This window comes from Monodelphis domestica, chromosome 5, assembly GCF_027887165.1.
Source record: "Monodelphis domestica isolate mMonDom1 chromosome 5, mMonDom1.pri, whole genome shotgun sequence".
Classification (NCBI taxonomy): domain Eukaryota; kingdom Metazoa; phylum Chordata; class Mammalia; order Didelphimorphia; family Didelphidae; genus Monodelphis; species Monodelphis domestica.
This window is the reverse complement of record NC_077231.1, coordinates 86,968,400-87,172,568: the sequence shown is the minus strand read 5'-3', so window position 1 is coordinate 87,172,568 and position 204,169 is coordinate 86,968,400. Positions and strand designations below refer to the sequence as shown.

The following is a 204,169-nucleotide window of genomic DNA, read 5'->3' as shown; positions in this document are numbered from 1 at the left end:
TCCCCTCAGATATGAAGCATCATAAAAAGACCTAAGATCTCCCATAGGTTCATGCATAATCTCTGTGTCTTTGGTTATTTTGAAGTAAAGGAAAAAGTGCACAGGACCTCCAACCCATCTGATAAACACATACCCCAGCTTTGCTTCCCAGTTACAAACATTTCAGCAGATAGCTGACCGTAGGGTGTTTCAGGACTGTTGCAACATTTCAGAGAAATAACTAGCCATAAAGTGCTCTAGGATTTAAACAATTATCCAGACTAAGTAATATTGTGAGGTATATATGTAGGGTCCCAACTCTGGGAGGACAGAACTGCTTTGCTGAGCTGTACCCTAGCATGCTAGTGATAGTGTGCATTGTCTTTGTGTGTTCCTTGAATTGAATTGCATTGTCTTTGTGTGTTCCTTGGGTGGTCTGCAACTTGGACCCTAACATTTGGAGGCTCATCCCAGTGACCCCCTGAGGACCACCGTGACAAGGGAAGCTCTTTTTCCAGGCCCTGTGACAATTCTCAAGAGGTGAGACTGGGGAAGTGTGAATGGTTGTATGAATGTGTATAGGGAGATTTGGACTCTGGTTGGACATAAGGCTTAGTGGACAAGAGATCCTGTACCCCCGGATTGTAGGGGTTGTCCTATGCCAAGCCCCCAGGGAAAAAATCCTAATCCTCTTGTTTCTGAGTGTGTACCACCAAGTATATGAATTTCCCGTTTTTCTGCGAGGAACCACATAGGGAACGGTGGGAAGTGATTGCGGTGAGATGGATGGGGAGAATTGTCCGGTGTCTTGAAATCTCATCCTGAACATAAGTGGGTTTGAGTCCCTCTGCCCTGACATTGTGTCGGGGGCACCAGCGTTCAAGTCTCTGGTGGTCCAGGGTGCAAGTCCCTGAGACTGGGGTTTGAGTCCCCAGCAAGGTAAGTCCCGAAGTGGACGCACTAGGGCACCAATTAAGTGAATGGGCACTGTGCACTGCAGGCACAGGACAAGTAAAAGGAGGGAGTTGAAAGAGAATTCTTCATTGCCTGTTTGTCTCTTTGTCTGTCTTGTTCTCTTTGTTACTGAGCCACAGAAAAATCCTCTTTTTGGCACTCTGCTTAACCTTCTCTGTCTTGTTCTCTTCCTCTTCTTTTTTTACCCTTGATCCTTTCCTCCATCCCAGTCATGGGCCAGGGACAGTCAGTCCCCCTGGACTTGCTTCTGAGCCATTATCTGGACTTCAAAGCCCTTGCCCATAAATTGGGAATGAAGGTAAGGTGGGGAATGTAGTGGCTGTTCCTCCACTTCCCACACCTGCATCTCAATGGGCTAGGTTATGGGGGAGGGGCTGTGCTTGCTCTGGCAGCAAGCTCCTAAGCAGGAGAGAGAATCTGAATAGGAGGGGATTTAAAAGTTCCTTCCTTGAGAAAATCAGGCAGACTCAGGAAACAGCTCACTTCCAGCTCAACTGGCCAGATACTCCAAGAGCATTTTGTTAAGAAATCTCAGTCAAAAAGAGTCAGTTTTTTTTATAAGATCAGTTCAGAGAGAGAGAGGAAACAAGAAAGTCAGATCAGCCAATCAGATGGCTTAGCTCATCACAGCTTCCCCAAGTATGCTGAAACTGTTTTAATGAATTTTTCTCCCTGCAAATATTTTTTTCTTAAGAATGGATCCTAAAAACGCCTATTTTTTCCTCTCAAAGCATGCTTGTCACACCTTTGTATGTTACTGTTTTTCTTTGTCTTTTTCACTGTCTCTTCTCTATGTGAAAAGAAGGGTGGAGTTGCATGCTTGAGCTTTCCACTGTCAAAATTCCTTAGCAGAGGACAAAAGCAAATACCTGTTCAGTTATATTTCCCTCTTTCTTCCCTTGGATGGTCCCCTAAAGGTGCGAAAGAGAGAAATTCTGAGCAGAAAAGGGAGATTTTTTACTCCACAGTTAGCAATTTGCATTTAAAATCAATTCTCAACTTGGGAGGATTGCTAATGATTTTGATATGGTGCAAATTTAGTGTATTGTGGTGTTTGTCAGTACATGTGAAATGTTAGCCAGAATTTTTATTGAGCACAAAAAACTCATGGTTAGAGGGTTGTTTTGTTAGATATTGCAATGCATAATGGTTTCGGTGATTTTTTGAGGATTGTCCAAATGTGATTGCCTGACACAGAGAAGAAATGTTTTATTCTATGAGGACAGAAATTGTATGGCTACTTTATAGATGTAAAAGTCATCCAGAAGAAACTGTTATGTTGTTGAGAACAACTTATTCTAGGATTTAAAATTGGGGATCTTTCAGATCAGTTTTATTTTAATGCTTGTGCTGTAAGAACTAGAAATCATGTAACACAAGAAGTTTTCAAAGTGGGTAATCTGTGCTTAGGATTTCATAATACTAATACTGAGCTAAACAGTATTTTATTTGACTACGGTCATAGGAATTATTTTAAAATGCATAGAAAGGAATTTGTGATCTAGAGATGAACATGTATTCAGCAAAAATTATGTGTGCATTTGTACTGTATTTGTTCCACCTAAAAAGGTTAAGGGCTTATGATATGCAAATTGTATGTCCTTAACAAGACAAATTTAAGCAGCCCTGAAATTGAGAGGGCTTGTCATGAGGATTAAATACAGTCTAGTGCCTTTCCTCTACTTACAATAATGGTACAGAAGAGAAGCCAGAAGAAATAATGAAGTAGTCTCCCAATAAGAGAAGACAATTAAATTGAAGTAGAAAAAGTAGATCTATCCCTTCCTACATTCTTCTCAGGAAACAAACCCATTCCCCTTCCCCCCCACCCCCAGGAGGTCAAGCAGGTTAGGCAGGCCAGGGAATGGACTATAATTAGCCAAAGGATAAGAATTAGGAGGGTCGGGGGGGGGGGGAAAGGAATTTCAGGAATATCAAAGAGGTCAGGCTGGAATGCCAGGTAACATGCAGCTAACTAGAGGAGAAGTGATTAAGTACATGTGAAAGTAACCAACCCCTGAGGACAAACCTAAGGATTGTCCACTCCTCACTTACCTCTAAGCATAACTACGTCTGTGATAAGGTTTGCTTGCCTGCCAAATAAGAACCTGTATGTGAAAGGAAATAACTTTATGTCTTATAACCTATCTATATAAGTTCATAATTGAATTTTGGGAGTGTCTGGATTCATTTTATGAAGTGCTCCACTTCAATAAGAGTAATGAATAGAGATACTAACTGATACTATGAATTCTGGTATGAAATAGATATAATTGGAATAATATTGATAGAATTTAATTAGGAATGCAGCAATATTTTGAGTTAAAAGAAAACTAAATTGAAGGTTCTATTCTACTTTGGACAGGTTTGAGAGAAGTACAGGAAAATGCTACGCACTTCAGTCTGGTTACACTGAAACATCGCTAAAGGACATAATCAGAGTTATTTGGAAGTTGTGGGGTTCAAACTGAAATCTATTGAGAGTGAATCATTATGAAAAGGGGTTCAATGCATTCAAACTTTTAAATTATAGTGAGCTCACTGGCAAAGAAGGATGGGACAAGGTAGCTAAGTAATAAAATCTAAATCAAGCCAAACAGCCTTAGGATCAATTGCTCAGAAGCTATTAACCCCTTCCTTGCTCACAGGAAAGAGAAAGAGGTTTTTATAATAGTTCCACACTGATACTTAGGGCCTGAAATAGGGACGTCAAAAGGTTGACAATCACTGGTTGATAGAACTTGAAGATGAGTACATTTTAATTGTACATTTTGGAGGTTTTCAGGTGCTCCAGCAAGTGAATGTTGTCAGCCCTGTCTGACCAAGATGCTTGCTTGAAGCTGTGGGATGTTAATGCAAACATTCCATGTCCAGAGTGATAAAATGAGTTGGGTGATATGTAATTGGTGTTACCTCACACAAGTTTTGGGGATTTATTGGCTGACATCTTGATTACATTTTTGATCTGTATAAAGATATTTGTGGCACATAGTAGCCAAAGAGTGGATAGGAAGTTGAAAATGACATATATATGAAAATACTTGCTCAGAATTTTACAATTGTTATGGGAGTTGCTGCTAAAATATGTATTTTAAGTATTGTTTGGATGTAAACAAAAGCTCATTGTAAACCTGTGCCACAGATTTTGTTCAATACTCAGTGGTTACCTCAGTTTACCAATTTGTACTATGAACTGAAGTTTATAATGGATGAGCACTATGCTACAGACAGTGTTTCCATGATGTAATCCTTTAAATCAGAATTCGTTTGGGGTACTGATTAGAAATTGAAGTAATACCACCAATGTTTGTTTGATATGAGTTAGTCAGAGAAGGTGGGATAGTGTGTTGGATTTGAATTTGGAAGGAAGGGACTTTGATCTAAAGTCCATAAAGCTTCCTTAGAGAAATTCCTGACTGATCTTGTCTTAATTTCTTCAGATGGCCTAAGGTCAGGATTGGATCTGGCCCTGACTTGTGTTTACTGTAGAGCTCATGAGTTCAACATTCCTGTTCAGGTTTTGTGACTAAATTGTGATAAATTGATCATTGCCAAAATATACAAGAATAATTGCTATGTAGACTCATAGGCTTCAGGGAATCCTTAGAGAGGGCAAATGGTCAGAAAAGCTTGTTTGAAGGTATGGAAATTTGTTTCTGGACTGCGGATAAGCAGCAATTCTATGAAGCTGTAATGGGGTCAGACTTGTCCTTTCAGGAGAACAGAAGAAGGCTCCTGGGATCCAATGGCAAGTGCTCTAAGGAGAAAGACAGTCCTAGGATGGTTAGAGAAGGCAGCCCAAAGCTCACCTTGGACTGGACTTTCCTGACCATCTAGACTGCCAATTGAGTGAAACAATAATGGCAGTGACAGCTTTGCTTGGTACATGAAGTCACTCACTGTGTCCTTTGTGACATGAGGAGATATTTTCCCTTTTTGGGCCTTCTACCTTTGTGACATTCCCATAATCAGCACATAATACAAATTGGAAAATTAAAGTTTCCATTTCCCCAAACAACCTATTAGGTTAATAATTGAACATTCTCAAATTGTTAGGGAACATACTTTGAGAAGTAGGTGAAGTTTATTCATAGATGACTTGTATTTGCAGTCTTAATTTTACCACAGTTGAGGTTTGGATCTTGAGTTTGGAAATATAGCTCAAAGCTTCCTTGAATTTCCCCCGGAATCTGAGGTAAAGGAATACATCTGTAAAGTGTTGTTACTCAAGTGTTTATAGAGGTTATAGTTAATGAGTGTTTTGCAAAAGGATATTCTTTTAACAAAGACATCACATACAAGCTCTGCAAACAACTCAGGAATCCCATTTCCTAAAGGGATCTATTCCTGTCAGAAGATGATTTCTGAAAAAGTCTGTTGGCTAAGATCCGCAAAGACAAATGTGTAATCTCTGTTTCTCTCTGGTGTTCTAGTGTTTGCCCAGATTCCCATCTACCTAGGACCCAGGCACTCACTGAGGACATGTCCCTAAGACCCTGTGCCCACAGCCTTTCCCTCTCTGCAATCTTAACCCCTTTTACTTTAGCCTTTAACTTCGTGGCCATAACTATTTCTTTCCTTAAATTTTGGGTCTTCTTCTATGTTTTAAATCATGCATGCCCAGCCAGCTGGACATATAATTCTCTGATTCAGCTTGGAGAAGCAGCAGCCAAAGTGGGGCCCTCTAACTGTTGGGTCTCTATGTAGCACCCCCAAGGTGGAGAGAACCCCAGGCCTCTAGCCCAAGGTCTCAGTGCCTCTGAGGTATATTCAAGACCTGAGGCCTTAAGGAGATTAGCAACCACTCCATTTTTGACTCCTCCTCTGTGGGGACTGTGGACTTTGTATTTGTAACCCTGTCATCTCCCTAGTTGCTTCTAGGGTAAAAGCACTCATGAGAGTCACCCCATTGCCAGATGCCACCCTAACCAAGGCCACCATCCCAGCCTGAAGCTCTGGACGTGGCCTACAGTCAATACCTCTCTCTCTCCTAACATAGGCAGGGAATACTCTATGCCCATTCTCAGCTGTGAAGAAGTTACAGAAGACAGAGACTGCCATCCCTTTTCCCTTACATATTAGGAGAGGGGGGAGATGACATGGGCATTGTACCCCAAGAAACTCGGGCTGACTATTGTCAGGGAAATTCCTTTTCTCCCTTACATCCTCGTGACTCCTAGCAACAGTAAATACCTTCTCCCACCCAAAGGCGCCCAATGGTTGTGCGCATCCTCAGGTTTGACCTCCTGTGTAGCTAAAGACTCCATACACTCAAAGGTCTTAACTGGAGAGGGCTAGATCTTCATTCTCTGTGCTGCCCTTTGGGAGGGGTGTTGCTTCTACACAGACCATATTGGAGAGTTCCTGGCAGAACTTCAGAAGAGCCTAAGTTCCTGCGACCAGGCTCTGTCCGAATCTCAGGCGTGGTACCTGCAAGTTTTTCAGACATCCCCCAGACTCACGACTTTGATCTCAGCATTTGTAGGCCCCCTCCTAGTACTTCTCTTCCTCTTAACCTTTGGGCCCTGGATCTACCTATGGCTACAGAAGAGGGTTCCCCTGGGATGAGGCCTTTCCCATGAGGATGATTCCTCATGGCGGTCCCTGAAAAAAGTGAGGAATGAAGTAAAGGAAAAGGGACACAGGACCTCCAACCCATTTGATAAACACATCCTCCAGCTATGCTGCCCAGTTGCAAACATTTCAGCAGATAGCTGACGGTAGGGTGTTTCAGGACTGTTGCAACATTTCAGAGAAATAACTAGCCATAAAGTGCTCTAGGGTTTAAACAATCCTCCAGGTTAAGTAATATTGTGAGGTATATATGTAGGGTCCCAACACTGGGAGGATGGAACTGCTTTGCTGAGCTGTGCCCTAGCATGGTAGTGATAGTGTACTAGTAATAAAGGCTTTTCCTTGCTTGAATTGCATTGTGTTCGCGTGCTCCTTGGGTGGTCTGCATCTCTGACCCTAACAATTTCATCCCTTCCTTAAAGAACCTTCAGGATTATACACATTGCACAGTCCAATTCTGTATCACATCAAAAGTATTTGATAAGAATGAAAAAGTGCAATTTTTACCCAATGGAGAGGGTCATTTTAACCCCAAAGACCGCAAGGCTACCCTCATGACCAGTGTAGGGAACTAGAGGGCTCAACAGAGGTCAGAGATCTTGAGTGGATGGAAATAGAGAGCCTGAGGGGGAACTATCAAGGAAGGACATGGTTTCCTGTTAAAGACACTGGGATTCATCAAACATCAAGACACAAATGAATCCACCTCCCCCACCTCAAATCTGACCCTCCAGAAAGGAGGGGAGAGGGCACAAATACTCATGAATAGGGTTGAAATGAAAGCATCAAAGCCTGAAGCAGAGATGAGGGAGGGATGTCTGCTTGTGAGTGTGGACCCTGAGGGGGAAGAGGCAGATGTCCACTGGGTCTCCTTGTCAATTGAGGATGATGTAAATAACTAATTTCCTTTGTTCTCCTATCTCCCTTGTTCTACTATCTATCCTTTGTTCTGCTCTGAGACAGTGTAGGTAAAAAATGTTGTTGGGGCCCCAGAGAATGGGGTAATTCCAGGAGAAGAGGTGCTACTCTAGGATGTGGAGTGTGTGACAAGGAAATCACTTTAAAAGACTCTATTGGCACTATTCAGGTTTAGTCTGTGCTCCTTTTTTTTATCCCTTTTCCTGGAATCAGACACAAACATTAATCACAGTCCTATAATATTTTATCAATAAATGGCAGGTTCCCATAGTTTAAAGCTTTTAGGCATATATTGACATTATAGCAAGAGTATATATATATATATATATATATATATATATATATATATATATATTAACTTATATTACTGCAGGGAAAAATAATATTAATATTAATTATGTGTACCTTCAGTAAAAAAAATGAGAAAAAAATCAAATATTCTGATCAAAAAATAATAGAAAAGAAATAATAAAAATAAGAGAAAAAAATCAGTAATTCAATATATTCTTGAAAAAAAAACAGCATCCATTTGTCTATGGATCATTATCTCCAATTCATATGATAAGATAGAGTCACAATTTATATGATAGGATACAGTCAATCAGTCTCAGCAGAAGATGCTTTCTTCACATGTGAGCAGTGAATCCAAGAGTCCCTTTCTCCAATCTTTATAGATGTTGGAGTAGTTAATAATATTTGGAATGGTCCTTCCCATGAAGGTTGAGTTGCTCCAGATCGCTTGAAATTCTTGATATAAACTTTATCTCCTGGGTTCAGGTCATGCAGAGAAAAGTCTAATGGTCCAGCTTGTACTGCAGCTCTTGATTCAGGAAGTTCACGTAGTTTGTGCTGTTACTCCTGTATATAGGAAGCAATAGTAATATCTCCCCCAATAGCGATGTATAAGCCGGGGAGAAAGACTTAGCCTGTATAGGTGGATGTCCAAAAAGCATCTCAAATGGTGAAATATGTAAGTCTCCTCTAGGCCTGCTTCTAAGATAAAATAGGGCCAGAGGGAGAATTTCAGGCCATTTTAAATGGGTCTCAGTGCATAATTTGCCAATCATAGTCTTAAGTTCTTTGTTCATTCTTTCCTACTATTTGGAGAGGAGAAAAAAAAAACTGAAAAAGGTTAATTAATATCAACAAAATCAATACAATCTGAGAAGAATCATCTTCATTATATTAGGAAGTTCCTTGGGCACCCTCCTGAAGGGCACCTCTCTGAGGGTCATTAGCACCTCGAGTATGTTTTGGACGAGCTCCATTTCTCATATATTGTTGTTGAGCATTATCATTTTCTTCATTTTGAGCATTGTCATTATTTTCCCAATTCCTATTTCTATAATTCTGGTTTCTAAAGTTCTGATTTCTATATTCATTATAGTTATTTCCATAGTCATTATTATAATTTCTAGAATTCTGGTTTCTATAACCATTATCATCATTTCTATAGTTATTATTTCTAAAGCTATTATTAATCTGTGTATTCCTTCCAATCATCTTAAGAAAGGTTCTACATTCCATCATTTTGTGGACCTTCTCACAGAAGTGGCAAGTAATGGATTGATAATTGGATTGCTGGAGAGGGGCAATTGTCGTTGGTTCATTATCATGCACACTTTCTAATTTAGTCATCCTATCTATTAAATATCTCATTTTTTTCTTCATTTCCTCCATGTCATCATTATTTTCTTCCTCCTCTTCCTTGTTTCCCTTTAAAACATTTATAACTGTTTTTCGCAATTCTTCAAGGTCCATATCTGACCATCTTGGGCATTGTGTTCTAAAATAATTCTTAATTACTTTGCAAGAGTTATTTACAAAGATTCTTCTAACTTGTCTTAAACTACTCTCTTTAGTTAAGTCCCAATCTAAGTATCTGTCCCCAAACTCGATAATTCTATCCATAAATCTGGAGGGTGTTTCTTCTTCCTTTTGCTTAATTTTTTCCAGTTCCATCCACTTATCTGTAATGTCTGCACATTCCTTCATTGCCATGAGGATAGCCTCTCTACAAGGGTATAGTTGTAGATAATCCTCAGGATTGTTATAGTCCCATTCGGGATCCTGAGATGGCCAATGTGCTGCATTAAGCCCCCGGGTTTTGTTGACATGAGCAATTATTTTATTTTTTTCACGTTCACTTAAAAAAGCCTGTAGTAAGTTCTCAATGTCTTTGTAAGACGAATTATACTGAAAAAATATGTCTCCCATCTTTTTTGTTACTAGAAAAGGATCTTGTTCATATGTGGGGATATTTTGTGTAAATTCATTTATTTCTTGGGGAGTAAACGGTATCCTATGTCTTAAAGTCACCACATCCCCATTCCGTCCTATTTCAGGTACTTCTCTTAGAGGAAACAGGCCTCTAGTTGAATTTTGTACCTCTGGGTCAGTTTGACAAGGACAGGTTTCTCTAGGAGGACAAGATCTCCTTTGTGTTGGAATTTGGTTTTCTGTAGGAGAGGGAACATGAGAAACTGGGATTGCAGGGGAAGGTTTTTGGGGATTAAATTCAGACAAGATTTGCAGTACACGAGAGAAGCAGTCTATTAACTGGGCTATAGGGAAGGTGTTTTCCATCTCTATTTCAGGGAGGGAAATATCCTCATTCAAAGGTTCAGAAACAGGTCTGTTTCTGGTAGATTGGGTGTTTGCCCATTGATCCTGTAAGAAACATTTTAGATCTTCTAATTGGGCTTGCATTTTATCCTCAATTTTTTCTATTTTATCCTCAATAATTTTTATTTTAGCATCTCTAAATATAGTATTGAGGAGTACAAAAATGACAGTACCTATTAATATAAAAATTTGGAGGTATCCTTCATTCCTCAATGCCCCTAATTCTTCAGCTGCCATATAATTGTCAAAGAATGTAGTACTCATTTATATATATATATATATATATATATATATATATATATATTGTAATTTCACAAAACACGTGGGGAGCAGGGCAAAGCAACAAGCTTTCCACAGGTTTTTTTTTCCCTAATCCAGGAAGTTGTTCCTTAAGGGAAAGGAAATTTAGAAACAACTCTTCCAGCCAGGACTTTAGGGTCCTATTGCTGAGATTTAAAACAGCTGTTTTCTGCCTATCAGAGTCACACAGCTGGGAAGTATCCGAGGTCTGATTTGAACCCAGGACCTTCTGTCTCTAGGCCTGGCTCTCAATCTGCTGAGCTACCCAGCTGTCCCTTAAGATTAAAGGGAAGAAAAAGAAAAACTGCTGATTCCAATTTAACTTAAGGAGAAATTAGAAGAGAGAAAAAGTTTTTTATACTCACATGTTCTAGCAGCTGTGTCTTTAAGCCAAGTTTTTTGTTAAAAGGGACTAAGTGGTGAGACGGTATAGAAAAAAGGCAAGGAATTTCAGAAGTTTATTGAGAGAATTCTTTAGACTCCTGTGTGGTCTGCCACAATGTGACAAGGAAATCACTTTAAAAGACTGATATATATTAATTTAAGGTCGCCAAGTAATTCAGCTATGTAATTCCTAAATGAAAACTCAAGTCAGCCGTCAATTACAAACAGGAGGAAGAAAGGAATTAGAGATAGAGAGAGAGAGGGAGAGAGAAAGGGGAGAGAAGGGAATAGGGCTTAAATACCCCTTCTGTTTAGGCTGGGCCAAAAGGCCCAAGCCCTTAGATAGCTGGGGCAAAGAAAGGAGATCAATCCCTATTACTCAAGTGACCAAAATGGAGAAACAGTCTCAGAGGCCTCCACCACCAGCTTCCTTCAGAGCAAGCTTCTCAGAGCACCTCTCCAACAACTCAGAGCCAAAACTCTCCAAACACTCCCCTTTAGTCCTCAGACCCCTCTATCTTTAAGGAAACCATCCAAGTTCCCTCCCCTCAGTTCTCACATCTACCAATCACTGTCCATTATTTTCCCTGTGCCAATGGTGGCTATAGTTTAACCCAGGACTGCCCAGAGGTCTGTGGCTTTGCACATGTCTGTTGAAGGTCATATTCTCAAATAATTAAATCTTGATCTTTTGGTACAGCCCTTCCTAAATCCTGTTACCCTGAGTAGGGTAGAGATTGGAATAATTAAATTTTGATCTATGCTGCAGCCCTTCCTAAATCCTGTTAGGACAGAGTAGGGTGGAGATTGCAATTTCCAAGACCTGGTTCTGTCATTCCAAGTATCTCCATTGTATCAATTCTAAAATCAATCATGACTCAAAGAAATCCCTGTTCTATGCTTAAGCATAGGTCAAAGCCCTTTCCATTGTTCAGCAAAAGGTTTCTGTCCTAAAGTAAACTTAAGAAGGGAGGAGGAGGAACCTCCCATGCCAATGGGGTTCACATTCCAATAGAGTTCCACTATCAATAGGAAATTTTTCAAGTATGAAATTTCCCAATAGTGAAATTTCCAATAATTATAAGTCTCAGAAATATTAAGGTTTACAAGTGGTTGAACATAGAAGAAGAGTCTAAGGTGAGGTTGGACAGCAAATGCAGCTTGCCAGAGGTACATGCCTCTGGGAATGAACAGAAAAAGTCTAGCTGCCTCAGTCAAGGTGGTGACCAGGGTGAGAATGTTGTTGTCTGATGTCATTAGATACCTGATCATAAATCTAGATAAACTTGTTCATGAGTCAGTATGTGTGCAGAAGAAAACTAGAGTCCCTTGTCAGGGGAGAGCTGAAGGGCAGGCCAGTCCCTGATGGTTGTGCCCTAGCCTTGGGGTGTCTGCCTCAGTAGCTGAGCTAATGAAGTTTGGCAGTCTGGTGGGCAGAGGGGCAGTTGACCTGGAATCAATTTCCCATTTGATTTTCCCTGGGAAGGTGAATACAACCCTGAAATGGTGGCTGGCCTAGAGATTGAGACATCTGTCCTGAGATTCATGGGGCCTGGAGATATTGTCTTATGAGAAGATCCACTTTGCTCCTCAGATGTAAGCTTGGGGAAATGAAAGAAGAGCTGACCCCCATGACCAAGCATGAGGAAATGAAAGAAGAGTTGACCCCATGCCTGGGGAAAGAGTAGAATCTGACCTGGCATCTCCAATTCTGACTGTAGGAATTAAATTTTAATACTTTGAATAAAACACGTGAACAGTATAAATAATATGGTGGGCACCAATTTAAAGTAATACTTACTCAAAGTTGAAATGACTTTTTAATAGCTTTTATTTACAAAAGAGATTGATTGAAAGTACAGAAATACAGAAAGGTAGAGAAGACATTTAGCCTTTCTATCTGAATATTACTCCAGTGTTTGACTCAGCCAGGACTTGTTGACCTTTGGCTGGGATGAAACCCTCTCCAGATGGCAGGAAAGGAAAGCCAGCTATTCACTCACCCAAGTTCCCTCCAAGAAGAAGGTCAAGACCAAGAAATGAACAAAATCTCCACTGTGGTACTAATTGTGTTTACTGCTGGTTCTAAGAAGACAGTAGACAGGGAGATCTTATTCTTCCTTGAGACGGTGAGTGGTCACATTTTTCCAAGTGTAATGTCACTTCTGAGAGAGCCAAGACAATCTCAAGGCTCCATTAAGGGAGCTTGTATGCTACAAGGGCAGTACTCAAAAGGGAGAAAAGCTTTGAGGAGGCAGCAGACTGGGGGATTCCTGCTCATGGAGGAAGGTCAGGCTAGGCAGCATATGGACCCCCTTCTAATTCTTCCCATTCAGTTCCCATCTCAGAATGAGAGCCCAGATCTATATCCACAAGCAGAGAAGGTAGTTATGTTAGGTCAAGTTAGGTGGTAAGAGGTTCAATTCTTTCCTTGGCTCTAGTGGGAAATGAACTCTTTGGGTTTATAGCTAGAAGGGGCATTGTGGTTCATCTAGTTAAACTCTCTCATTTGATAGAATAAGAAACTAAGGATTTGAGTAAATAACTTTCCCAAGTTCACTTAGGTAGTAACAGAGTCAAGATATGAGTCCATTTCTTCTGATTCTAAATCCAACATTCCTTATACTCCCCTCGTAATTCCAGTTTCTCTACTCTACTGTCACAATGTTCAGAAGCAGTTTCATGGATGCTTAAGGACTTCCTTGAGTCCATCCCATAACAAGAGTCCTTTGCCCATCTTGTTCACTTATCACCATGTCCAGCTTTCTATGAGAGGGACCTGGTTGGAGACATCATCTACCTGGTTACTTTTCTTCTATTCCTGCCTTGTGCAAATTCATAACTAAATACAGTTCTTTAGCTCTAAAAATATGGTTCACTGTCTCATTCCATGTTAGACTATGGTCCAGCAGAACTGCACTTATGTCTGAAAGACGGGTTTTTAACATGGTCCATTGGGGTTAAGGGGTATATCGAACCTTATATAGATTTCAGGCAGGCGAGATCATATAGTTAAGATGAAATTTAAAATACCCCTCTCCCAAACAAAACAGCTTAGGTAAAAGAATTAGAAGGAATGAGGTAATAGGGTGGACCTTTGCTTTCAATTCTTCTGAAAAGTGTCTTCTTTCCAGGTTCCACTAATTCAGATTTGTAAGAGTAAAAGCATAGCTTGGAGACAAGGTGTTTGAGAAGGTTCAAATTCTCATGTGATCTCTATCAAATTACCCTTCACAAAACTGATATAATACAAGTCATTTCCCAATTGAGGAATGGTCAAAGGATATGAAAAGGGAATTCTCAGGCAAAGTAATTAAAGCTCTCTTTAGACATGTAACTCTAGACATGCAAAAATACTCTAAATCACTATTATTTAGAGAAATTCAAAGTACAACAAACCTGAAGTACTACCTTACAACCTATGAGATTTGCTCTTATGATAGAAAAGTAAAATGACAAAACATGGAGAGGATATGGAAAAGTTGAGACATTAATGCCTCATTGTGGGAGTTGTGAACTGATTCAACCATTCCAAAGAGTAGCTTGGTCTACGTCCAAAGGCCTATAACAGCACATACTCTTTGAGCTAGTAATGCAATTATTTGGTTATTAAATCAAGGAGAAAAAAAAGGGGGGGAAGTATTTGCATATACAAAAAACTTTAAACAGCTCTTTTGTGGGGGAAGGCAAAGAATTAGGAAGTGAGGGAATGGGGAAGAGTAAAGTTGGTGTCTTAGAAGCAGCAAAAGTCAAATCCTCTATGAAAATCCATCCACAGCAATGAAAGACAAAGCTCTTTGAGGTGGTCAGAAAACCAAATACAACAACAGGACAGAGTTATGGTACCCTCCTACTTGATTCAACTTAAAAGGTACACAGAGAAGGTTGAATTCTTAGTTTAAGGAATAGAAAAAGGAAATTTCCAGTTCCCTTACACCACCTACTCTGCTGAGAAGGAGGTGGTTGCTGAGATCCCAGAGCAAGGGCTCCAGCTACCACTGCTACCCTAGGCTCAGGGTTATTACCACAGCTGGCAGAGAGGCAGTGCTGGAGGAGAAGGGCAGAGAGGAGGGAAGCCTGGTCATTGCCTTCCTTCACTCCTCCATCTGGGGCCCCTGCTTGACCTCAGAGCTCACTGAGCTCTGTAGGTCATCTAAACTGGCTTTATCCAATCTATAGATAATGAAGGAAAAAACTCCAGGAGACAGAAAAGCTCAACCTCCAACACTACAGCAGTAAGAATCCTGCAGCTGGGGATCCCAAGGAGAAGGCTACAACCATGACAGAGTACCTTTGTACCACCACAGGAAGCTCAGGATTCTGACCAGGCAGCTGGAAGAAAGGAAGTGAGAAGGATAAGGATAACTACCTTCAGCCTCCACAGCTTCAATTTCACCTTCAGATTATGCTAGCAGCAGGGGAAGATCTGCTCTCAGGGATCATTAATACAACAGGTTAATTCCATCAGCCTAATCCAGTTAATCAGAAGATCAGAGAAGTCATCCCTTCATGGCAGAAAAGCCCAAACTCATAGATCCAGGAAATGAAGAGAGCAGCAAGAATATAGCCAATAAGGAGTCAGAAAGAAGGAAAAAATAGAAGTGAAAAAGAAAAAAGTAATTACAAACAACAACTTCTATTCAGGTAATGAAGAAAGAACAAATGGAACAGAGGAGGACAAAAGAACATCAAGCAAAACCTCAGGAACTCCAGCAAATTGGACTCATGCTTTCAAAGAACTCAAAAAATAATTAAGAGAGGCTGAAGAAAATTTGGGGAAAAACCTTAAAAAGCAGAATAGACCATCTGGAAAGAGGCACATGAACTGAAACAAGAAAATAACAATCCTCAAAGCCATAATTAATCAGCTTGAAAAGAAGGCAAAGAAAGTGAAAGATGACCTATAAAAAATACAAGAAACAGAAAAGGATGATAAAAAATTTAGGGATTAAATATAGTCTTTAAAAATAACCATTGAAAAACTGGAATCAAAATATTTCACAAGGCAGCAAGATTCTATAAAACAAAATCAAAAGAATGAAAAAAATTGAGGAAAATATGATACCATGCCTCATTGATAAAACAACAGACCAGGAAACAGATCCAGGAGAGACAATTTAAGAATTATTGGATTACTGGAAAATCAAGACAAAAGGAAAATTATCCAAGAAAACTTCCCTAATATTCTTAAACAAGTGAGTAAATTAGAGCCTGAAAATTCCACAGATCCACTCCTGCATTAAATCCTCAACTGACAACATCCAGAAATGGTATAGTCATGGAACATGATTTGCAGAAAGGTAATAGAGCTGGGTCTTCAACCAAGAATCAGCTATCCAGCAAAACTGACTATATACTTCCAAGGGAAAGTATGGGCATTCAACAAAATAGAAGATTTCCAACTTTTTGCAAAGAAAAGACCAGAGCTCTTTGGAAAGTTCGATATTGAAAAACAAAGAGCATGGAATACCTGAAAAGGTAAATATGATGGAAAGGGAAAAGGAGAAAATTATTAACTTTTCATTTATTCAAACTCTCTTCTATTAGGACTACATTTATATGAATCTATATATATATATATATTAATATATGGAAAATGTAATGTGAAAATAGGGGGAAAAGAAAAATCAAATAGAATAAACTTTCTCACACAAAGATTCACACGGGAAGGGGAGGGGAAGAAAACTCCTATAAGAAGGAGAGGAAGAGAGTTTTTACTTAAACCTTACTCTCAGGGAAATCAACTCTGAGAGGGAAAAACATCCAGATCCATTGGGATCTTGAATTCTATCTTACCCAACAAGAGTAGGGAGAAGGGAAAACCAAGGGGGGGGAGGGAAAACAAAAGGGGAGGGAAAGAGAGGGGAGAGGGGGAGGGAATAAAAAGGGAGGGGCTAGAAAGGAAAACATATCAAGGGAGGTGACAAGGGGGACTCTTTTAAAGTAAATCACTGGATTAAAAGGTTAGAGCTAAAGAAGACAGGTTAGAATTAGGGAAGGCAATCAAAATGCCAGAGAATTCAAAATTCAAAAGTATAACTTTGAATGTGAATGGGATGAACTCACCCATAAAATGTAGACAAATTGCAGAATGGGTTAGAATCCAAAACCCTACCATATGTTGTCTTCAAGAAACACACATGAGGCGGGTAGACACCCACAAGGTCAGAATTAAAGGATGGAGTAAGACCCTCTGGGCCTCAACTGATAGAAAGAAGGCAGGAGTTGCAATCATGATATCTGATAAAGCCAAAGCAAAAATAGACCTGATTAAAAGGGATCGGGAAGGTAATTATATTTTGTTAAAAGAGACTTTAGATAATGAGGAAATATCACTAATCAACATGTATGCACCAAATAATATAGCACCCAAATTTCTAACGGAGAAACTAGGAGAATTGAAGGAAGAAATAGACAGCAAAACAATATTAGTGGGAGATTTGAACCAACCATTATCAAATTTAGATAAATCAAATCAAAAAATAAATAAGAAAGAGGTAAAAGAAGTGAATGGAATCTTACAAAAATTAGAGTTCATAGACATATGGAGAAAAATAAATAGGGACAAAAAGGAATACACCTTCTTCTCAGCACCATGTGGCACATTCACAAAGATTGACCATACAGTAGGTCACAGAAACATGGCATACAAATGCGTAAAAGCAGAAATAATGCAGACTTTTCAGATCACAAGGCAATAAAAATGATGATCAGTAATGGTACGTGGAAAACCAAATCAAAAATTAATTGGAAATTAAACAATATGATAATCTAAAATTGTTTAGTTAGAGAAGAAATCACAGAAAGAATTAATAATTTCATCTAGGAAAATGACAAAGGCGAGACATCCTTTCAAATTTTTTGGGATGCAGCCAAAGTGGTAATCAGAGGTAAATTCATATCCCTGAGTGCATATGTTGTTATAATTAAAATGTTTGGGAGCCAGGGAAATATATAACAATTATGACCGCTGAAATATGTTTCCTACAGAGTCTTGTTTTAATTAATATAAGATGGCCGCCAGGGAATATATTCCCAAATTATGAATATGTCCAAGCCAACTGGGTTTTATAGAGAAATTTAATTCATAATACACTGATTAATCAATAGAAAAAGAGAGAAAGTAAGAAAGGAATAAGTATGAAGGGCCTCAAGCCAATAAGGCCTAGACCTCAGTCCTAAGAAAGAAATCAGTCAGTTTGTTTTATCACTCACCCAAGATCTGTCTAGGTAAAGGTTCTAATGACACCAGGCCAGTGTCCTTCCTCAAAGAGAGAGTCTCCCCAAATCCTTCTCCCAAGACCAACAGAGTCTCCTCCTGACCCCTCCTGAGTTCTCCTTCCAGCCTCTCTCCTTCCAGCCTCTCTCCCCGAGTTCTCTGTCAAGCTCCTCCAGAGAAAGACTCCTTCAAGCCTCCCCCTCCTTGCTCAGACCCTGCTATCTTTAAAGGAAAAATCTAAGTTCCCTCCCCTCAGTTCTCACATCTACTAATCACTGTAGATGTTTAAAAAAGACAGCCCATTTGAATTCACAGCTGAGTAGATTCAGTCTCTTCAATTGATCTGAACCCTAGAAAACATTCTTGGGTTGTCTTAATTTCATCAAGAGGAAGACTCTGATTAAATCTTTTCCTTTTTTGGTTTAAGCAAGTTTACATACAAGTTGCCCGACCTTTATAGATACTTAGTATCCCATTGTATCAATTTTAAAATCAATCATGACTCAAAGAACTTCCTGTTCTATCCATAAGCATAGGTCAAAGCCCTTTCCATTGTTTAGCAAAAGGTTTCTGTCCTAAAGTAGTCTAAAGTAGGGAGGAGAAGGATCCTCCCATATCAAGGAGTTTCACATTCCAATAGAGTTCTTACTATATCAGTAGGTAATTTTTCAAGTATAAGATTCCCCAATGGGGGAAATTTCCAACATTCATAAGTCTAAGAAATTTTAAGGTTTACAATATTAACAAACTAGGGAGAGCAGAAATCAATCAATTGGAAATGCAAATAAAAAAACTCGAAAGCGATCAAATTAAAAACCCCCAGCAGAAAACCAAACTAGAAATCCAAAAAATTAAGGGAGAAATTAATAAAATAGAAAGTGATAGAACTATTGATTTAATAAATAAGACTAGAAGCTGGTACTTTGAATAAACAAACAAAATCGACAAAGTAATGGTCAATCTAATTTAAAAAAGGAAAGAAGAAAAGCAAATTAACAGCATCAAAGATGAAAAGGGGGACCTCACCTCCAATGAAGAGGAAATCAAGGCAATCATTAAAAATTACTTTACTCAATTATATGGCAATAAATACAGCAATCTAGGTGATATGGATGAATATATACAAAAATACAAACTGCCTAGACTAACAGAAGAAGAAATAGAATTCTTAAATAATCCCATATCAGAAAATGAAATCCAACAGGCCATCAAAGAACTCCCTAAGAAAAAATCCCCAGGGCCCGATAGATTCACAAGTGAATTCTATCAAACATTCAGAGAACAGTTAACCCCAATACTATACAAACTATTTGGCATAATAAGCAAAGAGGGAATTCTCCTAAATTCCTTTTATGACACAAACATGGTACTGATTCCAAAACCAGGCAGATCAAAAACAGAGAAAGAAAATTATAGATCAATCTCCCTAATGAATATAGATGCAAAAATCTTAAAGAGGATACTAGTAAAAAGACTACAGCAAGAGATCAGAAGGGTCATCCACCATGATCAAGTAGGATTTATACCAGGGATGCAGGGCTGGTTCAATATTAGGAAAACCATCCACATAATCGACCATATCAACAAGCAAACCAACAAAAATCACATGATTATTTCAATAGACGCAGAAAAAGCCTTTGATAAAATCCAACATCCATTCCTATTGAAAACACTAGAAAGCATAGGAAAAGGAGGGTTGTTCCTAAAAATAATAAACAGTATATATCTAAAACCATCAGCCAATATCATCTGCAATGGGGATAAACTAAATGCATTCCCAATAAGATCAGGAGTGAAACAAGGATGCCCATAATCACCTCTACTATTTGACATTGTACTAGAAACACTAGCAGTAGTAATTAGAGAAGATAAAGAAATGGAAGGCATCAAAATAGGCAAGGAGGAGACTAAGCTTTCGCTCTTTGCAGATGACATGATGGTCTACATAAAGAATCCTAGAGATTCAACCAAAAAGCTAATTGAAATAATCAACAACTTTAGCAAAGTTGCAGGATACAAAATAAAACCGCATAAGTCATCAGCATTTCTATACATCTCCGAAATAGTTAAGCAGCAAAAACTAGAAAGAGAAATCCCATTCAAAATCACCTTAGACAAAATAAAATAGCTAGGAATCTATCTCCCAAGACAAACACAGGAACTATATGAACACAACTACAAAACACTCGCCACACAACTAAAACTAGACCTGAACAAATGGAAAAACATGAACTGCTCATGGATAGGACGAGCCAATATAATAAAAATGACCATCCTACCCAAACTTATCCATCTATTTATTGCCATACCCATAGAACTTCCAAAAAATTTCTTAACTGATTTAGAAAAAACCATAACAAAGTTCATTTGGAAGAACAAAGGATCAACGATATCCAGGGAAATAATGAAAAAAAAATACAAAGAAAGGAGGCCTTGCAGTCCCAGATCTCAAACTATATTACATAGCAGTAGTCATCAAAACAATTTGGTACTGGCTAAGAAACAGAAAGGAGGATCAGTGGAACAGACTTGGGGCAACTGACCTCAGCAAGACAATATATGATAAACCCAAAGATCCCAGCTTTTGGGTCAAAAATCCACTATTCGATAAAAACTGTTGGGAAAACTGGAAGACAGTGTGGGAGAGATTACGATTAGATCAACACCTCACACCCTACACCAAGATAAATTCAAAATGGGTAACTGACATGAACATAAAGGAGGACACTATAAGTAAATTAGGTAAATACAGAATAGTATACATGTCAGACCTTTGGGAAGGGAAAGACTTTAAAACCAAGAAAGACATAGAAAGAGTCACAAAATGTAAAATAAATAATTTTGACTACATCAAATTAAAAACCTTTTGTAAAAACAAAACCAATGTAACTAGAATTAGAAGGGTAGCAACAAAGTATGAAACAATCTTCATAAAAACCTCTGACAAAGGTTTACTTACTCAAATTTACAAAGAATTAAATCAATTGTACAAAATAATCAAGTCATTCTCCAATTGATAAATGGGCAAGGGATATGACCAGGCAGTTCTCAGCCAAAGAAATCAAAACTATTAATAAATACATGAAAAAGTGTTCTCCATCTCTTATAATCAGAGAGATGCAAATCAAAACAACTCTGAGGTATCACCTCACACCTAGCAGATTGGCTAACATGACAGCTATGGAAAGTAATGACTGCTAGAGGGGATGCGGCAAAGTAGGGGCATTAATTCATTGCTGGTGGAGTTGTGAACTGATCCAACCATTCTGGAGGGCAATTTGGAATTATGTCCAAAGGGTGATAAAAGACTTTCTGCCCTTTGATCCAGCCATAGCACTGCTGGGCTTGTACCCCAAAGAGATAATATGGAAAAAGACTTGTACAAGAATATTCATAGCTGCACTCTTTGTGGTAGCCAAAATTGGAAAATGAGGCGATGCCCTTCAATTGGGAAATGGCTGAACAATTTGTCGTCTATGTTGGTGATGGAATACTATTGTGCTAAAAGGAATAATAACATGGAGGAATTCCACGGAGACTTGAACAACCTCCAGGAAATGATGCAGAGTGAAAGAGCAGATCCAGGAAAATCTTGTACACAGAGACTGATACACTGTGTTACAATCAAAGGTAATGGACTCCTCCACTAGGGACAATGCAATGTCTCTGAACAATCTCCAGGGATCTAAAAAACACTATCCACAAGCAAAGGATAAACTACTGGAGTAAAAACACTGATGAAAGGCAACTGCTTGACTACAGTAGCTGAGAGGAAATGACTGAGGGGAGACTCTAAATGAACACTCTAGTGCAAATATCAACAACATGGAAATGGGTTCGAACCAAGAACACATCTGAAACCCAGTGGAATTGTGAGCCGACTATGGGAGAAGTGGTGGGAAGGGGGCGGGGAGAGGAAAAGATAACGATCAGTGTTTCCATTGAATAATGTTTGTAAATACCCAAATAAAATAATATTTAAAAAAAAAGAAGGCAGGAGTCACAATCATGATCTCTGACAAAGCCAAAGAAAAACTATATCTAGTTAAAAGTCATAAGGAAGTTAATTACATCCTAATAAAAGGCAGTACAGATAATGAGGAAAATATCTGTTCTCAACATGTATGCACCAAATGGCATAGCATCCAAATTTCTAAAGGAGAAAGTATGAAGCTCAAGGATGAAATAGATAGAAAAAAATATATTGATAGGAGACCTGAAACTTCCTCTATCAGAACTAGATGAATTAAACCAAAAAATAAATAAGAAAGAGATAAGAAGTGAAAGAAATTTTATAAAAATTAGAGTTAGTAGATATGTGGAGAAAAATAAATAGGGACAAAAAGGAATACACCTTCTTTTCAACAGCACATGGTACATTCATAAAGACTGACCTTTTACTAGGGTATAAAAATATTACAAAAAACTGCAAAAGAGGAGAAATAATGAATGGAACTTTCTCAGGCACAATGCAATGAAAATTATAATTAGTAAAGATACATGGAGAGGCAGAGGGAAAAAAAATTAAATGGAAATTAAACAATACAATTCTCCAAAATCAGTTAGTTAAAGAACAAGTCATAGAAACAATAATTTCACTGAAGAAAATGACAATGAAGAAAACATTCTTTCAAAATCTATGGGATCCTGCCAAAGAGTTACTCAGGGGGAAATATATATCCTTAAATTCATATAGTAACAAATTAGCGAGGGCAGAGGTCAATAAATTGGGCATGCACATTAAAAAACTAGAAAGTGAACAAATTAAAAATCCTCAGATGAGGACTAAATTAAAGATTCTACAAAACAAAGGAGAAATTAATAAAATTGAAAGTCAAAAAACTGTTGATTTAATAAATAAGACTAGAAGCTGGTACTTTGAAAAAAGAAATAAAATACACAAAGTGCGAGTCAATCTAATTTAAAAAAGGAAAGAATAAAACCAAATTGACAGTATCCAAGATGAAAAGGGAGACCTCACTTCTAATGAAAAGGAAATTAAGGCAAACATTAAAAATTATTATGCCCAATTATATGGCAATCTAGGTGACATGGGTGAATATTTATAAAAATATAAATTGCCTTGACTAAATAAGGAAGAAATAGACTACCTAATACAACCCCATATCAGAAAAAGAAATTGAACAAGCCATCAAAAAATTCCCTAAGAAAAATTCCCTAGGAGCAGATGGATTCACAAATAAATTCTATCAAACATTCAAAGAATAAGTAATGCCAATATTAAACAAACTATTTGACAGAATAAACAAAGAAGGAATTCTACCAAATTCCTTTCATGACAGAAATATGGTACTGATTCCAAAGCCAGTCAGGTTAGAAACAGAGAATGAAAACTACAGACCAAAATCTCCTTAATGAATATAGATGCAAAAGTCTTAAATAGGATACGAGCAAAAAGACTCCAGCAAGTGATCACAAGGGTTATTCAATATGACCAGTTAGGATTTATACCTGGAATGCAAGAATGGTTCAATATTAAGAAAACCATCCATATAATTGACCATATTAACAAGAAAACCAACAAAAATCACTTGATCATTTCAAAAGATGGAGAAAAAAGCTTTGTCAAAATACAACACTCATTCTTATTGAAAACACTAGAAAGCATAGGAATGGAAGGGCCTTTCCTAAAAATAATAAAGAGTATATATCTTAAACCATCAACAAATAAATATCATCTGCAATGGGGATAAACCAAAAGCCTTCCCAATAAGAACAGGAGTTAAACAAGGATGCCCTTTATCATCTCAATTATTTAACATTGTACTAGAAAAACTAGCAGTAGGAATTAAAGAAAAGGAAATTGAAGGTATTAAAATAGGCAATGAGGAGACCAAGCTATCATTCTTTGTTGATGATATGATGGTCTATTTAAAGAATCCTAGAGAATCAAATAAAAAGCTAGTTGAAATAATCAACAACTTTAGCAAAGTTGAAGAACATAAAATAAACCCACATAAGTCATCAGCATTTCTATATATTTCCGACATGTCTCTGCAGCAAGAATTAGAAAGAGAAATTCCATTTAAAATCATCCTAGACAATATAAAATACTTAGGAATCTATCTGCCTAGAAAAAAAACAGGAACTATATGAACACAATTACAAAACACTCTCCACATAATTAAAACTAGATCTAAAGAATTCTAAAAATATGAATTGCTCATGGGAAGGATGAGCTAACATAATAAAAATGACCATCCTACCCAAATTACTTTACTTATTTAGTGCCATACCCATTGAACTAACAAAAACTTCTTTCTGAACTATTTAAAAAAATAACAAAGTTCATTTGAAGAACAAAAGATTAAAGATATCCAGGGAAATCATGGGGTAAGTGACCTCAGCAAAACAGTCTATGATAAAGTCAAAGATCCCAGCTTTTGTGATCAAAATCAACGTCTTGATAAAATCTACCGGGAAAATTGGAAGACAGTATGGGTAAGATTATGTTTGGATCAACGTATCACACCTTACACGAAGATAAACTCAGAAATGGTGAAAGACTTCACTATAAGGAAGGAAACTATAAGCAAATTAGGTGAACACAGAATAGCATACATGTCAGATCTATGGGAAAGGAAAAAAATTTAAAACCAAGCAAGATTTAGAAAAAAAATCACAAAATGTAAAATAAACAATTTTGATTACATCAAATTAAAAATGTTTTGTACCAACAAAACCAATACAACCCAAATTAGAAGAGAAGCAAAAATTGGGAAACAATCTTCAAAACAAAAACCTCTGAAAAGGTTTAATTAGTCTAATTACTCAAATTTATGAAAAGCTAGCTAAATCAATTTTACAGAACATCAAGCCATTCTCTAATTGATAAATGGGCAAGGGACATGAATAGGCAGTGTTCAGCCAAAGAAATCAAAACTATTAATAAGCATATGAAAAAGTGTTCTAAATCTCTTATAATCATATTGATGCAAATCAAAACAACTCTGAGGTATCACCTCATACCTAGCATATTGGCTAATATAGGAATGGAAAGTAATGAATGCTGGAGGGGATGTGGCAAAGTGAGGGCATTAATGCACTGCTGGTGGAGTTGTGAATTGATTCAACCATTCTGGAGGGCAATTTGGAACTATACTCAAAGGGTGCTAAAAGACTGTCTTCCGTTTGATCCAGCCATGACACTGCTGGGTTGGTACTCCAACGAGATAGTAAAGAAAAAGACCTCTACAAGAATATTCCTAGCTACATTCTTTGTGGTGGCAAAAAATTGTAAAATGAGGTAATGCTCTTCAATTGGGGAATGACTGAACAAATTCTGGTATACTTTGGTGATGGAATAACATAGTGCTCAAAGTTATAACAAACTGGAGGAATTCCAAGTGAACTGGAATGACCTCTAGGAACTGATGCAAAGTGAAAGTAGCAGAACCAGGAGAACATTGTACACAGAGACTGACACAGTGTGGTACAATACAATTGAGGGTAATGGATTTATCCATTAGTGGCAATGCAGCCCGAGCCCCTGAGATATTTTAATTCCATCCATCCCATCGATAACTGGCTTAATGTCCCCAGAACCATCTTTAAGGCTGTCGTGTTTCCAGGTTGAGAGAACTTAAGCGAGTCCATCATTTTCTTCGGAGGGAAGGTCAACATTATCATTTTTATCCTCTACTTGAGTTTCTTGGGATGGCATCATCAAATCCATATGCCTTTTGCAGGTCCGTGGTACAAAAATATGACAACCTTTATGGACCAGTAATTTGCACTTGATACACTTGTAGCCTTGCCTTCCGAGACACCATATCCTTTCACTGCACTGGGCACAGTAGGCTCTTCTGTTAAAACGTTTGGATTGAAACAGATGCCCATTCATTCGGTAGACTTTCCTCCATCTTCTGGACCCATGGTGGTAGACTGATTCTAGAAAGGATATAAAGACAGAAAGGAGGATCAGTGGAATAGAGTAGGGGAAAATGACCTCAGCAAAACAATCTATGATAAGCCCAAAGATCCCAGTTTTGGGGACCAAAACACACTATTTGATAAAAACTACTGGGCAAATTGGAAGACAGTATGGGAGAGATTAGGTTTGGATCAACATCTCACACCCTACACCAAGATAAACTCAGAATGGGTGAATGACCTGAATGTAAAGAAGGAAACTATAAGCAAATTAGGTGAAGACAGAGTAGTATACTTCTCAGAACTTTGGGAAAGGAAAGACTTTTAAAACCAAGCAAGAGCTAGAAAAAATCACAAAATGTAAAATTAATCATTTTGATTACATCAAATTAAAGTTTTTATGCAAACAAAGCTAATGCAACCAAAATTAGAAGGGAAGCAACAAACTGGGAAACAATCTTCATTACAAAAACCTCTGACAAAGGTCTAATTACACAAAGTTATTTTTTATTATTTTTTAACATCATTTTATTTGGTTATTTCCAAACATTATTCATTGGAAACAAAGAACATTTTCTTTTCTTCCCTCCCCATCCCTCCCACCACCACTCCCATAGCCGACGCGTGATTCCACTGGGTATCACATGTGTTCTTGATTCGAACCCATTTCCATGTTGTTGGTATTTACATTAGAGTGTTCATTTAGAGTCTCTCATCAGTCATATCCCCTCCACCACTATAGTCAAGCAGTTGCTTTTCATCGGTGTTTTTACTCCCACAGTTTATCCTCTGCTTGTGGGTAGTGTTTTTTAGATCCCTGCAGATTGTTCAGGGACATTGCATTGACACTAATGGAGAAGTCCATTACCTTCGATGGTACCACAGTGTATCAGTCTCTGTGTACAATGTTTTCCTGGTTCTGCTCCTTTTGCTCTGCATCACTTTCTGGAGGTTGTTCCAGTCCCCATGGAATTCCTCCACTTTATTATTCCTTTTAGCACAATAGCATTCCATCACGAACATATACCACAAATTGTTCAGCCATTCCCCAATTGAAGGGCATCGCCTCATTTTCCAATTTTGGCCACCACAAAGAGCGCTGCTATGAATATTCTTGTACAAGCCTTTTTCCTTATTATCTCTTTGGGGTACAAACCCAGCAGTGCCATAGATGGATCCAAGGGCAGACAGACTTTTATCGCCCTTTGGGCATAGTTCCAAATTGCCCTCCAGAATGGTTGGATCAATTCACAACTCCACCAGCAATGAATTAATGCCCCTACTTTGCCACATACCCTCCAGCATTCATTACTTTCCATAGCTGTTATGTTAGTCAATCTGCTAGGTGTGTGATGATACCTCAGAGTTGTTTTGATTTGCATCTCTCTGATCATAAGAGATGTAGAACACTTTTTCATGTGTTTATTAATACTTTTGATTTCTTTGGCTGAGAACTGCCTGTTCATGTCCCTTGCCCATTTATCAGTTGGAGAATGGCTTGATTTTTTGTACAATTGATTTAGCTCTTTGTAAATTTGAGTAATTAAACCTTTGTCAGAGGTTTTTATGAAGATTGTTTCCCAATTTGTTGCTTCCCTTCTGATTTTAGTTACACTGGTTTTGTTTGTACAAAACCTTTTTAATTTGATGTAGTCAAAATTATTTATTTTATATTTTGTGATTCTTTCTAAGTCTTGCTTGGTTTTAAAGTCTTTCCCTTCCCAAAGGTCTGACATGTATACTATTCTGTGTTCACCTAATTTACTTATAGTTTCCTTCTTAATGTTCAAGTCATTCACCCATTTTGAATATGAGGTGTTGATCCAAACCTAATCTCTCCCACACTCTCCCAATTTTCCCAGCACTTTTTATCAAATAGTGGATTTTTGTCCCAAAAGCTGGGGTCTTTGGGTTTGTTATAAACTGTCTTGATGAGATCATTTACGCCAAGTCTATTCCACTGATCTCCTTTCGGTCTCTTAGTCAGTACCAAATTGTTTTTATAACCACTGCTTTATAGTATAGTTTGAGATCTGGGACTGCAAGTTCTCCTTCCTTTGCATTTTCTTTTCATGATTTCCCTGCATCTTTTGTTCTTCCAAATGAAATTAGTTGTTGTTTTTTCTAATTCAGTAAAGAAGTTTTTTGGTAGTTCAATGGGTATGGCACTAAATAAGTGCCATAAGTGCCAAATTAATTTGGGTAGGATTGTCATTTTTATTATGTTAGTTCATCCCACCCATGAGCAATCAATGTTTTTCCAATTGTTTAGATCTAGTTTTAACTTTGTGGAAAGTGTTTTGTAGTTGTGTTCATATACTTCCTGTGTTTGTCTAATTACACAAATTTATAAAGAGCTAAACCAATCATACAAAAAAGCAAGCCATTCTCCAATTGATAAATGGGCAAGGGATATGAATAGGCAATTTTCAGTTAAGGAAATCAAAACTATTAATAAGCATATGAAAAAGTGCTTTAAATCTCTAATAATCAGAGAAATGCAAATCAAAACAACTCTAAGATATCACCTCACGCCTAGCAGATTGGTTAACATGACAGCTGGAAGAGGTGTTGGCAAAGACTGGACATTAATGCATTGCTGGTGAAGTTGTGAATTGATCCAACCATTCTGGAGGGAAATTTGGAACTATGCCCACAAAGGGCACTTTCTGTCCTTTGATCCAGCCATAGCACTGCTGGCTTTGTACCCCAAAGAGATAATAAGGAAAAATACATATACAAAAATATTCATAGCTGGGCTCGTTGTGGTGGCAAAAAATTGGAAAATGAGATGATGCCCTTCAATTAGGGAATGACTGAACAAATTATGGCATATGTTGGTGATGGAATACTATTGTGCTCAAAGGAATAACAATAAAATTGAAGAATTCCATGGGGACTGGAACAACCTCCAGGAATTGAAGCAGAATGAGAGGAGCCGAAACAGGAAAGTATTATACACAGAGCCTGACACTGTGGTACAATCAAACGTAATGGACTACTCCATTAGTGTCAATGCAATGACCCTGAGCAACTCTGAGGAACCTACAAGGAAAACCAATATCCAGATTCAGAGGAAACACTGTGGGAGTAAAAACACGAAAGAAAAAGAACTGCTTTAAATATATGGGTCGAAGGGATATGGTTGGGGATGTAGAATCTAAATGAACATCCTAATGCAAACAAGAACATGGAAATAGGTTCTGATCAAGGACACAAGTAATACCGAATGAAATTGCAATTTGACTGCTGGAAAAGGGTGGTTGGAGGGGAGGGAGGGAAATAAAGTGAGTATTGGAACAACAAAAAAATTAAATTAAATTAAAAAAAAAAAGAAAACCATTGGCCAATATTACTGAATGAAGATCATAGAGGACAGGCACAAGTCTCCCTGAAATCCTTGGAGATGCCTTCTTTGTACCAGGGTTACAAAGACCACAAGGTTTGACTAAATATTGAATGAGAAGGGGATAGGGGTAACCTGCTTTCCACGTCCTATTGGATTAATTTTTACCCTTTTGAACAATTTATATATGTTTTGAGTAGCAAAATAACCCCCATAGATATATGAGTAAAGAAGGGCTCTACATTGGCCATTTGTAACAGTACACTTCATTCTGAACCCCCCAAACCCATTTCCCCTCTTCCCTATTCCCCTCCTTCCAAAAAAAGGTCAAAATATAGAGAAATCAATAAATTGAAAACTCACCTTTTGTGTAGGGGGGTGGCATCATCTGAGGGTTATACCCTATAGTTGGGAAGGGGAGAAGAAAAAGAGGAGGAAGAAATTCAGAGGGAAGGAGAGAAGGAGAGATTCGGGGGAGGGAAGGGAAGAAGGGAGGGAAAGAAGGCAGGGAAACAGAGATGAAAGGAGGGGAGATGAGAGGAGAAGGGAACAAAATGGAAGAGAATTGGACAGAAGGGAAGTGAAGACAAGAGGAGAGGGGAAATAGAAAAAAGAGAAGAATAAAAAAGGGAGAAAAGATGAAGGAGAAATGAAATGAGAAGGAAAAGTAATGGTTGAGGGAAGAGGAGAGAGAGGAGCAGGGAGGGTGGGAGAGAGAGAGTAAACATTAATATTTCAGTAGGGTATCTGGGCAAACGTTGAAGGAAGCAATGGAGAGATGTTCTGGGGCCCACAAGGTTGGTAAAATGGCACTTTATCATTCAAGGCACTTCCTCAATCAAGAGGAAGGGAGATTGATGGCATATATCTTTGTTTAAGGAGCCTAAGAAAAATCCAGCCACTTATGATCTTTAGAAGTAAACCCCCATATCTCTATATTTTGTCACCACTTTGAGGGCCAGCATCCCAGGAGGGATAGAAAAAAAAACCCATGAAAATAAGGGTGGTCTAAAAAGGTAAGAAGAATTTGGGGTAGGTGGGTTGTTTTCTGGAAATGGAATCACCTAGAGAAATAAAAATGTATGTCCCAATTTGGGCTACTCACCATCCACATAGAGGCTTTTCTTATCTAGAATATAATGTCCAAGCCTTGTTATTCCATTAGTCTCTTGACTCAGCTCTTGGTAAATCTTCTTCTTGTCCAAGACGGGGACAGAGAAAACTTCCTTATAAAAACATATAACCTCCACTCCTGTTGCTGCCCCATTTTTCATAGACCTAGAAATTGATGATTTACACAAGAGATATCAAACATGGCCCTTCCTGAAAATCACTTGAACAAGACTATAGTGTAGTACTGTTCCTCTATAATTTTAAAGTGTTCATGATGAAATATATAAATATGCATAATTTTCTGAGTCAACATGCAGGGGACAGGGATGTTGTTTCCTTTTGAGTTTGACACCTTTGGTTTAATTAATGAAATTTAATTATTCAGAAAACACTCTTGAAAGAAGTGACCCACTTTGAACAATGGTTTGGAGAGAATTATAGTTTGAGAGTTGAAAAGGACATTGGAAGGCATCAAAACCAACCTTATCATTTTAAAGATGAAGGAATTGAGGCTAAGACAAATGATGTGACTTGTTGAGGGTCACGCAGCTGCTAAGAGTCTCAGAGAGAATTTGAACTAAGGTGTTCCTGATTTCAAGCTCAGCACTCTGATCTGCTGCAATGAAATTGGCAGTGCTGTGTAAATTCACTCACATCTATGTTTACAAGTGTGTATGGGATCAGATTATTTTCAGTAGTTTCTTTAGAGTAGTACAAAGACCACTGGATTTCAAATCAAATGGCCTGTGTTCAAATTCTGGATCTGACAGTATCTTTGATCTTGGAAAAGTCACTGGAATGTCCTTGGCTCTTCATTTTTTCATCTGTAAATGAAGAGTGGTCCATATGGCCTCTACTATCTCTTTAAGCTTCCATTCTATAATCCTATGATTCTAGAGACAGTGAATGTTGATATGTTCTAATCAATTATTTTCTAAGCACTCTGTTGCCTCCTATGTTATTTCTTTCACATGGAGTTATAAAGTTCAAGTGATTAAACTTACAACCTTGTCTTTGGAAGACTTGTGGAAAAAGAAGTTTTTCTCCACCAAGGAAAAGGTAGAAGGTGCCCACAATATTTCTAATGGCTTGTTGGTTGGGGGGAGTGGGGGTGGTTGTGGTGGTGAATCCATTACAGCTTGTGAAAGAAGGAATTGCTATTGGGAAGCAGCAGCAGCCTGTGTGTGATCTTTGTCAAATGGGAATGTTATGGTCCCTACTATTTGAGCTCATGGCTTTCAAGATTCTCACCTCAGCAAGATCACATTGCATCCACAATACTGAAAGCCAAGGCTGCTTCTTTCAAACAATACCTTGAACTGGAAACAAAAAGAGAGAAGGGAACTTCTGAGTACCTGGCTAGAGGAAGTCTGTATATCCAGGGATGAGGAAGGAAGCATGGATGCAAGGAGGAAGAGGGGTGTGGAGGGGAAGAGTCTCACCATGCGCTGCAGGAAACATTCAGGAAGACGGAATGTGCTGGAATCCCTTTGAGCCATCTTGGTTGTATAAAACATGTTGGTGATGGTGAAGTTAAGGGTGAAGCTCTTCCAGTTGTATCTCCCTGCTGCTGTACAGAAGGGAAAGATACCCAATTGTCTGAGCCTTACAAATGTTATTCAAATGAGAGAAAATGCTTTGTAAACCTTAAAGATCTCTCTAAATGCTAGTTACTGTGGTGACCATTATCATGATCATGACCATTATTCTAGGTGGCACTATTCTAGTCCTTCCTCAGAGGAAAACTGAGGATACCTCTACTATACTTTTTTCTGGCAGTATTAAAAATTGTGGACTTGGGAGTCAGAAGACCTGGATTCAAATCATGGTTCTGCCATATCCTATGTTTTTGCCTTCGTTTCCTCACACATAAAATGAGGAGGTTAATCCAGTTTCAAGAGTAAGAACTCATTACTTAACAAAAATTGCTGGTAATACTGAAAATTAGTCCAGGAGAACTAGGGATAGACCGATATTCTTGCTTGACATAACAAAGTAAACTCAAATGGGTATATGAGCAAGCTACCTAAAAGGTGATGTAAAAAAATGAGTTATCTGGAAAATTGTATCTTTCATTTTAATGGACAGAGGGACAGTTCATGTGCACATGAGGGATAGATAGGACAGCAAGATAAGATGGAGAGTGTTGCTAACTTAAAATTGGGTTTTCCTCCAGAACAAGACCAATGTAGGTAAAATGAGAAGGGAATTGGCTAACTGGAGAGAAAAAATCTTTGCTTCATATTCTTCTGATAAGGGTCTCATTTCCAATTTCCAATAATTCAAATGTATAAGAATAGAAGCCAAGGGCAGAGTCTCACCAAGTTGGTGTAGAAGATACACATCCCCCATCTGATCTCTATCAAATTACCACCCCAAAACCTGATACAATGTCCTAAAATGAATTCTGGAGGAGTATATCACAAAAAAAGACAAGCAAATCATTTTCCAGCACAAAACGACTTTGAAGACCTGCAGGACAGATGATGTGTACAGAGGTGGAGGTGGAAGTAAAGCAGTGTACCAGGGCAGACCCCATCAAGCCAAAAGGACTTGTCCACAACTGAAGCAACAGGAAAGGCTTCTGGAGCATTCATCCCCAGTCAATAAGGGGTTGAGGGATCAGAGAGTGGCTGAGAGGAGATTACAGGAATCCCTTTGCTGACAGTGAAGGCAATTCTCCTGCTGCATTGCTCATATTCAGAATGAGACCCTAATCTGTGGGGGAGATATCAAGGTGGAGGAGTGCGAGCAGACAGGAGTACTTGTAGCCACGGGGGTGTGGGGATGGCAGCAGACTCTCCCTGGTCACATTTCAAAGTGGGGGGAAATGGCTGGGGTTACTCAGAAACCAGAATTTAGATCAGAAGGCTATTAAAAACACCTTTGTTTGCATGATACCACATTTGAAGAACTGAAAGAAGATAGATCCCCAGAGAGTATACTGTAGCTGCACAAAGAATCTGAAACTGAGAACAGCGCTCCATTCACCACAGGTACAGATTCCAAGTTTAACTGTCTCTTTTTATTTTTTATATTTAATTTAATTAGTTAATTTAGAATATTTTTCCCTGGTTACATGAATCACGTTCTTTCCCTCACCTCCCTCACTCCTCCCCCTCCACCCCACTCCACCCCCCAGAGCCAGTGTGAAATTCCACTGGGTTTTACAGGTGTCCTTGATCAAAATCTATTTCCATATTATTGATGTTTATAATACTAGGGTGATAATTTAGAGTCTACATCCCCAATCATATTCCCATTGACCCATATGGTCAAATAATTGTTTTGCTTCTGTGTTTCTGCTCCCAGAGTTTTTCCTCTGAACGTGGATAGTGTTTTTTCTCATAAATCCCTCCGAATTGTTCTAGATCATTTCATTGCGACTAATAGAGAGGTCCATTATATTTGATTTTACCACAGTGTATCAGTCTCCTGGTTCTGTACAATGTTCTCCTGGTTCTGTTCCCATCCCTCTACATCAATCCTGGAGGCTGTACCAGTTCACATGGAATTCCTCCAGTTCACTATACCTTTGAGCACAATAGCTCATCTTCTTTGCCTTGTTTTCCAGCTGATTAATTTTGGCTTTCAAGACACTGTTTTCTGTTTCCAGATGACTTATCTTGCTATTAAAATTGTCATCAGCCTCTCTTAATTGTGTTTTGAATTGCATTTTGAGTTCTTCCAAAGCCTGTATCCAATTCGCTGGGATTTCTGATTTATCGATTGTTGATCCCTCCCCCTCTGCTCCATTCGCTGTGTAGAAGCTGTCTACTGTAATTTCTTTCTTCTTTTTCTGTTCTTTGCTCATATTCACCACTTCTTTGCTCCCTATATTTGTCTGTGATCTTGATCCTCTCATTTTGGGGGGATTTCGGGGCTTCTGTCAGTCTCCCCTTTTGGAGCTGTGACAGAAGATCTCTTGGTGCAGTCTGTTGGGGAGGGTTGTTGGGGGTTTGAGCTTCCCTGTCCTCTGGAGTCTTTTGATTGCATTAAAGTCCAGCAGTCAATGAGGAAGGGGTGTGGACCCTGGACTTCCCTGAGTTCTGAAGACTTTTGATGAGATTAAGTTCAGATTGGTTGGGCTGGGTGTGCTCTGAGGCCATCACCTCTTGTAAGGCTGGAGCAAATATGGAGGATCTACACAGCTCTGGCCAGTCAGCCAGCTTTATGTTCCCTCTCTAGTTCCTTCTCTGATGTCTGTTCATATATTAACAAATTAAGAAGGGCAGAGGGTCAATGAATTGGGAATGCAAATTAAAAATCTAGAAAGCAAACAAATTAAAACTCCTCAGATGAAGACTAAATTAGAGATCCAAAAAATCAAAGCAGAAATTAATAAAATCGAAAGTCAAAGAACTATTGATTTAATAAATAAGACTAGAAACTGGTACTTTGAAAAAAAACAAATAAAATATACAAAATACTAGACAGTCTAATTAAAAAAAGGAAAGAAAAAAATCTAATTGACAGTATCCAAGATGAATAGGGAGACCACCTCAAATGAAGAGGGAGGTAGGGAAATAATGTGATTATTGTAAACAAGTACTAATGTTCTAAATTGACTAAATAAACTAATTCAAATGGGGGTAAAATCACAATAGACAAAGTGGTAAGAGATGCATAAACATTCAAAGGAGAGAGGAACTCTTTTGAAAAGCAGAATTGGCCATATGGAACAAGATATACAAAAATGCACAGAAGAAGAACTTCTAGAATGGCAAAATTGGAGCTATATTAAAAAGTGGTATGAGAACTCACTGATGAAAAGAACACTTAATCTTGTATTTTCAAAATATATTTATATATTAATTTTTAAATGTTAATGTTAACATGCCTTTTATTTATTTTTTCAATTTGAATTAGTATATTTAGTCAATTTACAACATTATTCCTTGGTTACAATAATCACATTGTTTCCCTCCCTCCACTCCACCTACCCTTCCCACAGCCAACCCGCAATTTCATGAGGTATTACTTGTGTCGTTGATCAGGACCTATTTCCATGTTGTTGTTTACACTAGGATATTCATTTAGAGTCTGCATCCCCAACCATATCCCTTCGACCCAGGCATTCAAGCAGTTCTTTTTCTTTGGTGTTTTTTCTCCCAAAGTGTTTCCTCTGGATGTGAATTCCAGTTTTTCTCGTAGATTCCTCCAGGTTGTTCGGGGTCATTGCATTGCCACTAATGGAGAAGTCCATTACATTTGATTGTACCACAGTGTATCAGGCTCTGTGTATAGTGTTCTCCTGGTTCTGCTCCTCTCCCTCTGCATCATTTCTTGGAGGTTGTTCCAGTCGCCATGGAATTCTTCAACTTTATTGTTATTCCTTTGAGCACAATAGTATTCCATCACCAACATATACCACAATTTGTTCAGCCATTCCCCAATTGAAGGGCATCCCCTCATATTCCAATTTTTTGCCACCACAAAGAGCCCAGCTATGAATATTTTTGTACATGTCCTTTTCTATATTATCTCTCAGGGGTACAAATCCAGCAGTGCTATGGCTGGATCAAAGGGCAGACAGTCTTTTAGCACCCTTTGGGGGCATAGTTCCAAATTGCCTTGAAGAATGGATGGATTAATTCACAACTCCACCTGCAATGAATTAATGTCCAGACTTTGCCACACCGCCTCTAGCATTCATTACTTTCCTTTGCTATCATGTTAGCCAATCTGCTAGGTGTGAGGTGATAACCTCAGAGTTGTTTTGATTTGTATTTCTCTGATTATAAGAGGTTTAGAACAATTTTTCATGTGCTTATTTACTAGTTTTGATTTCTTTAACTGAAAATTGCCTATTCATGTCCCTTGCACATTTATCAATTAGAGAATGGCTTGGTTTTTTGGTACAATTGGCTGTAGTTCTTTATAAATTTGGATGATTTGACCTTTGTCAGAGGTTTTTGTAATGAAGATTGTTTCCCAGTTTGTTGCTTCCCGTCTAATTTTGGATCCATTAGGTTTGTTTGTACAAAAGCTTTTGAATTTGATGTAATCAAAATGATTGATTTTACATTTGGTGATTGTTTTAGCTCTTCCTTGGTTTTAAAAGTCTTTCCTTTCCCAAAGATCTGACAAGTATACCATTTTGTATTCACATAATTTGCTTATACTTTCCTTCTTTCTATTCAGGTCATTCACCCATTCTGAGTGTAGGCTGTCACACTACAGGAAATTACCAAAGAAATTCCTGAGATATCGTCAGACACAAAAATAGAATTGAAATTCAAAGAATTCACAGATCACCTCTAGAAAGAAATGCTCAAATGACAATTTTCAAGAATGTAATAGATTCAAGAGCCATCAAGATAAAAAGAAAATACTGTAATACTGTAAGCAGCCATAAAAACCAATTCAAATACCATGAAACTGAAAATCAGGATCACACAGGATCTAGCAGCTTCTACACTGAAGGATTGAGTGTTATGGAATAGGATATTCAGGAAGGCAAAAGATCTGGGTTTGTAAGCCAGAGTCACCTATCCAGCAAAACTGAGTACATTTTTTCAGGGGAGAAATGGAAATTCAATAATATAGAAGATTTCCAAGTATTCCTGAGGAATAAATCAGACCAAAATAAAACATTTTATGTCCAAACATGATACAGAAGAGAAGCCCAAAATGGTAAATCAAAAAGAGAAAATTGAATGGACTCATTAAAGAGTTAAAATGTTTATATATCGAAATGGAAAGAGGATATTTGTAATTGTCAAAAATTATTCTTTGGAGCAGAGAATATGGAAGAAATTTTGTTAGAAAGAGGATTAGGGAGTGTCCAGGGGTCCTTTGGGTTCCGCGGCCAGGGCCATGAGCAGGCCTGCTACAGTGCTCTGGGGGAAGCCATGCCGGTGGGTGGGGGAGCTTCAAGGCCATCGCCACCGCCGCTGCTGTTACTGATGCTCCCTCTGCCCTGCTTGTTTTCCTGGTGCTTGGCTCTGCTCTTGGCATCAGCTGGACCCATCCTCTGCAAGGCCAGGTGGTAAGGAGCTGTGGCTGCTGAGGAGGCAAAGTCTCCATGCTGGTAGAGACAGTTCAGGTTGTGCCTCCATTGGGATTGCTCCCTCAAGAGGACTGAGTGGGCCTGAGCTAGTGGTCTGAGCAGCATTGCTGCTTTACCTAGGGCTTTTGGACTACCCAGACCCAGCTTTGGTCAGCCATCTCTCTCAGTACCCCTACTGGAGATATTTCACTAGAACTACCTGAAGAATCCCTAAATCTTTTTCTAGTATTGTTTCTAGATGCAATAGATTCAGAGGGTAAAGGAAATCACATCAATGAAATATCACCCGCTATCCCTGAAGGTTTATGGGCCACCAATTCTATAGATGTTGGGTAATTGAAATCAGCAGTCCCTGTTAAGATAAAGAACTAAAGAAGGTTCACCACAAGAAATCCCACAATACCCACTAAGCAAAGAAGCAATTGATGAGATAACCCCATAATAGAGTCCCTATTACAGCGAGGAATACTAGTACCCTGTATCTCCAAATAAAACACCCTCATATTCACTGTGAAAAAGCCCAAGTTAGATGCAAAGAGCAATGTGGTCTATATAATTGTTCAAGATCTGAGAGCAGTCAATGACCATATGATAAAAAACCACTGTGTTGTACCAAGTCCTGCAATGATAATTTATGCAATTCCCACTCATGCAAAATGTTTCACAGTAGTTGATTTATTTACTGCTTTTGTCTCCATCCCAATACACGAGGAATCCCAAAAGATTTTTGCATTCATATGAAAAGGAATCCAGCTGACCTCTTTCTGCCTGTCCCAAGGGTTCTGTGAAAGTTCGTGATTATTTTCCCAAATTTTGATGAAAGACCTTACAAACATCCACTATAAGGAAAGTAGATTGATATATTTTGTGCATGATCAGCCATTGCAGAAAAAAAGTGCAGGTCAGGACTCCTCACTGAGTCATGAACTGAGGAGAGGCTTACAATTCTAAAAGACTGTGCCAATTAATTCTGGGGTAACCCTCTTATCTCTCAATAGGGGAAACCTTCCCCTAACTTACTTACACTACCACATCACCCAGGATCACCATTTCCCAGAGATATTCCTCAGCTATCATAGACCAGGAAAAGAGAGTGAGAGAGTACAACATGAGCCATTCCACCTTGACTACTACCTTTCCTCACTCATCTATCTATCTATCTATCTTTAACAGCTCTCTAGAGATCAATAATTACTAGGCAGACAATAACCATGACAAGACCAAACAAGAAACAGAGAGTATTATAAGATATAACATGAATAATTTTGAATTGAATTTAAAGGGGAGCATGCTTTGATCTGCATTTGATCAACTGTGAAAGTTGTAGCTACTCTCAGAAAGACAGCAATCTGGAACAGTTCTGAAGGACTTTTGACCAAGAATGTTTTACGCTTCTAGAGAAAGAAATGTGGGAGTCAGCTGCAGTTCAAAGCATACTCCCTTTCACATCATTTTATGTACAGTTTATGTGGCTCTGGTTTGATATGAGTGTTCTCTTATAAAAATGACCAATATGGAATTATGTTTTACATGATAATATATGTATAATCCATTTCAAATTACTTACCATCTCTCCAAGAGGGGGACCGAAGGAAAGGGGGAACAATATTTGGACCTAATAATTTCAGAAAACATATATTGAAAATTATTACTAGATTTAATTAGCCAAATATCATATCTTTAAATAAAATTATTTTAATTAAAGTCAAATTTTAAAAGATAAAGAGCATCAGAGATTATTAAGCAACATGCTAATCAGATATGGCTTGATTTCTCAACAGCAATGCTGAATGACATACAGCTTCTCTAATAGCATAGGTGATTTTCTATTGGAAATAGATGTCTGAACAAGGATTATTAACAAAAGCAATAAACAAATTGAGAGGAATATCAGTCACAACTTAATAAGAGGATGCTTTAGGGATTTTATGGTACATGGGACACACTTCCCTTCCTTGAAGTTTCTTATCCAGAAAATGGCTTGATGGTCTGCCTCCAATCCTCACCTAAGATCACCTAGGGCAGTGGTTCTCCACCTTTCTAATGCCATGACCCCGCAATACAGTTCCTCATGTTGCAGTGACCCCAAACCAAAAAATTATTTTGGTGGCTACTTCAAAACTGTAATTTTGCTACAGTTATGATTAGGAATGCAAATACCTGATATGCATTATGTATTCTCATTGCTACATATTGAGAGGTTGAGAACCACTGATCTAGAGACACTTGTCTCCTCATCTTCATCTCCCATTGTGAACCTTAAAATTTCTCAGACTCTACTTCATGAGGTTGGGTTAAGACCATTCCCCATTTGGACCATTCACCATTTGGGCAGTGAAGGTACTTAAAACAGGAATGTGAGAACTCCACTTCACCATACTTAAGCATGCCTTAGGGGAAGATGAAGTTGTAAAGTCTTTGCTGAAACATTGAAAGATACTTTTGATACAAGATACTTTTACATACAAAGTATGTCAACCCATAGTTATAGTAAGACAAAAAGTTCTTAAGCCATGCCTATTTTTAGAACTAATACAAAGGGGTGCTAAGTACCTATAAAGGTCAGGCAGCTTGTGAATTTTACAAGGAGCAAAGAGATGAAAACTTACTCAGAGATTCTACTCTAATCAGGTGTGAACTAAGAATGGTCTGTCCTTTGAAAAATGTCTACTGTGATTGGTAGATGTGAGAACTTAGGGGAGGAGACATAGTAGAAAATTCCCTTTAAATAGGAGCTCAGATTCATTCAGATGACATTCAGATTCAGGATTGAGCTGGTGGAATCAGCTGAGATGAAGCTGGCCGGGTGTCACTAGAATCCTTGCTTGGACAGATCTTGTGATGAGTGATTAAGGACTGACTGATCTTTCTCTTAAGGCTTAGGCCTAGGTTGGCCAGGGCTGCCCTGGGCCAGCCTATCCTTTTCTCATTATTCCCCTTTTCTCTCTCTCGTTCTTAATTCCTCATTGTATTAATTAAAATCTCTATAAAACCCAATTTACTTGGGTATATTCTAATAATTGGGAATTTTTCCCTGGCGACCACCTTATATTTGATTGAAAACAAGACACTGTCTTAAAAACATATTTTCTGCGGTCACAACTTACTCATCCACTCTTTTATCTACTACAATTTAAGTCTTCCACTATTTTAATCACTACAGTTTAAGACAAACAACTATTTTAACTATTACATCATCACACCTAGAACTCCAAATTTGACCTTGTCCACCAGGCTGAAGGGCTGCCAGGAGCCATGTGGAGACAATGACATCAGAGAGGTCCAGTTTTTCAGTTCTGACCTCTGACCAATCTAGGATCTCCTGGCTACAGAAGTTCTTGGAAACACTCAGAGGCCATAGTAGAGTAGGACCAGGACACAGGAATCACAGAGCTAATGTGTAGGAATCAATCCATAAACTAGTGACCAAGAGGCATCCCTGGTTCAAGAACTTCTCAGAAAGGAAAAAACCTAGAGGCAAATTCTTGGGATTCAGTATTAAATGGGTGTGCCAAGTGCAATCAATCACCAAAGGTCCAAGTGAACTATTAAGCTAAGATGAGGGAGAAGGTCATGAAATCATACCTTAAAGGGAAGGTCCCAGAACCATTCTTTTCCTCTTTGGCAAGTCAAGGCTGATAGAAATAAAGTGATTTGCCCATATCTGCAGGATCCACCTTCCCCAAGTTCACTGCTAAAGAGCACAGCCTTTGGATCTGTCTCCATTCCTGACTCTTGACACCAGGAACTCTGTGGCTCAGACCATATAAGTAATTAGTTGGCACAGTGGAGATAGTGCTGAGCCTGGAGTCAGGAAGACCTGAGTTCAAATGTGACCTAAGAACTCATTAGCTGTATGACCCTGGGAAAGTCAAGCAGTCATTGCTTGCATCTTTTTCTCATCTGAAAAATGGGGCTAACTATAAAGCCCAACACTTAGGGTTGTTCTGTGGATCAAATGAGATACTATTTCTATAAAAAATGCTTAGTCAAAGTGCCTGGCACATAGTAGGTGTTACGTAATTGCTTATTCCATTCTCCTTCACTTTTCCATAGGCAAGTTCAGTTTGTAGGTGTATAAGATACATTTTTAAGACAAATTTTTTTAATAAACTGAATCTCACAAATCTACTCATTAGATCAAAGCAATCAATTAGTTTCCATTAATTAAGTATTTATCATGTGCCCAGCTCTATCCTAAATACTGAAGATGTAAATAAGAATGTAAAAACACATTCTCTGCTATGAACTTGGGAGAGTTCATAGAAGGAATCTTTCCCAAAGTGGAAGCCATTCAATGTGAGGTGTTAGGGCTGACTTCTCCTCTTGACCTTGAAATACAGCATAATAGAGTCCTAGGTTCAAATCTCACGTCTGCTGCTTTCTACTTTTGTGTCATAGGGCATGTCATTTAACTTCTCTCCACCCCAATTTTCCAATATGTAAAAAGATGGGATCCAGCTAGATGACCTTTAAGGGTCCTTTCCAGTCATATCCGGTCACCCTGAGCTAATTACTTTACTTCTCTAAACCTCAGTATCCACATCAGTAAAATGAGAGGCTATCCATAATACCTGATGGTTTAAAGTTTCCTTCCAACTTTATACCTATGGTTGCTTATATAAAAGACCTTAGCAGTGGGAATCTCACTCCTACCTCTAAAACTTCTCTTCTCCAGGCTATACATAGAAAGGAATCAGAGGTTCAGAAGAGTTCTTGAGGATTGATCTCTAAAATAATTTCATGTTTCCTCTGTAAGATTGGGAAACAAGGCCCTAAAAAGGATAAACCTCCAACACAGAGACAGAGAGGAGGTACCTACTTACCTGTGGGAATAATAGTAGACACAGGGGTGAGGGAGCTTCTTATTGGTGCTACTGTGCTTCCTGGTGCATCATGGCCTTGGGCATGTGTGTCTGGCACCACACCAGCATCACCTCCTACAGGATGAGAGGAGGGGAGAAACCAGAGCTCAGTCAAGTCTTTATTGGTGGACTCCCAAAGGAAAGTACATTGTTGCTACTAACTGCTGAGACCAAAAATACATGGCTTCTCTGACTTTTCCCCACAGGATAAATAATCAAATTTTCCCCTTCAAAGCATGGACTCACTGATGGACAATCCCCATATATGTTAAATCATGAGGTTCCACTAAATCAAGTGGAATCAGAATCCCATCAATAAGAAGAGGAGAATCACTTTAGCACAGGGACTGTGAAACTATCCTTGCATGGAGTTGAGGAAGCCTGGAGAGATGACACTAATTCAACAGATATGGAACCAAGAAAATGTCCCTACAGTGGCTCAATGGAAGGCTAAAGAGAGGAAAGACCTGGGAAGAAGACCCTTACCCTTAGAAAGGCACAAACTAACCCTCCCTGGACAGACACTCTCCATTCCCTCCAAGACCACACCCCAATTCCCTCCCTGGGAAGTTTATTTAAAATATGCTTACTTGGGAAGAGGCTGGAAGTGGAAGGCACCTGATCAGAAACAGAGGCTGTCCCTGCCTGGACACTGCTGCCCTCTGTGGTTGTGTCAGGAGGACTGGGAGATGCTGTTGTGCAAACTTCCTGTGTGCTGGCTGGAGGCAGGGTGATAGCTGGAGTTGGTGTTGCCTGTGGGTTTCTCTCAGTTTCTGGAGTCAGGCCGGCTGGCCCTGGGTCCTCCAACGAAGTAGCAGGCTCAAGGGAAGCTGTTCTTCTGCTTAGGCTGATGTTTAAGGGAGCACTGGAGCCGGGGCTAGCTGTGATTTCTACTGGAGTCATGGAGAGTGAGGTCCTTGCAATGGCAATGATGACTCCAGAGGATATCTCAGATGGAACTGAGGTTTCGGTGGGAGAGGACACAGTTCTCCTGTGCATCCCAGGGATGAGGTCACCTGCTCCAGTGGGCACAGTGAGAAGTGGGTCTTGAGTGGCTGTGGCTCTTGGAGTTGTCTCCATGACACGTATGTCCGTTTCAGTGTAAGCAATGGAATCTCTCCCGATAAAGTCAGTCATAGGGATACTGGGGGAGTTCGTTGGTTCTCTTCCCTGGTCAGATCCACTCACATTCTTCAGTGTCCCTGAAGTCTCAGTAGAGAATCCTGTGACCAAAGCAGTTAGTTGAAGTATGCCTAAGGGTTGATGGGGGAAGTTTGGATTCATTTGGACAGAGATCCCCAGAGCCTGTGAGGATTTTGAACTTCCTGAGAAGAGCAACCAATCCCCAACCCCTCACATTAGCACCTTCTCCCTGACAAGCACTTTCAAAACAAAAAGACTGTGACAGGAATTAGGATCTCCTTGTGCTCTAGGGTGCATGGCCACCATGAGAAAGTATTAAATAAGCTGAGACTGATATATAGATGGATCTGTCCTGTCTTCTTGCCCTCAGATGAGACAAGGCACGTGGCTCAGACAAACTGCCTGAAAGATATCTGCTCAGGTTAAATGGAAAATGAAGCAGTAATCATTTGTTAAGAATCAGGTACCCCATTCAGGGTTTTAGGTGCTGGGCATAGAAAAGCCTGTCCTCCAGTAGCTGACTTTTATCCTAGTAAATTATATGTATACACACAAACTAACACAAGAAATGGACAAAATCCTCCATGAGCTCTTCATCCAAAGGCTGGCATCACAGTATACATCTGGGCAGACAGTAATGGGACAGAGGAAGTTGCCAGGTCTTACAACCTAATCACAAACTCCCCCATCAGTGAGCCTCCTGTTCTCAGACTATGAAGATGAGTCCATATCATATCTCAAACCTGGAAAACAAGGGCCCAGAGCAAGGATGAATACCAATATAATAGAAAAAGAAATCTTTTCTTACCCATGGCACATACAGTAGATTCACTGGTCACTGATGTCATGTCTCCTGGTGCTCCATGTTCTGGGATATGGGTGAAGGGCCCTACACCAATGTCACTCTCTAGAAGAATAAGTGAGAACATAAATCTCAGCCACAGGACTCGGGGTAGAAAGGACAATATGTTGTTCCCTTATATTTTGAAGGAACCTCCAAAATATGTGCTCTTTTTTCTTCATCATTCATCGAGCAGATAATCTCTCTAGTACTCCTATATTCTCATTTTTTCAAACTCTTCTAATCTAATGACAGCTTTATTACTTCCCCATCTGGAAAAAAACCCTTCATTTTATCCACCTGTCTCTCTTCTCTTTTCTGACTGAAATCCTTCAGGATGCTCATAAAAGGTGCTTCTACTTTCCTTCTTTCTATTCTCTTTTTAACTCTACAGTCTGGTTTAGAAGCTGCTTTTTGAAGAAGAAACATAAGATTAATAACAGAGACAAACATAATGCCGAAACTAGATACAAGAAAATTACTTACTGTTCACACTGCAAGTTAAAGTCCTCACAGCAAGCTCCTGATTTGAGTGAAATACAAAATGCTATAACAACTGGAGCAAAGCCAAAGTATTCAGATGTGGTTAGAAGAGAATTATGAAGCCAGGCACATAGGGTGACACTTGGAGGTAGAAAAAGTAGTAATAATGAGGCTACAGATAAAAATAATAGAAAAAGCTTGGGAAATAGTGAAATTGGTATAAGAAAATGCTCTATGAATGATAGCCATTTCAATAAAGCAAGAGAAAGGCCGAGCCAGATTAAAGAAAATGAGGCAGAGATTAATGAAATAACATCTCCAATTGCAAATGAGATGAGAGACTTTGATAAGACCTATAGTAACCACACAGGAAAAGTCTGTAAAGGAAATCAGATCGTTCCTTAAGAAATTTTTCCAGGGTAGAATAGATAATAGTATTGAATTATGCAAAAGAAAAAGAAAGAGTCACAAGAACTCAAGAAAAAGTTAGTGACTAATACCAAAAATCATAGTTTCAATTCCCTAACGTTTACTGTTGCTAAATATGACAAGGCTCTAGAAACATTCACAGATGAAGTCCCATTTAACTTAGTTAATTCTCCCAAGAGCTTTATGGCAGATATACCCTCAGAAATGACATCTAATTGGAATCGAGAAGCTAGTACCTTTCATCCAGTACTGAGTGATTTAGTTAAGTAAAAACTAACTGATAATGAAGCTGAAATTACTTTTGAAAATAATTATCATATTCAAAGTAGTGGAGGTGACTTTTCAGTTAAATTTGAAAAGCAGGATGGAATGGAATTCTTCTCAATTGGAATAACCACCAAGAATTCAAAAGGCAGGCTTGAAGTCAGCATTCTAAGTGGCAAAGGGATATCCAGCCAAAGCTACTGTGATGGTTTAGCTTCATGTACCATTGAAGACTTCATTGGGAATGGATCAAATCAAAAAGAATTAACTGAGTTACATATGCAGCTGGCAGAGGGTAGCAAAGACACGAGTACTAATTCGGTGGCAATAAACTCTTTACCTACAAACAGGCCAGAAACATAGGTATGGATTAAGGTGGGGAAGAAAAACCTTAAGGCTCTCTTGGATACTGGTGCTTCAAAGTCTGTCCTAAATACAAGTCCAGGGGATACCTACATAGGGGGTATGGCTTCTGTAGCTGGAGCAATGGGACAAAGACAATAGGTCCCTGAGCTCAAAAGCACTATGGTTAAACTAGGTCCTCTCACCATAGATCATAACTTCTTGTTGATTCCATCATGCCTAGCCAATCTTTAGGACAAGATGTTTTGTGCAAGATGCAGGCAACATTACAATGTGAAAAATATGGGGTAATTTCTTTGCATCTACCCAAGAATTCACTGAAGCACTATCCATTGTTACTTAGAGCAACTTGAGGAAGAACCTGAAAAAATTCAAGTTGTGACTTCTAAATATGACATACCCACAGATATGCCACAGGGGGTGCTTGCAAAACACCAAAATGATGTGGGTCGGATTAAATCGATTACTCCTGTTAGGATTGAGGTCAGGGAAGGGATACCACCTAAGATACCACAATACAAGTTGAGTAGAGAAGCAAGAGAAGGGATAATACCCATTATAAATAGCTTGCTTGAGCAAGGTATATTGAGACCTATGGTATCTGAATACAATAACCCAATATTAGCCATTAAAAAGAATAAGCTGAATGAAGATGGCACTCCTGCATGGAGATTTGTGATGATTTGAGGGCTGTGAATAATTTCATTAGGAAGAGATATACTGTAACACCATCTCCAAATGATATTATAACTCAGATACCTGCAGAAGCTAGGAGGTGTACAGTGTTGGACCTGAGCAATGCTTACTTCACTATACCGTTGCACCCTGATTCTCAAAATATTTTTGCTTTCCAATGGCAACAAACCCAGCTGTGCTATACTAGATTAGTGCAAGATTGTTGGGAGTCGGCTTCAATATTTTCTCAACTGTTGCAAAGAGATCAAACATAGCAAATTGATACACTGTGTGGATGATTTGTTGCTAGCATCTCCTGACCCTAAAACTTGTTTAGAACATTGAAAGAAATTGTTAATAGAACTTTATCAGAGGGGACATAAAGTTTCTAAAAAGAAGATTCAAAGGGTCCTACCAATAGTTGAATATTAGGATTTGTCCTGGAGGGGGGCACCAGGAAAATTTCAAATAAAAAGGTAGCAGATATACAGATATACAGCTAGGCATCCCTCGAACTAAGAAAGAACTGAGAGCTTTTCTGGGGGTTGCTGGTTTCTGGAGGCAGTACATAGTGGGTTATTCTCATATATCCAAGTACTTGACTGATTTGACAAAGAAAGACTTCAAAGAACCATTGCAAATGAATAAGGAACATTTGCATGCTTTGTCACAGTTGAAGGGAGATATTCTATCAGCTCCAGCTTTGGGAATACCTAAATATAAGAAAGAATTCCACTTGGAAGTCCATGAAGCAAAAGGCAATGCTTCTGCAATGTTAGCACAGTATTTTCAGTTGAATCTAAGGGCTATTGTATTTTACAGTTCTATCCTTGACACGGTTGTACAGGGCATAGTACATTGCCTCAGGAGTGTAGTAGCTACAACTCTAATGGTCAAGAAGTCCTATGACATAGTACTGGGATGTAAATTGCAGGTGTATTCTGCACACGAAATTGAAAATCTGTTACGGTCACAGAGTACATATTCATTCACCGATGCAAGAATATCCCAGTATGAAGTCATTTTGTTAGGCAATGATAACATCACAATTCATAGATGTGCACTGGTGAACCCAGCAACTCTGGTCCCTGATTTGCCAATGGGTGGAGAAGTATTGCATGATTGTGATCAGATAGTAGAACTCATGCATAGGCCAAATGAACGCCTGAAAGATACACCTCTTATAAATTCAGAAATGGAGTTATACACAGATGGGTCCTCCTATGTTCGTGATGGGAGAGACATTCTCAGGGTCAGCGGTTGTTGACATTGACAAAATGCTTTGGCATGTATCGTTGCCAAGTCATGTGAGCACCCAGGGAGCCACGCTTAAGGCTATGCTCATGGCCCTGGAATTAGCTAGGGGGAAAAAAGCTAATATATTTCTGGATTCACACTACGCTTTCTCCACTGTGCTTTGGTCATCATACATATGGAAAAACAAAGGTTATAAAACTTCAGCTGGGAAACCAATTGCATATGGCAATCTTATAGATAGTATTATTAATGTTGTAGACTTTCCTAAGGAGGTGGCCATAATTCATTGTAAGGTACACACTCATGGATAGGACAGGATATCCCTAACAATGAAAGAGCAGACATAACATCAAAGTGTGCTGTTAGGTTCGGTTCCCACCATGTGCTGCATTTCTCTCTGATCAAAAGGAATAATCTCACTAAAGCCTATGACAGAGAAGAGATACATTCATGGAAAGAGCAGCTACTGAACTGATCAAAGGCATCTGTATTGCTCATGGGGGTAATCCTATTCTCCCTAAAAAGTTGTATCAACATCTATGCACCGTAATTCATGCAAAGGGACATTACGGAGTACAAGGGATTTTGGATAGCATAAAGAGATATTGGACAGCACCAGGAATGACTACAAATGCCATTAGAACTAGTCAAGGCACGTGAAACATGCAGGAGATAAAATCAAGGACATTTCAAGAGTGTTGCATTGGGAGGCAGACCACTCAGTTATATGCCTTTCCACTGTATTCAAATTGATGATATCAACATGCCTAAGGAAAGGGGATGCAAATATGCATTGGTTAATTTGGATAGACTGACTAGATGGGTTGTAACATGTCCGTATAAGAAAAGTGACACTGCTACAGTAGTGAAATTTCTATTGAAGGAGATTATACCTAGACATGACATTCCCAATACCATTGACTCGGACAAGGGGACCCACTTCACTTCCCGGGTTCTACAAGAAATCTACAAGAACTTGGGGATTAAGTGCAATTACCATTCAGTTTATCGGCCCCAAAGTTCCAGGCTGGTCGAACAGACGATCAAAGAGTTAAAAACACCAATAGGTAAACTCTGTTCAGAAACACATTCAAAATGGGCAGATGTTTTGTCCCTTGCTTTCTTCAACATTAGAACCAGGCCTAGGACTGACCTGCACCTATCACCTTTTGAAATTCTGTATGGTCAGCCCTCTTTGGCATCGTAGGACAGTAAAGCCACCTTACTTGTATCCATGTTAAGAGGTGAATGTGTTCTTCATGAATACTTAAAACAGATACAACATAGGATTGAAGAACTAAGGAAACTGGGTTTGCTTGTGCAAAGAACACCACTAGATTTTTCATTGCCCAAGATAAAACCAGGTGATAAAGTTTATGTCAAGAACTTTAATAGAGAATCTCCTACAGAACCAAGATGGATTGGACCTACTACGGTCATAATGACAACCCCAATAGCTATAAAAGTTGATCAAAGAGATCCATGGTTCCATGCTTCACATGTGAAATTGCATCACACCCATAATATTGAGTAGCCCTAGGAAAATAATTGATAAGCAAATGCAGTCCCTACCAGAAACACAGGAAAGCACATGAATACTTGCCACCAGAATAGAGTAGAGAGACCCCTGCACAAGTTAAAATAATGAAAGGATAGAACCCTGAAAATATACAGACAGTAACACAGTAATATGAAAGTAAAACCTTGCATGAGAAAGATTAGCAGCCACAAAGCCTCAATATAAGATATAAAAGTCTCTGCCTGACATAGTAACAAAACGAAAAAAACTATCTCCAAATTCTACATATAGTAACCATCCAAGAACTACATACAGTAACCATATGATAAACCTCCTTGAAAGAAAAAAAAATTGATGTCATTATTCTTACCAAAGACTTGAAAACCTATGCATAACGCTTACCCCCTTGCATGAGGAAAAACACAAGTTGACCTAACTTGTAAACACGAAGATGTACAAATGCAAAAAGCTTACCCCCATTCATGAAGAAAATCATGTTATCTTACTTGCACACACAAAAAATTGATACATTCTGTTACTCAAAAATTTCATCTCACTTCCATGCGAAAGTAACTTTTCACATTTACTTGCACACATATGTAAAAAACTAACTTGCACACATGTGCGTGGTTTGTTTGTGTGTTCCCAGGTTCCTGATTATTGCAGTGGATCCTGACTTGAAGAACACAAGTCTTCAATCAAGTGATGGTAGACAGAAGAGTGATATGTTGAGCAGAAAGGATGGAAGAGTTTCGACAGGCAACATGAATGGACATGGAAGGACTTTGGAACTTTGAAATTTTGGCCATGAATAAGTGTAAGACTGTGTCATACATGTAAACAGCACATATATGCATGCACATCCTACATAGCAAAATAAGATATTCATGGAATGGGTAATTACATGACATGCATGATAACAAAGACACACTGATGAGAAATTTCTGTGGGAAATTCAAACAGAAAATAATATCCTTTTCTGCATGAGTTTGCACAGAAATTTAGAATGATGTATATATTTAAATCTGTACTAAACTTACTAATTGACTAACGAGCTAACTTTTTAGAGTAAGTTTATTAATAGTCTAACTACTAACATTAGTAATAGCCTATTGAATTTGTTTAAGGCTTAAGAAAGTAGAGACATAGAAGTTCTGAAGCATGGAAGTTATATTGTATTATGATTGTAGGTTAGCATTTATTAGTGATAGGAAATTTTACTTAGTGAATTTATAGACATTAGGAATTAGAATATTTGCATATTCTTAATGATAGGGTAATTGTTGAGATGATTTGGAAATTGTTATTTGCTTTGTTATGTGAAACTATGTTCATGTAACCATTTTCCTATAACCCATTCTTAGCTTAGCATTTCGATAGAACAGCTAAGATGTGTTTAGCATTTTGTAAAGGGGGGGGTAGAGTATATTTCAGATAGCAAAGAGATAAGATAGATAGAATTATTAAGGTAAGTATCATTGAAAAATGAAAGTTACATTTTTTGCTAATAAAAGGGGGGATTTGCGGTAGAGACATGGAGAGAGAGAGAGAGGACTTGTAAGCCAAGATGCAAGAAACAAGCTGGGGACCTAACCTGCCTGTCAATCAAGAGGAAGGTTCCAAATGGAATGTTCCCAGGAGTGGCAGTTGGGGGTTTCTGGCCACAGAGAGGAGAAGGAGAAACTTGGCTTTAACTTTGGCTCTCTGACTCAGGCAGTTAAGCTGGCCAGGAGAAACTATGACAGAGAAAGGAGAAGAAGGAGAAATTGGCTTTTGGAGTTGGTTGTCTCTTTGAGAGTTGAGCTGGCCAGGAGAAACTGGGAGACTTTGGACTTTGTTTTCTGTCTGGGGTTAATTAAGCTGAGAGACCTTGCTGACTTTGTGAAGTAAAAGAAGATTTTAAACAGCTGTTGTCCTTCATCTCTCTGTCTTAGAGTCACCGTTTGTGAATGGACTACTCTCTCAAACCCTCAAATTCTCCCTCATTATAGATGAGGGAAATCCTCATCCCTCTTACCTCAGTTTCCTATCCTGTTATCCCAATAAACCCCTTGACTTGAAAAAGGAAAAGAAAAGAGTATCTTTATACTTTACTCAAGGGAGGAGGGAAGAAGCCAAAAGCTTCAAGAAGAACTGGGAGGTGAGGGAGGCAGAAAGGAAAGTGTTGGAGAAGGGAGGGAGTGAAGGGGAGGAGGAAGTTAGAAACAGATACTGATCCATCAGCCATCAGTAGGGATCAGTAGGCAAACCTCAGAGCATTCCCCAGGGTAGTTCCCCTGTGTGGTAGCATCCCTCTCCTAGCATCCCTCAGCATTTCTCATTACTACCTCCATTACTCCCAAACAGTTTTCAAGTTTCCCTCTAGCAACTCTCTCTAGTCATAAGCCAGCCAGAGTAGTCATTGCAAAAGAAATAATTTCCTCAGTTTATATTTCTCTATTTCAGCATGTGTATCAGTCTATGATATTGGAATGATTTCCAAAAAAGAATGAAGGGATGATAAAGAGGGAAGCACTGGACGAAGAGGGATGGAAGAGTTAGAATGGGGGAATTTTTCACATAAGGAACAAAGAAAATATTTCTACATTGGAGGGGACAATTATAAATTTTATGTGTCATATATAATATTTAACAAACATTAAGAATGTATATGTTTTATAAATTAACAAAATTATTTTTAAAAGAGTCATTCCACAGTTGAGAAATGATCAAAGAAAAAGAATAGGCTATTATATGTATACACCCAAGCAAACAAAAGAAATAGCAAAATCCCCCATGAGATCTTCATCCAAAGGCTACTATCACAGCAAATTTTAGGGCAGAAAGCAATAGGACAGAGGAAATTGTCAAATCTTACAACCTAATGACAAACTTCCCCCATAAGTGACTGTCCTGTTCTCAGACTATGAAGGTGACTCCATATCTCAAATTTGAAAACAAGTGCCCAAAGCAAGAATAAATGCCAGTATAAAAGAAAGAAAATATATTTTCTTACCTATAGCATATACAGGGGATTCACGGATCAGGAGGCCACTAGTCAGTGATGTCATGATTTTTCCTGGTTCTCCATGGTCTGGGATATGGGTGACAGGTCCTACACCAACCTCACTTCCTAGAACAATAGATGAGAACATATATCTCAACCACAGGAGTGGGTGTAGAAAGGACAATATGTTGTCCCCATATATTCTGAAGGAAATGCCAAAATATGTGCTCTCTTTACTTCATCCTTCACCCAGCAGAGAATCTCTCTAGTATTCCCATTGTTTCACTTTGTTTTCAAACTCTACTCATCTACTGGCAGCTTTCCTTCAACCCCAAATGAAAAACAGCCTTCATTTTATCCATATATCCCTGATAGCTATCATTTCCTATCTCTCTCTTCCCTTTGGGATTGAAATTTTTGAAAATGCTATCTATGAAAGGTACTTCTACTTCCCTTCTTCTTCCTCTTTTTTTTTAACTACAGTCTGGTTTTCAACTTCATCATTCAAATGAAATTGCAAAAATCTCTTAATGGCCTTCTTCTTAATCCTCATTCTTCTTAAGCTCTCTGCACTCCTTGATACCCAAATTCTCTAATTTTCATAACAAAACTATCCTGGTTGTCCTAGGACTTCTCTGATTATCCTGTTTTAGTCTCCTTTGCTGGATTCTTACTTAATTAAGTCCTTCATGTAGGTGCCCTACAAGGTTTTGAACTGGGCTCTTCTTCTCTTCTTCTATGGGATTTCACTCAGTGCTCATAAACTCACATAAATTTATCTATCATCTCTTTTCTGATGAGTCTCAAATCTGAGTGCAACAGAGCAAGACACTGGTTTGAGAGAGTGTAGTTATTGAAAGAGCAGAGAATAAAAACATTATTAATGAAAACTATTGGGCAACGTTGGTGAATGAAGAATATAAGGGAGAGCAACAAGTCTCTCTGGAATGTTGGGAGATCCCCTCAATGTATCAGAAGATTACAAAGACCACAAGGTCTGACTCTTAATTTTGAACAAGAAAGAGATAGGGACAGCCTGCTTTCCCAGGCCCATGGGATAATTTTCCCTTTTGAACTATTTATATATATTTTGAGTAGCAAAAAGAGAATAGACAAATGAGTAAATGAAGTCTAAACTTTGGCCATATCTAATAGTGTATCTAATTCTAAGAATCCCTAACACCACTTTTAATCCTCTGCCCTACATTAATCCCTTCCAAAAATATAAAAAAAATCTTTCATTGTAGTGTCTCATTAAAGAGAGTGGATATAAATATAGATACAAACAGACAATAAAGAAATCTAAAACTTACTCTTTGTGGATCTGATTCCTGGCAGCTTATGTTGATACCCTGTAGTTTGAGAAGGGAAAAGAAAAGAAGAAAGAAAAATTCAGAGGGAACAAGTTTTGGAGAGAAGGTGAGGGCAGGGAAGGACAAGGCAAGGGACAGCAGATGAAAGGAGGGAAGACAAGAAGAGAATAGCAGAGGAAAAAAAGAGAATGGGACAGAAGAGACATAAACACAAGATTTTGGGAAAGGTACAGAAAAGAAGGCCAAAATAGAAAGAGAAAAGAGAGGGAGAAAAGATAGAAGAAATAAAGAAAGTTGAGAGACAGAGAGATAGAGAGAGACAGAGACAGAGAGAGAGAGAGAGAGAGAGAGAGAGAGAGAGAGAGAGAGAGAGAGAGAAGGAGAGAGAGAGTAAGAAGGAGAGAGAAGGAGAGAGGGAAGTAAAGATAGAGGGGGGAGAGAGGGAGGAAGAGAATTTGAGTAGGGTATCTCTTTGTGGGCAAAAAAGTTAAAGGAGTAATGGAGAGGAGTTGGTTTGGGGCCCATAGGGGAAAAATGGTGCTTCAGCATTCAAGAAGGCATTCAAGGCATACTTCTTTGTTGAAGGAGTCTAAAAACAATCCAGTCTCTTCTGATCTTGAGAAGTGAGCTCCCCATGTCTTCATAGTTTGTCACCACTTTGAGGGCCAGTGCTCCCAGGAGTGAGAGAGAAACCATGAAAACAAAGGAGACCCGAAAGGAAAGAAGAGTTTGGGGCAGGTGAGTTGTTTTCTGGAAAGGGAACCACCCAGAGAAAGAGAGGCACATATCCCAAAAGTCAAGCTAGTTACCATTCACAATGAGGCTATCATTGTCTATAACCAGGTGTTTTAGCTCTCTTCTACAGAGCTGTTCAGTCAGCTCCCAGGAAACCACCTTTTTGTCCAGGACAAGGTTGGAGGAGTCCTTCTTGAAAGTGCAGAGTATATCTACTCCAGTTGCTATGCTGTTCTTCAGAGACCTGGAAATTAATGTTTCAGACAAGTGGTTTCAAACAGCCCTTCCTAGGAGTCACATGAGCTATATTAAGGGTAGTTCCAATCTAATTTTAATGTGTTAGCTTATTAATTTATAAAGTAATACATATATATATATATGTATATGTATATATATAAATGTATATGCTTTTCTGAGCCAAAATGCAGGCTATAGGGACCTTGCTGATGTATACTTTAGTGGCTTCAGAAATTTCCTTTTGAGTTTGACACCACTGGTTTAGTTTCTGAAATTTAGTTATTCAGAGAACACTCTTGAGAGAAGTGGCTGACCTGGAATAAAGGTTTAGAGATGATTGTAGATTTAAAGTTGAAAAGGGCATTGGAAGCCATCAAATATAGCCCTCTCAGTTTATAGAGGAAAGAAATGGAGGCCAAGGCAGATTATGTGACTTGCATAGCATCACACATCTGGTAAGTGAGAGAAAATTTGAACTCTGTTCTTTCTGATTCCACACTTAGCACCTTATCCACGACAATGAAATTGGCAGTGCTCTGTAACATCACTTATTTGTATGTTTACAAGTGTCTGTGGGGTCTGATTATTTTCAGTAGTTTCTTTAGAGTAGTGGAAAGAACAATGAATTTAAAATCAAAGATCAAGTGTTCAAACTCTGACTATTTTTGACCTGGGGAAAGTTATTGGGATCTCCTTGGGTCTTCATTTTTTCATCTGTAAATGAAGAGAATGGTCCAGGTTACCTCTACTGTCCCTTCCAGCTTGGAGCCTATATATGATTCTAGAGAAAGGTAATGTTGATATGTATTTATTAATCAATCATTTTCTAAGCACTCATTTGATGCCTCCTAGGTTATTCCTTTCATGTGGAGTTATAAAGTGAAAACAGTTGCAAACTTATCTTTGGAAAGAATAATGGGGAATGAATATTTTTCTACCTGAGAAAGAGAATAAGGAGTCTAAAATATTTTAATGGCTTCTTGGTTGGAAGATTTTATCCATTACAGCTTGGGAAAGAAGGAATTTCTATTAAGAAGCAGAAGAAACAGCCTGGGCATCATCTGAGTGAAATGGAAATTGCTGGTCCCTAATATCTGAGCTGATGATGTCTTGAAGGATTCTCACCTCAGTGAAAGGCCACTGCATCCACAATATTGAGAGCCAAGCTTGCTGCTTCCAAACAATACCTTGAGCTGGAAACAAAAAGAGAGAAGGGGACTTCTGTATACCTGGCTAGAGCAAGCCTGAATACACAGGGCTATGGAAGGTAGCATGGGACAGAGGAGGTAGAAGGGAATGGGAGTAGAATCTCACCAAGATTTGTAGGATATGCTCAGCAGCCTTGAATGTTCTGGAGTCCTTTTGATTCATCTTTGTTGTGTAAAACATGTTGGTAATAGTGAAGCTGAGTTTGAAGGTTTTGTAGCAAGAGCTCCATGATACTGTACAAAAGGAAAGGTATCCCATTGGCTGAGACTTGCAAGTGTCATTCAAATGAGAGGAAATGCTTTGTAAACCTTCAAGTTCTATCTAAAAGCTAGTTATTGTGATGATCATTACAATGATCATCATCATTATTCCAGGTGGCACTGTTCAAGTCCTTCCTCAGAGGAAATCTCAGCAGAATGAACCCACTAATGAAATTCTGAGGATCCCTCCAGCCATACACAATTTTTTTAGCAGTGTTAAAAATTGTGGACTTGGAGTTAGAAGACTGAGGGAAGCTGACAAATCCTTACTGTCTGGCAAAGTCACAGTTTGGGAGATGGGAGCCAGGCAAGGCAGCTCCCTGAAAATGAGGTTCCCACTGATCCCTCTCAGTGACTTCTCTCTCTCTCCAACATCCCTTACTACAATGGTCTCGTTAAGATGATTGTCTCCTCCCCAATACAGGAGAAGTACTATGAGAGCAAGTACTTATAGGATTAACACACATATACATCCCATAACTTAATCCTCCCAGATTATTACCCTAAAAGTTTACATTCACAGAATTAAACATAAAGATCATTATCCCCCTTCTTTTTTTATCTCCACAGTTACATTCACTTTTATTACAAGCCAGGGAAGCCAAGAACATCAATAACCTTCAATGCAGATAGAAACCAGGCAACATTGCCAGGTGCTTTAAAGTAACACACAAAAAAATTGAACATGTAAATTGAAGGAAATCTGGTCTGTCTCAAATTAACCTTCTAATCATGTTTTGTTATCCATATCCTAAGTAATTGTGATTGATTGTGAAAGCTGACCAAAAGTAACAATGACTATCCTAAGATCAGGGATAACTAACATCTAGATCACACTGTTGTTATGTCATTCATCTATAGCAACAATGTTTCATTGAGTATTTACTTAGGCTTGGTGTTTGCTGTTAAGTTGCATGGAAACATATATGTATAAAATTGACTGTGTGCCAAAGAAGTATGTGATCTCTAAACTATGTAATAAACAAGCCTCCATGCAATGGCAGACTGCTATGTGACTCCTAGGCATTTGGGACTGAGCACATAGCAGGTCTCAACTCTATTTCTCAACTGATTCATTACACAAAGGAGGAGTAACACCTCACATTGTGAGAGACCATGGAACATATCTTGAAAGAAGACCTGGGTTCAAATTGTGGCCCTGCCACGTCCTCTGTTTTTGCCTTAGTTTCCTCACAAGTAAAATGAGGAGGTTAATCCATTTTCAATGTTAAGTACTGATTACATAACAAAAATTGCTGAAAATACTGAAAATTCGTTTTGCAGAATCTAGGAATGGACCAATATTCTTGCATCACATAACAAAATAAATTCCAAATGGGTTCATGATTTAGATACAAAAGTTGATATAAAAGAAATGAGAGTAACGGGGAAATTTTTGACTCACATATTAATGGACAGGGGAGAGTTCATGATCACATGAGGGATATATAGGACAGCAAGGTAAAATGGATAAAGTTGCTTACATGAAATTAAATTGTTTTCCCCTCAAAACAAAACCAATGTAGTAAAATTAGAAGGGAATCAGGTATTTGAGGGGAAAAATATTTGCTTCAAATTCTTCTGCTAGGGGTCTCATTTCTAATTCAAATTTATAAGAATAAAAGCCACGTGCAGAGTCAAATTGATAGAGAATATAGAGATCTCTCACCTGATCTCTATCAAATTACCCTTTAAAATCCTGATAAAATGTCTTACAATGAATTCTGGAGCAGTATTATAACACAAAAAAGACATCTGATTTTCCAGCACAAAACAACTTAGAAAAGCTAGCAGGACAGATGGAATGGACTGTGGTAGAGGTAGAAGTGGAACACATTGCACCAGGGCAGGACCACCAAGCCAGCAGGTCTTGACCACAACTGAAGTAACAGGAAAGGCTTCTAGAGCATTAAGCCCCAGATAATAAATGAGTGGGGGGATCAGACAACTGCTTAGAAGGAGATTACATGGGGTCCCTTCACTCACTCTTTTTTTTTTTTTGAGGCTGACTGATCTACCCACTGCATTTTTTTAAATATATTTTATTTGATCATTTCCAACCATTATTCGTTAAAGACATAGATCAATTTCTTTTCCTCCACCCCACCCCCCATAGCCGACGCGTAAGTCCACTGGGCATTAGATGTTTTCTTGATTTGAACCCATTGCTTTGTTGATAGTATTTGCATTAGAGTGTTCATTTAGAGTCTATCTTCTGTCATGTCCCCTCAACCTCTGTATTCAGGCAGTTGCTTTTTCTCGGTGTTTCCACTCCCATAGTTTATCCTTTGCTTATGAATGGTGTTTTTTTCTCCTGGATCCCTGCAAGTTGTTCAGGGACATTACACCGCCACTAATGGAGAAGTCCATTACGTTCGATTATACCACAGTGTATTAGTCTCTGTGTACAATGTTCTCCTGGTTCTGCTCCTCTCGCTCTGCATCACTTCCTGGAGGTTGTTCCAGTCTCCATGGAACTTCTCCACTTTATTATTCCTTTTAGCACAATAGTACTCCATCACCAACATATACCACAGTTTGTTCAGCCATTCCCCAATTGATGGGCATCCCCTCGTTTTCCAGTTTTGGGCCACCACAAAGAGCACAGCTATGAATATTTTTGTACAAGTCATTGTGTCCATTATCTCTTTGGGGTACAGACCCAGCAGTGCTATGGCTGGGTCAAAGGGTAGATATTCTTTTGTCGCCCTTTGGGCATAGTTCCAAATGGCCCTCCAGAATGGTTGGATCAATTCACAACTCCACCAGCAATGAATTAATGTCCCTACTTTGCCACATCCCCTCCAGCATTCATTACTTTCCTTTGCTGTCATGTTAGCCAATCTGCTAGGTGTGAGGTGATACCTCAGAGTTGTTTTGATTTGTATCTCTCTGATTATAAGAGATGTAGAGCACTTCTTCATGTGCTTGTTAATAGTTTTGATTTCTTTGGCTGAGAACTGCCTGTTCATGTCCCTTGCCCATTTGTCAATTGGAGAATGGCTTGATTTTTTGTACAATTGATTTAGCTCATTATAAATATGAGTAATTAAACCTTTGTCAGAGGTTTCTATGAAGATTTTTTCCCAATTTGTTATTTCCCTTCTGATTTTAGTTATATTGGTTTTGTTTGTACAAAAGCTTTTTAGTTTGATGTAGTCAAAATTATTTATTTTACATTTTGTGATTCTTTCTATATCTTGCTTGGTTTTAAAGCCTTTCCCCTCCCAAAGGTCTGACATGTATACTATTCTGTGTTTACCCAATTTACTTATGGTTTCCTTCTTTATGTTTAAGTCACTCACCCATTTTGAATTTATCTTGGTGTAGGGTGTGAGGTGTTGATCTATTCCTAGTCTCTCCCACACTGTCTTCCAATTTTCCCAGCAGTTTTTATCGAATAGTGGATTTTTGTCCCAAAAGCTGGGATCTTTGGGTTTATCGTATACTGTCTTGCTGAGGTCTCTTTCCCCCAGTCTATTCCACTGATCTTCCTTTCTGTTTCTTAGCCAGTACCAAATTGTTTTGATGACTGCTGCTTTGTAATATAGTTTTAGGTCAGGGACTGCAAGGCCCCCATCGTATGTGTTTTTTTTCATTATTTCCCTGGATATCCTTGATCTTTTGTTCTTCCAAATGAACTTTGTTATGTTTTTTTTTCTAAATCAGTGAAGAAGTATTTTGGTAGTTCAATGGGTATGGCACTAAATAGATAAATAAGTTTGGGTAGGATGGTCATTTTTATTATATTGGCTCGTCCTATCCATGAGCAGTTAATGTTTTTCCATTTGTTCAGGTCTAGTTTTAGTTGTGTGGCGAGTATTTTGTAGTTGTGTTCATATAGTTCCTGTGTTTGTCTTGGGAGATAGATTCCTAGGTATTTTATTTTGTCTAAGGTGATTTTGAATGGGATTTCTCTTTCTAGTTCTTGCTGCTGAGCTGTGTTGGAGATATATAGAAAAGCTGATGATTTATGTGGGTTTATTTTGTATCCTGCAACTTTGCTAAAGTTGTTGATTATTTCAATTAGCTTTTTGGTTGAATCTCTAGGATTCTTTAAGTAGACCATCATGTCGTCCGCAAAGAGTGATAACTTGGTCTCCTCCTTGCCTATTTTGATGCCTTCAATTCCTTTATCTTCTCTAATTGCTACTGCTAGTGTTTCTAGTACAATGTCAAATAGTAGAGGTGATAATGGGCATCCTTGTTTCACTCCTGATCTTATTGGGAATGCATCTAGTTTATCCCCATTGCAGATGATATTAGCTGTTGGTTTTAGATATATACTGTTTATTATTTTTAGGAATGACCCTTCTATTCCTATGCTTTCTAGTGTTTTTAATAGGAATGGGTGTTGTATTTTATCAAAGGCTTTTTCTGCATCTATTGAGATAATCATGTGGTTCTTGCTAGTTTGCTTGTTGATGTGGTCAATTATGTGGATGGTTTTCCTAATGTTGAACCAGCCCTGCATCCCTGGTATGAATCCTACTTGATCATGGTGAATGATCCTTCAGATCACTTGCTGGAGTCTTTTTGCTAGTATCCTATTTAAGATTTTTGCATCTATATTCATTAGGGAGATTGGCCTATAGTTTTCTTTCTCTGTTTTTGACCTGCCTGGTTTTGGAATCAGTACCATGTTTGTGTCGTAAAAGGAGTTTGGGAGAACTCCCTCTTTGCTTATTATGTCAAATAGTTTGTATAGTATTGGGATTAACTGTTCTCTGAATGTCTGATAGAATTCACAGGTGAATCCATCAGGCCCTGGGGATTTTTTCTTAGGAAGTTCTTTGATGGCTTGATGGATTTCAATTTCTGATATGGGATTATTTAAGAATTCTATTTCCTCTTCTGTTAGTCTAGGCGTTTTGTATTTTTGTATATATTCATCCATTTCTCCTAAATTGGTGTATTTATTGCCATATAATTGGGCAAAGTAATTTCTAATGATTGCCTTAATTTCCTCCTCATTGGAGGTGCTGTCCCCCTTTTCATCTTTAATGCTGTGAATTTGCTTTTCTTTCTTCCTTTTTTTAATTAGATTGACCAGTACTTTGTCTATTTTGTTTGTTTTTTCAAAGTACCAGCTCCTTGTCTTATTTATTAAATCAATAGTTCTATCACTTTTGATTTTATTAATTTCTCTACCCACTGCATTTTTATTTATCATTTTTCTATTTTTGTTGTTGCAATAGTGTTTACAAGTCAAATAATCTGCTCATATCTAAGCTTCTATCACCTTCAAAAATGCTTCAAATGTCTCTATTTTACTGAATTGATTATTCTTTTATCATTGATGATTAGGCTAAGGCTTATAAGGTGTGTACTTTTGAGTTGCATCTTGAGCTCCTTTGCTTTTTGGAATATATTATTCCATTTGCTCCTGAGATTTCTGGTGAATACAAAGTAGTCTTGTGCTGTTCTAATTTTCTTTTCTTTTTATTAGAAGGTTTTTTTCCTGGTCACTTGCAGCAGGTGTTTTTGCTAAGTTTAAGTACCTAAAATTGTTGAGTTTAACTACTATATATCTTGGAGTTTAAAACAAAATTTCCCCTTAAGATGTCAATTGGTGCATTTTTCCTGTGTTCAAAATTTCTGGGATGTTTTAGTAGATTATTTCTTGCAGTCAAGTATTTAGATGTTTGGTTACGGTTTGCTTGAAATGTTTTGAGAGGACTGTGGTTGTTCTAGACTCCACACATCCTGCTTTCAAGATGAGGGGATTTTGCTTCTATACAAAGAGACCATTTCTTTCAGACTATTCTTCACTTATATTTTATTTCTGGTCAGTTGTTCTTCCTCTCCTCCTCCTCCGCCTTCAACTTCTTCCTCCTCCTCCTCTCTTCTTCCTCTCCTTCTTCTTTCTCTTCCTCCTCTCCTCCTCCTTCTTCTGCTTTTTCTTCTCCTTCCTCTCCTCCTTCTGCTTCTTTTTCTTCTCCTTTCTCTCCTCTTTCTTCTTCCTTTTCTTGCTTTTTTCTTCTTCTCCTTCCTTTTCCTCTCCTTTTTCTTCCTCCTCTCCTTTTTCTTCCTCCTCCTTCCTCTTCTTTCTTTTTTCTCCTTCCTCTTCCTCTCCTCCCTCTTTCTCTTCATCCTCTTCTCCTCCTTCCTCTTCTGCTTCTGCTTCTCTTTCTTCTCCATCCTCTTCCTCTCCTTCTTCTCCCTCTTCTTCTTCCCAGGCCATCCCGCTCCCATGCTCTAGTTCCATTCTTTTGTCCTCTGACTGGGCTAAGCGAGGATGTGTGGCCTTAGAGGGGTTGGGCTACTGCCCTAAGCAGAATCTCTGCCTCTTTGGCCTTTGGCTAGGCAGAGCTGAGGTCGGTCTGGGCAGGGGCAGGGGCAGGGGCGGAAGCTGCACCAGCAGGACCATTCTGGTAGGGTTGTGTGCAGTGCCCACAGCTATTCCTTTCCCGCCAGCTCTTTCCTCGGGGGGAGAGCCTATGCTCAGGCCCGGTAGTCTGCAGAGAGGGAGAGGGAGGCCAGACAGACCAGGAAACTTGCCCAAAGCCACACCTGCAGGATTCAAATCCAGATTGGGAGGCTCTTCAGCGGGATGGAGTCTCGGGGTCCCTCCAGGCCAAGCCAGGGTGACGGCCATGGCCCATCGGTGTCCCTCCGCTCTGCTCCCCTCAGAGAGAATAGGCTCCAGCTGGTGAGCTGCCTAGCCCGCTTCCGAGCCTTCTTCACGGCGCCAGTGGTGATCTTCCACCTGAACATCCTGTCCTACTTCACCTTCCTCTGGCTCTTCGCCTACGTGCTCATGGTCGACTTCCAGCCCCTGCCATCCTGGCGGGAGCTCGTCATCTACTTCTGGCTCTTCTCCCTGGTGTGCGAGGAGACGCGGCAGGTAGGGCCCAGGAGAGCCCCTTCCCGCAGGGCCTTCAGGGGGGCGGTCGCGAGCAGGCCAATGAGGGCTTCCTGAGGCCCAGGAGGGAGTTGGAGGCTGCCGGCTGCCAGGCGCCTCCACGTCGGCCCACTTGAGCAGCGTTTGGGCGCAGCAATGGCCATAAGGGCCCCCCGAAGGGTTGGGAGCATAAGGCGGAAGGAGGAAAAACTGGCCTCCCCGCCCCCCGCCATGCCGCGGCCGAGGGGCGGGGCGAGGGCGGGGCAGGTGCTCCTTCTGGAAGTCCCTTCACTCACTCTTAAGGCAATTCTTGTTGCTTTACTCATATTCACATCCCAGTCTGTGGGAGAGATTCTCAGGGTGGAGAGGGCTAGCAGAGACCAGTGCTTGTAGCCACAGGAGAGAATCAGACTCTCCCTGGTCACAGTTCCAGGGGAGAAAAGGGTGCTTAAGGTTACTCACAAGGCAGATATAGACCAGAAGGGTATTGAAAACACCATTGCTTTCATGATTCCAAATTTGAAGGGCTGAAAGCAGATTGATCCCCAGATTTAACTCTGAGGGCAGCTGTACAAAGAACCTTAAACTTGGAGCTGTACTCAACTCACCACAGGTACAGATTCAATTTTAACTGTCTTTTTTAAATGGAAAGGAAAGGGCTGGAAATGAGCAAAAAGATGAAAAAGAAATTCAACACAGAGAGCTATTATGGTGACAGAGAAAACCAAAACACAAACTCAGTAGAAGTCTACACAAAATCAATGCCGCTGCATGCAAACTTTGCAATAAAAATAAGAATTGCTCTCAAGCCTAAAAAAGAATTGATGAAAGAAGCTCAAAAAAGAGATTTAATGATCCAGGAGGAGAGGTAGAAGAAAATTCAGGAGAAGTGATGACAGTGATATAGGATATTCATGTAAAAAGTCAACACCTTAATTAAAGAAGGCACAAACAATATTGAAGAAATGAACATCTTTCAAATCAGAATATACGAAATGGTAAAAGACATTTTATAAAAATTCAATGAAGAGATGAACTCTTTCAAAAAGTAGAATTAGCCATATGGAAGACGATACACAAAAATACACTGAAGAATTTCTTGAAAGGCAAAATTAACACTAGGAGAAAAAAAAGAGGTATAAAAATTTGCCGAGGAAAACAACTTTAGATAGTAAATTGGCCAAAGGGAATATGAACTACAAAACCTCACTCAAGAAAATCATCTCCTGTTGTCCATCAATGGGAAAATTGCTGAAAAATTGTGGTATCTGATGGTGATGGAATAGTATTGTGTTGAAAGGATTGTTGAACTGAAGGAATTCCATGTGAATCAGAAACACACCTTCAGAAAGATGCAGAGAGAAATGATCAGAAGTAGAACATGGTACACAGTGACTGATTCCTTGTGCCATAATCAAATGTAATGAACTTCTCTACTAGTAGCAATGCAAGGTTCTAGAACAATCTATAGGGACTTATAAGAGAATGCTACCTACATCCAGAGAAAGAGGGGTGATTGCAGAAATGCTTAAGGAAAACTTATGATTCATCATACGGTCTGATTGGGAAAATGATTGGGGATTTTGACTTTTGGACATTATATTTTTTACATTGAAATGAAAAAAATTCATTTAATTAATTAATTTAGAAGATTTTCCCATGGTTACATGGTTCGTGTTCTTTCCCTCCTCTCCTCCTCCCCCATAGCCACCACACAATTCCACTGCGTTTTACTTGTGTCATTGATTTATCAAGGAAAGATAAGGACTACAAAATGATTCTAAGTCACATGTATTAAGGAAATATATAGTGATGAATACCTGTTTCCAAATTTTGATTGCACTATGGTGATTGTTCGGAGTCTACATCCCCAGTCATATCCCCAACAACCCATGTAATCAAGCAGATGTTTTTCTTTTGTGTTTCTATTCCCACAGTTCTTCCTCTGAATGTGGATAGGTATCTTTCCCAAAAGTTCCTCAGAATTGTCTTGGATCATTGCATTACTGCTAATAGAGAAGTCCATTGCATTCAATTGAACCACAGTGTATCAGTTTCTGTGTATAATGTTCTCCTGGTTCTGCTCTTTTCACTCTGCATCACTTCCTGGTGGTTGTTCAGTTCACATGGAATCCTTCCAGTTCATAATTCTTTATAGCACAATACTATTCCATCAACAACAGATACCACAATTTGTTAAACCATTCCCCATTTGAAGGGAACACCTTTCATTTTTCACTTTTTTGCCACCACAATGAACACAGCTATAATTATTTTTGTACAAGTCTTTTTCCCTTTGATGTCTTTGGGGAATTATAAACCCAGCAGTTATATGGCTGGATCAATGGGAAGACAGTCTTTAAAAACCTTTTGGGCATAGTTCCAAATTGCCATCCAAAATGGTTGGATCAATTCACAACTCTACCAGTAATGTATTAATGTCCCAATTTTACCACATCCCCTCCAACATTTGTTATTTTCCTTTGCTTTCATGTTAGCTAATCTGCTAGGTGTGAAGTGGTAAATAAGAGTTGTTATGATTTGCATTTCTCTCATTATGAGAGATTTAGAACATTTGTTCATGTGCTTATTGATAGTTGTGATTCCTTTATCTGAAAATTGTCTATTCATGTCCCATCCCTTGCCCATTTATCAATTGGGGAATGGCTTGATTTTTTGTACAATTGGTTAAGGCCTTTATATATTGGATTAGTTAGACCTTTGTCAGTGGTTTCTTATAAAAAATGTTTCCCAATTTTTGCTTCCCATCTAATTTTGGTTGCATTGGTTTGTTTGAACAACCCCTTTTTAATTTAAAGTAATCAAAGTTATTTATTTTACATTTTGTGATTTTTTGCTTGGTCTTAAATTATTTCCTTTCCTAAAGACTGGCAAGTATACTATTATGTGTTTACCAAATTTATTTATAGTTTCCTTCTTTATATTCAATTCATTCACCCATTCTTTGTTTATCTTGTTGTGGGGTGTGAGATACTGATCTAAACCTAATGTCTCCCATACTATTTTCCAATTTTCCCAGCAGTTTTTGTCAAATAGTGCATTTTTGTTCGAAAAGCTGGGACCTTTGAGTTTATCATAGACTGTCTTCCTGAGGTCACTTACCCCAAGCCTATTCTACTGATCCTCTCCTTCTGTCTGTTAGCCAGTACCATATTGTTTTGATGACCATTGCTTTATATTATAATGTTAAGATCTGGTACTGCTAGGCAACCTTCCTTCACATTTTTTTTTCATTATTAACCTTGATATTCTTGATCTTTTGTGCTTCCAAATTAACTTTGTCATAGTTTTTTTTTCTAATGCAGAAAAACGTTTTCTTGGTAGTTTGATAGGCATGGCACTAAATAAGTAAATTAATGTGGGTAAGATGATCATTTTTATTAAGTTAGCTAATCCTATGATCAATTAATATTTTTCCAATTGTTTAGATCTAGTTTTAGTTTGGTGGAAAGTATTTTGTAGTTGTGTTTGTATAATTCCTCTCTTTGTCTTTGCAAATAGATTCCTAATTATTTTATATTGTCTAGGGTGCTTTTAAATGGAATTTCTCTTTCTAACATCTGCTGCCTGGGTGTGTTGGAAATATATAGAAATGCTGATGATTTATGTGGGTTCCTTTTGTATGCTGCAACTTTTCTAATGTTGTTGATTTTTTCATCAGCTTTTTAGTGGATTCCCTAGGATTCTTTAAGTAGACCATCATATCATCTGCAAAGAGTGATAGCTTATTCTCCCCACTGCCTATTTTAATAAATTTCTTTTTCTTCTTTAATTTCAATAGCTAGTGTTTCTAGTACAATGTTAAACAATAGAGGTTATAAAGGGCCCATCCTTGTTTCACTATTTTTATTATTGGGAATGATTCTAATTTACCCTCATTGCAGATGATGCTTACTGATGGTTTTGGATATATTTATACTGTTCATTAGTTTTAGGAAAAGTCCTTCTAGTCCTATACGTTCTAGTGTTTTCAATAGGAATAACTGTTGTATTTTGTCAAAAGCTTTTTCTGCATCTATTGAGATAATCATGTTACTTCGTTGGTTTGCTTGTTGATATGGTCTATTATATGAATGGTTTTCCTAATACTGAAACATCCTTGCATTCCTGGTATAAATCCCACCTGATCACAATGAATAACCCTTATGATGACTTGCTGGATTCTTTTTTCTAATATTGTATTTAAGATTTTTCATTAGGGAGACTGTCTGTAGATATCTTTCTCTGTTTTTGATCTATGTGGCTTTGGAATCAGTAGCATGTTTGTGTCATAAAAGGAATTTGGTAGAACTCTTTTTCTTTTCTCATTATTTTAAATATTTTCAATAGTTTTGGGATTAGTTGTTCTTTGAATGATTGTTAGAATTCATTTGTCAATCCATCTGGTCCTGTGGATTTTTTCTCAGGGAGTTCTTTGATTGCTTATTCAATTTCTTTTTCTGATATGGGATTATTTAAGTGTTCTATGCTTTCTTTTGTTAATCTAGGCAATTGATATTTTTGTAAATATTCATCTATATCACCTAGATTTCCATATTTATATTGCCAGATAATTGAGCAAAATAGTTTTTAATGATTACCTTAATTGCCTCATCATTAGAGGTGATATATCTCCCTGCTCTATCTCTCTACCCAAGGTACACAAACTTCAGTCTTCTGGAGTTCTAAAAGTTTAGCTGATTTCTGGGGTAAGAAGTCCCTGGTGGTCTTAATTAGTTCCCAAGGAGCTAGAGTTGATTCAGATTATGATTCGCTGGCTCCAACTGTCATTTCAATGCTGAGTTCTACTGTGGTATCCCTTTTTTCATCTGAACTTGGTTTTTTGTCCTTTTGAGGTATTCTATATTGGTTGGTGGTTTGGAGAGTAAAAGTCCTGCTTAGACACAGCAGCCATCTTAACCCAGAAGTCCTGATATTGACTTTTAAAAATCACTTTATTAGTAATTGGGAAATAGGTTCTGAACAATAATAATTGTATAATGCAGTGGAATTGTTTTTCAGCTCTGGGAGGCAGGAGGTAGAAAGAACAGGAATCATGCAACAGTGGAAAAATATTCTTAATTAATTAATTAAAAATAAAAATGGAAAAAAATCAGACATTAAAAATGATAATTCTGAAAGTGGAAGATAATGACTCCATGAGATATCAAGAAATAATCAAAGAAAATCAAAAGATGAAAAAAAGCATATGTGTGTGTATTCAAAATCTATTTACCCTGCATTACAGAAGGAAGTGAAGGGAAAAGAGAAGGGGTTAAGAGAACTGATAGAAAAAGAGCGCAAATTGGGGGAAATGGAGGCCAGAACATAACCGGGAGTAAATAAGATGGAGACTGTCATATTCACTAATCATAATGAAGCAAAAAAAAAAATTTACACATCTATCTAATAAGAGACTTATTTCTCAAATACGTAGAGAAATGAGTAGAATATACAAGAATACACATCTTTCCCAAAATGAAAAAATGGTCAAAGGAGATGAAGAGGGAATTCTTAAAGTAATTAATGTTCTCTTCAGATGTGCAAAATATGTTCTAAACCACTATAATATAGAGTATTGCAAATTAAAACAACTCTAAGTTGTCACTCTACAACTCATCAGAGATTGGCTATTATGGAAGAAAAGGAAAATGACAAAACTTGGAGAGGATATGGAAAAGTTGAGACACTAATGCCCTGTAGTGGAATTTGTTAACTTATTCATCCAATCTGAATGCTGGAGGGGATGTGGCAAAGTTGGGACATTAATGCATTGCTGGTGGAGTTGTAAATTGATCCAACCATTCTGGAAGGCAATTTGGAACTATGACCAAGGGGCTTTAAAAGACTTTCTGCCCTTTGATCACTGCTGGGGTGTGTACACCAAAGAGATAAAAAGGAAAAATACTTGTACAAGAATATACATAGCTGGGGCTCTTTATTGTGGAAAAAAAATTGGAAAACGAAGGAATGCCCTTCATTTGGAGGAATGACTGAAGGAATTGTGGTATCTCTTGGTGATGGAATACTATTGTGCTCAAAGTGATAATTAACTGGGGGAATTCCATGGGGACTGGAATGACCTCCAGGAATTGATGCAGAGTGAAAAGAGCAGAACCAGGAGAACATTGTACACAGAGACCCATACACTGTGCTACAATCGAATCTAATGCACTTCTCCATTAGTGGCAAAGTAGTGATCCTGAACAACTTGGAGGGATCTATGAGAAAGAATACTATCCACATTCAGAGTAAAAAACTGTGGGAAAAGAATCACAGAAGAAAAACAATTGCTTGATTACATGGGTCGAGGCGATATGATTGGGGATGAAGATTCTAAATGAACATCTTAATGCAAACACCAACAACATGGAAATGGGGTTTTATCAAGGACTCATGTAATGCTCAGTGGAATTGCATGTCAGCTACTGGAAGGTTGGGGGGAGGGAAAGCAGGGAAAGAATATTATTCTTGTAACCAAGGAATAATGTTCAAAATTGATTAAATAAATAATTTACAATGAAAAAAATATTTCCTATGATGGAAGAAAAGGAAAATGACAAAACTTGGAGGGCAAAAGGAAAAGTTGAGACACTAATGCCCTTTTATGGAATATGTGAACTTATTTATCCATTCTAGAGAGCAATTTGGACTTATGCCCAAAGGCAAAGGCCTATAACAGTACATACTCTTTGAGCCAGTAATACCATTATTAGGTTTCTTTACCAAAGAGATGAAAAGGGGGGGAGGGGCAAGACATTATATGTGCAAAAAATATTTTAAGCAGCTCTTTTGGGGGGATATGAGGGGGATATGAGGTGTATATAATTGGCAAATGAAAGGATATCCATCAATTGGGGAATGACAAGGTTATAATATATGATTGTTATGGAATACTATTGTAATATAAGAAAAAAGAAGGAGGAACTCAGAAAAACCTGGAAAGATTTACAGGAATTAAAGCATAGGGTAATGAACAGAACCAGGAGGACATTGAAGACAGTGACAGTAATGCAGTAAAATGAACAACTGTGAATAACAGTTATTTCTCAGCAATATAATGATCCAAAACTTTCCTTCAGGACTCATGATTTTTTTAAATGCCATCTGCTTCCAGGGAAAAAGAACTGATGAATTCTAAATCCAGAAGAAAACAGGAGCATTTTCACCTTACAATTTTTTTAATTTCAGTTTCATTTCATAAAAGGTTTAATATGGGAAATTTTTATATATTTACATATGTAAAATCTACATAATATTTACTTACTATTTCAAAATGGGTGAGTGGGTGGGGGAATTTGTGTCTCAATGATCCTTAAAAAATTTAGAAACTGTTGTTACATATAACAGAAAAACTTAATTTTGAAAAAATCAAATTGATTCTCCAATACTAGTCAAAGATTATGAATAGGGAGTCTCAATGAAGAAACTGTGCCTATGTGAAGAAATTGTCCAAATAACTGATAATTATAGAATGAAAATTAAAATAATTTTGATGTTTCACATAAGCCGATAAGATTAGAAATGCTCGAAAAAAGGAAAAGGACCAATATGGGTAATAGAGAAAATGGTCTACTAATATACTATTGTTACAGCAGTGCTGCACATTGGACTCAAATTTTAAGAAAGTAAACTAGAAATATGCCATGAAACTATGCGTATACCCTTTGACTGAAAAATTATCATTACTAGATTTATATCACAAAGAGTTCAAAGAAAAAGAACCAGATATCCTAAGGAATATATTCCAAACATTTTTAATGTGGCAAAGATTGGAATGACTGGATACTAAAGAATAGAAGTTGAGGAGATATTCTCATCAGTTGGGGAATGACTGAACAAGTTCTGATGTTCATGAGTGTGATGAAATATTATTTTGCTATAAGAAATTATGGAAGAGGAGCAAAGAACTCCATGGATTGAGAGACACCTCTAGAGTTATGAGGTCCTGGGTTCAAGTGTGGCCTGAAATTCTTCTGGGCTGTGTGACTCTGGGTAAGTCACTTGACCCCAGTTGCCTAGCTTGTAACATTCTTTCTGCCTTGGAATGGATACTTACTACCAGTTTTCAGACAGAAAATCATGGCTTTCTTAAAAATAAATTTTGAGATATTTTCAGAAAAACCTGAGGAGACTTGTGAGTAGCACCAGAAGAACAATGTATACAATAACAACATCATAAAAATAAATAACTTTAAAAGATTTAAGTATTCTGATCACTACCATGACTAATCAGAATACCAGAGAATCATTGATGAAGCATACTTTTGAACAGATTGGTGTTGGATTCAGGGGGCAGAATAGGATATGTGTTTATGAAATGGCTAATGAAATAATGTTTTATTAGATTATAAGTATTTCTTACAGTAATAGTTTAAGGGGAGGTAGAAAAGATAGCTTTTTTTTCCATTGGAAATTTTTTATTTAATTTTATCATGAGTAGATTGAACTAGATAGCCTGGAAGTTCACTTATAGATGTAAGTCTGTCATCTTATGAGTCTAGGACCAGTAGCTAGCTTTCAACTTCATAAACAAATGCAGCAAAATTTACCAGCATTCCTCAAAAATTCAAATGAATGCTACCTGCAGTGAGAGGAACTGAGGATGAAGTCAGAGAGAATGCTAAAGTGATGGTTTTTCTCTGAGGCACTGAGGAAGAAAGATCATGAATGAAAACTATGGACTATCGATAAGCATGTATGATCATAGGGAGGGGCTATAAAATAAAAGGGAAACTATTTCTGTTTCACATGGTCACAGGGTGACATGTGGGGATTGAAATATGAGAAAGGAACCAGGATTTTCTGTGTCTTTCTCTCTCTTTGGCCCTCCTATCCCAGCTTCTCTTTCCTAAGATGCTATTGGAACACGGTCAGGATGCACAAACTGTATCCTCTGTTCAGTGCCAGGATAAGAATACTCACTGTTTGTGAAGCAAGGGAAGCTCATTTGATGTTTATAACCTGTAGGGAGAGAAAACATTATATTATGGAAACTTCCTGTAGTCTTGGCTACAAATGTCTAAGTGAAATATTACTGCATCCTGTCCTACATACTTGTGGGATAGAAATTACTTTAAACTGGACCTATACAAGGCCTATTTTGAATTTTTCTTATGTTTTTGATTATTTTTCTATTTTTTTGATAATTGACACATACAACCCCATAACTGAACATTGCATTCTGAGCTAAACTTGATATATTTTTTAATACTTACTTCAGGGGGGATTGTATTTTAATTTAAAATCTAAGAATTTTTTTTTAATTTTTTAATTTTTTTTGTTTGTTTGAGATTGTATTTTTATAAAAATCCAAGAATTTTGTTTAAGATTTTACTGTTATAAAAATTCAAAGATTTTGATTCTGTTTGAGAAGAAAAGATCATCAAGAAAGAAGCTTGAAACTTTTATATCCAGAGAATGAACTGTTGCAGAAAGATGCTGAAAACCTACACTTCATCAAGAAGATCAAGAATGAACTTTGGATATGATTTGATTGGACTGGACTTATGATTGAACATTTATTGTAATTGTACACATTTATGCCAAAGGGGACTGCCCCTAATTTGGCTTTCTGTCAATAGGCCTAGCAAAACATTGGTTTTGCTTTCTTTTCTTTTTTATTTCCTCTCTCACTATTCTAATTTGTCTTAGAAAATTGAATATTGTGTATATCTTTAGTTAGAAGTGAATTTAGAACTACAAAATGATTATGTTAAATGATCAATGGGGAGACTAGTCTCCCAATAATCATCAGGGGGGGTTGTAAACCTTAAAATTTCTTAGACTTATAAATGTTGGAAATTTCACCATTGGGAAATTTCATACTTGGAAAATTTCATACTGATAGTGGGAACTCTATTGGAATGTGAACCCCATTGGCAAGGGAGGCTCCTCCTCCTCCCTTCTTAAGATTACTTTAGGACAGGAACCTTTTGCTGAACAATGGAAAGGGCTGCAGCATAGATCAAAATTTAATTATTCCAATCTCCACCCTACTCAGGGTAACAGGATTTAGGAAGGGCTGCAGCAAAGGATCAAGATTTAATTATTTGAGAATATGATCTTCAACAGACATGTGCAAAGCCACAGACCTCTGGGTGGTCCTGGGTTAAGGTAGAGCCTCCATTGGCACAGGGAAGACATGGACAGTGATTGGTAAATGTGAGAACTGAGGGGAGGGAACTTGGATGGTTTCCTTAAAGATAGCGGGGTCTGAGGACTAGGGGTGGTTGGTTGGAGAGGTTGTGCTCGGAGAAGCTTGCTCTGAAGGAAGCTGGAGGTGGAGGCCCCTGAGACTGTTTCTTCATTTTGGTCACGTGAGTGATAGGGACTGATCTCTTTTCATTGCCTCAGCTATCTAAGGGCTTGGGCCTTTTGGCCCAGCCTAAACAGAAGGGGTATTTAAGCCCTATTCCCTTCTCTCCCCTTTCTCTCTCCCTCTCTCTCTCTATCTCTAATTCCTTTCTTCCTCCTGTTTGTAATTAAACTCCTTAAAAGGTTGACTGCTGACTTGAGTTTTCATTTAGGAATTACATAGCTGAATTCCTTGGTGACCTAAAATTAATATATATATGAGTCTTTTAAAGTGATTTCCTTGTCACAACATCTACTAACCTGTATAGTTAAGGGCATGTTTTTAACCCTTACATTCTTCTGCCTTGGAAACAATACATACTATATGTACAAAAGAGTGGTAAGGACTAGGCGATGAGGGTTAAATGCCTTGTACAGGGTTACACAGTCAGGAGACATCTGAGGCCAGATTAGAACTGAGGGTGGCTGAGTGCTAGAAAGCTGTTTGTCAGTTGCTACAGGACCTTCTGCTGCTCTTGGGTTTAGCATTTGTGTGGTGCACACCACATCAGCTACTTTGTCTGCAGGAAGGAATGAGGGAGGGGTCCAGGGATCTGTCATGATTAACTCATAGTGTGCAAGGTAGCAAATGCATGGTACTCACTTCACAGCCTATGATTGTATGCATTCTGTTATTAATATTTACTCTGACTCCAGGGAAAATCCAATTACAAAATTATATCTCAGATTTGGATATCCCAGGAACAATAGGACTATTCCGTTTTCACCAACAAGCAGTGGAGCCACACAGACCATATAGGCAGGCTACCCTCCTATATAGTGATCTGAGGGAGACAAGACTGATTTAAGAGACATAACTTGGAAATCCAAGCTCCAAAGTAGCCCAAAATAGGCACCCAGAGAGGAAAAAGCCAGGGGAGAGATTTCACCCAGGAGACAACATGGTAAAATGGAAGGAGCTCAAGAAATAGAAGGTACTGTATACCTGGGTTCAATTCCTAACTTGGATACTTACTCCTGCTGTGACTTTGGGCAAACCTCATCTGTAAAATGGGGTCTTTGAACTAAATAATCTTGATATTCCCCTCCAGACTTATATATTTTCTAACCCTCTGATGTTCTGCAATGTATTATCTCCTGAAGGGCATTACAGAGTTAATATATATTTTAATTATATTATATAGTAATATAATATACATATAAATTATATATATATATAATATAGAGCTAATAATGATGTTTCAATAACACTGTATGACAACTACTGTGCTTTTAAAGACTACTATTACTTGATTATTTCATCTTATTTTTTCAGAAATTAACCCTAGGAAGTATGTGCTATCCCCATATTATAGATGAGGAAACTGAGGCAGGCAGCAATTAAGGACCATTGATTTGATCAGGGTCATGCAGCTCTAATTAGAGTTTGAGGCTGAATGGAATACATTGCGTATTATAAGTAAATTTGTTTGTGCTCAAACTGATGCCAATAAACAGGTGGTATTCTGGTTGAAAACTCAAGTTATTATCCCAGGGGAAAATATAGAAAAGATATTCAATATTGATGTAATGGAAAAGAAATGGATACTCAAGGAATAGCAGGTAGATCCAACACACCAGTTGGAGAAGTAATCATCTATTCCGATGATCAAAAAAACCCTTAGTGATGGATGAGCTACGATGTTTAATTCAAATATTAAGAGTCTTACTACAAAGCCTATACAGAGCATATACTGAAGAAGGCTTCTGAGAAAAACAAACTGTTTGTAATCTTCTTCCAGTGAACTCCGGTCCCTTTGATTAAAACTTTTAACAACCTTCTTCTTCTATCTATTTCATTCTAACATTTTGAAAAATAAAGAGACCAGACCACAAATTTTTCCTCCTACTATCTTCATTCAACTGTATCAACCATGTAATTAATATGAGATGAAGGAAAAGCAGTACAAATAATGGTGAAATGGAAAGCCCTTAAAAGAGGAAGGATGACCTGGGAGGAAAGAATTTCTGTCAAACAGAGAAGGCAAAAAGGAGGCTTCTACTGACCTGAAGTATTGTTGGCAGTCATTGTGGACACCGAGGAGTCATCTGATGGGGCGATGGTACCATCAGGCAAAGATGTGTCAAATTTTTTTCTTCCAGAAGCTAGTCTTCTGTTTAACTCTGTGGGAAAAGTAAGTCAGTCAGAAAGTCAATCAAATAACACTTATTAACATTTATTGACTTGAGTACCATCATGAGGAAGGCAAAGTACAAAAATTGTTTAGAAAGATTCAAAATTCAAAATATACTGCCTGTGTCTTCTCTCTCTCTCTCCTTTACTTCCTTATATTGGCCCCACAGGTCCCTCTTTCTCAAAGTCCATCGAATCACTTAAATCAGTTGCCCAAAATAATGACAGTCAATTTGAGCCAATAGGAAGGGAGGAGTGGAGAAGGAGAAAAGATAAGACAAAAAAAGTAAGGAGGGGAAGAAGTTATTTTGAGTGCCAAATAACTCCCTTCCAGACAGTCTGAAAGGGAACTGGAGTGACCATGACAGAATATCTTAAAACCCCTGAAGTCAGGTCCACCAATACAGATTATGAAAGGAGAGAGTCAGGAGTGATTCCCATGGACTAACAAGATCCCCAGCAGGAGTTGATGCTTCCTTGTGAATCCACTGGAGGTGGTGGGAACAAGACCTGTCTGCAATGTGCTCTTACTCCCTCCTGGGCTCCAAAGACCACTTCCTCAAATCCTCTTCCTTTGAATGACTCCCCTTGGCAGACTAGTAAATTTAATCTACTGACAAATGTTCACTCTCCTCAAATAGCCTCCTAGACAAGCAGAGGGCAAACTCTCCCTTCTCCTACATCTTCCAAAGGATAAAAAAGGCCATCTACTTTCAATCAAGAAAAATAGATACTTAGGAGAGAAAGCTCCAAAGAGAGAAACTGAGGAAGAAAGAACAAAAATGTTCCCAGAAAAGGAAATTCAAATGCAAATCACCAAGAACCAAGAATAGCTCTGTAAATATCCATGAGATGGAGAACTCTCAGAAAGAGGAAACAGAAACTGGGTCCCATGTACATTTGTCCAGCAGAGTCAGCAGAGATTGACTCTTACAAACCTGAAGTACTAGCACTGGTAATGGGCACCAGGGACTCACTGGCTGGAGATATGGTATCTTCCTGTAAGGTTAGATCTGCCAGTGGCAGTGTTGAGACCTAGGCTGTTGCTCATACTTTTAAAAAAGAGATTTCAGTCAATCCCTTATTCAGCACATACTTATTGAGAATTACTGTATACCAGGCAGAGCCCATTCAAATAAGGATGTTCTAAAGAAGTCCATACAAAAAATCTGAGTATATTTGATCAATCTATCCCTTTTCTTAACTGCCCCAAGGCACTTACCACAGCCCAATTTTAACTCCTATGTAAAGGCTTTGACCAAAGTGAGGAAAGGAAGGATCATTTGGGGCCCAAGGAAGACAAGATGACATTGAAGAAGAGTAGGAGAAACTAAAGTGACCATTAGAATCCAAAATTCTCCAGGGGAGGCTCTATCAGAGAATGGAATGTCTTCATGTTAAATATATGTAGTTTCTTCCTACCTTAAAGCAGAAAGTAATCAACCTCCCCAACTCAAACATGACCCTGATCTTCCAGAGAAGAAAAAGAGTTCATGAAGGACCATGAACTGAACCAAAGACTTTACCTGCTTTTTTCTTTTCCTATGCATATGGGTGCACATTGCACCCATCGTTCAGGGGAGAAAATGAAAAAGGTAAGGGTTGATGGGGACCTTAGTCCAAGGTAGCCCAACTGAGCTGAGTAAATCTTTTTATAGGGGCCTTCATTGTGATGTCAGAATCAACTGAATGTGATGTCTTTGAAATGGGAACATTGCTCATAGAGACTGAGTCAGATGAAAATAGTAAATGTTCAGCTAATGCCTTTCCCTGAAGAAGAGATCTTTTTGTGGAAGCAGTTGAATGGACTAGTTTCAGGATATCTGGTAGTGATAGGTTCCCACCCTGAAGTTGTGGCTTCACTAGGGGTGCCCATGGGGGAAAGAAAAAAGAGATCCCTTTTGGGCTGATGTCTGAGGAAGGATCAGAGTCTAGCATACCATTAGACTCAACTGATGTGGAATGATGTGGGAGAAAGTTAGTGTCCATAGACTCTCTTGAAGAAGCTTCAGTAGTTCTGGGGATGGGGTGGTCCTTAAAGAAAAGAAATGATTGTTTGGGGGTGCCTCTGGACATTGTATCCCTGTAGCACAATTCATAGTGGGAATTGGTAGACTGAGCAGAGAGCATTGTGAAATGTGAAATGGGGGTAATTTTGAGTGCATTAATTTGAAAAGATTTGGTAGAAATAAAATAAATTCTGTCAAGATTAGAAGGAAAGCAGAAAATTGGGAAGACATTTTTATACACTCAAATGTCAAACATATAGAGATCTTTGCTGTGTTTGTAAGAAAAACAGCCATCCCCAAATTGATAAATGGCCCAAAGTTATAAATAGACAAGTTTTAGGTGGAGAAATCAAAGCCATATATAGTTATATGAAAAAAGTGCTCCAAGTCACTAGTGATTAGAGAAATGCCAACTTCTGAGATATTCTTTCATACACAGCAGATTGGCTAAACTGACCAAAGGGCAATTATTGGAGGGGATGTGGGAAAAAAGAACAAATACATTGTTGGTGGAACTGTAAACCAGCCAATCCATCCATTGTGAAGAGTTATTCAGACCTACACATATAGTCATAAAATTGTATAGACTCAAGAATCCCATAACTGTGTCTGTTTTCCAAGATGATCAGAGGAAAGGGAAAAGAACTCATATGTTCTAAAAAATTTAAAGTAACTCACTTTGTGGGTTCAAAGAATTGGCAACTGAAGGGATGCCCATTAATTGGGAATTGGCTATACCAATTGTGGTACATGATTGTGGTTGAACAGTACTATGCTGTAAGTAGTGATAAACCGGGAAATTTTTAAGGAACTGGGAAAGAACTACACAGGCTAATGAATAGTGAAATGAGTAGAACCAAGAGAACACTATACACAATGACAGAATTAATACTAGAAGAATAAATTGTGAATGTTACCTCCAGCATGTAAACTGAAAGGTAAAAACATTAAAGATTTAAATTGTATAAACATACTGGTCTCCCATATAATACTTTCTTTGATGCAGATAGGGTGGGGAGGAGGAAGGATACTTGTGTTCAGAATTTATTATTTATATGTGAAGAAAAGTAAGTTAAACATAGCAGAGATTTGTAACTTCATTTATGTACAATCTTGTTCATTGTGTATAGATATGTTTGTTTTATTGAGTTTTTTAAACTATTGAATAAAATTTAAAAAAGAAAAGCAATGGGCAAAATATTGCTTCCCCTAATTCTTCCAAACGAAGTGTCCGAATTCACAATCCCAAAGAATAGAAATTGGAAAAGGTTTTAAATAGAGAAATTGAGGAAGATAGAATTAAATTTTATGAGGAATAAAAGTCTCTAGGGCCCAAGAATTATCCATGAAATCGAGATCTTCCAAAAAGAAAGAAAGAGAAACCAAACATTCATGAAGATTTAGCCAGTACAGGGGGGACAGGAGAGACTTTTCCTAACGTGAAACACTGACAGTAGTGGTGGGCACTAGGGCTGGCTGGCTGTTAACTTGGTATGTTCCTGTAAGGTTGAGCCTGTAATGGGGGTGCCCGCACCCAACTTCTCATTGATGCTCGCAAAAAAGGGAATTGCTCAATCTATCCATCAGTGTATATTTTCTGACTATTTGTTGTATGCCAGGCAGGGAGTCCCCTCAGATATGAAGCATCATAAAAAGACCTATGATCTCCCATAGATTCATGCATAGTCTCTGTGTCTTTGGTTATTTTGAAGTAAAGGAAAAAGTGCACAGGACCTCCAACCCATGTGATAAATTGCAAACATTTCAGCAGATAGCTGACCATAGGGTGTTTCCGGACTGTTGCAACATTTCAGAGAAATAACTAGCCATAAAGACCTCTAGGATTTAAACAATCATCCAGACTAAGTAATATTGTGAGGTATATATGTAGGGTCCCAACTCTGGGAGGACAGAACTGCTTTGCTGAGCTGTACCCTAGCATGCTAGTGATAGTGTGCTAGTAATAAAGGCTTTTCCTTGCTTGAATTGCATTGTCTTTGTGTGTTCCTTGGGTGGTCTGCAACTTGGACCCTAACATTTGGGGGATCATCCCTTTGACCCCCTGAGGACCACCGTGACAAGGGAAGCTCTTTTTCCAGGCCCTGTGACAATGTTCAAGAGGTGAGACTGGGGAAGTGTGAATGGTTGTATGAATGTGTATAGGGAGATTTGGACTCTGGTTGGATTTATAAGGCTTAGTGGACAAGAGATCCTGTACCCCCGGATTGTAGGGGTTGTCCTATGCCAAGCCCCCAGGGAAAAAATCTTAATCCTCTTGTTTCTGAGTGTGTACCACCAAGTATATGAATTTCCTGTTTTTCCTCGAGGAACCAGATAGGGAACGGTTGGTAGTGATTGCGGTGAGATGGATGGGGAGAATTGTCCGGTGTCTTGAAATCTCATCCTGAACATAAGGGGGTTTGAGTCCCTCTGCCCTGACATTGTGTTGGGGGCACCAGGGTTCAAGTCTCTGGTGGTCCAGGGTGCAAGTCCCTGAGACTGGGGTTTGAGTCCCCAACAAAGTAAATCCCTTAGTGGACGATCTAGGGCACAGATTAAGTGAATGGGCACTGTGCAATGCAGGCACAGGACAAGTAAAAGGAGGGAGTTGAAAGAGAATTCTTCATTGTCTGTTTGTCTCTTTTTCTGTCTTGTTCTCTTTGTTACTGAGCCACAGAAAAATCCTCTTTTTGGCACTCTGCTTAAGGCTTCTCTGTCTTGTTCTCTTCCTCTTTTTTTTTTTGCCCTTGATTCTTTCCTCCATCCCAGTCATGGGCCAGGGACAGTCAGTCCCCCTGGACTTGGTTCTGAGCCATTATCTGGACTTCAAAGCCCTTGCCCATAAATTGGGAATGAAGGTAAGGTGGGGAATGTAGTGGCTGTTCCTCCACTTCCCACACCTGCATCTCAATGGGCTAGGTTATGGGGGAGGGGCTGTGCTAGCTCTGGCAGCAAGCTCCTAAGCAGGAGAGAGAATCTGAATAGGAGGGGATTTAAAAGTTCCTTCCTTGAGAAAATCAGCCAGACTCAGGAAACAGCTCACTTCCAGCTCAACTGGCCAGATACTCCAAGAGCATTTTGTTAAGAAATCTCAGTCAAAAAGAGTCAGTTTTTTTTATAAGATCAGTTCAGAGAGAGAGAGGAAACAAGAAAGTCAGATCAGCCAATCAGATGGCTTAGCTCATCACAGCTTCCCCAAGTTTGCTGAAACTATTTTAATGAATTTTTCTCCCTGCAAATATTTTTTTCTTAAGAATGGATCCTAAAAACGCCTATTTTTTCCTCTCAAAGCATGCTTGTCACACCTTTGTATGTTACTGTTTTTCTTTGTCTTTTTCACTGTCTCTTCTCTATGTGAAAAGAAGGGTGGAGTTGCATGCTTGAACTTTCCACTGTCAAAATTCCTTAGCAGAGGACAAAAGCAAATACCTGTTCAATTATATTTCCCTCTTTCTTCCCTTGGATGGTCCCCCAAAGGTGCGAAAGAGAGAAATTCTGAGCAGAAAAGGGAGATTTTTTACTCCACAGTTAGCAATTTGCATTTAAAATCAATTCTCAACTTGGGAGGATTGCTAATGATTTTGATATGGTGCAAATATAGTGTATTGTGGTGTTTGTCAGTACATGTGAAATGTTAGCCAGATTTTTTATTGAGCACAAAAAACTCATGGTTAGAGGGTTGTTTTGTTAGATATTGCAATGCATAATGGTTTCGGTGAATTTTTGAGGATTGTCGAAATGTGATTGCCTGACACAGAGAAGAAATGTTTTATTCTATGAGGACAGAAATCGTATGGCTACTTTATAGATGTAAAAGTCATCCAGAAGAAACTGTTATGTTGTTGAGAAGAACTTATTCTAGGATTTAAAATTGGGGATCTTTCAGATCAGTTTTATTTTAATGCATGTGCTGTAAGAACTAGAAATCATGTAACACAAGAAGTTTTCAAAGTGGGTAATCTGTGCTTAGGATTTCATAATACTAATATTGAGCTAAACAGTATTTTATTTGACTACGGTCATAGGAATTATTTTAAAATGCATAGAAAGGAATTTGTGATCTAGAGATGAACATGTATTCAGCTATAAATTATGTGTTCATTTGTACTATATTTGTTCCACCTAAAAAGGTTAAGGGCTTATGATATGCAAACTGTTTGTCCTTAACAAGAGAAATTTAAGCAGCCCTGAAATTGAGAGGGCTTGTCATGAGGATTAATTACAGTCTAGTGACTTTCCTCTACTTACAATAATGGTATAGAAGAGAAGCCAGAAGAAATAATGAAGTAGTCTCCCAATAAGAGAAGACAATTAAATTGAAGTAGAAAAAGTAGATCTATCCCTTCCTACATTCTTCTCAGGAAACAAACCCATTCCCCTTCCCCCAACCCCCAGGAGGTCAAGCAGGTTAGGCAGGCCAGGGAATGGACTATAATTAGCCAAAGGATAAGAATTAGGAGGGTCGGGAAACAAAAGGAATTTCAGGAATATCAAAGAGGTCAGGCTGGAATGCCAGGTAACATGCAGCTAACTAGAGGAGAAGTGATTAAGTACATGTGAAAGTAACCAACCCCTGAGGACAAACCTAAGGATTGTCCACTCCTCACTGACCTCTAAGCATAACTACATCTGTGATAAGGTTTGCTTGCCTGCCAAATAAGAACCTGTATGTGAAAGGAAATAACTTTATGTCTTATAACCTATCTATATAAGTTCATAATTGGATTTTGGGGGTGTCTGGATTCATTTTATGAAGTGCTCCACTTCAATAAGAGTAATGAATAGAGATACTAACTGATACTATGAATTCTGGTATGAAATAGATATAATTGGAATAATATTGATGGAATTTAATTAGGAATGCAGCAATATTTTGAGTTAAAAGAAAACTAAATTGAAGGTTCTATTCTACTTTGGACAGGTTTGAGAGAAGTACAGGAAAATGCTTCGCACTTCAATTTGGTTACACTGAAACATCGCTAAAGGACATAATCAGAGTTATTTGGAAGTTGTGGGGTTCAAACTGAAAGCTATTGAGAGTGAATATGGCCTCCCGGCCTGCGAGAGGCTGTAAAGGTGAGAGAGAGAGGATAGAGATAGAGTAGAAGTTTTGATCCCGTGAAGGGCGTGAACAAGCCGACTTTAGAGATGTGAATAATTGAGTCAGTAGACAATTATTATTTTTTTTAATTTTAATATTATTTTATTTGTTCGTTTTCATACATTATTCACTGGAAACAAAGATCGTTTTCTTTTCCTCCCCTTCCCCCCCCCCCCCCCGCCTTTCCCTCTCCCATAGCCGACGCATGATTCCACTGGTTATCACATGTGTTCTTGACTCGAACCCATTTCCCTGTTGTTGGAGTTTGCATTATAGTGTTCATTTAGAGTCTCTCCTCAGTCTTATCTCCTCCAACCCTGTGGTCAAGCAGTTGCTTTTCAGCGGTGTTTTTACTCCCACAGTTTATCCTCTGCTTGTGGGTAGTATTTTTTTTTTTAGATCCCTGCAGATTGTTCAGGGAAATTGCATTGATACTTATGGAGAAGTCCATCACCTTCGATTGTACCACAATGTATCAGTCTCTGTGTATAATGTTTTCCTGGTTCTGCTCCTTTCGCTCTGCATCACTTCCTGGAGGTTGTTCCAGTTCACATGGAATTCCTCCACTTTATTATTCCTTTTAGCACAATAGTATTCCATCACCAACATATACCACAATTTGTTCAGCCATTCCCCAATTGAGGGGCATCCCCTCATTTTCCAATTTTTGGCCACCACAAAGAGCGCAGCTATGAATATTTTTGTACAAGTCTTTTTGTCCATTATCTCTTTGGGGTACAAGCCCAGCAGTGCTATGGCTGGATCAAAGGGCAGACAGTCTTTTATCGCCCTTTGGGCATAGTTCCAAATTGCCCTCCAGAATGGTTGGATCAATTCACAACTCCACCAGCAATGAATTAATGTCCCCACTTTGCCACATCCCCTCCACATTCATTACTTTGCATAGCTGTCATGTTAGCCAATCTGCTAGGTGTGAGATGATACCTCAGAGTTGTTTTGATTTGCATCTCTCTGATTATAAGAGATGTAGAGCACTTTTTCATGTGCTTATTAATAGTTTTGATTTCTTTGGCTGAGAATTGCCTGTTCATGTCCCTTGCCCATTTGTCAATTGGAGAATGGCTTGATTTTTTGTACAATTGATTTAGTTCTTTATAAATTTTAGTAATTAAACCCTTGTCAGAGGTTTTTATGAAGATTGTTTCCCAATTTGTTGCTACCCTTCTGATTTTGGTTACATTGGTTTTGTTTGTACAAAAACTTTTTAATTTGATGTAATCCAGATTATTTATTTTACATTTTGTAATTCTTTCTAATTCTTGCTTGGTTTTGAAGTATTTCCCTTCCCAAAGGTCTGACATGTATACTATTCTGTGTTCGCCTAATTTTCTTATAGTTTCCTTCTTTATGTTCAAGTCATTCATCCATTTTGAATTTATCTTGGTGTAGGGTGTGAGGTGTTGATCTAAGCCTAATCTTTCCCACACTGTCCTCCAATTTTCCCAACAGTTTTTATGAAATAGTGGATTTTTGTCCCAAAAGCTGGGATCTTTGGGTTTGTCATATACTGTCTTGCTGAGGTTGCTTGCCCCCAGTCTATTCCACTGATCCTCCTTTCTATCTCTTAGCCAGTACCAAATTGTTTTGATGACCGCTGCTTTATAATATAGTCTGAGATCTGGGACTGCAAGACCCCCTTCCTTAGGTATTTTTTTTCATTAATTCCCTGGGTATCCTTGATCTTTTGTTCTTCCAAATGAACTTTGTTATGTTTTTTTCTAAATCAGTAAAAAAAATTTTTGGGAGTTCCATGGGTATGGCACTAAATAGATAGATGAGTTTGGGTAGGATGGTCATTTTTATTATATTGGCTCGTCCTACCCATGAGCAGTTAATGTTCTTCCAATTGTTCAAGTCTAGTTTTAGTTGTGTGGAAAGTGTTTTGTAGTTGTGTTCATATAGATCCTGTGTTTGTCTCGGGAGATAGATTCCTAAGTATTTTATTTTGTCTTGGGTAATTTTGAATGGGATTTCTCTTTCTAGTTCTTGCTGCTGAGCTGTGTTGGAATTATATAGAAATGCTGATGACTTATGTGGGTTTATTTTGTATCCTGCAACTTTGCTAAAGTTGTTGATTATTTCAATTAGCTTTTTGGTTGAATCTCTAGGATTCTTTAAGTAGACCATCATGTCATCTGTAAAGAGTGATAATTTGGTCTCCTCCTTGCCTATTTTGATGCCTTCAATTTCTTTTTCTTCTCTAATTGCTACTGCTAGTGTTTCTAATACAATGTCAAATAATAGAGGTGATAATGGGCATCCTTGTTTCACTCCTGATCTTAATGGGAATGGATTTAGTTTATCCCCATTGCAGATGATATTAGCTGATGGTTTTAGATATATACTGTTTATTATTTTTAGGAATGACCCTTCTATTCCTATGCTTTCTAGTGTTTTTAGTAGGAATGGGTGTTGTATTTTATCAAAGGCTTTTTCTGCATCTATTGAGATAATCATGTGATTCTTGTTGGTTTGCTTGTTGATGTGGTCAATTATGTGGATAGTTTTCCTAATGTTGAACCAGCCCTGCATCCCTGGTATGAATCCTACTTGATCATGGTGGATGACCCTTCTAATCACTTGCTGGAGTCTTTTTGCTAGTATCCTATTTAAGATTTTTGCATCTATATTCATTAGGGAGATTGGCCTATAGTTTTCTTTCTCTGTTTTTGGCCTGCCTGGCTTTGGAATTAGTACCATGCTTGTGTCATAAAAGGAGTTTGGTAGGACTCCCTCTTTGCTTATTATGTCGAATAGTTTGTATAATATTGGGGTTAACTGTTCTCTGAATGTTTGATAGAATTCACTGGTGAATCCATCAGGCCCCGGGGATTTTTTCTTAGGCAGTTCTTTGATGGCTTGATGGATTTCAATTTCTGATATGGGATTATTTAAGAAAACTATTTCTTCTTCTGTTAGTCTAGGCAATTTATATTTTTGTAAATATTCATCCATATCACCTAGATTGGTAAATTTATTGCCATATAGTTGGGCAAAGTAGTTTTTAATGATTGCCTTAATTTCCTCTTCATTTGAGGTGAGATCCCCCTTTTCATCCTTGATGCTATTAATTTGCCTTTCTTCTTTCCTTTTTTTAATTAAATTAACCCGTACTTTGTCTATTTTGTCTGTTTTTTCAAAGTACCAGCTTCTAGTCTTGTTTATTAGCTCAATAGTTCTGTCACTTTCTATTTTATTAATTTCTCCCTTAATTTTTAGGATCTCTAGTATGGTTTTCTTCTGGGGGTTTTTAATTTGTTCATTCTCAAGTTTTTTGATTTGCATTTCCAATTCCTTGGTCTCTGTCCTCCCTAATTTGTTAATATATGCACTCAGGGATATGAATTTTCCTCTAAGTACTGCCTTGGCTGCATCCCATAAGGTTTGAAAGGATGTTTCGCCGTTGTCATTTTCTTCAACGAAATTGTTAATTGTTTCTATGATTTCTTCTCTAACTATCCGATTTTGGAGTATCATGTTATTTAATTTCCAATTAATTTTTGATTTGGGTCTCCATGTACCCTTGCCGATCAATATTTTAATTGCCTTGTGATCTGAAAAGGCTGCAGTTAATATTTCTGCTTTTCTGCATTTAAGTGCCATGTTTCTATGACCTAGTGTATGATCTATTTTTGTGAATGTGCCATGTGGTGCTGAAAAGAAGGTGTATTCTTTTTTGTCCCTATTTATTTTTCTCCATATGTCTATTAATTCTAATTTTTCTAAGATTTCATTCACCTCTTTTACCTCTTTCTTATTTATTTTTTGATTTGATTTATCTAAATTTGAGAGTGGTTGGTTCAAGTCTCCCACTAATATGGTTTTACTGTCTAATTCCTCCTTCAATTCTCCTAGTTTCTCTATTAAAAATTTGGATGCTATACTATTTGGTACATACATGTTGATTAGTGATATTTCCTCATTGTCTATACTTCCTTTTAGCAGAATATATTTACCTTCCCTGTCCCTTTTGATCAGGTCTATTTGTACTTTGGCTTTGTCAGATATCATGATTGCAACTCCTGCCTTCTTTCTATCGGTTGAGGCCCAAAAGGTCTTACTCCAACCTTTAATTCTAACCTTGTGAGTGTCAACCCGTCTCATATGTGTTTCTTGAAGACAACATATGGTAGGGTTTTGTGTTCTAATCCAATCTGCTATTTGTCTGCGTTTTATGGGTGAGTTCATCCCATTCACGTTCAAAGTTATGATTGTTATTTGTGGATTCGCTGGCATTTTGATGTCTTCCCCTAGTTCTGACCTTTCTTCTTTAGCTTTCTCCTTTTGAACCAGTGATTTACTTTAGGTCAGTCCCCCTAGTCCCCTCCCTTGAGATGCTTCCCTTTCTAGCCCCTCCCTTTTTATGCTCCCTTCCCCTCCCCCCTCTCCTTCCCTCCCTTTTTGTACTCCCTCCCCCCTCCCCCTCCTTAATTTTCCTTTCTTTCTTGCCCTAATGGATAAGATAGAATTCAGGATCCCACTGGATCTAGATGTTCTTCCCTCTCAGATTTGATTTCACTGAGAGTGAGGTTTAAGTACTTCCACTTCACGCTCTCTTCCTCTCCTTCTCATATGAGAGTTCTTCCCCTCCCCTTCCCATGTGTATCTTTATATGGGAAAGTTTATTCTATTGATTCCCCCCCTATTTCTTGAAGTTAATCTTAGTATTATCACGGTTCCCCCCTCCCTTTTCCTTTTTTTGCCCCAACTTTCCCCAAATCTTCTTGATTCCCCAATCTTTCCCTATGCATGTTTCTTCTAACTACTCTTATGATGATACAATTTATGAGAGTTACACAAAACATTTTCCCCACATATTAATATATATAATTAGATGTAAATGTAGTCCTTATAGAAGAGAGTTTGACTTAAAGAGAAAGATAAGATTTATCTCCTTTTCCCTTTCTTTCATATTTACCTTTTCATGTTTCTCTTGCTTTCTGTGCTTGGATATCGAACTTTCCACAGAGCTCTGGTCTTTTCTTAGCAAATGCTTGGAAATCTTCTATTTTGTTGAATGCCCATACTTTCCCCTGGAAGTATATAGTCAGTTTTGCTGGGTAGTTGATTCTTGGTTGGAGACCCAGCTCTCTTGCCTTTCTAAATATCGTGTTCCATGCTTTGCGGTCTCTTAGTGTGTTAGCCGCTAAGTCATGTGTGATCCTTATGGGAGCCCCCTTATATCTGAAGCTCTTCTTCTTGGCTTCTTGTAGGATTTTCTCCTTTACTTGGAAGCTCTTGAATTTGGCAATTACATTCCTAGGCGTTGTCTTTTTGGGATTTAGTATAGAAGGTGTTCTATGAATCCTTTCTATTTCTATTTTGCCCCCTTGCTCCAGAACGTGGGGGCAATTTTCTTTTATAATCTCCTCTAGAATAAAATCCAATTTGTTGTTTACCTCTGGTTTTTCTGGGAGACCGATGATACGGAGATTTTCTCGTCTTCCTCTGTTCTCCAGGTCCGTGACCTTCTCAGTGAGATATTTTATGTTTTCTTCCAATTCATTAATTGTTTGGGTTTGCTTTATTGATTCTTGCTGTTTTATCATCTCACTTTCTTCTAGGTGCTTGATTCTGGTCATTAGGGACTGGATTTGCTTTTCAGCCTTGTCTGCCCTTGTATTGGATGCTTCGAGTTCTTTTTCCAATTGAGCAGTCTTATCTGTCAGACAGCTGATCTCTTTCTCCCATTTTTCTTTCCAGAAGGTTTCCATCTTTCGGATAAGTTCCAGTTTGAGATCTTCCAGAGCTTGTTGATAGTTTCCATTTTGGGAGGCGTGTTCTGAATTTTTTTGGATTTCCTCCTCATTCTCCCCTTTTCCTTGGGTACTTCCACCATAAAAGTTTTCAATAGTCACTTTTTTCCCTTTCTTCCTGGAGGCTTGATTTTGGGCCATGTGAGCCATCCCTTTGGTGGTTTTATATCCCTTTCCTTTTTGGTCTGGGGTCTGGGTTATAAGAGTGGTTTTTCTGTGAATTTAGGTTGCTTCAGACTAGTTCTTCCCAGCCTCCGAGCCCAGGTATTCAGCTCCGCCCAGATAATCAGCGCGCCTTGTTCAGTGCAGCCCGCCCGAAGTCCGCTGGCTTCTCCAGTGAAAGCGCCCTGAGACGTTTTTTCCTGGCAGTCCCCAGATCCCAAGGACCCTGGAGTGCCCCCCCAGACAGAGACGCTCCCCACTCACTCGCTGTCCTGGTGAGCGCTCAGGTAGCTCACTCTGGTTTAGTGGGGGAGGTGGGGTGATTCCCCTTACATGCAATCAGACATCACTCTCCAGAATGGTCAACTGAAAATTAACAATTGCTGTCATGTTCTCATGTTTACTGACCGTAAGGTGACTGTAATTCTAGAAATCTTTGCACCTTCATAATTTGGATCAGAGCATTAACAGTACCTTCTTTATACTCAAAGTTCTGGCCTTAATAGTGTAAAAGAAAAAATCAAGGTTGATCAATCAAAAGTGACTTTAAAAAGTGTCCTTTAAAAATATAAATACTGATCTTATAGCAAAATACTGATCTCTGTAAGATTTCTTAGAAATACTGATCTGTATAAGATTCCTCTCCCTTTTCTTTTTGATTGTGTGGTGGGAGAGATCCCTTTAAAGAAAAAACATCCTCTCTGAACAATTCAGGAGGGACAGACATGTGACATAGCAAACATGCCTTCACATTCTCAGTATATAGCAAAGATTGGAATGTAAAATATCATGATACTCTGGTCTTTCATGGAACGGTCGTGTTCAATTCAACATTTTCAGGCACCAATTGCCTAGTGTGATAAGACCGTGCCAATTCTGGCAGTATGCCTTGAATGTAGGCTCTGTTTTTACAGCTTCTGCTGCAAAGTATAATCAAACCAATAGCCAATAATATGAATAAAATGATAGTACCAATGCTGGTTAAGTTAGCTCTACCAAACCAATTTTGGGGATCCAGGGAAGATAAAGTTGCTTCCCAATTTGCAGCTATGTTTGCAGCCTCATTCTCATATACAATTTGGTCTAATCTGTTGATCTGCTGTTGCAATTTAATAATGTCCAAGGTGCTGTTATGACTTCCCCAAGCACCCTTGATGTGCTGAACGATCAGTTGCCATTCATATGACACATTATCATATGGCAACGGAGTAATACAATAACCCGTTTGATTGTAATGACAGGGATAAGTAATTCTTGCGTGTAAAGCTTCAACCTCTTTACCTAACCAAAACACAGCATCTTTTAAACTGTCCAGCTCATCTCTATAAGCTAAGTCAATACTCTGCTGAGTGTGCCATAATTTGGAAGAGTTAGACACCACTTCCTGTATGAACTCATGGTTCGGGATAGAGGAAGTTAATGCCAATGTTGCCGTGGTTAGTGATGTGATCATGGCAATTACTGAGACTACGGCTCCTATAACTTCCAAGACCATTCTCTTGGACCTGTGTATAACCATGTTAAATGCCTTTTGAACAATGTGCACAGTAGGCGTAGATGCCCACGTCTCTGTCAAGTCGACAGGTACCCACATTAAAGGTGGATGATACATAATAGCAACATATGAATCTTGGTTTTTAGGACTAAGGCATTGATGTAGTCGACATTTTGTGCAGTTGATCTCATATAGACCTTGGTCATTTTTAAAAATTCGAAGGCTGTTACCTACTAGCATTACATAAGGAGCAAAAACACATGCAGTGACATTGATGTGACTGTCATACTCAAGATCAAGTCCTGAGTTTTTCACCTTGACCTTAAACGTGTATATTGGCTGTGTGGCAGCCACTATCTTCCACTGCGTGTTCTGTATAGGACCTGCTTCAATAGCAAGTCTAGAACCAGCCATGTCCACTTCTAGTAAGTCCTCAATTTTCAAAGTAATCAGTAAAATGATAAGTTCTAGATAGCTAGTGAGGGATTTAGTTTCTTGATTGGCTAAGTGAATCCATTCTATGATGTGTTGATCCTGATGTAAAGCACCTGTGGGAGTATACCTTGTCTGTAGAACAGATGCTATTAAGGGTAATGATGGATCAATTCTATACAATCTGGCTTTTGACACTGCTTCTTCCACTACCTTTAACTCCTCCTCCGCTTTGGGAGACAGTGTTCTAGGGGATGATAAAGCAGCATCTCCCTTTAAAGTGGCATAGAGGTTTTCTAACTGTCCTGTAGAGATTTTTAGAAAAGGTCTGAGCCAATTAATATCACCTAACAACTTCTGGAAGTCGTTCAACGTATTCAGGGAATCTCTACGAATCTCAATTTTCTGTGGTCAGATCTCTTGATCATACACTAGCGTTCCTAGGTACTTGTAAGGGGGCGTGGTTTGAATCTTTTCCTTAGAGATCACCAGATTTGCCGCTGTTAAAGCTTTGGTGGCGTCTGAGAGCAATATCTCCACCTCGCCACTAGATGGCGCCACTAACAGAATGTCATCCACATATTGGATTATGTGATATTTCGCGTGTTTATGTCTAACCTTTTCTAGGGCATAAGCTACATATTTCTGGCATAAACAACTACTGACACGAAGGCCCTGTGGAAGGCAGAGCCATTCGTATCTTTTGAAAGGAGTACTATAATTTATTGAGGGTACAGAGAATGCGAATCTGTGACAATCTTGTGGGGACAGGCGGATATTGAAAAAACAATCCTTCAAATCTATAACTATCAGATTCCAGTTTATGGGAATCGAACCCGGGGAAGGTAATCCCGGTTGCCTTGTCCCCATGTCCACTAGCTGTTCATTGATCTTCCTAAGATCATGTACTAGCCTCCACTTCCCTGCCTTCTTTGGCACCAGAAAAATCGGGGTGTTCCAGGGACTGTTTGATTCTCGTATGTGACCTAAGCTTAATTGTTCCTGTATTATGGCCTCTAAATGTACTAATTTCTCCTTAGATATAGGCCATTTGTTAATCCAAATGGGTTTGGAATTTAACCACGTGATAGGGTCAGCGAATAGCGGGAAGACGCTTGCCGCACCCACAAATTCTGTGTGCAGTTTGTCCGATGTGGTCAATGTTATGTTCATAGCGGACATAACCTCTCTGCCCCAAAGAGATTGGGCAATATCTAGTACATAAGGTTTAAATATACCTCTATGTCCTTCACTATCAGACCACGATAAAGTATTCGCTGATTGGAGAATATGCTCAGGCGTGCCTATGCCTATTAACTTCTGGTGAGGTTCAATGACTTCCCATGATTCTGGCCAATCCGTAGCAGAGATCACCGAGATGTCTGCTCCAGAATCCAGGATGCCTGAGATAACCCTGTCTTCTACAAACAAAGACATTACCATCCTATCCTGAGTCACTTTTTGAGACCAAAACAATCCTAGGGTTGTGGAGTCAAGGCTGCTTTTTTGAAGCTTGCTCTTTAGAGAAAAATCAGCTTCAGGGAATATGGTCAGGTAAGCTAGATTAGTGTCCTTTGAAATGCAAAATGCTGGCTTTGCAGCAGCCAGGATGTGGAGCCCATTGGTCCCCTTATCCTGAAACAATGTAGGAAAGATTTCTAAACCTTTTGCAATGAGGTCAGGGTTGCCTAGTATTAACCCTTTAGCACCTTGAGGTACTGGGAAACGAAAGCTAGCTGGAATCCAAGTAGGCTCTGAGTTCTCTTTTAATACTATGCTTTCGGCTGCAATTATAGGGAATCGAAAAGAATACCTCATGGTTCTGCCCTGATTTACTCCTGGGCTCAAGGCTGGCCCGAAGTCTAGTTTAACTGGGTGTTAGACCCTGTGTTGGGAAGACTTCGCTTATTGCCAGCTCTGCACTCAGAAGCCCAATGCCTGCCCTTTCCGCATTTGGGGCAGATATCTGGGGTCTTTCCTGTTCTTTTATTTGGAAATGCTCTACGATAGTGACCTCTCCTGCCGCACGCATGGCATTGCCCTTTAGGCATTCTCGGCTGCTCACGTACTGTTAAAATAGATCGTGTCTCACCCATGCCTATGTCTTGGCATGCTCTTAAAAAATCTGTCAGGGTCCCTGTAGCTTTAATGGGAGCTAAAGCTCTTCTGGCCTGTTCATTAGCATTTAAAAAAGCAAGGTCCCTAATGAGAACCTTAGCTGCATCTTCATGAGGGATATGTCTGCGGACTTCTGTACTGAGCCTATCCACAAAGTCAGCAAAAGATTCGTTTTGCTTTTGGATAATCTCTGTGTACAGGCTCTCTGAATCCTTCCCGGGTAGGGCTCTCCATGCCTTAGTGGCAGCGCTGGCTATCTGGCTAAAAACCTGCTCTGTTGCTGCGATTTGCCTAGCAATAGGTTCGAATTCTCCTTGCCCTACCAATTGTTCAAAGGGCACATTGATACCTGCCTGCCTGTTCTCTGAGGCCTGTAGGGAACATAGATCATGGAATTTCAGTTTCCAGGTCAAATAGTCACCTCCGCTGAGGGCGGACTCGGCTGCCAGGTACCAGTCAGCCGGTGTGAGTGTCTGTTGAGTCAGATTACTGAGGAGGGCTAATGGGAATGGCGCGATTGCCCCGTTTTTCAATATGCTGCTTCTGAGCATTTTCAAGACCTTACAGTCTATGGGCTTATGCTGAGCAATGTGTCTGTTGGCATCCTCACGGTCCTCTATATACCTGACTGGGAAAGCAGAAATGTCCTCCTTGCCTTTTTGAGTAGGCGAGATTGGCTCATTCCTGAGTGAATCAGGCTTAGAAACTTCAGGCGAGCAAGGTGGGGGTGGGGTGGCCACGAGAGAGGCTCGTGAAGCCAACCCATAGTCTGGGGGAGGGGTGGGAGGGGGAGGGGTCAGAGTGTTTAAAGAAGGATACAGCTTTGGAGTTGTAAATGACGCTTTTGTTTTACTCTCCTTTGAATTATAGCCTGGGGCCTCTGGAGGATCCCCAGACCATCCTGAACACTCTCCTTCCCTTCCCCCATCAGTCACCTCAGGAGCAGTGGATTTGAGATCCTGCTTTTTTAATTCCTGAGTCTGTGGAGATTCCTTCTCCCCTGCATTAGAGGTTTGAATAGCTAAATCCTCTAGAATAGTTCTGATAATTGACCAGGTGTTAAATACCGTTTTCCTGACTCTGTTACCTTCCTTTTGATAGTCCGTTAAGGATTGACGTATATGGTCCCATTGAGCAACTTCTAGCGTCCCCATGGATGGGAAGGCTGGGAAAGCCTTTTGAATTACCTGTAGCAAGGCTTTGATCTGCGCTTTAGAGACCTTCCTACCTCCCTGTTCAATTAACAACATGAGGAGTCGTATATAACCTGCATGGGAGGAAATAGTCAAACCCATCTCTGAGAACAACTCACCTTCCGTTGGGCAGACCCAAAGGGATCGTCCTCTGGCTCCGTTCCGCCAAGCCTGAGAAATCCTTCGCGTCTTGGGGCGCGCCCTCCCTACTGCCGTGAGAAATAAAGGTAGAATGCCACGAGAAAGGGCCAGGTGTGGGTCCTAGGCACGTGGGCGCCAGATATGGCCTCCCGGCCTGCGAGAGGCTGCAAGGGTGAGAAAGAGAGGATAGAGATAGAGTAGAAGTTTTGATCCCGAGAAGGGCGTGAACGAACCGACTTTAGAGATGTGAGTAATTGAGTCAGTAGACAAATATTATTTGTATGAGCCCACAGCTAAGCTCTGACCACTGAGTGTTATTCAGCCTAAACCACCCAATGATCTCAATTTAACACTATACTGGTCAGAGGATAATGCTACCTCAGATGGAATGGAGATCAGAAACAACAGGAGATAGATAATGCTAGGTAGCATTAGGAGAAAGAGAGGAAGTAAGGCAGGCCTGGCCTAAAGACCAGGCCTTAGTGAGAAAGATAGAGAAGAGAGAGAGACAGGGGAGAAGATGCTCCTTATCAAACCTGTGGATGCTCTTCAAGTGGGCGGAGCTTACTGTGGCTCGTTTATTTATAGTCTTGACAGCTCAATACATATTGAATAGTTATATGATACCTCAATACATATGGATGAGTTACCTGGGGTATTCCCATTGGATAATGCAACTTATGACAAGGTGAAGGTGGGGTTATTATGCCCGGGAGAGTGAGACAAAGGAAAGCAAGGTTTCGTGCCTAAACTTCAGCCACGCTGGCAATAAAATTTATTGCCATGCACAGGATGGCCATGTGCTCACTCACATTCCTTGTCTCCCCATAATGTCTATGGGCTGGACTGCTACAATTTCTAATGGAGAAAGTAGGAGAATTAAAGGAAGAAATAGACAGCAAAACAATATTAGTGGGAGATTTGAACCAACCATTATCAAATTTAGATAAATCAAATCAAAAAATAAATGAGAAAGAGGTAAAAGAAGTGAATGCAATCTTAGAAAAATTAGAGTTCATAGACATATGGAGAAAAATAAATAGGGACAAAAAGGAATACACCTTCTTCTCAGCACCATGTGGCACATTCACAAAGATTGACCATACAGTAGGTCACAGAAACATGGCATACAAATGCGGAAGAGCAGAAATAATAAATGCAGCCTTTTCAGATCACAAGGCAATAAAAATAATGATCAGTAACAGTACGTGGAAAACCAAATCAAAAATTAATTGGAAATTAAACAATATGATACTCTAAAATTGTTTAGTTAGAGAAGAAATCACAGAAACAATTAATAATTTCATCTAGGAAAATGACAAAGGCGAGACATCCTTTCAAATTTTTAAGGGATGCAGCCAAAGTAGTAATCAGAGGTAAATTCATATCCCTGAGGGCATATGTTGTTATAATTAAAATGTTTGTGAGCCAGGGAAATATATAACAATTATGACCGCTGAAATATGTTTCCTACAGTGTCTTGTTTTAATTAATATAAGATGGTCGCCAGGGAATATATTCCCAAATTATGAATATGTCCAAGCCAACTGGGTTTTATAGAGAAATTTAATTCATAATACACTGATTAATCAATAGAAAAAGAGAGAAAGTAAGAAAGGAATAAGTATGAAGGGCCTTAAGCCAATAAGGCCTAGACCTCAGTCCTAAGAGAGAAATCAGTCAGTTTGTTTTATCACTCACCCAAGATCTGTCTAGGTAAAGGTTCTAATGACACCAGGCCAGTGTCCTTCCTCAAAGAGAGAGTCTCCCCAAATCCTGCTCCCAAGACCAACAGAGTCTCCAAGAGCTCCTCCAAGAACCTTCAAGCGAGCCTCCATCCAGAGAATGTCCTCCTGACTCATCCCGAGTTCTCCTTCCAGCCTCTCTCCTTCCAGCCTCTCTCCCTGAGTTCTCCGTCAAGTTCCTCCAGAGAAAGACTCCTTCAAGCCTCCCCCTCCTGGCTCAGACCCTGCTATCTTTAAAGGAAAAATCTAAGTTCCCTCCCCTCAGTTCTCACATCTACTAATCACTGTAGATGTTTAAAAAAGACAGCCCATTTGAATTCACAGCTGAGTAGATTCAGTCTCTTTAATTCATCTGAACCCTAGAAAACATTCTTGGGTTGTCTTAATTTCATCAAGAGGAAGACTCTGATTAAATCTTTTCCTTTTTTGGTTTAAGCAAGTTTACAAGTTGCCCCACCTTTATAGATACTTAGTATCCCATTGTATCAATCATGACTCAAAGAACTTCCTGTTCTATCCATAAGCATAGGTCAAGCCCTTTCCATTGTTTAGCAAAAGGTTTCAACCTAAAGTAGTCTAAAGTAGGGAGGAGAAGGATCCTCCCATATCAAGGAGTTTCACATTCCAATAGAGTTCTTACTATCACTAGGTAATTTTTCAAGTATAAAATTCCCCAATGGGGGAAATTTCCAACATTCATAAGTCTAAGAAATTTTAAGGTTTACAATATTAACAAACTAGGGAGAGCAGAAATCAATCAATTGGATATGCAAATAAAAAAAAACTCGAAAGCGATCACATTAAAAACCCCCAGCAGAAAACCAAACTAGAAATCTGAAAAATTAAGGGAGAAATTAATAAAATAGAAAGTGATAGAACTATTGATTTAATAAATAAGAATAGAAGCTGGTACTTTGAATAAACAAACAAAATCGACAAAGTACTGGTCAATCTAATTAAAAAAAGGAAAGAAGAAAAGCAAATTAACAGCATCAAAGATGAAAAGGGGGACCTCACCTCCAATGAAGAGGAAATCAAGGCAATCATTAAAAATTACTTTACTCAATTATATGGCAATAAATACAGCAATCTAGGTGATACGGATGAATATATACAAAAATACAAACTGCCTAGACTAACAGAAGAAGGAATAGAATTCTTAAATAATCCTATATCAGAAAATGAAATCCAACAGGCCATCAAAGAACTCACTAAGAAAAAATCCCCAGGGCCCGATGGATTCACAAGTGAATTCTATCAAACATTCAGAGAACAATTAACCCCAATACTATACAAACTATTTGACATAATAAGCAAAGAGGAAATTTTACTAAATTCCTTTTGTGACACAAACATGGTACTGATTCCAAAACCAGGCAGATCAAAAACAGAGAAAGAAAATTATAGATAAATCTCCCTAATGAATATAGATGCAAAAATCTTAAAGAGGATACTAGTAAAAAGACTACAGCAAGAGATCAGAAGGGTCATTCACCATGATCAAGTAGGATTTATACCAGGGATGCAGGGCTGGTTCAATATTAGGAAAACCATCCACATAATTGACCACATGAACAAGCAAACCAACAAAAATCACATGATTATTTCAATAGACGCAGAAAAAGCCTTTGATAAAATCCAACATCCATTCCTATTGAAAACACTAGAAAGCATAGGAAAAGGAGGGTTGTTCCTAAAAATAATAAACAGTATATATCTAAAACCATTAGCCAATATCATCTGCAATGGGGATAAACTAAATGCATTCCCAATAAGATCAGGAGTGAAACAAGGATGCCCATTATCACCTCTACTATTTGACATTGTACTAGAAACACTAGCAGTAGTAATTAGAGAAGAAAAAGAAATTGAAGGCATCAAAATAGGCAAGGAGGAGACTAAGCTATGGCTCTTTGCAGATGACATGATGGTCTACATAAAGAATCCTAGAGATTCAACCAAAAAGCTAATTGAAATAATCAACACTTTTAGCAAATTTGCAGGATACAAAATAAACCCACATAAGTCATCAGCATTTCTATACATCTCCAACATAGTTCAGCAGCAAAAACTAGAAAGAGAAATCCCATTCAAAATCACATTAGACAAAATAAAATACCTAGGAATCATTCTCCCGAGACAAACAGAGGAATGATAGGAACACAACTACAAAACACTCTCCACACAATTAAAACTAGACTTGAGCAATTGGAAAAACATGAACTGCTCATGGGTAGGAGGAGTGAATATAGTAAAAATGACCATCCTACCCAAACTTATCCATGTATTTAGTGCCATACCCATAGAACTTCCAAAAAATTTCTTTCCTGATTTAGAAAAAACCATAACAAAGTTCATTTGGAAGAACAAAGGATCAACGATATCCAGGGTAATAATGAAAAAAAAATACAAAGAAAGGGGGCCTTGCAGTCCCAGATCTCAAAGTATATTACATAGCAGTAGTCATCAAAACAATTTGGTACTGGCTAAGAGACAGAAAGGAGGATCAGTGGAATAGACTTGGGGCAAGTGACCTCAGCAAGACAATATATGATAAACCCAAAGATCCCAGCTTCTGGGTCAAAAATCCACTATTTGATAAAAACTGTTGGAAAACTGGAAGACAGTGTGGGAGAGATTATGATTAGATCAACACCTCACACCCTACACCAAGATAAATTCAAAATGGTTGACTGATATGAACATAAAGGAGGAAACTATAAGTAAATTAGGTAAATACAGAATAGTATACATGTCAGACCTTTGGGAAGGGAAAGACTTTAAAACCAAGAAAGACATAGAAAGAGTCACAAAATGTAAAATAAATAATTTTGACTACATCAAATTAAAAACCTTTTGTAAAAACAAAACCAATGTAACTAAAATTAGAAGGGTAGCAACAAAGTGTGAAACAATCTTCATAAAAACCTCTGACAAAGGTTTAATTACTCAAATTTACAAAGAATTAAATCAATTGTACAAAACATCAAGCCATTCTCCAATTGATAAATGGGCAAGGGACATGAACAGGCAGTTCTCAGCCAGAGAAATCAAAACTATTAATAAACATATGAAAAAATGTTCTACATCTCTTATAATCAGATTGATGCAAATCAAAACAACTCTGAGGTATCACCTCACACCTAGCAGATTGGCTAACATGACAGCTATGGAAATTAATGACTGCTGGAGGGGATGCGGCAAAGTGGATGCATTAATTCATTACTGGTGGAGTTGTGAACTGATCCAACCATTCTGGAGGGCAATTTGGAATTATGTCCAAAGGGCGATAAAAGACTTTCTGCCTTTTGATCCAGCCATAGCACTGCTGGGTTTGTACCCCAAAGAGATAATATGGAAAAAGATTTGTACAAGAATATTCATAGCTGCGCTCTTTGTGGTAGCCAAAAATTGGAAAATGAGGGGATACCCTTCAATTGGGAAATGGCTAAACAAATTGTGGTATATGTTGGTGATGGAATACTATTGTGCTAAAAGGAATAATAACGTGGAGGAATTCCACGGAGATGGAACAACCTCCAGGAAATGATGCAGAGTGAAAGGAGCAGAACCAGGAAAACATTGTACACAGAGACTGATACACTGTGGTACAATCAAAGGTAATGGACTCCTCCATTAGGTACAATGCAATGTCTCTGAACAATCTGCAGGGATCTAAAAAACACTATCCACAAGCAAAGGATAAACTACTGGAGTAAAAACACTGATGAAAAGCAACTGCTTGACTACAGTAGCTGAGAGGAAATGACTGAGGGGAGACTCTAAATGAACACTTTAGTGCAAATATCAACAACATAGAAATGGGTTCGAACCAAGAACACATCTGAAACCCAGTGGAATTGTGAGCCGACTATGGGAGAAGTGGTGGGAAGGGGGCGGGGAGAGGAAAAGATAATGATCAGTGTTTCCATTGAATAATGTTTGTAAATAACCAAATAAAATTATTTTAAAAAAAAAAAGAAGGCAGGAGTCACAATCATGATCTCTGTCAAAGCCAAAGAAAAACTATATCGAGTTAAATGTCATAAGGAAGTTAATTACATCTTAATAAAAGGCAGTATAGATAATGAGGAAAATATCTGTACTCAACATGTATGCACGAAATGGCATAGCATCCAAATTTCTAAAGGAGAAACTAGTGAAGCTCAAGGATGAAATAGATAGAAAAAAATATATTGATGGGAGACCTGAAACTTCCTCTATCAGAAGTAGATGAATCAAAGAAAAAAATAAATAAGAAAGAGGTAAGAGAAGGGAAAGAAATCTTATAAAATATAGAGTTAGTAAACATGTGGAGAAAAATAAATAGGGACAAAAGGGAATACACCTTCATTTCAACAGCACATGGCACATTCATAAAGACTGAGCATTTACTAGGGTATAAAAATATTACAAAAAAACTGCAAAAGAGGAGAAATAATGAATGGAACTTTCTCAAGCACAATGCAATGAAAATTATAATTAGTAAAGATACATGGAGAGGCAGATGAAAAAAATTAAATGGAAATTAAACAATACAATTCTCCAAAATCAGTTAGTTAAAGAACAAGTCATAGAAACAATAATTTCACTGAAGAAAATGACAATGAAGAAAACATTCTTTCAAAATCTATGGGATCCTGCCAAAGAGTTACTCAGGGGGAAATATATATCCTTAAATTCATATAGTAACAAATTAGCGAGGGCAGAGGTCAATAAATTGGGCATGCACATTAAAAAACTAGAAAGTGAACAAATTAAAAATCCTCAGATGAAGACTAAATTAAAGATTCTACAAAACAAAGGAGAAATTAATAAAATTGAAAGTCAAAAAACTGTTGATTTAATAAATAAGACTAGAAGCTAGTACTTTGAAAAAAGAAATAAAATACACAAAGTGCGAATCAATCTAATTTAAAAAAGGAAAGAATAAAACCAAATTGACAGTATCCAAGATGAAAAGGGAGACCTCACCTCTAATGAAAAGGAAATTAAGGCAAACATTAAAAATTATTATGCCCAATTATATGGCAATCTCAGTGACATGGATGAATATATATATAAATAAATATAAATTGCCTTGACTAAATAAGGAAGAAACAGACTACCTAATACAACCCCATATCAGAAAAAGAAATTGAACAAGCCATCAAAGAATTCCCTAAGAAAAATTCCCTAGGGGCAGATGGATTCACAAATTAATTCTATCAAACATTCAAAGAACAAGTAATGCCAATATTAAACAAACTATTTGACAGAAAAAACAAAGAAGGAATTCTACCAAATTCCTTTCATGACAGAAATATGGTACTGATTCCAAAGCCAGGCAGGTTAGAAACAGAGAATGAAAACTACAGACCAAAATCTCCTTAATGAATGCTAAAATCTTAAATAGGATACGAGCAAAAAAACTCCAGCAAGTGATCACAATGGTTATTCAATATGACCAGTTAGGATTTATACCTGGAATGCAAGAATGGTTCAATATTAGGAAAACCATCCATATAATTGACCATATTAACAAGAAACCCAACAAAAATCACTTGATCATTTCAAAAGATGGAGAAAAAGGCTTTGTCAAAATACAACACTCATTCCTATTGAAAACACTAGAAAGCATAGGAATAGAAGGGCCTTTCCTAAAAATAATAAAGAGTATATATCTTAAACCATCAACAAATAAATATCATCTGCAATGGGGATAAACCAAAAGCCTTCCCAATAAGACCAGGAGTTAAACCAGGATGCCCTTTATCACCTCAATTATTTAACATTGTACTAGAAAAACTAGCAGTAGGAATTAAAGAAAAGGAAATTGAAGGTATTAAAATAGGCAATGAGGAGACCAAGCTATCATTCTTTGTTGATGATATGATGGTCTATTTAAAGAATCCTAGAGAATCAAATAAAAAGCTAGTTGAAATAATCAACAACTTTAGCAAAGTTGAAGAACATAAAATAAACCTACATAAGTCATCAGCATTTCTGTATATTTCCGACATGTCTCTGCAGCAAGAATTAGAAAGAGAAATTCCATTTAAAATCATCCTAGACAATATAAAATACTTAGGAATCTATCTGCCTAGAAAAAAACAGGAACTATATGAACACAATTACAAAAAACTCTCCGCATAATTAAAACTAGATCTAAAGAATTGGAAAAATATAAATTGCTCATGGTTAGGATGAGCTAACATAATAAAAATGGCCATCCTACCCAAATTAATTTACTTATTTAGTGCCATACCCATTGAACTAACAAAAAACTTTTTTCTGTACTATTTAAAATAATAAGAAAGTTCATTTGGAAGAACAAAAGATTAAAGATATCCAGGGAAATCATGGGGTAAGTGACCTCAGCAAAACAGTCTATGATAAACCCAAAGATCCCAGCTTTTGTGATCAAAATCAATGACTTGATAAAATCTACCTGGAAAATTGGAAGACAGTATGGGTGAGATTATGTTTGGATCAACGTACCTCACCTTACCCGAAGATAAACTCAGAAAGGGTGAAAGACTTGAATATAAAGAAGGAAACTATAAGCAAATTAGGTGAACACAGAATAGCATACATGTCAGATCTATGGGAAAGGAAAAATTTTAAAACCAAGCAAGATTTAGAAAAAAATCACAAAATGTAAAATAAACAATTTTGATTACATCAAATTAAAAATATTTTGTATCAACAAAACCAATGCAACCCAAATTAGAAGAGAAGCAAAAATTGGGAAACAATCTTCATAACAAAAACCTCTGAAAAGGTCTAATTATTCAAATTTATAAAAAGCTAGCTAAATCAATTTTACAGAACATCAAGCCATTCTCTAATTTATAAATGGGCAAGGGACATGAATAGGCAGTTTTCAGCCAAAGAAATCAAAACTATTAATAAGCACATGAAAAAGTGTTCTAAATCTCTTATAATCATATTGATGCAAATCAAAACAACTCTGAGGTATCACCTCATACCTAGCATATTGCCTAACAATATAGCAATGGAAAGTAATGAATGCTGGAGGGGATATGGCAAAGTGAGGACATTAATGCACTGCTGGTGGAGTTGTGAATTGATCCAACCATTCTGGAAGGCAATTTGGAACTATGCTCAAAGGGTGCTAAAAGACTGTCTTCCGTTTGATCCAGCCATAGCACTGCTGGGTTGGTACTCCAAAGAGATAGTAAGGAAAAAGACCTCTACAAGAATATTCCTAGCTACATTCTTTGTGGTGGCAAAAAATTGTAAAATGAGGTAATGCTCTTCAATTGGGGAATGACTGAACAAATTCTGGTATACGTTGGTGATGGAATAAGATAGTGCTCAAAGGTATAACAAACTGGAGGAATTCCAGAGAACTGGAATGACCTCCAGGAATTGATGCAGAGTGAAAGTAGCAGAACCAGGAGAACATTGTACACAGAGACTGACACAGTGTGGTACAATACAATTGAATGTAATGGACTTATCCATTAGTGGCAATGCAGTGATTCTGAACATCTTGGAGGGATCTACAAGAAAACACAATCCACATTCAAAGGAATAACTGTGGGAGTAGAAATGTAGAAAGAAAACAATTGCTTGATTACATGGGTTGAGGGGATATGCTTCAGGATATAGACTCTAAATGAACATCCTAATGCAAACATCAACAACATGGAAATAGGTTTTGATGAAGGACACATGTACTACCCAGTGGAACTGTGTGTAAGCTACGGTAAGGGTGAGGGGAGGGAAGGGAAAGAAAGAATATGATTTTTATAACCAAGGAATAATGTTCTAAATTGACTAAATAAATAAATACATAAATTGAAAAAAGAAGTATACTTAGAGGGTACAGTGTATAGGATTATATATCAAAAAATATTAAAAACTAGTAAAAAAGAGGTTAATACTAAGAGAAATGTGAAAAGAGAAAAACATTGGCAAACACAAAGTTCATAAAGAAACACATGGGGGAAAAGGGGAGAAGATCAATGTAATGGAAGGGCTGAAGAGGTCGGTGACAGATAAATTTACCCTCATTGGAATTGACTCAGAGGAAGAACAATCAGATCCCCTGGGGAAGAGAATTGTTTCCTTCCCTATAAAGAAGTAGAAGGGTAATAAATGCGCTGGTGGAGAGGGGAGCAATACAAGCAAGAGAGAGGTTCTGGGGTCATTTAAAAGGCACTATAGAGAGAAGAGAATAATAAGAGGGAAGTGGGTGGGAAGGGAAGTAATAAAAGGGAGGTGAAATGGGGGAAACTGACTAAAAGAAAAGTTTAAAAGAGGGGAGGGGATAAGAGAAAAGGCACAATCAACGGAGGAAATCAAAATGGAGGGGAATATACAGACAAACAGTAATCATAATCATGAATGTGAATGGGATGAACTCACCAATAAAATGGAAGTGGATAACACAATGGATTAAAAATTATAATCCTACCTTATGTTCTCTATAAGAAACACACTTGAGGCAGGTAGACATAAACAGGTTAAAGGTAAGAGGGTACAGCAGAATTTACTTGGTTGCAATTGAGACAAATAAGGCAAGAGAAACAATTATGATTTCAGACAAAGCTAACCCCAAAATAGATTTCATTAAAAGAGGAAAAGAAGGTAATTACATTCTGATGAAATGCAGAAGAAATGAAGAAATATTAGTTTTCACCATATATGAACCAAAAGGTATAGCATTCAGATTTCTAAAGGAGATAAGGGAGGAAATAGAAACAAAAACCATGCAAGTGGGGGAATTTGACCTTCTCTTTTCAGAACTAGATAAATCAAACCAAAAAATAAATAAGAAAGAAGTAAGGGAAATCAATGAAATGTTTGAAAAATTAAAGCTAATAGATCTGGAGAAAAGTAAATAGGGAAAAAAGGAATATAGCATCTTTTCAACAGCACATAGTACATATACAATCACTGACCAGATACTAAGGCATGAAAACAGTGCAAACAAATGTAGAAAAACAGAAGGGATGCAATTTTTCAGACCCTATTTCAATAAAAATAATGAGGGCTTGTTGAAAGGCAGATTTAAAATTAATTGGAAATTAAATAATCTCATTCCTCAAAAGTGGTGGGTCAAAGAACAAATCAAAGAAACAATTACAGACTTCATTGTAGAGAATGACAATGAGGTAACAACATATCAAAACCAGTGGGATGTAACCAAAGGAGTGCTCTGAGGAAAATTTATATCCCTGAGTGCATAAAACAACATATCAGAGATGGAAGTGTTCAATGAATTGGGCATGCAACTTAAAAAAACTAGAAATAGAATGAATTTAAAATACCCAGATAAAACTAAATTGGAAATTCTAAAAATCAAAAAAGAAATTAATAATACTGAAAGTAAAAGAACTATCGAACTAATAAAAAGACTAGGAGCTTTTACTTAAAAAGACACACTAACTAGATAAATTAATGAAAGTAATGATTAATCTAATAAAAAAGTACAAAGAAAATCAAATTAATAATATTAAAGGTGAAAAGGAAGACCTCACATCTAATGAAGAGGAAATTTAGGCAATTACTCAGAACATTATTTCCCAATATATGATAATAAATATGACAATCTAAGTGAAAAGGGTGCATCTCTACAAAAATATAAATATCCTAGATTAACAAGAGGATATAGAATACTTAAACAATCCCATTTCAGAAAACAAAATTGAACAAGTCAGCAGGGAACTCCCTTAGTAAAAATCTCCAGGGCCAGATGAATTCACAAATGAATTCTATCAAACATTGAAAGAACAAGTAATCCAAATGCTATACAAATTAGTTGACAAAGTAAGCAAAGAAGGAGTTTTATCAAAATCTTTTAATGACACAAATATTGTCGTTGTCTCTTGGTGACCGAGAATAACAATTGTCTTTGTGTGTTTTCATCTACGATATACCCTCATATGGCTTTGAAGTCCAAAGACTGAGGGGCAAACTTTGTGGCACATGGGGCATGGAACGCCAGTTGTTAGGGGAGGTGCAGTTGTGGCCTGGTGTCGGCGTTCATGCGCAGCAGCAAGATGTCGACAACACTCATCTTCAAAGGTGGTGGCGGCATGGTTAATGTGGGTATGCCAGCTGCTTCTGTCAGAGGCAGCAAGTTCTAGTTGCTTTGGTGTAATGCCAGCCCACTTCAAGTTTGACTTTAGCTGATCCTTGTATCTTTTCTTTGGTCGGCCTTATTTCCTGAGTTCAGCTGACAGTTCACCATAGAATACCTGTCTTGGTATTCGCTGTGGGTCCATGCGGATGACGTGTACAGATCATCGTAGCTGGGTTTTGAGGATCATGGCTTCAATACTGGTGGAGTTGGCTCTGTCGAGGACTTCCTGGTTGGTGATTCGGTCCTGCCATCGGATCCTCATGATTGACCGGAGAGAGTGTTGGTGGAATTGCTCCAGCTGTTTCATGTGCTTCCTGTACAGTGTCCATGTCTCGCAACCATACAGGAAATGCAAATAAAAAAAAACTCGAAAGCGATCAAATTTAAACCCCCCAGCAGAAAACCAAACTAGAAATCTGAAAAATTAAGGGAGAAATTAATAAAATAGAAAGTGATAGAACTATTGATTTAATAAATAAGACTAGAAGCTGGTATTTTGAAAAAAACAAACAAAATCGACAAAGTACTGGTCAATCTAATTTAAAAAAGGAAAGAAGAAAAGCAAATTAACAGGATCAAAGATGAAAAGGGGGACCTCACCTCCAATGAAGAGGAAATCAAGGCAATCATTAAAAATTACCTTACTCAATTATATGGCAATAAATACAGCAATCTAGGTGATATGGATGAATATATACAAAAATACAAACTGCCTAGACTAACAGAAGAAGAAATAGAATTCTTAAATAATCCCATATCAGAAAATGAAATCCAACAGGCCATCAAAGAACTCCCTAAGAAAAAATCCTGAGGGCCCGACGGATTCACAAGTGAATTCTATCAAACATTCAGAGAACAGTTAACCCCAATACTATACAAACTATTTGACATAATAAGCAAAGAGGAAATTCTACTAAATTCCTTTTGTGACACAAACATGGGACTGATTCCAAAACCAGGCAGGTCAAAAACAGAGAAAGAAAATTATAGATCAATCTCCCTAATGAATATAGATGCAAAAATCTTAAAGAGGATACTAGTAAAAAGACTCCAGCAAGAGATCAGAAGGGTCATCCACCATGATCAAGTAGGATTTATACCAGGGATGCAGGGCTGGTTCAATATTAGGAAAACCATCCACATAATTGACCATATCAACAAGCAAACCAACAAAAATCACATGATTATTTCAATAGACGCAGAAAAAGCCTTTGATAAAATCCAACATCCATTCCTATTGAAAACACTAGAAAGCATAGGAAAAGGAGGGTTGTTCCTAAAAATAATAAACAGTATATATCTAAAACCATCAGCCAATATCATATGCAATGGGGATAAACTAAATGCATTCCCAATAAGATCAGGAGTGAAACAAGGATGCCCATTATCACCTCTACTATTTGACATTGTACTAGAAACACTAGCAGAAGTAATTAGAGAAGGTAAAGAAATTGAAGGCATCAAAATAGGCAAGGAGGAGACTAAGCTATTGCTCTTTGCAGATGACATGATGGTCTACATAAAGAATCCTAGAGATTCAACCAAAAAGCTAATTGAAATAATCAACACTTTTAGCAAATTTGCAGGATACAAAATAAACCCACATAAGTCATCAGCATTTCTATACATCTCCAACATAGTTCAGCAGCAAAAACTAGAAAGAGAAATCCCATTCAAAATCACATTAGACAAAATAAAATACCTAGGAATCATTCTCCCGAGACAAACAGAGGAATGATAGGAACACAACTACAAAACACTCTCCACACAATTAAAACTAGACTTGAGCAATTGGAAAAACATGAACTGCTCATGGGTAGGAGGAGCGAATATAGTAAAAATGACCATCCTACCCAAACTTATCTATCTATTTAGTGCCATACCCATAGAACTTCCAAAAAATTTCTTTCCTGATTTAGAAAAAACCATAATAAAGTTCATTTGGAAGAACAAAGGATCAACGATATCCAGGGAAATAATGAAAAAAAAAATACAAAGAAAAGGGGCCTTGCAGTCCCAGATCTCAAAGTATATTACATAGCAGTAGTCATCAAAACAATTTGGTACCGGCTAAGAGACAGAAAGGAGGATCAGTGGAATAGACTTGGGGCAAGTGACCTCAGCAAGACAATATATGATAAACCCAAAGATCCCAGCTTTTGGGTCAAAAATCCACTACTCGATAAAAACTGTTGGGAAAACTGGAAGACAGTGTGGGAGAGATTACGATTAGATCAACACCTCACACCCTACACCAAGATAAATTCAAAATGGGTGACTGACATGAACATAAAGGAGGACACTATAAGTAAATTAGGTAAATACAGAATAGTATAAATGTCAGACCTTTGGGAAGGGAAAGACTTTAAAACCAAGAAAGACATAGAAAGAGTCACAAAATGTAAAATAAATAATTTTGACTACATCAAATTAAAAACCTTTTGTAAAACCAAAACCAATGTAACTAAAATTAGAAGGGTAGCAACAAAGTGTGAAACAATCTTCATAAAAACCTCTGACAAAGGTTTAATTACTCAAATTTACAAAGAATTAAATCAATTGTAAAAAACATCAAGCCATTCTCCAATTGATAAATGGGCAAGGGACATGAACAGGCAGTTCTCAGCCAGAGAAATCAAAACTATTAATAAACATATGAAAAAATGTTCTACATCTCTTATAATCAGAGAGATGCAAATCAAAACAACTCTGAGGTATCACCTCACACCTAGCAGATTGGCTAACATGACAGCTATGGAAAGTAATGACTGCTGGACGGGATGCGGCAAAGTAGGTGCATTAATTCATTACTGGTGGAGTTGTGAACTGATCCAACCATTCTGGAGGGCAATTTGGAATTATGTCCAAAGGGCGATAAAAGACTTTCTGCCCATGACCTTCGGTTGGTGTGATTGGCACCACAACAGCATCACCACTTACAGGAAGAGAAGAGGGGACAATACAGAGTTCAGTCAAATCATTATTAGTGGACTCTCAAAGGAAAGTACATTGTTACCACTAACTGCTGAGACCAAAAATACATGGCTTCTCTGACTTTCCCCCACAGGATGAGTAAAATTCCCTAATTCCCTAATTCTAACCTTTTCTTCTTCGGCTCTACCTTTTAGTCCAGTGATTTACTTTGAATCAGTCCCCCTTGTCCCCTCCCTTGATGTTTCCCTTTTTAGTCCCTCCCTTTTTCTTCCCTCCCCCTCCCCCCATTGCTTTTCCCTTCTCCTTATCCTTGTTGGGTAAGATAGAATTCAAGATCCCAATGGATCTGGATGTTTTCCCTCTCAGAGTTGATTTCCCTGAGATTGAGGTTTAAGTAACCCCCCCCCCCTCTTCCTCTCCTTCTTATAGGAGTTTTCTTCCCCTCCCCTTCCCATGTGAATCTTTGTGTGAGAATGATTATTCTATTTGGTCTTTCTTTACCCCCTATTTATTCATTACATTTTCCCCACATATTAGTATACGTAGATTGATATAAATGTAGTCCTTATAGAAGAGAGTTTGAGTAAAAGAAGATAACATTTTCCCCCTTTCCTTAATATTTACCTTTTCAGGTATTCCTTGCTCTTTGATTTTCAGTATCAAACTTTCCACAGAGCTCTGGTCTTTTCTTTGCAAAAAGTTGGAAGTCTTCTATTTTGTTGAATGCCCATACTTTCCCTTGGAAGTATATAGTCAGTTTTGCTGGGTAGCTGATTCTTGGTTGGAGACCCAGCTCTCTTGCCTTTCTGAAGATCATGTTCCATGCCTTACGATCATTCAGAGTAGAACTTGCAAGGTCTTGTGTGACCCTGATTGGCATTCCTTTATATCTAAATTGTCTTTTTCTGGCTTCCTGTAGGATTTTTTCTTTTGTTTGATAGCTTTGGAATTTGGCAATTACATTCCTGGGAGTTGTCTTTTGGGGGTTTAGTGTAGAAGGTGTTCTGTGAGCTCTGTCAGTGGCTGTATTGCCCCCTTGTTCTAGAATCTCTGGGCAATTTTCTTTGATTATATCTTGTATCACCATGTCCAGTTTGGTGTTTATTTCTGGCTTTTCTGGGAGTCCAATTATTCTTAAATTATCCCTTCTCCCTCTATTTTCCAGATCTATCACCTTGTCGGTGAGATATTTTATGTTCACTTCTAATTTCTTGGTGTTTTGGCTTTGCTTTATTAATTCTTGCTCTTTTACACGATCGTTGTCTTCCAGCTGCCTGATTCTGGCCTTTAAAGCCTGGTTTTCCTTTTCAGTTTCATCATACCGGTTTTGTAGATGCGTGAATTTCTTTTGCATTATTTCCAACTTTTCCTCCCAGAAGGCTTCCATCTTTTTGGTCATTTCTGATTCAAATTCTTCATAGGTTTGTGGAGAGTTTCCATTTCCTTTGGAAGGTTTTGGAGCATTTTCTTGTATATTATCTTCTATCTGCTCTGTATTTTGTATTTTGGCTCCATAGAATGTGTCCAAAGTTGCCCCTTTCTTCTTATTTTTCTTGGTATTTTGGGGCTTCTGTGCTTCTGTGGAGTTTGCCATCTCTGAATGTGGAGGATTAGCTTTTCTTATCTCTGTCTGGTGTTCAGAGGCTTTAGTCCTGGGCAGATGGTTCTATGAGCTTTCCCTGGGTTAAACTGAATATGCCTCACTGGAACTAGAATGGAAGGGTCGGACCACGTTGCTTTCCGGAAGTTGCCTTCAGAATCGCTGGCCATGAGGCTGTTTTGTTGGCCTGCGGGGGGATGGGCTGCAGCTTCCCCAAGCTTCGAGGGCAGGGACTTTCACTGAGACTTTGATAGCAGGATCCAGCCCCTGAGGCTGTCTTGCTCCAGGCAGTGACTTTCACTGGGACTCGGATAGAGGGCCCTGAGGGTTGTTGTTCCGAGGACCCTGCTCTCTGAGCCAGGCCAGGCTGCGGCTTCCCGGAGCCTTGGACTCTGCGCTCCTACCCCTGAGGTCCGAGTGATCTCGGGTTCTGGCTTTTGAGGGGGGCCGTACCATTTGAACCGGGTCCAGGTCCAGGAGGAGGGTTCCCAGGGTCTCTGCTGTTGATCGTTTTGAATTTCGGCGCCTTAGGAGCTTATCGTTTGAGATCGGTCGGGAAGGGTTTTCCGGAGATCTGAACTTTAGCTTTCTCTAAGCCGCCATCTTAACCGGAATTTCCCTGGGGCCTAATCAGGGTACTTCTTATCAGTCCTACTGTGCATCTTGGTGCTCCATGACCTTGGGTTGGTGTGAATGGCACCACAACAGCATCACCACTTACAGGAAGAGAAGAGGGGAGAATATAGAGTTCAGTCAAATCATTATTAGTGGACTCTCAAAGGAAAGCACATTGTTACTACTAACTGCTGAGACCAAAAATACATGGCTTCTCTGACTTTCCCCCACAGGATGAATAAAAAAAAAATTCCCCTTCAAAGCACTGACTCAGTGATGGATAATCCCTACATAAGTTAGACTGAGTGGAATCAGAATCCCATCAATAAGAAGAAGAGAATCACTTTAACACAAGGATTGTGAATCTGCCCTTTCAGGGAGAAAAAAAAAGCCTAGAGAGAGGACACTAATTCAATAGATATGGCAGTAATGATAGGTCCCTCCAGTAGTTCAATGGAAGGTAAAAGAGAGGAAGGACCTGGGAAGGAGACCCTTCACCTTAGAAAGACACAAACCAATCCTCCCTGGACAGATATTCCCCATTTCCTCCAATGCCATACCCCAATTCCCTCCCTGGGAAGCTTATTTAAAATATGCTTACTTGGGAAGAGGCTGGAAGTGGAAGGTACTCGATCAGAAACAGAGGCTGTCCCCGCCTTGACACTGCTGCCCTCTGTGGTTGTGTCAGTAGCACTGGGAGATGCTGTTGTGCAAACTTCTTGTGTGCTGGCTGGAGGCAGGATGATAGCTGGAGTTGGTGTTTCCTCTGAGTTTCTCTATGACTCTGGAGTGTAACAGTTAAAATTTAGGAATTTGAGGCAGGTAGAAATTAGTTTTTCTCTCTGCAAGGAGTATTATATTTTATGAGGTTTATTAAAGATTAAGGATTAAAAAAAATACAGGATAAGAAAACACATGTCTAGGCCTCTTGCCTAGACACCTCACCTACATTATGAAAAGAGCCACCTCTGCTCCAAAAAGGAAGTCCAAAAGACCCCTCAGTAGGCAGAGAACTCCTTTAAATAATCAATTGTATTCTCAACAAGGTGATAATTCAGTGTGATTACAAAGCACTCTGGGGAAGTCGAGCAAAGGATTCTAGGGAAAGGAGTCCTGAATTTGAGTCTATTTTTACATACCCCCATTTGATCGTCATTGGGGAGAGAAGTTTCCCCAAAAAGGATCATGAAAACATAATCAACTTAAACATTACAGTAATTTGAGGATAAGAGAAAAAAAACAAAATCAATAATTGCTGGATGCATTGCCAATGAGGGGGCAGTCGAGTTAGTTAGGGGACAGTCCCCTTTGGCATGAAAGTATACATACAAATAAATGTTCAATCAACCACACCCAAAGTTCAATTTTGTGCAGTTTGTGGTCTGGAGGCTTCTTCATTGTGTTTTCTCCAATAGTTCAGTTCTGGATTCAGAGAGGTAGCATCTTTCCTTACCTAAAATTCTTCTCAAAAGGAATTTAAACTTTGCAATTTAAATAATGATTTTTTTTTACATTCCCCCCATTAAGAGGGTGATTAAAAAAAACAGGATCACTTAGGGATGCATGATTGAGGTATCAGGTATATGAACCAATTGGTAAGAGATATTAAAAAGATATCAGAAAATCCAAATTAAAAAGAAAAAATTCTGGGTGAAAATATAGATTATCAAAGTCTTATGTGAAAAAATTCTACGTAAAAGAAAAATAAATCTATAACAGTTCCTTGAATCAGGGCCCAATCAAAATGATCTAAGCAATGATGCATTTACCCAGTCAGTAGCCAGGACTACAGAAAGGTACCACACTATGAGAGGCAGAAAAGGGCACCAGATTATCAGAGCCAAGGTTTTGAGGATACTTGTCTGTGAGTATCTTCAGAGTGAGTGTGGACACAAGGAAGGCCTACATCTTAACATGAGTCAAGTGTCGCACCCCCAAGTATCACACTAGGTTCAAAACCTTTGTATTGGCCTAGAAGTGCATCTATCCATCCTGGATTGGCTTTTCTTTGGCCCTGTGCAATGGCTCTCGTGTGTATCTCTTTTCCTGGAATCAGACAGAATCATTAAGCAAAGTCCCATCATTTATTTAAATAATTAGTGGCATTGTTTTTATAGTCACAAGCTTTTTAAGGCATGCATTAGCTAATGTATCTTAAACTTATAGTACTGAAAAATCAAAAGGTTAAAGAAAATCTTAATACTGGTGACATGTGCTTCAAATATAAAGAAGAGAGAAAAAAATAAAAAAAAAACTGAAAAAATAAAAGAGCTTTAAAAAAATTCAAAAATGTAGCTTATAATCATTGACACGGTGTCAGAAAAGAAAATATATAATACAAGGCTTTCTCACCAAAAATGAGATCAATTTCCTCTTTATATCTGGCCATGTTCCACTGTGAGTATAAGGCAAATGAATTGAACAAGGTAACATTTTTTTAAAATAAAGAATAGTAGTATAAGTATGTAGATATCAATATCCCCAAAATTCTCAATAGCCCAATTAATTACAATAGTAAACAAACACACTTTCCTATTTCACATAAGTTGCTGTATGGCATTTTAAAACCTATGAACTGATGGATATTTGTCACAAGTTTTTACAAAAGCAGCAATCTTTCAACCTTGGTAATAAACATATTTTAAAAGAAAGTAAAACTCATCTTGGGTTAAGAACATAATCAAGAAATCTATATATCATTCTGGTGGAAGTAAAGTAGTGAGCTGAAGAGTATAAATGAGAGGTGCTCCTTTTTTGGAGGCTTTTTTAGGGGTACAATTTCCCTGAGATTAACTGCCCCTACTTCCATTCACATATTTAGAAATGCGGAAAGATTGGGGGTTATAAAATGTATTTCACTTCAGCTACTAGAAGGGGCCTTACCTCATGGTAGGGGCAGGCAAAAATGACCAGAGATTGTTAAGAAAAATTCCAAAAATCATGTTTAAAAAATCCCTTGAAATCAGTTGAGATATTTAGCACATTAAATTTTCCAAAGGTTCTTATACAATTATAACCAGTTCTGCTGAAGTCTATCTATCCTCTATATGACAATTTGCAAAGGGAAAAATAGGAAAAAACTTTTTTTCACATATCGGCTTATTCAATAATATTTGTTTAGCACAGTTATAGGGGGAAAACAACAGAATATAACAGTAGTCAAAACTCAGTACATTAAATGAACAGTATAACAATAATATTGACTCCAGTAATATATGAACTTAAAATCACCAAGTTAAACCTTAAACAAAAAATGCAATAGAATAGAGATTTTTATAAATCATTGGAGAGTCTGAAATGCCTTAAAACATAGCCTTTAGTCTCTTCAAAGTTCTTTGGTATTTAGTCGGTATTTGATGTAGACACCCAGGTCTAGATACATCACAGCATGTTGTAATACTTGGGTGAAAAATAGGTTGAATAGTACTGGAGCAAGGACACAGCCTTGTTTCACGCCATTGGAGATGTTGAAGCGATTGGAAGTCTCTCCACCAGATAGGACTTCCCCTGTCATGTAGACATGAAAGAGCTGGATCAGTTTGACGAATTTTGCTGGGCAACTGAGCTTGCTAAGGATCACCCACAATGCTTCCCTGAAAACACCCAGGAATGTTATAGCCAAATTCAAAAACTATCATACCAAAGACAGTATATTACAAGCTGCCAAGAAGAAGTCATTCAGATACCATGGAACCACAGTGAGGATAACGCAGGATCTGGCTGCATCTACACTGAAGTACCGAAAGGCATGGAATATGATATTCTGGACAGCAAGGGAACTAGGTCTACAACCAAGAATCAATTACCCAGCAAAACTGACTATATTCTTACAGGGGAAAGTATCATCATTCAAAAAAATAGAAGAATTCCAAGAATTTTCAAAGGAAAGCCCAGACCTGAACAGAAAATTTGATGTCCAAGCACAGAACTCAAGAGAATCATCAAAATATAATTTAAAAAGAGGGAAAAAGAAAAACAAAACAGAATAACAACAAAAAAACCCTGTTTTAAGAGTCAATGAGTTAAAATGATATATATATCCCTATAAGACAAGAGGTCATTGGTAATCTTAAAAAGTGTTGTTATCTACTTGGAAGCTAGATGAACTACACTTTGAGGGAACAGTGACAAACTGTATAGGATGAAATAACAAGATATAAATAGGTATATATATATATATATATATATATATATATATATATATATATACATAAATACATATACATGTGTGTATATATATATATACAAAATTATAGCTAAAAAGAGATTAATAATAAAAAAATGGGAAAAGAAACAAAAGGGAATAAACTTATTTGTCACAAAGAAGCTCATGGTGGGAGAAGGGAAAACATCAACACACTGGAAAGGTAAAAATGTTGGTGATAGAAAATACTCAAATCTCACGTGCATTGAAATTGACCTAAAGAGGGAAGAACAATCCAATCCATTGGGCCAGAGAATAGATTCGTGCCCTATAGGGGCATAGAAGGGCAACAAATGGACTGGTTGGGAGGGAAGCAGTATAAGGAAGGGAGAGGGTGAGAGATTATTTTAAAAATACTGTAATGAAAATAAGGGGGGAATAAGAAGGGAGGGGGGGTAGAAAGGGAAGTATATTAAGGGTGGGAACTAATGGGACTAATTAAAAAAAAAGATTGGTGTAGAAGGAAATAGTGAATGAAGAAAAGGCAGAGCTAGAAGTAGAAATCAAAATGCTGGGAAATACACAGCTGATTATCATACCTCTGAATGTGAATGGAATGAACTCACCCATAAAACACAAGCTAATAGCAGAGTGGATAATAATCCAAAACCCTACCATATGCTGTCTCCAAGAAATACTCATGAAGAAAGTAGATACACATAGGGTGAAAGTAAGAGGATGGATCCAAATCTATTGGGCATCAACTGATAAAAAGAAGGCAGGAGTCGCAATCATGATATCTGACAAAGCCAAAGTAAGAATAAATTAAATCTAGTTAAAAGAGATAGGGAAGGTACTTACTTTCTGATAAAGGGAATGTAGATAATGAGGAAAATATCAATACTCAACATGTATGCACCAAATTGCACAGTATCCAAATTTCTAAAGGAGAAACTAGTGGAGCTCAAGGATGAAATAGATAGAAAAACTATACTAGTGGGAGACCTGAACCATCCTCTATCAGAACTAGATGAATCAAACCAAAAAATAAATAAGAAAGAGGTAAGAGAAATAAATGAAATCTTGGAAAAATTAGAGTTAGTAGATGTGTGGAGAAAAATAAATAGGGACAAAAAATACACCTTCTTTTCAGCAGCACATGGTACATTAACAAAAATTGACCATGTATTAGGGAATAAAAACATTGTAAACAAGTGCAAAAGAGCAGAAATAATAAATGGAACCTTCTCAGATCACAATGCAATGAAGATAATAATTAGTAAGGGTACATGGAGAGGTAAATAAAAAATTAATTGGAAATTAAACAATATGATTCTCCAAAACTGATTAGTCAAAGAACAAATCATAGAAACAATAATTTCAGTGAAGAAAATGACAATGATGAGACATCCTTTCAAAACCTATGGGATGCAGCCAAAGCAGTACTCAGGGGGAAATGTATATCCTTGAGTTCATACATTAACAAATTAGTAAGAGCAGAGATCAATGAATTGGACATGCAAATTAAAATTAATTTTTTTTGAGGTTCAACACCACTGTAACATTTTATTCTTCAGGATATTACACAAATTTTCTTGAAATTGTTGGCCATTGCATCAAGTTTTGTTCTGCAGAAAGTTTGCACCTTCAAAGTCGTTTGAACATTCCTTTCCCGAGGATGTAACAAACATGAGATTTTTCGGGGAAGCAAGCACATGTGCACATTCCCTCAGAAAAGAAGCCAATCATGTCAGTGCCCCAAACTGAAAACTAGTATTACGTAGAGGAAGATACCCACCAAAATCTATTCTCTTCTTTGATTTTCAGCAGCAATTTTTTAAAAAATCATTGGTCTCCACTCAAAACCTTACAGTTCCCCAGCCTTGCATGCATATACTGTAGTTATGGATAAATTTAATAGTTCATTCACATTATTTATCCACAGTGGAGATGCCATTTCTTCACACTGACTCTTCTGTAGAAAGCAACAGAGGATTGATGTATTCAAATCCTTCAAATTCTGACTGGTCTATTCTTTTTATTACATTCTCATCATCTGGGGTTAGCTGCACAGGTTCGCTGGTGAACTGTGTATCGAAGTTATCCAGACCATAATCATCAGTTATCTGAGGCTGAAATGGAGGGAGGGCTTGCTTCTTCTCCAGCAGATCCCAGTCTATGCTACGGAAGAACGTATGAGATTTGATATCTGAAAATCCCGTTTGTGGTTGGCAACCAAGCCTCCCTTTGGGATCCTTATTTAAAAATCCTTTTAAAACACGGGAAGCTTTGACAGAGAGAAATCTGGGGATTTGAATAGGCTTCTCAAGGATAACTTGGAAGAGGTCATCTTCAGTGGCCATGTCCAATTTGTCTGTGATTATATCAAATGGCGATCTTCCTACCATCATCTCAAACATCAGGACACCAAGAGCCCACCAGTCCACACTGAACCCGTATTCTTCTCCCCTTAGGATTTCAGGGGCAATATAATTTGGTGTCCCACAGAAAGTCCTTGTTGTGTCACCTGGGCCCAAACCTTCCTTGCAAATGCCATAATCTGTTAATTTGATGTGACCTTCAGTATCTAGGAGGATATTATCTAGTTTTAAGTCCCTGTAGATAATTCCTCGTTCGTGGAGAAAGTTTAGAGCAATACATATTTCAGCAGCATAAAACCTGGTGTGTTCCTCCGGAAGCTTATTTTTCCTTTGCATATGAAACAGAAGATCCCCTCCATTCACATACTCGATGACAAGGAATAAGTGACTTCTTGTTTGGAAGCAGGAGTGCAGGCCAACAAGGAAAGGGTTACTGGAGGCCTGTTCAAATACATGCTTCTCTGTCTGCACCCAGTTGGTGTTTTCATGATCATGGACGAACTTCTTTTTGACTACCTTCATGGCATAAATCTGGTCATTCTTTTTCAATCGCACTAAGAGAACTTTGGCATAACTCCCCCGTCCAATAACTCTGATTAAATCAAAGTCCTGTAGCCCGAGCCCCTGAGATATTTTAATTCCATCCATCCCATCGATAACTGGCTTAATGTCCCCAGAATCATCTTTAAGGCTGTCATGTTTCCAGGTTGAGGGAACATAAGCGAGTCCATCATTTTCTTCGGAGGGAAGGTCAACTTTATCATTTTTATCCTCTACTTGAGGTTCTTGGGATGGCATCACCAAATCCATATGCCTTTTGCAGGTCCGTGATACAAGAATATGACAACCTTTATGGACCAGTAATTTGCAGTCGATACACTTGTAGCCTTGCCTTCCGAGACACCATAACCTTTCACTGCACTGGCCACAGTAGGCTCTTCTGTTAAAACGTTTGGATTGAAACAGATGCCCATTCATTCGGTAGAGTTTCCTCCATCTTCTGGTCCCATGGTGGTAGACTGATTCTAGAAAGGATATAAAGACAGAAAGGAGGATCAGTGGAATAGAGTAGGGGAAAATAACCTCAGCAAAACAATCTATGATAAGCCCAAAGATCCCAGTTTTGGGGACGAAAACCCACTATTTGATAAAACTACTGGGCAAATTGGAAGACAGTATGGGAGAGATTAGGTTTGGATCAACATCTCACACCCTACACCAAGATAAACTCAGAATGGGTGAATGACCTGAATGTAAAGAAGGAAACTATAAGCAAATTAGGTGAAGACAGAGTAGTATACTTCTCAGAACTTTGGGAAAGGAAAGACTTTTAAAACCAAGCAAGAGCTAGAAAAAATCACAAAATGTAAAATCAATCATTTTGATTACCTCAAATTACAGTTTTTATGCAAACAAAGTGAATGCAACCAAAATTAGAAGGGAAGCAACTAATTAGGAAACAATCTTCATTACAAAAACCTCTGACAAAGGTCTAATTACACAAAGTTATTTTTTATTATTTTTAACATCATTTTATTTGGTCATTTCCAAACATTATTCATTGGAAACAAAGATCATTTTCTTTTCTTCCCTCCCCCTCCCTCCCACCACCTCTCCCATAGCCGATGCATGATTCCACTGGGTATTACATGTGTTCTTGATTCGAACCCATTTCCATGTTGTTGGTATTTGCATTAGAGTGTTCATTTAGAGTCTCTCCTCAGTCATATCCCCTCCACCACTATAGTCAAGCAGTTGCTTTTCATCAGTGTTTTTACTCCCACAGATTATCCTCTGCTTGAGGATAGTGTTTTTTAGATCCCTGCAGATTGTTCAGGGACATTGCATTGACACTAATGGAGAAGTCCATTACCTTCGATTGTACCACAGTGTATCAGTCTCTGTGTACAATGTTTTCCTGGTTCTGCTCCTTTCGCTCTGCATCACTACCTGGAGGTTGTTCCAGTCACCGTAGAATTCCTGCACTTTATCATTCCTTTTAGCACAATAGCATTCCATCACCAACATATACCACAATTTGTTCAGCCATTCCCCAATTGAAGGGCATCCCCTCATTTTCCAATTTTGGCCCCCACAAAGAGTGCTGCTATGAATATTCTTGTACAAGCCTTTTTCCTTATTATCTCTTTGGGGTACAAACCCAGCAGTGCCATGGCTGGATCCAAGGGCAGACAGACTTTTATCGCCCTTTGAGCATAGTTCCAAAATGCCCTCCAGAATGGTTGGATCAATTCAGAACTCCACCAGCAATGAATTAGTGTCCCTACTTTGCCACATACCCTCCAGCATTCATTACTTTCCATAGCTGTCATGTTAGCCAATCTGCTAGGTGTGAGATGATACCTCAGAGTTGTTTTGATTTGCATCTCTCTGATTATAAGAGATGTAGAACACTTTTTCATGTGTTTATTAATAGTTTTGATTTCTTTGGCTGAGAACTACCTGTTCATGTCCCTTGCCCATTTATCAGTTGGAGAATGGCTTGATTTTTTTTTTACAATTGATTTAGCTCTTTGTAAATTTGAGTAATTAAACCTTTGTCAGAGGTTTTTATGAAGATTGTTTCCCAATTTGTTGCTTCCCTTCTGAATTTAGTTACACTGGTTTTGTTTGTACAAAAGCTTTTTAATTTGATATAGTCAAAATTATTTATTTTATATTTTGTGACTCTTTCGAAGTCTTGCTTGGTTTTAAAGTCTTTCCCTTCCCAAAGGTCTGACATGTATACTATTCTGTGTTCACCTAATTTACTTATAGTTTCCTTCTTTATGTTCAAGTCATTCACCCATTCTGAATATGAGATGTTGATCCAAACCTAATCTCTCCCAATCCGAAACCCCAAACTCTCCCAACACTGTCTCCCAATTTTCCCAGCAGTTTTTATCAAATAGTGGATTTTTGTCCCAAAAGCTGGGGTCTTTGGGTTTGTTATAAACTGTCTTGATGAGATCATTTACGCCAAGTCTATTCCACTGATCCTCCTTTCTGTCTCTTAGCCAGTACCAAATTGTTTTGATAACCACTGCTTTATAGTATAGTTTGAGATCTGGGACTGCAAGTCCTCCTTCCTTTGCATTTTCTTTTCATGATTTCCCTGCATATTTTGTTCTTCCAAATGAAATTAGTTACGGTTTTTTCTAATTCAGTAAAGAAGTTTTTTGGTAGTTCAATGGGTATGGCACTAAATAAGTGCCATAAGTGCCAAATTAATTTGGGTAGGATTGTCATTTTTATTATGTTAGTTCATCCCACCCATGAGCAATCAATGTTTTTCCAAGTGTTTAGATATAGTTTTAACTTTGTGGAAAGTGTTTTGTAGTTGTGTTCATATAGTTCCTGTGTTTGTCTAATTACACAAATTTATAAAGAGCTAAACCAATCATACAAAACATCAAGCCATTCTCCAATTGATAAATGGGCAAGGGATATGAATAGGCAGTTCTCAGCCAAAGAAATCAAAACTATTAATAAACACATGAAAAAGTGCTTTAAATCTCTAATAATCAGAGAAATGCAAATCAAAACAACTCTAAGGTATCACCTCACACCTAGCAGATTGGCTAACATGACAGCTGGAGGAGGTGTTGGCAATGACTGGACATTATTGCATTGCTGGTGAAGTTCTGAATTGATCCAACCATTCTGGAGGGCAATTTGGAACTATGCCCCCAAAGGTCATTTTCTGCCCTTGGATCCAGCCATAGCACTGCTGGGTTTATATCCCAAAGTGATAATAAGGAAAAAGGCTTGTAGAAGAATATTCATAGCAGCGCTCTTTGTGTTGGCCAAAATTGGAAAATGAGGGGATGCCCTTCAATTGGGGAAAGGCTGAAGAAATTATGGCATATGTTGGTGATGGAATACTATTGTGCTCAAAGGAATAACAATAAAGTTGAAGAATTCCATGGGGACTGGAACAACCTCCAGGAATTGATGCAGAATGAGAGGAGCAGAAACAGGAAAATATTGTACACAGAGACTGACACTGTGGTACAATCAAATGTAATGGACTACTCCATTAGTGTCAATGCAATGACCCTGAACAACTCTGAGGAACCTACGAGGAAAACCAGTATCCAGATTCAGAGGAAACACTGTGGGAGTAAAAATACGAAAGAAAAAGAACTGCTTTAAATGCATGGGTCGAAGGGATATGGTTGGGGATGTAGAATCTAAATGAACATTCTAATGCAAACAAGGACATGGAAATAGGTTCTGATCAAGGACACAAGTAATACCGAATGAAATTGCAATTCGGCTGCTGGAAAAGGGTGGTTGGAGGGAGGGAGGGAAATAAAGTGAGTATTACAACAACAAAAAAATTAAATTAAAAAAAAAAAAAAAGAAAACCATTGGCCAACATTACTGAATGAAGATCATAGAGGACGGGCACAAGTCTCCCTGAAATCCTTGGAGATGCCTTTTTTGTACCAGGGTTACAAAGACCACAAGGTTTGACTAAATATTGAATGAGAAGCGGATGGGGTAACCTGCTTTCCATGTCCTATTGGATTAATTTTTACCCTTTTGAACAATTTGTATATGTTTTGAGTAGCAAAATAACCCACATAGATATATGAAGTAATGAAGGGCTCTACATTGGCCATTTCTAACAGTACACTTCATTCTGAACCCCCCAAACCCATTTCCCCTCTTCCCTATTCCCCTCCTTCCAAAAAAAGGTCAAAATATAGAGAAAGTAACAAATTTTAAACTCACCTTTTGTGGAGCGGGGTGGCATCTGAGGGTTATACCCTATAGTTGGGAAGGGGAGAAGAAAAAGAGGAGGAAGAAATTCAGAGGGAAGGAGAGAAGGAGAGATTCGGGGGAGGGAAGGGAAGAAGGGAGGGAAAGAAGGCAGGGAAACAGAGATGAAAGGAGGGGAGAGGAGAGGAGAAGGGAACAGAATGGAAGAGAATTGGACAGAAGGGAAGTGAAGACAAGAGGAGAGGGGAAATAGAGAAAAGAGAAGAATAAAAAAAGGGAGAAAAGATGAAGGAGAAATGAAATGAGGAGGAAAAGTAATGGTTGAGGGAAGAGGAGAGAGAGGAGCAGGGAGGGTGGGAGAGAGAGAGTAAACATTAATGTTTCAGTAGGGTATCTGGGCAAACGTTGAAGGAAGCAATGGAGAGATGTTCTGGGGCCCACAGGGTTGGTAAAATGGCACTTTATCATTCAAGGCACTTCCTCAATCACAAGGAAGGGAGATTGATGGCATACACCTTTGTTAAAGGAGCCTAAGAAAAATCCAGCCACTTATGATCTTTAGAAGTAAACCCCCATATCTCTATATTTTGTCACCACTTTGAGGGCCAGCATCCCAGGAGGGATAGAAAAAAAACCATGAAAATAAAGGTGGTCTAAAAAGGTAAGAAGAATTTGGGGTAGGTGGGTTGTTTTCTGGAAATGGAATCACCTAGAGAAATAAAAATGTATGTCCCAATTTGGGCTACTCACCATCCACATAGAGGCTTTTCTTATCTAGAATATAATGTCCAAGCCTTGTTATTCCATTAGTCTCTTGACTCAGCTCTTGGTAAATCTTCTTCTTGTCCAAGATGGGGACAGAGAAAACTTCCTTATAAAAACATATAACCTCCACTCCTGTTGCTGCCCCATTTTTCATAGACCTAGAAATTGATGATTTAGACAAGAGATATCAAACATGGCCCTTCCTGAAAATCACTTGAACAAGACTATAGTGTAGTACTGTTCCTCTATAATTTTAAAGTGTTGATGATGGAATATATAAATATGCATAATTTTCTGAGTCAACATGCAGGGGACAGTGATGTTGTTTCCTTTTGAGTTTGACACCTTTGGTTTAATTAATGAAATTTAATTATTCAGAAAACACTCTTGAAAGAAGTGACCCACTTTGAACAATGGTTTGGAGAGAATAATAGTTTGAGAGTTGAAAAGGACATTGGAAGGCATCAAAACCAACCTTATCATTTTAAAGATGAAGGAATTGAGGCTAAGACAAATGATGTTACTTGCTGACGGTCACGCAGCTGCTAAGAGTCTCAGAGAGAATTTGAACTAAGGTCTTCCTGATTTCAAGCTCAGCACTCTGATCTGCTGCAATGAAATTGGCAGTGCTGTGTAAATTCACTCACATCTATGTTTACAAGTGTGTATGGGATCAGATTATTTTCAGTAGTTTCTTTATAGTAGTACAAAGACCACTGGATTTAAAATCAAATGGCCTGTGTTCAAATTCTGGATCTGACAATATCTTTGATCTTGGAAAAGTCACTGGAATGTCCTTGGGTCTTCATTTTTTCATCTGTAAATGAAGAGAGTGGTCCATATGGCCTCTACTATCTCTTTAAGCTTCCATTCTATAATCCTATGATTCTAGAGACAGTGAATGTTGATATGTTCTAATCAATTATTTTCTAAGCACTCTATTGGTGCCTCCTATGTTATTTCTTTCACATGGAGTTATAAAGTTCAAGTGATTAAACTTACAACCTTGTCTTTGGAAGACTTGTGGAAAAAGAAGTTTTTCTCCACCAGGGAAAAGGTAGAAGGTGCCCACAATATTTCTAATGGCTTGTTGGTTGGGGGGGTGGGGGTGGTGGTGGTGGTGAATCCATTACAGCTTGTGAAAGAAGGAATTGCTATTGGGAAGCAGCAGCAGCCTGTGTGTGATCTTTGTCAAATGGGAATATTATGGTCCCTGCTATTTGAGCTCATGGCTTTCAAGATTCTCACCTCAGCAAGGTCACATTGCATCCACAATACTGAGAGCCAAGGCTGCTTCTTTCAAACAATACCTTGAACTGGAAACAAAAAGAGAGAAGGGAACTTCTGAGTACCTGGCTAGAGGAAGTCTGTATACCCAGGGATGAGGAAGGAAGCATGGATGCAAGGAGGAAGAGGGGTGTGGAGGGGTTGAGTCTCACCAGGCGCTGCAGGAAAAATTCAGGAAGACGGAATGTGCTGGAATCCCTTTGAGCCATCTTGGTTGTATAAAACATGTTGGTGATGGTGAAGTTAAGGGTGAAGCTCTTCCAGTTGTATCTCCCTGCTGCTGTAAAGAAGGGAAAGATACCCAATTGTCTGAGCCTTACAAATGTTATTCAAATGAGAGAAAATGCTTTGTAAATCTTAAAGATCTCTCTAAATGCTAGTTATTGTGGTGACCATTATCATGATCATGACCATTATTCTAGGTGGCACTATTCTAGTCCTTCCTCAGAGGAAAACTGAGGATACCTCTACTATACTTTTTTCTGGCAGTATTAAAAATTGTGGACTTGGGAGTCAGAAGACCTGGATTCAAATCATGGTCCTGCCATATCCTATGTTTTTGCCTTTAGTTTCCTCACACGTAAAATGAGGAGGTTAATCCAGTTTCAAGAGTAAGAACTCATTACTTAACAAAAATTGCTTGTAATACTGAAAATTAGTCCAGGAGAACTAGGGATAGACCGATATTCTTGCTTTACATAACAAAGTAAACTCCAAATGGGAATATGAGCAAGCTACCTAAAAGTTGATGTAAAAAAATGAGTTATCTGGAAAATTGTATCTTTCATTTTAATGGACAGAGGGACAGTTCATGTGCACATGAGGGATAGATAGGACAGCAAGATAAGATGGAGAGTGTTGCTAACTTAAAATTGGGTTTTCCTCCAGAACAAGACCAATGTAGGTAAAATGAGAAGGGAATTGGCTAACTGGAGAGAAAAAATCTTTGCTTCATATTCTTCTGATAAGGGTCTCATTTCCAATTTCCAATAATTCAAATGTATAAGAATAGAAGCCAAGGGCAGAGTCTCACCAAGTTGGTGGAGAAGATACACATCCCCCATCTGATCTCTATCAAATTACCACCCCAAAACCTGATACAATGTCCTAAAATGAATTCTGGAGGAGTATATCACAAAAAAAGACAAACAAATCATTTTCGAGAACAAAACGACTTTGAAGACCTGCAGGACAGATGATGTGTAGAGAGGTGGAGGTGGAAGTAAAGCAGTGTACCAGGGCAGACCCCATCAAGCCAAAAGGACTTGTCCACAACTGAAGCAACAGGAAAGGCTTCTGGAGCATTCATCCCCAGTCAATAAGGGGTTGAGGGATCAGAGAGTGGCTCAGAAGGAGATTACAGGAATCCCTTTGCTGACAGTGAAGGCAATTCTCCTGCTGCATTGCTCATATTCAGAAACAGATCCTAATCTGTGGGGGAGATCTCAAGGTGGAGGAGTGTGAGCAGACAGGAGTACTTGTAGCCACGGGGGTGGGAGGGTGGCAGCAGACTCTCCCTGGTCACATTTCAAAGTGGGGGGAAATGGCTGGGGTTACTCAGAAACCAGAATTTAGATCAGAAGGCTATTAAAAACACCTTTGTTTGCATGATATCACATTTGAAGAACTGAAAGAAGATAGATCCCCAGAGAGTATACTGTAGCTGCACAAAGAATCTGAAACTGAGAACAGCGCTCCATTCACCACAGGTACAGATTCCAAGTTTAACTGTCTCTTTTTATTTTTTATATTTAATTTAATTAGTTAATTTAGAATATTTTTCCCTGGTTACATGAATCACGTTCTTTCCCTCACCTCCCTCACTCCTCCCCCTCCCCCCCCCTCCACCCCCCAGAGCCAGTGTGAAATTCCACTGGGTTTTACAGGTGTCCTTGATCAAAATCTATTTCCATATTATTGATGTTTATAATACTAGGGTGATAATTTAGAGTCTACATCCCCAATCATATTCCCATTGACCCATATGGTCAAATAATTGTTTTGCTTCTGTGTTTCTGCTCCCAGAGTTTTTCCTCTGAACGTGGATAGTGTTTTTTCTCATTAATCCCTCCGAATTGTTCTAGATCATTTCATTGTGACTAATAGAGAGGTCCATTATATTTGATTTTACCACAGTGTATCAGTCTCCTGGTTCTGTACAATGTTCTCCTGGTTCTGTTCCCATCCCTCTACATCAATCCTGGAGGCTGTACCAGTTCACATGGAATTCCTCCAGTTCACTATACCTTTGAGCACAATGGCTCATCTTCTTTGCCTTGTTTTCCAGCTGATTAATTTTGGCTTTCAAGACACTGTTTTCTGTTTCCAGATGACTTATCTTGCTATTAAAATTGTCATCAGCCTCTCTTAATTGTGTTTTGAATTGCATTTTGAGTTCTTCCAAAGCCTGTATCCAATTCGCTGGGATTTCTGATTTATCGATTGTTGATCCCTCCCCCTCTGCTCCATTCACTGTGTAGAAGCTGTCTACTGTAATTTCTTTCTTCTTTTTCTGTTCTTTGCTCATATTCACCCCTTCTTTGCTCCCTATATTTGTCTGTGATCTTGATCCTCTCATTTTGGGGGGATTTCGGGGCTTCTGTCAGTCTCCCCTCTTGGAGCTGTGACAGAAGATCTCTTGGTGCAGTCTGTTGGGGAGGGTTGTTGGGGGTTTGAGCTTCCCTGTCCTCTGGAGTCTTTTGATTGGATTAAAGTCCAGCAGTCAATGAGGAAGGGGTGTGGACCCTGGACTTCCCTGAGTTCTGAAGACTTTTGATGAGATTAAGTTCAGATTGGTTGGGCTGGGTGTGCTCTGAGGCCATCACCTCTTGTAAGGCTGGAGCAAATATGGAGGATCTACACAGCTCTGGCCAGGCAGCCAGCTTTATGTTCCCTCTCTAGTTACTTCTCTGATGTCTGTTCATATATTAACAAATTAAGAAGGGCAGAGGGTCAATGAATTGGGAATGCAAATTAAAAATCTAGAAAGCAAACAAATTAAAACTCCTCAGATGAAGACTAAATTAGAGATCCAAAAAATCAAAGCAGAAATTAATAAAATTGAAAGTCAAAGAACTATTGATTTAATAAATAAGACTAGAAACTGGTACTTTGAAAAAAAACAAATAAAATATACAAAATACTAGACAGTCTAATTAAAAAAAGGAAAGAAAAAAATCTAATTGACAGTATCCAAGATGAATAGGGAGACCACCTCAAATGAAGAGGGAGGTAGGGAAATAATGTGATTATTGTAAACAAGTACTAATGTTCTAAATTGACTAAATAAACTAATTCAAATGGGGGTAAAATCACAATAGACAAAGTGGTAAGAGATGCATAAACATTCAAAGGAGAGAGGAACTCTTTTGAAAAGCAGAATTGGCCATATGGAACAAGATATACAAAAATGCACAGAAGAAGAACTTCTAGAACGGCAAAATTGGAGCTATATTAAAAAGTGGTATAAGAACTCACTGATGAAAAGAACACTTAATCTTGTATTTTCAAAATATATTTATATATTAATTTTTAAATGTTAATGTTAACATGCCTTTTATTTATTTTTTCCATTTGAATTAGTATATTTAGTCAATTTACAACATTATTCCTTGGTTACAGTAATCACATTGTTTCCCTCCCTCCACTCCACCTACCCTTCCCACAGCCAACCCGCAATTTCATGAGGTATTACTTGTGTCCTTGATCAGAACCTATTTCCATGTTGTTGTTTACACTAGGATATTCATTTAGAGTCTGCATCCCCAACCATATCCCTTTGACCCAGGCATTCAAGCAGTTCTTTTTCTTTGGTGTTTTTTCTCCCAAAGTGTTTCCTCTGGATGTGAATTCCAGTTTTTCTCGTAGATTCCTCCAGGTTGTTCGGGGTCATTGCATTGCCACTAATGGAGAAGTCCATTACGTTTGATTGTACCACAGTGTATCAGGCTCTGTGTATAGTGTTCTCCTGGTTCTGCTCCTCTCCCTCTGCATCATTTCTTGGAGGTTGTTCCAGTCCAGTCCAGAGTTCCATGGAATTCTTCAACTTTATTGTTATTCCTTTGAGCACAATAGTATTCCATCACCAACATATACCACAATTTGTTCAGCCATTCCCCAATTGAAGGGCAACCCCTCATATTCCAATTTTTTGCCACCACAAAGAGCCCAGCTATGAATATTTTTGTACATGTCCTTTTCTATATTATCTCTTTGGGGTACAAACACAGCAGTGCTATGGCTGGATCAAAGGGCAGTCTTTTAGCACCCTTTGGGGGCATAGTTCCAAATTGCCTTGAAGAATGGTTGGATCAATTCACAACTCCACCAGCAATGAATTAATGTCCAGACTTTGCCACACCCCCTCTAGCATTCATTATTTCCTTTGCTATCATGTTAGCCAATCTGCTAGGTGTGAGGTGATAACCTCAGAGTTGTTTTGATTTGTATTTCTCTGATTATAAGAGATTTAGAACACTTTTTCATGTGCTTATTTACTAGTTTTGATTTCTCTAACTGAAAATTGCCTATTCATGACCCTTGCACATTTATCAATTGGAGAATGGCTTGGTTTTTTGGTACAATTGGCTGTAGTTCTTTATAAATTTGGATGATTTGACCTTTGTCAGAGGTTTTTGTAATGAAGATTGTTTCCCAGTTTGTTGCTTCCCGTCTAATTTTGGATCCATTAGGTTTGTTTGTACAAAAGCTTTTGAATTTGATGTAATCAAAATGATTGATTTTACATTTGGTGATTGTTTTAGCTCTTCCTTGGTTTTAAAAGTCTTTCCTTTCCCAAAGATCTGACAAGTATACCATTCTGTATTCACATAATTTGCTTATACTTTCCTTCTTTCTATTCAGGTCATTCACCCATTCTGAGTTTATCTTGGTGTAGGGTGTCACACTACAGGAAATTACCAAAGAAACTCCTGAGATATTGTCAGACACAAAAATAAAATTGAAATTCAAAGAATTCACAGATCACCTCTAGAAAGAAATGCTCAAATGACAATTTTCAAGAATGTAATAGATTCAAGAGCCATCAAGATAAAAAGAAAATACTGTAATACTGTAAGCAGCCATAAAAACCAATTCAAATACCATGAAACTGAAAATCAGGATCACACAGGATCTAGCAGCTTCTACACTGAAGGATTGAGTGTTATAGAATAGGATATTCAGGAAGGCAAAAGATCTGGGTTTGTAAGCCAGAGTCACCTATCCAGCAAAACTGAGTACATTTTTTCAGGGGAGAAATGGAAATTCAATAATATAGAAGATTTCCAAGTATTCCTGAGGAATAAGTCAGACCAAAATAAAACATTTTATGTCCAAACATGATACAGAAGAGAAGCCCAAAATGGTAAATCAAAAAGAGAAAATTGAATGGACTCATTAAAGAGTTAAAATGTTTAAATATATCGAAATGGAAAGAGGATATTTGTAATTATTAAAAATTATTCTTTGGAAGCCATGCCGGTGTGTGGGGGCACTTCAAGGCCACCGCCACCACCGCTGCTGTTACTGATGCTCCCTCTGCCCTGCTTGTTTTTCTGGTGCTTGGCTCTGCTATTGGCATCAGCTGGACTCATCCTCTGCAAGGCCAGGTGGTAAGGAGCTGTGGCTGCTGAGGAGGCAAAGTCTCCATGCTGGCAGAGACAGTTCAGGTTGTGCCTCCATTGGGATTGCTCCCTCAAGAGGACTGAGTGGGCCTGAGCTAGTGGTCTGAGCAGCATTGCTGCTTTACCTAGGGCTTTTGGACTACTCAGACCCAGCTTTGGTCAGCCATTTCTCTCAGAACCCCTACTGGAGATATTTCACTAGAACTACCTGAAGAATCCCTAAACCTTTTTCTAGTATTGTTTCTAGATGCAATAGATTCAGAGGGTAAAGGAAATCACATCAATGAAATATCACCCGATATCCCTGAAGGTTTATGGGCCACCAATTCTATAGATGTTGGGTAATTGAAATCAGCAGTCCCTGTTAAGATAAAGAACTAAAGAAGGTTCACCACAAGAAATTCTATAGATGTTGGGTAATTGAAATCAGCAGTCCCTGTTAAGATAAAGAACTAAAGAAGGTTCACCACAAGAAATCCCACAATACCCACTAAGCAAAGAAGCAATTGATGAGATAACCCCATAATAGAGTCCCTCTTACAGCGAGGAATATTAGTACCCTGTATCTCCAAATAAAACACCCCCATATTCACTGTGAAAAAGCCCAAGTTAGATGCAAAGAGCAATGTGGTCTATATATTTGTTCAAGATCTGAGAGCAGTCAATGACCATATGATAAAAAACCACTGTGTTGTACCAAGTCCTCCAATGATAATCTATGCAATTCCCACTCATGCAAAATGTTTCACATTAGTTGATTTATTTACTGCTTTTGTCTCCATCCCAATACACGAGGAATCCCAAAAGATTTTTGCATTCATATGAAAAGGAATCCAGCTGACCTCTTTCTGCCTGTCCCAAGGGTTCTGTGAAAGTTCGTGATTATTTTCCCAAATTTTGATGAAAGACCTTACTAACATCCACTATAAGGAAAGTAGATTGATACATTTTGTGCATGATCAGCCATTGCAAAAAAAAAAGTGCAGGTCAGGACTCCTCACTGAGTCATGAACTGAGGAGAGGCTTACAATTCTAAAAGACTGTGCCAATTAATACTCAGAGATTCTACTCTACTCAGGTGTGAATTACTCAAAACGATTAGTCTACTCAGTTGTGAACTAAGAATGGTCTGTCCTTTGAAAAATGTCTACTGTGATTGGTAGATGTGAGAACTTAGGGGAGAAGACATAGTAGAAAATTCCCTTTAAATAGGAGCTCAGATTCATTCAGAAGACATTCAGATTCAGGATTGAGCTGGTGGAATCAGCTGAGATGAAGCTGGCCGGGTGTCACTAGAATCCTTGCTTGGACAGATCTTGTGATGAGTGATTAAGGACTGACTGATCTTTCTCTTAAGGCTTAGGCCTAGGTTGGCCAGGGCTGCCCTGGGCCAGCCTATCCTTTTCTCATTATTCCCCTTTTCTCTCTCTCTTTCTTAATTCCTCATTGTATTAATTAAAATCTCTATAAAACCCAGTTTACTTGGGTATATTCTAATAATTGGGAATTTTTCCCTGGCGACCACCTTATATTTGATTTAAAACAAGACACTGTCTTAAAAACATATTTTCTGTGGTCACAACTTACTCATCCACTCTTTTATTTACTACAATTTAAGTCTTCCACTATTTTAATCAGTACAGTTTAAGACAAACAACTATTTTAACTATGACATCATCACACCTAGAACTCCAAATTTGACCTTGTCCACCAGGCTGAAGGGCTGCCAGGAGCCATGTGGAGACAATGACATCAGAGAGGTCCAGTTTTTCAGTTCTGACCTCTGACCAATCTAGGATCTCCTGGCTACAGAAGTTCTTGGAAACACTCAGAGGCCATAGTAGAGTAGGACCAGGTCACAGGAATCACAGAGCTAATGTGTAGGAATCAATCCATAAACTAGTGACCAAGAGGCATCCCTGGTTCAAGAACTTCTCAGAAAGGAAAAAACCTAGAGGCAAATTCTTGGGATTCAGTATTAAATGGGTGTGCCAAGTGCAATCAATCACCAAAGGTCCAAGTGAACTATTAAGCTAAGATGAGGGAGAAGGTCATGAAATCATACCTTAAAGGGAAGGTCCCAGAACCATTCTTTTCCTCTTTGGCAAGTCAAGGCTGATAGAAATAAAGTGATTTGCCCATATCTGCAGCATCCACCTTCCCCAAGTTCACTGCTAAAGAGCACAGCCTTTGGATCTGTCTCCATTCCTGACTCTTGACACCAGGAACTCTGTGGCTCAGACCATATAAGCAATTAGTTGGCACAGTAGAGATAGTGCTGAGCCTGGAGTCAGGAAGACCTGAGTTCAAATGTGACCTAAGAACTCATTAGCTGTATGACCCTGGGAAAGTCAAGCAGTCATTGCTTGCATCTTTTTCTCATCTGAAAAATGGGGCTAACTATAAAGCCCAACACTTAGGGTTGTTCTGTGGATCAAATGAGATACTATTTCTATAAAAAATGCTTAGTCAAAGTGCCTGGCACATAGTAGGTGTTACGTAATTGCTTATTCCATTCTCCTTCACTTTTCCATAGGCAAGTTCATTTGGTAGGTGTATAAGTTTTTTTAATACACTGAATCTCACAAATCTACTCATTAGATCAAAGCAATCAATTAGTTTCCATTAATTAAGTATTTATCATGTGCCCAGCTCTATCCTAAATACTGAAGATGTAAATAAAAATGTAAAAACACATTCTCTGCTATGAACTTGGGAGAGTTCATAGAAGGAATCTTTCCCAAAGTGGAAGCCATTCAATGTGAGGTGTTAGGGCTGACTTCTCCTCTTGACCTTGAAATACAGCATAATAGAGTCCTAGGTTCAAATCTCACGTCTGCTGCTTTCTACTTTTGTGTCATAGGGAATGTCACTTAACTTCTCTCCACCCCAATTTTCCAATATGTAAAAAGATGGGATCCAGCTAGATGACCTTTAAGGGTCCCTTCCAGTCATATCCGGTCACCCTGAGCTAATTACTTTACTTCTCTAAACCTCAGTATCCACATCAGTAAAATGAGAGGCTATCTATAATACCTGATGGTTCAAAGTTTCCTTCCAACTTTATACCTATGGTTGCTTATATAAAAGACCTTAGCAGTGGGAATCTCACTCCTACCTCTAAAACTTCTCTTCTCTAGGCTATACATAGAAAGGAATCAGAGGTTCAGAAGAGTTCTTGAGGATTGATCTCTAAAATAATTTCATGTTTCCTCTGTAAGATTGGGAAACAAGGCCCTATAAAGGATAAACCTCCAACACAGAGACAGAGAGGAGGTACCTACTTACCTGAGGGAATAATAGTAGACACAGGGGTCAGGGGGCTACTTATTGGTGCTACTGTGCTTCCTGGTGCATCATGGCCTTGGGCATGTGTGACTGGCAACACACCAGCATCACCTCCTACAGGATGAGAGGAGGGGAGAAACCAGAGCTCAGTCAAGTCTTTATTAGTGGACTCCCAAAGGAAAGTACATTGTTGCTACTAACTGCTGAGACCAAAAATACATGGCTTCTCTGACTTTTCCCCACAGGATAAATAATCAAATTTTCCCCTTCAAAGCATGGACTCACTGATGGACAATCCCCATATATGTTAAATCATGAGGTTCCACTAAATCAAGTGGAATCAGAATCCCATCAATAAGAAGAGGAGAATCACTTTAGCACAGGGACTGTGAAACTATCCTTGCATGGAGTTGAGGAAGCCTGGAGAGATGACACTAATTCAACAGATATGGAACCAAGAAAATGTCCCTACAGTGGCTCAATGGAAGGCTAAAGAGAGGAAGGACCTGGGAAGAAGACCCTTCCCCTTAGAAAGGCACAAACTAACCCTCCCTGGACAGACACTCTCCATTCCCTCCAAGACCACACCCCAATTCCCTCCCTGGGAAGTTTATTTAAAATATGCTTACTTGGGAAGAGGCTGGAAGTGGAAGGCACCTGATCAGAAACAGAGGCTGTCCCTGCCTGGACACTGCTGCCCTCTGTGGTTGTGTCAGGAGGACTGGGAGATGCTGTTGTGCAAACTTCCTGTGTGCTGGCTGGAGGCAGGGTGATAGCTGGAGTTGGTGTTGCCTGTGGGTTTCTCTCAGTTTCAGGAGTCAGGCCGGCTGGCCTTGGGTCCTCCAACGAAGTAGCAGGCTCAAGGGAAGCTGTTCTTCTGCTTAGGCTGATGTTTAAGGGAGCACTGTAGCCGGACCTAGCTGTGATTTCTACTGGAGTCATGGAGAGTGAGGTCCTTGCAATGGCAATGGTGACTCCAGAGGATATCTCAGATGGAACTGAGGTTTCGGTGGGAGAGGACACAGTTCTCCTGTGCATCCCAGGGATGAGGTCACCTTCTCCAGTGGGCACAGTGAGAAGTAGGTCTTGAGTGGCTGTGGCTCTTGGAGTTGTCTCCATGACACGTATGTCCTTTTCAGTGTCATCAATGGAATCTCTCCCGATAAAGCCAGTCATAGGGATACTGGTGGAGTTTGTTGGTTCTCTTCCCTGGTCAGATCCACTCACTTTCTTCAGTGTCCCTGAAGTCTCAGTAGAGAATCCTGTGACCAAAGCAGTTAGTTGAAGTATGCCTAAGAGTTGATGGGGGAAGTTTGGAGTCATTTGGACAGAGATCCCCAGAGCCTGTGAGGATTTTGAACTTTCTGAGAAGAGCAACCAATCCCCAACCCCTCACATTAGCACCTTCTCCCTGACAAGCCCTTTCAAAACAAAAAGACTGTGACAGGAATTAGGATCTCCTTGTGCTCTAGGGTGAATGGCCACCATGAGAAAGTATTAAATAAGCTGAGACTGATATATAGATGGATCTGTCCTGTCATCTTGCCCTCAGATGAGATAAGGCGTGTGGCTCAGACAAACTGCTGGATAGATATCTGCTCAGGTTAAATGGAAAATGAAGCAGTAATCATTTGTTAAGAATCAGGTACCCCATTCAGGGTTTTAGGTGCTGGGCATAGAAAAGCCTGTCCTCCAGTAGCTGACTTTTATCTTAGTAAATTATATGTATACACACAAACTAACACAAGAAATGGACAAAATCCTCCATGAGCTCTTCATCCAAAGGCTGGCATCACAGTATACATCTGGGCAGACAGTAATGGGACAGAGGAAGTTGCCAGGTCTTACAACCTAATCACAAACTCCCCCATCAGTGAGCCTCCTGTTCTCAGACTATGAAGATGAGTCCATATCATATCTCAAACCTGGAAAACAAGGGCCCAGAGCAAGGATGAATACCAATATAATAGAAAAAGAAATATTTTCTTACCCATGGCACATACAGTAGATTCACTGGTCACTGATGTCATGTCTCCTGGTGCTCCATGTTCTGGGATATGGGTGAAGGGCCCTACACCAATGTCACTCTCTAGAAGAATAAGTGAGAACATAAATCTCAGCCACAGGACTCGGGGTAGAAAGGACAATATGTTGTGCCCTTATATTTTGAAGGAAACTCCAAAATATGCTCTTTTTCTTCATCGTTCATCGAGCAGAGAATCTCTCTAGTACTCCCATATTCTCATTTTTTCAAACTCTTCTAATCTAATGACAGCTTTATTACTTCCCCATCTGGAAAAAAACCCTTCATTTTATCCACCTGTCCCTGAAAGCTATATTCTCCTGTCTCTCTTCTATTTTCTGACTGAAATCCTTGAGGATGCTCATAAAAGGTGCTTCTACTTTCCTTCTTTCTATTCTCTTTTTAACTATACAGTCTGGTTTAGAAGCTGCTTTTTGAAGAAGAAACATAAGATTAATAACAGAGACAAACATAATGCCGAAACTAGATACAAGAAATCTACTTACTGTTCACACTGCAAGTTAAAGTCCTCAGAGCAAGCTCCTGATTTGAGAGAAATACAAAATGCTATAACAACTGGAGCAAAGTCAAAGTATTCAGATGTGGTTAGAAGAGAATTATGAAGCCAGGCACATAGGGTGACACTTGGAGGTAGAAAAAGTAGTAATAATGAGGCTACAGATAAAAATAATAGAAAAAGCTTGGGAAATAGTGAAATTGGTATAAGAAAATGCTCTCTGAATGATAGCCATTTCAATAAAGCAAGAGAAAGGCAGAGCCAGATTAAAGAAAATGAGGCAGAGATTAATGAAATAACATCTCCAATTGCAAATGAGATGAGAGACTTTGATAAGACCTATAGTACCCACACAGGAAAAGTCTGTAAGGGAAATCAGATTGTTCCTTAAGAAATTTTTCCAGGGTAGAATAGATAATAGTATTGAATTATGCAAAAGAAAAAGAAAGAGTCACAAGAACTCAAGAAAAAGTTAGTGACTAATACCAAAAATCATAATTTCAATTCCCTAAAGTTTACTGTTGCTAAATATGACAAGACTCTAGAAACATTCACAGATGAAGTCCCATTTAACTTAGTTAATTCTCCCAAGAGCTTTATGGCAGATATACCCTCAGAAATGACATCTAATTGGAATCGAGAAGCTAGTACCTTTCATCCAGTACTGAGTGATTTAGTTAAGTAAAAACTAACTGATAATGAAGCTGAAATTACTTTTGAAAATAATTATCATATTCCAAGTAGTGGAGGTGACATTTCAGTTAAATTTGAAAATCAGGATGGAATGGAATTCTTCTCAATTGGAATAACCACCAAGAATTCAAAAGGCAGGCTTGAAGTCAGCATTCTAAGTGGCAAAGGGATATCCAGCCAAAGCTACTGTGATGGTTTAGCTTCATGTACCATTGAAGACTTCATTGGGAATGGATCAAATCAAAAATAATTAACTGAGTTACATATGCAGCTGGCAGAGGGTAGCAAAGACACGAGTACTAATTCGGTGGCAATAAACTCTTTACCTACACACAGGCCAGAACCATAGGTATGGATTAAGGTGGGGAAGAAAAACCTTAAGGCTCTCTTGGATACTGGTGCTTCAAAGTCTGTCCTAAAGACAAGTCCAGGGGATACCGACATAGGGGGTATGGCTTCTGTAGCTGGAGCAATGGGACAAAGACAATAGGTCCCTGAGCTCAAAAGCACTATGGTTAAACTAGGTCCTCTCACCATAGATCATAACTTCTTGTTGATTTCATCATGCCTAGCCAATCTTTAGGACAAGATGTTTTGTGCAAGATGTAGGCAACATTACAATGTGAAAAATATGGGGTAATTTCTTTGCATCTACCCAAGAATTCACTGAAGCACTATCCGTTGTTACTTGGAGCAACTTGAGGAAGAACCTGAAAAAATTCAAGTTGTGACTTCTAAATATGACATACCCACAGATATGTGTATTCTGGTGTATTCTGCACACGAAATTGAAAAACTGTTAAGGTCACAGAGTACATATTCATTCACCGATGCAAGAATATCCCAGTATGAAGTCATTTTGTTAGGCAATGATAACATCACAATTCATAGATTTGTACAGGTGAACCCAGCAACTCTGGTCCCTGATTTGCCAATGGGTGGAGTAGTATTGCATGATTGTGATCAGATAGTAGAACTCATGCATAGGCCAAATGAACACCTGAAAGATACACCTCTTATCAATTCAGAAATGGAGTTATACACAGATGGGTCCTCCTATGTTCGTGATGGGAGAGACATTCTCAGGGTCAGCGGTTGTTGACAATGACAAAATGCTTTGGCATGTATCGTTGCCAATTCATGTCAGCACCCAGGGAGCCACGCTTAAGGCTATGCTCATGGCCCTGGAATTAGCTAGGGGGAAAAAAGCTAATATATTTCTGGATTCACACTACGCTTTCTCCACTGTGCATTGGTCATCATACATATGGAAAAACAAAGGTTATAAAACTTCAGCTGGGAAACCAATTGCATATGGCAATCTTATAGATAGTATTATTAATGTTGTAGACTTTCCTAAGGAGGTGGCCATAATTCATTGTAAGGTACACACTTATGGATAGGACAGGATATCCCTAACAATGAAAGAGCAGACATAACATCAAAGTATGCTGTTAGGTTCGGTTCCCACCATGTGCTGCATTTCTCTCTGATCAAAAGGAATAATCTTACTAAAGCCTATGACAGAGAAGAGATACATTCATGGAAAGAGCAGCTACTAAACTGATCAAAGGCATCTGTATTGCTCATGGGGGTAATCCTATTCTCCCTAAAAAGTTCTATCAACATCTATGCACCGTAATTCATGCAAAGGGACATTACGGAGTACAAGGGATTTTGGATAGCATAAAGAGATATTGGACAGCACCAGGAATGACTACAAATGCCATTAGAACTAGTCAAGGCACGTGAAACATGCAGGAGATAAAATCAAGGACATTTTAAGAGTGTTGCATTGGGAGGCAGACCACTCAGTTATATGCCTTTCCACTGTATTCAAATTGATGATATCAACATGCCTAAGGAAAGGGGATGCAAATATGCATTGGTTATATTGGATAGACTGACTAGATGGGTTGTAACATGTCCGTATAAGAAAAGTGACACAGCTACAGTAGTGAAATTTCTATTGAAGGAGATTATACCTAGACATGGCATTCCCAATACCATTGACTCGGACAAGGGGACCCACTTCACTTCCCGGGTTCTACAAGAAATCTATAAGAACTTGGGGATTAAGTGCAGTTACCATTCAGTTTATCGGCCCCAAAGTTCCAGGCTGGTCGAACAGACGATCAAAGAGTTAAAAACACAAATAGGTAAACTCTGTTCAGAAACACATTTAAAATGGGCAGATGTTTTGTCCCTTGCTTTCTTCAACATTAGAACCAGGCCTAGGACTGACCTGCACCTATCACCTTTTGAAATTCTGTATGGGCAGCCCTCTTTGGCATCTTAGGACAGTAAAGCCACCTTACTTGTATCCATGTTAAGAGGTGAATGTGTTCTTCATGAATGCTTAAAACAGATACAACATAGGATTGAAGAACTAAGGAAACTGGGTTTGCTTGTGCAAAGAATACCACTAGATTTTTCATTGCCCAAGATAAAACCAGGTGATAAAGTTTATGTCAAGAACTTTAATAGAGAATCTCCTACAGAACCAAGATGGATTGGACCTACTACAGTCATAATGACAACCCCAATAGCTATAAAAGTTGATCAAAGAGATCCATGGTTCCATGCTTCACATGTGAAATTGCATCACAACCATAATATTGAGTAGCCCTAGGAAAATAATTGATAAGCAAATGCAGTCCCTACCAGAAACACAGGAAAGCACATGAATACTTGCCACCAGAATAGAGTAGAGAGACCCCTGCACAAGTTAAAATAATGAAAGGATAGAACCCTGAAAATATACAGACAGTAACACAGTAATATGAAAGTAAAACCTTGCATGAGAAAGATTAGCAGCCACAAAGCCTCAATATAAGATATAAAAGTCTCTGCCTGACATAGTAACAAAACAAAAAGAACTATCTCCAAATTCTACATATAGTAACCATCCAAGAACTACATACAGTAACCATATGATAAACCTCCTTGAAAGAAAAAAAAATTGATGTCATTATTCTTACCAAAGACTTGAAAACCTATGCATAACGCTAACCCCCTTTCATGAGGAAAAACACAAGTTGACCTAACTTGTAAACACGAAGATGTACAAATGCAAAAAGCTTACCCCCATTCATGAAGAAAATCATGTTATCTTACTTGCACACACAAAAAATTGATACATTCTGTTACTGAAAAATTTCATCTCACTTCCATGCAAAAGTAACTTTTCACATTTACTTGCACACATATGTAAAAAACTAACTTGCACACATGTTCGTGGTTTGTTTGTGTGTTCCCAGGTTCCTGATTATTGCAGTGGATCCTGACTTGAAGAACACAAGTCTTCAATCAAGTGATGGAAGACAGAAGAGTGATATGTTGAGCAGAAAGGATGGAAGAGTTTCTACAGGCAACATGAATGGACATGGAAGGACTTTGGAACTTTGAAATTTTGGCCATGAATAAGTGTAAGACTGTGTCATACATGTAAACACCACATGTATGCATGTACATCCTACATAGCAAAATAAGATATCCATGGAATGGGTAATTACATGACATGCATGATAACAAAGACACACTGATGAGAAATTTTTGTGGGAAATTCAAACAGAAAGTAATATCCTTTTCTGCATGAGTTTGCACAGAAATTTAGAATGATGTATATATTTAAATCTGTACTAAACTTACTAATTGACTAACGAGCTAACTTTTTAGAGTAAGTTTATTAATAGTCTAACTACTAACATTAGTAATAGCCTATTGAATTTGTTTAAGGCTTAAGAAAGTAGAGACATAGAAGTTCTGAAGCATGGAAGTTATATTGTATTATGATTGTAGGTTAGCATTTATTAGTGATAGGAAATTTTACTTAGTGAATTTATAGACATTAGGAATTAGAATATTTGCATATTCTTAATGATAGGGGAATTGTTGAGATGATTTGGAAATTGTTATTTGCTTTGTTATGTGAAACTATGTTCATGTAACCATTTTCCTATAACCCATTCTTAGCTTAGCATTTCGATAGAACAGCTAAGATGAGTTTAGCATTTTGTAATGGGGGGGGGTAGAGTATATTTCAGATAGCAAAGAGTTAAGATAGATAAAATTATTAAGGTAAGTATCATTGAAAAATGAAAGTTACATTTTTTGCTAATAAAAGGGGGGCTTTGCGGTAGAGACATGGAGAGAGAGAGAGAGGACTTGTAAGCCAAGATGCAAGAAACAAGCTGGGGACCTAACCTGCCTGTCAATCAAGAGGAAGGTTCCAAATGGAATGTTCCCAGGAGTGGCAGTTGGGGGTTTCTGGCCACAGAGAGGAGAAGGAGAAACTTGGCTTTAACTTTGGCTCTCTGACTCAGGCAGTTAAGCTGGCCAGGAGAAACTATGACAGAGAGAGGAGAAGAAGGAGAAATTGGCTTTTGGAGTTGGTTGTCTCTTTGAGAGTTGAGCTGGACAGGAGAAACTGGGAGACTTTGGACTTTGTTTTCTTTCTGGGGTTAATTAAGCTGAGAGACCTTGCTGACTTTGTGAAGTAAAAGAAGATTTTAAACAGCTGTTGTCCTTCATCTCTCTGTCTTAGAGTCACAGTTTGTGAATGGACTACTCTCTCAAACCCTCAAATTCTCCCTTCATTATAGATGAGGGAAATCCTCATCCCTCTTACCTCAGTTTCCTATCCTGTTATCCCAATAAACCCCTTGACTTGAAAAAGGAAAAGAAAAGAGTATCTTTATACTTTACTCAAGGGAGGAGGGAAGAAGCCAAAAGCTTCAAGAAGAAGTGGGAGGTGAGGGAGGCAGGAAGGAGAGTGTTGGAGAAGGGAGGGAGTGAAGGGGAGGAGGAAGTTAGAAACAGATACTGATCCATCAGCCATCAGTAGGGATCAGTAGGCAAATCTCAGAGCATTCCCCAGGGCAGTTCCCCTGTGTGGTAGCATCCCTGTAATAGCATCCCTCAGCATTTCTCATTACTACCTCCATTACTCCCAAACAGTTTTCAAGTTTCCCTCTAGCAACTCTCTATAGTCATAAGCCAGCCAGAGTAGTCATTGCTAAAGAAATAATTTCCTCAGTTTATATTTCTCTATTTCAGCATGTGTATCAGTCTATGATATTGGAATGATTTCCAAAAAAGAATGAAGGGATGATAAAGAGGGAAGCACTGGACGAAGAGGGATGGAAGAGTTAGAATGGGGGAATTTTTCACATAAGGAACAAAGAAAATATTTCTACATTGGAGGGGACAATTATAAATTTTATGTGTCCTATATAATATTTAATACACATTATGAATGTATATGTTTTATAAATTAACAAAATTATTTTTAAAAGAGTCATTCCACAGTTGAGAAATGATCAAAGAAAAAGAATAGGCTATTATATGTATACACCCAAGCAAACAAAAGAAATAGCAAAATCCCCCATGAGATCTTCATCCAAAGGCTACTATCACAGCAAATTTTAGGGCAGAAAGCAATAGGACAGAGGAAATTGTCAAATCTTACAACCTAATGACAAACTTCGCCCATAAGTGATTGTCCTGTTCTCAGACTATGAAGGTCACTCCATATCTCAAAATTGAAAACAAGTGCCCAAAGCAAAGATAAATGCCAGTATAAAAGAAAGAAAATATATTTTCTTACCTATAGCATTTACAGGGGATTCACGGATCAGGAGGCCACTAGTCAGTGATGTCATGATTTTTCCTGGTTCTCCATGGTCTGGGATATGGGTGACAGGTCCTATACCAACCTCACTTCCTAAAACAATAGATGAGAACATATATCTCAGCCACAGGAGTGGGTGTAGAAAGGACAATATGTTGTCCCCATATATTCTGAAGGAAATGCCAAAATATGTGCTCTCTTTACTTCATCCTTCACCCAGCAGAGAATCTCTCTAGTATTCCCATTGTTTCATTTTGTTTTCAAACTCTCCACATCTACTGGCAGCTTTCCTTCAACCCCAAATGAAAAACAGCCTTCATTTTATCCATCTATCCCTGATAGCTATCATTTCCTATCTCTCTCTTCCCTTTGGGATTGAAATTTTTGAAAATGCTATCTATGAAAGGTGCTTCTACTTCCCTTCTTCCTACTCTTTTTTTTTAACTACAGTCTGGTTTTCAACTTCATCATTCAAATGAAATTGCAAAAATCTCTTAATGGCCTTCTTCTTAATCCTCATTCTTCTTAAGCTCTCTGCACTCCTTGATACCCAAATTCTCTAATTTTCATAACAAAACTCTCCTGGTTGTCCTAGGACTTTTCTGATTATCCTGTTTTAGTCTCCTTTGCTGGATTCTTACTTAATTAAGTCCTTCCTGTAGGTGCCCTACAAGGTTTTGAACAGTGCTCATAAACTCACATAAATTTATCTATCATCTCTTTTCTGATGAGTCTCAAATCTGAGAGCAACCGAGCAAGACACTGGTTTGAGAGAGTGTAGTTATTGAAGGAGCAGAGAATAAAAACATTATTAATGAAAACTATTGGGCAACTTTGGTGAATGAAGAATATAAGGAGAGCCACAAGTCTCTCTGGAATGTTGGGAGATCCCCTCAATGTATCAGAAGATTACAAAGACCACAAGGTCTGACTCTTAATTTTGAACAAGAAAGAGATAGGGACAGCCTGCTTTCCCAGGCCCATGGGATAATTTTCCCTTTTGAACTATTTATATATATTTTGAGTAGCAAAAAGAGAATAGACAAATGAGTAAATGAAGTCTAAACTTTGGCCATATCTAATAGTGTATCTAATTCTAAGAATCCCTAACACCACTTTTAATCCTCTGCCCTACATTACTCCCAAAAAGATAAAAAAAAATCTTTCATTGTAGTGTCTCATTAAAGAGAATGATATAAATATAGATACAGACAATAAAGAAATCTAAAACTTACTCTTTGTGGATCTGATTCCTGGCAGCTTATGTTGATACCCTGTAGTTTGAGAAGGGAAAATAAAAGAAGAAAGAAAAATTCAGAGGGAACAAGTTTTGGAGAGAAGATGAGGGCAGGGAAGGACGAGGCAAGGGACAGCAGATGAAAGGAGGGAAGACAAGAAGAGAATAGCAGAGGAAAAAAAGAGAATGGGATAGAAGAGACATAAACACAAGATTTTGGGAAAGGTACAGAAAAGAAGGCCAAAAAAGAAAGAGAAAAGAGAGGGAGAAAAGATAGAAGAAATAAAGAAAGTTGAGAGACAGAGAGAGAGACAGAGAGAGAGAGAGAGAGAGAGAGAGAGAGAGAGAGAGAGAGAGAGAGAGAGAGAGAGAGAGAGAAGGAGAGAGAGAGTAAGAAGGAGAGAGAAGGAGAGAGGGAAGTAAAGATAGAGGGGGGAGAGAGGGAGGAAGAGAATTTGAGTAGGGTATCTCTTTGTGGGCAAAAAAGTTAAAGGAGTAATGGAGAGGAGTTGGTTTGGGGCCCATAGGGGAAAAATGGTGCTTCAGCATTCAAGAAGGCATTCATGGCATACTTCTTTGTTGAAGGAGTCTAAAAATAATCCAGTCTCTTCTGATCTTGAGAAGTGAGCTCCCCATGTCTTCATAGTTTGTCACCACTTTGAGGGCCAGTGCTCCCAGGAGTGAGAGAGAAACCATGAAAACAAAGGAGACCCGAAAGGAAAGAAGAATTTGGGGCAGGTGAGTTGTTTTCTGGAAAGGGAACCTACCCAGAGAAAGAGAGGCACATATCCCAAAAGTCAAGCTAGTTACCATTCACAATAAGGCTATCATTGTCTATAACCAGGTGTTTTAGCTCTCTTCTACAGAGCTGTTCAGTCAGCTCCCAGGAAACCACCTTTTTGTCCAGGACAAGGTTGGAGGAGTCCTTCTTGAAAGTGCAGAGTATATCTACTCCAGTTGCTATGCTGTTCTTCAGAGACCTGGAAATTAATGTTTCAGACAAGTGGTTTCAAACAGACCTTCCTAGGAGTCACATGAGCTATATTAAGGGTAGTGCCAATCTAATTTTAATGTGTTAGCTTATTAATTTATAAAGTAATACATATATATATGTATATGTATATATATATGTATATGTTTTTCTGAGCCAAAATGCAGGCTATAGGGACCTTGCTGATGTATAATTTAGTGGCTTTAGAAATTTCCTTTTGAGTTTGACACCACTGGTTTAGTTTCTGAAATTTAGTTATTCAGAGAACACTCTTGAGAGAAGTGGCTGACTTGGAATAAAGGTTTAGAGATGATTGTAGATTTAAAGTTGAAAAGGACATTGGAAGCCATCAAATATAGCCCTCTCAGTTTATAGAGGAAAGAAATGGAGGCTAAGGCAGATTATGTGACTTGCATAGCATCACACATCTGGTAAGTGAGAGAAAATTTGAACTCTGTTCTTTCTGATTCCACACTTACCACCTTATCCACGACAACGGAATTGGCAGTGCTCTGTAACATCACTTATTTGTATGTTTACAAGTGTCTGTGGGGTCTGATTATTTTCAGTAGTTTCTTTAGAGTAGTGGAAAGAACAATGAATTTAAAATCAAAGATCAAGTGTTCAAACTCTGACTATTTTTGACCTGGGGAAAGTTATTGGGATCTCCTTGGGTCTTCATTTTTTCATCTGTAAATGAAGAGAATGGTCCAGGTTACCTCTACTGTCCCTTCCAGCTTGGAGCCTATATATGATTCTAGAGAAAGGTAATGTTGATATGTATTTATTAATCAATCATTTTCTAAGCACTCATTTGATGCCTCCTAGGTTATTCCTTTCATGTGGAGTTATAAAGTGAAAACAGTTGCAAACTTATCTTTGGAAAGAGTAATGGGGAATGAATATTTTTCTACCTGAGAAAGAGAATAAGGAGTCTAAAATATTTTAATGGCTTCTTGGTTGGAAGATTTTATCCATTACAGCTTGGGAAAGAAGGAATTTCTATTAAGAAGCAGAAGAAACAGCCTGGGCAACATCTGAGTGAAATGGAAATTGCTGGTCCCTAATATCTGAGCTGATGATGTCTTGAAGGAATCTCACCTCAGTGAAAGGCCACTGCATCCACAATACTGAGAGCCAAGCTTGCTGCTTCCAAACAATACCTTGAGCTGGAAACAAAAAGAGAGAAGGGGACTTCTGTATACCTGGCTAGAACAAGCCTGAATACACAGGGCTAAGGAAGGTAGCATGGGACAGAGGAGGTAGAAGGGAATGGGAGTAGAATCTCACCAAGATTTGTAGGATATGCTCAGCAGCCTTGAATGTTCTGGTGTCCTTTTGATTCATCTTTGTTGCGTAAAACATGTTGGTAATAGTGAAGCTGAGTTTGAAGGTTTTGTAGCAAGAGCTCCATGATACTGTACAAAAGGAAAGGTATCCCATTGGCTGAGACTTGCAAATGTCATTCAAATGAGAGGAAATGCTTTGTAAACCTTCAAGTTCTATCTAAAAGTTAGTTATTGTGATGATCATTACAATGATCATCATCATTGTTCCAGGTGGCACTGTTCAAGTCCTTCCTCAGAGGAAATCTCAGCAGAATGAACCCACTAATGAAATTCTGAGGATCCCTCCAGCCATACACAATTTTTTTAGCAGTGTTAAAAATTGTGGACTTGGAGTTAGAAGACTGAGGGAAGCTGACAAATCCTTACTGTCTGGCAAAGTCACAGTTTGGGAGATGGGAGCCTGGCAAGGCAGCTCCTTGAAAATGAGGTTCCCACTGATCCCTCTCAGTGACTTCTCTCTCTCTCCAACATCCCTTACTACAATGGTCTCGTTAAGATGATTGTCTCCTCCCCAATACAGGAGAAGTACTATGAGAGCAAATACTTATAGGATTAACACACATATACATACCATACCTTAATCCTCCCAGATTATTACCCTAAAAGTTTACATTCACAGAAATAAACATAAAGATCATTATCCCCCTTCTTTTTCATCTCCACTGTTACATTCACTTTTATTACAAGCCAGGGAAGCCAAGAACATCAATAACCTTCAAGACACACTCCACTGCAGATAGAAACCAGGCAACATTGCCAGGTGCTTTAAAGTAACACCAAAAAAAATTGAACATGTAAATTGAAGGAAACCCCAAATCTGGTCTGTCTCAAATTAACCTTCTAATCATGCACCTAGGTATGAAATGTTTTGTTATCCATATCCTAAGTAATTGTGATTGATTGTGAAAGCTGACCAAAAGTAACAATGACTATCCTAAGATCAGGGATAACTAACATCTAGATCACACTGTTGTTATGTCATTCATCTATAGCAACAATGTTTCATTGAGTATTTACTTAGGCTTGGTGTTTGCTGTTAAGTTGCATGGAAACATATATGTATAAAATTGACTGTGTGCCAAAGAAGTATGTGATCACTAAACTATGTAATAAACAAGCCTCCATGCAATGGCAGACTGCTATGTGACTCCTAGGCATGTGGGACTGAGCACATAGCAGGTCTCAACTCTATTTCTCAACTGATTCATTACACAAAGGAGGAGTAACACCTCACATTGTGAGAGACCATGGAACATATCTTGAAAGAAGACCTGGGTTCAAATTGTGGCCCTGCCACGTCCTATGTTTTTGCCTTAGTTTCCTCACAAGTAAAATGAGGAGGTTAATCCATTTTCAATGTTAAGTACTGATTACATAACAAAAATTCCTGAAAATACTGAAAATTCATTTTGCAGAAACTAGGAATGGACCAATATTCTTGCATCACATAACAAAATAAATTCCAAATGGGTTCATGATTTAGATACAAAAGTTGATATAAAAGAAATGAGAGTAACGGGGAAATTTTTGACTCACATATTAATGGACAGGGGAGAGTTCATGGTCACATGAGGGATATATAGGACAGCAAGGTAAAATGGATAATGTTGCTTACATGAAATTAAATTGTTTTCCCCTCAAAACAATACCAATGTAGTAAAATTAGAAGGGAATCAGGTATTTGAGGGGAAAAATATTTGCTTCAAATTCTTCTGCTAGGGGTCTCATTTCTAATTCAAATTTATAAGAATAAAAGCCAAGTGCAGAGTCAAATTGATAGAGAATATAGTGATCTCTCACCTGATCTCTATCAAATTACCCTTTAAAATCCTGATAAAATGTCTTACAATGAATTCTGGAGCAGTATTATAACACAAAAAAGACAACTGATTTTCCAGCACAAAACAACTTAGAAAAGCTAGCAGGACAGATGGGATGGACTGTGGTAGAGGTAGAAGTGGAACACATTGCACCAGGGTAGGACCACCAAGCCAGCAGGCCTTGACCACAACTGAAGTAACAGGAAAGGCTTCTAGAGCATTAAGCCCCAGATAATAAATGAGTGGGGGATCAGACAATTGCTTAGAAGGAGATTACATGGGGTCCCTTCACTCACTCTTAAGGCAATTCTTGTTGCATTGCTTATATTCAGATCCCAGTCTGTGGGAGAGATTCTCAGGGTGGAGAGGGCTAGCAGAGACCAGTGCTTGTAGCCACAGGAGAGAATCAGACTCTCCCTGGTCACTGTTCCAGGGGAGAAAAGGGTGCTTAAGGTTACTCACAAGGCAGAATATAGAGCAGAAGGGTATTGAAAACACCATTGCTTTCATGATTCCAAATTTGAAGGGCCGTAAGCAGATTGATCCCCAGATTTAACTCTGAGGGCAGCTGTACAAAGAACCTTAAACTTGGAGCAGTACTCACATCACCACAGGTACAGATTCAATTTTAACTGTCTTTTTTAAATGGAAAGGAAAGGGCTGGAAATGAGCAAAAAGATGAAAAAGAAATTCAACACAGAGAGCTATTTTGGTGACAGAGAAAACCAAAACACAAACTCAGTAGAAGTCTACACAAAATCAATGCCTCTGCATGCAAACTTTGCAATAAAAATAAGAATTGCTCTCAAGCCTAAAAACGAATTGATGGAAGAAGCTCAAAAAAGAGATTTAATGATCCAGTAGGAGAGGTAGAAGAAAATTCAGGAGAAGTGATGACAGTGATATAGGATATTCATGTAAAAAGTCAACACCTTATTAAAGAAGGCACAAACAATATTGAAGAAATGAACATCTTTCAAATCAGAATATACGAAATGGTAAAAGACATTTTATAAAAATTCAAAGAAGAGATGAACTCTTTCAAAAAGTAGAATTGGCTATATGGAACAAGATACACAAAAATACACTGAAGAATTTCTTGAAAGGCAAAATTAACACTAGGAGAAAAAAAGAGGTATAAAAATTTGCTGAGGAAAACAACTTTAGATAGTACAATTGGCCAAAGGGAATATGAACTACAAAACCTCACTCAAGGAAATCATCTGTTGTCCATCAATGGGAAAATTGCTGAAAAATTGTGGTATCTGATGGTGATGGAATAGTATTGTGTTGAAAGGATTGTTGAACTGAAGGAATTCCATGTGAATCAGAAAGATACCTTCAGAAAGATGCAGAGAGAATGATCAGAAGTAGAACATGGTACACAGAGACTGATTCATTGTGTCATAATCAAATGTAATGAACTTCTCTACTAGTAGCAATGCAAGGTTCTAGGACAATTTATAGGGACTTATAAGAGAATGCTACCTACATCCAGAGAAAGAGGGGTGATTGCAGAAATGCTTAAGAAAAACTTATGATTCATCATATGATCTGATTGGGATAATGATTGGGGATTTTGACTTTTGGACATTATATTTTTTACATTGAAATGAAAAAAATTCATTTAATTAATTAATTTAGAAGATTTTCCCATGGTTACATGGTTCGTGTTCTTTCCCTCCCCTCCTCCTCCCCCATAGCCACCACACAATTCCACTGCGTTTTACTTGTGTCATTGATTTATCAAGGAAAGATAAGGACTACAAAATGATTCTAAGTCACATGTATTAAGGAAATATATAGTGATGAATACCTGTTTCCAAATTTTGATTGCACTATGGTGATTGTTCGGAGTCTACATTCCAATCATATCCCCAACAACCCATGTAATCAAGCAGATGTTTTTCTTTTGTGTTTCTATTCCCACAGTTCTTCCTCTGAATGTGGATAGCTATCTTTCCCAAAAGTTCCTCAGAATTGTCTTGGATCATTGCATTACTGCTAATAGAGAAGTCCATTGCATTCAATTGAACCACAGTGTATCAGTTTCTGTGTATAATGTTCTCCTGGTTCTGCTCTTTTCACTCTGCATCACTTCCTGGAGGTTGTTCAGTTCACATGGAATCCTTCCAGTTCATAATTCTTTATAGCACAATACTATTCCATCAACAACAGATACCACAATTTGTTAAACCATTCCCCATTTGAAGGGAACACCTTTCATTTTTCACTTTTTTGCCACCACAATGAACACAGCTATAATTATTTTTGTACAAGTCTTTTTCCCTTTGATGTCTTTGGGGAATTATAAACCCAGCAGTTATATGGCTGGATCAATGGGAAGACAGTCTTTAAAAACCTTTTGGGCATAGTTCCAAATTGCCATCCAAAATGGTTGGATCAATTCACAACTCTACCAGTAATGTATTAATGTCCCAATTTTACCACATCCCCTCCAACATTTGTTATTTTCCTTTGCTTTCATGTTAGCTAATCTGCTAGGTGTGAAGTGGTAAATAATAGTTGTTATGATTTGCATTTCTCTCATTATGAGAGATTTAGAACATTTGTTCATGTGCTTATTGATAGTTGTGATTCCTTTATCTGAAAATTGTCTATTCATGTCCCATCCCTTGCCCATTTATCAATTGGGGAATGGCTTGATTTTTTATACAATTGATTAAGGTCTATATATTGGATTAGTTAGACCTTTGTCAGTGGTTTCTTATAAAAAATATTTCCCAATTTTTGCTTCCCATCTGATTTTGGTTGCATTGGTTTGTTTGAACAAACCCTTTTTAATTTAATGTAATCAAAGTTATTTATTTTACATTTTGTGATTTTTTGCTTGGTCTTAAATTATTTCCTTTCCTAAAGACTGGCAAGTATACTATTATGTGTTCACTAAATTTATTTATAGTTTCCTTCTTTATATTCAAGTCATTCACCCATTCTTTGTTTATCTTGTTGTGGGGTGTGAGATACTGATCTAAACCTAATCTCTCCCATACTATTTTCCCATTTTCCCAGCAGTTTTTGTCAAATAGTGCATTTTTGTTCCAAAAGCTGGGACCTTTGAGTTTATCATAGACTGTCTTCCTGAGGTCACTTACCCCAAGCCTATTCTACTGATCCTCTCCTTCTGTCTGTTTGCCAGTACCATATTGTTTTGATGACCATTGCTTTATAGTATAAGTTTAAGATCTGGTACTGCTAGGCAACCTTCCTTCACATTTTTTTTCATTATTAACCTTGATATTCTTGATCTTTTGTGCTTCCAAATTAACTTTGTCATAGTTTTTTTTTTTCAAATGCAGAAAAAAGTTTTCTTGGTAGTTTCATAGGCATGGCACTAAATAAGTAAATTAATGTGGGTAAGATGATCATTTTTATTAAGTTAGCTAATCCTATGATCAATTAATATTTTTCCAATTGTTTAGATCTAGTTTTAGTTTGGTAGAAAGTATTTTGTAGTTGTGTTTGTATAATTCCTCTCTTTGTCTTTGCAAATAGATTCCTAATTAATTTATATTGTCTAGGGTGCTTTTAAATGGAATTTCTCTTTCTAACATCTGCTGCCTGTGTGTGTTGGAAATATATAGAAATGCTGATGATTTATGTGGGTTCCTTTTGTATGCTGCAACTTTTCTAAAGTTGTTGATTTTTTCATCAGCTTTTTAGTGGATTCCCTAGGATTCTTTAAGTAGACCATCATATCATCTGCAAAGAGTGATAGCTTGTTCTCCCCACTGCCTATTTTAATAAATTTCTTTTTCTTCTTTAATTTCTATAGCTAGTGTTACTAGTACAATGTTAAATAATAGAGGTTATATAGGGCCCATCCTTGTTTCACTCTTTTTATTATTGCGAATGATTCTAATTTATCCTCATTGCAGATGATGCTTACTGATGGTTTTGGATATATTTATACTGTTCATTAGTTTTAGGAAAAGTCCTTCTAGTCCTATGCATTCTAGTGTTTTCAATAGGAATAACTGTTGTATTTTGTCAAAAGCTTTTTCTGCATCTATTGAGATAATAATGTTACTTCGTTGGTTTGCTTGTTGATATGGTCTATTATATGAATGGTTTTCCTAACACTGAAACATCCTTGCATTCCTGGTATAAATCCCACCTGATCATAATGAATAACCCTCATGATGACTTGCTGGATTCTTTTTTCTAATATTCTATTTAAAATTTTTCATTAGGGAGACTGGTCTGTAGATTTCTTTCTCTGTTTTTTATCTATGTGGCTTTGGAATCAGTAGCATGTTTGTGTCATAAAAGGAATTTGGTAGAAGTCTTTTTCTTTTCTCATTATTTTAAATATTTTCAATAGTATTGGGATTAGTTGTTCTTTGAATGATTGATAGAATTCATTTGTCAATCCATCTGGTCTTGTGGATTTTTTCTCAGGGAGTTCTTTGATTGCTTATTCAATTTCTTTTTCTGATATGGGATTATTTAAGTATTCTATGCTTTCTTTTGTTAATCTAGGCAATTGATATTTTTGTAAATATTCATCTATATCACCTAGATTTCCATATTTATATTGCCAGATAATTGAGCAAAATAGTTTTTAATGATTACCTGAATTGCCTCTTAATTAGAGGTGATATATCTCCCTGCTCTATCTCTGTACCCAAGGTTTACAAACTTCAGTCTTCTGGAGTTCTAAAAGTTTAGCTGCTTTCTGGGGTAAGAAGTCCCTGGTGGTCTTAATTAGTTCCCAAGGAGCTAGAGTTGATTCAGATTATGATTCGCTGGCTCCGACTGTCATTTCAATGCTGAGTTCTACTGTGGTATTCCTTTTTTCATCTGAACTTGGTTTTTTGTCCTTTTGAGGTATTCTATATTGGTTGGTGGTTTGGAGAGTAAAAGTCCTGCTTAGACACAGCAGCCATCTTAACCCAGAAGTCCTGATTTTGACTTTTAAAAATCACTTTATTAGTAATTGGGAAATAGGTTTTGAACAATAATAATTGTATAATACAGTGGAATTGTTTTTCAGCTCTGGGAGGCAGGAGGTAGAAAGAACAGGAATCACGCAACAGTGGAAAAATATTCTTAATTAATTAATTAAAAAATAAAAATGGAAAAAAATCAGACATTAAAAATGACAATTCTGAAAGTGGAAGATAATGACTCCATGAGATATCAAGAAATAATCAAAGAAAATCAAAAGATGAAGAAAAAAAAGCATATGTGTGTGTATTAAAAATCTATTTACCCTGCATTACAGAAGGAAGTGAAGGGAGTAAGAGAAGGGGTTAAAAGAACTGATAAGAAAAGAGCGCAAATTGGGGGAAATGGAGGCCAGAACATAACCAGGAGTAAATAAGATGGAGACTCTCATATTCACTAATCAAAATGAAGCAAAAAAAAAAATTTACACATCTCTCTAATAAGAGACTTATTTCTCAAATACGTAGAGAAATGAGTAGAATATACAAGAATACAAATCTTTCCCAAAATGAAAATTGGTCAAAGGAGATGAAGAGGGAATTCTCAAAGTAATTAATGTTCTCTTCAGATGTGCAAAATATGTTCTAAACCACTATAATATAGAGTATTGCAAATTAAAACAACTCTAAGTTGTCACTCTACAACTCATCAGAGATTGGCTATTATGGAAGAAAAGGAAAATGACAAAACTTGGAGAGGATATGGAAAAGTTGAGACACTAATGCCCTGTAGTGGAATTTGTTAACTTATTCATCCAATCTGAATGCTGGAGGGGATGTGGCAAAGTTGGGACATTAATGCATTGCTGGTGGAGTTGTAAATTGATCCAACCATTCTGGAAGGCAATTTGGAACTATGATCAAGGGGCTTTAAAAGACTCTCTGCCCTTTGATCACTGCTGGGGTGTGTACACCAAAGAGATAAAAAGGAAAAATACTTGTACAAGAATATTCAGAGCTGGGGCTCTTTATTGTGGCAAAAAAATTGGAAAAGGAAGGAATGCCATTCATTTGGAGGAATGACTGAAGGAATTGTGGTATCTCTTGGTGATGGAATACTATTGTGCTCAAAGGAATAATGAAGTGGAGGAATTCCATGGGGACTGGAATGACCTCCAGGAATTGATGCAGAGTGAAAAGAGCAGAACCAGGAGAACATTGTACACAGAGACCGATACACTGTGGTATAATCGAATGTAATGGACTTCTCCATTAGTGGCAATGCAGTGATCCTCAACAAATCGGAGGGATCTATGAGAAAGAACACTATCCACATTCAGAGTAAAAAACTGTGGGAAAAGAATCACAGAAGAAAAACAATTGCTTGATTACATGGGTCGAGGCGATATGATTGGGGATGAAGATTCTAAATGAACATCCTAATGCAAACACCAACAACATGGAAATGGGGTTTTATCAAGGACACAGGTAATACTCAGTGGAATTGCATGTCAGCTACTAGAAGGTTGGGGGGACGGAAAGCAGGGAAAGAATATTATTCTTGTAACCAAGGAATAATGTTCAAAATTGATTAAATAAATAATTTACAATGAAAAAAATATTTCCTATGATGGAAGAAAAGAAAATGACAAAACTTGGAGGGCAAATGGAAAAGTTGAGACACTAATGCCCTTTTATGGAATATGTGAACTTATTTATCCATTCTAGAGTGCAATTTGGAATTATGCCCAAAGGCAAAGGCCTATAACAGTACATACTCTTTGAGCCAGTAATACCATTATTAGGTTTCTTTACCAAAGAGATGAAAAGGGGGGGAGGGGCAAGAAGTTATATGTGCAAAAAATATTTTAAGCAGCTCTTTTTGGGGGATATGAGGGGGATATGAGGGGTATATAATTGGCAAATGAAAGGATATCCATCAATTGGGGAATGACAAAGTTATATTATATGATTGTTATGGAATACTATTGTGATATTAGAAAAAAAAAGGAGGAACTCAGAAAAACCTGGAAAGATTTACAGGAATTAAAGCATAGGGTAATAAACAGAACCAGGAGGACATTGAAGACAGTGACAGTAATGCAGTAAAATGAACAACTGTGAATAACAGTTATTTCTCAGCAATATAATGATCCAAAACTTTCCCTCAGGACTCGTGATTTTTTAAAATGCCATCTGCTTCCAGGGAAAAAGAACTGATGAATTCTAAATCCAGAAGAAAACAGGAGCATTTTCACCTTATAATTTTTTTTAATTTCAGTTTCATTTCATAAAAGGTTTAATATGCAAAATTTTTATATATTTACATATGTAAAATCTACATATTATTTACTTACTATTTCAAAATTGGGGAGTGGGTGGGGGAATTTGTGTCTCAATGATCCTTAAAAAATTTAGAAACTGGGGACTTCCGGTTAAGATGGCGGCTTAGAGAAAGCTAAAGCTCAGATCTCTGGAAAACCCTTCCCGACCGATCTCAAACTATAAGCTCCTAAGGTGCCGAAATTCAAAACGATCAACAGCCCAGACCCTGGGAACCCTCCTCCTGGACCTGGACCCGGTTCAAAAGGTACGGCTCCCCTCAAAAGCCAGAACCCGAGATCACTCGGACCTCAGGGGTAGGAGCACAGAGTCCAAGGCTCCGGGAAGCCGCAGCCCGGCCCGGCTCAGAGAGCAGGGTCCTCGGAACAACAACCCTCAGGGCCCTCTATCCGAGTCCCAGTGAAAGTCACTGCCTGGAGCAAGACAGCCTCAGGGGCTGGATCCTGCTATCAAAGTCTCAGTGAAAGTCCCTGCCCTCGGAGCTTGGGGAAGCTGCAGCCCATCCCCCCGCAGGCCAACAAAACAGCCTCACGGCCAGCGATTCTGAAGGCAACTTCCGGAAAGCAACGTGGTCTGACCCTTCCATTCTAGTTCCAGTGAGGCATATTCAGTTTAACCCAGGGAAAGCTCATAGAACCATCTGCCCAGGACTAAAGCTTCTGAACACCAGACAGAGATAAGAAAAGCTAATCCTCCACATTCAGAGATGGCAAACTCCACAGAAGCACAGAAGCCCCAAAATACCAAGAAAAATAAGAAGAAAGGGGCAACTTTGGACACATTCTATGGAGCCAAAATACAAAATACAGAGCAGATAGAAGATAATATACAAGAAAATGTTCCAAAACCTTCCAAAGGAAATGGAAACTCTCCACAAACCTATGAAGAATTTGAATCAGAAATGACCAAAAAGATGGAAGCCTTCTGGGAGGAAAAGTTGGAAATAATGCAAAAGAAATTCATGCATCTACAAAACCGGTATGATGAAACTGAAAAGGAAAACCAGGCTTTAAAGGCCAGAATCAGGCAGCTGGAAGACAACGATCGTGTAAAAGAGCAAGAATTAATAAAGCAAAGCCAAAACACCAAGAAATTAGAAGAGAACATAAAATATCTCACCGACAAGGTGATAGATCTGGAAAATAGAGGGAGAAGGGATAATTTAAGAATAATTGGGCTCCCAGAAAAGCCAGAAATAAACACCAAACTGGACATGGTGATACAAGATATAATCAAAGAAAATTGCCCAGAGATTCTAGAACAAGGGGGCAATACAGCCACTGACAGAGCTCACAGAACACCTTCTACACTAAACCCCCAAAAGACAACTCCCAGGAATGTAATTGCCAAATTCCAAAGGTATCAAACAAAAGAAAAAATCCTACAGGAAGCCAGAAAAAGACAATTTAGATATAAAGGAATGCCAATCAGGGTCACACAAGACCTTGCAAGTTCTACTCTGAATGATCGTAAGGCATGGAACATGATCTTCAGAAAGGCAAGAGAGCTGGGTCTCCAACCAAGAATCAGCTACCCAGCAAAACTGACTATATACTTCCAAGGGAAAGTATAGGCATTCAACAAAATAGAAGACTTCCAACTTTTTGCAAAGAAAAGACCAGAGCTCTGTGGAAAGTTTGATACTGAAAATCAAAGAGCAAGGAATACCTGAAAAGGTAAATATTAAGGGAAGGGGAAAAATGTTATCTTCTTCTTTTACTCAAACTCTCTTCTATAAGGACTACATTTATATCAATCTACGTATACTAATATGTGGGGGAAATGTAATGTATAAATAGGGGGTAAAGAAAGACCAAATAGAATAATCATTCTCACACAAAGATTCACATGGGAAGGGGAGGGGAAGAAAACTCCTATAAGAAGGAGAGGAAGAGGGGGGGGGTTACTTAAACCTCAATATCAGGGAAATCAACTCTGAGAGGGAAAAACATCCAGATCCATTGGGATCTTGAATTCTATCTTACCAAACAAGGGTAAGGAGAAGGGAAAACCAAGGGGGGAGGGGGAGAGGGAGAACAAAAAGGGAGTTAAAGAGAGGGGGGAGGGGGAGGGAAGAAAAAGGGAGGGACTAAAAAGGGAAACATCAAGGGAGGGGACAAGGGGACTGATTCAAAGTAAATCACTGGACTAAAAGGTAGAGCCGAAGAAGAAAAGGTTAGAATTAGGGAAGGCAATCAAAATGCCAGGGAGTCCACAAATGACAATCATTACTTTGAACGTGAATGGGATGAACTCACCCATAAAAAGTAGACGAATAGCAGAATGGATTAGAATCCAAAACCCTACCATATGTTGTCTTCAAGAAACACACATGAGGCGGGTTGACCCCCACAAGGTCAGAATTAAAGGATGGAGTAAGACCTTCTGGGCCTCAACTGATAGAAAGAAGGCAGGAGTGGTAATCATGATATCTGATAAAGCCAATGCAAAAATAGACCTGATCAAAAGGGATAGGGAAGTTAATTATATTTTGTTAAAAGGGACTCTAGACAACGAGGAAATATCATTAATCAACATGTATGCACCAAGTAATATAGCACCCAAATTTCTAATGGAGAAACTAGGAGAATTGAAGGAAGAAATAGACAATAAAACCATACTAGTGGGAGACTTAAAGCAACCATTATCAAATTTAGATAAATCAAATCAAAAAATAAATAAGAAAGAGGTAAAAGAAGTGAATGGAATCTTAGAAAAATTAGAATTAATAGACATATGGAGAAAAATAAATAGGGATAAAAAGGAATACACCTTCTTCTCAGCACCACATGGCACATTCACAAAAATTAACCATACATTAGGTCACAGAAACATAGCACACAAATGCAAAAAAGCAGAAATAATGAATGCAGCCTTCTCAGATCACAAGGCAATAAAAATAATGATTAGTAATGGTACATGGAAAGCCAAATCTAAAACCAATTGGAAATTAAACAATATGATACTCCAAAACTGTTAAGTTAAAGAAGAAATCATAGAAACAATTAATAATTTCATCAAGGAAAATGACAATGGCGAAACATCCTTTCAAACCTTTTGGGATGCAGCCAAAGCGGTAATCAGAGGCAAATTCATATCCCTGAAAGCTTATATTAACAAACAAGGGAGAGCAGAGATCAATCAATTGGAAATGCAATTGAAAAAACTCGAAAGCGATCAAATTAAAAACCCCCAGCAGAAAACCAAATTAGAAATCCTAAAAATTAAGGGAGAAATTAATAAAATCGAAAGTGATAGAACTATTGATTTAATAAATAAGACAAGAAGCTGGTACTTTGAAAAAACAAACAAAATAGACAAAGTACTGGTCAATCTAATTAAAAAAAGGAAGGAAGAAAAGCAAATTCACAGCATTAAAGATGAAAAGGGGGACAGCACTCTAATGCAATTACTATCAACAAAGCAATGGGTTCAAATCAAGAATACATCTAATGCCCAGTGGACTTACGCGTCGGCTATGGGGGGTGGGGGGGGAGGAAAAGAAAATGATCTATGTCTTTAACGAATAATGCTTGGAAATGATCAAATAAAATATATTTTTAAAAAAATTTAGAAACTGTTGTTACATATAACAGAAAAACTTAATTTTGAAAAAATCAAATTGATTCTCCAATACTAGTCAAAGATTATGAATAGGGAGTCTCAATGAAGAAACTGTATCTATGTGAAGAAATTGTCCAAATAACTGATAATTATAGAATGAAAATTAAAATAATTTAGATGTTTCACATAAGCCGATAAGATTAGAAATGCTGGAAAAAAGGAAAAGGACCAATATGGGTAATAGAGAAAATGGTCTACTAATATACTATTGTTAGAGCAGTGCTGTACATTGGAGTCAAATTTTAAGAAAGTAAACTAGAAATATGCCAGGAAACTATGCGTATGCCCTTTGACTGAAAAAGTATCATTACTAGATCTATATCCCAAAGAGTTCAAAGAAAAAGAACCAGATATCCTAAGGAATATATTCCAAACATTTTTAATGTGGCAAAGATTGGAATGAATGGATACTAAAGAATAGAAGTTGAGGAGATATTCTCATCAGTTGGGGAATGACTGAACAAGTTCTGATGTTCATGAGTGTGATGAAATATTATTTTGCTATAAGAAATTATGGAAGAGGAACAAAGAACTCCATGGACTGAGAGACACCTCTAGAGTTATGAGGTCCTGGGTTCAAGTGTGGCCTGAAATTCTTCTGGGCTGTGTGACTCTGGGTAAGTCACTTGACCCCAGTTGCCTAGCTTGTAACATTCTTTCTGCCTTGGAATGGATACTTACTACCAGTTTTCAGACAGAAAATCATGGCTTTCTTAAAAATAAATTTTGAGATATTTTCAGAAAAACCTGAGGAGACTTGTGAGTAGCACCAGAAGAACAATGTATACAATAACAACATCATAAAAATGAATAACTTTAAAAGATTTAAGTATTCTGATCACTACCATGACTAATCAGAATACCAGAGAATCATTGATGAAGCATACTTTTGAACAGATTGGTGTTGGATTCAGGGGGCAGAATAGGATATATGTTTATGAAATGGCTAATGAAATAATTTGTTTTATTAGATTATAAGTATTTCTTACAGTTATAGTTTAAGGGGAGGTAGAAAAGATAGCTTTTTTTCCATTGGAAATTTTTTATTTAATTTTATCATGAGTAGATTGAACGAGATAGCCTGGAAGTTCACTTATAGATGTAAGTCTGTCATCTTATGAGTCTAGGACCAGTAGCTAGCTTCAACTTCATAAAAAATGCTGCAAAATTTACCAGCATTCATCAAAAATTCAAATGAATGCTACCTGCAGTGAGAGGAACTGAGGATGAAGTCAGAGAGAATGCTAAAGTGATGGTTTTTCTCTGAGGCACTGAGGAAGAAAGATCATGAATGAAAACTATGGACCAGATAAGCATGTATGATCATAGGGAGGGGCTATAAAATACAAGGGAAACTATTTCTGTTTCACATGGTCACAGGGTGACATGTGGGGATTGAAATATGAGAAAGGAACCAGGATTTTCTGTGTCTTTCTCTCTCTTTGGCCCTCCTATCCCAGCTTCTCTTTCCTAAGATGCTATTGGAACAAGGTCAGGATGCACAAACTGTATCCTCTGTTCAGTGCCAGGATAAGAATACTCACTGTTTGTGAAGCAAGGGAAGCTCATTTGATGTTTATAACCTGTAGGGAGAGAAAACAGCCATGAGAGGAGAGACTATGTTTAGGAGAGAAACAGAAGAAAATAAATCTACCTATGATCCAATAGTTAAGTAGTGCAGTGGACAGAGAACTGGACTTAGAGTCAGAAAGACCTGAGTTCAAAATTAGCCTCAGACATTACTAGTTCTGGTACTCTGGGCAAATCACTTGACTCTGACTGCTTCAAGTTCTTCATCCTAAAAATAGGGGTTATAAGAGCACCTACCTTCAAAGGTTGTTGCGAGGATTGAATGAGATGTTTGCCAAGCACTTGGCATAGGGACTGGTTCAAAGTAAGCATTATATAGATGTTAGTTATTATTTTTAGAGCTGCAAGAGACCTCCTAGATGATTAAATCCAAGTCCAAGAGCTTAGAAAGCTAGGTGTCAGGTTTTAAAAGAGATCACTTCATGGGACACATGTCTGAGGTCCAACCTCTGTTTCCTTGGCCTGTTTTCCTGAGACCCCAGTGTCTCCTTGTCAAACAAATCCACAAATATTCAGTGCTTAAATCTATAGATGCAAAGAGGAAAATGACACAACCCTTGGCCTCAAAGACTACTTTCCATTGAGGGTGACAATGTCCACAGCACACTCATATGTTTGTGCTGCATAAATACGAGGATATGAGATTGCACAGTTAATGGCTGGCCTCTGTGCCTATGTTACCCATAGACTATTGGCTGTCCCCTAGTCCTGGCATCAAATTGGAAGCTGATATTGAATTAGTTCCACTGGACTAAAGTATAGGATGAAAAAATAATACGGATTCTATGTCCCTCCCTTGTGAGTTTTGGTGACTAATGGAATTTGAGTTATACATAGCTCCACCCTGGTTCCCAGCAGCTGGATTTGAACCTGAATCAGCATTGGCAGTGGTCACTGTGTTTAGCATAATGTAAAAATAGACTTGAATCCAGGACTTCATTCCCCAGAAATCCTTGCTCCACTTCCCCAGAATGCCCTCGAATCTCACTGAATTCTCACCTGGGCCGAGAGTGAGATGGGGTATTTAAACCTGGTTGTGAATAGGCTCAGCCTTCTTTTTTACTTCCTTTTCAGAGCACATGCGGCTCTCCACCTAGCAGGCAAGATGTGAGTGGTCGGCTCTCCACCTAGCAGGCAAGATGTGAGTGGTCGTGTATAGGCTCTCTGGGCCTAGACACGTGCTTTTCTTACTTGTGTTTTCTTTATATTTTATTCTTCAATAAACCTCATAAAAATATAATATTCCTTGCAGAGATAAACTAATTTCTATCTTGCTTCAGTCTCCCCAAAATTTTAATCTTTACAGTAGTCCACCTGTCTCTCCAGAGTCATGACCTTAAACTCTTTGGGATATCCCGTGGAATTGTACTAGGAGGCAGAACTGAATTCACTTCAGGTGTTGAGCTGAGCAATGAAATTGCTGAGGATAGGTACTGTTTGTCACCTTGACAGTAAAAGTTCTGGCTGTGATCCCTGTGGGTAAGGGGATTAGAGAGATTTTCTCTGATTCTGTATGTTGGCCGCCATGGGCTGTGATTGTCAAGGGATGCTATTTAATAGAGGTGACTAATCGGGATTTTTCTGCAGAAACAGTGGTTAAGGACACCTTGGGGTCTTCAGAAAAAGAATTGGTCAAGGGGTGACTTGTGCTGCTTTCTGACTCAGTGCTTGGAGCTCGAGTGACAGTGCTCATAGAAGAAAGGATTATGTCTGACTTTGCTGCTAAGAGACAGAGTTGTCTGTTTGTTACTAGTAGCGGTTTCAGCAGATCTCCTGTTCTTTTGCCATGGGTATAACTGGAAGAGGCTACAGGAATAACTGGAATAGGAGTTGGAGGGAAAAGAGTGTCATGTGCCAAGTCGGGCTGAAGTTGTGAGAGACTTGTGACTTCTGAGCCTTAGGGCCATAGAGTGCCCATTCTTCCTTCAGAAAAAGCTGGGGAGCTGCTTCTGGTGGACATAGCTGGTATTTCACTGGTTGATGTCAAGTTTGAGACACACTCTATGATCCTAGTTCTTGTAGTAATTGAGATTTGGATGAAAGCAGTATAAATATCTGGCTCTGGGTTGGACCCTTTCACAGGACTTGCCATGAAGACAGCCAGTCAAGCTCCTCTGAGGGAGACTGTCCAGATGTGAGTGTACTGAGCTATGAAACAGTTAAACTACCAACTCTATGGCCTCCCATTCTGGGGAACTGGGGGAGAAGGAGGAAACACCACTGAGCTGTCCATTGTCCTGGTTCTGAATTCAGTCACTGGTGCAACAGAGGGAGGACCCCTCTTAGGAAGTGGGGACTCAGTGGGTTCCTTTGAAAAAGGTACAATTGGGCTAATCTGAGCTCCAATCATGGCAGTGTTCATCATACTCCTAACAAAGGGTGAAGGGACAGTCCTGGACTACTTGGTTCCTTTGTTTAGGCTAGGCAAAGAAGTGGAGCCCCTGTCTGACTGTGGGGCTGTGGAATACATGCATTCTGAGTGATTCCAGGAGCATCTGTGTTCTCTGAAAAAAAGGCTGAACACTGTTTCTACCATCACTTGGTCCTTCTGTAGACAGAAATGAGCTTGTTTCTCCACCAGCAGATGTTGAGATAAGCCTGACTCTGTTACTGTCTGGGCATCCTGCTTCTCTGGAGTGGTTTACCAAGGTCCATCCTCAGACTCAGTTTCCTTTACATTGAAATAAGACATTAGCACAAGATAAATCCAAGGCCCTTTCAAGTTCTAGATAACTGATCCTATGAGGGTAACCAGAATGAAAAAACATCTCAACACCATATCCACTAAGTATCTGTTGAAGTAACTGTGGAACTTTAACTCAGAGAAGTAATGGCTCAAAGGGAACATGATGGTTGTTTTCTAAGTATTTGAATGGTTTTCCTTTGGAAGTGTTTTCTTGGAAACACTATTTTGGTTTGTTACCCAGAGGAAGAACAAAAGCAATAGATGCAAAAGAACAAAGAGAAATTAAGGTTGAGTGTCAGGAAATCACTTTCTACCACTGAGCACTGCCCCAAAATGAGAGGCTGCCCCAGAAAGTAGTGGGTTCTCCTCTATGTAAAATCTTACTGAAAAAGTTAGAAATGCTGCACTGGGGATGCTTGTTGGCTACTCTGGAGTGGGGATTCTGCAGTTATGGGTGGGACTCAGTCCAGTCTCTTTCTCAAGTATAACCTGCTTTTCATTCAATAATCCTTGGGGACTTGAAAGCTATGGCCAAACCAATTCTCAAGAAGCCTGTTCCTCTGAGATTCTAAAGATGAACCAGTGAATTACTGCCACAAAGCAGAAAATAAAACCTCAGGAATGGTAAACCCTCGGCAGAGGAGGGATAGAGGAGTTCTCTAATGCAACATGGACAGTAGACTCAGGGGCTAGAAGTCCATTTGTCTAGGCTGGGACAGACTCTACCCAAAACTCCTGATGGTGGCTTGCTAGGTCCCATAGAAAAACAGGCCATTATCTTTGGCAGGTGGCTACCTGCCTCCAATTCTGATTAGAAATTTACCAATCATAGAAAAGTTTCTGAAGGGATCCATGTTTTATTTTTACCAATATCCTTGTTTCATCCCAAATGAAGTCTAAAGAAGGCACAGATGAGAACAGGGAATGCAATAGATGGTCAGGCTTAATTAAGGGCTCTTATCCTGGCCTACATTGGTTGGTCAAACCGAAAATATTTCTCCCAGGGGAAAGAGGAAGCCCTATATAATATGCCTAGGAAGAGAGATCAAAAGAGCATTATTGCCACAAAGGCTTGAAGCCAAGTGCCCTTCACAAAGGTATCTTCACTGCAGTCTCTGGAGGTGATTTCACTGGGTTTTCTGCAAAGAGTAGGAAGGAATCACTCTCCAGGAGAGGAAGCAAAGAGGAGGCATTGTAAACTTTAAAATTTCTTAGACTTATAAATGTTGGAAATTTCACCATTGGGAAATTTCATACTTGGAAAATTTCATACTGATAGTGGGAACTCTATTGGAATGTGAACCCCATTGGCAAGGGAGGTTCCTCCTCCTCCCTTCTTACAATTACTTTAGGACAGAAACATTTTGCTGAACAATGGAAAAGGCTGCAGCATAGATCAAAATTTAATTATTCCAATCTCCACCATACTCAGGGTAACAGGATTTAGGAAGGGCTGCAGCAAAGGATCAAGATTTAATTATTTGAGAATATGACCTTCAACAGACATGTGCAAAGCCACAGACCTCTGGGCTGTCCTGGGATAAGGTAGAGCCACCATTGGCACAGGGAAGACATGGACAGTGATTGGTAAATGTGAGAACTAAGGGGAGGGAACTTGGATGGTTTCCTTAAAGATAGCGGGGTCTGAGGACTAGGGGTGGTTGGTTGGAGAGGTTGTGCTCCGAGAAGCTTGCTCTGAAGGAAGCTGGAGGTGGAGGCCCCTGAGACTGTTTCTCCATTTTGGTCACGTGAGTGATATGGACTGATCTCTTTTCTTTGCCTCAGCTATCTAAGGGCTTGGGCCTTTTGGCCCAGCCTAAACAGAAGGGGTATTTAAGCCCTATTCCCTTCACTCCCCTTTCTCTCTCCCTCTCTCTCTCTATCTCTAATACCTTTCTTCCTCCTGTTTGTAATTAAACTCCATAAAAGGTTGACTGCTGACTTGAGTTTTCATTTAGGAATTACATAGCTGAATTCTTTGGTGACCTTAATTTAATATATATCAGTCTTTTAAAGTGATTTCCTTGTCACATTTGTGGCTGACCACACGGGAGTCTAAAGAATTCTCTCAATAAACTTCTGAAATTCCTTGCCTTTTTACTCTACCGTCTCACCACTTAGTCCCTTTTAACAAAAAACTTGGCTTAAAGACACAGCTACTAGAACACATGAGTATAAAAAACTTTTTCTCTCCTCTCTTTTCTCCTTAAGTTAAATTGGAATCAGCAGTTTTTCTTTTTCTTCCCTTTAATCTTAAGGGACAGCTGGGTGGCTCAGTGGATTGAGAGCCAGGCCTAGAGACAGAAGGTCCTGGGTTCAACAACAAGATTACAACAAGCCATACTTTATATGTGCATGAGCGAAGAGGACTAGCCTCTGGTGTGTTAACCCAGACTTTGGGACCTTCTCAGGACCCAATTGTTTATTATTCTGCCCAACTAGACCAAGTAGCAGCAGGAGCACCACCATGCCTTAGAGGAGTCGCTGCTACAGCCTTACTAGTAACAAAATCCATTGATTTAGCATTGGGATGTCCATTAACAATAATGTGCCCACATGAGATAGAAGCATTATTGATAAAACATAGAACACAGGCATTCTCGGATCAGAGAATTACAAGGTATGAAATAACCTCATTAAATAGTGAAAATATTACCTTGAAACGCTGTTCAACTCTTAACCCTGCCACCTTGCTTCCAGATTTACCCACTTCTGGAGAACCATTACATAACTGTGAAACATTAGTGTCCATGGCAGAAAAGCCTTGAGATAATCTCTTGGATACTCCCTTAGACAATGCAGATCTGATTTTATTTACCAATGGTTCCTCTTTTATGAGGGATGGCATACGTTACACTGGAGCTGCCTTAGTCTCAGAATTTGCCACTGAATGGTCAGCTTCACTACCTTCTAACTTTAATGCTCAAGGAGCAGAACTCATAGCTCTAAAACAAGCTTGTATAATTGCCAAGGATAAAAAGGCAACAATTTATACGGATTCTAGGTATGCTTTTGGCATTTGTCACTCAGTCGGGATGCTATGGCTCCAAAGAGGATTTTTAACCTCAGCTGGAAAATCCATAGCTAATGCAGTAATTATTAATAAAGTTCTTTCTGCTCTCAAACTGCCTAAAGACCTAGCTGTAGTTCATTGCTCTTCCCATACAGGTGGCTCTGACCCTGTCTCTAGAGGAAATGACCGAGCAGATGCCGCTGCAAAACTAGCAGCCATAGAAGGACCTGGATTAATTTTAACATTAACAACCACTGATAATTTAAATTTATCACTTTCCTATAATGAAAAGGAAGTGGAAAAATAGAAACAAAAATTTAAAGCAAAACAGTTTAATGGAGTATGGGTGTCATCTGAAGGAAAACCCCTGCTCCCTAGAAGTTTCTATAACCAAATTTGCCAATCTATTCATAAAAATGGTCATTATGGCACCCAGGGCATCGTGGACTCTGTCAAGAGAGTATGGATAGCCCCTGGTATAACTACTATAGCCTCTAAAGTATGTTCAGCCTGCCCTATCTGCCATGCATATAACCAACATGCATATTGTGGAAAAGCCTTTGGGGGATGTCCTCTGGCTTACACACCTTTTGAACATCTACAGATAGATTTCATAACGATGCCAAAGGCTGGACATTATAAATTTTGTCTAGTAATTGTAGATCAACTAACCAGATGGCCGGAAGCATTTCCTACAACTCAAGCCACAGCAGATTTTGTTGCAAAGATACTTTTAAAAGAAATCATTCCTCATTTTGGCCTGCCAGCACATATTGACTCCAATAGAGGGAGTCATTTTACCAATTCTGTCTTAAACCAAATATATTCTTGCTTGGGGATAACTCTAAAATGCCATGTTCCATATCACCCCCAGAGCTCAGGCCAAGTGGAGAGGATGAATAAAGAACTTAAGACTATGATTGGCAAATTATACACTGAGACCCATTTAAAATGGCCTGAAATTCTCCCTCTGGCCCTATTTTATCTTAGAAGCAGGCCTAGAGGAGACTTACATATTTCACCATTTGAGATGCTTTTTGGACATCCACCTATACAGGCTAAGCCTTTCTCCCTGGCTTATACATCGCTATTAGGGAGAGATATTACTATTGCTTCCTATATACAGGAGTTACAGAACAAACTACGTGAACTTCATGAATCCGGAGTTGCAGAACAACTGGACCATTAGGCTTTTCTCTGCATGACCTGAACCCAGGAGATAAAGTTTATATCAAGAATTTCAAGCCAACTGGAGCAACTCAACCTTCATGGGAAGGACCATTCCAAATATTATTAACTACTCCAACATCTATAAAGATTGGAGAAAGGGACTCTTGGATTCACGGCTCACATGTGAAGAAAGCATCTTCTGCTGAGACTGATTGACTCTATCCTATTATATGAATGGTGACTCTACCTTATCATATGAATTAGAGATAATAATCCATAGACAAATGGATGCTGTTTTTTCAAGAATATATTGAATTACTGATTTTTTTCTTATTATTCTTATTTCTTTTCTTTTTTGATCAGAATATTTGATTTTTTTCTCATTATTTGTACTGAAGGTACACATAATTAATATTAATATTATTTTTTCCTGCAGTAATACAAGTTAATATATATATACTCTTGCTATAATATCAATATGTGCCTCAAAGCTTTAAACTATGGGAACCTGCCATTTATTGATAAAATATTATAGGACTGTGATTAATGTTTGTTTCTGATTCCAGGAAAAGGGATAAAAATAAGGAGTAGAGACTAAACCTGAATAGTGCCAGAAATATTTTTTAATATATTTTATTTGATCATTTCCAAGCATTATTCCTTAAAGACATAGATCATTTTCTTTTCCTCCTCCCCACCCCCCAGAGCCGACGCGTGAGTCCACTGGGCATTAGATGTTTTCTTGATTTGAACCCATTGCTTTGTTGATAGTATTTGCATTAGAGTGTTCATTTAGAGTCTATCCTCTGTCATGTCCCCTCAACCTCTGTATTCAGGCAGTTGCTTTTTCTCGGTGTTTCCACTCCCATAGTTTATCCTCAGAGTTGTTTTGATTTGCATCTCTCTGATTATTAGAGATGTAGAACACTTCTTCATGTGCTTGTTGATAGTTTTGATTTCTTTATCTGAGAACTGCCTATCCATTTCCCTTGCCCATTTATCAATTGGAGAATGGCTTGATTTTTTGTACAATTGATTTAGCTCATTATAAATATGAGTAATTAAACCTTTGTCAGAGGTTTCTATGAAGATTTTTTCCCAATTTGTTGTTTACCTTCTGATTTTAGTTACATTGGTTTTGTTTGTACAAAAGCTTTTTAGTTTGATGTAGTCAAAATTATTTATTTTACATTTTGTGATTCTTTCTATATCTTGCTTGGTTTTAAAGCCTTTCCCCTCCCAAAGGTCTGACATGTATACTATTCTGTGTTTACCCAATTTACTTATGGTTTCCTTCTTTATGTTTAAGTCACTCACCCATTTTGAATTTATCTTGGTGTAGGGTGTGAGGTGTTGATCTATTCCTAGTCTCTCCCACACTGTCTTCCAATTTTCCCAGCAGTTTTTATCGAATAGTGGATTTTTGTCCCAAAAGCTGGGATCTTTGGGTTTATCGTATACTGTCTTGCTGAGGTCGCTTTCCCCCAGTCTATTCCACTGATCTTCCTTTCTGTTTCTTAGCCAGTACCAAATTTACATCTAATTATATATATTAATATGTGGGGAAAATGTTTTGTGTTACTCTCATAAATTGTATCATCATGAAGTACTCAAACAATTACAAAGCTTGACTATCATGCAGGCTTCCTATATCCCTGAGGGAAAAAAAAATCAGACGAGTGAATGACATTTCCCCATCAAAATAGAATTCTAATTCTTTTCTTCTTATATTTTGGAAACTTCCTGTAGTCTTGGCTACAAATGTCTAAGTGAAATATTACTGCATCCTGTCCTACATACTTGTGGGATAGAACTTACTTTAAACTGGATCTATACAAGGCCCATTTTGAATTTTTCTTATGTTTTTGATTATTTTTCTATTCTTTTGATAATTGACACATACAAGCCCATAACTGAAAATTGCATTCTGAGCTAAACTTGATGTATTTATTAATACTTACTTCAGGGGGGATTGTATTTTAATTTAAAATCTAAGAATATTTTTTTGAATTTTTTTTGTTTGTTTGAGATTGTATTTTTATAAAAATCCAAGAATTTTGTTTAAGATTTTACTGTTATAAAAAATTCAAAGATTTTAATTCTGTTTGAGAAAAGATCTTCAAGAAAGAAGCTTGAAACTTTTATATCCAGAGAATGAACTGTTGCAGAAAGATGCTGAAAACCTACACTTCATCAAGAAGATCAAGAATGAACTTTGGATATGATTTGATTGGACTGAACTTTTGATTGAACATTTATTGTAATTGTACACATTTATGCCAAAGGGGACTGCCCCTAATTTGGCTTTCTGACAATAGGCCTAGCAAAACATTGGTTTTGCTTTCTTTTCTTTTCTATTTCCTCTCTCACTATTCTAATTTGTTTTAGAAAATTGAATATTGTGTATATCTTTAGTTAGAAGTGAATTTAGAACTACAAAATGATTATGTTAAATGATCAATGGGGAGACTAGTCCCCAATAATCATCAGGGGCTTTGTAAACCTTAAAATTTCTTAGACTTATAAATGTTGGAAATTTCACCATTGGGAAATTTCATACTTGGAAAATTTCATACTGATAGTGGGAACTCTATTGGAATGTGAACCCCATTGGCAAGGGAGGTTCCTCCTCCTCCCTTCTTAAGATTACTTTAGGACAGGAACCTTTTGCTGAACAATGGAAAGGGCTGCAGCATAGATCAAAATTTAATTATTCCAATCTCCACCCTACTCAGGGTAACAGGATTTAGGAAGGGCTGCAGCAAAGGATCAAGATTTAATTATTTGAGAATATGACCTTCAACAGACATGTGCAAAGCCACAGACCTCTGGGCTGTCCTGGGATAAGGTAGAGCCTCCATTGGCACAGGGAAGACATGGACAGTGATTGGTAAATGTGAGAACTGAGGGGAGGGAACTTGGATGGTTTCCTTAAAGATAGCGGGGTCTGAGGACTAGGGGTGGTTGGTTGGAGAGGTTGTGCTCGGAGAAGCTTTCTCTGAAGGAAGCTGGAGGTGGAGGCCCCTGAGACTCTTTCTCCATTTTGGTCACGTGAGTGATATGGACTGATCTCTTTTCTTTGCCTCAGCTATCTAAGGGCTTGGGCCTTTTGGCCCAGCCTAAACAGAAGGGGTATTTAAGCCCTATTCCCTTCACTCCCCTTTCTCTCTCCCTCTCTCTCTCTATCTCTAATACCTTTCTTCCTCCTGTTTGTAATTAAACTCCATAAAAGGTTGACTGCTGACTTGAGTTTTCATTTAGGAATTACATAGCTGAATTCCTTGGTGAACTTAAATTAATATATATCAGTCTTTTAAAGTGATTTCCTTGTCACAGCATCTACTAACCTGTATAGTTAAGGGCATGTTTTAAACCCTTACATTCTTCTGCCTTGGAAACAATACATACTATATGTACAAAAGAGTGGTAAGGACTAGGCGATGAGGGTTAAATGCCTTGTACAGGGTTACACAGTCAGGAGACATCTGAGGCCAGATTAGAACTGAGGGTGGCTGAGTGCTAGAAAGCTGTTTGTCAGTTGCTACAGGACCTTCTGCTGCTCTTGGGTTTAGCATTTGTGTGGTGCACACCACATCAGCTACTTTGTCTGCAGGAAGGAATGAGGGAGGGGTCCAGGGATCTGTCATGATTAACTCATAGTGTGCAAGGTAGCAAATGCATGGTACTCACTTCACAGCCTAAGATTGTATGCATTCTGTTATTAATATTTACTCTGACTCCAGGGAAAATCCAATTACAAAACTATATCTCAGATTTGGATATCCCAGGACCAATAGGACTATTCCGTTTTCACCAACAAGCAGTGGAGCCACACAGACCACTTAGGCAGGCTACCCTCCTATATAGTGATCTGAGGGAGACAAGACTGATTTAAGAGACATAACTTGGAAATCCAAGCTCCAAAGTAGCCCAAAATAGGCACCCAGAGAGGAAAAAGCCAGGGGAGAGATTTCACCCAGGAGACAACATGGTAAAATGGAAGGAGCTCAAGAAATAGAAGGCACTGTATACCTGGGTTCAATTCCTAACTTGGATACTTACTCCTGCTGTGACTTTGGGCAAACCTCATCTGTAAAATGGGGTCTTTGTACTAAATAAATTTGATGTTCCCCTCCAGACTTATATATTTTCTAACCCTCTGATGTTCTGCAATGTATTCTCTCCTGAAGGGCATTACAGAGGAAATATATATTATAATTATATTATATAGTAATATAATATATATAAAAATTATATATATATATAAATAATATAGAGCTAATAATAATGTTTCAATAACACTGTATGACAACCACTGTGCTTATAAAGGCTACTATTATTTGATTATTTCATCTTAAATTCACCATATTATAGATGAGGAAACTGAGGCAGGCAGCAATTAAGGGCCACTGATTTGATCACGGTCATGCAGCTCTAATAAGAGTTTGAGGCTGAATTGAATACATTGCCTATCATAAGTAAATTTGTTTGTGCTCAAACTGATGCCAATAAACAGGTGGTATTTTGGTTGAAAACTCAAGTTATTATCCTAGGGGAAAATATAGAAAAGATATTCAATATTGATGTAATGGAAAAGAAATGGATACTCAAGGAATAGCAGGTAGATCCAACACACGAGTTGGAGAAGTAATCATCTATTCTGATGATCAAAAAACCCTTAGTGATAGATGAGCTTCGATGTTTAATTCAAATATTAAGAGTCTTACTACAAAGCCTATACAGAGCATATACTGAAGAAGGCTTCTGAGAAAAACAAACTGTTTGTAATCTTCTTCCAGTGAACTCTGGTCCCTGTGATTAAAACTTTTAACAACCTTCTTCTTCTACCTATTTCATTCTAACATTTTGAAAAATAAAGAGACTTCAGACCACAAATTTTTCCTCCTACTATCTTCATTCAACTGTATCAACCACGTAATTAATATGAGATGAAGGAAAAGCAGTACAAATAATGGTGAAATGGAAAGCCCTTAAAAGAGGAAGGATGACCTGGGAGGAAAGAATTTCTGTCAAACAGAGAAGGCAAAAAGGAGGCTTCTACTGACCTGAAGTATTGTTGGCAGTCATTGTGGACACCGAGGAGTCATCTGATGGGGCGATGGTACCATCAGGCAAAGATGTGTCAAATTTTTTTCTTCCAGAAGCTAGTCTTCTGTTTAACTCTATGGGAAAAGGAAGTCAGTCAGAAAGTCAATCAAATAACACTTATTAACATTTATTGACTTGAGTACCATCATGAGGAAGGCAAAGTACAAAAATTGTTTAGAAAGATTCAACATTCAAAATATACTGCCTGTGTCTTCTCTCTCTCTCTCCTTTACTTCCTTGTATTGGCCCCACAGGTCCCTCTTTCTCAAAGTCCATTGAATCACTTAAATCAATTGCCCAAAATAATGACAGTCAATTTGAGCCAATAGGAAGGTAGGAGTGGAGAAGGAGAAAAGATAAGACAAAAAAAGTAAGGAGGGGAAGAAGTTATTTTGAGTGCCAAATGACTCCCTTCCAGACAGTCTGAAAGGGAACTGGAGTGACCATGACAGAATATCGTAAAACCCCTGAAGTCAGGTCCACCAATACAGATTGTGAAAGGAGAGAGTCAGGAGTGATTCCCATGGACTAACAAGATCCCCAGCAGGAGTTGATGCTTCCTTGTGAATCCACTGGAGGTGGTGGGAACAAGACCTGTCTGCAATGTGCTCTTACTCCCTCCTGGGCTGCAAAGACCACTTCCTCAAATCCTCTTCCTTTGAATGACTCCCCTTGGCAGACTAGTACATGTCATCTACTGACAAATGTTCACTCTCCTCAAATAGCCTCCTAGAGAAGCAGCCGGCAAACTCTCGCTTCTCCTACATCTTCCAAAGGATAAAAAGGGCCATCTACTTTCAATCAAGAAAAATAGATACTTAGGAGAAAGCTCCAAAGAGAGAAACTGAGGAAGAAAGAACAAAAATGTTCCCAGAAATGGAAATTCAAATGCAAATCACCAAGAACCAAGAATAGCACTTTAATATCCATGAGATGGAGAACTCTCAGAAAGAGGAAACAGAAACTGGGTCCCATGTACATTTGTCCAGCAGAGTCAGCAGACATTGACTCTTACAAACCTGAAGTACTAGCACTGGTAATGGGCACCAGGGACTCACTGGCTGGAGATATGGTATCTTCCTGTAACGTTAGGTCTGCCAGTGGCAGTGTTGAGACCTAGGCTGTTGCTCATACTTTTAAAAAAGAGATTTCAGTCAATCCCTTATTCAGCACATACTTATTGAGAATTACTGTATACCAGGCAGAGCCCATTCAGATAAGGATGTTCTACAGAAGTCCATACAAAAAATCTGAGTATCCTTGATCAATCTATCCCTTTTCTTAACTGCCCCAAGGCACTTACCACAGCCCAATTTTAACTCCTATGTAAAGGCTTTGACCAAAGTGAGGAAAGGAAGGATCATTCGAGGCTCAAGGAAGACAAGATGACATTGAAGAAGAGTAGGAGAAACTAAAGTGACCATTAGAATCCAAAATTCTCCAGGGGAGGCTCTATCAGAGAATGGAATGTCTTCATGTTAAATATATATAGTTTCTTCCAACCTTAAAGCAGAAAGTAATCAACCTCCCCAACTCAAACATGACCCTGATCTTCCAGAGAAGAAACAGAGTTCATGAAGGACCATGAACTGAACCAAAGACTTTACCTGCTTTTTTCTTTTTCCTATGCATATGGGTGCACATTGCACCCATTGTTCAGGGGAGAAAATGAAAAAGGTAAGGGTTGATGGGGACCTTAGTCCAAGGTAGCCCAACTGAGCTGAGTAAATTTTTTTATAGGGGCCTTCATTGTGATGTCAGAATCAACTGCATGTGATGCCTTTGAAATGGGAACATTGCTCATAGAGACTGAGTCAGATGAAAATAGTAAATGTTCAGCTAATGCCTTTCCCTGAAGAAGAGATCTTTTTGTGGAAGCAGTTGAATGGACTAGTTTCAGGATATCTGCTAGTGATAGGTTCCCACCCTGAAGTTGTGGCTTCACTAGGGGTGCCCATGGGGGGAAAGAGAAAAGAGATCCCTTTTGGGCTGATGTCTGAGGAAGGATCAGAGTCTAGCATACCTTTAGACTCAACTGATGTGGAATGATGTGGGAGAAAGTTAGTGTCCATAGACTCTCTTGAAGAAGCTTCAGTAGTTCTGGGGATGGGATGGTCCTTAAAGAAAAGAAATGATTGTTTGGGGGTGTCTCTGGACATTGTATCCCTGTAGCACAATTCATAGTGGGAATTGGTAGACTGAGCAGAGAGCATTGTGAAATGTGAAATGGGGGTAATTTTGAGTGCATTAATTTGAAAAGATTTGGTAGAAATAAAATAAATTCTGTCAAGATTAGAAGGAAAGCAGAAAATTGGGAAGACATTTTTATACACTCAAATGTCAAACATATAGAGATCTTTGTGGTGTTTGTAAGAAAAACAGCCATCCCCAAATTGATAAATGGCCCAAAGTTATAAATAGACAAGTTTTAGATGGAGAAATCAAAGCCATATATAGTTATAGGAAAAAAGTGCTCCAAGTCACTAGTGATTAGAGAAATGCCAACTTCTGAGATATTCTTTCATACACATCAGATTGGCTAAACTGACCAAAGGGCAATTATTGGAGGGGATGTGGAAAAAAAGAACAAATACATTGTTGGTGGAACTGTAAACCAGCCAATCCATCCATTGTGAAGAGTTATTCAGACCTACGCATATAGTCATAAAATTGTATAGACTCAGGAATCCCATAACTGTGTCTGTTTTCCAAGATGATCAGAGGAAAGGGAAAAGAACTCATATGTTCTAAAAGATTTAAAGTAACTCACTTTGTGGGGTCAAAGAATTGGCAACTGAAGGGATGCCCATTAATTGGGAATTGGCTATACCAATTGTGGTACATGATTGTGGTTGAACAGTACTATGCTGTAAGTAGTGATGAACCGGGAAATTTTTAAGGAACTGGGAAAGAACTACACAGGCTAATGAATAGTGAAATGAGTAGAACCAAGAGAACACTATACACAATGACAGAATTAATACTAGAAGAATAAATTGTGAATGTTACCTCCAGCATGTAAACTGAAAGGTAAAAACATTAAAGATTTAAATTGTATAAACATACTGGTCTCCCATATAATACTTTCTTTGATGCAGATAGGGTGGGGAGGAGGAAGGATACTTGTGTTCAGAATTTATTATTTATATGTGAAGAAAAGTAAGTTAAACATAGCAGAGATTTGTAACTTCATTTATGTACAATCTTGTTCATTGTGTATAGATATGTTTGTTTTATTGAGTTTTTTAAACTATTGAATAAAATTTAAAAAAGAAAAGCAATAGGCAAAATATTGCTTCCCCTAATTCTTCCAAAGGAAGTGTCCGAATTCACAATCCCAAAGGAATAGAAATTGGAAAAGGTTTTAAATAGAGAAATCGAGGAAGATAGAATTAAATTTTGTGAGGAATAAAGGATTCTAGGGCCCAAGAATTATCCATGAAATCGAGACCTTCCAAAAAGGAAGAAAGAGAAATCAAGCATTCCTGAAGATTTAGCCAGTACAGGGGGGACAGGAGAGACTTTTCCTAACGTGAAACACTGACAGTAGTGGTGGGCACTAGGGCTGGCTGGCTGTTAACTTGGTATGTTCCTGTAAGGTTGAGCTTGTAATGGGGGTGCCAGCACCCAATTTCTCATTGATGCTCGCAAAAAAGGGAATTGTTCAATCTATCCATTAGTATATATTTTCTGATTATTTGCTGTATGCCAGGCAAGGAGTCCCCTCAGATATGAAGCATCATAAAAAGACCTAAGATCTCCCATAGGTTCATGCATAATCTCTGTGTCTTTGGTTATTTTGAAGTAAAGGAAAAAGTGCACAGGACCTCCAACCCATCTGATAAACACATACCCCAGCTTTGCTTCCCAGTTACAAACATTTCAGCAGATAGCTGACCGTAGGGTGTTTCAGGACTGTTGCAACATTTCAGAGAAATAACTAGCCATAAAGTGCTCTAGGATTTAAACAATTATCCAGACTAAGTAATATTGTGAGGTATATATGTAGGGTCCCAACTCTGGGAGGACAGAACTGCTTTGCTGAGCTGTACCCTAGCATGCTAGTGATAGTGTGCATTGTCTTTGTGTGTTCCTTGAATTGAATTGCATTGTCTTTGTGTGTTCCTTGGGTGGTCTGCAACTTGGACCCTAACATTTGGAGGCTCATCCCAGTGACCCCCTGAGGACCACCGTGACAAGGGAAGCTCTTTTTCCAGGCCCTGTGACAATTCTCAAGAGGTGAGACTGGGGAAGTGTGAATGGTTGTATGAATGTGTATAGGGAGATTTGGACTCTGGTTGGACATAAGGCTTAGTGGACAAGAGATCCCGTACCCCCGGATTGTAGGGGTTGTCCTATGCCAAGCCCCCAGGGAAAAAATCCTAATCCTCTTGTTTCTGAGTGTGTACCACCAAGTATATGAATTTCCCGTTTTTCTGCGAGGAACCACATAGGGAACGGTGGGAAGTGATTGCGGTGAGATGGATGGGGAGAATTGTCCGGTGTCTTGAAATCTCATCCTGAACATAAGTGGGTTTGAGTCCCTCTGCCCTGACATTGTGTCGGGGGCACCAGCGTTCAAGTCTCTGGTGGTCCAGGGTGCAAGTCCCTGAGACTGGGGTTTGAGTCCCCAGCAAGGTAAGTCCCGAAGTGGACGCACTAGGGCACCAATTAAGTGAATGGGCACTGTGCACTGCAGGCACAGGACAAGTAAAAGGAGGGAGTTGAAAGAGAATTCTTCATTGCCTGTTTGTCTCTTTGTCTGTCTTGTTCTCTTTGTTACTGAGCCACAGAAAAATCCTCTTTTTGGCACTCTGCTTAAGGCTTCTCTGTCTTGTTCTCTTCCTCTTCTTTTTTTACCCTTGATCCTTTCCTCCATCCCAGTCATGGGCCAGGGACAGTCAGTCCCCCTGGACTTGCTTCTGAGCCATTATCTGGACTTCAAAGCCCTTGCCCATAAATTGGGAATGAAGGTAAGGTGGGGAATGTAGTGGCTGTTCCTCCACTTCCCACACCTGCATCTCAATGGGCTAGGTTATGGGGGAGGGGCTGTGCTTGCTCTGGCAGCAAGCTCCTAAGCAGGAGAGAGAATCTGAATAGGAGGGGATTTAAAAGTTCCTTCCTTGAGAAAATCAGGCAGACTCAGGAAACAGCTCACTTCCAGCTCAACTGGCCAGATACTCCAAGAGCATTTTGTTAAGAAATCTCAGTCAAAAAGAGTCAGTTTTTTTTTTATAAGATCAGTTCAGAGAGAGAGAGGAAACAAGAAAGTCAGATCAGCCAATCAGATGGCTTAGCTCATCACAGCTTCCCCAAGTATGCTGAAACTGTTTTAATGAATTTTTCTCCCTGCAAATATTTTTTTCTTAAGAATGGATCCTAAAAACGCCTATTTTTTCCTCTCAAAGCATGCTTGTCACACCTTTGTATGTTACTGTTTTTCTTTGTCTTTTTCACTGTCTCTTCTCTATGTGAAAAGAAGGGTGGAGTTGCATGCTTGAGCTTTCCACTGTCAAAATTCCTTAGCAGAGGACAAAAGCAAATACCTGTTCAGTTATATTTCCCTCTTTCTTCCCTTGGATGGTCCCCTATAGGTGCGAAAGAGAGAAATTCTGAGCAGAAAAGGGAGATTTTTTACTCCACAGTTAGCAATTTGCATTTAAAATCAATTCTCAACTTGGGAGGATTGCTAATGATTTTGATATGGTGCAAATTTAGTGTATTGTGGTGTTTGTCAGTACATGTGAAATGTTAGCCAGAATTTTTATTGAGCACAAAAAACTCATGGTTAGAGGGTTGTTTTGTTAGATATTGCAATGCATAATGGTTTCGGTGATTTTTTGAGGATTGTCCAAATGTGATTGCCTGACACAGAGAAGAAATGTTTTATTCTATGAGGACAGAAATTGTATGGCTACTTTATAGATGTAAAAGTCATCCAGAAGAAACTGTTATGTTGTTGAGAACAACTTATTCTAGGATTTAAAATTGGGGATCTTTCAGATCAGTTTTATTTTAATGCTTGTGCTGTAAGAACTAGAAATCATGTAACACAAGAAGTTTTCAAAGTGGGTAATCTGTGCTTAGGATTTCATAATACTAATACTGAGCTAAACAGTATTTTATTTGACTACGGTCATAGGAATTATTTTAAAATGCATAGAAAGGAATTTGTGATCTAGAGATGAACATGTATTCAGCAAAAATTATGTGTGCATTTGTACTGTATTTGTTCCACCTAAAAAGGTTAAGGGCTTATGATATGCAAACTGTATGTCCTTAACAAGACAAATTTAAGCAGCCCTGAAATTGAGAGGGCTTGTCATGAGGATTAAATACAGTCTAGTTTCTTTCCTCTACTTACAATAACGGTACAGAAGAGAAGCCAGAAGAAATAATGAAGTAGTCTCCCAATAAGAGAAGACAATTAAATTGAAGTAGAAAAAGTAGATCTATCCCTTCCTACATTCTTCTCAGGAAACAAACCCATTCCCCTTCCCCCCCACCCCCAGGAGGTCAAGCAGGTTAGGCAGGCCAGGGAATGGACTATAATTAGCCAAAGGATAAGAATTAGGAGGGTCGGGGGGAAAAAAAGGAATTTCAGGAATATCAAATAGGTCAGGCTGGAATGCCAGGTAACATGCAGCTAACTAGAGGAGAAGTGATTAAGTACATGTGAAAGTAACCAACCCCTGAGGACAAACCTAAGGATTGTCCACTCCTCACTGACCTCTAAGCATAACTACATCTGTGATAAGGTTTGCTTGCCTGCCAAATAAGAACCTGTATGTGAAAGGAAATAACTTTATGTCTTATAACCTATCTATATAAGTTCATAATTGAATTTTGGGAGTGTCTGGATTCATTTTATGAAGTGCTCCACTTCAATAAGAGTAATGAATAGAGATACTAACTGATACTATGAATTCTGGTATGAAATAGATATAATTGGAATAATATTGATGGAATTTAATTAGGAATGCAGCAATATTTTGAGTTAAAAGAAAACTAAATTGAAGGTTCTATTCTACTTTGGACAGGTTTGAGAGAAGTACAGGAAAATGCTACGCACTTCAGTCTAGTTACACTGAAACATCGCTAAAGGACATAATCACAGTTATTTGGAAGTTGTGGGGTTCAAACTGAAATCTATTGAGAGTGAATCATTATGAAAAGGGGTTCAATGCATTCAAACTTTTAAATTATAGTGAGCTCACTGGCAAAGAAGGATGGGACAAGGTAGCTAAGTAATAAAATCTAAATCAAGCCAAACAGCCTTAGGATCAATTGCTCAGAAGCTATTAACCCCTTCCTTGCTCACAGGAAAGAGAAAGAGGTTTTTATAATAGTTCCACACTGATACTTAGGGCCTGAAATAGGGACGTCAAAAGGTTGACAATCACTGTGTGTTAGAACTTGAAGATGAGTACATTTTAATTGTACATTTTGGAGGTTTTCAGGTGCTCCAGCAAGTGAATGTTGTCAGCCCTGTCTGACCAAGATGCTTGCTTGAAGCTGTGGGATGTTAATGCAAACATTCCATGTCCAGAGTGATAAAATGAGTTGGGTGATATGTAATTGGTGTTACCTCACACAAGTTTTGGGGATTTATTGGCTGACATCTTGATTACATTTTTGATCTGTATAAAGATATTTGTGGCACATAGTAGCCAAAGAGTGGATAGGAAGTTGAAAATGACATATATATGAAAATACTTGCTCAGAATTTTACAATTCTTATGGGAGTTGCTGCTAAAATATGTATTTTAAGTATTGTTTGGATGTAAACAAAAGCTCATTGTAAACCTGTGCCACAGATTTTGTTCAATACTCAGTGGTTACCTCAGTTTACCAATTTGTACTATGAACTGAAGTTTATAATGGATGAGCACTATGCTACAGACAGTGTTTCCATGATGTAATCCTTTAAATCAGAATTCGTTTGGGGTACTGATTAGAAATTGAAGTAATACCACCAATGTTTGTTTGATATGAGTTAGTCAGAGAAGGTGGGATAGTGTGTTGGATTTGAATTTGGAAGGAAGGGACTTTGATCTAAAGTCCATAAAGCTTCCTTAGAGAAATTCCTGACTGATCTTGTCTTAATTTCTTCAGATGGCCTAAGGTCAGGATTGGATCTGGCCCTGACTTGTGTTTACTGTAGAGCTCATGAGTTCAACATTCCTGTTCAGGTTTTGTGACTAAATTGTGATAAATTGATCATTGCCAAAATATACAAGAATAATTGCTATGTAGACTCATAGGCTTCAGGGAATCCTTAGAGAGGGCAAATGGTCAGAAAAGCTTGTTTGAAGGTATGGAAATTTGTTTCTGGACTGCGGATAAGCAGCAATTCTATGAAGCTGTAATGGGGTCAGACTTGTCCTTTCAGGAGAACAGAAGAAGGCTCCTGGGATCCAATGGCAAGTGCTCTAAGGAGAAAGACAGTCCTAGGATGGTTAGAGAAGGCAGCCCAAAGCTCACCTTGGACTGGACTTTCCTGACCATCTAGACTGCCAATTGAGTGAAACAATAATGGCAGTGACAGCTTTGCTTGGTACATGAAGTCACTCACTGTGTCCTTTGTGACATGAGGAGATATTTTCCCTTTTTGGGCCTTCTACCTTTGTGACATTCCCATAATCAGCACATAATACAAATTGGAAAATTAAAGTTTCCATTTCCCCAAACAACCTATTAGGTTAATAATTGAACATTCTCAAATTGTTAGGGAACATACTTTGAGAAGTAGGTGAAGTTTATTCATAGATGACTTGTATTTGCAGTCTTAATTTTACCACAGTTGAGGTTTGGATCTTGAGTTTGGAAATATAGCTCAAAGCTTCCTTGAATTTCCCCCGGAATCTGAGGTAAAGGAATACATCTGTAAAGTGTTGTTACTCAAGTGTTTATAGAGGTTATAGTTAATGAGTGTTTTGCAAAAGGATATTCTTTTAACAAAGACATCACATACAAGCTCTGCAAACAACTCAGGAATCCCATTTCCTAAAGGGATCTATTCCTGTCAGAAGATGATTTCTGAAAAAGTCTGTTGGCTAAGATCCGCAAAGACAAATGTGTAATCTCTGTTTCTCTCTGGTGTTCTAGTGTTTGCCCAGATTCCCATCTACCTAGGACCCAGGCACTCACTGAGGACATGTCCCTAAGACCCTGTGCCCACAGCCTTTCCCTCTCTGCACTCTTAACCCCTTTTACTTTAGCCTTTAACTACATGGCCATAACTATATCTTTCCTTAAATTTTGGGTCTTCTTCTATGTTTTAAATCATGCATGCCCAGCCAGCTGGACATATAATTCTCTGATTCAGCTTGGAGAAGAAGCAGCCAAAGTGGGGCCCTCTAACTGTTGGGTCTCTATGTAGCACCCCCAAGGTGGAGAGAACCCCAGGCCTCTAGCCCAAGGTCTCAGTGCCTCTGAGGTATATTCAAGACCTGAGGCCTTAAGGAGATTAGCAACCACTCCATTTTTGTCTACTCCTCTGTGGGGACTGTGGACTTTGTATTTGTAACCCTGTCATCTCCCTAGTTGCTTCTAGGGTAAAAGCACTCATGAGAGTCACCCCAATGCCAGATGCCACCCTAACCACGGCGAGCATCCCAGCCTGAAGCTCTGGACGTGGCCTACAGTCAATACCTCTCTCTCTCCTAACATAGGCAGGGAATACTCTATGCCCATTCTCAGCTGTGAAGAAGTTACAGAAGACAGAGACCGCCATCCCTTTTCACTTACATATTAGGAGAGGGGGGAGATGACATGGGCATTGTACCCCAAGAAACTCGGGCTGAATATTGTCAGGGAAATTCCTTTGCTCCCTTACATCCTCGTGACTCCTAGCAACAGTAAATACCTTCTCCCACCCAAAGTCGCCCAATGGTTGTGCGCATCCTCAGGTTTGACCTCCTGTGTAGCTAAAGACTCCATAGACTCAAAGGTCTTAACTGGAGAGGGCTAGATCTTCTATTCTCTGTGCTGCCCTTCGGGAGGGGTGTTGCTTCTACACAGACCATATTGGAGAGTTCCTGGCAGAACTTCAGAAGAGCCTATGTTCCTGCGACCAGGCTCTGTCCGAATCTGAGGCGTGGTACCTGCAAATTTTTGAGACATCCCCCAGGCTCACGACTTTGATCTCAGCATTTGTAGGCCCCCTCCTAGTACTTCTCTTCCTCTTAACCTTTGGGCCCTGGATCTACCCATGGCTACAGAAGAGGGTTCCCCCGGGATGAGGCCTTTCCCATGAGGATGATTCCTCATGGCGGTCCCTGAAAAAAGTGAGGAATGAAGTAAAGGAAAAGGGACACAGGACATCCAACCCATTTGATAAACACATCCTCCAGCTATGCTGCCCAGTTGCAAACATTTCAGCAGATAGCTGACGGTAGGGTGTTTCAGAACTGTTGCAACATTTCAGAGAAATAACTAGCCATAAAGTGCTCTAGGGTTTAAACAATCCTCCAGGTTAAGTAATATTGTGAGGTATATATGTAGAGTCCCAACTCTGGGAGGATGGAACTGCTTTGCTGAGCTGTGCCCTAGCATGCTAGTGATAGTGTACTAGTAATAAAGGCTTTTCCCTGCTTGAATTGCATTGTCTTCGCGTGCTCCTTGGGTGGTCTGCAACACTGACCCTAACAATTTCATCCCTTCCTTAAAGAACCTCCAGGATTATACACATTGCACAGTCCAATTCTGTATCACATCAAAAGTATTTGATAAGAATGAAAAAGTGCAATTTTTACCCAATGGAGAGGGTCATTTTAACCCCAAAGACCGCAAGGCTACCCTCATTACCAGTGTGGGGAACTAGAGGGCTCAACAGAGGTCAGGGATCTTGAGTGGATGGAAATAGAGAACCTGAGGGGGAACTATCAAGGAGGGACATGGTTTCCTGTTAAAGACACAGGGATTCATCAACCATCAAGACACAAATGAATCCACCTCCCCCACCTCAAATCTGACCCTCCAGAAAGGAGGGGAGAGGGCACAAATACTCATGAATAGGGTTGAAATGAAAGCATCAAAGCCTGAAGCAGAGATGAGGGAGGGATGTCTGCTTGTGAGTGTGGACCCTGAGGGGGAAGAGGCAGATGTCCACTGGGTCTCCTTGTCAATTGAGGATGACATATATAAATAATTTCCTTTGTTCTCCTATCTCCCTTGTTCTGCTATCTATCCTTTGTTCTGCTCTGAGACAGTGTGGGTAAAAAATGTTGTTGGGGCCCCAGAGAATGGGGTAATTCCAGGAGAAGAGGTGCTACCCTAGGATGTGGAGTGTGTGAAAAGGAAATCACTTTAAAAGACTGATATATATTAATTTAAGGTCGCCAAGGAATTCAGCTATGTAATTCCTAAATGACTCAAATCAGCCGTCAAACTTTTATAGAGTTTAATTACAAACAGGAGGAAGAAAGGAATTAGAGATAGAGAGAGAGAGGGAGAGAGAAAGGGGAGAGAAGGGAATAGGGCTTAAATACCCCTTCTGTTTAGGCTGGGCCAAAAGGCCCAAGCCCTTAGATAGCTGGGGCAAAGAAAGGAGATCAGTCCCTATTACTCATGTGACCAAAATGGAGAAACATTTTTAGAGGCCTCTACCTCCAACTTCCTTCAGAGCAAGCTTCTCAGAGCACCTCTCCAACCACTCCCCTTCAGTCCTCAGACCCTTCTATCTTTAAGGAAACCATCCAAGTTCCCTCCCCTCAGTTCTCACATCTACCAATCACTGTCCATCATTTTCCCTGTGCCAATGGTGGCTCTAGTTTAACCCAGGACCGCCCAGAGGTCTGTGGCTTTGCACATGTCTGTTGAAGGTCATATTCTCAAATAATTAAATCTTGATCTTTTGCTACAGCCCTTCCTAAATCCTGTTACCCTGAGTAGGGTAGAGATTGGAATAATTAAATTTTGATCTATGCTGCAGCCCTTCCTAAATCCTGTTAGGACAGAGTAGGGTGGAGATTGCAATTTCCAAGACCTGGTTCTGTCTTTCCAAGTATCTCCCTTGTATCAATTCTAAAATCAATCATGACTCAAAGAAATTCCTGTTCTATGCTTAAGCATAGGTCAAAGCCCTTTCCATTGTTCAGCAAAAGGTTTCTGTCCTAAAGTAATCTTAAGAAGGGAGTAGGAGGAACCTCCCATGCCAATGGGGTTCACATTCCAATAGAGTTCCACTATCAATAGGAAATTTTTCAAGTATGAAATTTCCCAATAGTGAAATTTCCAACAATTATAAGTCTGAGAAATTTTCAGGTTTACAATCCCCCCTGATGATCATTTTGAGACTAGTCTCCCCATTGATCATTTAACATAATCATTTTGTAGTTCTAAATTCACTTCTAACTAAAGATATACACAATATTCAATTTTCTAAGACAAATTAGAATAGTGAGAGAGGAAATAGAAAAGAAAAGAAAGCAAAACCAATGTTTGCCAGGCGCATTGACAGAAACCCAAATTAGGGGAGTCCCTTTTGGCATAAATGTGTACAGTTACAATAAATGTTCAATCAAAAGTTGAGTCCAATCAATCACATCCAAAGTTCATTCTTAATCTTCTTGATGAAGTGTAGGTTTTCTGCATCGTTCTGCAACAGTTCATTCTCTGGATATAAAAATTTCAAGCTTTTATCTTGAAGATCTTTTCTCGAACGGAATCAAAATCTTTGATTTTTATAACAGTAAAATCTTAAACAAAATTCAAAATTCTTGGGTTTTTATAAAAATACAATCTCAAACAAACAAATGAAAAAAATTCAAAAATAAAAAAAATTCTTAGATTTTAAATTAAAATACAATCCCCCCTGAAGTAGTATTGAAAAAAATATCAAGTTTAGCTCAGAATGCAATGTTCAGTTATGGGGATGTATGTGTCAATTATCAAAAGAATAGAAAAATAATAAAAACATAAGAAAAATTCAAAATAGGTCGTGTATAGGTCCAGTTAAAAGTAATTTCTATCCCACAAGTATGTAGGACAGAATGCAGTAATATTTCACTTAGCCATTTGTAGCCAAGACTACAGGAAGTTGCCATAATATAAGAAGAAAAGAATTAGAATTCTATTTTGATGGGGAAATGTCATTCCCTTGTCTGATTTTTTCCATTCAGGGATATAGGGAGCCAGCATGATAGTCAAGCTTTGTACTTGTTTGAGTACTTCATAAAGAGTGTAGATACAAGGAATTCCTACGACTTAAACATAAGTTAAGCATCGCAACCTCGAGTCTCACTTTAATATTTCTTGTGTGCTCTATTGGCACTATTCAGGTTTAGTCTGTGCTCCTTGTTTTTATCCCTTTTCCTGGAATCAGACACAAACATTAATCACAGTCCTATAATATTTTATCAATAAATGGCAGGTTCCCATAGTTTAAAGCTTTGAGGCATATATTGATATTATAGCAAAAGTATATATATATTAACTTATATTACTGCAGGGAAAAATAATATTACTATTAATTCTGTGTACCTTCAGTACAAAAAATGAGAAAAAAATCAAATATTCTGATCAAAAAATAAAAGAAAAGAAATAATAAAAATAAGAGAAAAAAATCAGTAATTCAATATATTCTTGAAAAAAAAACAGCTTCCATTTGTCTATGGATTATTATCTCCAATTCATATGATAAGATAGAGTCACAATTCATATGATAGGATACAGTCAATCAGTCTCAGCAGAAGATGCTTTCTTCACATGTGAGCAGTGAATCCAAGAGTCCCTTTCTCCAATCTTTATAGATGTTGGAGTAGTTAATAATATTTGGAATGGTCCTTCCCATGAAGGTTGAGTTGCTCCAGTTCGCTTGAAATTCTTGATATAAACTTTATCTCCTGGGTTCAGGTCATGCAGAGAAAAGTCTAATGGTCCAGCTTGTACTGCAGCTCTGGATTCATGAAGTTCACATAGTTTGTGCTGTAACTCCTGTATATAGGAAGCAATAGTAATATCTCCCCCTAATAGCGATGTATAAGCCGGGGAGAAAGGCTTAGCCTGTATAGGTGGATGTCCAAAAAGCATCTCAAATGGTGAAATATGTAAGTCTCCTCTAGGCCTGCTTCTAAGATAAAATAGGGCCAGAGGGAGAATTTCAGGCCATTTTAAATGGGTCTCAGTGCATAATTTGCCAATCATAGTCTTAAGTTCTTTGTTCATTCTTTCCTACTATTTGGAGAGGAGAAAAAAAAAACTGAAAAAGGTTAATTAATATCAACAAAATCAATACAATCTAAGAAGAATCATCTTCATTATATTAGGAAGTTCCTTGGGCACCCTCCTGAAGGGCACCTCTCTGAGGGTCATTAGCACCTCGAGTATGTTTTGGACGAGCTCCATTTCTCATATATTGTTGTTGAGTATTATCATTTTCTTCATTTTGAGCAATGTCATTATTTTCCCAATTCCTATTTCTATAATTCTGGTTTCTAAAGTTCTGATTTCTATATTCATTATAGTTATTTCCATAGTCATTATTATAATTTCTAGAATTCTGGTTTCTATAACCATTATCATCATGTCTATAGTTATTATTTCTAAAGCTATTATTAAACTGTGTATTCCTTCCTATCATCTTAAGAAAGGTTCTACATTCCATCATTTTGTGGCCCTTCTTCTCACAGAAGTGGCAAGTAGTGGATTGATAATTGGATTTCTGGAGAGGGGCAATTGTCGTTGGTTCATTATCATGCCCACTTTCTAATTTAGTCATCCTATCTATTAAATATCTCATTTTTTTCTTCATTTCCTCCATGTCATCATCATTTTCTTCCTCCTTTTCCTTGTTTCCCTTTAAAACATATATAGCTGTTTTTCGCAATTCTTCAAGGTCCATATCTGACCATCTTGGGCATTGTGTTCTAAAATAATTCTTAATTACTTTGCAAGAGTTATTTACAAAGATTCTTCTAACTTGTCTTAAACTACTCTCTTTAGTTAAGTCCCAATCTAAGTATCTGTCCCTAAACTCGATAATTCTATCCAAAAATCTGGAGGGTGCTTCTTCTTCCTTTTTCTTAATTTTTTCCAGTTCCATCCACTTATCTGTACTGTCTGCACATTCCTTCATTGCCGTGAGGATGGCCTCTCTACAAGGGTATAGTTGTAGATAATCCTCAGGATTGTTATAGTCCCATTCGGGATCCTGAGATGGCCAATGTGCTGCATTACGCCCCCAGGTTTTGTCAACAAATGTCAACAAAACATGAGCAATTATTTTATTTTTTTCACGTTCACTTAAAAAAGCCTGTAGTAAGTTCTCAATGTCCTTGTAAGACAAATTATACTGAAAAAATATGTCTCCCATCTTTTTTGTTACTAGAAAAGGATCTTGTTCATATGTGGGGATATTTTGTGTCAATTCATTTATTTCTTGGGGAGTAAACGGTATCCTATGTCTTAAAGTCACCACATCCCCATTCCGTCCAATTTCAGGTACTTCTCTTAGAGGAAACAGGCCTCTAGTTGAATTTTGTACCTGTGGGTCAGTTTGACAAGGACAGGTTTCTCTAGGAGGACAAGATCTCCTTTGTGTTGGAATTTGGTTTTCTGTAGGAGAGGGAACATGAGAAACTGGGATTGCAGGGGAAGGTTTTTGGGGATTAAATTCAGACAAGATTTGCACTACACGAGAGAAGCAGTCTATTAACTGGGCTATAGGGAAGGTGTTTTCCATCTCTATTTCAGGGAGGGAAATGTCCTCATTCAAAGGTTCAGAAACAGGTCTGTTTCTGGTAGATTGAGTGTTTGCCCATTGATCCTGTAAGAAACATTTTAGATCTTCTAATTGGGCTTGCATTTTATCCTCAATTTTTTCTATTTTATCCTCAATAATTTTTATTTTAGCATCTCTAAATATAGTATTGAGGAGTACAAAAATGACAGTACCTATTAATATAAAAATTTGGAGGTATCCTTCATTCCTCAATGCCCCTAATTCTTCAGCTCCCATATAATTGTCAAAGAATGTAGTACTCATATATATATATATATATATATATATATATATTGTAATTTCACAAAACATGTGGGGAGCAGGGCAAAGCAACAAGCTTTCCACAGGTTTTTTTTTCCCTAATCCAGGAAGCTGTTCCTTAAGGGAAAGGATATTTAGAAACAGCTCTTCCAGCCAGGACTTTAGGGTCTTGTTGCTGAGATTTAAAACAGCTGTTTTCTGCCTATCAGAGTCACACAGCTGGGAAGTATCTGCGGTCCGATTTGAACCCAGGACCTTCTGTCTCTAGGCCTGGCTTTCAATCCGCTGAGCCACCCAGCTGTCCCTTAAGATTAAAGGGAAGAGAACTTCCGGGTAATCATGGCTGCAATCTATAAGCCACACGCTTCCTCTCCCCGGCACCGAACGAAATAGACTACATCAAAGGAGCATAAAATCACCTTTGGAGGAACAGAAGGACTCCCCAGTACCCCACAGAGGCAAAGGTACATGGGGCTTGAACATTTCCACACTAAAATAAGAAGGAAAAGCTTGCACAGAAAAGTGAACTGAGCCGCCCTTCCCCCACCCCACCTCCCCCACTAAACCAGAGTGAGCTACGTGAGCGCTCACCGGGACAGCGAGTGAGTGGGGAGCGTCTCTGTCTGGGGGGGCACTCCAGGGTCCTTGGGATCTGGGGACTGCCAGGAAAAAACGTCTCAGGGCGCTTTCACTGGAGAATCCAGCGGAACTGTACTTGGGGCGGGATTCGCTGAACAACGCGGACCACGCGCTGATTATCTGGGCGGAGCTGAATACCTGGGCTTGGAGGCTGGGAAGAACTAGTCTGAAGCAACCTAAATTCACAGAAAAACCGCTCATATAACCCAGACCCCAGACCAAAATGGAAAGGGGAATAAAACCACCAAAGGGATGGCTCACATGGCCCAAAATCAAGCCTCCAGGAAGAAAGGGAAAAAAACTGACTATTGAAAACTTTTATGGTGGAAGTACCCAAGGAAAAGAGGAGAATGAGGAGGAAATCCAAAAAAATTCAGAACACGCCTCCCAAAATGGAAACTATCAACAAGCTCTGGAAGATCTCAAACTGGAACTTATCCAAAAGATGGAAACCTGGAAAGAAAAATGGGAGAAAGAGATCAGCTGTCTGACATATAAGGATGCTCACTTGGAAAAAGAACTCAAAGCATCCAATAGAAGGGCAGACAAGGCTGAAAAGCAAAACCAGTCCCTAATGACCAGAATTAAGCACCTCGAAGAAAGTGAGATGATAAAACAGCAAGAATCAATAAAGCAAACCCAAATAATTAATGAATTGGAAGAAAACATAAAATATCTCACTGAGAAGGTCACAGACCTGGAGAACAGAGGAAGACGAGAAAATCTCCGTATTATCGGTCTCCCAGAAAAACCAGAGGTAAACAACAAATTGGATATTATTCTACAGGAGATTATAAAAGAAAATTGCCCCCACGTTCTGGAGCAAGGGGGCAAAATAGAAATAGAAAGGATTCATAGAACACCTTGTATACTAAATCCCCAAAAGACAACGCCTAGGAATGTAATTGCCAAATTCAAGAGCTTCCAAGTAAAGGAGAAAATCCTACAAGAAGCCAAGAAGAAGAGCTTCAGATATAAGGGGGCTCCCATAAGGATCACACACGACTTAGCGGCTAATACACTAAGAGACCGCAAAGCATGGAACACGATATTTAGAAAGGCAAGAGAGCTGGGTCTCCAACCAAGAATCAACTACCCAGCAAAACTGACTATATACTTCCAGGGGAAAGTATGGGCATTCAACAAAATAGAAGATTTCCAAGCATTTGCTAAGAAAAGACCAGAGCTCTGTGGAAAGTTCGATATCCAAGCACAGAAAGCAAGAGAAACATGAAAAGGTAAATATGAAAGAAAGGGAAAAGGAGATAAATCTTATCTTTTTCTTTAAGTCAAACTCTCTTCTATAAGGACTACATTTACATCAAATTATATATATTAATATGTGGGGGAAATGTTTTGTATAACTCTCATAAATTGTATCATCATAAGAGTAGTTAGAAGAAACATGCATAGGGAAAGATTGGGGCATTAAGAAGATTTGGGGAAAGTTGGGGCACAGAAAGGAAAAGGGAGGGGGGAACCACGATAATACTAAGATTAACTTCAAGAAATAGGGGGGAATCAATAGAATAATCTTTCCCATATAAAGATACACATGGGAAGGGGAGGGGAAGAACTCTCATATGAGAAGGAGAGGAAGAGAGCGTGAAGTGGAATTACTTAAACCTTACTCTCAGTGAAATCAAATCTGAGAGGGAAGAACATCTAGCTCCAGTGGGATCCTGAATTCTATCTTATCCATTAGGGCAAGAAAGAAAGGAAAATCAAGGAGGGGGAGGGGGGAGGGAGTACAAAAAGGGAGGGAAGGAGAGGGGGGAGGGGAAGGGAGCATAAAAAGAGAGGGGCTAGAAAGGGAAGCATCTCAAGGGAGGGGACTAGGGGAATGACACTTTCTCACTGGTTCAAAAGAAGAAAGCTAAAGAAGAAAGGTCAGAACTAGGGGAAGATATCAAAAGGCCAGCGAATCCACAAATAACAATCATTACTTTGAACGTGAATGGGATGAACTCATCCATAAAACTCAGACAAATAGCAGATTGGATTAGAACCCAAAACCCTACCATATGTTGTCTTCAAGAAACACATATGAGACGGGTTGACACTCACAAGGTTAGAATTAAAGGTCGGAGTAAGACCTTTTGGGCCTCAACCGATAGAAAGAAGGCAGGAGTTGCAATCATGATATCTGACAAAGCCAAAGTACAAATAGACCTGATCAAAAGGGACAGGGAAGGTAAATATATTCTGCTAAAAGGAAGTATAGACAATGAGGAAATATCACTAATCAACATGTATGCACCAAATGGTATAGCATCCAGATTTTTAATAGAGAAACTAGGAGAATTGAAGGAGGAAATAGACAGTAAAACCATATTAGTGGGAGACTTGAACCAACCACTATCAAATTTAGATAAATCAAATCAAAAAATAAATAAGAAAGAGGTAAAAGAGGTGAATGAAATCTTAGAAAAATTAGAATTAATAGACATATGGAGAAAAATAAATAGGGACAAAAAAGAATACACCTTCTTTTCAGCACCACATGGCACATTCACAAAAATAGATCATACACTAGGTCATAGAAACATGGCACTCAAATGCAGAAAAACAGAAATATTAACTGCAGCCTTTTCAGATCACAAGGCAATTAAAATATTGATCGGCAAGGGTACATGGAGAACCAAATCAAAAATTAATTGGAAATTAAATAACATGATACTCCAAAATCGGATAGTTAGAGAAGAAATCATAGAAACAATTAACAATTTTGTTGAAGAAAATGACAACGGCGAAACATCCTTTCAAACCTTATGGGATGCAGCCAAGGCAGTACTTAGAGGAAAATTCATATCCCTGAGTGCATATATTAACAAATTAGGGAGGACAGAGACCAAGGAATTGGAAATGCAAATCAAAAAACTTGAGAATGAACAAATTAAAAACCCCCAGAAGAAAACCATACTAGAGATCCTAAAAATTAAGGGAGAAATTAATAAAATAGAAAGTGACAGAACGATTGAGCTAATAAACAAGACTAGAAGCTGGTACTTTGAAAAAACAGACAAAATAGACAAAGTACGGGTTAATTTAATTAAAAAAAGGAAAGAAGAAAGGCAAATTAATAGCATCAAGGATGAAAAGGGGGATCTCACCTCCAATGAAGAGGAAATTAAGGCAATCATTAAAAACTACTTTGCCCAACTATATGGCAATAAATATACCAACCTAGGTGATATGGATGAATATTTACAAAAATATAAATTGCCTAGACTAACAGAAGAAGAAATAGTTTTCTTAAATAATCCCATATCAGAAAAAGAAATCCAACAGGCCATCACAGAACTTCCTAAGAAAAAATCCCCAGGGCCTGATGGATTCACCAGCGAATTCTATCAAACATTCAGAGAACAGTTAATCCCAATACTATACAAAGTATTTGACATAATAAGCAAAGAGGGAGTCCTACCAAACTCCTTTTATGACACAAGCATGGTACTGATTCCAAAACCAGGCAGGCCAAAAACAGAGAAAGAAAATTATAGACCAATCTCCCTAATGAATATAGATGCAAAAATCTTAAATAGGATACTAGCAAAAAGACTCCAGCAAGTGATTAGAAGGGTCATCCACCATGATCAAGTAGGATTTATACCAGGGATGCAGGGCTGGTTCAACATTAGGAAAACTATCCACATAATTGACCACATCAACAAGCAAACCAACAAGAACCACATGATTATCTCAATAGATGCAGAAAAAGCCTTTGATAAAATACAACACCCATTCCTACTAAAAACACTAGAAAGCATAGGAATAGAAGGGTCATTCCTCAAAATAATCAACAGTATATATCTAAAACCATCAGCTAATATCATCTGCAATGGGATAAACTAAATCCATTCCCATTAAGATCAGGAGTGAAACAAGGATGCCCATTATCACCTCTATTATTTGACATTGTATTAGAAACACTAGCAGTAGCAATTAGAGAAGAAAAAAAATTGAAGGCATCAAAATAGGCAAGGAGGAGACTAAGCTATCGCTCTTTGCAGATGACATGATGGTCTACATAAAGAATCCTAGAGATTCAACCAAAAAGCTAATTGAAATAATCAACAACTTTAGCAAAGTTGCAGGATACAAAATAAACCCACATAAGTCATCAGCATTTCTATATAATTCCAACACAGCTCAGCAGCAAGAACTAGAAAGAGAAATCCCATTCAAAATTACCCAAGACAAAATAAAATACTTAGGAATCTATCTCCCGAGACAAACACAGGATCTATATGAACACAACTACAAAACACTTTCCACACAACTAAAACTAGACTTGAACAATTGGAAGAACATTAACTGCTCATGGGTAGGACGAGCCAATATAATAAAAATGACCATCCTACCCAAACTCATCTATCTATTTAGTGCCATACCCATGGAACTTCCAAAATTTTTTTTTACTGATTTAGAAAAAAACATAACAAAGTTCATTTGGAAGAACAAAAGATCAAGGATATCCAGGGAATTAATGAAAAAAAATACAAAGGAAGGGGGTCTTGCAGTCCCAGATCTCAGACTATATTACAAAGCAGCGGTCATCAAAACAATTTGGTAGTGGCTAAGAGACAGAAAGGAGGATCAGTGGAATAGTGGAGGATCAGCTTGGGGGCAAGCAACCTCAGCAAGACAGTATATGACAAACCCAAAGATCCCAGCTTTTGGGACAAAAATCCACTATTTCATAAAAACTGTTGGGAAAATTGGAGGACAGTATGGGAAAGATTAGGCTTAGATCAACACCTCACACCCTACACCAAGATAAATTCAAAATGGATGAATGACTTGAACATAAAGAAGGAAACTATAAGAAAATTAGGCGAACACAGAATAGTATACATGTCAGACCTTTGGGAAGGGAAATACTTCAAAACCAAGCAAGAATTAGAAAGAGTTACAAAATGCAAAATAAATAATCTGGATTACATCAAATTAAAAAGTTTTTGTACAAACAAAACCAATGTAACCAAAATCAGAAGGGTAGCAACAAATTGGGAAACAATCTTCATAAAAACCTCTGACAAAGGTTTAATTACTCAAATTTATAAAGAACTAAATCAATTGTACAAAAAATCAAGCCATTCTCCAATTGACAAATGGGCAAGGGACATGAACAGGCAATTCTCAGCCAAAGAAATCAAAACTATTAATAAGCACATGAAAAAGTGCTCTACATCTCTTATAATCAGAGAGATGCAAATCAAAACCGCTCTGAGGTATCATCTCACACCTAGCAGATTGGCTAACATGACAGCTATGCAAAGTAATGAATGCTGGAGGGGATGTGGCAAAGTGGGGACATTAATTCATTGCTGGTGGAGTTGTGAATTGATCCAACCATTCTGGAGGGCAATTTGGAACTATGTCCAAAGGGCAATAAAAGACTGTATGCCCTTTGATCCAGCCATAGCACTGCTGGGCTTGTACCCCAAAGAGATAATGGACAAAAAGACTTGTACAAAAATATTCATGGCTGCGCTCTTTGTGGTAGCCAAAAATTGGAAAATGAGGGGATGCCCTTCAATTGGGGAATGGCTGAACAAATTGTGTTATATGTCGGTGATGGAATACTATTGTGTTAAAAGGAATAATAAAGTGGAGGAATTCCATGGAGAATGGAACAACCTCCAGGAAGTGATGCAGAGCGAAAGGAGCAGAACCAGGAAAACATTATACACAGATACTGATACATTGTGGTACAATCGAAGGTGATGGACTTCTGCATTAGTATCAATGCAATTTCCCTGAACAATCTACAGGGATCTAAAAAAAAATACTACCCACAAGCAGAGGATAAACTGTGGGAGTAAAAACACCGCTGAAAAGCAACTGCTTGACTACAGGGTTGGAGGAGATAAGACTGAGGAGAGACTCTAAATGAACACTATAATGCAAACTCCAACAACAGGGAAATGGGTTCGAGTCAAGAACACATGTGATAACCAGTGGAATCATGCATCGGCTATGGGAGAGGGAAAGGTGGGGGGGGTGGGAAGGGGAGGGGAGGAAAAGAAAACGATCTTTGTTTCCAGTGAATAATGTATGAAAATGACCAAATAAAATAATATTAAAAAAAATTAAAATAAAAAAAAAAGATTAAAGGGAAGAAAAATAAAAACTGCTGATTCCAATTTAACTTAAGGAGAAAATAGAAGAGAGAAAAAGTTTTTCATACTCATGTATTCTAGCAGCTGTGTCTTTAAGCCAAGTTTTTTGTTAAAAGGGACTAAGTGGTGAGACGGTATAGAAAAAAGGCAAGGAATTTCAGAAGTTTATTGAGAGAATTCTTTAGACTCCCGTGTGGTCAGCCACAATGTGACAAGGAAATCACTTTAAAAGACTGATATATATTAATTTAAGGTCACCAAGGAATTCAGCTATGTAATTCCTAAATGAAAACTCAAGTCAGCCGTCAACCTTTTATAGAGTTTAATTACAAACAGGAGGAAGAAAGGAATTAGAGATAGAGAGAGAGAGGGAGAGAGAAAGGGGAGAGAAGGGAATAGGGCTTAAATACCCATTCTGTTTAGGCTTGGCCAAAAGGCCCAAGCCCTTAGATAGCTGAGGCAAAGAAAGGAGATCAGTCCCTATTACTCACGTGACCAAAACGGAGAAACAGTCTCAGAGGTCTCCACCACCACCTTCCTTCTGAGCAAGCTTCTCAGGGCACCTCTCCAACCACTCAGAGCCCAAACTCTCCAACCACTCCTCTTTAGTCCTCAGACCCCGCTATCTTTAAGGAAACCATCCAAGTTCCCTCCCCTCAGTTCTCACACCTACCAATCACTGTCCATCATTTTCCCTGTGCCAATGGTGGCTCTAGTTTAACCCAGGACCGCCCAGAGGTCTGTGGCTTTGCACATGTCTGTTGAAGGTCATATTCTCAAATAATTAAATCTTGATCTTTTGCTACAGCCCTTCCTAAATCCTGTTACCCTGAGTAGGGTAGAGATTGGAATAATTAAATTTTGATCTATGCTGCAGCCCTTCCTAAATCCTGTTAGGACAGAGTAGGGTGGAGATTGCAATTTCCAAGACCTGGTTCTGTCTTTCCAAGTATCTCCCTTGTATCAATTCTAAAATCAATCATGACTCAAAGAAATTCCTGTTCTATGCTTAAGCATAGGTCAAAGCCCTTTCCATTGTTCAGCAAAAGCTTTCTGTCCTAAAGTAATCTTAAGAAGGGAGGAGGAGGAACCTCCCATGCCAATGGGGTTCACATTCCAATAGAGTTCCACTATCAATAGGAAATTTTTCAAGTATGAAATTTCCCAATAGTGAAATTTCCAATAATTATAAGTCTAAGAAATTTTAAGGTTTACAAGTGGTTGAACATAGAAGAAGAGTCTAAGGTGAGGTTGGACAGCAAATGCAGCTTGCCAGAGGTACATGCCTCTGGGAATGAACAGAAAAAGTCTAGCTGCCTCAGTCAAGGTGGTGACCCGGGTGAGAATGTTGTTGTCTGATGTCATTAGATACCTGATCATAAATCTAGATAAACTTGTTCATGAGTCAGTATGTGTGCAGAAGAAAATTAGAGTCCCTTGTCAGGGGAGAGCTGAAGGGCAGGCCAGTCCCTGATGGTTGTGCCCTAGCCTTGGGGTGTTTGCCTCAGTAGCTGAGCTAATGAAGTTTGGCAGTCAGGTGGGCAGAGGGGCAGTTGACCTGGAATCAATTTCCCATTTGATTTTCCCTGGGAAGGTGAACACAACCCTGAACTGGTGGCTGGCCTAGAGATTGAGACATCGGTCCTGAGATTCATGGGGCCTGGAGATATGGTCATATGAGAAGATCCACTTTGCTTCTCAGATGTAAGCTTGGGGAAATGAAAGAAGAGCTGACCCCCATGACCAAGCATGAGGAAATGAAAGAAGAGTTGACCCCCATGCCTGGGGAAAGAGTAGAATCTGACCTGGCATCTCCAATTCTGACTGTAGGAATTAAATTTTAATACTTTGAATAAAACACGTGAACATTATAAATAATATGGTGGTCACCAATTTAAAGTAGTACTGCTCAAAGTTGAAATGACTTTTTAATAGCTTTTATTTACAAAAGAGATTGATTGAAAGTAGAGAAATACAGAAAGGTAGAGAAGACATTTAGCCTATCTATCTGAATATTACTCCAGTGTTTGACTCAGCCAGGACTTGTTGACCTTTGGCTGGGATGAAACCCTCTCCAGATGGCAGGAAAGGAAAGCCAGCTATTCACTCACCCAAGTTCCCTCCAAGAATAGGGTCAAGACCAAGAAACGAACAAAATCTCCACTGTGGTACTAATTGTGTTTACTGCTGGTTCTAAGAAGACAGGAGACAGGGAGATCTTATTCTTCCTTTAGACGATGAGTGGTCACATTTTTCCAAGTGTAATGTCACTTCTGAGAGAGCCAAGACAATCTCAAGTCTCCATTAAGGGAGCTTGTATGCTACAAGGGCAGTACTCAAAAGGGAGAAAAGCCTTGAGGAGGCAGCAGACTTGGGGATTCCTGCTCATGGAAGAAGATCAGGCTAGGCAGCATATGGATCTCCTTCTAATTCTTCCCATTCAGTTCCCATCTCAGAATGAGAGCCCAGATCTATATCCACAAGCAGAGAAGGTAGTTATGTTAGGTCAAGTTAGGTGGTAAGAGGTTCAATTCTTTCCTTGGCTCTAGTGGGAAATGAACTCTTTGGGTTTAGAGCTGGAAGGGGCATTGTGGTTCATCTAGTTAAACTCTCTCATTTGATAGAATAAGAAACTAAGGATTTGAGTAAATAACTTTCCCAAGTTCACTTAAGTAGTAACAGAGTCAAGATATGAGTCCATTTCTTCTGATTCTAAATCCAACATTCCTTACACTCCCCTCGTAATTCCAGTTTCTCAACTCTACTGTCACAATGTTCAGAAGCATTTTCATGGATGCTTAAGGACTTCCTTGAGTCCATCCCATAACAAGAGTCCTTTGCCCATCTTGTTCACTTATCACCATGTCCAGCTTTCTATGAGAGGGACCTAGTTGGAGACAACATCTACCTGGTTACTTTTCTCCTATTCCTGCCTTGTGCAAATTCATAACTAAATACAGTTCTTTAGCTCTAAAAATATGGTTCACTGTCTCATTCCATGTTAGACTATGGTCCAGCAGAACTGCACTTATGTCTGAAAGACGGGTTTTTAACATGGTCCATTGGGGTTAAGGGGTATATCGAACCTTATATAGATTTCAGGCAGGCGAGATCATGTTGTTAAGATGAAATTTAAAATACCCCTCTCCCAAACAAAACAGCTTAGGTAAAAGAATTAGAAGGAATGAGGTAATAGGGTGGACCTTTGCTTTCAATACTTCTGAAAAGTGTCTTCTTTCCAGGTTCCACTAATTCAGATTTGTAAGAGTAAAAGCATAGCTTGGAGACAAGGTGTTCAAGAAGGTTCAAATTCTCATGTGATCTCTATCAAATTACCCTTCACAAAACTGATATAATACAAGTCATTTCCCAATTGAGGAATGGTCAAAGGATATGAAAAGGGAATTCTCAGGCAAAGTAATTAAAGCTCTCTTTAGACATGTAACTCTAGACATTCAAAAATACTCTAAATCACTATTATTTAGAGAAATTCAAAGTACAACAAACCTGAAGTACCACCTTACAACCTATGAGATTTGCTCTTATGATAGAAAAGTAAAATGACAAAACATGGAGAGGATATGGAAAAGTTGAGACATTAATGCCTCATTGTGGGAGTTGTGAACTGATTCAACCATTCCAAAGAGTAGCTTGGTCTATGTCCAAAGGCCTATAACAGCACATACTCTTTGAGCTAGTAATGCAATTATTTGGTTATTAAATCAAGGAGAAAAAAAAGGGGGCGAAGTATTTGCATATACAAAAAATTTTAAACAACTCTTTTGTGGGGGAAGGCAAAGAATTAGGAAGTGAGGGAATGGGGAAGAGTAAAGTTGGTGTCTTAGAAGCAGCAAAAGTCAAATCCTCTATGAAAAATCCATCCACAGCAATGAAAGACAAAGCTCTTTGAGGTGGTCAGAAAACCAAATACAACAACAGGACAGAGTTATGGTACCCTCCTACTTGATTCAACTTAAAAGGTACACAGAGAAGGTTGAATTCTTAGTTTAAGGAATAGAAAAAGGAAATTTCCAGTTCCCTTACACCACCTACTCTGCTGAGAAGGAGGTGGTTGCTGAGATCCCAGAGCAAGGGCTTCAGCTACTACCCTAGGCTCAGGGTTATTACCACAGCTGGCAGAGAGGCAGTGCTGGAGGAGAAGGGCAGAGAGGAGGGAAGCCTGGTCATTGCCTTCCTTCACTCCTCCATCTGGGGCCCCTGCTTGACCTCACAGCTCACTGAGCTCTGTAGGTCATCTAAACTGAATTTATCCAATCTATAGATAATGAAGGAAAAAACTCCAGGAGACAGAAAAGCTCAACCTCCAACACTACTCCTCCTCCACTCAGCACCTATTGTGCTGAGACCAGCAGTAAGAATCCTGCAGCTGGGGATCCCAAGGAGAAGGCTACAACCATGACAGAGTACCTTTGTACCACCACAGGAAGCTCAGGATTCTGACCAGGCAGCTGGAAGAAAGGAAGTGAGAAGGACAAGGATAACTACCTACAGCTTCAATTTCACCTTCAGATTATGCTAACAGCAAGGGAAGATCTGCTCTCAGGGATCATTAATACAACAGGTTAATTCCATCAGCCTAATTCAGTTAATCAGAAGATCAGAGAAGTCATCCCTTCATGGCAGAAAAGCCCAAACTCATAGATTCAGGAAATGAACAGAGCTGCAAGAATATAGCCAATAAGGAGTCAGAAAGAAGGAAAAAATAGAAGTGAAAAAGAAAAAAGTAATTACAACCAACAACTTCTATTCAGGTAATGAAGAAAGAACAAATGGAACAGAGGAGGACAAAAGAACATCAAGCAAAATCTCAGGAATTCCAGGAAATTGGACTCATGCTTTCAAAGAACTCAAAAAATAATTAAGAGGGGCTGAAGAAAATTTGGGGAAAAACCTTAAAAAGCAGAATAGACCATCTGGAAAGAGGCACATGAACTGAAACAAGAAAATAACAATCCTCAAAGCCATAATTAATCAGCTTGAAAACAAGGCAAAGAAAGTGAAAGGTGACCTATAAAAAAATAGATGAAACAGAAAAGGATGATAAAAAATTTAGGGATTAAATATAGTCTTTAAAAATAAACATTGAAAAACTGGAATCAAAATATTTCACAAGGCAGCAAGATTCTATAAAACAAAATCAAAAGAATGAAAAAAATTGAGGAAAATATGATACCATGCCTCATTGATAAAACAACAGACCAGGAAACAGATTCAGGAGAGACAATTTAAGAATTATTGGATTACTGGAAAATCAAGACAAAAGGAAAATTATCCTAGAAAACTTCCCTGATATTCTTAAACAAGAGAGTAAATTAGAGCCTGAAAATTCCACAGATCCACTCCTGCATTAAATCCTCAACTGACAATATCCAGAAATGGTATAGTCATGGAACATGATTTTCAGAAAGGTAATAGAGCTGGGTCTTCAACCAAGAATCAGCTATCCAGCAAAACTGACTCTATACTTCCAAGGGAAAGTATGGGCATTCAACAAAATAGAAGATTTCCAACTTTTTGCAAAGAAAAAACCAGAGCTCTTTGGAAAGTTCGATATTGAAAAACAAAGAGCATGGAATACCTGAAAAGGTAAATATGATGGAAAGGGAAAAGGAGAAAATTGTTATCTTTTCATTTATTCAAACTCTCTTCTATAAGGACTACATTTATATCAATCTATATATATTAATATATGGAAAATGTAATGTGAAAATAGGGGGAAAAGAAAAATCAAATAGAATAATCTTTCTCACACAAAGATTCACATGGGAATGGGAGGGGAAGAAAAGTTCTATAATAAGGAGAGAAAGAGAGTTTTTACTTAAACCTTACTCTCAGGGAAATCATCTCTGAGAGGGAAAAACATTCAGATTCATTGGGATCTTGAATTCTATCTTACCCAACAAGGGTAGGGAGAAGGGAAAACCAAGGGGGGGGGGAGGGAAAACAAAAGGGGAGGGAAGGAGAGGGGGGAGGGGGAGGGAACAAAAAGGGAGGGGCTAGAAAGGGAAACATATCAAGGGAGGTGACAAGGGGGACTGTTTTAAAGTAAATCACTGGATTAAAAGGTTAGAGCTAAAGAAGAAAGGTTAGAATTAGGGAAGGATATCAAAATGCCAGAGAATTAAAAATTCACAAATATAACTTTGAATGTGAATGGGATGAACTCACCCATAAAACGTAGACAAATCGCAGAATGGGTTAGAATCCAAAACCCTACCATATGTTGTCTTCAAGAAACAGACATGAGGCGGGTAGACACCCACAAGGTCAGAATTAAAGGATGGAGTAAGACCTTCTGGGCCTCAACTGATAGAAAGAAGGCAGGAGTTGCAATCATGATATCTGATAAATCCAAAGCAAAAATAGACCTGATTAAAAGGGAACGGGAAGATAATTATATTTTGTTAAAAGAGACTTTAGATAATGAGGAAATATCACTAATCAACATGTATGCACCAAATAATAAAGCACCCAAATTTCTAATGGAGAAACTAGGAGAATTGAAGGAATAAATAGAACCATATTAGTGGGAGATTTGAACCAACCATTATCAAATTTAGATAAATCAAATCAAAAAATAAATAAGAAAGAGGTAAAAGAGGTGAATGGAATCTTAGAAAAATTAGAGTTAATAGACATATGGAGAAAAATAAATAGGGACAAAAAGGAATACAACTTCTTCCCAGCACCATGTGGCACATTCACAAAGATTGACCATACAGTAGGTCACAGAAACATGGCATACAAATGCGGAAAAGCAGAAATAATAAATGCAGCCTTTTCAGATCACAAGGCAATAAAAATAATGATCAGTAACAGTAGATGGAAAACCAAATCAAAAATTAATTTGAAGTTAAACAATATGATACTCTAAAATTGTTTAGTTAGAGAAGAAATCACAGAAAGAATTAATAATTTCATCTAGGAAAATGACAAAGGCGAGACATCCTTTCAAATTTTTTGGGATGCAGCCAAAGTGGTAATCAGAGGTAAATTCATATCCCTGAGTGCATATCTTGTTATAATTAAAATGTTTGGGAGCCAGGGAAATATATAACAATTATGACCTCTGAAATATGTTTCCTACAGTGTCTTGTTTTAATTAATATAAGATGGCCGCCATGGAATATATTCCCAAATTATGAATATGTCCAAGCCAACTGGGTTTTATAGAGAAATTTAATTCATAATACACTGATAATTCAATAGAAAAAGAGAGAAAGTAAGAAAGGAATAAGTATGAAGGGCCTCAAGCCAATAAGGCCTAGACCTCAGTCCTAAGAGAGAAATCAGTCAGTTTGTTTTATGACTCACCCAAGATCTGTCTAGGTAAAGGTTCTAATGACACTAGGCCAGTGTCCTTCCTCAAAGAGAGAGTCTCCCCAAATCCTTCTCCCAAGACCAACAGAGTCTCCAAGAGCTCCTCCAAGAACCTTCAAGAAAGCCTCCTTCCAGAGAATCTACTCCTGACACCTCCTGAGTTCTCCTTCCAGCCTCTCTCCTTCCAGCCTCTCTCCCTGAGTTCTCCGTTAAACGCCTCCAGAGAAAGACTCCTTCAAGCCTCCCCCACCTGGCTCAGACCCTGCTATCTTTAAAGGAAAAATCTAAGTTCCCTCCCCTCAGTTCTCACATCTACTAATCACTGTAGATGTTTAAAAAAGACAGCCCATTTGAATTCACAGCTGAGTAGATTCAGTCTCTTCAATTGATCTGAACCCTAGAAAACATTCTTGGGTTGTCTTAATTTCATCAAGAGGAAGACTCTGATTAAATCTTTTCCTTTTTTGGTTTAAGCAAGTTTACAAGTTGCCCCACATTTATAGATAGTTAGTATCCCATTGTATCAATTTTAAAATCAATCATGACTCAAAGAACTTCCTGTTCTATCCATAAGCATAGGTCAAAGCCCTTTCCATTTTTTAGCAAAAGGTTTCTGTCCTAAAGTAGTCTAAAGTAGGGAGGAGAAGGATCCTCCCATATCAAGGAGTTTCACATTCCAATAGAGTTCTTACTATATCAGTAGGTAATTTTTCAAGTATAAGATTCCCCAATGGGGAAAATTTCCAACATTCATAAGTCTAAGAAATTTTAAGGTTTACAATATTAACAAACTAGGGAGAGCAGAAATCAATCAATTGGAAATGCAAATAAAAAAACTCGAAAGCGATCAAATTTAAACACCCCAGCAGAAAACCAAACTAGAAATCCGAAAAATTAAGGGAGAAATTAATAAAATAGAAAGTGATAGAACTATTGATTTAATAAATAAGACTAGCAGCTGGTACTTTGAATAAACAAACAAAATCGACAAAGTACTGGTCAATCTAATTAAAAAAAGGAAAGAAGAAAAGCAAATTAACAGCATCAAAGATGAAAAGGGGGACCTCACCTCCAATGAAGAGGAAATCAAGGCAATCATTAAAAATTACTTTACTCAATTATATGGCAATAAATACAGTAATCTAGGTGATATGGGTGAATATATACAAAAATACAAACTGCCTAGACTAACAGAAGAAGAAATAGAATTCTTAAATAATCCCGTATCAGAAAATGAAATCCAACAGGCCATCAAAGAACTCCCTAAGAAAAAATCCCCAGGGCCCGATGGATTCACAAGTGAATTCTATCAAACATTCAGAGAACAGTTAACCCCAATACTATACAAACTATTTGACATAATAAGGAAAGAGGGAATTCTACTAAATTCCTTTTATGACACAAACATGGTACTGATTCCAAAACCAGGCAGATCAAAAACAGAGAAAGAAAATTATAGATCAATCTCCCTAATGAATATAGATGCAAAAATCTTAAAGAGGATACTAGTAAAAAGACTCCAGCAAGAGATCAGAAGGGTCATCCACCATGATCAAGTAGGATTTATACCAGGGATGCAGGGCTGGTTCAATATTAGGAAAACCATCCACATAATCGACCATATCAACAAGCAAACCAACAAAAATCACATGATTATTTCAATAGACGCAGAAAAAGCCTTTGATAAAATCCAACATCCATTCCTATTGAAAACACTAGAAAGCATAGGAAAAAGAGGGTTGGTCCTAAAAATAATAAACAGTATATATCTAAAACCATCAGCCAATATCATCTGCAATGGGGATAAACTAAATGCATTCCCAATAAGATCAGGAGTGAAACAAGGATGCCCATTATCACCTCTACTATTTGACGTTGTACTAGAAACACTAGCAGTAGTAATTAGAGAAGATAAAGAAATGGAAGGCATCAAAATAGGCAAGGAGGAGACTAAGCTATCGCTCTTTGCAGATGACATGATGGTCTACATAAAGAATCCTAGAGATTCAACCAAAAAGCTAATTGAAATAATCAACAACTTTAGCAAAGTTGCAGGATACAAAATAAAACCGCATAAGTCATCAGCATTTCTATACATCTCCGACATAGTTCAGCAGCAAAAACTAGAAAGAGAAATCCCATTCAAAATCACCTTAGACAAAATAAAATACCCAGGAATCTATTTCCCAAGACAAACACAGAAACACAACTAGAATACACTCTCCACACAACCAAAACTAGACTTCAGCAATTGGAAAAACATGAACTGCTCATGGGTAGAAGGAGCCAATATAGTAAAAATGACCATCCTACCCAAACTTATCCATGTATTTAGTGCCATACCCATAGAACTTCCAAAAAATTTCTTTACTGATTTAGAAAAAACCATAACAAAGTTCATTTGGAAGAACAAAGGATCAACGATATCCAGGGAAATAATGAAAAAAAATACAAAGAAAGGGGGCCTTGCAGTCCCAGATCTCAAA

At 38.5% G+C, this 204,169-nt stretch overlaps 3 protein-coding genes and 1 long non-coding RNA gene across 9 annotated transcripts; 2 read left to right on the top strand and 2 right to left on the bottom strand.

The window, feature by feature from the left end:
• Window positions 1-25,428: 25,428 nt before the first annotated feature.
• LOC130453591 (mucin-16-like) lies at window positions 25,429-76,867 on the bottom strand. 3 transcript variants are annotated; one of them, XM_056798724.1, is made up of 17 exons: window positions 76,778-76,867; window positions 75,125-75,241; window positions 71,687-71,725; window positions 55,763-55,890; window positions 55,574-55,641; window positions 54,286-54,455; window positions 53,477-53,515; window positions 52,173-52,289; window positions 44,155-44,253; window positions 42,794-43,426; window positions 42,165-42,278; window positions 38,906-38,953; window positions 31,769-31,893; window positions 31,578-31,645; window positions 30,319-30,491; window positions 29,577-29,615; window positions 25,429-25,885 (listed from the first exon to the last, which is right to left on the bottom strand). In XM_056798724.1, exons 2-17 carry the CDS (start codon window positions 75,144-75,146, stop codon window positions 25,578-25,580), a joined length of 2,190 nt encoding a protein of 729 aa, XP_056654702.1. In that variant the 5' UTR covers window positions 75,147-75,241; window positions 76,778-76,867; the 3' UTR covers window positions 25,429-25,577. The 3 variants fall into 3 exon arrangements, with proteins under 3 accessions (XP_056654702.1, XP_056654701.1, XP_056654703.1); XM_056798723.1 differs by lacking the exon at window positions 76,778-76,867 and having other exon boundaries at window positions 75,125-76,747; XM_056798725.1 differs by lacking the exons at window positions 25,429-25,885; window positions 29,577-29,615; window positions 31,578-31,645; window positions 76,778-76,867 and having other exon boundaries at window positions 30,324-30,491; window positions 75,125-76,759.
• LOC130454522 (uncharacterized) lies at window positions 31,228-37,027 on the top strand. Of its 2 annotated transcripts, none has more exons than XR_008912133.1 (3): window positions 31,228-31,385; window positions 33,239-33,322; window positions 36,471-37,027. It is a non-coding gene; the product is annotated as an uncharacterized LOC130454522 (long non-coding RNA). The 2 variants fall into 2 exon arrangements; XR_008912134.1 differs by having other exon boundaries at window positions 31,228-31,392.
• On the top strand, window positions 62,462-140,804 carry LOC130454521 (transient receptor potential cation channel subfamily M member 2-like). Its single transcript, XM_056798726.1, has 2 exons — window positions 62,462-62,764; window positions 139,380-140,804. The coding sequence occupies exons 1-2, from the start codon at window positions 62,471-62,473 to the stop codon at window positions 139,404-139,406; spliced, it is 321 nt and encodes a 106-aa protein (XP_056654704.1). The 5' UTR covers window positions 62,462-62,470; the 3' UTR covers window positions 139,407-140,804.
• On the bottom strand, window positions 116,344-173,307 carry LOC100617582 (protein kinase C zeta type-like). 3 transcript variants are annotated; one of them, XM_007506184.3, is made up of 16 exons: window positions 173,201-173,307; window positions 171,551-171,667; window positions 159,570-159,608; window positions 145,270-145,397; window positions 145,081-145,148; window positions 143,799-143,968; window positions 142,987-143,025; window positions 141,728-141,844; window positions 134,877-134,975; window positions 133,516-134,148; window positions 132,887-133,000; window positions 124,127-124,254; window positions 123,936-124,003; window positions 122,673-122,845; window positions 121,935-121,970; window positions 116,344-118,219 (listed from the first exon to the last, which is right to left on the bottom strand). In XM_007506184.3, exons 1-16 carry the CDS (start codon window positions 173,244-173,246, stop codon window positions 116,775-116,777), a joined length of 3,420 nt encoding a protein of 1,139 aa, XP_007506246.2. In that variant the 5' UTR covers window positions 173,247-173,307; the 3' UTR covers window positions 116,344-116,774. The 3 variants fall into 3 exon arrangements, with proteins under 3 accessions (XP_007506246.2, XP_016282691.2, XP_056654700.1); XM_016427205.2 differs by having other exon boundaries at window positions 124,127-124,251; XM_056798722.1 differs by lacking the exons at window positions 133,516-134,148; window positions 134,877-134,975; window positions 141,728-141,844; ... (5 more) ...; window positions 171,551-171,667; window positions 173,201-173,307 and having other exon boundaries at window positions 124,127-124,251; window positions 132,887-133,476.
• Window positions 173,308-204,169: the final 30,862 nt, after the last annotated feature.

Bases quoted from the DNA above. Each gene is read 5' to 3' on its own strand.
- LOC100617582 (XM_007506184.3), bottom strand. From the start codon at position 173,246: ATGGGTGCAATGTGCACCCATATGCATAGGAAAAAGAAAAAAGCAG. The intron at 143,026-143,798 runs GTAACTAGCTTG...CTCAAACTACAG, and splicing joins TGATAGCCTTATTGTGAATG to GGTATCAACATAAGCTGCCA. The intron at 124,255-132,886 runs GTAAGTAGGTAC...CCTTCTTTACAG, and splicing joins GTCTACTATTATTCCCTCAG to CAGCAGGGAGATACAACTGG.
- LOC130454521 (XM_056798726.1), top strand. From the start codon at position 62,471: ATGGAGTCTCGGGGTCCCTCCAGGCCAAGCCAGGGTGACGGCCATGGC. The intron at 62,765-139,379 runs GTAGGGCCCAGG...GTGTGTTCCCAG, and splicing joins TGTGCGAGGAGACGCGGCAG to GTTCCTGATTATTGCAGTGG.
- LOC130453591 (XM_056798724.1), bottom strand. From the start codon at position 75,146: ATGACTGCCAACAATACTTCAG. The intron at 71,726-75,124 runs GTCAGTAGAAGC...CTCTCCCTACAG, and splicing joins GACTGCCAACAATACTTCAG to GTTATAAACATCAAATGAGC. The intron at 52,290-53,476 runs GTAAGTTTTAGA...CTATTGTTCTAG, and splicing joins AGGAATCAGATCCACAAAGA to GAAGTGAGGTTGGTGTAGGA.